The sequence below is a fragment of the Pseudophryne corroboree genome, chromosome 3, assembly GCF_028390025.1.
Source record: "Pseudophryne corroboree isolate aPseCor3 chromosome 3, aPseCor3.hap2, whole genome shotgun sequence".
Taxonomy (NCBI): Eukaryota; Metazoa; Chordata; class Amphibia; order Anura; family Myobatrachidae; genus Pseudophryne; species Pseudophryne corroboree.
In genome coordinates this window covers 19779942-20068299 of record NC_086446.1, presented here as the reverse complement: position 1 = coordinate 20068299, position 288358 = coordinate 19779942, and the positions used below count along the sequence as shown (strand labels likewise).

The following is a 288358-nucleotide window of genomic DNA, read 5'->3' as shown; positions in this document are numbered from 1 at the left end:
CTGGGTGCTAGGCTACCAGGATGCCAGACAGCTATGGCGACTGTGGTTACCTAACAGTCTGGATGCTTAGGCTATGTGCAGCAGTGCAGTTGCATGAGATTTCTAATTATGTGGACCTTCCCATTCTGGCTGTTCTGATGGGTTGAGTATGATTTACCGGTATCCAGGATGCTGGCTGTCGGTATACCAACAGCAGCATCCCAGCTGATGAAATTCCAGCACTGCGCCCCCTCCATGGCTCGCTCCTCTTCGGTTCTATTCCCACTCGGTTGGTGGCATGGACCAACCAACCAAATGGGAATACCAGGCATTGGTCAGGATTCTGGGCGTCGAGATTCCACTGCATTTGGATTCTGGCGACGGTCTTCTGAGCGATGAGATCCTGACTACCGGCATTTTAACTACATCTGGTTCTGATTAGTCCTACTTTGTGTTATAAGGCAGTCAGCCCTGCTCTAACCTGCCGGTTGTAGCTTATACCGTAGTGTAAGTTTCTGGTCTGTGTCCCAGAATCCTGTACTCTGATACTGTTCCAGTGCTTGGATTCTCTGCCATGCCTGAACATAGTTCCTGCTAATTCTATATTATCCTTAGTTATTGCCCTTGCCATTTGTTTCCTTTTGTTCTTCTCTACCACAGCTCAGCCTGCTAGCCTCTTTACCAAGCTGCACTGTGCTCAGTTGCCTAACCACATATATTGTCCCACCCGCTGCTGCTGTGACCCGTATCCTGCCAGTAACCCAGGGTGTGCCATTCCCTTGTAACTATCAGTGTGTCTAGCGTAATTACTACATTTTATTATGCAGTCTCCAGCCAGTTGTGTAAGTCCCCCTGCTTGAGGTTTAAGACCTGGTGGCATCCTAAGTACTGGTGTGTGCATAAAACACTTAAGGGAACAGAGGGAGATGTTATAGGCAGAATACAATCACAGTGGCTCTAGGGGGCTCATACAACTGTGCTGGAGTTCCATAACAATAAGAGGAAAGACCTGGTAGTGTTGTAAGTCTTCAAGTCACATTCAGTTGGCGCTGTCAAAATTTCTTGGCACAAGCACCTACAGGGGACTTATGCAAGGCTGCAGTTGGTTGTCTTCACTCTACAAACACCTCTTGTATTTCACCAATTCCGTAGTTACAGAATGTGGAAAGAAAATACTTCAAGTTATGGAGTAAGAATGTGTATAACACAGGTTTGCTTCAGTGAATATTTATTTTACATGCTTCCCCCATATAGAACTTGTTTTGGTACATCTCCTTAGTCATGGAGTCTGAAAGAGAAACAAATTATGTTGCCTGAGGATTTTGTTACTCTGAAGAACTCCATGGTAGCCCCTCTCTTCTGTGTTTATATTTTGTAGAAACAGGTGTTTTCAGACAAGGATGGTAGAGAGGTCAGGGATAGACCTTCTGGGTATGTGAACTTTTACCTGTATCTCATGGGGAAGAGGATTTATCCCCCTAGTTATGACTGCTGTATAGTTCTTCCAGTAACATAATTTGCTTATAAATATTTTATTCCCTGTAGATAAATGTAACAGAAGAAATATATTGGCTAAACATCCCATTGTATCGCCAGATTGTGACATTGAAGCTAAAGACATCATGGAAGATTCTCTGGAAAACCCTGTGATCCCAATTATACATCAAGTCCCTCACCATGCAGATATATCATCTGTTACCTCTAATCATGAGGACTGTTCACATGATACCTCAGATATTGGTCCATCTATCACAGCTCTCAAAGTAGGTAGAACATTTCCCAGTGTTGTACATGACAAATGTTTTATTCAGAGCACAAAACTTATTACCCATCAGCCACCTAAGACAGGTAAGAGGCAATTTCCATGCTCTGAGTGTGGGAAATGTTTTAAAGAGAAAACAGGTCTTGTTATCCATGAGATGAGTCACAGAAGTGAAAGACCATTTTTATGCTCTGAGTGTACAAAATGTTTTACTTACAAATCACAGCTTGTTATGCATGAGAGAAGTCATACAGGTGAGATGCCATTTCCATGCTCTGAGTGTGGGAAATGTTTTGCTTACAAATCACAGCTTATTATACATGAGAGAAGTCACACAGGTGAGAAGCCATTTCCATGCTCTGAGTGTGGGAAATGTTTTGCTTACAAATCACAGCTTGTTATACATGAGAGAAGTCACACAGGTGAGAAGCCATTTCCATGCTCTGAGTGTACAAAATGTTTTACTCGCAAATCACAGCTTGTTAGTCATGTGAGATGTCATACAGGTGAGAGGCCATTTGCATGTTCTGAGTGTACAAAATGTTTTACTCACAAATCACAGCTTGTTAGACATGAGAGAAGTCACACAGCTGAGAAGCCATTTCCATGCTCGGAGTGTACAAAATGTTTTTCTCACAAATCACAGCTTGTTATACATTTAAGATGTCATACAGGTGAGAGGCCATTTAAATGTTCTGAGTGTGGGAAATGTTATAGACTCAAATTAGATCTTGTTAGACATGAGAGAATTCACACAGGTGAAAAGCCATTTTCATGCTCTGAGTGTGGGAAATGTTTTTCACATAAATCATATCTTGTTGAGCATGAGAGAAATCATAGAGGTGAGAGACCATTTCCATGCTCTGAGTGTTCAAAATGTTTTACTCACAAATCAAAGCTTGTTATACATGAGAGAAGTCACACAGGAGAGAAGCCATTTCCATGTTCTGAGTGTGGGAAATGTTTTACTCACAAATCAGCTCTAATTGAACATAAGAGAACTCATACTGGTGAGAAACCATTTCCATGTTCTGAGTGTGGGAAATGTTTTACACACAAATCAAATCATGTAAAACATCAGAGAATTCACAAGTGAGAGGCCATTTCCATTTTCTGAATGTTGAAAATGTTTTATACACAAATCACAGCTCGTTGAACATCAGAGAAGTCACACAGGTGAGAGGCCATTGCCATGATCTGAGTGTGGGAAATGTTTTACACACAAATCCACTCAGTATTTTTAGAGAGGATATATCTAGAGTTGGCTTTGACATAAAAGAACACCAGCAAATACAACCTGATTAATAAAGGGAATGGAAAAGTTATAAAGAGAGTTTACAAAAATATTTGTTTCATATGTATAAAAAAAGCAACCCCCATTGAGATGACCTAATTAAAATGTATAAATAGATTTGAGATATATACAAAGATTTAACAAGCCCATCACTCTATGCTCATGTACAATTTTACCATTATTTTTATGATTGCATTGTTTTCTTGTTTCAATATTTTTATTAATACTTTACAAACAATATAGTACAGGCAATTTGTTCCATGTTACTGGTGCTGTGCAAACGCTATGTAGATATAGAAAAAAGGATGAGACTTTGTATCAAAACTAATAATCAAAGTGTAAATTTAATTATTCTAAAATGTCATTTGCATAAAAAGTCTCAATAAAGTGGAGATGAAATAACACATAAGTTGTGTCTTATTGGTATTAGTGGTGCCCATATGAAATATATGGAATACCACATGACATTGTAGATCTACCTATTGCTAGAACTCCATCGGTGGGATGTGATGGAGTCCAGGATCGCTGGAGGTGCAGGATGCTGGATGATTTCAGATGTTTTTGATTTCAGATGTTTTTGGCACAATCGCAAGGCGTGGTTTTGCATTGTAAGTCATTGCCCCTTTAAAAAAAAAGATTGGGATCCCGCACCTCTGAAATCTCGGACTTCATCACATCCAGCCGCAAATGTTCTTTCCAAGGATGGTCTAATAAAAAGGAAACTTCATCCTCCCTGACATCCTGCCGGTAACCTCTGTAAAGCCAGTGTTATGGAGAATACTCCTGGTATAACAAGATCTGCAAGAGACAACGGAGTCAGGATTCCCGCTAGGTGTTGCTGCGTGTCCCAGTTCTGCCGCAGCTTCACGCATCTGTACTTGGAACTCTTCTGCTGCCACCCTATCTTCTGGGTTCCAAGTGCAGAGAAGGTAACAGAAGGTTGCTAAATTCACTTTGTCTTTTGTCATTAATGCATGGCAGAAGAACGGTCATTGCAGGAATGCACCTCACCCTGGAAGACTCCTGAAACTGCAACCCAGTGCTAACAAGGGAGCTGCAAACAGGTGTCGTCCAATGCATACCATTGCATACAAGTTCCAAATGGCCAGTAATGTGCTGGTTTCCACAAGATCACTTCATTGGGAGGCCCATCCACTTGGACATTATGAGCCAGCAGCTGCTCATAAACCTCTAATCACAAAGAAGAATGCAGTCCAGCGCTTACAATGGTGTAGAGAGCGCACAAACTGGCGAGTGGAACATAAGCGGCAAGTGGTATGGAGTGATAAATCACGATTTACACTTTTCAGATCAGATGGACGTGTTTTGGTTGGCGATTTGCCAGGAGAACATCTAATGCCTGAGTGTACAGTACCTACAGTAATTGTCTGTGATTATAGGTATAAACAGCTTAGTCCAAGAGCCAATCTGACACGTATCTGAAAAAGACAGCTTGAGCAAAGGCGAATGGGGTGGAATTCCCAACCCTCCAACAGAGCGTCTCATTTGTATTTTGGCCATTCTGATTTTAGTTTTTTTACCATTCCAAATAAATGTAGAAAAGGATCGGGTACACAAAGCAATGTTGGCCATGGACAAGGATATAGGCAACATCTGCATAACATATGAGATCTGTAGAAAGAGAACACTTTTAAGGAAAGCCTTATCTGCCCATCAGAGATGTAGAGATTCCCAAGAGTTAAGTAACTAGGATTTTCACTATAGTGGGAGGCGGGAGGGGGGGGGGGGGGAGCAGGGACTGAATAAACCGGATCAGAAATGATTAACAACATATCATTGGCAAATAGATCCAGCTTCAATTCAGTCCGGCCCACTAAGATCTGCTGGAACTCTGGAACCTAATGTATGGCTATAGTAAGGAGCTCTAAGGGTGCAATTCAACTGTTTATTGTTGTTTTTTGCCCTGATTGCGCCCATAAACGTCGGGCTTAGCCATACAAAGCTAAATCCAACCAAGGTGCTGAGCACGATCAGAAAAAGTGGCGTTTGGGTGTCCAAACTGGTCACTTTTTGTGCATTTGAGCTCGACACACCCAGGGGCTGCGAGCTGAAATGTGGGCGCCGGCAGCCATTGCACCCGAACGGAGCAACAATTGAATTTCTTTGTTGGGCACAATCTAGTGACTGCTGGCACAAGACTATGGTGGATAACAGTGGAGAGAGGGGACACCCTACCTAGTACCACATTGTATAGCAAATGTAAATGACTTATCCATTATATGCAATGTGAGAAGTAGAATCAATATAAAGCCTAGAGTAGGGTTATAATATCAGCGTGGAAACCAAAGCGAGACACGGGGCAGATTCAATTACTGGCAGGAAATTAGAAAAACCCCTCGGCACAGGGCTTTAGTAATCAACTGGGGGACAGAAAATGGGACACGGTGATTTCCCCCAAAGTGCATTATATATGCATCACTATGTATCTGCATTTCTATACAAATCATGGGGTAATTCAGAGTTGATCGCAGCAGAAAATTTGTTAGCAGTTGGGCAAAACCATGTGCACTGCAGGGGGGGGGGGGCAGATATAACATGTGCAGAGAGAGTTAGATTTGGGTGTTCTCCGTACATGCTTATTATGGTTGCATGTTAGAGGGATGGCTAGCACAGGACCCCTTTACCCTTAACCTGCTTTTTTGTGTTACTTGCTGAAATGTTGGGTGTCGGATCTGACCCCACATTTCTAGCTGCGGGTATCTCGTTGATGTTGTATTTGTTCATTTTTTCTCTCTTCATGTATATTTCTCTTACGTCCTAGAGGATGCTGGGGACTCTGTAAGGACCATGGGGTATAGACGGGCTCTGCAGGAGACATGGGCACTATAAACAACTTTTAGTATGGGTGTGCACTGGCTCCTCCCTCTATGCCCCTCCTCCAGACCTCGGTTAGATTCTGTGCCCAGAGGAGAATGGGTGCACTACAGGGGAGCTCTACTGAGTTTCTCTGATAAAAGATTTTTTATTTTCAGGGAGCACTGCTGGCAACAGGCTCCCTGCATCGTGGGACTGAGGAGAGAAGCAGACCTACTTGAATGATACGCTCTGCTTCTTAGGCTACTGGACACCATTAGCTCCAGAGGGATCGGAACGCAGGTCTCCCCCTGCCGTTCGTCTCAGAGCCGCGCCGCCGTCCTCCTTGCAGAGCCGGAAGATAGAAGCCGGGTGAGTATAAGAAGAAAGAAGACTTCTAAGGCGGCAGAAGACTTCAGATCTTCACTAAAGTAAGCCATTGCTCCCACACACAACACACACTGACAAGCACTGATGGGTGCAGGGCACAGGGGAGGCGCCCTGGGCAGCAATATAAACTTCTGCATTGGCATGTTTTTCACATATGGGCTGCAGAGTCAGTAGATATGTACATCCCCCGCAATTGTAATCTTGAGCGGGACCGAAGCCCGCCACTACAGGGGGCGGAGCTTGGTCTCACTGCACTAACCAGCGCCATTTTCTCCACAGTGATCTGAAGAGAAGCTGGCTCCCCGGACTCTCCCCTGCAGAACGATTACACAGGGCTGAAAGAGAGGGGGGGGGGGCACATTTAGGCGCAGTGAGTGTATTGCACTGTTAATATATATATATATAAAAGCGCTATATCTGGGAATTGTTTCCAGTGTCAGTTGGCGCTGGGTGTGTGCTGGCATACTCTCTGTCTCTTCAAAGGGTCTTGTTGGGGAACTGTCCCCTTATAGATATATCCCTGTGTGTGTGTGTGCAGGTGTCGGTACGCGTGTGTCGGCATGTCTGAAGCGGAAGGCTCATCCAAGGAGGAGGTGGAGCAGATGATTGTGGTGTCTCCGTCGGCAACGCCGACTCATGATTGGTATGATATGTGGAATATTTTAAATGCTAATGTGACCTTATTACATAAGAGAATGGACAAAGCTGAGTCCAAGGAAACAGCAGGGAGTCAATCCGCGGATTTGACTGGGTCACAGGGCCCGTCAGGTTCTCAAAAGTGTCCCCTATCACAAATAGCAGACACTGATACCGACACGGATTCTGACTCCAGTGTCGACTATGATGAGGCAAGGTTACACCCTAAGGTGGCCAAAAGTATTCATTATATGATTATGGCAATAAAAGATGTTTTGCATATCACAGATGACCCCTCTGTCCCTGACACGAGGGTACATATGTTTAAGGGAAAGAAACCTGAGGTAACGTTTCCTCCATCTCATGAACTGAACGAATTGTTTGAAAAAGCTTGGGAAACTCCAGACAAAAAACTGCAGATTCCCAAGAGGATCCTTATGGATATCCTTTCCCTGCAAAGGACAGGATACGGTGGGAATCCTCGCCCAGGGTGGACAAGGCTTTAACACGTCTGTCCAAGAAGGTGGCGCTACCGTCTCCAGACACCGCATCCCTTAAGGATCCTGCGGATCATAGACAGGAAACTACCTTAAAGTCTATTTATGCACATACGGGTGCTTTACTCAGACCGGCAATAGCATCGGTATGGGTTTGTAGCGCTGTTGCAGCATGGACAGATACCTTGTCGGCTGACATGGATACCCTGGACAAGGATACCATTGTACTGACTTTAGATCACATTAAAGACGCAGTCTTATATCTGAGAGACGCTCAAAGAGACGTGGGGCTGCTTGGTTCCAGAACCAATGCCATGGCAGTTTCGGCAAGAAGAGCTCTGTGGACCGCCAATGGTCGGGTGATGCCGACTCAAAGAAGCATATGGAGGTTTTACCTTACAAGGGTGAAGTTTTGTTTGGGGTTGGTCTCACGGGCCTGGTTTCCACAGCTACTGCAGGTAAATCTACATTTTTGCCTTTTGTTCCCCCACATCAAAAGAAAACCCCACAATATCAGATGCAGTCCTTTCGGTCGTATAAGTCCAGAAGAGGTTGGGGCTCCTCTTTCCTCGCCAGAGGTAAGGGTAGAGGTAAGAGAACACCTGCTTCGGCTAGTTCACAGAAGCAGAAGTACTCCCCGGCTTCTGCTAAATCCACCGCATGACGCTGGGGCTCCGCGGAGGGAGTCCGCACCGGTGGGGGCACGTCTTTGACTCTTCAGCCAGGTCTGGGTTCTATCAGACGTGGATCCTTGGGCGTTGGAAATTGTATCCCAAGGTTATAAACTGGAGTTCGAAGAGGTGCTCCCTCAACGATTTTTCAAGTCGGCCTTGCCAGCCTCTTCCCCGGAGAGGGAAGTGGTATTAGATGCAATTCAAAAGCTGTGTCAACAGCAAGTGATTTTCAAGGTTCCCCTAGGCCAACAGGGAAAAGGGTACTATTCAACACTGTTTGTGGTCCCGAAGCCGGATGGTTCGGTCAGACCCATTTTGAATCTAAAATCCCTAAATCTATACTTGAAAAAGTTCAAATTCAAGATGGAATCACTCCGGGCTGTGATATCCAGTCTGGAAGCAGGGGATTTTATGGTGTCACTGGACGTGAAGGATTCCTACTTTTATGTCCCCATATTTCCTCTTCATCAGGAATACCTGTGTTTCGCGGTACAGGACTGTCATTACTAGTTTCAGACATTGCCGTTTGGGCTTTCCATGGCCCTGAGAATTTACACCAAAGTAATGGCGGAAATGATGGTGCTCCTGCGCAAGCAGGGAGTCACAATTATCCCGTACTTGAACGATCTCCTGATAAAGGCGAGATCAAGAGATCAATTGCTAAAAAGTGTGTCGCTCTCCCTGAGAGTGTTACATCAACACGGTTGGATTCTCCAAAGTCACAGTTGATTCCAACGACTCGACTATCATTCCTAGGCATGATTCTGGACACGGAACAGAAGAGGGTTTTTCTACCAATAGAAAAAGCCCAGGACCTCCAGAACATGGTCAGGGACCTGCTAAAACCAAAAAGAGTGTCTTCATCAATGCACTCGAGTTCTGGGAAAAATGGTGGCAGCCTACGAGGCCATCCCCTTCGGCAGGTTCCATGCGAGGACGTTTCAGTGGGACCTTCTGGACAAATGGTCGGGGTCCCATCTACACCTACATCAAAAGATAAGCCTGTCCCCCAGGGCCAGGGTGTCTCTCCTTTGGTGGCTGCAGAGTGCTCACCTTCTAGAGGGTCGCAGGTTCGGCATTCAAGACTGGGTTCTGGTGACCACGGACGTGAGCCTCCGAGGATGGGGAGCAGTCACAAAAGGAAGAAATTTTCAGGGACTATGGTCAAGCCAGGAGGCTTGTCTACACATCAACATGCTGGAATTGAGGTCCATATACAACGGCCTACGACAAGCGGAGTATCTTCTTCGCGACCTACCGGTTCTGATTCAATCAGACAACGTCACAGCCGTGGATCATGTAAACCGTCAAGGCGGGACAAGGAGTAGAGTGGCAATGGCGGAAGCCACCAAAATTCTGCGCTGGGCGGAAAATCATGTAAGTGTTCTGTCAGCAGTCTTCATACCGGGAGTAGACAACTGGGAAGCAGACTTCCTCAGCAGACACGATCTCCATCCAGGAGAGTGGGGACTTCATCAAGAGGTCTTTGCAGAGATAGCAAGTCTTTGGGAACTTCCTCAAATAGACATGATGGCGTCACGCCTCAACAAAAAGCTTTGGAGGTATTGTGCCAGGTCAAGGGACCCTCAGGCAGTAGCGGTAGACGCCCTAGTGACACCATGGGTGTTTCAGTCGGACTATGTGTTCCCTCCTCTGCCTCTCATCTCAAAAGTGTTGAGAATCATAAGAGTACAAGCAATACTCGTGGTTCCAGATTGGCCTCAAAGGGCCTGGTATTTGGATCTTCAGGAGATGCTCACAGAAGATCCGTGGCCTCTTCCTCTCAGGGAAGACATGTTGCAGCAGGGGCCTTGCATGTTCCAAGACTTACCGCGGGTGTGTTTGATGGCATGGCGGTTGAACACCGAATCCTAGCTGAGAAAGGTATTCCGGAGGAAGTTATCCCTACTCTGATAAAGGTTAGAGAGGAAGTAACGACAAAGCATTATCACCGTATCTGGAGGAAGTATGTATCTTGGTGTGAAACCAAGAATGCTCCTATGGAAGATTTCCATCTGGGCCGTTCTCTCCACTTCCTACAGACACGAGTGGATATGGGACTACAATTAGGCTCCATTAAGGTACAGATTTCGGCCCTATCTATATTTTTTAGAAGCAATTGGCTTCTCTCCCAGAAGTCCAAACTTTCGTAAAGGGAGTGCTGCACATCCAGCCTCCTTTTGTGCCACCAGTGGCACCATGGGACCTTAACGTGGTGTTACAGTTCCTTAAATCACACTGGTTTGAACCTCTTCAAACGGTGGAATTAAAATTTCTCACCAGGAAGGTGGTACCATTAAGGTACAGATTTCGGCCCTATCTATATTTTTTAGAAGCAATTTGCTTCTCTCCCAGAAGTCCAAACTTTCGTAAAGGGAGTGCTGCACATCCAGCCTCCTTTTGTGCCACCAGTGGCACCATGGGACCTTAACGTGGTGTTACAGTTCCTTAAATCACACTGGTTTGAACCTCTTCAAACGGTGGAATTAAAATTTCTCACCAGGAAGGTGGTCATGTTACTAGCCTTGGCATCTGCAAGGCGGGTGTCAGAGTTGGCGGCCTTGTCTCACAAGAGCCGACAATTTATCTGGGCTAGGAACCATCCTAGAATCAAACTTTCCTTTTTGACTCGCTCTAGATTGACAGGGGGGGAGTCTACAACTTCCAGACTTTAAGCTCTATTACCAGGCTGTACATCTTAACAGGGTCCTGGCATGGACCAGGCATAGAGAATGTAAGCCATGAGTGGCCTTTTTTGTGAGTACCCCTATTGAACTTCTTCCCTGGTTCCCTTCTGTACACAAACTTACTTACCCTCACCCTACAGTTACCCCAACCTTAGCAATTTGGAAATCAATTAGATGCATATCAAATATTCTATTTTTGATCCACTGACTTCCTTTCTTGTTAACCCCTCTTTCTTACTTGTCTTACATATTTCTCAAACTGGGCTATGACCGGGCTTTTTAGGGTTGGCCAGTTGATGACTTGCTTGGGGATCAAATCGTTTGAGGAATTATGTGATGAATGGAATATTAAGCAATCTGATTTCTGGAAATTCCTCCAAGTACAACATTTTATGGACATGAAAAATAGATTGCTGTTGGCTAAGAGAGAGTTCACAACTTTTAAGAAAATGTGTGTTGCTCCTATTTCCTGGACTCACAATATTTCGATTTTATATAAAATGTTGCTGTCTTCACCGAGATTCTCCATCCCCCGATGGGTCAAGTCTTGGGAAACTGAATTGGGTATCACTTATTCTGATTTAGACTGGAAGAGAATCTTTCTGAAACTCATTGCAGCTCTACTTGTATTACAATTAAAGAAACGCAATATAAAGTTCTCATGCGATTATATAGACAGACTTCACTGCTATATGCCATATACCCATCAGATCCCAAGACCTGCTGGAGGTGTCCATCGGATACTGGAACTCTGAAACATATTTGGTGGAGTTGTTCCTCTCTTGCCACATATTGGTCCGACGTTATTGAAATTACAGGGCGATTATAACAGAGAGAGGTTCCATTTGACCATGCTTTTTGGCTGCTTAACCATTCCCATGTCCCACTGTCAAGATTTCAATCCTCTCTCCTTAGACACATAAGAAAACGCAGCACGTGCTACTATTCCGGTCCTATGGAAATCTACGATTCCTCCATGCCGTAGAGACTGGTTTAACAAACCAAACTATTTTATGTCTATGGGAGATATTTTGAATACTTCACCAGACAAATCACCTAGATTTACGGCCACTTGATTGCCTTGGTTGACATATAAGACTACAATCGACTAGGAGTTATACGTGTCAAAAGTATAAACCTATTACCATGACACTTTTTGGGAACTTAGAAGATCCCTCCCCCCCACCCCCACTCCCCTTCTATTCTCTTCACCTACTTCCTATTCTGAACTCTTTTATGTTCAAATTTTTTACATTTTTGTTATTTGTTGGATTTGCAGAGTATCTGATACAATGTTTTCTGCGATTGGACATTTTATCTTTAGTATTACTGAAAATGTATGCTTATTGGAATGTCTTTATCGTACATATGGTTTGGATATATATCTGCTCTTTGTTTATCTGTGTTAAAAAAAAATTGAATGCAAAAAAAAAACCCAACACAAACTGTCACCTGTATGAAATGTACTTGATTTGACGGGAACAAATGGGAGAGAATTCTTCAGTAACCCCCACGGAATAATCTTGAAAAATAAAAGAATCTTGAAAAAATGTTTGGTATAATTTATAGCATCTGGTCTGCGACTCCGTTCCCTGTCAGTCGCCAAAAGATGCTTACTCTCCGCTGTTGGATCGTAAGTGTCCATGTACTCAACACTCGCTGTCTTCTGGCAAAGTCAGGGGGTGGCGGCTGGTGCTGCGGTAGTGAGCGTTCACCCTCAGGGGGCCATACGATCAGCACCCTCAGGAGCTAATGCTGTCCTGTCAGCGGGAGCAGGAGCCATTAACTCTTCAGGAAGTTGGTTCCTGCTCCCCCCTGAGTCCCACGAAGCAGGGAGGCTGTTGCCAGCAGTCTCCCTGTAGTTTACAAAACTTAGAAATATTCTTTGCAGGCTCCTCTTCTGGAGCTCCACGGAAGTGCTGCCAAAGGTGCATCAAAAAAGTACTGAGCAAAGGCTGTGAATACTTATGTACATGTGATTTCTTAGTTTTTTATTTTTAAGAAACTAGCAAAAATCTCAGAAAAACTTTTTTCATGTTGTCATTATGGGGTATTGTGTGTAGAATTTTGAGGGAAAAAAATAATTTATTCCATTTTGGAATAAGGCTGTAACATAACAAAATGTGGAAAATGTGAAGCGCTGTGAATACTTTCCAGATGCACTATATGCCCCCACAGTGCCAGATACACATATGCTGCCACAGTGCCAGAGACATATTGCCCCACAGTGCCCCTCATCTCACTGTGCTGGTTGTAGCTTGCAGTGTGGTGTGTCAGGGGAGGAGAGCACAGCGTGCCTCTCCTGCACCTTAGTGCTCAATCCGGCGGCGGTGTATCTCAGCTGTCAGGGGCCAGGCAGGGAGGAGAGCACAGCTACGTTGGGCGGCGGCGTGTAGGACCTCAAACCAGCCGCCGGTTTGCAAGCCAATCAGAGTTTGCGGATCGGCAGTGGCGGTTCCTGATTGGCAGCTGGTCAGTGAGCTCTGGTTAGCTCACGAACCGGCAGCTGGTTTGAGTTCCTACAAGCCGCTCCCTGCCCTCACAGCTGTGACACGCTGCCGCCGGACATACCTGCGCTCTCCTCCCTGCCCTCACAGCTGTGATACACCGCAGCCGGACTGAGAACAAAGGGGCAGAAGAGGCGCACACTGCGCTTCTCCTCCCCTGACACAGCAGTGGGCCAGAACAAGTGGCTTTGCGGGCCTTATACGGCCCGCGAGCCGGACGTTCCCCACCCCTGCCATAAAGGATCCTGCAACCTACATACATTATTTGCGAAATATAACCTTAACACTTACACTCAGCAACACCAAATTTTTGGTTTACTTATTTCATTATTTTGTCCCATGTCTTTATTTATTTTGAACTTAAAATTTTATTTTTATATTCATATTTTCCCTACCTTATTTTTTCATTCATTACTTCAATTTTATTTTTTATTTCATCTTTTATTATTTTTGTTTTGTCTTTATTTTTTCTTACTTTATTTCCCTCTAAACTTTTCTTTTCATTTTTATTTAGATTTCACTCCACCACCTATGGATCATTTCCTCCACCACGCCCATAGGTGGTGGAAACGAGTGAAAGATAAATAAATGTTTCCTCAGTGTCATCATTCTTCTCCCTTTTCTTCCATTATTTTACTTTATTTCTCCCATCTACTTTTTTCTTTCCTTAAAAGCATATCACAACATTATCAGGAACCTGAGGCTGCCGCCGATTTTTACTCCTGGTTCCGGGCATTTCTGGTATATTAAATAAAGTTTTTTTTTTACCTATTTAACGACCGACCTGCAAGTAAAAAGCATCCTTGAAAAAGATTCTGAATAGATTTGAAATGTGTTGGAGAAACAGAGGAGCGGGAACAGCAGCAAATATATAATTGTTGAAGATGCGTTGCTCAGCTAGATACAATGACACATCAATATAATAAAAAAATGAAACAATTTATTAATACAAACATGTCCACATATGAAAAACACCTCACATCATACAATAGTCTTTAAATACTTTTTATAAATATATTGGAAAAAGACGATACCCGCATCTAGATAATAGTTCAAAGAATTCCAAAAAGGCACTGTATGCAACCTCCTGGGTTCACTCCGCAGTTGTTAACTTACAGTTTAGTTACGTTTAGCAGCGTATTTTCAGCCATTCCGACTCCCACTCTCATGAGGCGCTGAATGTCTTCCCTGCTACCTCGTTGGTGCCTGATTGTACGTGGCAGCCAATTTTAGAGGTTTTCAATAGGGAGCAGCTTTTAGCCTGCAGCATACCGGAGTCCTGAATTGCCATATGTAGCATGGGTACCGATAATCACGGGAACAGGTGTATGCATGTGGTATCCTGTAACGCGTTTCCCCGCCTCTCGCTGTGAGTAATAAGCGGCTTCCTCAGACAGTAAGGATATTGTATTGCCCAGGATTGGCTTTTAAACCCTGCTATTTATTTGATGCCTTTAAACAATGCACAGCTGTAGTGCTCTTTTGCCCCTTCTGACTTGCGTTCCATTGGTCAGACATCCGCGTTCCAGCGGCTGCGGTTACAAGCATTCCTTTGTCGAAATATATATACCAACAGTTCTTATGGGTTGTGACCGGACGGTCCCATACGAGAGCCCTCACCGCTTCGCCTCCCGCCCCCAGTCACAGAATGGAGTTTTAGGTCACACAGGACCTGGCCAAATAGAGGATTTCTGCTTACTGTCAGTAACCGCCTGTTACTGACTCCACCCATTGCAGCATAGGCGGGTACTACGCTGCCACCTCTAGACTCCTACCTTGATGTGGCGTCTGGAACCACGGTTCTGCTCGGTATGCGGACACGCTGTCTTACCACACCTGTGTGTTGTTGATGAATCCCCACTGGTCGCTTGACTAGGCTAGACTTGACTAGACCCGGTAGCTGGCTGGAAACGGAGCATGGAGGTGCTGGGTACACCCTGGACAGCTGGAAAACGGGGCTAGGTTTCGCCTAACCCTGCAGGTCACAAAATGAAACGGTCATCTTGAGGCAGAAGATAAATTATTTGCCCAAAAATAGTTCTGAAAAGAACTCAGCAATACAGCATATGTTTACAGCAGAATGAAACTGGTATAATACCACACTGGAGGCTCACAGGCCTCCTTTTTATGTCCATTTTCCACACAGTACCACAGGAGGTAAGTCCGCCATGTGGTTTACAACCAATCACTGTTTACCCATGTGCTGTGCATGCCTTGGTCACATGCACAGCTAACCCTGTCCTTTATGGACAGTGGGGAGTGGTCACTCTCCTTTGACCATCCTATCCTGGAGGATCGGTATCCGCCCCAGTGACGTTCAGTCTGGGCTGGAGGAAGTTTTCCTGCCTAAACTTACTTTCAGGAATCTGCCCGGGACCTAGCTCACCATCTGCAGCCTGGATTTGGGATCCAGAGATGGGCAGCCTAGATCCCCGGTCAGGGTTTCCTGCTCACCAAAGGTGATCTCTATGGAGCTCCAGAAAACCACACACTTTGTTGGGAAGCTGAGCTTCTCCTCTCTCTCCCCATGATATTTTTATGTGGGAGGCTAGAGCAGAAGGCATTCCATTTTTGGGGGAAAGGTCTGTAGGAATCCAACAGCCTGCAAAGCCATGGATTCCCCCCTCCTGGGACACACAACCAAGTAAGTGTATTTTCCTTTAAAAATTGGATTTTAATATACCTACCAGTAAATCCTTTTCTCGTAGTCCATAAGGGATATTGGGGACGTAATTAGTACGATGGGGTATAGACTGGCCCAAAGGAGCAAGTGCACTTTTAAATTCTTCCACTGGGTGTGCTGGCTCCTCCCCTGTATGCTTCCTCCTACAGCTCAGTTATAGGTAAAACAGTTCCTGAAGGAGAATGACATACTTCAGAGAAGGAACGTAACAGGTGTGGTGAGATTTAAACACCAGCACACCAATACATAACTTAGCCTGCAAGGTCTGGCAACATTACCAGCAACAGCTGAACAGGAACACATAACAGAGAACCTGCAGAAAGTCACCGCACAGAGGCGGGCTGCCAATATCCCTTATGGACTACGAGAAAAGGATTTACCGGTAGGAATAATAAAATCCTTTTTTCTGCAGCGGGGTACACTGGGTTGCAGAGGGATAACATCAGGGTGTAGAGTAGGATCTTGATCCGAGGCACCAACAGGCCAACAGCTTTGACTGTTCCCAATATGCCCAGCGCCACCTCCTCCACAACCCTGCCTCCGTGCACAGGAGCTCAGTCCTGTCAACCAGTTTGTAAGTTGGTGTCTGCGGTGCAGGACACTAACAGGTAGGGACTCCAGCAGCCCTGAAAAGAGCTTTTTTAAAGATAAGACTTCAAGTGCTGCAGCATAGGCACTCTTAGTGCTAGATGTCATTCTGACATCTCATGCTGCAGCTCCATCACCTTCCCCGGCGGCGCTGTATAATACCGCACCCTGGTTGCCATGTACTTACAGCGGAGGGCTCCGGTTCTTCTGGTAAGTCACACACACTCGCCGCAGCTGTCCCGGATCGTGTGGCTGCATCTGGGGAGGAGGTAAGATGGTTCCCCAGACGGGACCCGCTGTAAATCGCGATTCGGCGTGGTCATTAGGAGGCGGGCTGCGCGCACTGGCTTGGACACTGTTGGTACAGGGACCCCACTAGACCACCAGGGCAGGGGCACAGGTCGGTTTTCTGTATAAACCGTTTTATTATGGCCCACAGTACCCGGTGGTGAAGTCCAGCGAGGGGATAAAGCTTTGACCTGTAGCCCCTCCCCCAGAGCGCCATTTAGAGTAAATATTTCCACCCTGGAGCTGCAACTTTCTCTCTCCCTCACTCCCTGTCAGCGTTTGGACGCCATCACTACATGCCGAGTTGATTCTGGGACTGTATGGGCAAAGCCTCCTCTGTAAAGCCGCCTGCATTATCTGCGCTGTGTATTTTACAGGACACTTAAGTATTCTACATGTCTTTTGACAGTAATAGTTAAGAACAAGTGCATACTTCAGGGTTATATAGTACAAGTACCCTGTGATATACATCCAGTCTTTACTGTACATTGTTATATCTATTACTCTGTAAAGCTTTACTTAGTATTACTTAGTATTGCTAGTCCAATGCAGTTTTATTGTTTGTCATCCTTTCTGCATTGTACATGTGACTGTGTGTGTGTGCATATAGCTGCTGTGTGGTTTCTACTTTGTGTATCTCACTCGGATTGCTATCCCTATATTCTGTACCCTGGGGGGGCTAAGTGCATCAGGGTTATTGTTTGATATAGATATTTCACAGGATATACTCATTGTGTATTTCTCTGACGTCCTAGTGGATGCTGGGACTCTGTAAGGACCATGGGGAATAGCGGCTCCGCAGGAGACAGGGCACATCTAAAGAAAGCTTTAGGATCACCTGGTGTGCACTGGCTCCTCCCCCTATGACCCTCCTCCAAGCCTCAGTTAGATTTTCTGTGCCCGACGAGAAGGGTGCACACTAGGGGCTCTCCTGAGCTCTTTGTGAAAGTTTTAGTTTAGGTTTATTATTTTCAGTGAGACCTGCTGGCAACAGGCTCACTGCATCGAGGGACTAAGGGGAGAAGAAGCGAACTCACCTGCGTGCAGAGTGGATTGGGCTTCTTAGGCTACTGGACATTAGCTCCAGAGGGACGATCACAGGTTCAGCCTGGATGGGTCACCGGAGCCGCGCCGCCGGCCCCCTTACAGAGCCAGAAGAGCGAAGAGGTCCGGAAAAATCGGCGGCAGAAGACTTTCCTGTCTTCAGATAAAGGTAGGCGCACAGCACCGCAGCTGTGCGCCATTGCTCTCAGCACACTTCACACTCCGGTCACTGAGGGTGCAGGGCACTGGGGGGGCAGCGCCCTGAGACGCAATAAATCGATAGAATACCTTTTATGGCTAAAATAAATGCATCACATATAACTCCTGGGCTATATGGATGCATTTAACCCCTGCCAAAACATACAAGAAAACGGATGATAAGGACGCCGAGAAAGGGGCGGAGCCTATCTCCTCAGCACACTGGCGCCATTTTCCCTCACAGCTCAGTTGGAGGGAAGCTCCCTGGCTCTCCCCTGCAGTCACTACACTACAGAAAGGGGTTAAAAAAGAGAGGGGGGCACAAATTAGGCGCAGTATAAACAATACAGCAGCTATAAAGGGAAAAACACTTATATAAGGTTATCCCTGTATATATATAGCGCTCTGGTGTGTGCTGGCAAACTCTCCCTCTGTCTCCCCAAAGGGCTAGTGGGGTCCTGTCCTCTATCAGAGCATTCCCTGTGTGTGTGCTGTGTGTCGGTACGTTTGTGTCGACATGTATGAGGAGAAAAATGATGAGGAGACGGAGTAGAGTGTCTGTAATAGTGATGTCACCCCCTAGGGGGTCGACACCTGAGTGGATGTACTGTTGAAATTGCGTGACAGTGTCAGCTTTGTATAAAAGACAGTGGTTGACATGAGACAGCCGGCTACTCAGCTTGTGCATGTCCAGACGTCTCATACAGGGGCTCTAAAGCGCCCGTTACCTCAGATACAGACGCCGACACGGATACTGACTCCTGTGTCGACGGTAAAGAGACAACCGTGATTTCCAATAGGGCCACACATTGCATGATTGAGGCAATGGAAAAAGTTTACACTCTTCTGATAATATAAATACCACCAAAAAAAAGGGGTATTATGTTTGGTGAGGAAAAACTTCCTGTAGTTTTCCAGAATCTGAGAAATAAAATGAGGTGTGTGATGATGCGTGGGTTTCCCCCCGATAACAATTGATAATTTCTAAAAAGTTATTGGCAGTATACCTTTTCCCGCCAGAGGTTAGGGTGCGTTGGGAAACACCCCCTAGGAGGGATAAGGCGCTCACACGCTTGTAAGAACAAGGGCTCTACCCTCTCTTGAGATGGCCGCCCTTAGGGATCCTGCTGATAGAAAGCAGGAGCGTATCCTAAAATGTATTTACACACATACTGGTGTTATACTGCGACCAGCAATCACCTCAGCCTGGAGGTGCAGTGCTGGGTTGGCGTGGTCGGAATCCCTGACTGGAAATTTGATATCCTAGATAAGGACAGTATATTATTGCCTATAGAGCAATTAAAAGATGCATTTCTATATATGCATGATGCACAGCGGAATATTTGCCGACTGGCGTCAAGTATAAGTGCGTTGTCCAATTATACCAGTAAAGTGGTCAGGTGATGCGGATTCCAAACGGCATTTGGAAGTATTGCCTTAAAAAAGGGGATGTACCCCAGGTCGCCTCTCAAAATAAGACGCCGTATTATCAGGCGCAGGCCTGGTTGGCAAGCGGACAAAAGGGTTCCTCTTTTCTGCTCGTGACAGAGGGAGAGGAAAATGGCTGCAGAGATCAGCCAGTTCCCAGGAACAGAAACCCTTTTCCGCCTCTGCCAAGCTCTCAGTATGACGCTAGGGCTTTACAAGTTCAGGCACGGTGGGGGCCCGTTCTCAATGAATTTCAGTGCGCAGTGGGCTCACTCGCAAGTAGACCCCTGGATCCTTCAGGTAATATTTCAGGGGTACAAATTGGAATTCGAGACGTATTCCCCTCGCCGTTTTCCAAAAGTCTGTTTTACCGACGTCTCCCGCTGACAGGGAGGCAGTTTTGGAAGCCATTCACAAGCTGTATTCCCAGCAGGTGATAATTAAGGTACCCCTCCTGCAACAGGGAACGGGGTATTATTCCACACTATTGTGGTACCGAAGCCAGACGGCTCGGTGAGACCGATTTTAAAATCTAAAATCTTTGAACACTTACATACAGAGGTTCAAATTCAAAATTGAGTCACTCAGAGCAGTGATTGCAGACCTGGAAGAAGGGGACTACATGATGTCTCGGGACATCAAGAATGCTTACCTTCATGTCAAAATTTACCCTTCTCACCAAGGGTATCTCAGGTTATGATACAGAACTGTCACTATCAGTTCAGACGCTGCCGTAGGGATGGTCCACGGCACCCCGGGTCTTTACTGACGTAAGGACCGTAATGATATTCCTTCGAAGGAAGGGAATTTTAGTTATCCTTTACTTGGACGATTCCCTGATAAGGGTGAGATCCAGGGAACAGTTGGAGATCGGTGTAGCACTATCTCAGGTAGTGTTGCGGCAGCACGATTGGAGTCTCAATATTCCAAAATCGCAGCTGGTTCCGACGACTTGTCTTCTGTTCCTAGGGATGATCCTGGACACAGTCCAGAAAGAAGGTGTTTCTCCCGGAGGAGAAGGCCAGGGAGTTATCCGAGCTAGTCAGGAACCTCCTAAAACCAGGCCAGGTCTCAGTGCATCAGTGCACGAGGGTCCTGGGAAAAATGGTGGCTTCTTACGAAGCGATTCCATTCGGAAGATTCCATGCAAGAACGTTTCAGTGGGATCTACTGGAAAAATGGTCCGGATCGCATCTTCAGATGCATCAGCGGATAACCCTGTCGCCAAGGACAAGGGTGTCTCTCCTGTGGTGGCTGCAGAGTGCTCATCTACTAGAGGGCCGCAGATTTGGCATTCAGGATTGGATCCTGGTAACCACGGATGCCAGCCTGAGAGGCTGGGGAGCAGTCACACAGGGAAGGAATTTTCAGGGCTTGTGGTCAAGCATGGAAACATCTCTTCATATAAACATTCTGGAACTAAGGGCCATTTACAATGCCCTAAGTCAAGCAAAACCTCTGCTTCAGGGTCAGGCGGTGTTGATCCAATCGGACAACATCACGTCAGTCGCCCACGTAAACAGACAGGGCGGCACGAGAAGCAGGAGGGCAATGGCAGAAGCTGCAAGGATTCTTCGCTGGGCGGAAAATCATGTGATAGCACTGTCAGCAGTGTTCATTCCGGGAGTGGACAACTGGGAAGCAGACTTCCTCAGCAGACACGACCCTCACCCGGGAGAGTGGGGACTTCACCCAGAAGTCTTCCACCTGATTGTAAACCGTTGGGAAAAACCAAAGGTGGACATGATGGCGTCACGTCTAAACAAAAAACTGGACAGATATTGCGCCAGGTCAAGGGACCCTCAGGCAATAGCAGTGGACGCTCTGGTAACGCCGTGGGTGTACCAGTCAGTGTATGTGTTCCCTCCTCTGCCTCTCATACCAAAAGTACTGAGAATCATAAGAAGGAGAGGAGTAAGAACTATACTCGTGGTTCCGGATTGGCCAAGAAGGACTTGGTACCCGGAACTTCAAGAGATGCTCACGGACGAACCGTGGCCTCTACCTCTAAGAAAGGACCTGCTACTGCAGGGGCCTTGTCTGTTCCAAGACTTACCGCGGCTGCGTTTGACGGCATGGCGGTTGAACGCCGGATCCTGAGGGAAAAAGGCATTCCAGAAGAAGTCATCCCTACTCTGGTCAAAGCCAGGAAGGACGTAACCGCGAAACATTATCACCGCATTTGGCGTAAATATGTTGCGTGGTGTGAGGCCAAGAAGGCCCCTACAGAGGAATTTCAACTGGGTCGTTTCCTTCATTTCCTGCAAACAGGACTGTCTATGGGCCTAAAATTAGGGTCCATTAAGGTTCAAATTTCGGCCTTGTCGATTTTCTTCCAGAAAGAACTGGCTTCAGTACCTGAAGTTCAGACATTTGTAAAAGGGGTGCTGCACATACAGCCTCCTTTTGTGCCTCCAGTGGCACCTTGGGATCTCAATGTTGTGTTGAGTTTTCTAAAGTCACATTGGTTTGAACCACTTTCCACTGTGGACTTAAAATATCTCACATGGAAGGTGTCGATGCTGTTAGCCTTGGCTTCAGCCAGGCGTGTGTCAGAATTGGCGGTTTTATCATATAAAAGCCCTTACTTAATTTTTCATTCTGACAGGGCGGAATTGAGGACTCGTCCTCAATTTCTACCTAAGGTGGTTTCTGCATTTCACATGAACCAACCTATTGTGGTACCTGCGGCTACCAGGGACTTAGAGGACTCTAAGTTGCTTGACGTTGTCAGGGCCTTGAAAATATATGTTTCCAGGACGGCTGGAGTCAGAAAATCTGACTCGCTGTTTATCCTGTATGCACCCAACAAGCTGGGTGCTCCTGCTTCAAAGCAGACGATTGCTCGTTGGATTTGTAGTACAATTCAGCTTGCACATTCTGTGGCAGGATTGCCACAGCCAAAATCAGTAAAAGCCCATTCCACAAGGAAAGTGGGCTCATCTTGGGCGGCTGCCCGAGGGGTCTCGGCTTTACAACTTTGCCGAGCAGCTACTTGGTCAGGGGCAAACACGATTGCTAAATTTTACAAATTTGATACCCTGGCTGAGGAGGACCTGGAGTTCTCTCATTCGGTGCTGCAGAGTCATCCGCACTCTCCCGCCCGTTTGGGAGCTTTGGTATAATCCCCATGGTCCTTACGGAGTCCCAGCATCCACTTGGACGTCAGAGAAAATAAGATTTTACTTGCCGATAAATCTATTTCTCGTAGTCCGTAGTGGATGCTGGGCGCCCATCCCAAGTGCGGATTGTCTGCAATACTGGTACATAATTATTGTTACCAAAAAAATTCGGGTTATTGTTGTAGTGAGCCATCTTTTCTAGAGGCTTCTCTATTATCATGCTGTTAACTGGGTTCAGATCACAAGTTGTACAGTGTGATTGGTGTGGCTGGTATGAGTCTTACCCGGGATTCAAAATCCTTCCTTATTGTGTACGCTCGTCCGGGCACAGTATCCTAACTGAGGCTTGGAGGAGGGTCATAGGGGGAGGAGCCAGTGCACACCAGGTGATCCTAAAGCTTTCTTTAGATGTGCCCTGTCTCCTGCGGAGCCGCTATTCCCCATGGTCCTTACGGAGTCCCAGCATCCACTACGGACTACGAGAAATAGATTTATCGGTAAGTAAAATCTTATTTTTTCTCTGTGATTTTCAGTCACTCTATACCTCCTGAATCCTGTTTGTGCTCTCACGCTGCACAGGGGGTTCTTGGTTAGGTATTATACTGCTGATAATGTACTGTGTTGCCCGTGGTTCACGCGTTCATATTATTTCAGCTTCAAGGGGCGGTTTCTGTGGCTGATCCCGCAATATGCGGTGGTGATGTCACAGACACAGAGGAAAACATAGCAGTGGAGGGTTCAGGTTCTGGGGGTTCTCCACCCCCCAGTAGGTCTGTAGCAACGGCGGTACATAATGACCCGCCTTGGGCTACTTTCTCTACTTTACTAAGGCGATCATTCCAAGTTGATCGCTTGCTAGCAGTTTTTCGCAGCCGTGCAAACGCTATGCCGCCGCCCACCGGGAGTGTATTTTAGCTTAGCAGAAAAGTGAAAGCTTGTATCGCAGACTGGCTACAAAATTATTTTGTGCAGTTTCAGAGTAGCTTCAAACCTACTTTGCGCTTGCGATCACTTCAGACCATTCAGTTCCGGATTTGACGTCACAAACCCGCCCAGCCACGCCTGCATTTTTCCTGGCACGCCTGCGTTTTTCCGAACACTCCCTGAAAATGGTCAGTTCACACCCAGAAATGCCCACTTCATGTCAATCACTCCGCGGTAGCCAGAGCGACTGAAATGCATCGCTAGACCCTGTGTGAAACTACATCGTTCGTTGTACTCGTACGTCGCACGTGCGCATTGCGCTGCATGCGCATAACTGCTGTTTTTTTATCCTGATCGCTGCACAGCGAACAAATGCATCTAGCGATCAACTCGGAATGACCCCCTAAATACGCTAGTAACTAGACTTATGCCCCCTATGGGACCTCACGTTCCTGTACAGCCACATACTGTCCCTGCAGTTAATCCGCCATGGGCAGATCTCCTGTCCACTCAGTTACAGCAATTGAATCACTGATTGAACAAATAGAAACCTGAACCTCGCCCGCCTAATACCAAGGGGTCCTTTAAGCGGGCCATTACTTCCTCACAATCCACTCATGTGGCGTGTATACTGACCCCTCAGACACTGATCCAGATGCTTCTGATGGGGAATCTGTTTCACAGGTGGATGTTCCTGACCTATTAGGGGCTATCAGGCTGATTCTTCAAATTGATGATGACGCAGAACCTGTTGTTACCTCTAAGAAACCGGATAGATTCAAATGTCAGAAGGTTGCTAACTTAGTTTTACCTCATTCTGACCACTTAGTTGACATACGTCAGGAATCCTGGGAAAATCCAGGAAAGAAATTCACACCTCACAAGAAGATGCTAGCTCGCTATCCCCTCACTGCGGAGTTAAGTAAAAATTGGGAAGCGCCACCGCTGGTGGATTCGCAAGTAGCTCGGCTGGTGGTGTCCTCTGCTCTGCCTGTAACTACCGTCACCTATCTGAAGGAACATGTGGAGGGTTGCTTAAAGGCTATTTATACTCTTGCGGGAGCTGTGTATCGGCCCACTATTGCGGCTACTTGGGTTACAGAAGCTATTGAAGCGTGGCCTCAGGAGGTGGAAGCAAAGCTACCATCCAATTTTTCTGATAATGCTAGACAATGTCTTTCGTATAGTGTCACAGCCTCTCATTACATTAAGGAGGCAACTTCTGATGCCAGTGTTCTGGTGGCCAAGGTCTCTACTACGTCCATTCTGGCTTGCCGGATTCTCCATGGCAATTCCATGGAACTTTTAGCTGCCGTACGTGTTCCCTTTGGTGTCACTTCTGCCCAGGGTAATAAGGAAGTTCAAGCAAGAAGGAGGAATCCTGCTTCAATTCACTCCAGCGTGGCCCAGATGGCATTGGTTCTAAGACCTACAGGATCTCTCGATAGAGCGTCCTTTTCTACTTCCGCGAAGCCCAGACCTCCTCATTCAGGGCCCTTGTGTATACCAGGATTTGGCCAGGCTGGCTTTGATGGCATGGCTCTTGAAGCTTCAGTTCTGAGGACCAAAGGATTTTCTGAGGCGGTCATTAAAATATGTTGAAGGCCCGTAAGCCAGCTTAGGCCCGGATTTATCATAGGGTCTGTAATGCTTACTTTGCTTGGTGCGCATCTAACAATCATGATGCTTACAAGTTTAGTATGGCCAAACTTTTGATCTTCCTGCAACGGGGCTTGGACTTAGGCCTTCGTCTGGCCCCATCAAGGTTCATATTTTTGCCTTGTCGCTATGGTTCCATAGAAAAATTGCAACTCTGCCTGATGTTCGTACATTCACTCAGGGTGTGTTACGGATTCAACCTCCCTATGTCCCGCCTGTGACTCCTTGGGATTTGTTGATGGTTCTGGAGGCCTTGCAAGAGTCTCCGTTTAACCTCTTGAGTCTGTGGACCTTAAGTGGCTTACTCTTAAGGTTTTGGTTCTGCTGGCTATTGCCTCTGCTAGACGGGCTTCAGATTTGGGTACCTTATCCTTTCGGTCACCTTTTCACCGTGACCGGGTGGTTCTTCGGACACGCCCTGGTTATCTACCTAAGGTGGTGTCTTCTTTCCACCTTCACCAAGAGATTGTGGTTCTGGCCTTTATCTCTCCTGATTTGTCCTCCAAAGAACGGTCTTTGGATGTGGTATGGGCTCTCCGTATCTATGTGAAGAGGACAGCCTCCATTAGGAAATATGATTCTCTCTTTGTACTTTTTGGTTTTCACAAATGTAGCTGGCCTGCGAATAAGCAGACCCTGGCCAGATGGATTAGAATGGTGATTGCACAAGCTTATGTACAGGCTGGTTTTCCAGCTCCTGCTACCATCAAAGCCCATGCTACTCGGCCGGTTGGACCTTCTTGGGCGCCCGCCGTGATGCGACCCTTGAACAATTGTGCAAGCCAGCTACGTGGTCCTCAGTGAACACGTTCATAAGGTTCTATGCCTTCGATACTTCCGCCTCCCCGGGTTCTTGTGCCCGCTACAGTGCGTTCCCTCCCATGAGGAACTGATTTAGGACATCCCCGATGTTATCCCTGTGGAACCCAGTGTACCCCGCTGCAGAAAAGGAGATTTATGGTAAGAACTTACTGTTGTTAAACCTCTTTCTGCGAGGTACACTGGGTTCCACAGGGCGCCCACCCTGACGCACTTAGCGTTTTTGGATTCCTATGGCATTATCTGCCGATACCTTCTCCTGTTGTGAGAACGTGGTGTAAGTGGCTACTAACAGTTGTCGTCTCTTTTACCTGCTACTGCATTGGACTGGTTAACAGGGCTGAGCTCCTGTGCACGGAGGCGGGGTTGTGGAGGAGGTGGCACTGGGCATCTTGGGAACAGTCAAAGCTTTTGGCCTGTTTGTGTCTCGGATCAAGATCCTACTCTATACACCGATGTTATCCCTGTGGAACCCAGTGTACCTCGCAGAAAGATTTAACAACGGTAAGTTCTTACCATAAATATCCTTTTCTCTAGCATCCATAAGGGATATTGGGGATGGAATTAGTATGATGGGGATGTCCCAAAGCTTCCAGAATGGGCGAGAATGTGCAGAGACAACTGCAGCACCGCCTGCCCAAACTGGGTATCCTCTTTGGTCAGGGTATCAAATTTGTAGAACTTTGCAAAGGTGTTAGTCCCCGACCAGGTAGCAGCTCGGCATAGTTGTAGGGCCGAGACTCCAGGGGCAGCCGCCCAGGAAGAGCCCACCAATCCAGTAGAGTGGGCCTTTGGAGACTGTGGATACGGTAAGACTGAGGGCGCATAAGCCTGTTGGATCGTAAACTTAATCCAATGAGCAATGGACTGCTTTGAAGCAGGGCAACCCTTTTTCGTGCATCATACAGCACGAAGAAGGAATCTATCTTCCCAATCTGAACCGTCCTCTTGACATAGATCTGCAAGGCTCGCACCACATCCAATGCCTCCAGAATAGAAGCAGTGTCCGAACTGGATGGAATCACAATAGGTTGATTCAAGTGAAACGCGGAGACCACCTTGGACAGGAACTGCTGTCGAGTCCTGAGCTCTACTCTGTTCTCTTAAAAGACTAAGTACGGACTGTTGCATGACAAGGCCCCTAATTCTGAAACACGCCTAGCAGAAGCTAGAGCCAGTAACATCACCGTTTTCCACATGAGGTATTTATCCTCTACCGTCGTCAGAGGTTCAAACCAGGAGGACTGAAGAAAGCATAACATAACATCCAGATCCCAAGGCACAAAAGGAGGTTGTATATGAAGCACCCCTTGCAAGAAGGTCTGAACTTCTGGCAAGAGAGCCAACTTCTCCTGGAAGATGGAAAGAGCTAAAATCTGGACCTTAATGGATTCCAGACGTAAGCCCTTATCCACTCCAGCCTGCAGGAAATGCAGGAACCTTCCTAAGTGGAACTCCGCAGATCTCCTCGGGGTGGGTGGGCAATGTCATGCTGAAGTTTTTACGGAAGCAGAACTGGCGTTCTGGTCCTGAGACCCAACAACTGCTGGTTTTCTAGGTTTTCCCCTGGAGCCTCTTGCTGCGTTGGAGGCTCCTCTGGCTCTGGACTAAAATCTGGAGGACCGAAAGGACTGAGTAGACAGTCCCGGATAGGTACGTCTAGCAGGAGGGGCCCCCGAAGGGAGAAACATGGACTTCCCGGCCATATACATAGAAATCCAGGTGTCCAGGTCACCTCCAAAGAGCCATTCGCCTGTGAAGGGCAGAGATTCCACATTATGTTTTGAGTCAGCATCAGCGATCCACTGACGTAACCATATGGCTCTGCATGCAGACACAGCCATAGCTGTGGTTCTAGCATTAATAGTGTCAATCTCTTTTAGGGAGTCACAGAGGACTCTTGCCGTGTCCTGAATGCGAGTCAGGAAAGCCACAGTATCGACTAAGGTCATATCACCCGAGAGACCTTCCTTTATTTCACTAGCCCAGGAATGAATTGCATGTGTCATCCAGCAACCTGCGATGACCGGCCTTTGTGCTACGCCTGAAGCAATGTAAATAGATTTTACAGTGGTCTCTATTTTCCTATCTGCCGGGTCCTTAACCATAAGGGAGCCCGGAGCACTGCCTTTTTAGAAAGGCGATAGACTGAGACGTCTACTGCTGGAGATTCTTACCAAAACTTTCTGCCCTCGGGGGCAATGGGGAAGGTATTCAAAAACCTTTTTGTCACCTGATATTTTTTATCTGGATTCTACCAGGATAGTTTAAATAAGTCATCCAGTTCCGTGGAATCAGGGAATGTGACTCGTGGTTCCTCTTGAGGGAGGAAAAATGACTGCTGAGTATTTGCATCCCCCAGGGGAAACTTTAACACCTCCCTAAAAGCCAATATGAGTGGTTTGATACCCTGAATCGTGGTGGGATCGCCACTTATGGGGTACACATCATCCCCAGTATCCTGTATATCATCATCAGTATCTGATAGGAGTGCAGGTAGAGCATGTTTTTGTGCGCCTGAAGCAGGCAGGGAGGGACGCTTAGCAGTAAGGCTAGCCACTGCTTGTTGCAGTTCTTGAGTCTTATTGGCATTTTCAGTGAGCTGAGATGATCATAGTTTTGATAGCCCCCAACCAGGAGGACTCTGGACTCTCCCCCACATTGATATCAGCATGCTGAGATGGCTGACTACACTGCTCACAGGATATTGAATTGAGCTGGATGTACTAGGAGAGAACCTGGCATTACATACACTGCAAGACTTCTGTTTTACCATTGTGATCAGAAAAACAGGTACAATACACACACAATACATCCTGATATAATATATGACAATGTACAACAAAGTCAGAGAATTCCTGCTACACTGGCGCAAATAAAAGCTGCCCAGGACTGGGTTCCCTCCCCGAAATTTCACCACATTTCCATCCGGATTGTAATCAAGAAAGGTTTTGGGAGGAACCCGATCCCAGGCGCTAAACAAGACAATGTGAAATATTAACAATAGGTTCCTATCAGGATGATGTAACCCGGATATTTCTCTCCTTGCTTTCCTCTCTCAGACGTCACAGAGGAGTGGGGTTTGAAATCAAGTGATGTGATGAACATAGAAAAAATACAAAAACATACAATTAATGTGTAGCTCAATCAGTGAAATATAAAACTTTTGTGATATACCATAATCAAGTGATGTATTGAGGACACACTTCACAAATACGTTAATATTTAAAAGGATGTGGAATGTTTATTTTCTTTGAAAATAAAGTGATATTGTGATCAGTAGTGAGTTTCTTGTGAAAGCGTACCCCACTCACTATGATGTGTAAGATGGAGTAAGCACATAAAGGTATCTTTAACTTCCAGGGAACTTCATAGAAGGATAAGCATACCCTACTCACGGTGAAATGGATGATGTCAAGCACATCAAGGTATCTTTAATTGGACCAATTCGGAAATTCCATTTGAGGCCCGCCCTCTATTTCCACTCCAAATTAATTATAAAAGACAGAATAACACCCCAATGTGTGAGACAGTCTGACCGTTTCACATAGAGAGGGCTATCATTCAATGAATGGCAATACCATCCAAATGCATACTTTAACCAAAGGGGATTAGATTTATCACTGTATCTTTTTTCGATATCTAAACCCTATACACACAAAGTGATAAATGGTTAATTATATGGGCATACCCCACTCACTCTCTATGGAAGTAATAATAGACATATCAAGGTATCTTTGGTATAGAGTCATTTTCAAAAGCAGGCATACCACACTCACAATTGAATTAGAGGGTTTCAAAGCATGTAAAGGTATCTTTTCCGTTGACCGTCTCTGCCGTGTATTCAAGGGGATGTCTCGGCCCTCAACCTGAAAATAATATAAAATATCCACAAGATCATAAAAAAAAAAAATGTATTCCCAACAAGACAAAGGTTTTTCCTATACAATGGGCACAAGGTAAAAAACCAAAAACACGATAAAAAATACAATTGAAAGAGGGCAAGGTGAACAAACTATTTTACAGTTCTTTCAAAAGCATTAAAAAAAATGAAGATTCTGGTGCAGCATACCTCTTCCAAAGGTGGTATGTAAAAAAAATTGGCGTTTCGGTCACAAGGTGGCCTTTATCAAGACAATGGGCTAAGTGTGGAAAGCCAGATATTTAAATGTTGAACAGCCAATAGAGTCTGAGGGGAAGTGACCTCATTTAATTAAATGTTTAACTGTTTGTTAGCAGTCTCCACCATTAATCCACATTTTACATATTCAAAACAATGCATAAATATGTTATATTGTCATAGAAACATCCATCCATTAATATATTTTACATCTCTTAACAATATATGTGTTTATAATGTCCACATAATATACATTTTTCACAAGAATCTGAAAGCTGTTGTCATGGCAACGCTTCGGTCAATCAGGTACATCCGTGTATGTCCAAACAAAAGGGCTTTTTTCATACATGTTAAAAGCCCTTTTTACCAGTCCTATATGGGTCCCCCGAAACTGTGATCGACAATAAGTAAGCATTTTTGGATGCGGTCGTGCAGGAACGCATAGAGGACCGCATCTCTGATCTTCAAACCGGAAGTTTCACAACAGGAAGGATATACGGCGGCCAATCCCCTGTCAACTCCACTGAGCCGCACGTGGACCGCAAACCTGCAAACAGGAAGGTAGTCTTCTTTAATGTGCGGCCGTACATGCCCGCACATGGCTAGACCAGGTGACTTCCTACCAACGGTTATCAGACGAAAGTGACGTAATGACCTTCCGGAAGTGCCGTTATAACCATCCTTTAATGGAACGCTTGTTGGAGCGCAAGCAGGAAATCTCCCCTCGTAATGAGCTGATGCAGAAGCGGTTGCCATGGCAAACAGTGGTCACAATACATTCTTTGCATCTCAATGCTCCAAACAAGAGGGGATCATTCTTTATACAATCATTATAAATGTTCCATACAATCTAAAGAAAAAAAGAAGAGGGTTAAAGATTTGACTCATGAGTGGCAAAGTTATGATAAATCAGTTTAGATTAATGTTACCTCATTAGTTTAGGTGAAAAAATCATATATATCGGGAAAGGATTCTTGATCCAATCCCCTACTGGTTTACCTCAATGCTAATTCCTGAGGAGAACTACTAAAATGTATAAATCAAAAGAGATAATAACAAACACAAAACAATCCATGAAGAACAATGTTTTATAATAACACAAACCAATTAGAGATCCTTACCCTATTGGATAACACATGAACCCATAAGGTAGATCTCTAAAACAGGTTTATTAATGATATCTTCTTCGTTTGGAGGGGAGGAAGGGAAGAGTTAAAACTTTTTTGTGAATTTTTGTGAAAATAACGATAAGAACATCATTTTACGTTTTGATATACAAGAAAGCTCTATTAACTTTCTAGACATAACTGTTTATGTTGAAGAGCAACAAATTAATTTTAAAAATTATACCAAACCAACAGATTCAAATGCATATATAGCTGCGTCCAGTCGTCATCACAATTATTGGATAGACTCAATCCCCATCGGCCAATTCAAACATTTAAAAAGGAATTATTCTGATAGGATGGTCTTTGCTAATAAGGCCAAGAATATGGCAGATACATTTCTAGCATGTGGATATAAGAAAGAAAAGGTCTGTAAAGCCATAGAATCAGCCACTGCCAAAGAACAGGAAAACCATGTAAAAGTTTTGTACAAAATGTCCAGACCAAATAAGGGAGATGTTGAGTATGCTTTCATTACATAGTACACCACTGAACATAAAAACATTGAAAAAGTGTTTAAAAAACACTGGCATATTCTAAAGAGAGGCCCTATTCTGTGGTCCATATTGCCAGGCAAACCTAAACCCATACAGGAAAGCTCCCAATTTAAAGTCCAGACTGGTTAGTAGTACATATGCACCCACACCACAAAGGTCCAGCATTACATCTACTGGTTTTTATCGATGTGGGTCGGAAGTTTAAAAAAGATAGAACACATTAACATCAATGGTGTAGAAGTGAAGGTGAAAGAGTTCATGTCATGCAATTCCAAAAATATAGATTATGCAATCAAATGCAGTTGCAATAAATATTATATAAGTCGTACATCACAACCTTTTAAGGTACGCTTGGGAGAGCATTTGAGGAATATCAAAAAAGGGCTTGAATCTCATGCTCTTTCGGCACATTTTAAAAAAGAACATGAATGTTCCCTGAAGGGAATCTCAAGTTTCTCTGGCATCAAGGCCATAAAAGGGAATAAAAGACATCGTAATAATGCAACACAGTTAGCAAAAGCCGAAATTAATTTACTCTTCATCTGCAAAACTCTAATTCCCAATGGGCTCAATAGTGACTTTGAGCTCAAATGGTTCCTATAATGCCACCTCTCAGGGATCCACCTATTTTAGAGATCTACCTTATGGGTTCATGTAATATCCAATAGGGTAAGGATCTCTAAACGGTTTGTGTTATTATAAAACATTAGTGCATAGCACTAGAACTATAGATATTGATATAATTGCAGTTAGCTTCTAATTATCACAGACTGTAATAGAGGATTTGTGAATTAGAATTGTTTTTCTAAAGCATTTGGTTACATTACAACACGTTAAGTGTTGGCAGAGTGTACTGGGCTATCTGGTGCAGTGACGTCAGTCCACACACTTGAAGACTTAAACAGTAATGCAGGTTTATTTAGTGTACACATGTGACTCAGATGTAACACTGATAGCGGTAATCAGGAGCCCATATATCACACAAGGTAACAGCATTAGGTAGTGGTACTTATCAGGAGGTGTCTGTGGTGGTGAAGCATGGAGGACTGCACAGCCGTGCAGTCTGACTCCCACTGCAGAGAAGATGATGCATGCACTGGAACACTGTGAGTCTCTGTAGCTGATATCTGCTCCCAGTCTCAGCTCTGCACACAGGACTCTGTCTCTCAGTCTCTCTATGTGTCCCACTCTCCCTGAGATGGAGGAACAGGAACTTACATCATATGACTCCGCCTCCAAGTGACTACTGGCACTAGAGCTTTAACACTAGGGGATGCACCCATAGACTAATACACAGAAGGAGACAGGTACCCAGGCTTATCTCTATCGTTAGTATTGCCTGCATTAGAGATTGTATTTACTATAGTAATGTAAGTTTCCATACAAGTTACATATTGTACCAATTGTGGGTACCTAGACAACCTTATATATATATATATATATATATATATATTTAATACCTCGTCATCAGGATACAAAAGACAGAAACAAACTTACATTTAAAGACCTGCACCTCACCACGTGACGACGGCCGGCTCCGGAAGCTGAAAGACGGCGCCTGTTATGGCAACAGTGGTTAGAATGATGTCGTCATCGGTGGGCGCCGTCTTTCAGCTTCCGGAGCCGGCCGTCGTCACGTGGTGAGGTGCAGGTCTTTAAATGTAAGTTTGTTTCTGTCTTTTGTATCCTGATGACGAGGTAATAAATTCCTCGAAACGTTGAACAGCACTTAGTTGTGTTTGCCATATTTATTTGAGTGCCGCCGACTGCACACTATAAATTGGAATACCCCGTGCCGGGGACTCCTACGGAAGGCACCAGCATTTTGTGATTACAACACTGGGAGTGCTGCCTATTTGGACTCTATATATATATTTATGTATATTACATTCAGTACACTTACCTGCTGACTAAACATACATGTGTATTCTTGGAGGGAGAGAGAGAAGTCAGGTTTAATGGTATACTAACCTAATAGAATTTATACATACAGCATATATGAAGGTGTTAAATAAGATTTTAAACCTACCGGTAAATCTTTTTCTCCTAGTCCATAGAGGATGCTGGGGACTCCGTAAGGACCATGGGGTATAGATGGGCTCCGCAGGAGACATGGGCACTATAAAGAACTTTAGATGGGTGTGCACTGGCTCCTCCCTCTATGCCCCTCCTCCAGACCTCAGTTAGAGAAACTGTGCCCAGAGGAGATGGACAGTACGAGGAAAGGATTTTTGTTAATCTAAGGGCAAGATTCATACCAGCTCACACCATCCACACCGTATAACATGGAATATACGCAACCAGTTAACAGTATGAACAAAACAGCATCAGCCAACGACTGATCTTAACTGTAACATAACCATTATGTAAGCAATAACTATATACATGCCTTGCAGAAACAGTCCCCAGCATCCTCTACGGACTAGGAGAAAAAGATTTACCGGTAGGTTTAAAATCTTATTTTCTCTTACGTCCTAGAGGATGCTGGGGACTCCGTAAGGACCATGGAGATTATACCAAAGCTCCAGACCGGGCGAGAGAGTGCGGATGACTCTGTAGCACCGATTGAGCAAACATGAGGTCCTCCTCAGCCAAGGTATCAAACTTGTAGAATTTTGCAAAAGTGTTTGAACCCAACCAAGTCGCCGCTCGGCAAAGCTGTAATGCCGAGACGCCTCGGGCAGCCGCCCAAGAGAGTCCACCTTCCTAGTGGAACGGGCCTTTACCGAATTTGGTAATGGCAATCCAGCCGTAGAATGAGCCTGCTGAATCGTGTTACAGATCCAGCGAGCAATAGTCTGCTTAGAAGCAGGAGCGCCAACCTTGTTGGCTGTATACAGGACAAACAGTGCCTCTGTTTTCCTAACCCGAGCCGTCCTGGCTACATATATTTTTAAGGCCCTGACTACATCAAGGGACTTGGAATCCTCCAAGTCCTTTGTAGCCACAGGTACCACAATAGGTTGGTTCATATGAATCGATGAAACCACAGAAAAAACTGAGGACAAGTCCTTAATTCTGCTCTATCCACATGGAAAATCAGATAGGGGCTTTTGTGAGACAAGGCCGCCAATTCAGACACCCGCCTTGCAGATGCCAAGGCCAACAACATAACCACCTTCCAAGTGAGAAATTTAAATTCAACAGTTTGAAGAGGTTCAAACCAGTGAGATTTTAGGAACTGTAACACCACGTTAAGGTCCCATGGTGGCACAAAAGGAGGCTGGATGTGCAGCACTCCCTTTACAAAAGTCTGGACTTCTGGGCGAGAAGTCAATTCCTTCTGAAAGAAAATTGATAGGGCCGAAATCTGTACCTTAATGGAGCCTAATTTTAGGCCCATATCCACTCCTGTCTGTAGAAAGTGGAGAAAACGGCCCAGATGGAAAACTTCCGTAGGAGCATTCTTGAATTCACACCAAGATACATACTTTCTCCAGATACGGTGATAATGTTTCACTGTCACCTTTTTTCTAGCCTTCATCAGAGTAGGGATGACTTCTTCCAGAATGCCGTTCCCAGCTAGGATTTGGTGTTCAACCGCCATGCCATCAAATGTAACCGCTATAAGTCTTGGAACACGCAGGGCCCCTGTTGCAACAGGTCCTCCCTGAGAGGAAGAGACCATGGATCTTCTATGAGCATTTCCTGAAGATCAGAATACCAGGCCCTTCGAGGCCAATCTGGAACAATGAGTATTGTCTGCACTCTTTTTCGTCTTATGATTCTCAATATCTTTGAGATGAGTGGAAGAGGAGGGAACACATAGACCGACTTAAACACCCACGGTGTCACCAGGGTGTTCACAGCTACTGCCTGAGGGTCCCTTGACCTGGCACAATACCACCGAAGCTTCTTGCTGAGGCATGATGCCATCATGTCTATTTGAGGAAGTCCTCAATGACTTGTTATCTCTGCAAAAACTTCTTGATGAAGTCCGCACTCTCCTGGATGGAGATCGTGTCTGCTGAGGAAGTCTGCTTCCCAGTTGTCCACTCCCAGAATGAAGACTGCTGACAAAGGGCTTATGTGATTTTCCACCCAGTGCAGAATCCTGGTGGCTTCCACCATTACCACTCTGCTCCTTGTTCCGCCTTGGCGGTTTACATGAACCATAGGTGTGACGTTGTCTGATTGAATCAGAACCGGTAGGTCGCGAATTAGATTCTCCGCTTGACGTAGGCCGTTGTATATGGCACTCAATTCCAGTACGTTGATGTGTAGACAAGCCTCCTGGCTTGACCATATCCCCTGAAAGTTTCTTCCTTGTGTGACTGCTCCCCATCCTCGGAGGCTCGCGTTCGTGGTTACCAGAACCCAGTCTTGAATGCCGAACCTGCGACCCTCTAGAAGATGAGCTCTCTGCAGCCACCACAGGAGAGACACCCTGGTCCAGGGGGAAAGGCTTATTTTCTGATGAATTTGAAGATGGGACCCAGACCACTTGTCCAGAAGGTCCCACTGAAACGTCCTCGCATGAAACCTGCCGAAGGGGGTTGCCTCGTAGGTCGCCGCCAGTTTTCCCAGTACTCGAGTGTATTGATGAACTGACACTCTTTTCGGTTTTATCAGGTCTCTGACCATGTTCTGGAGTTCCTGGGCTTTTTCCATTGGGAGAAAAACCCTCTTTTGTTCCATGTCCAGAATCATGCCTAAGAAAGATAGCCTAGTTGTTGGAACCAACACACCTAAATATCAAGCCAATAATTATGACGACTCCTAGGATACAAAGAAGAAACTTTCCTACACTCATAATAAAATTTTGAGCCCACTCTCCTAACCCTGGGAACCAATTTCGTGGGTTCAACCATAAGACCCAGCCGGTCAGCTCATTACCCACAGCGGTTAGGGTAAGGTTGTATCTCCTCCGGAACTCCCACTTCAACTGCAAGATATCGTCCATCTTTTGATCGATGATCTCCGTGGGGTCGTCAGTGCCGTTTGTAATATACGTGCAGCACTTCACACCTTACTGAGTTGCCAAAGTGACACAGTACCCACCCGTCACGGCTGTGATATAATTAAGGACCATCCTGTGCTGGATCAATTCCGTTTTGTAAGCTTGTAACTCCCTTCCCGTATACCTGAAGGTGTCGTCATACATCTCAGTGATATTATCTATCATTTATAATTCCTCTGGCAGTACGGGTGATGTCTAATGCGAGAAGGAATTGAATCCCAGTGGATTCGTGGATCAAATCACAGGCTACATGCTCTGTCCTCTCTATGAGGTGTCTCTTGACGATGTGTTCATAGTGACTATGAGTTTAAGGAGCCTGAGCACTGCAGTGAACATCTTTAATTTTATCAAGGGTTATGGTCTTGACCTCTGGCAACACTCTTCCAACATAACACAATCCCTCTGAGTTCGGGTCAAGCCACTTATACGCCTTCCTCCCACATATGAAATAGGCATCATCGGGGAGAACATAGGGGACAGAATATGACACATTACCATATTACAAACTTTCCAAGTGAAAAACCCAATCCCTAGTTCTCCCATCTGCTCAGTACAAGTATCAGGCTGGATGATATGAGCACTGTACTCTGGTGATACTTCTCCAACCCACATGGTCTTGCTTCCTCGAGTGTACCTATACCGAAAATACGTTCCACTGTTGGCTATTTGGCGTACAAGTTCAGAGTCTATGGGTATCCTATCAGCTCTGTGCGAAAAGGCCATTGTCTGGTTATTCCACGTCACTTCCCAATTTCCCGGTTTTCGGTCATTGGAAATATTGAAACATAATAAGGATCTATCTACATGATACTGGTGGAGCTTCAAACTAGGGGGCCTAGAAATATTGAATTTCTTGTACACCGGTCTCCCACCCCGTAATTCGAGTACCTCCTCTATTGCTAAAGGGTACGGTACTAATCATGACTTGCTCTGACCTTGAGGTACTTGTGAGCACACTCAGCATTCTGTCTGGTTTAAGACCTTACCCACTAGTGAGTGGTAATTACTCAATGGATGACGGTCAATGTTGATATTAAGGCTGGACTGAGATCTCTGGATGCACCCATCCTCGACTATGTTCTCACAATTCCTACAAATGCAATTTTCCTCAGACAATAACCCTTCACAGTGCCTCCGAGCTCCCTGACTACCGGATTGTTTTCTGATACTCGCCTTTGCTTGAGTGGTGTGTTGCTCTTGAGATTCTACAAATCCATCCTCACCATCAGAACCCATTCCAGATACTTCCTCGACCTCTCTGGGACCCTCACCGAAACAGACTGTCCTGGTCAACAACAGGATTAACAGGAAAACCCGGAACGCAGTCTCTTGGGGTAAGTCCATCTTGTTAAGGGAAGAGAAGGGAAACAAGAAGGGGGAGAAAGAGAAGGAGGGTAGTGGGGGATAGAGGAAATTAAAAACTGACCGCCTCTGGTCTTGTTGTTCTCCACGCTCAGGTGCCGTCTTAACAGTACTGCCTCTCAACCTTCCCTGAATAGACACTCCAGTGATACGATGTTCTCTTCACTCTGCTCTTTGTCACGGGTTCTCTCTGGGTCAGTGACCTTTCTGTAGGGAATATAAATCTTGCATTTCAATGTGTTTAACTGTTGTGTATTATCGGTTGTGTGAAGTAGACCATCTGTGGAAAGTGAAAAGAGAGGGGAAATAATTAAAAGAAAATTTGTCAGATTTGCGTTCACCATCAGGCTGTCACACCATCATGTATATCGGTATCTATGCACAGTCTCCCTTCACCAGTATTCCCATTCTCCACCCTTTGTGCATGGCCAGGCACACTGATACTGGTGTCCCTATGCTGGTGAGATATACTGGGTTTGGGCAGAACTCTGAAAAGACCGAGTAGGCATGTGACGTTTGAACTGTAATCCTGTCGGTGAATTTAAGAGATGAAGAGGAAACTTTGAAGACAAATCACAGAGTTTAGTAACAGATAAGTTTGTAGAGGCAAAGAAGATTTTACAAAGTTTGACATCTGGATTGGGCACTACGGGGAATTATTCCCTAATCGGTCTGTTCCCCTACAAAAAAATTCTACATGTGTTATATCTCTGCTGGGACTATCCCAGCCATCAATCCAGTGTCTTGTCCATTCTAAGTTCATAAGGAACCCGGTATCTTTGAGATAATTTCCTCTACCTGTGATGGACATGCATCTAAAACAGTGAAATGCAACATTAGTCTTCGTGGGTATCTAACATATTTTGTGCTTCCTGGGTGGGAGCACTCTATATGTATACCATCTCTAACTAAACTCCTGTTAAGTTACTTAGAGGTCACTTCTGCTAGAGAGAGAAGAAGTTTAGAGACCTCCTCCTAACCCCAGTAAGTTCTGTCAAAAGGGTAAAGTCGCATTTATTCTGTTCTTCCCATTAACCGAATCTGTGTTTTCTATATTGTATTGTGATTCCTTACTATATTGTCCCTTGATCCCGTCTATGTGTTTAATAATGTGGCTTGTTTTCTCTGTCTAGGGGTCTATATTGGCTATGTGTTCTACTATACCTACAATCTCTGGCAAAATGCCCTTCATTCCTACAAATGTGGCATGTTCTCTGTCTTTTCCAAACAGCAGGGGTCTGGGGTTTAGGCTGATGAGACTTTGGTGCAAGAGCCTGTATACTTTCAATCCTCAGCCTCTCCTCCTGTTGTTTTCTACGCCTAACAATATTCTTGTGGTGTACAATTGCGCACTCTCTAAGGCAAGCTACTGTGATCCCTCTCCAATTAGGCAAAGATGTTTGTACTCTGTCCCTTACTGTCTTATCGAGTCCGTTCATTAGCACAGAGACAGCCACCTCCCTGTAATTTGTATCGTTCCCTGTATCCAATACCTCCATGTATCTATCCATTATTTGCAGGGCCCGATGGAAATATTCAGATGTCATTTCATTTTCCCTCTGCTTTATGGAGAAAATTCTTCTCCACTTAACAGTTGTGGGGAAATACAACTCTAGTTGCCTGTTAATTTGCTCTAAGTTCTCCTGATTGTGTTTGTCAGTCATAAGACTATCCGACTCTTACCAACAATCAGTGATACATTTTTGGTTGTCAATATTAGGGGATAGGCATGCTTTCAAAAGTATCCATCAGTGTTTATTTGTCGGTTCATACGCATTACCCAGATCTCTGATAAATTTCTGACATCTGGCTAAATCCTTCCGAGGGTCGGGGAATTCTGAAATGATTGATCGCAGCTCATCTCTGGTGCGTTATTCCTGGTGAGGATGACTCCCTGACTATCGGTTCCCCCATTGGGAGTTACTGTTCCCAAGACAGGGTGTAATTCTACCATTCCGTTCCTGATTTGTTTACTGTAGGGTGTTGTTGTCTCTGTGCAATGACCCGTCTCACACTTCTCGGTAGCTGTGACCTCACCAGTTCTTTCATTGGGGAATATTGTTACTGCACAACCTGGTTAGACAGACCCCACCTGATTGTCCTGCAAAGTGACTGCTTGGAGGAGAGCTGCGATTTGACTGGATCCTTCATCTTCCTGTGACCTATAACCTGGAAAAGACTTCAAAACAGAATACATCTTGCAAAAATTAGGGTTAATACATTGTTTTTGCATACTACTATCGTTTGACTGTAGCCATCTCTTCCCCTTCGACCTGTGTCGACACTGGTGTGTTTGTGTTTTCATTCCCGCTAGGTTTTGAACCTGTTTTGCGAATTTGTTCTCTTTGCATATCCCCCTCCTGTTGTCATAATTTTAAACAATCATTATGTCTAATCCTTTGTTTTCTGGATTTTTGAAGACATATTTTACTGCTTACATTCTGCAGTACCTCTGGTTCAAAGCTGCCCACCTTAGGGAATGGTTCCCTATCTTTGTCAGTCACACATTCCCTTTCAGACAAAAAGTCTTCAATACTTTTTCCTTTAAACTCCGCTGACCCCATGGGCCGCGGCTCTACAACCTGAACCCTGGTTAAACGTCCCTTACTTGAGCAACTGGCTCCCATAATTGTGGGCCTTTTCCCACAAACACCAAAATACACAATATAAGGTATTGGTGAAAGTTCTCAGAGCGCTCTTCACCCGCTCACCGCCCACATTGGCCAGTACTACCTGATAAAGCTAAATATTTATCTTATATAAAACCCTTTAAGAGGTCTAAGAACACTGTACGCTATTTAATGGAGTACCGTAAGGGTACGCACGTTGCGTAACAATCGCTTAGCCGTAGTCGAGACGCTCAAGCGTCACGTTCGCTCACGGCCAAGAGATCACAGGCAGGCACGCTATAGGCTGCCGACTAACTTAATGGTTCGCTATAGCGTAGCGGACGCTCGGGACCACGAGGAGATCACCAGCGGCGCAGACGCTCACAATGTTAAACCTTTATATCTAAACCATCAACAATGTATTATGCAGTAAAACCTTAGTGTAGTGATAGAGTGTAGATGCAACCTTGTGTAACCAGATTAACTTAAAAGCTGTTCGAGCGTCACCGACGCTCTGAGAATACTTAACACTATAAGAAAATACACAGATACCGTGCTTTAGGGTCTAACGCCTTATATGAATGTTATTACTTGCATAAAGAGTAATACAGTACAAGTCACACACTACAATATAACATAGACTAACTAACCAGATAACTACACAGGAAATACAATATAATTACGTTTAAGGGAAAATAAGAGAGAAGGAGGGGAAGGGAGAGAGAGAGAGAAATGGCTCACAATAACAATAAAGACAATATGATTGCGGAGAAAACTTACGCACAAAGGGGAACGATCGCATGCGCCTCGATATCCAGCTCCCGATTATCAGCAATGAGAACCGTTGAAGAGAGTGAGCTGGATACCATCGGCTTGTCTATTTATGCCCCACACACAATACAATTCAATGGTCCCTACAATCTCATTGTTCATTGGACACAGGAATTCGTCTTCGCATTATAACAAAAGGTCATAGGTTGATTCATACAGGTGGGCTGTGTCTACTTCCAACTGCTCAGGTGGGTGGGAAACTAGGTTTCCCGCCGCATGGCTAAGTAAGTGCAAATAATAGTAAATGGACATAAACTTCTTATGTCCATAACTATTCGCACGAGCGATTAATCCGCTTCAAACCAACACCGGAATATTGCTAATTAAATACTCTTCCGATGGATACTAAACACCACTGTATGACCCCTGTTGGACCCTTCGTATTAAACAAAGAGGGATCTCTCTGTCCATGAACATGCTACATTAACTAAACTTTCAGAATCTATCAAAGGGACCATAATCTACAAAATACATTATATGGTTAAAATGTGTAACGATTGAGTCGCACGCTACGAACACATAAACTCTACCGTAAATACGCATACCGTGCACCTGCGGGTGCACGTAACAGCGGGTATGCGCACGCACGGGAGAGTGTACGCATGCGCAGAGCGGACATGAATGAGGTGCAAATATGGCAGTGTGCATAGTGATATTTTTCTGACTTTGACATACCATACACTGTCGATAGCGAAGGCAATGTACCCAACTTAGGGCCCTATGTGACCTATATTTACTGGAAGTATTTAGGAATAACTTACCCTTTCCAGTAAAGTATCGGCCGTTGGACATTGTCCTGAGAGAGACCAGCGAAAACTCCCTATGCACTTTATTATACACAAATCGCGCTTGCGTATGTTCTATACAGCGCTGATGATACCGCGATTTTACGCAAAAAGCTCATAAAAAGGATATCATGTTGCGCTATATATCGCACCCACAAACGCGCGGTCCAATCGCACAGCGTATAGGTACTTGTTACTTATCTGCCGTACGACCACTGGAATCGATTTTCAGGCGACTTACGTATTAAAACTTATATTAACGCGAGTCAGCCGCCTCACGCCACCAAGTCTCCACTCACTTGATGTACCACACACAGAGATTCCGTGGTTCAAATTTCCACTCGCTCCTGCGTTCGCTCACTCAATTACACTTTGGTTTTTCTGTACAGAAAATTATCATTCATTCAGACAAGCAGCTTTACTCCCAGAGGCAATACAGTAAATAAGGGTTTTATACTAAACTTTGGAAGCTGAGCAATCTTGTGTTATTGTAGCGTGGCTACTGTCTCACCTTTAAACTAAACGAACGATTGTGTAATTTGTACTTAGCGACTGTATTCTTACGCAATTTGCGTAAACACGCGACCGTGCTTACGCAGCGTGTGCAGTTCCGTACCTTGTCCGAGACACGTGTACAAAACCGTGCGTCCGCAATACCACATATCATACAATTTCTATAAATGTGAGCAATATTAACTATAATCGCTCACTTAACACGCCACAGTTTCTTTTCTGTATAAACCTTTATAACTAGGCCAGACTGCATTTGTGTTTTACACTTACTACCTTAATATTTATATTACGAATCTAGTAATCTGAATGTTAAGGCAACAATGTGGGAGAGTATACACAGAGTTTGGGTGTACGCTTTTGTTGTGTACACATTTGGCGACAAAAATAAATTCACAGATTTTAAATAGCTTTTTTCCCCTGCTTACCTTATGAGTTCTTACCAGCATCCCTACAAACCATACAGAGTAGACACCATCTAATCAGCAATTAAGTAGGGTTTTCTGTATATCCACCGACCGAGAAAAGGATACGTAGGATCCCCGTCGACCCTTATGCTGATAGATTATGTCTGCTTGTGACCTGTTAAGCAGTAAAAATGTGGAAAATCGGACGATGCCCCCAATTGATAAAGCTGATTATCTTACAGGAATGAAAGCTATACCTTAAACACACCTTAAATACACTTTAAACCTTTAGCCGCTGTGGCCGCTATACTTAATTCACACTACGCACCTTTTACGCTATTAGTGTAAAAGGGTTCCGTAGTGTACGGACTTTGCGTACACACGCCGCGCTGACGGTACAGAGTTTTTGCAGCGCATACACACCCAGAGATACACTTTAAACCTTCTACAGCAATGCTATGCAATAATAGCACACTCTAAACCTTAGCAGGGCAATGAGCACACGACACCAATTGTGATTAACCGCAGGGTTCCGACACCACAGTGGATTATTTCTGAAAGGGGGTTTACAATACAAATTATACACTACAATACAAGACAATATATATAACAGAATAATGGCTACAGTCAATGTACATACGTGAGAATATTCGCGTGTGCTTCCTGGTCCAGTCCTCCGTAATCAAATGGATAACGTTGTGAGTCTTGTGACTGGCCGGACTGCAGCAGGCTTTCTTTATACAAGTCTTCCAAAAGCAATACAATGGATACTGTAATCCCTTTGTCCATTGGACACAGGGATGCACTTTTACAGTACAGGAGAGGTCATAGGTTGATTTGAAAAGGTGGGCGATGTCTTTCCCAACTGCTCTTGTGGGTGGTCTCCTCTGGATTCCCGCTGCATACATAATATACAGTAAATACAGTTTATATCTATATTCTGCTTCTGCACATAACTATCCGCAGTAACATGCGATCTTCCGCAGACCAACACCGGAATGTTACCCTTAAAATACCCTACAGCTGGATACCAAATACCACCTTATAACCTTAGTCTGTCCCCTCTTATCCTGTAAAGGTGAATCCCTTTGTTCTGCAACCATTTAAATAGCTATAACTTTCTGATGTGGTGCAAGGAGACTGGGGCCAATATTTACTAATATTCGTGTTTGAGTCCGTTTGTGTAGTGTTTAAACTCATTTTGTATCGGGTGCATTTTCATGCAACTTTTTGAATCCATGGCCCTCATTCCGAGTCGTTCGCTCGGTAAATTTCTTCGCGTCGCAGTGATTTTCTGCTTAGTGCGCATGCGCAATATCCGCACTGCGACTGCGCCAAGTAATTTTGCTATGAAGATAGTATTTTTACTCACGGCTTTTTCTTCGCTCCGGCGATCGTAGTGTGATTGACAGGAAATGGGTGTTTCTGGGCGGAAACAGGCCGTTTTATGGGCGTGTGGGAAAAAACGCTACAGTTTCCGGAAAAAACGCGGGAGTGGCTGGAGAAACGGGGGAGTGTCTGGGCGAACGCTGGGTGTGTTTGTGACGTCAAACCAGGACCGACAAGCACTGAACTGATCGCAGATGCCGAGTAAGTCTGAAGCTACTCTGAAACTGCTAAGAAGTTTGTATTCGCAATATTGCGAATACTTCATTCGCAATTTTAAGAAGCTAAGATTCACTCCCAGTAGGTGGCGGCTTAGCGTGTGCAATACTGCTAAAATCGCATTGCGAGCGAACAACTCGGAATGAGGGCCCATATACGCAAAGTTACGAAGCAGTCGACATTATGGTTGTCGTGTTTTCCGATGTCGATGCCAGTCGGTTTTTTTTTTTGCACATTTACGGCTGTCATTGTCGTTTGCGTACGTGTTTTTGTTGTATTTGCAGGTTTTTTTCCTAAGTTAAATGCGGCAGGGTTTTTTTTTTCCCGCGGCCGCATTTTCACTTTCAGTTTCGATTTTCATCCCCGTTCGTGATTGGTTGTGTTTCAGATGGTACTAGTGTCTGTGCGCAACCATATAAATACGCCCCAAACCGACCGCACCTCGTGGGTTTAGTTAGTGGTGAGGAGGAGGGAGGTTGTGCTGTGGAGGTAGGTGAATTTGTGGTTTGGTGTTGGTAGCTATTTCTGAGTGTGATATTGTGTTTGAAAGTCGTCTTGTCATTCTTGTTGTCTTGTATTTTGTGGTTTTGTCTCATTTTTAGTCCAAGTTATTTTTCTTTATAGTCCCTTGTCAGTGTTTGTGTGTGTGTGTGTGTGTGTGTGTGTGTGTGTGTGAGTTGTGTAGTGTTAGTGGAGGAGTGTGTTGTTGTTTTTTACTGTGTTAACTATTTAGACACACAATTCTGTGTGACTCAGAGGTGGGTGAGGTGGAGGGTGTGAGTGAGGGGGAGGAGGTCGGTCAGATGGAGGAGGTGAGTGTTAGTGAGGTGGAGGAGGTGTATGAGGTTGCTGCAGCAGCCTCAAGTGATAATGACAGTCAGAGTGCTCCGCAGCCACGCACCACTACTAAGACTGGGCGGAATGTAAAGTTTAGTTTTGCTGAAAATGTGGCATTGGTGCGTGAGCTGATGAAGTATCAGATGCAGCTATTTGGCCCCGAGTCCGCCAAGGTGCCAACACGGTGTTGTGGGCAAAAGTTGTTGCTGCTGTCAATAGTGAGGGGGTGGTCAAGCGGACGGAGGACACGTGCTGCAAACGGTACTGACATAAAGGGACGTGTCAAGTCCAAAATGGCCAAGGAGGCCAAGTCGGCTCGGAAAACCGGTTGTGGACAGCGCTATATTGCAAGATATCTGGCGTGTAATACCTCCTGAAGTTGTCTCTGCAACCAATGTCCGGGATTCAGATCAGCCCAGGAAGAATGATGAGCATGTGTATTTGCATTTACATTCTATGTTTTTTTTTTTAAATGTCTGTCATGTGACGTTGCATATTACTCCCATCTTCAAGTGTGTGTCAGCCAATACATTGTTTTGGTTAATGTTTTATACAAAAGCCAATGTAACATCTTACTTTATTGTACGTCATGTGTTTTTCAGAAATATATTTTGCATGTGTAGTTTGGACTTGGTATGTCTCTGATTTGTCCTGCAATAATGTTTTTTTGGGGGCGTGTATTTATAAAAAATTGTGACTATGTTTTATATTTAAGTGATCCATGTGCAATGTTTAAAAAACAGTGGTTGTCATGTTAGAGGCTGGAGTAGTTGAAAGTGGTTTGGGAACCACTTACATGTGTAATGTCATTATTAGATAATATTACATTTTTAATCAAAATAACACTATTTCTTTGATAATTTTTTGCTTGTATTTGTACCGTGACACCACACTGCAGTGTAATTGTCTAAAAATTGCTACATTTTGTTTTGGCTCATATAGTGGTAATGTGTGTTTGGCGTGCAACATCACAGAGCAATTTATATATTGCATCTGTAATATTTATCCTTTCAATACAAAATGAAGATGTGTGTGTTTTTTTTGTTTGTTTGTTTTTTTTACTTGTGGCCTATGTCAGTGTCCTGTACATGTTTTCCTGTGTTGATTTCTCTGACGTCCTAGTGGATGCTGGGAACTCCGTAAGGACCATGGGGAATAGCGGCTCCGCAGGAGTCTGGGCACATCTAAAGAAAGCTTTAGGATCACCTGGTGTGCACTGGCTCCACCCCCTATGACCCCCCTCCAAGCCTCAGTTAGATTTCTGTGCCCGACCGAGAAGGGTGCACACTAGGGGCTCTCCTGAGCTCTTTGTGAAAGTTTTAGTTTAGGTTTATTATTTTCAGTGAGACCTGCTGGCAACAGGCTCACTGCAACGAGGGACTTAGGGGAGAAGAAGTGAACTCACCTGCGTGCAGGATGGATTGGCTTCTTAGGCTACTGGACACTAGCTCCAGAGGGACGATCACAGGTACAGCCTGGATGGGTCACCGGAGCCGCGCCGCCGACCCCCTTGCAGATGCTGAAGAGTGAAGAGGTCCAGAAATCGACGGCTGAAGACTTCTCAGTCTTCATGAGGTAGCGCACAGCACTGCAGCTGTGCGCCATTGCTCTCAGCACACTTCACACCAACGGTCACTGAGGGTGCAGGGCGCTGGGGGGGGGGCGCCCTGGGCAGCAATGAAAGTACCTATGCTGGCTAAAAATACATCACATATAGCCTCTGGGGCTACATGGATGTATTTAACCCCTGCCAGGTTATCAGAAAAACGGGAGAAGAAGCCCGCCGAAAAGGGGGCGGGGCCTATTCTCCTCAGCACACAGCGCCATTTTCCCTCACAGAACTGCTGGTGGGAAGGCTCCCAGGCTCTCCCATGCACTGCACTACAGAAACAGGGTTAAAACAGAGAGGGGGGGCACTTATTTGGCGATATTATTACATATTAAGATGCTATAAGGGAAAACACTTATATAAGGTTGTCCCTGTATAATTATAGCGTTTTGGTGTGTGCTGGCAAACTCTCCCTCTGTCTCCCCAAAGGGCTAGTGGGGTCCTGTCCTCTATCAGAGCATTCCCTGTGTGTGTGCTGTGTGTCGGTACGTTTGTGTCGACATGTATGAGGAGAAAAATGAGGAGGAGACGGAGTAGAGTGTCTGTAATAGTGTTGTCACCCCCTAGGGGGTCGACACCTGAGTGGATGTACTGTTGAAATTGCGTGACAGTGTCAGCTTTGTATAAAAGACAGTGGTTGACATGAGACAGCCGGCTACTCAGCTTGTGCATGTCCAGACGTCTCATACAGGGGCTCTAAAGCGCCCGTTACCTCAGATACAGATGCCGACACGGATACTGACTCCTGTGTCGACGGTGAAGAGACAACCGTGATTTCTAATAGGGCCACACATTGCATGATTGAGGCAATGGAAAAAGTTTACACTTTTCTGATAATATGAATACCACCAAAAAAGGGGTATTATGTTTGGTGAGGAAAAACTTCCTGTAGTTTTCCTGAATCTGAGAAATAAAATGAGGTGTGTGATGATGCGTGGGTTTCCCCCCGATAACAATTGATAATTTCTAAAAAGTTATTGGCAGTATACCTTTTCCCGCCAGAGGTTAGGGTGCGTTGGGAAACACCCCCTAGGGGGGATAAGGCGCTCACACGCTTGTAAGAACAAGGGCTCTACCTTCTCTTGAGATGGCCGCCCTTAAGGATCCTGCTGATAGAAAGCAGGAGGGTATCCTAAAATGTATTTACACACATACTGGTGTTATACTGCGACCAGCAATCGCCTCAGCCTGGATGTGCAGTGCTGGGTTGGCGTGGTCGGATTCCCTGACTGGAAATATGATATCCTAGATAAGGACAGTATATTATTGCCTATAGAGCAATTAAAAGATGCATTTCTATATATGCATGATGCACAGCGGAATATTTGCCGACTGGCATCAAGTATAAGTGCGTTGTCCAATTATACCAGTAAAGTGGTCAGGTGATGCGGATTCCAAACGGCATTTGGAAGTATTGCCTTAAAAAAGGGGAGGTACCCCAGGTCGCCTCTCAAAATAAGACGCCGTATTATCAGGCGCAGTCCTGGTTGGCAAGCGGACAAAAGGGTTCCTTTTTTCTGCTCGTGACAGAGGGAGAGGAAAATGGCTGCAGAGATCAGCCAGTTCCCAGGAACAGAAACCCTTTTCCGACTCTGCCAAGCCCTCAGTATGACGCTAGGGCTTTACAAGTTCAGGCACGGTGGGGGCCCGTTCTCAATGAATTTCAGTGCGCAGTGGGCTCACTCGCAAGTAGACCCCTGGATCCTTCAGGTAATATTTCAGGGGTACAAATTGGAATTCGAGACGTATTCCCCTCGCCGGTTCCAAAAGTCTGTTTTACCGACGTCTCCCGCTGACAGGGAGGCAGTTTTGGAAGCCATTCACAAGCTGTATTCCCAGCAGGTGATAATTAAGGTACCCCTCCTGCAACAGGGAACGGGGTATTATTCCACACTATTGTGGTACCGAAGCCAGACGGCTCGGTGAGACCGATTTTAAAATCTAAAATCTTTGAACACTTACATACAGAGGTTCAAATTCAAAATTGAGTCACTCAGAGCAGTGATTGCAAACCTGGAAGAAGGGGACTACATGATGTCTCGGGACATCAAGGATGCTTACCTTCATGTCAAAATTTACCCTTCTCACCAAGGGTATCTCAGGTTATGGTACAGAACTGTCACTATCAGTTCAGACGCTGCCGTAGGGATGGTCCACGGCACCCCGGGTCTTTACTGAAGTAATGACCGAAATGATGATATTCCTTCGAAGGAAGGGAATTTTAGTTATCCTTTACTTGGACGATTCCCTGATAAGGGTAAGATCCAGGGAACAGTTGGAGATCGGTGTAGCACTATCTCAGGTAGTGTTGCGGCAGCACGATTGGATTCTCAATATTCCAAAATCGCAGCTGGTTCCGACGACTTGACTTCTGTTCCTAGGGATGATCCTGGACACAGTCCAGAAAGAAGGTGTTTCTCCCGGAGGAGAAAGCCAGGGAGTTATCCGAGCTAGTCAGGAACCTCCTAAAACCGAACCAAGTCTCAGTGCATCAATGCACAAGGGTTCTGGGTAAAAATGGTGGCTTCCTACGAAGCAATCCCATTCGGCAGATTCCACGCAAGACTTTCCAGTGGAACCTACTGGACAAATGGTCCGGGTCGCAGCGGATAACCCTGTCACCAGGGACAAGGGTATCCCTCCTGTGGTGGTTGCAGAGTGCTCATCTTCTAGAGGGCCGCAGATTCGGGGTCCTGGTGACCACGGATGCCAGCATGCGAGGCTGGGGAGCAGTCACACAGGGAAGGAATATCCAGGGCTTATGGTCAAGCCTGGAGACATCACTTCACATAAATATCCTGAAGCTAAGGGCCATTTACAATGCTCTAAGCTTAGCAAGACCTCTGCTTCAAGGTCAGCCGGTGTAGATCCAGTCGGACAACATTACGGCAGTCACCCACGTAAACAGACAGGGTGCCACAAGAAGCAGGAGGGCAATGGCAGAAGCTGCAAGGATTCTTCGCGGGGCGAAAAACCATGTGATAGCACTGTCAGCAGTTTTCATTCCGGGAGTGGACAACTGGGAAGCAGTTTTCCTCGGCACGACCTCCACCCGGGAGAGTAAGGACTTCACCCAGAAGTCTTCCACATGATTATAAATCGTTGGGAAAAACTCGACAGGTATTGCGCCAGGTCAAGGGACCCTCAGGCAATAGCTGTAGATGCTCTGGTAACACCGTGGGTGTACCAATCAGTGTATGGGTTCCCTCCTCTGCCTCTCATACCCAAGGTACTGAGATTGATAAGATGGAGAGGAGTAAGCACTATATTAGTGGCTCCGGATTGGCCAAGAAGGACTTGGTAACCGGAACTTCAAGAGATGCTCACGGAGGATCCGTGGCCTCTACCTCTAAGAAGGGACCTGCTCCAGCAAGGACTTTGTCTGTTCCAAGACTTACCGCGGCTGCGTTGACGGCATGGCGGTTGAACGCCGGATCCTGAAGGAAAAAGGCATTCCGGATGAAGTCATCCCTATCCTGATCAAAGCCAGGAAGGATGTAACCGCAAAACATTATCACCGCATTTGGCGAAAATATGTTGCGTGGTGCGAGGCCAGTAAGGCTCGACGGAGGAAATTTAACTGGGTCGATTCCTACATTTCCTGAAAACAGGAGTATCTATGGGCCTGAAATTGGGGTCCATTAAGGTTCAAATTTCGGCTCTGTCAATTTTCTTCCAAAAAAGAACTAGCTTCAGTCCCTGAAGTTCAGACATTTGTTAAAGGGGTACTGCATATACAGTCTCCTTTTGTGCCTTCAGTGGCACTTTTGGGATCTCCAGGTGGTTTTTGGGTTCCAAAAGTCACATTGGTTTGACCCACTTAAATCTGTGGAGTTAAAATATCTCACAGAAAAAGTGGTCATGCTGTTGGCTCTGGCCTGGGCCAGGCGCGTGTCAGAATTGGTGGCTTTATCCTGTAAAAGCCCTTATCTGATTTTCCATTCGGACAGGGCGGAATTGAGGACTCGTCCTCAGTTTCTCCCTAAGGTGGTTTCAGCGTTCACCTGAACCAAACCTATTGTGGTGCCTGCGGCTACTAGGGACTTGGAGGACTCCAAGTTGCTAGACGTTGTCAGGACCCGGAAAATATATGTTTCCAGGACGGCTGGAGTCAGGAAATCTGACTCGCTGTTTATCCTGTATGCACCCAACTAGCTGGGTGCCCCTGCTTCTAAGCAGACTATTGCTCGTTGGATTTGTAGTACAATTCAGCTTGCACATTCTGTGGCAGGCCTGCCACAGCCAAAAATCTGTAAATGCCCACTCCACAAGGAAGGTGGGCTCATCTTGGGCAGCTGCCCGAGGGGTCTCAGATTTACAACTTTGCCGAGCAGTTACTTGGTCAGGAGCAAATACCTTTGTTAAATTCTACAAATTTGATACCCTGGCTGAGGAGGACCGGGAGTTCTCTCATTGGGTGCTGCAGAGTCATCCGCACTCTCCCGCCCGTTTGGGAGCTTTGGTATAATCCCCATGGTCCTTACGGAGTTCCCAGCATCCACTAGGACGTCAGAGAAAATAAGAATTTACTTACCGATAATTCTATTTCTCGTAGTCCGTAGTGGATGCTGGGCGCCCATCCCAAGTGCGGATTGTCTGCAATACTGGTACATAATTATTGTTACCAAAAAATTCGGGTTATTGTTGTAGTGAGCCATCTTTTCTAGAGGCTCCATCTATTATCATGCTGTTAACTGGGTTCAGATCACAAGTTGTACAGTGTGATTGGTGTAGCTGGTATGAGTCTTACCCGGGATTCAAAATCCTTCCTTATTGTGTACGCTCGTCCGGGCACAGTATCCTAACTGAGGCTTGGAGGGGGGTCATAGGGGGAGGAGCCAGTGCACACCAGGTGATCCTAAAGATTTCTTTAGATGTGCCCAGACTCCTGCGGAGCCGCTATTCCCCATGGTCCTTACGGAGTTCCCAGCATCCACTACGGACTACGAGAAATAGAATTATCGGTAAGTAAATTCTTATTTTTGCCATAGTGCATATGTTTTTTTTTTCCCGATCCTTATGTTTTTAAAAAAAACAAACCAAACATTTCTAAAAGAAAAAATGTTTATAAGCATAATGGGTGGATGTATACACAATAGCATGCAAAAAATGTTATTTTTTATTTTATACAGTGTTAGAAAAAAGCAGTACTACTCGTCGGCCAGTAACTCCTATCACATCTGATGATGATGACGCTGCGGAAGCAGGTAAAGTGTCCATTGTAGTATAGGGTAAGCTTGCAAAGGAATGGCCATAACAAAATTGCACTTTCATTAAAAGGTCCATCAAAAGAAGTATGGAGCAGCAGAAGTGGCACTTCTGTAAGACATCACCACAAAAAACCTGTGGCCGAAAAGAAACGTCGTATGTCCCGGACCAACCACAGCAGGCTACCCAGCCACGAAGATTATCGTCCGTATGTTCTGTCCCCCCACTCCAAATTTTGAACACACCTCCAAGACATCATCCACCCTCCCCTCATCTTGATTGTGAGTATCAAACTGAAATAAATGAGTAACATTTCAGGACGTAATCAAAATATTTCATAACCGCATTAAGTCCAAACAAATCAAAAACTTAAAATACTTACTGCAGTAAGTAAAAGCTGAAATGGAATCCAAGCTAAAGGGCCTTGTCCACATCCAGTAAAGATATGCATGTCCACTTGAGCCATATAGTATGACATTGTGTGTAAGATGCTGCAACAAAAAAGCATGTTTTTTATCTTGCAAAAAGGTTATTTTTCCAAATTTCACATATGTGTTTGAGGTAACATTGCAAAATACATATAAAAACATTACTATGTTTGTTTGATCAAAGCTATAAAGGTCACATCCAATGTGTTTTTATGGTGGAGTATGTGTGAGCTTCAATAAAACTAAAAAGTGTTTACTTTCACAATTAAGTAACCAGACACATTTGCCACAAACAGGCATATGTATGTATTTAAGCTATGAGTGATGATGTTGCTAGGCAGAATAGTTGAAAGCAACAGTGAATGACATGTGTTCCATGTGTAGTGATTTGTTTACATTTCTCAAACATATGGATAGCTAGGTATCCGGACTCCAGATCAACAGCAAAAAAGGTCGACAAACCTTAGGTCGACATGGACAAAAGGTCGACAGGAACAAGGTCGACATGGAAAAAGGTCGACATGAGTTTTTCACGATTTTTTTCTGTTTTGGAACCTTTTCATACTGGAACGGTAATCTGTGCCGAGTGAAGCGGTAGCGGAGCGAAGGCACCATGCCCGAAGCATGGCGAGCGAAGCGAGCCATGTGAGGGGACGCGGTACACTAATTGGGGTTCCTGGTCACTCTACGAAGAAAATTTAAAAAAACCCTCATGTCGACCTTTTTCCACTGCGACCTAAGGTGTGTCGACCAATTGGCGTCGACCTAAGGTGTGTCGACCTTTTTGCTGTCGATCCTGAGTCCCAGACCTGGATAGCTAATGGAGATTTGTTTAACATTTTAGCTTCTAGTCCTGGGAACAGCATCCCTCCGCAACAACAGCAACACAGTGACATGGAGGAGACAAACATCTTAGAAATGCAGCCATTAAGGCAAGGAATGAGCCCCCCAGCACCTGTGAGCACCACAGCAAAGCACACCACTACCACAACACAGCCCAACAACACCAGGAACACAAGGCCCTGATCAGGTGTTTTGGTCCATTTGGGCTAGACAGCAGGCCACTAATGAAGATTGCCTGCATAGGCAGACACAAATGTTTGCAAGCCTACAATCTCACCTCAGAAGAATATCAAGAAATCTGAGTAGACAAAATGAACAAACAACCAGAATAGGCAATACCATGGAACTAATGCGTACAGACATTACACAGGTCATGGGCAACTTACAGCGCATAATGGAAGAACAGCACAGACTAATGGAAGAACAGCACAGACTAATGAAAGAACAGCACAGACTAATGAAAGAACAGCACAGACTAATGGAAGAACAGCACAGACAACATCAAAGTTATATGAACATTTTTCAAAACAATCAAAAGATTAATGAAACTTTATTCCGAATAGTAGACAATCAAAATGCTGCTACACGTGAACTCAATGCCACCCTCACTAACCTGAATGAAACACTCAGATGCATGCACCAACAGCAAACAAGCAGCAGTTCTGGTACGACTACTCCAAATATCACGCCAGTCTCATCACCACCAAGACGCTCCACCAGAGCACGACAACATGACAGGGCTAAAGGCAAAGGGCAGGACAAGCAGCCACCAAAAAAAACATGAAAGAAATACAAGTTAGACATTTGTGATAAGTAACTCAAAATAGTAAGTGTATGTTTGGAAAAAAATATATAACACTTAGCTCCTTGACAATTTTTACAAAATCATTAATTATAAGTGCTACAAACAACAACATAAAATTTGTATGCACATTTATTCTTTACCATTTTTTTTTTTGTATTGGAGGATGGAAATGTTGATGGAGCCGCACATGCATGTTAGCAGGAAGTAAACTGACCACTTGATTTTTTTCTAATCATTACTCTTTCTAGATTCCAATCATTCTCTTTTCCTGCTGACACAATAATTGGCAGCCAGGCAGAATGTCTTTAGCAGGAAGTAAACTGACCACTTGATTTTTTTCTAATCATTACTCTTTCTAGATTCCAATCATTCTCTTTTCCTGCAGACAATCCAAATTACAATGTTATTGATACATATTTTACCTTTGTTCTCTATACAACATTACAAGAAGAACACAATTGAATTGCGTAAAAAGAGGATTTTGGTACTTACCGATAAATCCATTTCTCTGAATCCTCTAGGGGACACTGGAGTCCTATGCAGTAGGGGTGTGAAGCCTTGAACCGGAGGTGTGGCACAATCTAATATTAACATTGTCTGCACAGCCGGCTCCTCCCCCTTCACATCCCTCCTCCCTCAGTTTGAAAAATGTGACAGAGAGAATAGGACACTATAGCCAATGGCGAGGAACCGAACCGTACAACATATCAAACAGCGGCCAAGAACTCTTAACCGACCAATTAACGCTGTTTTCATGAACTGTTTAAAAACAAGAACTTTGAACACAGCAGGTTGACAGCACCGAGGCGGGCGTCCAGTGTCCCCTAGAGGATTCAGAGAAATGGATTTATCGGTGTGTACCAAAATCCTCTTTTCTCTTTCATCCACTAGGGGACACTGGAGTCCTATACAGTAGGGGACGTCCCAAAGTTTCCCCCAGGGAGGGAGTGCTGTCGGTGGCCTGCAAAACTAAACGTCCGAACTTAGATTCTCCGGACGCAAAAGTATCAAACTTGTAAAATCTTGCGAACGTGTGGGCTGAAGACCACGTCGCCGCTCTGCAAAGTTGAGTAGTGGAAGCACCTCTGGCAGCCGCCCACGAGGCACCCACTGATCGGGTAGTATGAGCACCCGTCTGAACTGGAACCTGTTTTCCACAGGAGATATAAGCTTGCCGAATGGCCAGTCTAATCCATCTAGCCAGAGTCTGCTTAGATGCCGGCCAACCTTTCTTTGGCCCATCATAAAGAACAAACAAATGGTCCGACTTTCTGAAAGACGACGTAACTTGTACGTATACCCGTAAAGCTCGAACCACATCCAATGACACGTCCTCAGCTGTGAGACCCTGGAAGGATGGGACCACTATTGGCTGGTTTACGTGAAACCCTGAAACCACCTTCGGAAGGAAGTCTGCTCTTGTACGGAGTTCCACCCTATCCTCATGAAAAACCAAGAAAGGACTCTTACAGGATAAGGCTCCCAACTCAGAAACCCGCCTAGCCGAAGCCAAGGCAAGTAATAACGTGACCTTCCAAGAGAGATGTTTCAGTTCTGTTCTTGTCAACGGCTCAAAAGTCGGTGACTTCAAATATTCTAACACCAAATTCAAGTCCCATGGTGTCGTGGGAGGACGAAAAGGGGGTTGAATCCTCACAACCCCCTGTAAAAAGGTCTGAATCTCTGGCATGGATGCTAACCGCTGTTGAAAAAGAATGGAGAGAGCCGAAATCTGAACCTTCAGAGAGCCCAGTCTGAGTCCTCCCTCGAGATAAATGGAAGTTCGTTGAATTCCATCCACGCTCCTGACACCAAGCCATGTACCGTCTCCAAATCCTGTAGTAATGCCTGGCTGTGACCGGTTTTCTAGTGGCAATCATTGTAGGGATAGCTGTTCGTGGAATCCCTCTATTTCTTAAGATCCGGGTTTCAATAGCCACGCCGTCAAACGCAGCCTGTTCAGGTCGAGGTGTAGGAACGGTCCCTGGGATAGCAGGTCCTCTCTCTGAGGTAACCTCCAAGGATCTTCTGCAAGTAACCCCCGCAGATCTGAGTACCAACTCCTGCGGGACCAATCTGGTGCGATTAGAATGGCCCACACTCGTTCCCGTTTTACCCTTTTCAGAACCCTGGGTATGAGTGGGAATGGTGGAAATATGTAAACCCTCCTGTAACACCAAGGAAGTGTTAATGTGTCCACTCCTTCTGCCTCTGGATCTCGCGTTCTTGACACATATCTGGGCAGCTGATGGTTTTGTCGAGACGCCATTAGGTCCACCTGAGGTAGACCCCATCTTCTCACAATCATGTTGAAAATCTGTGGGTGAAGGCACCACTCCCCCGGATGCATGTCCTGACGACTGAGGTAATCTGCTTCCCAGTTCTCCACACCTGGAATGAACACTGCAGAGAGAATGAGGTCTCTTCTTTCCGCCCACAACAAGATCTTTGTGGCTTCTTTTAACGCCATCCTGCTCTTTGTTCCTCCTTGATGGTTTATATAAGCCGTCGTCGTGACATTGTCTGACTGAACCCTGATGTGTTGTTTCATGACTAGGTCTTCTGCTAAGAGAAGTGCATTGTAAACTGCTCTTAGTTCGAGGATATTTATGGGTAGTTTGCTCTCCTGTAGCGTCTACCGTCCTTGAAACTGATGGTCCTCTAGGACGGCTCCCCAACCTCTGAGACTGGCGTCCGTCGTCAGGATCCTCCAATCCCAAATGCCGCATTTCTTGCCGGTAACGACCACCATATCAAGGAGACCCGTACTTGTGGTTGAAGTCGGATTCTCCGATGGAGAAGCCAGTGCGAGCCTGCTCCCTGAGCAATGAGGTTCATCTGGAATGGTCGTGAATGAAGTCTGCCGTACTGGAGAGCTTCGAACGACGCCACCATCTTCCCGAGAAGTTGCACACAGAGGTGCAGAGAAACTGTTTGCGTCTTCAGTACCTGAGCCACTAATCTCTGTAGGTCCTGTACCTTGTTCTCTGGTAGGAACACCCTTAATAGGACCGTGACCAGGATGAGACCGAGGAATTGAATCCGTTGAGTCGGTATGAGGTTGGACTTTTGGAAATTGACAATCCATCCATGCTGAATTAGGAATTGATGGGATGTCTGAACATCCTTGAGCAGTCGATTCTGAGATGGAGCCTTGATCAATAAATCATCCAGATAAGGTATAATCGTGACCCCCAACAGTCTCAGTCCTGCAACCATGATCGCCATGATCTTTGTGAAAATTCTTGGGGCTGATGCTAGGCCGAACGGCAATGCCCGGAATTGGTAGTGATCCGCCACCAGTGCGAACCTTAAGTAAGCCTGGTGAGGAGTCCAGATTGGAATATGCAGATATGCATCCTTTATGTCCATGGATACCATGAACTTGCCCTGTTCTAAGCCTACAATGACTCATTGGATTGATTCCATCTTGAATCTGTAGACTCTTAAAAACTGGTTGAAAACTTTTAAATTGAGTATTGGTCTGACCGTCCCGTCTGGCTTTGGCACGACAAAAAGATTGGAATAGAACCCCGTTCCTCTCTGAGAAGCGGGGACTGGAATAATGACCTCTGCATGTAGCAATTTGAGAATTGCTGCCCGTAGTGCCCTTGCTTTCTGAGGACACTGAGGTAATCCTGTTGTAAAAAACTGACTGTGAGGCCTCTGTTGAAATTCCAGTTTGTATCCCTGAGAGATCAAGTTGTTCACCCAAAGCTCTGGTGAGGATTTGGCCCAGATGTCCTGAAAACCTAGGTGAGCTGGGAGGTCGTCATGCCACGGTCTTGTCAGCAGGTTTATCCTGCTTTCTGGTTGCTGCTTGTGAGCGGCCTCTACCTCTGCCCCCACGTGCTCGTGTACCAAAACCCCTTCCTCTAGCTCGAAAGGACTGAGCTCTAAATGAAGTAAATGCTGGTCCCGAATAACCTCTCCTAGTCTGTGGAGCGGTTCTTGTATAAGGAGTAGGCAGAAAAGTGGACTTCCCCGCTGTAGCCTGCGAAATCCACTTGTCCAATTCTGGTCCGAACAGCATTTCACCCCCAAAGGGGATGGATTCTACTGCCTTTTTGGTGTCAGAGTCTCCTTGCCATTCTCTGAGCCATAAAATCCTTGTAGCCGATATGGCCGATGCAGATATGCGTGATGCTATTCTGCTAATATCCTTAGAAGCCTGACACAAGTATGAAGCCGATTCTCGAATGTGTTCCGCCAGTTGGGTAATCTCTTCTAAGCTATTTTCCTCCTCAATAGCTTGTACAATACGTCCAGACCATGCCCCCATGTCCTTGTTAACCCAAGCACAGATGATCGCAGGTCTCTGCGCTGCACCAGCTGCTACGAAGATTGACTTTAACGTTGTGTCAACCTTACGGTCTGACGCATCCTTTAAAGTAGTTACGTTAGGAATTGGTAAGATTGTCTTCTTTGACAACCTTCCTAAGGAAACATCCACTACCGGCGGATTTTCCCACTTGTCCATTACACCCCTAGGTAGGGGATAAGTTATCTGAAACCGTTTCGGAAATTGAAATCATTTGTCCGGTTGTTTCCAAGCTTCCTCCATCTGAGATTGGAGGAATTTAGGTATGGGAAACACTGCTGAACGCGGTTTTTGGGATTCGAATAAATCAAATTCTTCCAGCTCCCGTATTTCTTCTACCAGACCAGAGATTGCCGTGTCTTCCTCTGGAAAATCGGCATCCAGGTTAGATTCAATTAATTCACCTTCCTCCGTATCGAGAAGAAAAATCTCTTCCTCCTCTGATTCCGGTATAATAGGAAGCGTTCTTTTAACTGCCTTGCGCACACTCGTTTCTGCTTGTGCGGGCGGAGTTAACTTGATGAGAAATTCCTCCATCGTCTTTGAGAATCCCGCAGCCCATTCCGATTGCTGCTTGCGCGATTCTGCCATCTCCCTGGAGATTTTATTAGCAAGGTTGTCTTCCCATGCCGTAGCCAGAGCACTGCTCCCAGGTGGTGCGTCCTTGTCTAAGCAGGAATCGCACACCCCGGAGCTGCCAAGTCGCGTGCTCTTCTTGTTACATTTCGTACAGACATAACAGGTCTTTGAGGTCTTGGTTGCCTTAGACATGTTGTTTCTAAAACCCTCTACCGGGTTACTACGCAGCGCTTTCACCCTTTAAACTAGGAAGAGAAAGACTGGGAGATGACGGAAGCGAAGGCATTGGATCCGGCTGGATATCTTTTTTTATCAGCCCTCTCTTATAGAGAAGGGGCAGGTCAATTATTTTTACAGAAGAAAAAAAAAATGTAAAAACACCAGCCGACTCTCAACTCCCACACCCCAACCGTATAGCAGCTACGATGCTAGAGTTGGTATCCGCCTGCTTCTGTGTATTTTCTTCAGGATCTTTGAAATAGAAGTCCCTTGAAAATATAAATTGTAAAGCATGATTACTTTTCAGGAGATCCTCATATTATTTATTTTCACCAGCAGAGGGAGCTGTCTAGCAGAATATCTCTACTGTTATTAAGATATGCACTATCCAAACAGTGCAGCAGAGGGAGCTGTTTTAGCAGAAAGTCTTTAGCCTTAATAATATATGCACTATCCAAACAGTGCAGCAGGGGGAGCATGTAATAAAAAAACAAATTTCCTTCTTTACTGAGGGGGAAGGGGGGGAGGGTAGAAGGAGGTCCCTTCTTTACACAGACATGGCGCCATGTCTTCTACCGCCATCCTGTGACTAAACATGGCCCCCATTACATGTTTTCTAAGTTTTACAACTCTGCTGATTTAAAGTTATTTCTGCCATCTTCTTATTTTTTACATTATACATTGCTCTCTTAACGCTGCGCGCTTGTTTAGCCGCGCGGCGTACGTCTATGCGAGGCTCCCACTGGCCGGTGCGCGCCGCTTCCCCTGGCTGACGCGCACCGAACCCGCTGGCCAGTGCGCGCCGGGGCTGCTTCCCGAAGTGGTGCCTGTGCATCGCTTCATCTTCGTTGTGCAGCGCGCCGCTCAGCCGTCCCTCCCTGCACACAGGTAAGACACGCTGAGTCCCGCGCCGGACTTGGTTCCCACGTGGCCGCTGAAAACACTTTTAGAGAGAGTGAGTGAGAGCCATACTAAGGAGCTTCATAGAGAGGAGCTGAGAGAGAGAGAGAGAGAGAGAGAGAGAGAGAGAGAGAGAGAAAAAAAAATTAAAGAATTATACCTAAAAGACCCTATGCTATTTTCACCAGTACTCACTATTTAGAGGACTCTGGAGGATCTCCTGTGGAGAGATGCAGGTCCCTTCAATAGGGATCTTTGTCTCTCCAATATTAAGCAGCTTTGTTTCCCTTTTATTAGCTGGACGCAGCTTTTTAGAATTTTAGTCAGGAGCTAAGTTGCTCCACGCTGTTGTGCCTCCAGCACACTTTTTTCAAACTGAGGGAGGAGGGATGTGAAGGGGGAGGAGCCGGCTGTGCAGACAATGTTAATATTAGATTGTGCCACACCTCCGGTTCAAGGCTTCACACCCCTACTGTATAGGACTCCAGTGTCCCCTAGTGGATGAAAGAGAAAATCTTTTAATATGTTGGCTTTGATTTTTTTTTTAAACATTGACCAAATGAATGTCAGTTTTGTTGGGACATGTTTGTGTGTGATAAGAATTAGTAAGAATGTTATTACATATGATGCTGAAACAAACAAATATGTACTTTTTAAAGAAAAATCAAAGAATGTGTATAATAATATATATATGTGGCAAACTGTATTTACTTACACATCATCAAGTTTACTGCATCAAACATTAGGAAATAAATTATTCCTGATTACAGTAAGTTTGTGTGTCTTAAATATGATGGTGCATCACACATAGGGACACATGTATTCCTCAAGGCTAACATATTATATGTTGAGGAGTGTTTTTTGGGAACACAGATTCGCAAACTCGGCCCTCAGGAACCCACACAGTGCATGGTTTGCAGGTCTCCTCACACAATCACAAGTGACATAATTAGCTCCAATGTGAACCTTTTAACATATGTCTGAGTAATTCATACACCTGTGCTTCTATTGGGTTACGTGAAAAACATGCACTGTGTGTGGTCCTGAGGGCTGAGTTTGTGAACCTGTGCATTAGGACGTTACACACAATGATAAAGTGAAATACTAAATGGATTATGTGGGCTTGTAAGAAATTCGCACTGCAAGTTTACGATCACTTATCCAGACTTAATGCATGCCACTCATAATCTGTTGTTTTGAGTTTAAAAATACACACAATACACATGCAACATTTGTTTTTTATAAAGCGAGGGTATGTTTGTATGTGTCAAGTAGACAGACACATTCTGAGTAATGGTTTTGGCAATAAAAATGGCAACACATCTATTTATGATTACACAACAAATGAAATAAGCAAACCAAACTTACCTTAGAAATAGCGAGTGATGATCTCTTGCCTAACCTGCCTCCCTACATCTGTACTCCAAGTATCACCAGATGTCTCTAATTCCTCTGCTTGCTTGCTGGCTGCTTTCTTCCTCCTCCTCAACATGTGGCAGATGTTGTTGCAAACACATGTTATGAAGAAAGCAGCAGCAGAACACAATTTGAGTCACCTTGGAGGGACTATACAACAAAAGGCCACCAGACTTATCCAGACACGAAACCTAGATTTCAGCACACCAAAACATCTTTCTATCACATTCCGCGTGGGCTTATGTGCATGATTGTAATTGTGTTCAGCAGGGGCAACAGGTCGGGACAATGGAGTTATAAGCCAAGAGAAACAGCCATATCCTCCATCACCTAAAAGACAGATATAGTAACGTGATTCATGTTAAGATACAGCAACACATAAGTAACACACTGTGGGGCAGGTGTATTAACCTGTAGTAGGCATAAGGAAGTGAAAAACCAGTGATATGTGCAAGGTAATAAAGGCAGCAATCTGTTCCTAAATGTTCATTTACATATTGGAGCTGATTGGCTGGTGCCTTTATCACCTTGCACAGATCACTGGTTTCTCACTTCCTTATGCCTTCTACAGGTTAATACATCTGCACCTGTATTTGGACAAAGTATACGCAGGCCTACACATATCAAATTACATACCCAGCAGCCATCCATCTGGCATTTGTCCGTCCTCAAACTAATCAAAGAGGGATGACTGACTGAGATTTGCATTACAAACCACCTGCACATTTGTGGAGTGTTCGAATTGGCGATTCGTATATATGTGCTGCCTGCCCCTAGGTGGTCTCAGCTGAATGTGTGTGCAATCTATGGCTCCAAGCACATTAGGCATGCCAGCCAGCTCATAGAAATCTACCCTATCGGCATGCCACTGAGACTCCTGGGTAGGGAAGCAGATTGAGGCCTCGATGTGGGGCTGCAAAACAGCCAACACCTGTGTGTATATTTTAAAGAACAATAAACATGAGATTTTAGGACAGAACTGGCCACCGAGAAATTAAAACAAACAGAAGAGGTAGTTAGGTATACATCACCTGTGTTAAGATTCTGGAAAATGAAGGCTGTGAGATTCCTACGACATTTCCAGACACAGCCTGAAAGCTACCAGTAGCCAGAAAGTGCAACACAGCCAGGAGTTTGTGCAGGCCTGAGACAGAGCGAGAGCGTGCTGTCTCAGGGTCTAGGCCCAGTTTGACAAGGTCATACAGACGGAAAATGTTGTTACGCTTTAGACGGAACATCTGTATGACCTTATCATCGGACAATGCGTTCAAGTTTAAACGTCCCCTAAAAAACCGAGGCCTGCGCAGCCTCCGCGGAACCTGTACAACATGCTGACCATGTTCAATTTCTTGGCCCTGGGTACTTACAGGCTGATGTCTGAGTCTGAGGAATCCCACAGCACACAAAAGACCACTGGCCCACAGTCCTGCTGCCATTTCTGAGTGTACGTGGATTGAAATGGGCCTAACATCCTTTTATAGGCATCCTAATTCAGGTGTGAGAGATTTTTCAGTTGCAACACATGTAAACACGATTGAAAAAAGCAGGTCTATTTGTTTGCAGCTTTTTTTACCGATTCGCAAAAAAATACGACCGCTTTTGAGCCCTCAGAAACTAACACCCAAATACGAATGAATAGTGAATTCCCGTATTGTATGAAATAACAGCCGCTTTTGACCGATGGTCTATTCATTCGTATTTCGGAACTTTGCAAATCAAACCATTACGAATAGTCCAAGCACTGCCGAGATTGGTGCTTAGTGAATTCCCGGATTGGGACTTAGAAAAAACTCTGCCGTAAGTACCCATACCGCGCGCCGATGCGCAGGACCGACCATACGCAAATTGCGGATATGTGCACGCACGTCAGAACAAGTGCAGGCGCAGTGGGCATGTGTGTGCAGTTTATACGTGCTGTGTGTTCTGTAATATTTTTCGACTTTGACAATGGGGACATGAAGGTATGCGTCCTTTATGTCCAGTGACACCATAAATTCCCCTTCCAGGCTGGAGATCACTGCCCAGAGCGATTCCATCTTGAATTTGAACTTTTTCAAGTACAGGTTTAGGGATTTTAAATTTAGAATGGGTCTGACCGAGCCATCCGGTTTCATGACCACAAATAGGGTTGAATAGTACCCCTTCCACTGTTGGACTAGGGGAACCTTGACAACCACTTGTTGTTGACACAGTTTTAGCTGCAATTCAAAAACTATCTCCCTCTCTGGGAGAGAAGCTGGTAGAGCCAATTTGAAAAACCGTCGAGGAGGCATGTCTTTGAAGTCTAGCTTGTAGCCTTGGGATACAATTTCCATTGCCCAAAGATCCACGTCTGACTGAACCCAGACGTGGCTGAAGAGTCGAAGACGTGCCCCCACCGGCGCAGACTCCCTCAGTGGAGCCCCAGCATCATGCAGTGGATTTAGTAGAAGCCGGGGAGGAATTCTGCTCCTGGGAACTAGCCATTGCAGGCTGCTTTTTCCCTCGTCCCTTACCTCTGGCGAGGAAGGGAGAGCCCCGACCTCTTCTGGACCGGTAGGACTGCATCTGATATTGCAGCGTTTTCTTTTGCTGTGGGGAAACATAAAGATAAAAAAAATAAGAATTTACTCACCGGTAATTCTATTTCTCGTAGTCCGTAGTAGATGCTGGGGACTCCGTAAGGACCATGGGGAATAGACGGGCTCCGCAGGACACTGGGCACTCTAAAAGAAAGATTAGGTACTATCTGGTGTGCACTGGCTCCTCCCTCTATGCCCCTCCTCAAGACCTCAGTTAGGGAAACTGTGCCTGGAAGAGCTGACATTACAAGGAAAGGATTTTTGGAATCCAGGGTAAGACTCATACCAAAAACACCAATCACACCATACAACTTGTGTTAACCTTACCCAGTTAACAGTATGAACAACAACTGAGCCTCACTCAACGGATGGCTCATAACAATAACCCTTATTAAGCAATAACTATATACACGTATTGCAGAAAGTCCGCAATAGGGACGGGCGCCCAGCATCCACTACGGACTACGAGAAATAGAATTACCGGTGAGTAAATTCTTATTTTCTCTAACGTCCTAGTGGATGCTGGGGACTCCGTAAGGACCATGGGGATTATACCAAAGCTCCCAAACGGGCGGGAGAGTGCGGATGACTCTGCAGCACCGAATGGGCAAACACAAGGTCCTCCTCAGCCAGGGTATCAAACTTATAGAATTTTGCAAATGTGTTTGATCCCGACCAAGTAGCTGCTCGGCAAAGCTGTAAAGCCGAGACCCCTCGGGCAGCCGCCCAAGAAGAGCCCACCTTCCTTGTGGAATGGGCTTTCACTGATTTAGGATGCGCCAATCCAGCCGCAGAATGAGTCAACTGAATCGTGCTACAGATCCAGCGAGCAATAGTTTGCTTTGAAGCCGGAGCATCCAGCTTATTGGGTGCATACAGAATAAACAGCGAGTCAGTCTTCCTGACTCCAGCCGTTCTGGAAACATATTTTCAAAGCCCGGACTACGTCCAGCAACTTGGAGTCCTCCAAGTCCCGAGTAGCCGCAGGCACCACAATAGGTTGGTTCAAATGAAACGATGATACCACCTTTGGGAGAAATTGGGGACGAGTCCGCAATTCTGCTCTGTCCATATGGAAAATCAGATAGGGGCTTTTACATGACAAAGCCGCCAATTCTGACACACGCCTAGCCGATGCTAAGACCAACAGCATGACCACTTTCCATGCGAGATACTTTAGTTCCACGGTCTTAAGTGGCTCAAACCAGTGGGATTTCAGGAAATCCAACACAACGTTAAGATCCCAAGGTGCCACTGGTGGCACAAAAGGGGGCTGCATATGCAGCACTCCCTTTACAAACGTCTGAACCTCAGGCCAGTTCTTTTTGAAAGAAAATAGATAGGGACGAAATCTGGACCTTTATGGACCCTAATTTTAGGCCCATAGTCACACCTGACTGTAGGAAGTGCAGAAATCGACCCAGCTGGAATTCCTCTGTAGGGGCCTTCCTGGCCTCACACCAAGCAACATATTTTCGCCATATACGGTGATAATGCTTTGCTGTCATATCCTTCCTAGCTCCTATCAGCTTAAGAATCACTTCATCCGGAAGCCGCGGTATGTCTTGGAACAGACAGGGCCCCTGTTGCAACAGGTCCTGTCTGAGAGGCAGAGGCCATAGGTTCTCTGTGATCATCTCTTGTAGTTCTGGGTACCAAGTCCTTCTTGGCCAATCCGGAACAATGAGTATTGTTCTCACTCCTCTTTTTCTTACTATTCTCAGTACCTTGTGTATGAGAGGAAGAGGAGGAAACACATAAACTGACTGGAACACCCACGCTTGAGGGTCCCTTGACCTGGCGCAATATTTTTTTAGCTTTTTGTTGAGGCGGGACGCCATCATGTCCACCTGTGGCCGTTCCCATTGATTTGTTATCTGTGTGAAGACTTCTTGATGAATTCCCCACTCTCCCGGGTGGAGGTCGTGTCTGCTGAGGAAGTCTGCTTCCCAGTTGTCCACTCCCAGAATGAACACTGCTGACAGTGCTTGCACGTGATTCTCCGCTCAACGAAGAATCTTTGTGGCTTCCGCCATTGCCACCCTGCTTCTTGTGCCGCCCTGGCGGTTTACATAGGTGACCGCCGTGATGTTGTCTGACTGAATCAGCACTGGTTGGTCTCGAAGCAGGGGCTCCGCTTGACTCAGGGCGTTGTATATGGCCCTTAGTTCCAGTATATTTATGTGCAGACAAGTCTCCTGACTTGACCACAGTCCTTGGAAGTTTCTTCCCTGAGTGACTGCCCCCCATCGGCGGAGGCTTGCATCCGTGGTCACCAGGACCCAGTCCTGTATGCCGAACCTGCGGCCCTCGAGAAGGTGAGCACTCTGCAGCCACCACAGAAGAGACACCCTGGCCCTCGGGGAAAGGGTGATCAGCCGATGCATCTGAAGATGCGATCCGGACCACTTGTCCAACAGATCCCACTGAAAGATTCTTGCATGGAACCTGCCGAAGGGAATGGCTTCGTATGAGGCCACCATCTTTCCCAGGACTCGCGTGCAGTGATGCACCGACACCTGTTTTGGTTTGAGGAGGTCTCTGACCAGAGTCACGAGCTACTGAGCCTTCTCCTCTGGGAGAATTACCTTCTTCTGGTCTGTGTCCAGAATCATGCCCAGGAAGGGCAGACGCGTTTTAGGAATCAGCTGCGACTTTGGAATATTCAGAATCCAGTCGTGCTGTTGCAACACTTCCTGAGAGTGTGCTACGCTGATCAACAAATGCTCCCTGGACCTCGCCTTTATATGGAGATCGTCCAAGTACAGGATAACTGTAACTCCTCGCTTCCGAAGGAGTACCATCATTTCCGCCATTACCTTGGTAAATACTCTCGGTGCAGTGGACAGACCAAACGGCAACGTCTGGAATTAGTAATGACCGTCCTGTACCACAAACCTGAGGTACTCCTGGTGAGGTGCATAAATGGGGACATGCAAGTACGCATCCTTGATGTCCAGAGATACCATAAAATCCCCCTCTTCCAGGCTTGCAATGACCGCACTGTGCGATTCCATTTTGAACTTACCACAAACATAGTGGAATAGTAACCCCTTCCTTGTTGAAGGAGGGGAACCTTTACTATCACCTGCTGGAGGAATAGCTTGTGAATTGCCGCCAGTACCACCTCCCTTTCCATGGGGGAAGCTAGCAAGGACGATTTTAGGTAACGGTGAGGGGGCGTCACCTCGAATTCCAGCTTGTATCCCTGAGATACAATTTGTATAACCCAAGGATCCACCCGTGAGCGAACCCACTGGTTGCTGAAATGTCGGAGGCGCGCCCCCACCGCTCCTAGCTCCGCCTGTGGAGCCCCAGCGTCATGCGGTGGACTTAGTGGAAGCCGGGGAGGTCTTTTGTTCCTGGGAACTGGCTGCATGGTGCAGCTTCTTTCCTCTCCCCCTGCCTCTGGCAAGAAAGGAAGCACCTCTGACCTTCTTGCTTTTCTGAGAACGAAAGGACTGCATTTGATAATACGGTGCTTTCTTGGTCTGTGAGGAAACCTGAGGCAGGAAAGTCGACTTTCCAGCTGTCGCTGTGGATACGAGGTCCCAAAGACCGTCCCCAAACAATTCCTCACCCTTATAAGGCAAAATCTCCATGTGTCTTTTAGAGTCGGCATCCCCTGTCCATTGCCAAGTCCATAAGACCCTCCTGGCAGAAACGGACATTGCATTAATTCTAGAACCAAGCAGGCAAATATCCCTCTGTGCATCCCGCATATATAAGACGGCGTCTTTTATATGGCCCAGGGTCAGCAAGACCGTGTCCCTGTCCAGGGCATCTATGTCCTCTAACAGAGTATCTGTCCAAGCTGCTACAGTGCTACACATCCAGGCTGAAGCAATAGCTGGTCTCAGTAAAGTACCAGAGTGTGTATAAACAGACTTCAGACTTCCTATCCGCAGGCTCCTTTAGCGCGGCTGTATCCTGAGACGGCAGGGCCACCTTCTTAGATAAGCGTGTCAGCGCCTTGTTTACCCTAGGGGGGGATTCCCAACGTAACCTATCCGTTGGCGGGAAAGGGTACGCCAGCAGTAATCTTTTGGGAATCACTATTTTCTTATCAGGGGAGCTCCACGCTTCTTCACATAACTCATTTAATTCATGTGACGGGGGAAAAGTCACTGCCTGCTTTTTCTCCCCAAACATATGTACCCTCTTATCAGGGACAGGGTTAACCTCTGAAATGTGTAAAACATCTTTCATTCCAATAATCATATAGCGGATGGCATTGGTCATTTTAGGCTGCAATTGTGCCTCATCATCGTCGACACTGGAGTCAGACTCCGTGTCGGCATCCGTGTCAACCATCTGAGACAGTGGGCGTTTATGAGACCCCGACGGCCTCTGAGCTGCCTGGGCAGGCCCGGGTTGAGAGCCTGGCTGTCTCCCGGCTGCAACATCATCAAACCTTTTATGTAATAAGTTTACATTATCATTTAAGACCTTCCACATATCCACCCAATCAGGTGTCGGCCCCGACACCACATTTATCTGCACTTGCTCCGCCTCCATATAACTTTCCTCATCAAACATGTCGACACAGCCATACCGACACACAGCACACACACAGGGAATGCTCTGACTGAGGACAGGGCCCCACAAAGGCTTTTGGGGAGACAGAGAGAGAGTATGCCAGCACACACCACAGCGCTATATAACCCAGGGATACACACTATAAAAGGCGATTACCCAATAGCTGTCGATTATATGACTTTTGCGCCTAAATTTATGTACCCCCCCTCTCTTTTTACCCTTCTTGTATCAGGATACTGCAGGGGAGAGCCTGGGGAGCATCCTTCCAGCGGAGCTGTGAAGAGAAGATGGCGCTGGTGTGCTGAGGAAGAAGGCCCCGCCCCCTCAGCGGCGGGCTTCTGTCCCGCGTCTGTGTGAGAAAAAATGGCGGGGTATTTTACATATATACAGTGCCTGACTGTATATATGTAGTTTATGCCAAAAGGTACTTCAATTGCTGCCCAGGGCCCCCCCCCCCCCCCCCCAGCGCCCTGCACCCTACAGTGACTGGAGTGTGTGGTGTGCTGTGGGAGCAATGGTGCACAGTTGCGGTGCTGTGCGCTACCTTAAATGAAGACAGGAGTCTTCAGCCGCCGTTTTCGCCGTCTTCATGCTTCTGTTCTTCTGGCTCTGAGAGGGGGATGGCGGCGCGGCTCCGGGAACAGACGATCGAGGACAGCTGCCTGTGTTCGAACCCTCTGGAGCTCATGGTGTCCAGTAGCCTAAGAAGCGCAACCTAGCTGTGAACAGGTACGTTTGCTTCTCTCCCCTCGGTCCCTCGTAGCAGTGAGTCTGTTGCCAGCAGAAGCTCACTGAAAATAAAAAACCTAACTAATACTTTCTTTAACTAGCAGGCTCAGGAGAGCCCACTAGGAGCACCCAGCTCTGGCTGGGCACAGATTCTAACTGAGGTCTGGAGGAGGGAGGAGCCAGTGCACACCAGATAGTACCTAATCTTTCTTTAGAGTGCCCAGTCTCCTGCAGAGCCCGTCTATTCCCCATGGTCCTTACGGAGTCCCCAGCATCCACTAGGACGTTAGAGAAAAGTAGATTTGCCAGCGGTAGCTGTGTAAACAGGTCCGCGAGACCTTCCCCAAATAAATGCTCACCTTTGTAAGGTAAAACTTCCATATGCTTCTTTGAGTCGGCATCACCCATCCATTGGCGGGTCCACAGAAATCTAGCAGAAATCGCCATGGCGTTGGCTCTCGAACCTAGCAGACCAACGTCTCTCTGAGCGTCTCTCATATATAAGACTGCGTCTTTAATGTGACCTAAGGTCAATAAAATGGTATCCCTATCCAGGGTATCAATGTCAGCTGACAAACCCAAGCCGACGCTATTGCCGGTCTGAGCAAGGCCCCTGTATGTGTGTATAAATAGATTTTAAGGTAGTTTCCTGTCTGCAATCATCAGGATCCTTGAGGGCGGCCGTGTCTGAAGACTGTAGCACCACCTTTTTGGACAAGCACATTAACACCTTGTCCACCCTGGGTGAGGATTCCCACCATAACCTGTCCTGCGCAGGGAAAGGATACGCCATAAGAATTATTTTGGGAATCTGCAGTTTCTTGTCTGGAGTTTCCCATGCCTTTTCAAATAACGCGTTAAGCTCATGGAGATGGGGGAAAGGTTACCTCAGTTTCTTTTCCTTAAACATGTGTACCCTCTTTTCAGGGACAGAGGGGTCATCAGTGATATGTAAAACATCCTTTATTGCCCTTTATTGCAATAATCATATAATTAATACTTTTGGCCACCCTTGGGTGTAACCTCGCATCATCGTAGTCGACACTGGAATCAGAATCCGTGTCGGATTCAGTGTCTGCTACTTGGGACAGGGGACGTTTCTGAGACCCTGAAGGGCCCTGTGATAAAGTCAAAGCCATGGATTGACTCCCTGTTCTGTCCCTGGACTCTGCTTTGTCCAATCTCTGATGTAATAAAGACACGTTTGTATTTAAAACATTCAGCATATCCAACCAATCAGGTGTCGGCGTTGCCGACGGAGACACCACAATTATCTGCTCCACCTCCTCCTTAGATGAGCCTTTCGCTTCAGACATGCCGACACACGCGTACCGACACCCCCACACACTCAGGGATATATCTATATGGAGACAGTTCCCCAATAAGGCCCTTTAGAGAGACAGAGAGAGAGTATGCCAGCACACACCCAGCGCCAACTGACACTGGAAACCAAATTCCCAGACAAAACAGCGCTTTTATATATACACTCATTGCGCCAATAAAAAGTGCCCCCCCTCTTTTTTGCCCTCTGTCACCGTGTTCAGCAGGGGAGAGTCCGGGGAGCCAGCTTCTCTGCAGTGTGCTGTGTAAAAATGGCGCTGGTTAGTGCTGGAGGATCAAGCTCCGCCCCCTCAGCGGCGGGCTTCGGTCCTGCTCAAATTATATAATATACTGCCTCCGCAGCCTCTACATATATATTAGCCAGTCCCTAGAGGTTTATAATTGCTGCCCAGGGCGCCCCCCCCCCCTGCGCCCTGCACCCTTCAGTGCCCGCTGTGTGTGTTGTGTGTAGGAGCAATGGCGCGCAGCGTTACCTCAGAGAAGATCTGAAGTCTTCTGCCGCCTTTGAAGTCTTCTTTCTTCTTATACTCACCCGGCTTCTATCTTCCGGCTCTGTGAGGAGGACGGAGGCGCGGCTTCCGGGACGAACAGCGAGGGTGAGACCTGCGTTCCCTCTGGAGCAAATGGTGTGCAGTAGCCTGAGAAGCAGGGCCTATCATTTAAGTGGGTCTGCTTCTCTCTCCTCAGTCCCACGATGCAGGGAGCCTGTTGCCAGCAGTGCTCCCTGAAAACAAAAAACCTAGCAAAATTATTTTTCAGAGAAACTCAGGAGAGCTCCCATGTAGTGCATCCAGTCTCCTCTGGGTACAGGATCTAACTGAGGTCTGGAGGAGGGGCATTGAGGGAGGAGCCAGTGCACACCCATCTAAAGTTCTTTATAGTGCCCATGTCTCCTGCGGAGCCCGTCTATACCCCATGGTCCTTACGGAGTCGCCAGCATCCTTTAGGACGTAAGAGAAATGAATATTACACACCTACATGTAGGAGATTATTAGATTGCCTACACAATTGGGCTTACCCAAGCAACGCCCATAGATTTATTACAGCTTGGATGGAGGCACTTCTGTATTAATTACCCATAGGTGGTAAGAGGGGGTTACATTATAACAACACAGGACGGTCCTTCTGTATAGAAAGACAATACATGCCGCTCACTCTGTATAATAATAACAAGACACCACAGGCCTCTCTTGTACAGCAGGATGCCACAGGTTTCTCCCCCCTGTATAATAGGACAACACAGGTCGCTCCACCTGTATAATAGGATGTCACAGGCCACTCCTCCCTGTATAATTGGACAACACAGGCCGCTCTCCCTGTATAACAGGACATCAAAGGCCACTCCCCCCTGTATAATTGGACAGCACAGGCCGCACTCCCTATATAATAGGATGTCACAGGCCACTCCCCGTGTATAGTAGGACACCTCAGGCTGCTCCCCCTGTATATTATTGGTCTGCATCCATTGTATTGCGGTAACGGCGGGGTCTGCGCCACCTGTATTACGGTAACGGCGGGGTCTGCGCCACCTGTATTACGGTAACGGCGGGGTCTGCGCCACCTGTATTACAGTAATAGGAGTAGGACACTATAGTGTCAGCCACCTGTGTTACAGGGATAATGCAGCACCTGAGGCTGCTCCAGCTGCACTATAACAAAGCACCAGAGGCTGCTCCCCCTGTAGTACAGCAACCTGACACCAGAGCTGCTCAGCCTATAGAATAATAATAATAATAATAATATCATTACCTGCTGCCAGACACAGCAATGGCTGCTCTCTGCTCCTGCTTCCTTGTGGGAATGATAGAAGGAAGGATGAGCTCAGACCAGGGGAAAATGGCCGCCGCTCCTGACGTCACTACACGGCCAGGGAACCTATTGCTGCTGCGGCTGCCAGACTGGTCTACAAGAAAATGGCCGCCGGCCTCCTGCACTGAGGACATGTATGTAATAGTCATTATTATAGAGGACGGTGCTGTGGTCGGGATGTAGGAGGGGAGGGGCCAGTCACCAAGAAGCGGCCTGTGCCAATCATACCCTACTTCCGGCCTGTGAGTTCCACCTCACTTCCGGCCTGTGTGTGTTCCTCCCAGTGTCCGTCGAGTTAAGGTAATGGCGTCTTATTATACAGGGAGAGTGGCCTGTGGTGTCCTGTTATTATTAAACAGGAGGAGCAGCCTGTGGTTTATTACTATTAATAATAATATACAGGGGGAACAGCCTTTGGTGTCCTTTAAATATTATTATTATACAGTGGGAGGAGCCTGTGGTGTGCTATTATTATTATAATAATACAGGGAGAGCAGCCTGTGGTGTCCTGTTATTATTATGCAGGGGGAGCAGCATGTGGTGTCCTGTTGTTATTATTATACAGTGGGAGCAGCCTGTGGTGTAATGTTGTTATCATTATACAGGGGGAGCAGCATGTGGTGTGCTATTATTATTATTTGTATTATAATACAGGTGAAGCAGCCTGTGGTGTTTTTTTATTACTATTAAACAGGGGGAGCAGCCTGTGGTGTCCTGATATTATTATACAGGGGCAGCAGCCTGTGGTGTCCTGTTATTATTATACAGGCGGAGCGGCCTGTGGTGTCCTGTTATTAATACTATACAGGGAGAATGGAATGAGGTGTTTTGTTGTTACCAGTATTATACAGGAGGAGCAGGTTTTTGTGTAGGATTATTATTATACAGGGAGAACAGCGTGTGGTGTCCTTGTATTATTGTTATACATTGGGAGAGGTAGGTGATGTCCTACAATACAGGAAGAGTGGTCTGGGGTGTCCTTTTTTTATTATACAGGGAGAGAAATCTGTGGTATCCTGTTATTATTTTTATACAGGGGGAGCAGCCTTTAGTGTCTTCTTCTTCTTCCAATTATATGTAATTGTAGGGATTGAATATATTGCTCATTTTCTAAGATATATTAAAACAGAGACCATAATATCCGTATTTTCCCTGTGTCGGACATGTGTAACAGATGATAGTCGGAGCAGTGTGAAGCAGATGTGTGTCAGACTCCCGGCCATGAGGTGTGCGGTGTAACCATTTAGCAATACAGCATTGTGTGTCAGTCACTGGGAAGTCTTATGTGTGCCCAGGGCTATATGAGGAGAATTTTTACGGACACTCATTGCTTATTATTTGACTATATTACATGTGTACTCTGTGGTGTATATTATACTTACTCCTAGACCTCTGAGGATGGAAAAGGACAGACGTCACATGTCTGAGAGGATACTAAATCTCACCATGGAGATCATCTACGTGCTGACTGGGGAGGTGAGGGGTCTGGAAGTGTTACAGTGACTTTACTTATATCTGTAGTAATAATACAGGGACATGAATGGGGAGGTGAGGGGATCTGGGAGTGTCACAGTGACATCACTTATATCTATAGTAATAATACCTGGACATGACTGGGGAGATGAGGGATTCTAGGAGTGTCACAGTGACATCACTTATATCTATAGTAATAATACAGGAACATGACTGGGGAGGTGAGGTGATCTGTTAGTGTCACAGTTATGACACCTATATCTATAGTAATAATACAGGGACATGACTGGGAAGGTGAGGGGATCTGAGTGTGACACCCTTATATTTATTGTAATAATACAGGGACATGACTGACTGAGGAGATGAGGGGATGTGGGAGTTTCACAGTGACATCACGTATATCTATAGTAATAATACAATGACATGACTGGGGAGGTGAGGGGATCTAGGTGTGTCACTGTACAATCACTTATATCTTTAGTAATAATACAGGGACATGACTGGGGAGGTGAGGAGTTTTGGGAGCATCACAGTAATGTCACATATCTATAGTAATAATACAGGGACATGACTGGGGAGGTGAGATCTGAGAGTGTCACAGTGACATCCCTTATATCTATAGTAATAATACAGGGACATGACTGTGGAGGTGAAGGGATCTGGAAGCGTCACTTATATCTATAGTAATGCAGGGTCATGACTGGGGAGATGAGGGTATCTGGGAGTGTCACAGTGACATCTCATATATATATATATATATATATATATATAGTAATAATGCAGGGACATGACTGGGGAGATGAGGGGATCTGGGAGCATCATAGTGACATCACATATCTTTAGTAATAATACAGGGACATGACTGGAGAGGTGAGGGGATCTGAAAGTGTCACTGTAACATCACATATATATAGTAATAATACAGGGACATGACTGGGGAGGTCGGGGATATGGGAGTGTCACAGTGACATTACTTATCAATAGTAATAATACAGGGACATGACGGGGAGGTGAGGGGATCTGGAAGCATCACTGTGACATCACTTATATCTATAGTAATAATACAAGGACATGACTGGGGAGGTGAGGGGTATATGGGAGTGTATGCCATAATATTTGGTGTCTTTCACAATATAAAGGATTACACCGTAGTGAAGAAGATATCTATTGAGTGTGATACACCCAGCAGTCATCCCCATGTGTCAGGAGGACTGAACAGGACCAAGAGCCCCATCACGGTGCCTCCACCTCACTCACTGATACATGAGAGGCACAATGACCAGAAGATCCTGGAACTCGCCAACAAGATCATTCAGCTGCTGACTGGAGAGGTGACTGCTGGGAATGGGACATTATACAGTAACGCCAGGGGACGTGTCTGGGTGATGACTGGAGAGGTGACTGCTGGGAATGGGACATTATACAGTAACACCAGGGGACGTGTTTGGGTGATGACTGGAGAGGTGACTGCTGGGAATGGGACATTATACAGTAACACCAGGGGACGTGTCTGGATGATGACTGGAGAGGTGACTGCTGGGAATGGGACATTATACAGTAACACCAGGGGATGTGTCTGGGTGATGACTGGAGAGGTGACTGCTGGGAATGGGACATTATACAGTAACACCAGGGGACGTGTCTGGGTGATGACTGGAGAGGTGGCTGCTGGGAATGGGACATTATACAGTAACACCAGGGGATGTGTCTGGGTGATGACTGGAGAGGTGACTGCTGGGAATGGGGCATTATACAGTAACACCAGGGAATGTGTCTGGGTGATGACTGGAGAGGTGGCTGCTGGGAATAGGACATTATACAGTAACACCAGGCGACGTGTCTGGGTGATGACTGGAGAGGTGACTGCTGGGAATGGGGCATTATACAGTAACACCAGAGGACGTGTCTGGGTGATGACTGGAGAGGTGACTGCTGGGAATGGGACATTATACAGTAACACCAGGGGATGTGTCTGGGTGATGACTGGAGAGGTGACTGCTGGGAATGGGACATTATACAGTAACACCAAGGGACGTGTCTGGGTGATGACTGTATCACTGTGTGTGTCAGGTTCCTATAAGGTGTCAGGATGTCACTGTCTATGTCTCCATGCAGGAGGAGGAGTATATAGAGGAACACATGGGTCTGTACAAGGACGTGATGATGGAGAATCACCGGCCCCTCACATCACTGGGTAAGATGAGACTGTCATGTATTGTACAAGGGAGAGCAGGTATGGAGCCCCTATATACACACATCACCTGATAATCACGTATATATACTGTACTCAGTCACTGTGTGTCTCCTACAGATGGGCCCAGTAACAGAGATACTCCAGAGAGATGTCCCCGTCCTCTGTATTCCCAGGACTGTACAGAGGAGAATCACAGGATCCCACAGGAGGATCAGGTAGGTGGGATTTAGGGTCTCGCCAATATACCAAAGTGACTGTCACTGTATCAGTCATTCCCGGTGATAATGAGACACGCGGGGAAAGCAGTGTAATTGGGGATCTCTAGACCCATGCACCACAGTAGGACCCTGATAACAACATGAAAACATCTATCCCTGTATAAGAAAGAAGATGGGGATCACAGATTTACTGTACATTTTACATATGTCACAAAGTGTAATATGTGAAAAATATATGTGGACAATTAGTTCTATTGTGTTATTTTTATTAAATGTTTATTTCTCTAACGTCCTAGAGGATGGTGGGGACTCCGTAAGGACCATGGGGATAGACGGGCTCCGCAGGGGACATGGGCACTTTAAGAAAGACTTTAGGTCTGGGTGTGCACTGGCTCCTCCCTCTATGCCCCTCCTCTAGACCTCAGTTTGATACTGTGCCCAGAGGAGATGGGTGCATTTCAGGAGCTCTCCTGAGCTTCCTGACAGAAAGTATATTTGTTAGGTTTTTTATTTTCAGGGAGCCTGCTGGAAACAGACTCCCTGCATCGAGGGACTGAGGGGAGAGAAGCAGACCTACTTCTGTGAGTTTCAAGGCTCTGCTTCTTAGGCTTCTTCTCTTCTTAGGCTACTGGACACCATTAGCTCCAGAGGGATTGGCACGCAGGTCTCACCCACGCCGTCCGTCCCAGAGCCGCGACGCCGTCCCCCACGCAGAGCCGGAAGATAGAAGCCGAGTAAGTATGAGAAGAAAAGAAGACTTCAGAGGCGGCAGAAGACTTCATGATCTTCACTGAGGTAACGCACAGCACTGCAGTTGTGCGCCATTGCTCCCATACACCTCACACACGGAAGTCACTGTAAGGGTGCAGGGCTCAGGGGGGGCGCCCTGGGCAGCATATAGACTTCTTTTGGCAAAAATAAGTATATGAACAGCTGGGCACTGTACATATATAAGAGGCCCCGCCAAATTTTGAGATTTTAAGCGGGACATAAGCCCGCCGCCGAGGGGGCGGGGCTTCTCCCTCAGCACTCACCAGCGTCATTTTTTCTCCACAGCACCGCTGAGAGGAAGCTCCCAGGACTCTCCCCTGCTTATACCACGGTATACAAAGGGTTTTAAAGAGGAGGGGGAGGGGCACAAAATTGGCGCATATTGTATATGTAAACAGTGCTATCTGGGTAAACATAATATTATTGTGTTTTACTCCTGGGTCATACAGCGCTGGGGTGTGTGCTGGCATACTCTCTCTCTGTCTCTCCAAAGGGCCTGGTGGGGAAACTGTCTTCAGATAAGAGGTTCCCTGTGTGTGTGGTGTGTCGGTACGCGTGTGTCGACATGTCTGAGGTAGAAGGCTCACCTAGAGAGGAGGGGGAGTGTATGAATGTGAGGTCTCCGTCGGCGGTGCCGACACCTGACTGGGTGGATATGTGGAATATTTTAAGTGCTAGTGTGAACTTATTGCACAAGAGATTAGATGAGGCTAAGGAACAGTCAGGTAGTGAACCCGTGTCTGTCCCTATGTCGCTGGGACCTTCAGTGTCTCATAAGCACCCACTACCCCAAATAGCAGACACTGATACCGACACGGATTCGGACTCCAGTGTCGACTACGATGATGTAAAGTTACAGCCGAAAGTGGCTAAATGTATTCGATATATGATTATTGCAATAAAAGAAGTGTTGCATATCACAGAGGAACCCCCTGTCCCTGACACGAGGGTGCACATGTATAAGGGAAAAGAGCCCAAGGTAACGAATTATGTGAAAAAGCTTGGGAATCTCCAGACAAAAAAAATGCAGATTCCCAAAAGGATTCTTATGGCGTATCCTTTCCCACCAACGGACAGGGTACGGTGGGAATCATCCCCTAAGGTGGACAAAGCGTTGACACGCTTGTCTAAAAAGCTAGTGCTGCCATCACAAGATACGGCTACCCTCAAGGATCCTGCAGACCGCAAGCAGGAGATTACCTTGAAATCCATTTACACACATTCTGGTACATTACTCAGACCGGCAATTGCGGCGGCCTGGGTTTGTAGCGCGGGAGCAGCATGGACAGATTCCTTATCAGCGGAGATTGAGACCCTAGATAAGGATACCATGTTATTGACCCTAGGCCATATAAAGGATGCTGTCTTATATATGAGGGATGCTCAAAGAGACATTAGTTTACTGGGTTCTAGAATAAACGCTATGTCAATCTCTGCTAGAAGGGTCCTCTGGACCCGGCAGTGAACAGGTGATGCCGACTCAAAAAGACATATGGAGGTTTTACCTTACAAGGGGGAGGATTTGTTTGGGGAAGGTCTCTCGGACCTGGTGTCCACAGCTACGGCAGGTAAATCAAATTTTTTGCCTTATGTTCCCTCACAACCTAAGAAAGCGCCACATTATCAAATGCAGTCCTTTCGTTCAAATAAAAGCAAAAGAGTGCGTGGATCGTCCTTTCTTGCCAGAGGTAAGGGCAGAGGTAAAAAGCTGCACAGCACAGCTAGTTCCCAGGAACAGAAATCCTCCCCGGCCTCTGCAAAATCCACCGCATGACGCTGGGGCTCCGCTAGGGGAGTCCTCCCCAATGGGGGCACGACTTCGACTTTTCAGCCCCTGGGCAATAGAAATTGTTTCTCAGGGATACAATCTGGAATTCGAAGAGGTGCCTCCTCACCGGTTTTTCAAATCGGCTCTACCGACTTCTCCTCTGGAAAGGGAGATAGTGTTAAATGCTATTCACAAATTGTGTCTTCAACAAGTGGTGGGCGAACTTCCCCTACTTCAGAGAGGGAAGGGATACTACTCCACCCTGTTTGTCGTTCCGAAACCGGACGGTTTGGTCAGACCCATATTGAATTTAAAATCCCTGAACCTATACTTAAAACGGTTCAAGTTCAAAATGGAATCGCTCAGAGCGGTCATCGCCAGCGTGGAAGGGGGGGATTTTATGGTATCCCTGGACATAAAGGATGCATACCTTCATGTTCCCATATATCCACCTCATCAGGCGTACCTGAGATTTGCGGTACAGGATTGTCATGACCAATTTCAGACGTTGCCGTTTGGGCTTTCCACGGCCCGAGGATTTTCACAAAGGTAATGGCGGAAATGATGGTGCTCCTGCGCAAGCAGGGTGTCACAATTGTCCCGTACTTGGACGATCTCTTCATAAAAGCGAGATCACGAGAGAAGTTACTGAACAGTGTGTCACTTTTAGTGAAGGTGTTACAGCAACACGGCTGGATTATCAATATCCCGAAGTCGCAGCTGGTTCCTACGACTCGTCTGAGCTTCTTGGGCATGGTTCTGGACACAGACCAGAAAAAAGTTTTTCTCTTGATAGAAAAGGCTCGGGAACTCATGACTCTAGTCAAGAACCTATTGAAGCCAAAACAAGTGTCTGTGCATCATTGCACTCAAGTCCTGGGAAAAATGGTGGCAACATACGAGGCCATTCCCTTCGGCAGGTTCCATGCAAGGACTTTCCAATGGGACCTATTGGACAAGTGGTCTGGATCACATCTACAAATTCATCAGCGGATCACCCTGTCCCCCAGGGCCAGGGTATCTCATCTGTGGTGGCTGCAGAGTGCTCACCTTTTGGAAGGACGCAGGTTCGCCAATCAGGATTGGATCCTGGTGACCACGGACGCGAGCCTCAGAGGGTGGGGAGCAGTCACAAGGGGTAGAAACTTCCAAGGACTCTGGACAAGTCAAGAGACTTGTCTTCACATGAACATCCTGGAACTGAGGGCCATATACAACGCCCTACGACAGGCGGAGAACTTACTTTGCGACCAATCAGTTCTGATCCAGTCAGACAACATCACCGCAGTGGCTTATTTAAACCGCCAAGGCGGCACAAGGAGCAGGGTGGCAAGCCACCAAGATTCTTCGCTGGGCGGAAATTCATGTAAACGCACTGTCAGCTGTGTCCATTCCAGGAGTGGACAACTGGGAAGCAGACTTCCTCAGCAGACACGACCTGCATCCAGGGGAGTGGGGACTTCATCGGGAAGTCTTCGCACAGATTGCAAGTCAGTGGGGACTGCCCCAGATAGACATGATGGCATCCCGTCTCAACAAAAATCTACAGAGGTATTGCGCCAAATCAAAAGATCCTCAGGCGGTAGCAGTAGACGCCCTAGTGACACTGTGGGTGTTCCAGTCGGTTTATGTGTTTCCTCCTCTTCCTCTCATACCCAAGGTATTGAGAATAATAAGAAAAAGAGGAGTGAGAACAATTCTCATTGTTCCAGATTGGCCAAGAAGGACCTGGTATCCGGATATGCTGGAAATGCTCACAGAAGATCCGTGGCCTCTTCCTCTACGACAGGACCTGTTACAACAGGGGCCATGTCTGTTTCAAGACTTACTGTGGCTGCGTTTGAAGGCATGACGGTTGAACGCTGGATCCTAGTGGAAAAAGGAATTCCGGATGAGGTCATTCCTACGCTGATAAAGGCTAGGAAGGACGTGACCGCTAAACATTATCACCGTATATGGTGAAAATATGTTTCTTGGTGTGAGGCCAGGAATGCTCCTTCGGAAGAACTGGAGTGAATTTGGGCCTAAAGTCAGGATCCATTAAGGTTCAGATTTCGGCCTTGTCCATTTTCTTTCAAAAAGAATTGGCTTCTCTCCCAGAATTACAGACTTTTGTAAAGAGAGTGCTGCATATTCAGCCTTGGGACCTTAACGTGGTGTTGAGTTTCCTTAAGTCGCACTGGTTTGAACCATTTCAAACGGTGGAGTTAAAATATCTCACTTGGAGGTTTTCCATATGGATAGGGCGGAATTGCGGACCCGTCCTCAATTCTTGCCTAAGTGTTGTTGTCATCTTTTCATATGAACCAACCTATTGTGGTGCCTGTGGCTACACGAGATTTGGAGGATTTTGAGTCCCTTAATGTGGTCAGGGCTTTGAAAATTTATGTGGCCAGAACGGCTAGAGTCAGGTAAACGGAAGCACTGTTTGTCCTATATGCAGCCAACAAGATTGGCGCACCTGCTTCGAAGCAGACTATTGCTCGCTGGATCTGTAATACCATCCAGCAGGCGCATTCTACGGCTGGATTGCCGTTACCAAAATCAGTCAAGGCCCATTCCACTAGGAGGTGGGCTCGTCTTGGGCAGCTGCCCGAGGGGTCTCTGCACTACAACTGTGCCGAGCTGCTACTTGGTCGGGTTCAAACACCTCTGCAAAATTCTATAAGTTTGATACCCTGGCTGAGGAGGACCTAAGGTTTGCTCAATCGGTGCTGCAGAGTCGTCCACACTCTCCCGCCTGTTTGGGAGCTTTGGTATAATCCCCATGGTCCTTACGGAGTCCCCAGCATCCTCTAGGACGTTAGAGAAAATAAGATTTTAAACCTACCGGTAAATCTTTTTTTCGTAGTCCGTAGAGGATGCTGGGCGCCCGTCCCAAGTGCGGACTACTTCTGCGAGACTTGTATATAGTTTTGCTTACAAGGGGTTATGTTATAGTTCCATCAGGTTGGACTGATGCTACGTTATTTTTTCATACTGTTAACTGTTTTCTTGATGCACAAGTTATACGGTGTGATTGGTGTGGGCTGGTATGAATCTTGCCCTTGGATTAACAAAAATCCTTTCCTCGTACTGTCCATCTCCTCTGGGCACAGTTTCTCTAACTGAGGTCTGGAGGAGGGGCATAGAGGGTGGAGCCAGTGCACACCCAGACCTAAAGTCTTTCTTAAAGAGCCCATGTCTCCTACGGAGCCCGTCTATCCCTATAGTCCTTACGGAGTCCCCAGCATCCTCTACGGACTACGAGAACAAGATTTACCGGTAGGTTTAAAATCTTATTTTCTTTTGTATATATAACGGCACCTAAACATTTTATCTGATAGCAATTATTAATTACAAATGTATTGCTTTTCAAATGTCGGAGGTACAAATAAGGCAAATGGACTGGTAGGGGGTACCCAGCGGGATATGACTGAGAGCCATTGTACTGTATGGTCTGTACAGAGCTGTGTGTCTAATACTCTGATAGTCTCCTGATTACTCTGAGTAATGATGTCCGGCATTAATAAAGTATTCATTTATATATGGGTTATTCAGGGTGAAGATCTTACAAATATAAAGGGAGAAGAAGAGACGTATGTGGCTGATATGAAGACAGAAGATATAGAGGGAGAAGAGACGTATGTGACTGATATGAAGGCAGAAGATATAGAGCGAGAAGAAGAGACGTATGTGACTGGTATGAAGGCAGAAGATATAGAGGGAGAAGAAGAGACGTATGTGACTGATATGAGGGCAGAAGTTATAGAGGGAGAAGATGAGACGTATGTGACTTATATGAAGGCAGAAGATATAGAGGGAGAAGAACAGACGTATGTGACTGATAGGAAAACAGAAGATACAGAGGGAGAAGAAGAGACGTATGTGACTGGTATGAAGGCAGAAGATATAGACGGAAAAGAAGAGACATATGTGAGGGGTGATCAGCAGTGTAAGGAGGAGAAAATACCAACATATATCAGCACAGGTGAGTAATAAGCACTTATTACAGGAATAGTCACATATTCTCCTTGCACAGTTACTACAAAGAATCTCTCATACTTCACCCTCCTCTGTCATTTAAAACTGAGGGAAATGTATCTGCAAAGTGGGGGAGTCATAATCCATCAGCCCCTGTTATACTCATGCTCACCCCCTCACATCATGTCACTGTGTGTTACCAGCCCAGAGATCTGACCAGTCTCCTCCCCATACTCTCTAGTGTGTTCTCATACATCAGCAGCCATCAGCCCCTATTATACTCCTGCTCTCCCCTTCACATCATGTCACTGTGTGTTACCACCCCAGAGATCTGACCAGTCTCCTCACCACACTCTCTGGTGTATCTCATACATCAGGAGCCATCAGCCCCTATTATACTCCTGCTCTTCCCATCACATCATGTCACTGTGTGTTACCAGCCCAGAGAACTGACCAGTCTCCTCCCCACACTGTCTGGTATATCTCATACATCAGGAGCCATCAGCCTCTATTTTTTTTTTATTTTTTATTGTTTTTATTGGGTAGATGAGATACAATACATATATGGACGTAAACTAGGTATAACAGAGAACTTACATGGTCGTCTGAATACAATAAACATCCCAATTGGGGAGATCCATAACCAAAACGAGCATGTTCCGGAGAGCTTATAGTCTCTTCAAAATACATCTTAGACTCATCAATTTTCAAAATATTATGAGATATTATAGAGAGACAGAAGAAGAAAAAGAAAAAAAAAAAAGAAAAGAAAAAAAAAGAGAGGGAGCAAAAAAGATAGGTAAGGAGGAAACATAGTTCTAGAGGAGGGAGGAGAAAAAGGAAAGCAACAAAATAAGATGATTCTGTGGAGGGGGTTGGGGAAGACTCGACCGGTCCCGTTCTGAGAATACGAGGCTGCGGATACCGTTTAAAACTAGCGGTATAACAGGGCCCTGTTAAAGGAAGGGAGGAGACGCCTTAAAAAAGGATGTCCACGGCTCCCAAGTCTTAAGAAAGGTCTCAGAAGAGCCCTTCAGGATGCTAGTGATGTGTTCCATAGTATATATATGCCATATTTTCCCTAAAATTTCTCCCATGGCAGGAACCTCTGAGGATTTCCAGTACGTTGCTATGGCACATCTAGATGCAAGAACCATGTGAGTGAACAGTTTAGTCTGACATCGCGATGCCCCAGACAGTGACACAGAGAGAAGGAAGTGCTTGGGTAACAGGGGAATGGAGATCCCAAGGATTGTGGAAAATAGGGAACCTAGTTCCCTCCAGAGGGGGAGCAGTCTAGGGCATTCCCACCAGATATGCAAGAACGCTCCATCCATTGTCTTGCATCTCCAACAGAGAGGAGACAGGTCTGGGAACATCTTGGCAAGACGGGTGGGAACATAATACCATCAATAGAAAAGCTTATACGCGTTTTCCTTTGCACGAACACATATGGAACGAGATGCTAGGCTAGCGTATATGTCAGACCAGAGTTCAGAATCAAATGTTTCTCCCAGGTCAGATTCCCATGCCCTCTCGTGTGGCTCCCTGTCTACTTGTGAGGGGTCCCCAATAACTTATAAACGGTAGAGATAAGTCCTTTAGCCGATTCTGTGCGCAGTGCAAGAACTTCCAGAGAAGTCAGTGGTCTATGATTGAGTTGCGTCAGTAGTGTGGAATGGAAGTGTCGGATCTGTAGGTATTGGAAGAAGAGGGAGCGCGGCAACATAAATTTAGCTTGGAGATCTGTAAAAGATGGGAACATGGAATCTGCAGCTATGTCATTTAATAGTTTAACCCCCTCTTCCCGCCACTGTGGTAGGGCATTGGGGTGTCGGCCTGATTGGAACAGGGGGTTGTCAAAAAGCGGAACTAAGGGGCTATGGGGCGGCGCTAGGTGGAATTTACGGTTAGCCATGTCCCAGATGTCTAAGGAGTGGGAGATTACTGGATGGGATTTAACTGAACGGGGGCGTGTCAGACAGGGGAGCCATAGCAAAGAGGAGATATAGTTCAACTTAATAGAGTCAGTTTCTATTGCGACCCAAACTCTCTCCGTTTTCGGCGTGTTCCATTGAATACATTGTGCGAGTTTGGTCGCTATGTAGTAGGCTTTGAAATCCGGGACCCCCAGACCGCCCTCCGATGTGTGTTTCTGTAAAGTTATATGCTTCACTCTAGGTTTCTTTTTGGACCAGATAAAATGGGACGTGGTGTGTTGGAGGTTTTTAAAGACGTAAGGCGGCACCCGAACCGGGAGGGTTTGGAACAAATAGAGGAGTCTGGGCAAAAGGTTAATTTTGATGGCGTTGATACGGCCGATCCAAGAGATATAGTGGGTTCCCCAGTTTTCAAGATCTCTTTGAAGTTGGGAGAGCAGCTTGGGGAAATTTGCCTGAAAAAGTTGGGAATAATTTTTAGTTATAGCAACTCCCAAGTACGTAAGTTGCTTTGTGTTCCATCGAAAATTGAAGCTATTGGCCAACATATTTTTCGTGGCTTGCGGAATGTAAAAGTCTAAGACCTCAGTCTTGTCTGAGTTAATTTTATAGCCAGAATGTGTACCAAACTCATCTATTTCTCGAAAAAGATGGGGTCGTGAGTGTATAGGGTCGGAAATTGTAAGTAACACGTCATCTGCATATAACGCAATTTTGTGTTCAGTAGCACCCACTTTCACTCCTTTAATTAATGGGTTGGCTCGGATCCTAGCAGCGAGGCGTTCTATAGAGAGGGCGAATATTAACGGGGATAGCGGACAGCCCTGACGCGTGTCGTTAGCAATTTGGAAAGGCGGGGACATCACCTCATTGGCAAGTACAGCCGCCTTAGGATTGCCATATAGAGCTGATACTCCTTGAAAGAATTGTCCTGTAATCCCTGCTTGTTGAAGCGTGTGGAACATGAAAGGCCATTTAATCCGGTCGAATGCCTTTTCAGCGTCCAGTCCTAGGACCAGCGCCGGCTTTTTTTGTCTGTAAATTTCGTGTATCAGGTCCACCGTCCTGCGCGTGTTATCTAAAGCTTGACGACCCGGAATGAAACCGACCTGGTCTGGATGGACCAATTGGGGGAGAAGAGGCCCCAGTCTATTGGCCAATAATTTTGCATATATTTTGATATCAACATTTAAGAGCGATATGGGTCTATAGTTAGTAACCAGCTCTGGGTCCCGACCGGGTTTTGGGATAACAACTACACTTGCCAATGAGGTGCCATCAGCCTCTATTATACTCCTGCTCCCTCCTCACATCATGTCACTGTGTGTCACCAGCCCAGATGTCTGACCAGTCTCCTATTCACACTCTCTGGTGTATCTCCTACATCACAAGCCATCAGCCCCTATTATACTCCTGCTCTCCCCCTCACATCATGTCACTATGTGTTACCAGCCCAGAGATCTAATACTTTAGGGGGGTGAATACTTTAGCAAGGCACTGTATAATGTTGGTAGTAGGCACTCCAATGCAATAGACAACCGCTGTGCCTTCCCCTCATACCATATGATAATAAGTTTCCCTGGGGTTAGCTTGCATATCCCCCGAAACAGACAAAACACCAGAACTAGGCTGCAGTCGTCAGATTTATCATTTAAAATGGGTGGTCTTCTGTATACCGGCGGTCGGGCTCCCGGCGCTCAGTATACCGGCGCCGGGAGCCCGACCGCCGGCATACCGACACTTATTTTCCCTCGTGGGGGTCCACGACCCCCATAGAGGGAGAATAAAATAGTGTGGCGCGCTTAGCGCGCCACCGTGCCCGTAGCGTGGCGAGCGCAGCGAGCCCGCAAGGGGCTCATTTGCGCTCGCCACACTGTCGGTCAGCCGGCGGTCGGGCTCCCGGCGCCGGTATGCTGGGCGCCGGGAGCCCGACCGCCGGCCAGCCGTAGTGAACCCTTTAAAATAACGTGTATTTAGTTCTTAAATTAAATGTGCCGGCATAATGTCCACCAAAGTTTCAACGCTGCGCAGGGCGTTTTTATCAAGGTGTAATGCTCAGAACTGTTAAGAAACAAGAAGTGTTACAATTTTACCTTAAATAAGGGTGTATAGGGCGCCTCCTTTCTCTCTCTGCAATGCCAGCGGCGGGCCGGTACCCACATGATGATGTCACTTTGCCTGGAGACCTCAGACGACCGATCCATGATGGCTGCTGACGGAGATGTGTTTCCCTCCATCACACTGATCACAGGGATTGCCAAGTGGCAGCAATAGAGGCTCTAACAGCACCAGGGGAGCCCAAGCTGAGATATGTTTCCCTCCATCACACTGATCACAGGGATTGCCAAGCGGCAGCAATAGAGGATCTAACAGTACCAGGGGAGCCCAAGCTGAGATATATTTCCCAAAGGTGGAGAAGACATGCAATTGCTCAAACTTGTAAGTGTTACAAGCCACCGCTGCGGCTTGTTTTCCCGACAAGTCCCATTTGTTGCTAGGTTACCGGGACTCCTTGTCACCAGAATGCAATGCCTAAAGGTCCCGCTGGTTGCTAGGCTACCGGGATGCCAGGCAGCTATGGCGACTATGGCTACCTAACAGTCTGGATGCTTAGGCTACGTGCAGCAATGAAGCTGCATGAGATTTCTAATTATGTGGACCTTCCCATTCTGGCTGTTCTGATGGGTTGAGTATGATTTACCGGTAGCCAGTATGCTGGCTGTCAGTATACTAACAGCAGCATCCCAGCTGATGGAATTCCGGCACTGCGCCCCCCCCCCCCCCCCCCTTCCATTGCTCGCTCCTCTTCGGTTCTATTCCCACTCGGTTGGTGGCATGGACCAACCAACCAAATGGGAATACCGGCCATTGGTCAGGATTCTGGGCGTCGAGATTCCACTGCATTCGGATTCCGGCGACGGTCTTCTGAGCGCTGAAATCCCGACAACCGGCATTTTAACTACATCTGGTTCTGATTGGTGCTACTTTCTCTTATAAGGCAGTCAGCCCTGCCGGTTGTAGCTTATACCATAGTGTAAGTTGCTGGTCTGTGTCCCAGAATCCTGTACTCTGATACTGTTCCAGTGCTTGGATTTTCTGCCATGCCTAAACATAGTTCCTGCTAATTCTATATTATCCATAGTTATTGCCTTTGCCATTTGTTTCCTTTTGTTCTTCTCTACCACAGCTCAGCCTGCTAGCTTCCCTACCTAGCTGCACTGTGCTCCGTTGCCTAACCACATATATTGTCCCACCCGCTGCTGTGACCCGTATCCTGCCAGTTACCCAGGGTGTGCCCTTCCCTTGTTGGCTATCAGTCTGCCTAGCATTATTAATAAATTAATCTGTGGTCTCCAGCCAATTGTGTAATCCCATCCTGCTTGAGGTTTAAGACCAGGTGGCATCCTAAGTACTGGTGTGTGCATAAAACACTAAGGGAACAGTGGGGGATGTTACAGGCAGAAGACCCTCACAGAGGCTCTAGGGGGTATAGTTCTTCCAGTAACATAATTTGCTTATATATATATATATATATATATATATATATATTTTATTCCCTGTAGATGGATATAACAGAAGAAATATATTGGCTGAACATCCCATTGTATCGCCAGATTGTGAAATTGAAGCTAAAGACATCATGCGAGATTCTCTGGAAAACCCTGTGATCCCAATTATACATCCAGTACCTCACAGTTCAGATATATCATCTGTTACCTCTAATCATGAGGAATGTTCACCTGATACCTCAGATATTGGTCCATCTATCACATCTCTTAGACTAGATAGAACATTTCCCAGTACAGTACAGGACAAATGTTTTACACAGAACACAAAGTTTATTACCCATCAGCCACCTGAGACAGGCAAGAGGCCATTTCCATGCTCTGAGTGTGGGAAATGTTTTACATACAAATCAGAATTTATTAGACATCAGAGAAGTCACACAGGTGACTCTGAGTGTGGGAAATATTTTGCACGCAAATCAACTCTTGTTAATCATTATAGAAGTCACACAGGTGAGAGTCCATTCCGATGCTCTGAGTGTACAAAATGTTTTACTTACAAATCACAGCTTGTTATACATGAGAGAAGTCACACAGGCGAGAAGCCATTTCCGTGCTCTGAGTGTAGAAAATGTTTCAAACGCAAATCACAGCTTGTTGAACATTTGAGTAGTCACACAGGAGAGAAGCCATTTCCATGCTCTGAGTGTAGAAAATGTTTCAAATACAAATCACATCTTGTTACACATCAGAGAAGTCACACAGGTGAGAAACCATTTCGATGCTTTGAGTGTGGGAAATGTTTTATACTCAAATTAGGTCTTGTTAGACATGAAAGAACTCACACAGGTGAAAAGCCATTTTCATGCTCTGAGTGTGGGAAATGTTTTACACGCAAATCATGTCTTGCTGTGCACGAGAGAAGTCACACAGGTGAAAATCTATTTCCATGCTCTGAGTGTGGGAAATGTTTTACATGCAAATCATATCTTGTTGTGCATGAAAGAAGTCACACAGGTGAGAAGCCATTTCCATGTTCTGAGTGTGGGAAATGTTTTACTCGCAAATCACAGCTTGTTATACATCAGAAAAGTCACACAGGTGAGAAACCATTTCGATGCTCTGAGTGTGGGAAATGTTTTATATTCAAATTAGATTTTGTGAGACATGAGAGAACTCACACAGGTGAAAAGCCATTTTCCTGCTCTGAGTGTGGGAAATGTTATACACGCAAATCATATCTTGTTGTACATGAAAGAAGTCACACAGGTGAGAAGCCATTTCCATGTTCTGAGTGTGGACAATGTTTTACTCGCAAATCACAGCTTGTTATACATCAGAAAAGTCACACAGGTGAGAAACCATTTCGATGCTCTGAGTGTGGGAAATGTTTTATATTCAAATTAGATTTTGTTAGACATGAGAGAACTCACACAGGTGAAAAGCTGTTTCCATGCTCTGAGTGTGGGAAATGTTTTACACGCAAATCATATCTTGTTGTGCATGAGAGAAGTCACACAGGTGAGATACCATTTCCATGCTCTGACTGTGGGAAATGTTTTACACATAAATCAAATCTTGTTAAACATCAAAGAATTCACAAGTGAGATTTCCATTTTATGAATGTTGAAAATGTTTTCTATACAAATCACAGCTTGTTGAACATCAGAGAAGTCACACAGGTGAGAGGACATTTCCATGCTATGAGTGTGGGAAATGTTTTGCACACAAATTCACTCAATATTTTTAGAAAGGATATTTCTAGAGTTGGTTTTGACATAAAAGAACATCAGCAAATTCATCCTGATTAATAGAGGATGGAAAAATATTTGTTTCATATGTATAAAAAGGCAAACCCCATTGACCTAATTTAAAATGTCTAAATATATTTGAGATATATACAAAGATTTAACAAGCACATCACACTGCTCATGTACAATTGTACCATTATTTTTATGATTGCATTGTTTTCTTGTTTCAATATTTTTATTAATACTTTACAAACAATATAGTACAGGCAATTTGTTCCATGTTACTGGCGCTGTGCAAACTCTACGTAGATATAGAAAAAAAGGATGAGACTTTGTATCAAACATTAATAATCAAAGTGTAACTTTCATTATTATAAAATAAAAAAAATAAAAAGTCTCAATAAAGTGGAGATGAAATAACACATAAGTTGTGTCTTATTGGTGTTAGTGGTGCCTATATGAAATATATGGAATACCACATGACAGTGTAGATCTACCTATTGCTAGAACTCCATCGGTGGGATGTGATGGAGTCCAGGATCACTGGAGGTGCAGGATGCTGGATGATCTCAGATGTTTTTGTAAAGGCACAATCACAAGGCGTGGTTTTGCGTTGTGAGGTATTGCCCCTTTAAAAAAAGATCGTCTGGAATCCCGCACCTCTGGAAATCTCAGACTTCATCACATCCCGCTGCATATGTTCTTTCCAAGGATGGTCTAATAAAAAGGAAACTTCATCCTCCCTGACATTCTGCCGGTAGCCTCTGTAAAGCCAATGTTATGGAGAATACTCCTGGTGTAACAAGATCTGCAATAGCACAAATGATATGGACAGTGCATTCAATGTTCTGTTTAGTGTCATCAAAAATTATATAATAAAATACACAAATATGTCCAGAGTACATTGTTCAAAGATAGAAAATATTGCTATCCCGGACCATGTGCCGACATGCTTCACACTGACGCTCTCTTCCCCAAGATTGCTCTCCTTTAATTGGAGGATTCCGTCTCATTTAGTAAACTCACCAGACTTTGGAGCATCGCTTTTTAATTTATACAGCTGACAATATCCAACATACAGAGGACATACATTTGTTTTGAGCTGCATCCGAGCCGGTACTCCGGGGTCACGTTATTGCATATGTCATGCTATAACACTAAATAAGAGGCTGCAGGAACTTAGTTTAGCTGTCTCCAATTCTTACTCCGACCTGCTGAATAGCAACACCCCGGAGACCCATCAGGTGTACACAGACACTAAATCACTGTATGATACTTTATGCACAGAGAAAGCCAATACTCCCTGGACTACCAAAAACCCTGATACTTTACATGGGGCAATAAAGCTGGCAAGTTATTAGCCTCCGTGGCTCCCAGTCCACAACCCCCGGTAAACATCCTGAAATCACCTGAGACGCAGGACAACTGACCTCTGCTCCTGACATTGCTAATTTGTTTTTAGATTATTATACGCCTTTATATACTGCTCTCCCTGACAACCCGTCTTTAGGTATGGAATTTATTAGGGAGGCAGGAGCCCCGACAGTAACAGAGGATGAACATTTGTTCTACTATTAGTTGATTAGCTAACTGTAAAGTTCCAGGTCCTTATGGACTAGGTGCTGAATACTGTAAACTGCTGTCCCCTCATCTATTACCGCATCCATATTGTCAGGTGAAATTCAACCAGGCCAGGATCATTATACCGCCAAAACCAGGGAAAGACCCCACACAGGTCCAATCATATCGACCCATTTCCTTTTTCAATCTTAAATTACTAAAAACTATCATGACACAGCGTTTACAGGTCATCTTGCCAAAATTGCTCCATCCCCCTCAAACCGGCTTTGTGAAATGCCGATCGTCTGTGCATAATATTTGACAGGTAATGGTGGCGCTGACTCAGTCTCTGAATGAACCCTAAGGCACGTCACTCTTAGCTGTGATGCGGATAAAGTGTTTGACAGAGTGTCCTGAACTCATTTACACACACAAAATTTTGGCACAGGCTTCATTAATTCCGCAAGTTGTACAAACCCCTAAAGCATTTCTTACTATCAGTGGTTTAAACACTAACTTAAGACTATATCGTGGCACTAGAGGACTGTCCACTATCCCCTCTACTCTTCAACCTGGCACTAGATCCCCTAATTAGACACTTTTATCTACATACTCCTTGGCGAGGAATATCGGTGGGCCCAAATACTCTGAAAGTCTCACCATATGCAGACGATCTATTGTTATATTTTATTAAACCCCAAGAAGCATTCCCGGGCTTCCTGCAGCTTTTACAGAGTATTTCAGGATTTCTGATAAATAAGTAAAACACCAAGGCATTGGCTTTACATACGGGTGCTCTAGATGGCTGGACGGAAGACTTTCCTTTTTTTATGGGCAGAATCTTCCCTTTTATACCTACGTCTACATACTGGTTAACTTCCCAGGGGTGATTGCTCGTACCTTGAAGGACTTTCAGTCTTGGCGTTATTTTGCCATTATCCTATATTGGCAGGTGCCACCTAATTAAGATGATCTCATTCCCAAGACTACTATATGCCATCCAAAGGCTTCCTTTGTTGTAGAAAGAATCGGATTTAAAAATATTGAATAAAGCTATTAGTAACTTCATCTGGGTGGGAAAGAAACCCAGGATCACCGTGCTCCAACTGTTCCGATCCAACACATTTGGTGGTATAAATTTACCTTGCATGGAGCTACTCTCTGGCAGCGAATTACCGATATGCGGTATACTGTATTGGAAAAATGCTACAAGCAATTATGCAAACACCATTTTAGAACAAGTCTTTTATACTGAGGTGACCCTACCCAGGTTACTACATATGAGATCATCCAGTTTCCCCTCTATCCTCACCAATGACTTACCGATCATAACCACTTGCAAAGCCTGGTTACAATCTCTCTCCAGAATGGGAGTTTCGGCATATAATACAATTTCCACCCACTCTTTTATAATGTCAGTGTTTGCAATTCTTCAGCCCGCGGCTCTACTCTAGCCAACACCTGGGAAAGGGGTGGACTTGGTTTACTATATTGTATAGTTTGGAGTAGACCTGACTGAAAATATTACCCCTTCATCAATTGTGAGAAAAATATCCAAATCTGTCCGTCCCACTATCTGTGTACTACCAAACACGTAGTTATGCTTCCAGTGTACTTTCCAAATTAACTGATAACAAATTAAATGGGCAGGACACCATGATTAGACACTAGTAATAGGGTGCGCTCTTCGTCTTCGCTGTATATGTATATAAATAGACAAGTTGATTTAGGAATGGTGAAATAGACCGCAGATTTACCCAATGTCTCCCTTAAATCAGAAGGGAGATTAAAACAGAAGAGAGACATTAAAACGATAGGTAGTCATTAGGGCGGGTGTAGTATTGTATGCCGGCGGCCGGGCTCCCTGCGACCAGCATACCGGCGCCGGGAGCCCAACCGCCAGCATACCGACAGCGTGGCAAGCGCAAATGAGGCCCTTGCGGGCACGGTAGCGCGCCACGCTATTTATTCTCCCTCCAGGGGGGTCGTGGACCCCCACGAGGGAGAAATCTGTCAGTATGCCGAGTGTCGGGGATCCCGACAGTCGGCAACCTGAAGACCACCCATTAGGGCTACACCATAGGGTCAACAGTCAAAGGGTCTACAGGGCCAAAAGATCGAAAGTCAAAAGGTCGACACAAAACATTTTGGGATGTTATTGTGTGCTTTTAAATATTTTTTACCCAAATTTGTAGAGATGCGTCTCCTGGTGGGCTTGCTTCACTTGCCACAAGGTTACTAAAGGTAGTAGTTTGTGACATGGATAGTAAATGCAGAAAAAAGTTGTAAAAACTGTGTCAACCTTTTTTCATGACGACCTTTTTCAAGTCAACCTTTGAACCTGTTAACCTTTTGACCCTATCAACCTTTTGGCCCTTTCAATCTATTGACTGTCTATCAATCCACCTCCCTCTTATTCACATTGCTATATAACGTGCACGGTCAGACTCTGCGGATCGCCGCTCAACGATGGGTTTGTGCGACTAATCCGTTCATACTGCGAACGCAAGGAGATTGACAGGAAGAAGGCATTTGTGGGCATCAACTGACCGTTTTCTGGGAGTGTTTGGAAAAACGCAGGCGTATCCAAGCGTTTACGGGGCGGGTTACAATTAAATATGGAAGAACTAAGACAAAAAAACAGGTCTTTGGGAGCACTCTTTTTGTAGAAATGAGAAAATAGATTTAAGTGTAAAATAATATGATATAAAACTTAACCTTTAATAATTCCATAAAATAATATTATTTATATCCTACGTCAATAATAGCTTGATTGCCTTTTGAGCAAACAAGGTTCAAGATCATGAAAACAAATATCAAGGTGAAAATATCATTGAATTGCGTTCAGTGATTCCTGTAATAAAATTAACAATGGGGGTAATTCCAAGTTGATCGCAGCAGGAAATTTGTTAGCAGTTGGGCAAAACCATGTGCACTGGGGGGGGGGGGGGGGCAGATATACTATTTGCAGAGAGAGTTAGAGTTGGGTGGGTTATTTTGTTTCTGTGCAGGGTAAATACTGGCTGCTTTATTTTTACACTGCAAGTTAGATTGCAGATTGAACTCACCCCACGCAAATCTAACTCTCTCTGCACATGTTACATCTGCCCCCCTGCAGTGCACATGGTTTTGCCCAACTGCTAAAAAATTTCTTGCTGCGATCAACTTGGAATTACCCCCAATTTAAGGAATCGTGATGATTACTATATAATTTAGGGAATGGTTAAACTGTGAAACAAATCAGTATCATAAATAAAAAAAGGCCAAGATAGAGGCCAACCATATAGTAAAGTTTTCAAAGATAGTCTTCTATAAAAATTGCCCACGGCACCTAGTATTCCCAGGTGGTCTCCCATCCAAGTACTGACCAGGACTTACCTGCTTAGCTTCCGAGATTGGACAAGATTGGGCGTATTCAGGATAGTGTGGCCGTGGGCAGATATTTATAGAGGCTAGAAGAAAGATAGACACTTCTGCTTTCTGTACTCAAAAGGTCAGGCCTTCATAGGGTGTGGATCATTAGATCGACAGTGTTTAGGTCGACCACTATAGGTTGACAGTCACTATGTCGACATGTCCTAGTTCGACAGGTCAAAAGGTCGACATTAGTTTTTCATGTTTTTTTGGTGTCGTTTTCTCCGTACAGTGACAGGGAAGCCCAAATAGTGCACCGCGTCCCCTCACATGGCTGGCAAAGGTTACTATTCCCAATCGTAGTCCGCGTGGATAGTTAAGTATGAAAAAGTTCAAAAAGAAAGAAAATATTTTTTAAAAACTCATGTCGACCTTTTGACTTGTCGACCTAGAAACCTTGTTGACCTTCAAACCCTGTCAACCTAGTGACTGTCGACCTAAACATTGTCGACCTAGACACTGTCAATCTTCAGACCGGATCCCCCTTCATAAAGACCAGGCCGTCGGTTTTCCAGATAAGAGAGAGTTTTTAGAAGTATTTGGAGAAAAAGGGCAGATTCTGGTTTGGATTGCCAGACATGAAGCAAGTACAATACACTTCTGCTTTCTGTTGTAATAGCACATAGTTTGCCTGGAAAAAAAGGACAGGGCTTTAAGCCAGACCTGCTATCAGCCAGATGAGAGAGTGTAGAAGTTGGAAATTAAATAAATAAGCATTGGATAATCAATTGCTTAGTTTGGTTGTTATTGAACTGGTCATTCGATCATCACCATTTTAATCCAGAGCAAGGCTGATATATATAAAAGTTTTCAATCACGCTGCTGAAAATAACCGTTTAGTTCAAGGCTAGCACCCCAGATGTTGTATGCAGAATATGATAAGTAAATAAAACTGCTTCGGTTCATAGGGTTTCACAGATGTAGTTAGTCCTGAGTTTTTAAATGTGCAGTTACCATTTAGTACAGGCATGTCCAAACTGCGGCCCTCCAGCTGTTGAGAAACTACACATCCTAGCATGCCCTGACACAGCTTTAGCATTCTTTGACAGCAAAACTGTGTCAGGGCATGCTGGGATATGTAGTTTCACAACAGCTGGAGGGCCGCAGTTTGGACATGCCTGATTTAGTAGCTGAGAGTATTCCCAAAGTGTTGTGTGTGAAAGTTTGACTCACGCTGCTGTAATAACTGTTAAGCTCAAGGCTCACACCCTGGAATTTGGGTTCACTACGATATGCCGGCGGTCGGGCTCCCGGCGCCGGTATGCTGGTCGCCGGGAGCCCGACCGCCGGCTTACTGACAGTGTGGCGAGCGCAAATGAGCCCCTTGTGGGCTCGCTACGCTGGCCACGCTACTGGCCACGGTGGTGAGCTACGGCCGCCACACTATTTTATTCTCCCTCCAGGGGGGGTCGTGAACCCCCACGAGGGAGAATAAGTGTTGGTATGCCGGCTGTCGGGCTCCCGGCACCGGTATGCTGGTCGCCGGGAGCCCGACCGCCGGCATACTGAAGACCACCCTTGGAATTTATATGTAGGTTATAAAAATAAATCAAACTGTTGCAAACTTTCGTTGCAACAAATAATATTTTTTTTTTGCCCCAGCTAGCACCTTGAATAGTATGACAGAATATAAAAATAAATCACTGGTATTTCTTCTGTGTTATAACTCACAACGCTCATGTGAATGTTGTTACTTTTCTCTCTGAAATGCTTCAATAAAGAAAGAAATGTTATTAAAAAAAAATCACTGTTGCAATTTATAGAGCTCCACAGGTGTTCCTATTTGAAGAAAAGTAATTATTTTTACTAGTAAGTATCAGTTTGATATCTCTGGTACAGGAGTCAGAAACTGAATAGTGAAAGAAACGGGACACTTTGAGTCAGTATAATCATCACAGAGTATCCTCTGCAATGATACTCTTGCTTTGTCTGTAAATAAAGGATATAAAATGTAACAAAAGGTGGACATTTAGAAGTATCACAGTTTTTACCTAATTACAGTGGATTGAACATAACGGTTAGATTAGGCAAGGGAGAAGTAGTGCAAATGTCCTTGTAATCATTGATTGATTAAAGATTCCACTGTCAATAGAGCATAGGGGTGTGGTATTGAAAGTCGACAGTAACTAGGTCGACAATGTCTAGGTCGACCACTATTGGTCGACAGTAACTAGGTCGACAGGGTGTCTAGGTCGACAGGGTCTTTAGGTCGACGTGTTCTAGGTCTACAGTGTCAAAAGGTTGACATGAGTTTTTAATGTTATTTTGGTGTTGTTTTCTTCGTAGAGTGACCGGGAACCTCAATTAGTGCACCGCGTCCCCTCGCATGGCTCGCTTCGATCGCCATGCTTCGGGCATGGTGCCTTCGCTCCGCTACCGTTTCGCTCGGCCCAGATTACCGTTCCAATCGTAGTCCATGTGGATCGTTAAGTATGAAAAAGTTCAAAAAAAGAAAAAAAATGTGAAAAACTCATGTCGACCTTTTGACCTGACGACCTAGAACATGTTGACCTAAAGACCCTGTCGACCAATAGTGGTCGACCTAGTTACTGTCGACTTTCAGTCCGGATCCCAGAGCATAGCATAGGAACAGCATTTCTCTCAGCTATTCGAGTAAACATATTTCTTAACAAATACAAGAAAGGAAACAATACATTTTATCATAAACTTCTTCCTCCTAGCAAACATGTATAATTACACCAGGTAATGTAATCCGAATAATTTATACAGCTGCTAATTTATGAGCTATGACAGCTTATATTTGCACTAACGTTTAAATGGTTACTAGGTGAGACAAACAAGGTTATTAATCGGTCTACAAAATGTGGATGAATCACAGCCAAAATGGCTGCTGTAATACATAAAAACCCAAGCCAGGAGACCTGTCACTGGGCGACAGTGATCAAGCTTTCAGTAGCGAAACGTACATCACTTCCAGTTCTGGTCCGGGACTGACTTCCGCTCAGCGGGGATACGGATGCCGGCGGTCGCTCTCTTCGCCACCACGCTTCAGGAAAAAAAAAACCTTGATTCAGCAAACATGGTGGCATTACTCAGCACACAGACATTGGCAACTTTGGGGGTAATTCAGAGTTGATCACAGCAGCAAATTTGTTAGCCGTTGGGCAAAAACATGTGCACTGCAGGTGGGGCAGATGTAACGTGCAGAGAGAGTTAGATTTGGGTGCTTTATTTTTACACTGCAATTTAGATTTCCGTTTGAACACACCCCACCAAAATCTAACTCTCTCTGCATATGTTACATCTGCCCCCCTGCAGTGTACATGGGCTCTCATTCCGTTCATTCACACTAACATGCGGGGGGGGCGCCCAGTACTGGGCTTGTCCGCACCACATGTCAGTGTCACCTCCCCCCCCACAGAAATGCAAAGGCTAGCTCCCGACCAGCGCAGCTTTAGCGTGCTGGCCGGGAGCTACTCGTCGCTCCCGAACACACAGCAACTGCATATGATGTCACGCAGCCGCTGTGGGCCGCTCCCCCACAGTCCGGCCACACCTGTGTTGGCTGGACCGCGCCCACAAAATGGCGGCCGAATGCCGCCATTCCGCCCAGCGACCTCCTCTGCCTGTCAATCAGGCAGAGGCGATCGCAGCCCAGCTACAGCCTTCGGCCGTCTGGCATGCACCGGCACATTACAGCACCGACGCATGCGCCGTGGGTACCCATTCGCTTGGCTGCGATAAAAAGCAGCGGATGAAAGGGTCAGTCGCACACATTGTAGGCTGTGGTCCAATGTTTAGAGATGTATATATTTGATATTAAAAGGTTATGCATACAATATAACATATGTACAGTATATCATTTAGTTATAATATATATAAATATGGTTACAGAGTTACAATTACACAAGAAGCAGTTGTAGTTACAAAAGAATCAGTTACAGCCAATGGGGTAATTCTGAGTTGATCGCAGCAAGATTTTTGTTAGCAGTAGGGCAAAACCATGTGCACTGCAGGGGAGGCAGATATAACGTGCAGAGAGAGTTAGATTTGGGTGTGGTGAGTTCAATCTGCAATCTAAATTGCAGTGTAAAAATAAAGCAGCCAGTATTTACCCTGCACAGAAACAAAATAACCCACCCAAATCTAACTCTCTGCACATGTTATACCTGCCTCCCCTGCAGTGCACATGGTTTTGCCCAACTGCTAACAAAAATCCTGCTGCTATCAACTCAGAATTACCCCCATTATACATACTCTTAGTTTCTCTGGTTCCAGGCAGCCAGTCCTCAGGTAGGAGACTTCTGATAAGTGTGTGTGTGTGTATGAGAATATCAGAGAGCGAGCTGCTTGGAATCTGAGTCCCTTTATACAGTAAAATAATGGGTGTATACAACAGTGGGTTTCATCTTCTTCCATTGGTCGAGGGGCCAGACCTCTCAAGAACTCAACGGTTCATAGGTCAGTGTGACGGCTTTTGTCCTAGGTTTGCAAACACATGTGTCTGCCCCCAGGGTCATGCTGTGAGGCCAGTTTCAAGTCTCAGAAAGTCCTTTGTATTCATACATTTAATCATAACTAATCATTGCAATGTGCTACAATCTACCAATAGGTAGCAAATTAACACACACATTCTCCTGATCATTTTGACACTAAGCATGATATGTTTATCTTGTTCCGTTCCAATAATACATATATATCTGGTGTTAAACTCTATTATATAATTTAATACATAATGATGCTAAACATGTTTTGTCTATGTGTTGTATGAATATGTTGTATATGTCTTTGTGGCCTCTCTGTGCGAATGCGTATGCTACCGTATATGCGCAAAACACACAAACAGAGACCCATCTGTTTTGAGTTTGTATGTGGTGTGTATGTAATATGTTTTACTTCGACAGTCCACCTTTTGTCAGTAGACAATAACTATCATAACTGTCACACTAAACAATTACAAAAAAAATATTTCACACACATAATCGGTGACCTAGACACACATGTGTATTCATTTTGCACATCAGACATTTGACTATATTTGGGGAAGACAGGGAGGAGGATGAGACATCCTCTATATGCACTCGGCGGTCACGGGACAATTGGTTGGGTGTGGGACGACATTCAACCTGTAGAGTATGCTGGGACAGTGCTATGACCTATGATGTCTGATTTGAACGAACGTTGCACACATACATGCACCTACGTATTTGTATACTGATGTTCGGATTCGATAGAGGTTTTGTTAGGTAGAGGGAGAAAACACAAACAAATCGTGAAAGAGACATGTTAAATTTTCATGGTATATATTCCTATCACTCCCTGAACATTGTTTCCATTTCTGGATCGTATGCTAGGACTGTTTCATCATTGAACAAGGGTTATTATTTCAGGTAGTGTCCTTCCTAGAGAACATAAACCTTCGGCGTTCGAGGAGAGACACTCATAAACTTTTCTTCCACATATATTTATGAGCTCTTTATCTGCTATGTGTGAATGATACGTTGTCTGATTGTTCCTGATTACCTCCCAATTTCCTGATTTCTTGAAATTGGTGAGGTTTAAACATACCAGGAATTTATCTAAGGTACTGGTGGATTTTAAGACTAGGGGGTCTAGTTATGTTATATTCTTGTCCACCGGTCCCCCCTCCCCTCTGTGTAATTCAAGCACCTCAGCTAACTCTAAAGAACATAGCACTAATCCTGCATTATTTTGTCTTAGAGGTACCTATGAGCACATCCAACATTCCGTTTGGGTTAAGACCTTACCCACTAGTGAGTGGTAGTCACTCAAGGGATGTCTGTCAAATGCTGCCTTATTGCTAGACTGACATCTCTGGATGCACTCATCTTCAATTATGGTGTCACAATAACTACAAAATACAGTATTCCTCAGACAATAGCCTATCGCGTTACCTCCAAACTCCGTAACTACTAGACCATTGATTTTCTCTGGCTTTAACAAAGTGATAGGCCGATCCTGAGATCCTATAAAGACATCACTCCTTTCTCCAGAACCAGTTCAAGTCCCACACTCGACTCCTCATGAAAACCTCACAAAAATAGAATGTCCTGAAAAAAAAATGTTTGTCAACGTGAAAAAAGAAAGCTAGAACAAAACAAATCTTGCTTATAGCAAATCCATTACTACGACTAGTCTTTCTGTAATCCTTTAGTATGCTCAGGTACTGTTCAACAGTGCCACCTCTCAGTCTTCACGGAACAGACTCTCGGGTGATACTTCTGCGATCTCACTCCCTTTACGAGTTCCTTCCGGACTACCGTCTTTCCTGCGATGGGAATCGTGGACCCAAGTCTCCCGGCTACTTTCACTGGAATCGTGCTGTCAACAAAACTTGGTACGGTCCTTCCCACCTGTCTATTAGGCAACCTGAGTGTAAGAACAATCACACAGTCTCTTGGTTCACAATCAAGACAGTTAGTAGTTGGCCTATCAGGAATCAACAGTTTCAAGTTCTTTTGTTAAGTTCTCAAATGCTGGCTCATCTCGATAAGGTACTGTACTGTCACCTCATTGGTGTATTTATGATCATGGTGCAGATCAATCATGACATGAGGTTGTCTTCCAAAAAAAAAAAAAAAAATTTTTTCAAAGAGGGTGATTCGTTAAGTGGGGATCTGGGAGTGGTTCCGATGCTACATAACACTAGTGGCAGTGTCTATGACCACAATAGTCCAGTTTCAAGCTATCAATTTGCTCCTAATCCTAGGGATACCATATCTACACACAAATTTCTGCACAAACACAGCAATATTTATGGACCCAGTTTGAGAAAACATCAGTGCACACCAATACATATTTCAAATTCCTACAGGGTGTTAACTGTACAAAATTGATTTGTATTACATGAAAAGGTCCGTCTGCAGGAGGGATATGGGATGGCTCTGTCAGTGCTACCTTACCAAATGTTCTTCCTCATGCAAGTAAGACAGGTCATTGCTTTCCTTCTTGCCTGAGAAGAGAACCCTGGTACACGCCAGTATGCTCTTACCAATTTGCACATATCTTCCTTACCCTAGATGAGTCAGACCATGTTCCGCCTCAGCTAGGTCTGGGAGATACGTCCTGGGGGCCACTGGCTTACCTTGTCCATCTCTCCAGAGTACTCCTGAGGACTCCTGTCCATACCCCTTCGCCTTCCAGACCTCCTTTTCCTGTAGGGAACACAAATTTGCATCTCAATTGAATTGTGTGTTTGCAATGTAGAGTACCATGAGCATAATTAAAAACAAAAAAAGAAAAAACATCTGTAGAGGGAAAAAGAAAAAAAATCAGGTCTTCGTTCATCAACGGGCTGTCACGTCTGGTTTCGTAGTAAAGGTTAGATTCAGATATTCCATACCATCATGCATATCAGTGTCTATACAAAATTTCCCTTCACCAGTATTCTCATCGTCCACCCTTTGTGCATGACAAGGCACACTGCAGTAATATACTGGTTTCATTGTGCTGATGAGGCATACTGGGTTCATGCAAACTTTGAAGGACCAATACGGCATGTGGTGTATGAACTGTCAAATCACATCATAGGTATTTGACCCTTGTTCTACACAATTGCAGTTTATCCTTTGAGACCTTGTGTCCTGTCTGGAAGAGATGAAACAGAAACTGCTTCGTATCTGCCAGAGATGACTCAAATGAATCAGCGCACAACAATGTCATCAACATATTGTATCAGCACCGACCCATTCTCAGGCTGAAAGGACTGTAAACAGTTATGTAGGGCTTGGGAGAAAATAATCAGGCTGTCACTTGAAACCTTGGGAGAGTCGGGTCCATGTATTGTACCCCCTTTGTGAACACAAGATGAAGAGGAAACTAAATAAAAACTGAATAGAGGTTGGTGACAGATAAGTTTGTAGAGGTGGCGAGGATTTTATTAAAATTACAACTGGATTGGGCACTACAGAGAATTGATTTGGTCTACCCCCTTAAAGCTTGTGCTTGCTGTGTCACTACTGGGACTACCTCAGCCATCAATCCAGTGTCCTGTCCATCCTAAGTTCATAGGGAACCCGGTATCTGTGAGATAATTTCCTCTACCTGTGATGGACATGAATCTAGAATAGTGGAATGCAACATTAGTCTTTGAGGAGTATCTAACATACCTTGTACTGCCTGAGAAGGAGTACAATATATGTATTTCATATTTCAATTTACATAACAAAATCTCTATCAATTAAGTTAGTCAGAGGCCACTGCTGCTAGGAGAAAAGAAAAGGGTTTAGCATCATAGAGGCCCAATCGTAACTTCTGCAGGTTTTGTCAAAGGGTAATGTTGCACTTCTCTCGTTCCTCCCATTTGCCGAATTAGTGTTTACCAGTGATCTTATCCTGCCGGAGAATTTTCTAGTAATGCAAAAAAAAAAAAAAAAGCTTCTAGGTCATGCAAAGTATTCATTCAATCCTTCTCATCCTGTATTAAGGGTCTGTACATGGTCCAACAAACTTTTACGAGCTTATCTAGACAAGGGCATTCCTAGAAATGAATACTTCTTATGTGGTAATTAAAAAGAAATACTCCATCTCTGTCCGCTTTCCTACTGGGAAATACTAATGTGCGGACAGGATATTCTCCATTTATCACAATACTTTCTTGATTTTTTTTGGGGGGTTACTATAAATGTACTTGAATGGCTCCATACTTACCAGTTCCACTGGTCTCAGCCACTTACCCTGCAGGCTACAGCTCCTCTTTTACCAGTCGGATATTACTCCTTTAAATGCACGAGAAATGGCTGAAACCAGAGTCGGGTCACCTCCTCCTAAATAAAACTTTATTATTTATTTTGTATTAACAGTTTATTATATAGCACAGCAAATTCCGTTGCGCTTTGCAATTGAAAATAACACTGATATAACAAACTGGGTGATAACAAACAGTCATAGAGGTAGGAAGGCTTAGACATTCATTAGTACATATATAGGTTACATTCACATTTTTCATATTTTAATTTTTATTATTTTCTATAGTTTGTATACTGGCTGTAAATGCTTCCACATATGGTGGTGTACTTGCTTTCTCTTTGTACTTATTTATTGTTGCTACGAGTTCAAACAGTTATTATGTTTTCGTTCTTGTCTTTTATGACTTTGGTTAAACATGCTACTTGCAATACCTCAGGATCAAAACCACCAATCACTGGAAATGATATTCCACCATTCATACGTACTCAATCATTACAAAAAGCCTCTGCGTGTAAGGACCATACTTCTTACACCTAATATACCAAGCTCGCCCTCTTGGTCTCTGCTCCTCAGCCTGAACCCTGGCTCCTGAACGCCTCTCGCGTGCACATCTGGCTCCTTTCGTGGGCCTTTTAGCACGATCACCAAATGGCCAACACGAGATAATGGTGAAAAGACCATGGCCCACTCCTGTAGTGATTCCCCGCGTATCCAGGGATCTGGGACTCCAGGTCGACAACAAAAAGGTCGACACACCTTAGGTCAATGCCAATTGGTCGACACACCTTAGGTCGACATGGACAAAAGGTCGACGTGGACAAAATGTCGACAGGAACAAGGTCGACATGGAAAAATGTCAACATTAGTTTTTTATGTTTTTTTTGTGTCGTTTTCTGCATAGAGTGACCGGGAACCCCAATTAGTGCACCGCGTCCCCACGCATGGCTCGCTTCGCTTGCCATGCTTCGGGCATGGTGCCTTCGCTCCGCTTCGCTCGGCACAGATTACCGTTCCAATTGTAGTCCACGTGGATCGTTAAGTATGAAAAGGCTCCAAAAAAGAAAAACATTGTGAAAGACTCATGTCGACCTTTTTCCATGTCGACCTTGTTCCTATCGACCTTTTTTCCATGTCGACCTTTTGTCCATGTCGACCTAAGGTGTATCGATCAATTGGCATCGACCTAAGGTGTGTCGACCTTTTGTTGTCGACCTGGAGTCCGGATACCGTACCCAGAGAGGACCCTAACAGACCCCTCAGCACTGGAAGTATGAAGTATTAACAGCAATAAATCCATACCCCACCTTTTTCAGTGGAGGTTAAATGCCTGATCTTTTCGGTATCTATCCACTGGAATTTTCTTCGGTGATAAACAACTTATCGATCACCCTTTCCAATGAATGCTTACCAAGAAGATTTCCTGAGAGAGAGTAAGCTAAAAATTACTTTACTTTACACAAATCACATCTGTGTATGCTAACACAGCACGTATGATGACGCAATTTGCACAAAAGTATGCAAATGGTATCACGTTGCGCTGCGTGTGGTCCAGTCGCACAGCTTATAGATACTTGTCATCTATACCCCCTACGATCACGGGAGTCGAATTCACAAGCTGTGCTCCACAGCCGAAGCGTAACATCAACCCTTTGGAAAATATATCACGCTCCTCCGCACGTTTTACCTTTAAAAACACACACACTACGTGCCTCAATACCAATAAATACGTGAGGTCGCAAGCCTCCATGCCACTGAGCCTCTGCTAACTCAATAAGAAGAAGAAACGGCTGCGTAAAAGTGGAAGTACAACCACCAATGGCTAATGGGGAATAATTAATAATAAGAGCTGACGTAGAAAAATAAAAGATTTATTATGTTAATAACATTAATTGAGACATTCGGAGCAGTGGCGGAACAAGCAAGCGGTGGGCCCAGGTGCGACAAAATGCTTTGCCCCCCCCCTCATCCCATCCACGTCCACCCCATGGGCAGTGCGCGCCGTAGGCGCGTGCAAAAATACATAGTGGCGTGGCTTCGTGGGGAAGGGGTGTGTCCACAAAATAATACCAATTCTTAAAACGGTGCACAGTAGTCTCCATTCTTCAAATGACGCCGCACAGTAGCACCACTACACCAGGTAGAGACCCTTTTACACCTTACAGCGAACAGATTTCCCTTTTTACACATAACGGCAGACAGCGTGCCCTCGTTACACATAGCGGCAGACAGCGTGCACTTTTTACACATTACGGCAGACAGCGTGCCCTCGTTACACATAGCGGCAGACAGCGTGCACTTTTTACACATTATGGCAGACAGCGTCCCCATTTTACACATTACGGCAGACAGCATAAACTTTTTACACATAATGGCAGACAGCGTGCCCTCGTTACACATAGCGGCAGACAGCATCCCCTTTTTACACATTTTGGCAGACAGCATACACTTTTTACACATAATGGCAGACAGCGTGCCCTCGATACACATAGCGGCAGACAGCGTGCCCTCGTTACACATAGCGGCAGACAGCGTGCACTTTTTACACATTACTGCAGACAGCGTCCCCATTTTACACATAGCGGCAGACAACGTACACTTTTTACACATAAAGGCAGACAGCATCCCCATTTTACACATTACGGCAGACAGCATCCCCATTTTACACATTACGGCAGACAGCATACACTTTTTCCACATAACGGCAGACAGCGTGCCCTTTTTACACATTACGGCAGGCAGATTCTACCTTTTTACACATAGCGGCAGGCAGATTCCCCATTTTTATACATAGCGGCAGGCAGATTCCCCATTTTTACACATTGCGGCAGGCTGATTCCCCCTTTTTACACATTGCGGCAGGTAGATTCCCCCATTTTACACATTGCGGCAGGCAGATTCCCTATTTTTACACATTGCGGCAGGCAGATTCCCCATTTTTATACATAGCGGCAGGCAGATTCCCCATTTTTATACATAGCGGCAGGCAGTCCCCCCTTTTTACACATTGCGGCAGGCTGATTCCCCCTTTTTACACATTGCGGCAGGCAAATTCCCCATTTTTATACATAGCGGCAGGCAGATTCCCCATTTTTATACATAGCGGCAGGCAGTCCCCCCTTTTTACACATTGCGGCAGGCTGATTCCCCCTTTTTACACATTGCGGCAGGCAGTCCCAACAAATAAAAAAAGAAAGAGACAGGAAGAAAGAAAGAATGAAAGAAAGAAGAATTATACTTACCCTCTCTGTTGGCTCAGGCTCCTTGTGCAGCTTCCCGGGCAGTAGAGAAGAAGGAGGAGGGAGGTGGAGGAGGGAGCCGCAGCAGCGCTGTGTTATTGGTGGAGGCGCTGCTGCTGCTGCCCCTCTGCTTCACTATAGGCTGTTCTCAGAGTCAGCCTATAGTGAAGCAGAGGAGCAGCAGCAGCAGCGCCTCCACCAGTAACAAAGCGCTGCTGCGGCTCCCTCCTTCACCTCCGTCCTCCACCTTACCCCCGTGCCACTGCAGTGCGCGCAGCTCCTCTCTTCTCTCTCCGGGCGGCTGTGCGCTGCGGGCAGCGGTTGCCCGCTGCGCACAGCGGCATGTAATGAGTCAGTTTGACTCATTACATGCTTGGGCCCCTGAACAGAGGCGGGCCCCAGTGCAACGCACTGCTTGCACTGCCGGTAGTTCCGCCTCTGATTCGGAGTCTACATATAAAATGCAATAAAAGACACATGAAATAAATTGTAAATATGTCAACACCTAGATCATGAGATGTATGAGCTGTAAATTCTCAATCTGCTTATTGAGAATGGGAACCACAGAGTCCAGAATTGATGTAATTGGAATGTCCACAGTTCCAAATAAACAGCCGATCAGTGTGTGGCTGATGATAGATGTCTTGAGAGATTTTCACAGGCAGGTGGGCGAATGAATAAATAAATTAGGATTACCTTCTAGGGATGGTCCGTACCGAGCGTCCTCGGTATTGCGGTCCTGCAATGCCCAGTGTCCGTCTGCGCGGTAAGGAGATGACTGTGCGGTAACCAGGCAACCAGTGGTAGGGAGTGTAGTTTCAGCCGCGTTCTGAGAGAAGATGTCAGCAGCCGTGCACGGGTCCGATGCGTGGGGCTGAAAAACCGGATGACTTACGGGCAATTCACTGCCTGATACGTGATGGTCTCCCCAATATAATGAGAGGAGTAGCTGGCGACCGTATGATGAGCCGGGATGTGCAGCCGGTGTGGAACCGGGATATTTGTGGTTCAATGAGCAGTTTGAGCCAAGATGTAGGGCCGGTGTGGAAACGGGATATTTGTGGTTCAATGAGCAGTTTGAGCCAAGATGTAGGGCCGGTGTGGAAACGGGATTTCTGTGGCTCAGTGTACAGCTTGCTACCAAATAGGTAGAATGATCCAGGTGTGCAAAGAGGCGGGGTGCTGACGCGTTTCGTCACAGATCATTTGTACTATTTGTATTGTATTGTAGTAGTTAGATAAATGCTTCCACGTTCCCTTTGGGCACCGGAAGTCCCCTGCCGGAAAGCTTCTGCTACATGCTTCCTAAACCTTTAGGCTGGAATGGAGCTTCACTTATGAAATGCAAAATTTTCGTTAACAATAACACTTTAACAATCAATTTTAAATCACTTCAATATAATATGGCTATTGACTATAATTTAAAAGCTATGATTCATATTGGATAGCTATCTTGCAGAACATACACTGATACAAATATCCATATAATAATAATAATAATAATAATATAACATATATATATATATATATATATATATATCATTTGCAAGCAGACCACACTCTAGCCTTTTAAGTATATGCTGGGGTGACTTCCGTTATAATGATAGATGATGACCCATCACTTTCCAATGTAAATCCACAACAGAGGAGCACTCTCCAGTCTTCAAAGCAGTTTTCCTTTATTTTCAATAGATCATGATAAGCAGGGGTATATCGACGTTTCGGTCCCAAATTGGACCTTTGTCAAGATCATCTAGTATTGTGAATAGCCCTCATTTATACCCAAATGTGGCCCTACCACCAATAATCCAATTAGAGGGATTCCATATATAATACATTAAAATACAGACATTACATAACAAATACAAACATTACATACTAACATATAACATTTAATGTGCAAAGTTCTTACATTAAAACCATAAATCCACTGTAAAACGCCATATCGAGTGTTGTAATTACAGCAGAAGCGGCGTGCGTTCCACTACGTCCCGCAATTCCGGTCTGTGGAACGCACGCTCCGATCACATGACCAGAAGTGTGCGATCAATCTAGTGTTATGATTCCCGTACTCCAGACCAGAGGAGATCTTATGGCAGAGGTCTGAGTACTGGAAAGATATGCTGGTTACGGGAGCAGGAAAGCCTAGTAACCCCTGGCGCCCTAACTCCGTTGTCTCGCCCGTGTTATCAGAAATCCCCTGCGAGACTATGGTTGCTTGAGCCCATGGCAGCCGCGTTCGAAGGGCGGATTATGTCTGCCCAACCCCGATGCCCCCTCAGGTCTTAATGGGAGACAAAGGGAAATCCGAGACAGGGTGATAACAAGGGGCCCTCTGACTAAGCAACCAGGCCAGGGGTTACAAGCTATCTAACTTAAACCAAAAGTATGTGCGGACAAACCGCCAGGGAAAAGGACAACCAAAGATCCACTGATCCGTTACTCCTATCCAGCACCGCTGGATACCAGAGAGGATTTGTGGGAGCGGAATCCTCCGCAAAAGCTCCGGAACACAATAAAACTAAATAATAAATAGTAAGCGGTCAAGCCGCAACACACGGCTACGCCGCGACTCACGAACACCACAGGATGTTAAAGGTGCTCGGTCGGACTCCAGGAATAGATGACAAATTCCGAGTACTGGATCACTGAGGACAGGAACAACCGGATTGAGCAGGACTGGAAACTCTCTGTAACTGACACAGCAAACAGGAAGCTATCACCGGCGTCTGTGAGAAGTCCTGAGAGTGCTTAAATTTGGGAGCCCTCCAATCATGATCCAGACAGGGTAATCACATAATGATGCCGTGCAGCTGCATGCTGCACGGCCAGAATACACTAGCACTGATTAATTAAGACCCAGCAACGGGGAACGCGGTCCGACCGTGGCGTCCCCGTTGCTAGGGTCTGAGCGGCTCCGTGCGCCCGGCGTCTAGCGTTGCCAGGGAGCCGGCGGCTGTCTGCCTGCGGCGTCCCTAGTTGCTAGGCGCCGGGCCGCACTGACGGGCGGACCCTCGGCGCCTAACAGTACCCCCCCTTGAGGAGGGGTCAAGGAACCCCTAAGGCCAGGTTTCTGAGGAAATTATCGAAAAAATGCCCTTTTGAGCCTCGGGGCATGGAGATCCTCATCCAGGACCCAAGACCTTTCTTCTGGACCATAACCTCTCCAATGTACCAAAAAATAAAGCCGACCCCGGGACAACTTGGAATCGAGAACCTTCTCCACTAAGAACTCCTGCTGACCCTGTACATCTATTGGTGATTTCCCCTGAGAGATCTTGCGAGGAAATCTACTGGACGAAACATATGGTTTTAACAAGGAGCAATGGAAGGTATTTCCGATCCGTAAAGTTTTTGGTAAACGTAACCGGAAAGCCACTGGATTGACTTTTTTGATAATATGAAATGGTCCAATAAATTTAGGACCCAATCTGGCTGAGGTTTGTCGAAGTTTAATGTTGCGAGTCGACAACCATACCCTATCTCCAACTTTAAAAGTGCACGGCCGCCGGAGCCTGTCAGAAAATTTTTTCTCCCGAAATGCCGCTTTTCTGAGAGCCAGGTGCACTTTTCTCCAAATGAGTTTGAGATCAGAGGTCAAGGTCAGTGAGGAGACAGAGGAATGTTGAAAAAGGAATTAGCTCTGGGGTGAAAACCAAAAACTGTAAAAAATGGAGATACATTGGTGGAGGAATGACAGGCATTGTTGTAAGCAAACTCTGCAAACGGAAGAAACTCAGACCAGTCATTTTGGAGTTTGGCCGAGTACAAACGCAAATATTGTTTTAATGATTGATTAACTCGCTCAGTCTGCCCGTTGGATTGGGGATGGTAGCCAGACGTTAAAGATAATTTCATCTTTAATGAGGCACAAAAAGACTTCCAAAATTGTGCAATGAATTGTGGACCCCGATCAGAAACAATATCAGTGGGTAACCCATGGAGTCTGAAAACATGGCGGAGGAACAAGACTGCCAATCCCTGGGCAGATGGCAATCGGGGAAGAGCAGTGAAATGGGCCATTTTGCTAAAACGGTCCACTACCACCCATATGACTCGGCATCCGGCTGACAGAGGGAGGTCCACCACAAAATCCATGGAAATATGAGACCATGGCCTAAGAGGAACATTCAAGGGAATAAGTTGACCGATAGGCAAGGAACGGGGAATCTTATGCTGTGCACAGACCTGACAAGAAAAAACAAACTCCTTAATGTCTTTGGAAAGACCAGGCCACCATACCGAGCGGGAAACTAATTCAAAAGTTTTAGCGATCCCCGGATGCCCGGCAACCTTGCTATCGTGAAACTCCGTCAAAACCGTTGCTCTCAAAAACTCGGGGACATAAAGACGACCAGCAGGAGTATTTCCAGGAGCTTGATGTTGAAGCTGCTTTAACTGGGTAAATAAATCTTGTGTGAGACCTGCCCGAATGACTGAAGACGGAAGTATGGGAGTAACAGGACTGTTGTCTTGAACTGGAAGAAAACTGCGTGACAGGGCATCTGCCTTGGTATTCTTGGAACCTGGCCTGAAGGTGATAATGAACTTGAAACGAGTAAAAAATAAAGCCCAACGAGCTTGCCGGGCATTCAGCCGTTTAGCTGATTCAATGTATTGAAGATTTTTGTGATCAGTCAAAACTGAAATGGTATGAGTGGCTCCTTCAAGCCAATGCCTCCACTCCTCGAAAGCCCATTTAATAGCCAGTAATTCCCGGTTACCAACATCGTAGTTGGATTCAGCAGATGAGAATTTCCTGGACATAAAGGCACAAGGATGTAATTCCAGGGAATCTGGATCCTTCTGAGATAGAATAGCCCCTACTCCAACCTCCGAGGCATCAACCTCAACAATGAAAGGCAATTCTGGGTTGGGATGTCTGAGGACCGGGGCTGAGACAAAGGCTTGTTTCAAGGCCTGAAAAGATAACTCCGCTTCACGTGACCAGTTGGTAGGATCTGCTCCCTTCTTAGTCAGTGCCACAATGGGAGCAACTAGGTCAGAGAAAGAGTGAATAAATCTTCTATAGTAATTTGCAAACCCTAAAAAGCACTGAATTGCTTTTAAATTGGTGGGTTGCGCCCAACTAAGGATGGCTTGGAGCTTCTTTGGTTCCATACAGAATCCCCGAGGGGAAATAATGTACCCTAAAAAGGATACCTCCGTGACATGAAATTCACACTTCTCCAGCTTGGCATATAGGTGATTTTCACGTAATTTTTTTAGAACCTGACGCACCTGGGTAACATGTTGTTCAATAGAGTCAGAATATATCAAAATATCGTCTAAGTAGACTACAACGAATCTTCCAAGAAATTCACGGAGCACATCGTTAATGAGATCCTGGAAAACTGCCGGAGCGTTGGACAGGCCGAATGGCATAACCAGATACTCATAGTGGCCTGATTGAGTACTGAATGCCGTTTTCCACTCATCCCCTGACTTGATTCTGATGAGGTTATATGCTCCTCTCAGGTCAATCTTAGAAAAAATCACAGCCGAACGTAGCTGATCAAAGAGGACAGAAATCAGCGGCAAAGGGTAAGTATTCTTTACTGAGATTTTATTCAAGGCTCTAAAGTCAATGCAAGGTCTGAGTGATCCATCCTTCTTCTCCACGAAGAAGAAGCCTGCACTTAAAGGGGATTTAGATGGCCTGATAAATCCTTTCCCTAGGCTTTCTTTAACATACTCATTCATGGCCACAGTTTCAGGTCCGGACAATGCATATAACCTTCCCTTAGGCAAAGTGGCACCAGGAATTAACTCAATAGCACAATCATAAGGCCTATGGGGAGGCAGAATATCCGCATTGCCCTTGGAAAATACATCAACAAAATCCTGGTATTCCACAGGAATGGGTGCGGGAATGACAGCAGCTATTCTGATGGGAAGCGTAATACATTCCTTATTACAGATGGTACCCCATTGTAAGATCTCCCCCGACTGCCAATCAATGATGGGATTATGAAAGGCCAGCCAAGGGTGACCCAGAACCACAGGAACTGCTGGGCAATGGGTAAGGAAAAACTCAATCTTTTCAGAATGCAGAGCTCCTACCGAAAGTAGAACAGGAGGTGTACAGAGAGAAATAACCCCATTGGACAAGGGACTCCCATCTAAACCATGCATGGTGATACACCTACCCAAGGCTAACTGAGGAATACCTAAGGCCTTGGCCCATGTTAAATCCATAAAGTTCCCTGCAGCTCCACTGTCCACAAAAGCCGAGACCGAGGAACAGAGGCTGCCAAAGGAAACTTTAGCTGGAACTAACAGTGAATTATTTGAGGAGATAAGCTGCAGACCAAAGTGAACCCCCTCACAACTCACTTGGTCGAGGCGTTTCCCGACTTGTTCGGACAACTACGGGCAAAATGTCCCTTACCCCCACAGTATAAACAAAGACCAGAATTTTGCCTTCTGGTTCTTTCTTCAGGAGACAGTTTGGAGAGGCCTATCTGCATGGGCTCCTCTATGTCCACAGGAATGGAAAAAACAGAAGGAGTAGACCCGACCGATGCTCCTTTTTCAGCCCTCCGCTCTCTGAGACGACGATCAATCTTAATAGAGAGCTCCATGAGTTTATCGAGAGTCTCAGGAGCGGGATACTGAAGGAGACTGTCTTTTATAGACTCGGATAAGCCGAGGCGAAACTGACTGCGCAGGGCTGGGTCATTCCATCCACAGTCGTTCCACCAACGGCGAAACTCCGTACAATAAATCTCTGCGGGATTCCTACCCTGTCTGAGAGCACGCAACTGACTCTCGGCGGATGCCTCTCTATCAGGGTCGTCATACAATAGCCCTAAAGACCCCAGAAAGGCGTCTACAGACAATAAAGCCGGATCGTCTGTCTTTAAGCCAAAAGCCCAGGTCTGAGGATCCCCCTGTAGCAAAGAAATAATAATTCCTACCCGCTGAGATTCCGTACCTGAGGAGACTGGTCTTAAACGAAAATACAGTTTACAAGACTCTTTAAAATTAAAAAACTGCTTTCTATCCCCAGAAAAACGGTCAGGCAGATGCATTTTTGGTTCAGGAATGACCCTCGGGGAAGTCCGTAACAGATCTTCCTGTGACCTCACCCGAAGGGACAGATCCTGAACCATCTGAGTAAGCTCTTGAATCTGGCTAACTAAAAGCTGGCCAGGATTTGGCCCAACACCGGTGGGATTCATGAGGCTGACAAATCTCCCAACAGAATAAGGGAAAAAAAATTAACTCCTGTTTAATTTTAAATTTTAGTCTGGCCGGTGATAATGTTATGATTCCCGTACTCCAGACCAGAGGAGATCTTATGGCAGAGGTCTGAGTACTGGAAAGATATGCTGGTTATGGGAGCAGGAAAGCCTAGTAACCCCTGGCGCCCTAACTCCGTTGTCTCGCCCGTGTTATCAGAAATCCCCTGCGAGACTATGGTTGCTTGAGCCCATGGCAGCCGCGTTCGAAGGGCGGATTATGTCTGCCCAACCCCGATGCCCCCTCAGGTCTTAATGGGAGACAAAGGGAAATCCGAGACAGGGTGATAACAAGGGGCCCTCTGACTAAGCAACCAGGCCAGGGGTTACAAGCTATCTAACTTAAACCAAAAGTATGTGCGGACAAACCGCCAGGGAAAAGGACAACCAAAGATCCACTGATCCGTTACTCCTATCCAGCACCGCTGGATACCAGAGTGGATTTGTGGGAGCGGAATCCTCCGCAAAAGCTCCGGAACACAATAAAACTAAATAATAAATAGTAAGCGGTCAAGCCGCAACACACGGCTACGCCGCGACTCACGAACACCACAGGATGTTAAAGGTGCTCGGTCGGACTCCAGGAATAGATGACAAATTCTGAGTACTGGATCACTGAGGACAGGAACAACCGGATTGAGCAGGACTGGAAACTCTCTGTAACTGACACAGCAAACAGGAAGCTATCACCGGCGTCTGTGAGAAGTCCTGAGAGTGCTTAAATTTGGGAGCCCTCCAATCATGATCCAGACAGGGTAATCACATAATGATGCCGTGCAGCTGCATGCTGCACGGCCAGAATACACTAGCACTGATTAATTAAGACCCAGCAACGGGGAACGCGGTCCGACCGTGGCGTCCACGTTGCTAGGGTCTGAGCGGCTCCGTGCGCCCGGCGTCTAGCGTTGCTAGGGAGCCGGCGGCTGTCTGCCTGCGGCGTCCCTAGTTGCTAGGCGCCGGGCCGCACTGACGGGCGGACCCTCGGCGCCTAACATCTAGTGAAATAGAAGTAGGGTGTTACACTGACACTCCGTACTTCCGGTCTCTGGAACGCAAATTCCAGCACCATGTCCGGAGGTGTAGTGGTTAGTATATGTAAATAGCATAAAGTGACACCGTTACCATGGTGATCAAAGGTCATACTTTAAAGGGATTATCATAACACCCATATAATGGCAGATGTTACAGTGGATATATGTGTCTCAAAAGAGGCCATATTTGGCTAATATTACATGGACGCTGTCACGATCCGGGTATCTGGACGCCATTACTTACCCTTCAGATGCCTCCTAAGGCTGGCTCAGCGTTCCAGGACCGGATCCCGCTGTTCCTGAGTTTCCACATGCAGAATGTCAGAGTGGTGATTTCATCAGCCGCGGCCTCCGCTGTGCCCGCGTCGTTAAATGTGCGCTTGTCAGTCTGGCGTCTCCTGTCTCCTGTGGCCGGCGTCGCCATTACTGTTTCAATTCTCACATGGATTACAAACCAAACTTCCCTCCAAGTGTCTGCATGGGCGCAGCCATCTTGGATTTTGTCATCTGATCATTTCCACCAATCTGCTGTCTGTATTGTTGATTTGCATAATTGCCTAGCCAACCCCTTCCTTGCTGCAGGTATAAGTAAGCTGTGCCTGAGCAAGGAAGGCGTCAGTGCTTTGGTTGTCAAACCTAGTTCCAGTTTGTCTCTCTTCTGTGAATGTCTTCCAGGTTCCAGCTCCTGTCTCCAGACTTCTGCTATAGAGACCCGCACCAGCATTCCATCTGCGGTGTAGCCTGACTCTCCGATCCATTCTGGACTCACCTGTTTCCAGCTACAACAATCACCTGCTTCCAGCCCAGCTTCCAGCAGTGTACAGCTTCTCTTAAAGGGCCGGTGTCCTTTCTGCAGTTTACCACTCTCCACCGGTATTATTATTTCACCGCTCTCAAACTCCAAACTTCATTATTATTTCATCGCTCTCAAGTTCGTTTATTATTTAACTGGTTCCAGCCAGTATCCACTCCGTACCAACAACAGTCTGGTTCCAGCCAGTATCCACAGCAGCCGTTTTATCTTCAGCAGCCCAGCCTTTCCTGGAACACCAGCTGGTACGATCCTGGGCTTTCTCCATTGCTACAGTCGGGCCTGGTAAGGACTTTCCAACTAGAAGATTATAAGAACTATCTCACACTACCAGTGCCTGTGGCCCTTGCCACCCTGTAGTACCCAGGAATTGTATTTATCCTCTGTTGACTTTTATGTTTCCTTTTACTGCTGCTGTGTTGCGGAGTTGTCATAAATAAACATCATTGACTTTTATTCAAGTTGTCGTGGTCACGCCTTCGGGCAGTTATTCATCATGTTACTTACATGTCCAGGGGTCTGATACAACCTCCCAGGTTCCGGTACATCTCAGCCCCTACAACTGAGGCTGCCTCCAGTCAGCTCAGGCCCTCAGTTGTGACAGACTCTAGTATACTTAGTTATATTCTTTGGCTATATTATTACTATATAGTTTATTTCCTAACGAGCTTTGGCGATTTAGGGTACAGACACAGACCATCCATATTGCAGAAATCCAGAACCGCAAAGAATTGAAAAAAAAAAATAAAAAAACACAAAAAAAAAATAAAATGAAAAAAAAATATCACTTATCCAAAATTCAAAATCACACATTTTTGGTTCCCCTACTGAGATAGTGATACATAAACATATATATTATATTATATATCTATATAATATATCTATATCTACACATAATATATAATACATATGTCATTATATCAGTAGGGGACCCAAAAATGTGGGATTTTGAATTTTGGATAAGGGATACTCAATTTGCGCGTGTGTGTGTGTATATATATATATACACACACACACACACACACCATTCATTACACTTTAATGTAACCCCTCACACAGCGTGTGTATTCATACACACATACTGAATGAATGTAGGGGGTAATTCCAAGTTGATCGCAGCAGGAATTTTTTAGCAGTTGGGCAAAACCATGTGCACTGCAGAGGAGGCAGATATAACATGTGCAGAGTGAGTTATATTTGGGTGTGGTGTGTTCAATCTGCAATCTAATTTGCAGTGTAAAAATGAAGCAGCCAGTATTTACCCTGCACAGAAGTAAAATAACCCACCCAAATCTAACTCTCTCTGTACATGTTATATCTGCTCCCCCTGCAGTGCACATGGTTTTGCACAATTGCTATCAAAAATCCTGCTGCGATCAACTCAGAATTACCCCCGTAGTTTCTACAGAGCCTCTAATTTGCATCTCAGATGTTCACATGCTTGCTGTTCCAGGGTGGTTCAACAGGTTCATTAACATTTCAATTGCCTATCTTGTAGCAAGCAGAGGGTTAACAAATCCTGGAATAAAAAAACCTCTATCATCTGTGTGAAATTCTTACATCAAGCTAAGTATTTCTCTCACTATTTCTCTCACTAGGCCCGATTGAAACACTATTTATAATTGACTATGGCATGGGTTAATTAAATTCACTAGTAGCTTTTAAATGGTGTTGGATTTGTACATATATTTGTTTATATTGTGACAAAGGCTACAGATTGTTTAACAAACTGAAAGTCAGCTGTTAGCTAGGTGGATAGAGAGTGACCTTACGTACCTAAAATGGCCACTGCTCATCCTCCTTCCCAAGCCATGTGCATGGACAAAATGGTGATCACACCATGCGGCCAGAATACAAACACTGACTCTTTTGTCACAAATAAATCCCAAGTTATACAAGCACCGGAAGTTTGTTACTTCAGGCCTGCGTTAGCAGTATGCGAATAGGCCTCGGCATGCTGACACAGCTATATCCATACTATGCACCAACTTTTAAATGCTCTTTAAATTTACTTAACAGATAAACAATCCAATCTGAATCAAACACAATATGACTTTTTGACCTTCGTTTAGCAACAATAAAAATACGCTGTAGCATTTCTAATGTGCATTTTTGTCACACTCACGCAACAAAGAAATCTATTGTCCATTGATTCATATCAGCGCCTTACTGATAACGCAAAAAAACAATGCATGTGGTTCAGCAGCATCTAGATGCATCCATCCTTAGCTGGTAGACCACAGCGTTTCTGTACTGCGCATCATTAAGTATGTGATATCCCGGACGAGCACCCAACTGTAAAGTTCAAATTATTTGTAAATTAACATTTCAAATGCCAGCGTTAATATATACTGCGGCCGTATGGCGCATCTTATTACTATATACGATAAAAGTGCGCTTTACGTTGCAAACACTATATCCCTTAAGAGAAAGTAAACAGTTGCACACATTGTAGGATGAGGTCCAATGTTTAGAGATGTATATATTTGATATTAAAAGGTTATGCATACAATATAACATATGTACAGTATATCATTTAGTTATAATATATATAAATATGGTTACAGAGTTACAATTACACAAGAAGCAGTTGTAGTTACAAAAGAATCCGTTACAGCCAATATACATACTCTTAGTTTCTCTGGTCCCAAACAGCCAGTCTTCAGGTAGGAGACTTCTGATAATTGTATGTATGTATGTATGTATGTATGTATGTATGTATATATGTATGTATGTATGTGTGTGTGTGTGTGAATGTATGAGAATGTATCAGAGAGCGAGCTGCCTGGAATGAGTCCCTTTATACAGTAAAATAATGGGTGTATACAACAATGGGTTTCATCTTCCATTGGTCCAGGAGCCATACCTCTCAAGAACTCGACGGTTCATATTGCAGTGTGAGGGCTTTTGTCCTAGGTTGCAAACACATGTGTCTGCCCCCAGGGTCATGCTGTGAGGCCAGTTTCAAGTCTCAGAAAGTCCTTTGTATTCATACATTTAATCATAACTAATCGTTGCAAAGTGCTACAATCTACCAATAGTTATAAAATGAATACACACATTCTCCTGATCATTTTGACACTAAGCATGATATGTTTACTATGTTTATCTTGTTCCATTCCAATAATACATATATATCTGATGTTAAACTCTATTATATAATTTAATACATAATGATGCTAAACATGTTTTGTCTATGTGTTGTATGAATATGTTGTATATGTCTTTGTGGCTTCTCTGTGCGAATGTGTATGCTACCGTATATGCGCAAAATACACGAACGGAGACCCATCTGTTTGAAGTTTGTATGTGGTGTGTATATAATATCTTTGACTTCGACAATAGAATGTATTCTCTGCCAACTATTATTAATATTGAAAATTGAATATAGAGGTTCAAATGCTGTTCCTATGCTATGCTCTGTTGACAGTGGATCTTTAGTCAATCAATGATTACAGGGACATTTGCTTTGTCCTGTATTATGCCTCATTGACAGTGTAACAAGGTTTCTTAATGAATTGATACAACTGCATTACTAAAGGGCCCTATACACTAGCCGATCCGCCGCCGAGCTGCCTGACGGTGGATACGGCCGACGAGCGACCCGGCGGCGGGGGGGCAGTGACGGGGGGAGGAAGTTTCTTCACTCCCCCTGTCACGCGGCTGCATTGATGTGCAGGCAAATATGGACGAGATCATCCATATTGGCCTGCATGCACAGCCGACGGGAGACCAGCGATGAACGAGCGCGGGGCCGCACATCATTCATCGCTGGAGCCTCCACACTGAAAGATATGAACGAGTTCTCGTTCATTTATGAACGAGATTGTTCATATCTTTCCAAAAATCGGTTAGTGTGTAAGGCCTATAAGACTGCATATTACTGTGGAATTTGGTTTCTTAAGGAGTTATTACAAGTGAACCCCTTTTTTTGCTTGATATATAGTTGTGGTAAATATACTGCTGGATGTGTGCAACTATATGTGTCTCTTTTGATCAATACTTCATATTGTTTATGTTACAATTTTGACATAGCATATGTAACGTATGTTTTTCTGAAGGATATATGCCGAGCTTGTTCATCTCACCCACATGATTTATTTGTGGTGTGCCACCATGTTTCATTCAAGACACTTTTTATAAGTGACTAAAACAACAAAAGAGAGTACGTACAAACTCCAACATTTTGTCTTCTGTTTTTTCTGCTAGAAATGTATGAGGTGGTGAATAGACCAACCATACTTCTCAAAAATACTATTAGAAGACTAATTTAAAGAGAATAATTATTTCCGGATACCATATTTCTATATTTTCATTATCTTATATAACAATGTATGCTGTATTGATTATTTTCTTTAGTATTTAACTCTTATATGTCGCACAAAGACTAGACTTTTTACACTAAATAATTAAAAGGGAATTTTTAAAATGATTAATTTATACGTGTGCGCCAGAACAGGCATATAGTCTCTTTTTTTTTTTTTTTTATGTAAAAAATCACTTTTTTGAACTGTTAAGGTGCAGTCAGACAACGCCACCATGGTGGCATAAATAAACCATTATGGTGGCACTTGAAGCCGCATGGCAATGATGGAAGTGTAAAAAATCCTTAATTGGGTGTTCATTCAGGGTGTCCTGAACTGGGAAGCAGACTTCCTCAGTTATCAGGACGTGCACACCGGAGAGTGGAGTTTTTATTCAGAAGTCTTTCAACTACTAGTGGACATGTGGGGCCTACCAGATGTAGATTTGATATCGTCTCGGCACAATCACAAGGTTCTGGTCTTCGGATCAAGGACCAGGGATCCTCAAGTAGCGTTCGTGGATGCACTAGGCATTCCATGGAACTTTCGGCTGCACTATGTATTCCCTCCAGTGTCACTCCTGCCCAGGATCCTGCCGAAGTCCAAGCAAGAAGGAGGAATACTACTTCTAGTCGCTCCAACGTAGCCTAGATGGCATTGGTTCTCAGTCCTGCAGGGTCTATTGACAGAGCATCCCCTGCTAATTCCTCAGCACCCAGACCTCCTCGTACAAGTCCCTTGTCTCTACCCAGACCTGAAATGAATGAGGAAGGGGGAGGAATAACTGCGCTAATGAGTGGCTTCAATGAGGTGGTATATGGAGAAGTCACTCTATCTCCAAACATACAATTAAAAGGAAAATAATACACCCTACTGTTGCGCTACACAAAGGTCCATATGTAAAATCAAGAATTCCAATAAATGGTAAAGTCTTAAATCTGTAGAATTTCAATGGAGTATGAGTCTTAGGAATGTCAATACGTTAACTCTGGTTGGTGAGTGAATAATCTGCGTATGCGTACCATACTCCCATGCACGGTGTAAGGAAAGTCTTCAAAAAAGTGTTCATTTCCCACACAATTCACAAATTCGAGATAAGGTTCCTCTATACTTTGGTTCAAACCTCATAAAAAACAAAAGGGTGAAGAAGGGAAGAGATTGATAGTGTAGTATGTTCAGTACTATGTGTCATACACCCCCATGAATGGAATATGGATAACTCCTTTTGCAAGAACATACCGTACTCACATAAGTAAGTATGGCGTATCTCTTATAAAGGTATCTTTGTGGGGTAATGATATGAGTGTAAAGATGGAGCGTACCCCAACTCACGTTAGGAAAGTTGTAAATATGCACATCAAGGTTTCTTTAAAGGTCCTCTTCTCAGTTCTTGTATGAGCCTATATGGGACTCGTGATCTGCATTGGTCCAATGAGGTAGAGGGTCTTATACAGATATGTTCCCTAATGGTCCTATTCCTCTTTATCAGGTCCTCATGAAAACCAAAGAGGGTGAAGAGGAGAGGGGAGCAATAGTCTAGTGCTGAAGTCGAAAATATTATACCCACATCAAACACGTGCAAACACCACACAGAGTGGCCTCCGTGCGTGTGCTTGTTCTGCCACACGCTGCGTACATTGGCTCGTGAAGCCCTGCATATTAGCTCGTGGTATGAGTAAATACGGTAGCATACACATCCGCATAGAAAAGCCACAAAGACATATCTGATATTTTATCCACATAGTGCAAAATTTACACATAGTCTACACACACCACACCAGCAAGTTACATTTACTTCAGAAATAGAACAATATAGGTATTCAACTTTACAGGATGTGAGGGGACAGAACCAGGTTAGGACTTAGTGTTTGGTATCCAGATGTACAGTATTTCAAGGGCAATAATCCGATTGCAGTTCGCAGATTATAGCATGCTCTTGCACATAGATATGCACAGGAATACAATATTCATATCTTACTGTAATTACTGTACTCCTAATATTCGGCCAGTGGAGGACATCTACAAGTACACCTGGACCAAGCATCGCCCACCTATTCAAACCTACCTATGACCCCTCATGTACTGTAAATGACCAGCCCTTTGACCTAAGAAGAAAGAAGAGCTTACAGTTTCCTTTGTATTATGTATTGGACTATTGTATAAAAGCAGGGCCTCCTGGCCGGTCTCAGTCTATTCTCTGAAGGTCATCTTGCTAAGACTGACTGAGGACCGGATCCGGGAGGCGCAGGCGAACTAACCTATGTACTATTGGTTGTAGTTCTTCTCTTGTAATGTTGTATTTCTGTGTGTACCCCTTTTAGTAAATATATTGTTGCTGCGTTGGACCACAATATAACATATACAACTGGTGTCGCATTCCATTCTTGTTTGGGTATAGAAGTGTATTCAGCCACACGTGTCGCTGTACAGTGCGCATAGCGTGTCCGTGTGCATACGCTATGTGCATTCATGTCGTAAGGGTATTGTCAGCATTTAGCGGCCACAGCAGCCCTAACCATTGTATTATAAGGTATAGCATTTCCCTGTAAGTTAAACGAACTTAACAGTAGTATGTTCAATGTTCTATATCATTTTATCCCTCTAGAAATACAACAGGGATATTTCTGACCAGAAGAACATACCGTACTCACATAAGTACTTATGGTGCCATTCTAGGTATCTTTAGGGTTCCGCTTCTTGATCTTCTTATAAAACCCTTACAGAAGCTCGTAATTTCCATAAATCAAACAAAGAAAAGGTTTTATAAGAAAGTATATTTTTATTATATAAAAAAAAACTTAATAAAACAATAAAAAAACTTTTATACTGGAATTTGTTCCTAATTGTATACAAAGTAGAGGGTGACTCCAATTTAGGAAAAGATGTAGACAAACACAGACCTGGTGTGGTGAAGTCCGGACTCCCGCACTCTCAGGACTGAGCTCCTGATAACTAGAGCAACCCTCCTCTGACCACCAACGCGTTTCAACTGAAAAGTCTTTATCAAGGTGTCTTGACGTCAGGATCGGGCGATCCAGGTTCAGTCGGACAACGCCACGGTTGTGGCGTACATCAATCGACAGGAAGGGACACTTTTTCTAGATTCCATGTCGGCCGACCACTGGCGCAGCCACAGTCCCCCATGAGCTGAAACAGACATGGAAGAGATTCCTGCAGCCATGGAACCCAGGTCTTTCATGGATTCTACCATAAAACCTGCTGAATCATGTATGTTGCGTAAATACAATGCCACATCATCCCTATCCATCGTATCGAAATCCTCAAGTAAGGTAGCTGACCACTTTACTATTGCCTTTGCAATCCATGCACTAGCAATGGTGGGACGTAACATGGCCCCCGAAGCAGTGTACATTGATTTGAGTGTTATCAATTTTTCTATCAGCCGACTCCTTTAAGGCGGTAGATCCTGGGACAGGCAAAATCACCTTCTTTGAGAGTCTGGACAAAGATGCGTCAACAATCAGCGGGTTTTCCCATTTTTTCCTATCCTCAGGGAAAGGAAACGCCACCTGGACCCTTTTAGGGACCTGGAATTTTTTCTCAGGGTTTTCCCATGCCTTTTAAAATATGACATTCAATTGTTTTGACGCAGGGAAGGTTAGCAAGGCTTTTTTATTTTCGGTGTAAAAGGCCTCCTCAAACTGCGTAGGTGTGGTAACATTAACATTTAAACACATCTCTGACAGCCTCTATCATCAATTGCACCCCCTTTGCAAGAGATGCAGACCCCTGCAACATATCTCCATCTAAGTCAGAATTGGTATCCGTGTTGTCTTGTGAGACATGTACAAGCGCATGTTTATGGTGGTACATAGAGGAGCATCCTGAGGTACCAGGGCCCTGCCATACCACCATAGAGCTCTGGGTTGCAGATTCAGTACTAGCAACCCTGTCAGAAATCTGAGAAATCCAAGATTTGATAGAGGAAAACCACTCTGGTTCCCTTGCCGGAATCAGCACTAAACCAGTGCTATCCTGGTTACATGGAATGGGATCATCCTGGGAGGATAAATCCTCTGCAGCATATGACAAAGTGTCCCTGGACATAGCTAAAGGAGACCACCACACACTTTCCACACACACAGGTGAGGGCATACAGAGTTTTCCCCCCCAAGAAAGGCAAGAGAGAAACAGAGATCGGAGCCAACCCACACACAGCGCTATTAGCAAAGGGAGACCCCCAACCAGCGCTGACTGTGCACCTTAATAGGACACACAGTGTTATTACAGCCTCTTCCCCTTCTACAACCACCTTGTTCCGTATACAGATAGCTGGAGTTGCTGTGGAGGGACCTGTACTTCTTGTCAGCGCTGTGCAGGCAGGAAAATGGCGCTGGAACGCTGCTGGGTCCACTCTGAGAAGCTCTGCCCCTTCAATGGCACTGTCTTCCCGCTATTTCAAGGATTATACTGGCCTGAGGAGATTATGCTGGCTGAGATCCACGGACCCCGAAAGGCTTTAGGACCAGTGTAGGGGGTAACTGCTGCACCATATGCCGCTGAGCCTTCCCAGGAGCGTGTTTAATACCATGCTCCCTCCCCGCTGCCACCATCTTCACACTGGCCCCCCAATTGCTAGGGGGTAGGTGACTCACTCACCACTACTTCAGCTCTGTAAGGGGTTGGTGGCATGCTGCTGGGGTGAGCAGTCCCCTGTGGCGGAGACTGATCAGACCCCTCTGGAGCTCAGTGTCCAGTCAATGGAGACAGTGGCTCAGACCCTGCAGGGCGGACACTGCTCCCCACCTTAGTCCCTCGCTGCAGGGAGGCTGTTGCCAGCAGCCTCCCTGTAAAATAACAAACTCTAAAAATAAACTTTTCCAGGAAAGCTCTGTAGAGCTCCCCTAGCTGTGACCGGCTCCTCCAGGCACATTTTTTAAACTGAGTCTGGTAGGAGGGGAATAGAGGGAGGAGCCAGCCTACACTGTGAAACTCTTAAAGTGCCAATGGCTCCTGGTGGACCCGTCTATATCCTATAGTACTAATATGGACCCCAGCATCCTCTAGGACGTAAGAGAAAATTATATTATTTAACTGAAGTGCATACACTTCTAGACATTTTATAACAATGACCTTTCATTTATACCTAAAAGTATAGTGAGGCTTTAATATGTTAAATGTTTTATCCCATAAAAAAAAGATAGGGGGGTGGTTTCATTTGTGTGTGTATATATAAATATATATATATATATATATATATATATATATATATACACACACACACTCATAACACTTGCTGTGTTGGGTTCATTCCATGTTCTATTGATTTTTCTATAATATTAGTTGGTACAATAACTACTGGCCTAATCTGTATATAATTGGAGGGTAGCACCTGATTTAATCGGTCATACATATTAAAACATATTTGTTGTTGATTAAAAAGACCTATCTCCCTAGTAATAATACACTACAGTTTTCTCTTGGTGCGGAAATCTTCATCTTCGAAAGGATCCCTCCATCTCATCCCCGTATTTATCTTTCTTGTCAACTGTTCACTTCCCTCCTGGGTTGGACTTTAGATCACTTAGTTGTTGGTTAGAAGGAGGAGTCTTTCAAGATTGATAGCTGGGGAGAGAGGGGCAAATGGAGACAGTGACAGTGGCTCAGACCCCGCAGGGCGGACACTGCTCCCCACCTTAGTCCCTCGCTGCAGGGAGGCTGTTGCCAGCAGCCTCCCTGTAAAATAACAAACTCTAAAAATAAACTTTTCCAGGAAAGCTCTGTAGAGCTCCCCTAGCTGTGACCGGCTCCTCCAGGCACATTTTTTAAACTGAGTCTGGTAGGAGGAGCATAGAGGGAGGAGCCAGCCTACACTGTGAAACTCTTAAAGTGCCAATGGCTCCTGGTGGACCCGTCTATATCCCATAGTACTAATATGGACCCCAGCATCCTCTAGGACGTAAGAGAAAATTATATTATTTAACTGAAATGCATACACTTCTAGACATTTTTATAACAATGACCTTTCATTTATACCTAAAAGTATAGTGAGGCTTTAATATGTTAAATGTCTTATCCCATAAAAAAAAGATAGGGGGGGTGGTTTCATTTGTGTGTGTATATATAAATATATATATATATACACACACACACTCATAACACTTGCTGTGTTGGGTTCATTCCATGTTCTATTGATTTTTCTATAATATTAGTTGGTACAATAACTACTGGCCTAATCTGTATATAATTGGAGGGTAGCACCTGATTTAATCGGTCATACATATTAAAACATATTTGTTGTTGATTAAAAAGACCTATCTCCCTAGTAATAATACACTACAGTTTTCTCTTGGTGCGGAAATCTTCATCTTCGAAAGGATCCCTCCATCTCATCCCCGTATTTATCTTTCTTGTCAAATGTTCACTTCCCTCCTGGGTTGGACTTTAGATCACTTAGTTGTTGGTTAGAAGGAGGAGTCTTTGAAGATGGATAGCTGGGGAGAGAGGGGCAACATTGCATCCTTTGCTGACGTACGGGGCAATTGGAATGTACCTCGGGGGAATTTTGGTGATACTTACAGTTTTGCCACTTCCTTCACACTCTTGGCACCCTTCACATGGCTCTAATGCCTTTTGAACTTCTACATGCTGTTCCCTTGCCTACTGCTCATACTATTTCTTTGATATATAATATTAGTTCAGAGAAAGCTAGTCTCCAGCTTCTATCTTTTAATAAGGCATGTGACCTTGAGTTGGGTGAAGAGGTAGGGGAGACCAACTGGATTAAAATATTTCTCTAGCATCCACAAGGGATATTGTGGAATTAGTATGATGGGGTCCAAAGGAGCCGGTGCACTTTAAATTTCTTCAACTGGGTGTGCTGGCTCCTCCCCTCCTACAGCCAGTTTAGAAAAAAGTGCCCTAAGGAGAGTATGCACACTCTGCAGCTCCAGAGTTTTCTTCAGTTTATTTTAAAACTTTATTATTTTTGGTTTGCTGTTTGGGCAACAGCACAGGGCCGTAACTACGTGTGTGCCAAGTGGGCTTGGCACACAGCGCAGTTGCCCTGAGGGCGCAACGGCCAGCGGCATGAAATGAGTCAAATTGACTCATTACATGCTGCCTCTGCTCTGTGCGCCGCGCTGGAGGGAGAAGAGACCAGCACCGGGCAGCATTCAAGGAGGAGGGAGGGGGAGCAGGGAGATGCAGCAGCGCTATTTGATTGGTAGTAAGCTCCACTGCAGCATCCCCCTCTCCTTCTGTATTGGCTGCCCGGCGCTGCTATGGATGCTGGGATGCGGTTCCTTCATCCCAGCATCCACAGCAGCGCCAGGCAACCAATACGGAAGGAGAGGGGGATGCTGCAGCGGCGCTTACTACCAATCAAATAGCGCTGCTGCGGCTCCCTGCTCCCCCTCCCTCCTCCTTCTTCTCACCTCACTGCCTGCACCGAGAGGGAGATGCCAGCACGAGGAGCCTGTCAGCGGGGAGAAGGTAAGTATATCCCTCTCTCTCTTTCTCTCTCTCTCAGGGGGACACTCTCTGCCGCAATGTGTAAAAAGGGGTCCTGGCTGCCGCAATGTATAAAAAGGGGGACTGGCTGCCGCAATGTGTAAAAAGGGGTCCTGGCTGCCGCAATGTATAAAAAGGGGTCCTGGCTGCCGCAATGTATAAAAAGGGGGACTGGCTGCCGCAATGTGTAAAAAGGGGTCCTGGCTGCCGCAATGTGTAAAAAGGGGTCCTGGCTGCCGCAATGTGTAAAGAGGGGTCCTGGCTGCCGCAATGTGTAAAAAGGGGGTCTGGCTGCCGCAATGTGTAAAGAGGGGTCCTGGCTGCCGCAATGTGTAAAAAGGGGGACTGGCTGCCGCAATGTATAAAAAGGGGGACTGGCTGCCGCAATGTGTAAGGAGGGGGACTGGCTGCCGCAATGTGTAAAAAGGTGGACTGGCTGCCGCAATGTGTAAAGAGGGGGCCTGGCTGCCGTAATGTGTAAAAAGGGGGCCTGGCTGCCGCAATGTGTAAAAAGGGGGACTGGCTGCCGCAATGTGTAAAAAGGGGGACTGGCTGCCGCAATGTGTAAAGAGGGGGCCTGGCTGCCGCAATGTGTAAAAAGGGGGACTGGCTGCCGCAATGTGTAAAAAGGGGGACTGGCTGCCGCTATGTGTAAAAAGGGGGACTGTCTGCCGTAATGTGTAAAAAGGGGGCCTGGCTGCCGCAATGTGTAAAAAGGGGTCCTGGCTGCCGCAATGTGTAAAAAGGGGGCCTGGCTGCCGCAATGTGTAAAAAGGTGGACTGGCTGCCGCAATGTATAAAAAGGGGGACTGTCTGCCGTAATGTGTAAAAAGGGGGCCTGGCTGCCGCAATGTGTAAAAAGGGGGACTGGATGCCGCAATGTGTAAAAAGGGGGCCTGGCTGCCGCAATGTGTAAAAAGGGGGACTGGCTGCCGCAATGTGTAAAGAGGGGGCCTGGCTGCCGCAATGTGTAAAAAGGGGGACTGGCTGCCGCAATGTGTAAAAAGGGGGACTGGCTGCCGCAATGTGTAAAGAGGGGGCCTGGCTGCCGCAATGTGTAAAAAGAGGGACTGGCTGCCGCAATGTGTAAAAAGGGGGACTGGCTGCCGCTATGTGTAAAAAGGGGGACTGTCTGCCGTAATGTGTAAAAAGGGGGCCTGGCTGCCGCAATGTGTAAAAAGGGGTCCTGGCTGCCGCAATGTGTAAAAAAGGGGTCCTGGCTGCCGCAATGTGTAAAAAGGGGGCCTGGCTGCCGCAATGTGTAAAAAGGTGGACTGGCTGCCGCAATGTATAAAAAGGGGGACTGTCTGCCGTAATGTGTAAAAAGGGGTCCTGGCTGCCGCAATGTGTAAAAAGGGGGCCTGGCTGCCGCAATGTGTAAAAAGGTGGACTGGCTGCCGCAATGTGTAAAAAGGTGGACTGGCTGCCGCAATGTATAAAAAGGGGGACTGTCTGCCGTAATGTGTAAAAAGGGGGCCTGGCTGCCGCAATGTGTAAAAAGGGGGACTGGATGCCGCAATGTGTAAAAAGGGGGCCTGGCTGCCGCAATGTGTAAAAAGGGGGACTGGCTGCCGCAATGTGTAAAGAGGGGGCCTGGCTGCCGCAATGTGTAAAAAGGGGGACTGGCTGCCGCAATGTGTAAAAAGGTGGACTGTCTGCTGTAACGTGTAAAAAGGGGGACGCTGTCTGCTGTAATGTATAAAAGGGGCTCTACCTGGTGTAGTGGCGCTACTGTGCAGCGTAATTTGAATAATGTAGACTACTGTGCACTGTAGTATGAATTGCTATTATTTTGTGGCCACGCCCCTTCCCCGTGAAGCCACGCCCCTATAAATTTTTCACACGCCTGCGGCGCGCACTGCCCCTATCTTACATGGGGGGGAACGCCACTATCGTTTCTTGCACACAGCGCTAAAATGCCTAGTTACGGCACTGCAACAGCATACCTGCACCATAGAAGTTAGGGGGGAGATGGTTACTGGTCTCTTCAGGCATCAGAGCCACTTCCCCGATGCAGGACCACCGCCATGAGAGGTTGTTGTACAGCGGGGCACTGCGCCTTAGAGTCACAATCGCAGCACGCCGCACACCCCTAACATAGCCTGAAGGTGAGAAGAGTGGCGAGTACAAACCGAGGGTTCTGCTAGGGGGTCCCCTGGTTCTTGGTGTGGCGCAAATGCAGGGGCGGCATACAGGACCCTCCCTGGGGGATCCGCTATAGTTCCCCTGTGTACACTGGCAGGAGTAGTGAAAACTAGCACTTATGTGATGTTTTACACTTATATGGAGACTTTGGCAGTATAAATATCTATAGAGCTCCGGCGCCATTACAGGGGGCGGAGCTTTCTCAGAGCAGGACCAGCAGTGTTTTGGCGCCTTCCTCTGCTTACAGCTGCAGCAGCAGGCACACATAGCTCCTCCAGACACACAGTCTACACAGAAAAACTGGTACAGGGGTGTAGCAAAGGAGGAGAGCAGCTATTGTACACAATCTGTGTCCTCAAAAGGACAAAAACTCAGGTGTTACACCTTGATAAAACAGCTTGCAGTCTCACTGGGGCTGCTTAGCTTGGGTGTGCTGTTCCTTCCTGTGTCTCCATCACATACAGTAAGGGCAGGCTTGCTATTGTATTACTTGTCTGTGTGTATGTGTATGTAAGTGTTGTCTAACACACCAATTATGCAGTGTATGCCACACAAAATTCTCTCCCTCAACAACTGGTTCCATGTCATGTGAACACTGCAACCAGTCCTCACAACTCAGTGAGGGGGCTGGGTGGGAGGGTCAAGAGCCTTCCTGGTTAGGTGCCATAAAATCCATGATGACAGACATGTCATCTCAGCTCACTGCTAATTATCTGAAGACACAACAACTGCAGCAGGTTGTTGCAGACCTAGCTGCAATGGCGTTTGATAACTCCCCCCCCCCCCCCCCTTCCCAGATCCGGACCACTAAAACGTGGGTTACCTGCTTTACTCTAAGAATCTGATGAGGAAATACAGGAGGAGGAATTGGATCCTGTTACTGGGGATTCCTCTTCTGCACAGGGTATTGAGCCCCTCATACTTGCTGTAAGGGACAAGTTAAAACTCCCTCTAGAGGACGCTGCAGCACAGCGGTTGTTTTTCTTAGCATGGAACAAAAGCAGTGTCACTTTCCCTGATTTTGCAGAACTGGATAGCCTGTTTAAGTTGGCCTGGAAAAATCCAGATAAGAAATACCAAGCGACAAAACGATTTTTCCACACTTTCCCATTTGCTCCTGTAGGCAGGAAAAACTGTGAAGAACCCCCGGCCATAGACGTATCACTCTCTCGCCTATCTAAAAAGGCGGTACTACTAGCTCTGGGCTCATTTACCATAACAGAACCTGGGGAAAGGAAAATAGAAACTACACTGAAATCTATTTACACAGCGGTAGGTATATCACAAAGACCGGTCATAACGGGTTGCTGGATGATGCATGCCATTCATACATGGGTAACTCAAATTCAGGAGGGCCTCTATGGGGATATGTCCCTGGTCACTACAGTGACTCTCGTAAAACACGTTCAAGACACTGCGCGTGTCCTATGCGTCTCAAGGAGATAGGCAATATTAATGCTAGGACCTCTGATATGGCAGTGTCGGCGCGCAGAGCTTTGTGGCTGCATCAGTGTATAGCGGACACAGATTCCAAGTGCTGTGTAGACACTCTTCCTTTTTCAGGGGATTGGTTCTTTGGGGTTAAGTTGGCTATGTGGATTTCCAAGGTTACTGTGGGAAATTCCACGTTTCTCCTCTCTGGGGCCCTGCCGGCTGGGTGTTCATAATCAGTCCTTTCGATCTGCCAGGTTCAGATCAAGAGACAGAGGCACCTCCACCGCAGTGAGAGGCACCAGAGGTAAGATAAGAAAACCAGCCGCCACAGGTTCTCAGGAACAAAGCACCAGTTCAGCTTCCACTAAGGCTTCCATTTAGGCCTCAGCATGACGGTGCCTCCCCATCCCAAGGGGACCTCGAGGTGGGAGCTCAACTGTGTCACTTCAGCCGAGTCTGGGAAAGTACCTGCCAGGATGCCTGGGTAAGAGACCTAATTTCTCAGGGCTACAAGCTGGAGTTTGACAGCGCTCCTCCCCAATGATTTTTCAAATCAAGCTTACTAGTTTTGGAGGATACACAAATTACGCTGCAATAGGCCATCCAAAAGTTGGTCCAGTACCAAGTAATTGTGCCAGTGCCACTACAACAACAGGGAAAGGTTTACTACTCCAACCTGTTTGTGGTACTGAAACCGGATGGTTCGGTAAGGACTGTTTTGAATCTAAAATCCTTGAACCCTTACCTAAAGGTTTTCAAGTTCAAAATGGAATCCTTGCGATCAGTGATTGTGGGCCTGGAAGAACATGAGTTCATGGTCTTGTTGGATATAAAGGACGCCTATCTCCATAACTCGATTTGGCCACCTCACCGGGCTTTCCTGCGGTTTGCCCTGCTGAACAATCACTACCAGTTCCAGGCACTACCCTTTGGCCTGTCCACAGCTCCGAGGGTGTTCACGAAGGTGATGGCAGAGATGATGTTCCAACTCTGAGTCCAGGGAGTCAATATTGTCTCTTATCTGGACGATTTCTTGGTTAAGGCAAGATCCAGGGAGCTTTTATTGCTCCATATAGACCACACTATCCAACTTCTGTTACACCATGGGTGGATCCTCAATTTACAGAAGTCCCGCCTGGAGCCAACTCAGCGGCTCCTGATCCTGCGAATGTTGCTGGATACTGTGGCCCAGAAAGTGTTCCTCCTAGAGGACAATGCCACAGCAGTGTACATAAATCGACGAGGGACAAAAAGAAGGGCCTGCATACGAGAGGTATCAAAGATACTCCTCTGCACAGAAAGAAATGCAAGAGCAATGTCTGCAATCTTTATTCCGGGAGTGGACAACTGGGAAGAGGACTTCCTAAGTCATCACTATCTCCACCCGGTAGTGTGGGGGCTCCACCATCAGGTGTTTCAGCAGATCATTGACAGGTGGGGCTGCCCACAAATAGACATGATGGCTTCTCGACTCAACAAGAAGCTTCACGGATATTGCTCATGGACCAGGGACCCTCAGGCGAGGGCAATAGATGCACTGAGGTCACCTTGGCCTTACCGGCTGGACTACCTGTTTCCTCTGATTCCATTAGTCCCAAGGGTGTTAAAGCGAATCAGGAATCAAAGAGTCCAGGCAATTCTGATTGCCCCGGATTGGCCTCGGAAGGCGTGGCACATGGATCTTCTGGACATGTTTGTTGAAGACCCTTGGCCTCTGCCGATGAGAAGAGATCTTCAACAAGGGCCGCTCGTCTACCTGGACTTACGGCGACTTCATTTGATGGCATGGAGGTTGAGCGGAATATCCTAGCTCACTAAAGCCTTTCCAAAAAGGTTATTGCCAGGAAGCCTGTGACATCTCTTGGTGTGAGGAACACACATATTTGCCAGCAGAGTTCCACTTGGAATGTTTCTTACATTTCCTGCAGGCTGGAGTGGATAAGGGCTTACGTCTGGGTTCCATTAAAGCTCTCTCAATTTTCTTCCAGAAGAAATTGGCAGTGTTGCCAGAAGTTCAGACAAGTACCTCACGTGAAAGATGGTGATGTTACTGGCCCTGGCTTCTGCTAGGCATGTTTCAGAATTGGGGGCCTTACCGTGTAAAAGTCCCTACTTGGTCTCTTACGAGGATAGAGTGGAGCTAAGGACTAGGCAGTAGTTCCTGCTGAAGGTCGTCTCTGCGTTCCACTTAAATCAACCTATTGTGGTTCCGTCAGGTTCTGGCACTTCTGCTCCTCCAGAGGCATTGGATGCTGTGCGAACCTTGAAGATCTATATCAAGAGAACAGCTCGGATCAGAAAGACGGATTCCTTGTTTGTGCTCTATGATGCGCAGAAAAAGGGTTGACCTTCTTTTAAGCAGTCCATTGCTCATTGGCTTAAGCTTACTATCCAACAGGCCTATGTGTTGGCAGCTTTACCTGTTCCACAGTCTCTGAAGGTCCACTCTACGAGATCAGAAGGGTCTTCCTCGGTGGCTGCCTGTGGAGTCTCGGCCTTGCAACTATGCCAAGCTGCTACCTGGTCAGGGAAGAACACCTTTGTGAAGATCTACAGGTTTAATAACCCTGGCCAAAGAGGATACCCAGTTTGGGCAGGCGGTGCTGCAGATGTCTCAGCACATTCCTGCCTGTTCTGGAAGAATTGGGACATCCCCATCATACTAATTCCCCAATATCCCTTATGGATGCTAGAGAAAATAGTGCGTTGACTTTTTTGCAGGTTTTCTCTTATATAGTTAGCTGTTCAGCTGTTGCCTGTTTTTTTTTTTACCAGCCGTTGCTGGTCAGTTTGTTATTGGTGTGTTGATGTGTGAATCTCACCACTCGTTGTTATGTTCCTTCTCTCAAGTATGTCCATTCTCCTTCGGGCACTATTTTACCTATAACTGCCTGTGGGAGGGGGCATAGAGGGGAGGAGCCAGTTGAAGAAATGTAAAGAAATTTAAAGTGCACTGGCTCCTTTGGACCCCATCTATACCCCATCGTACTAATTCCCCAATATCGCTTATGGACTATACGAGAAAAGGATTTACCGGTAGGTAATTAAAATCCTATTTTCGTTTGGCATATGCTTTCTCTTGTAGTGTTGGTGTTCAGGAGACCTAGCACAAGTTAATATCCCATTGGTATAGGTGCCCATATGCCCTGCTCAAATGCCACTAGCAACCCGTTTCACATATGGTGGCAATGCTTTCCACTCCATTTGTTTTGGTTGGAAGTTCTTATGGGAGAGCCGGTTCCTTCTGATCCATTCTGGCTGTTTCACCTGGCCACAGCCTCTATCTCGAGATATAAAACATTTCTGTTGGACCACTTGAGCAATGCTGCTAAGTTACAGTTATCCCGGTAAGGTGGCACTCTTCCTCTCCTTCAACGGTTAGAGACTGGTTCAGTAGAATCGATTTCTATATGGAAATGGAGATATTCTGTCTTTTGCACAAAGTAACTACATTTTTTAGAGATATATGGCTCTCCTGGTTGTACTTCAAGGATTCAAAAACTTTTAAGGATATTATTACATGTGGAGCGTGGCCACAGCGGCAAGGGAGTAGGACATGAGTTCCTGGAGCTCCCCAGTCCGACATCCTCTGTGCCCATCCTGCCTAATTTCCAGAACTGCAACCCGGCCACATACCTTTGGAATATCCCTGTGGAGGTGGACGGAGCTTTGCGGTGCCGCTGTGTCTCCCGTCTGGAGATATCACCACTGCTGACGGTACGCCACCTGTACACGCCGGAGGCCTCTGGAGCACAGTGGCACTTCTGGTTGCACTCCCGGCGGCCACCTGGCTCCTCTCACAGCAGCAGGACCCAGCAATCTCCTCCCCGCCCTCACTCCTTCATCTCTCCAGCCCAGGGCTTCTGCTACATATGGCGGTTTGCTTTTGGAGTGCGCCAGGGACCTCATTCACTCTCCGGCGGTGCTGCAGTCAGCTGCCCGGCTCCCATCTCTGCTGTGTGACTGGCTCCTCTCCGGGGTGCCGTCTTTCAGGCCAGTGGGATCCTGTGTTCTCGGAGACCCTATGTGACTCCTGGGAGTGATTTGGGGAAGACAGGCCTGCGTGCCCGGCGACCATCTTATTAGCAGCCTGTGCCGATACATGCTGGCTGTGTCTACACTGCAGGAACATACCCTAATCCTGAGCTGGGCTGCAGTGAGTAAAAGTCTACTCTCCTACTGTTTATGCTCTCCCGCTAGTTTTCATTGCTGTTTATTATTCCTGGGCTAACAAACTGTATCCTGATAACTGCAATGTAGTGCTGCACCTTTTATTTGGATTACTTGTATTGCTGGTTCCGGGCCTCTTTCTGGTATTCCTTATTGCTGGCAGGATTATATTATTGTGCAACATGGTGAAAGGCGGGTTGGAGAAATTTGCAAGGATATTATTACATCTCATCCCTCTTAAACCTCCTTATGCTCTGGAGAACCTTCTGGGAGTAATACCCCCCTGGTTTCAACACTGAGGGTTAAATTTACTAAGGTGGGAGATTTTTAGAACTAGTGATGTTGCCCATAGCAACCAATCAGATTATATCTATTATCTGCTAGTAGTAGCTAGATAAATGGTAAGTAGAATCTGATTGGTTGCCATGGGCAACATCGCCAATTCTAAAAATCTCTCACCGTAGTAAATTTACCCCTGATTTGCTGTTTTTGTATTTGGCTAACCTTCAGAATTATTTCAGTGGTGCTTGCTTCTCTTTTGTCTCTGCAGGACCCGGAGCTGTCTTCTCCCATTTTTTCCTTCTCTTCTTCCTTGCCTTCCTTCCTTTAACACACCAAGGTGGTCATTCCGAGTTGTTCGCTCGCAAGCTGCTTTTAGCAGCATTGCACACGCTAAGCCGCCGCCTACTGGGAGTGAATCTTAGCATAGTAAAATTGCGAACGAAAGATTAGCAAAATTGCGAATAGACACTTCTTAGCAGTTTCTGAGTAGCTCCACACTTACTCGGCAACTGCGAACAGTTCAGTGCTTGTCGTTCCTGGTTTGACGTCACAAACACACCCAGCGTTCGGCCAGACACTTCTCCGTTTCTCCAGCCACTCCCGCGTTTTTCCCAGAAACTGTAGCGTTTTTTCGCACACGCCCATAAAATGACCAGTTTCCGCCCAGAAACACCCACTTCCTGTCAATCACATTACGATCACCAGAACGAAGAAAAAACCTTGTAATGCCGTGAGTAAATTACCTAACTGCATAGCAAATATACTTGGCGCAGTCACACTGCAGACATTGCGCATGCGCATTAGCGACTAATCGCTCCGTTGCGAGAAAAAAATAACGAGCGAACAACGCGGAATGAGGGCCCAAATTTGTTCCCTATTCTTTCTTTTTTGTGTTTAGATATTATTCTGTTTTTATTAATTTTGAGATTGTCTTGTATGTTTTTACTGGTTTTACATTATGTTGTCTCATTGTTGATTTGTACATAGATTGTGATTTACATATTTAACAAATTTTCTGTCATGTTTATTCATTCAATTTGAACCAATAAAAATCAATTTGTTCTAAAATAAATAATACATAAAAGTTACATGCCCTTATAGACAGCTAATCTTGTTTAAACTCAATTCATTGTATGTTTTTGGCCTACTTATGGTGTGCAGCATTACTGTCAGAGATTAATGTACATTGGCAAGGGATAATGTTTGCCTTGATTATGGAAGCCTTGTGGTAATAACATCATTGGTGTAAAAGTTGGTTCCTCTGAACATAAAATTGCATTACATGGAAAAGATGTTCTCATTAGCGGGTCCAGTCCATTCCCTCCGGTCACTTTTTGCTGAAATTAAACTATGAGCTAAACAGTTGGGTTATAAAATGAGCACTGGTAAGATAAAAGTTTTAGTCTTCTATATAACCTAGTAAGACTTTATCTTCTTAAGAAGAATCATTCCCACTTAACGGTCACTTGCAGCAGCCTCCTGATCCTCTGCTGATTGTCAGGGGATGAAGAAATCAAGACAACCATTCCGTCATTTGCAAAATGTCTAGTGTGTAGCTAGCTTAAGGGTTTGATTTCTCCTAATAAAGGATGTCGGCCTTATACTATATAAGGTTAATCTCCTTACCTAGAAAAAAAAGCAGGTGCACTCTCCAAACATTACTAATCAGAATAATTTTAATAAAAATTGTGATTTATCATCAATAAAAAGTGAGGTTCTTTGCATAATTTTGGCCACCAGAAGTATGGGCCTACCCACCACGTCCAGGTAACCTCATCATCAGGTAGATCTTGAACATTCGAAACGTTCAAGTCCAGGGCATAGGACACCCCTAGACTGCCCAACAAAACCATATCAAGGCACCACAATGGAGAGAGAAGTGTTAGAGGTTGTTAAGAGTGTTACATGGATGACAAATAATGTGTTAATAATGAAAAAAAGCCCTAATAGGTTACTATAAAGTTTCAGTTAAATGTTAGATTGTGATGCCATGAAGCAAACTGGTCACGCCAAACCAAGGGGCCCCAGGCCCCAAACTCACCCCCATTACTGTCACTCTAAATTTATTCAGATCTTGCCATTATTATTGCTTTATTCAATATACATTCTGCAAATGCAAGGGTTCCTAATTAAGAACACCAAGCGGTAGGTGGGAGGGGTGCCAATCCCGACTGAAGGAGTCTCCGCCTTCAAATGTACATACCGTACCTATACACAATATAGAATATAAAGGGAAGGTGGCCCTAAACCTCACACCCTAACTAAATAGGAGGCGCTACGATGCTGAGACGTGTAATGCCACACAGAAAAACACAGGTGCACTCTACAAACATTACTAATCTAAATAATTGTAATACATTTGGAAATTTAATATTTTTACATGTTTTTCTGTGTGCGGCATGGTAGCACCTCTTATTATGTTCAGGTCATAGATATACTTTTCTCCTGTGTGAAATCTGATATATAGCAAAAGATGATTTATATGTAAAACACTTTGCACACTCAGAACATGAAAATGGTTTCTCACCTGTGTGACTTCTGTGTTACAAGATGTGAAATCTGTGTAAAACATTTCCCACATTCACTGTCAGCGTCCGGGGTCTTACCGGCATGCCGGGGCCGCAAGGTCTTCTGTGCGGGCGGCTTGTGGGCAGCGGCGGAGGAGGGCTGCTGTGGCAGGTCTGCTTTCGGCGGGTAGGCGGTGGTGGGGGTCCGCTCGTGGCAGCGGGATGCCGCTGCAGCGGATCTCACTCAGGACAGTTGCTGGGAAATCAAGGACAGGGGAGTGTCTGGGTGCCAGCAGGAAGGTCTGCCTTACAGGGATCCGCCATGTTGGAGACCAATTCTAAAGCAATGGTGCAGGCTTCCTGTGTATCCAGCCAATCCAGGGAGATCCCTCCTTATAAAAAGGGGCTGGTTTATGACAAGGGCACCAGTGCTTCAAGTTACAACCCAGTTGTAGGTGCTATAGCTCTGTGCTCCCAGGATTCTTGCCGTGTCCTGGTTACTCCATGGCTCTGCTTGCCGTCATTTAGTTGCTGCCACAGCCCTGCCGCTTCCAACCTACTGCCGCCTGTGAAAGCGCTCCTGGGAACCCCAACCCAGTAAGGGCCTCGGGGCACGGACAGTCCCCGTGCCTTTCAGCCTCGTCTCTCAAGCCACAGTTCTCAAGCCCGTGCCTTTCAGCCTTGTCTCTCAAGCCACAGTTCACAAGTCCGTAGTTCAGCCTCGTCTCTCAAGCCACCGTTCACGAGTCCGCAGTTCAGACTTGTCATACAAACCACAAATCCACAGTTGATCCTCGTCATTTAAGCCAGTTCACAAGGCTACAGTTCAGCCTCGTCATTCCAAGCCACCACTTACTAGCCCGCAGATCCTTGTCTTCAGTTTTGTTCAGCTACGAATACCTGCCTTCTAGCCCTGCCTACGTTCTTCATTTGTCTCATGTCCCATGAAAAGGAACTATATCCAGCCCCTTCATCTTCTTCATCCACAGATAATTGCTTCCTTGGGCAAATATCAGTTGCCGGATCCTCAAACCCAGCCAAGCATGACACTCAGAGCATGCCTTTTTTTTCTCAACTGTGTGTTGTCTGATGTTTAACAAGAACTGATTTATATGCAAAACATTTCCCACACTCAGAGCACAAAAATTTCTTCTCACCTGTGTGAGTTGTCTGATGTGAAAAAAGAGCTGATATATATGTAAAATATTTTCCACACTCAGAACACAGAAATGGCCTCACCTGTGTGACTTCTCTGATGTACAAGAGCTGACTTCTTTATAAAACTTTTCCCACACTGAGAACATGAAAATGGTTTCTTGCCTGTGTGAGTTCTCTGATGTATAACAAATTTTGTTTGTTGTGTAAAACACTTCCCACACTCAGAACATGCAAATGGTTTCTCACCTGTGTGAATTCTGATGTGTTACAAGATGTGAAATCTGTGTAAAACATTTCCCACATTCAGAACATGGAAATGGTTTCTCACCTGTGTGACTTCTCTGATGTATAACAAGATTTGATTGTAAAAATTTCTCACACTGAGAGCATGAAAATGGCTTCTCACCTGTGTGACTTCTCTGATGTCTAATAAAAGCTATTTTCTGTGTAAAACATTTTCCACACTCAGAGCATGGGAATGATTTCTCCTGTGTGACTTTTATTATGTGTAACAAAACTTATGCATAAAACATTTCTCACACAGCATGGAAATGGCCTCATCTGTGTGACTTCTCTGATGTGTAACAAGATGTGATTTCCTACTAAAATATTTCTCACACTGATAACATGAAAATGGTTTCTTATCTGTGTGAGTTCTCTGATATATTACAATATTTGATTTATGTGTAAAACATTTCCCACACTCACAGCATGGAAATGGTCTCACTTGTGTGACTTCTCTGATGTGAAACAAGATGTGCTTTCTGTTTAAAACATTTCCCACACTGAGAACATGAAAATGGTTTCTCACCTGTGTGAGTTCTCTGATGTGAAACAAGATGTGATTTCTGTTTAAAACATTTCCCACACTGAGAACATGAAAATGGTTTCTCACCTGTGTGAGTTCTCTGATGTACTACAAGATCTGATTTATGTGTAAAACATTTCCCACACTCGGAGCATGGAAATGGTCTCTCACTTGTGTGACTTCTCTGATGTGAAACAAGATGTGATTTCTGTTTAAAACATTTCCCACACTCAGAGCAAGAAAATGGCTTCTCACCTGTGTGACTTCTCTCATGTATAACAAGAGCTGACTTCTTCATAAAACTTTTCCCACACTCAGAACATGAAAATGATTTCTCGCCTGTGTGAGTTTTCTGATGTATAACAAGATGTGATTTGTGTGTAAAACATTTTGTACACTCAGAGCATGGAAATGGCCTCTCACCTGTGTGAGTTCTCTGATGTATAACAAGATGTGATTTGTATGTAAAACATTTTGCACACTCAGAACATGGAAATGGCCTCTCACCTGTGTGAGTTCTCTGATGTGTAATAAGATATGGTTTACATGTAAAACATTTCCCACACTCAGAACAGGGAAATATTTTATCAGGTGTATGAGCTGCACGATGTGTAACAAAATCTGAGGTATCAGGAGAACAGTCCTCGCAGTTAGAGGGATCAGATGCTATATCTGCGCTGGGAGGTACTGGATGTATATTTAGCATAACAGCGCTGTCTCCTGGAGAATCCTGTGTGATGTTATCTTCTGTTTTAGTATCTGCATATAAGAAGAGATCTCCCTCCAAGGCATTCCTGCTTGTGCCGCCATCTGCTGGAGATAAAATAGCTGTATTATTAGTATTCACATTTCTTTATACAGAGCTCATATATTACTCTACACTTTACAGAGAATACTTAGTCATTTACATCAGTCACTGCCCCAGTGGAGCTTACAATCCTGATACACATATACAGTGATCGCAGTGAGCGAAAAAATGTGTGGGTCCCAGGGATCCTTTACTTTAAAAAAGTGGGATCCTATTCCACAATTTTTGGGTCCCATCACATATTATGGGGGATGAGGGCAGGCAGCAGTTGGGACAGTGCTGGGGGCAGGTAGCATTTAGGGTAAAAAAGGTTTAAGGGCAAGCAGCAGCTGGAGTACAACTGGGGGTAAAGGCAGAGAGAAGTTGGGGTAAGGGCAGGCAGTGCTGGCGGTAATTGTAGAGAGCAGTTGGGACAGTGCTGGGGGGAAGGAGGCTAGTGTCAAAATGTGCTGTGTGTAGGTAAAGAGAAAGGGCAAATAGCAGCTGGGGCAGTACTGGATGGCAAGGAGGGGGGATAGGGCAAACAGTACTGGGGGTAGGGAGAGAGTAAGGGTAGATAGCAACTGAGGCAGTACTGGTGACAAGGAGGGGGCTATCTGCCAGCAGTGCTGGGGTTAGGGAGGGAGTAAGGGTAGATAGCAGTTACTGGGTTTAAAAGTGGGAACCAGAAAAGAAGGGGTCTTTTTGCACACTTTCGGGAAAGTGAGTGTGGCCTCACAAGGGGCAGTAGGTGGTAAGGTGTGGAAGGTGACAGTGTGAGTGTGCTGGAACAGTTCTGTGGGGTGATGTTGTGGGCAGTGGTGCTTAGGTCTTAGGGACGTGGCCACTGGAAATGGGAGCGTGCCAGCATGATATGCCATCCGTTTCTTGTCACTCTGGGAGTATTTCTCTCTATTCTAAATACACCGTACCTACATGGTGGTTTCAGTGCAACGGGGAACCGCTGAAGAAATGGATCTTCCCTAGGCAGACCATGTCTTCATTTGTTATTCACTATTCATGTAGGAAATCACATGGATGGAAACTGCCTATTTGTGTAGGAATATAACCAATGCATCATCAAACAAAGGTTCACCCAGACTCGTGCTCCCTGCGTCACTTCCTACCCCCTGAATCTACTCCAACCTACCTTTCCAGCCTTCTGCCCCATGTGTTAAGGTAGGTCCTTTCCACAAAGTGAAAAAAGACAACACTTGTGTCAATCCAGCCTCGCCATTCAAGCACTCTCTCCCCTGTGTCCATCTGCCTTCCCCCTTACTCTGTGGCTCTCAGCTTCCTCCTCTTGTGTCTCTCTGCGTCCCGCCACCGTGTGACTTTCTGTCCTGGGCCCCAGGTGCCACGCAATTTAGCAGCCCTGCCTGTTTAGCCACAGTTTATGGGGCAGGCCGGCCAGGGTGCGGGGGGCTGACACCGCTGCATGTAGACCTTGCGCTGCCTTCAGACACTGTGCGGGGAGCCGCCCAGGGTCTGCAGGGCTCAGTGTGTGACAGCAGCCAGGCAGCAGCGGGTACCGGGCAGCGCACAGTTACTGGTTCTCCTGCTGCAGCTCCTCCATGTGCCACTGCTCCCTGCACCTCCCCATGTGTTCCCACATCACCACACATACCACTTACCCGGCCCTTCAGCTGCGGGCATACTAGCTAAGGAACACTCAGCCGCAGGCAGATCGCGTCCTCTGGACCTGCCCATTTTGAAAAAGGGAGTCCCCGGTCACCAAAAGTGAGTAAAATACGCGCCAGAGCGCATTTTTGCGATCACTGATATACACACACTAGAGTAAATTTGGGTCCGAAAGCAATTTACCTTCTAGTAAGATATTTTAAAGGTTGTAGGAAACACATACAAACTCCACAGGGATGGGAATTGAAGTCCTGACCTCAGTGCTTTGAGACAACAATGCTAACCACTACACCACCATCTTACCATTATGAAGATATTTAGTTCATTTTAACTTGCAAACTATGACATTACTACAATTACATATGTTCCAACAACAAATAACATTTTCATGGAACAGATGAAAATATTGGCTTTACCTCCAGAATGGCCAAATACTTTTGAAAGGATTTAAAAAATCATCTGTTAATTTGTGATTTAGACCCTTAAACACAAAAAATCTACCCAACACCGACCAAAATCGACTTTTAGTAAATATATCCCAAGGTCTAAAACTCTGAGACATGTCTATCAGAAGCAATTACTAGAATAAAACTACCTTAAACTCCACAGTCTCAATGGGTTTGAAAGGGGCTTCTGAAGGGCTTCAAAAAACTAATTCAGATCCCACGGTGAGAGGGGAAGGATATATGGAGGCTACATTCAAAGGTCTGTAACTCCAGAATGGGCAGATATTTTTGAAAAACTATTGATAAAGCAGAGACCCGACCCTTGAGAAAACGAAAAGTGATGGCCCAGACTCAGACCAACCTGAAGGAAAGACAAAAGATGAGGTAGTCTAAAGGCAGCCACGAGAGACCCTGACTCTCGCACCATGAATTGTGAAACATACAGATACAATGGTAAATTCTGGAAGTGACCAGCTTAAGAGTCTGAATCCTGGTCTGGATAACATGCCTGGAAAAGCCGCAAGCCCTCAAGATATGGGTCTCAGGAACCATGTCATCAAAGCCTGATGAGACAAATATGGGGGTAGACATAAACCCTGATGCAGTAGGTCCTGCCAGAGAAGAAGATGGCAAGGAACCTAGGCCAGCATTCCTTGAAGGAGAGCATACCACTGTAGAGGAGGCCAGTCTAGAGCTACAAGAATGAATGGTAAACCTTCCCATCGAATAAGCTGAAGTACCATGGGCTTCATGTGCAGTGGTGGAAACAGGTACCACAGCTGGAAGGATCAAGGCACCATCATGGCATCTATAAAGATCCCTTGAGCATGCTCTGTACTAGGGAAACTTTTTGTGCAAATGGTAGGACATGAGCTCAATATTGTTCCTTCAACACTGATCCACAATCAGTTGAAACGCCTCCTGGTGTAGTTTCCAATCTTCGGGATGGACAGCGTGGTAACTGAGAAAGTCTGTCTCACAGCTGTCCACTCCAGGAATGTGGATGGCAAATTAGCAAGGACCCAACATTCTGCCCAAAAGAATGTGAGACACATTTCGCTATTAACTTTCTCAAGGTAACATAAAGTACGTAGGGACATGGAGCTGAGTGTCCGCTCTGTTCACCATATGATACAGACATAATGCTAGCAAGGCATAATATCGGAATGTATATATGTTAAAGAGTGAACAGAACCCATATGTGTACACAATAAAACGCAGCTAGATAGCGACCACAAGTTTTATATGCATTAATAGTTGATATCCATAGGTACGAGACCAGCAGCTACAAGAAGCCAAAGACTGTGAACATGTACACCCCTCACTAAACAGATATTAATATATGAACAGTTATTTAAACACACCCGGTATTATTAAATACGGGTTTAGGATACCAGACCATAAACCATACACTATGTTATTACACCAAACTCTAAGATTCATGAATTAAACTGCTCAGTCACTAACGAATATGTGCAGCATTTGGTGATATGCAAATACAGCTACTGAACTTTTGAAGAAACACGGTTACCTATATATTAATCGGCCATCAGATACAACTATACATGGTAAATGATAACCTAATTAATATAGGTAAAAACAAAGTCGCATTTACACCTTTATACAGTATGTACCATATAATCTATTGCGTGTACATATACTGACTATAGAGCCAAAGCTCATGAGGGTAATTCAGATCGGATCACAGCAGCATGTTTGTAAGCTAATGGGCAAAACCATGTGCACTGCAGATGGGGCAGATGTAACATGTGCAGAGAGAGTTAGATTTGGGTGGGTTGATTTGTTTCTGTGCAGGGTAAATACTGGCTGCTTTCTTTTTACACTGCAATTTAGATTTCACACCACACCCAAATCTAACTCTCTGTGCACAAGTTACCTCTGCCCCACCTGCAGTGCACATGGTTTTGCCCATCTGCTGACAAATTTGCAGCTGCGATCAGATCTGAATCAGACCCATATTGGTAAATTTACTAAGGTGGGAGATTTTTAGAACTGGTGATGTTGCCCACGGCAACCAATCAGATTCTACTTACCATTTATCTAGCTGCTTCTAGCAGATAATACATATAATCTGATTGGTTGCTATGGGCAACATCACCAGTTCTAAATATCTCCCACCTTAGTAAATTTACCACATAGTGTCAGGAATAGTCTGTCTACACATCAGATTGTAGTAGGTTTTGCAGTGAATATGTAGTATTGGTCTCTCACTTAGTATCAGACTCATATACTCTTCTATTAGGAGGTTTATTTAGTGCTCCCGTCTTTCACTATTATTGTGTCAAACAGGGCACAGAAACAATATAACCCACCCAAATCTAACTATCTCTGCACATGTTATATCTGCCCCACCTGCACTGCACATGGTTTTGCCCAACTGCTAACAAATTTGCTGCTGCGATCAACTCTGAATTACCCCCTATAAGTGAGAGGATAGAGTGGTGTGTGTAATCATAATTGCAATATATTTTTGAACCAATACTGCATATGTCATAATTCCAAGTGTACTGGTTCCTGTCTGACGCAATTAGTAAGAGAAAGAAATTACCAACTATTCTATTATTGATATTATTCCAGAAATAACGCCTAGTTTCTGGTAAATCGCATTATAGGGCCATATCTAATTCAAGCAGGGGCGTTGGAACGGGTGGATGGGGGGGGCAAAGGGGCAACATGCCCCCCCCCCCCCCCCCCAAACACGTAAGAAGCACAGGTGCTGGGGAGTGCTTACCCCCAGATCACCACATAGATTCCCACTTTAAAAAGTCTGCTGACGGCGTCGCAGACTGCTGCACCCTGTCCTGTCCTGTCCTAGCCGGTTCTTCACTGATGCATTACTGGGAAGAGGCGGGGATGGCCCAGCATGGCCACGCCTCCTCCCAGTAATACATCCCTGAAGAGTGAAGAGCCGGCCAGGAGATGGGGCAGCCTTTTAAAAGTAGGAGTCTCTGCGGGGATCCGGAGGTAAGCGCTAAATAAGTAGGCACAATGTAGTCTGTATTATAGTATTGTAATTATTTAAGAGACATCTATAAAAGCAATATAAACTCTACTTTTTAAACTTTGTCGATTTTTTCTTCACACATAAATATACTGTATGTCTTTCTACATAGATATTATATCTGTATTTTAAATAAAACATTAAACGTTATGTTTTAATCTAGTAGTGCACCTGAAACAGATCCTTCTCTCACCCCCCTTTATCTGTGACTGTGAGACACCTCCATCATTGACTGACAACTCCATGTCTCACCCAGTTTATGTAGGCCACCACAGCACAGTATCCAAACAGGCCTTCCCTGTAAGACCTCCTGAGCTTGGACCAGGGTGTTCCTACTGCTCTCAACTCCAGAATGTTGATGGAGAGGGTGGATTCTCTGTTAGACCAAAGACCCTGAAGACGTGGTCCCGGAGTGACCGCTCCCCAATCCATCAGACTGACATCTATTGTGATCAATTGATAGATTTTGGGTATGGAGCCATCACAGAAGTGACTGGTGTATGTCATGGTACAGTCGAAAAAGCTGCCCGTCCAGATAGGACCCACCCCTGGATCAACGTGCATGACATTTGTAAAATGGTACAGCCTCGAAGGAAGCCACCAGGAGTTGCATACACTGAAAAACAGACAATAAGGCAAATGTAGTAGTGACCTCCTGACAAAAGACTGAAATCCTGAATCTTCTGTGTAAGGAAAAAAACCTGACAGCGAGTGTTGAACATGAGGCCCAAGAAAACCATCCTCTGTGAAGGAAGGAAATTTGATTTAGGGTAATTTAGGTTCCAGCTTCCAGAGTGCAGATGCTGGAGCAACAAGACCTCTGAAGGGGATTCCTGATTTTTTTCTGGTGGACTTACCTTGAATTTGAGGAAAGACTTTCCGTTTATTGGATCCATTATAACATCTGCGGAAAGACTTCCACTAACTTGGTACGAAATCCACCTATTTTAATATATTAATTTTAATGTTTTTTTACTCTGCACATGCCTACTAAAAACCTTGATTTGGTGTCACACTGACATTTGCAAGCTTAACAGTTTTACACTGTTTTTTGTTTGTTTTCTTTCCACCCATATGTATGTTTGAAGAAGCACTCAAAAGACACCAGAAGTTTGGATTCACAGGAGAGTAAAGATATTTATATTTTTAAAGAGATTCCTTTTTTCCATAGTGCCGTCTGTTTCCAATGCATTGTATATTTGATTGTTGTCGGAGTTTTGGTGTTAACTCATAAATTGGTCATAGTGGCTGCTCTGGTCTGTGCACAGTAAGACACTCAACCCCATTTTTTACAGGAGGTGCGCTAAATAAAGAATGATGGTGATTCTCCTGTGTCTCAAGAAGGAATCCATGTGAGCCATGTCCTTTGAGAAAGCCCTGGCTGCTGTGGACAGGCCCAATGGTAAGGTCAAACTGGAAATGCAGGTCTCCTATTGCCAAGTTGAGGGGTTGATGATAGTCTTTCCAGATGGGAATGTGAAGAAAAACATCTTTTATATCTATGGACACTAGAAATTACCCACCATCCATTGTGCTGATGACCAAAGAAAGGCACCATCTTGAATTTTGCAAGAAAGAGATAGAGATTCAGCTACTTTAAATTCAGTATCTGATGGAAGGACCTGTCTCGGGGGCTCCAGGTTGAGTAAAACCCTGAGCCCTTGGCAAAACTAGCTCTGGAATTTAAAAGAGAATTTATCGTATACTAAAGGGCCATCTGTCTGGATGAATCCTGGGCAAGAGTAGTGGCCAAAAAATCCTCCTGGACATGAGACCTGCCAAGTCTACTATGTACAATATCCTCTGGACAAAATGCCACTCACCCAGAGCTCTGGAATGGATTGGAGCCCCACATCCTGGAACCTTGTGAACCGACACTTACTACCTGAGGATTGCATTGGGCCCCTTAAGCAGTCTGCCTCATGCGGTCTGCTTCTCTGCTGGTTTGGGGCCGGCCTGGCAAGCATTTGCAGAGACATAGCTCCAGAATGCTCCCCTATGAGAGTATCTGGACATGCCTCTGAAGGACTGAACTCTTCCCCGCCAAGAAAGCAAAAAGAGTTGAGTTAAGAGCTCTTCCCTCCAAAGGATTTCATCAGAATCCGTTCCCATTTCACTATTACACCCTAGAATCTCGTATTTGTTTCACTTAGATCGAACCAAACAAAAAGCTCATCAGTAGGGTCAAGAAACTAGGAAAGCACAGTGTGTAATCCCTACAAATAAACACTGGTCTGTAATACCAGCATACCCTATATATCTATGTATAAGGAGCCCAAAACCCCCTCAACAGGTCCAGCAGATGCTGCTCAGACTTGTAGCCTCTTTAAGTGCCCTCAGAAGAGGATGGCGCTGAAGCTTTCTGTGCCATTGAAGCCCACCAAGGAATGGGTGAGGAGCCAACCTCAATGCATCAATGGGGTAAGAATGAGGATGGCGGCCAAACTGCTGCAAACCCTCTCCTGCAGTGTCTAACTAACAAACCCTTGGGTGCGAAACGCATTAGGAAAAAATAAGAATTTACTTACCGATAATTCTATTTCTCGTAGTCCGTAGTGGATGCTGGGAACTCCGTAAGGACCATGGGGAATAGCGGCTCCGCAGGAGACTGGGCACAAAAGTAAAGCTTTAGGACTACCTGGTGTGCACTGGCTCCTCCCCCTATGACCCTCCTCCAAGCCTCAGTTAGGACACTGTGCCCGGAAGAGCTGACACAATAAGGAAGGATTTTGAATCCCGGGTAAGACTCATACCAGCCACACCAATCACACCGTACAACTTGTGATCTGAACCCAGTTAACAGCATGATAACAGAGGAGCCTCTGGATAGATGGCTCACAACAACAATAACCCGATTTAGTTAACAATAACTATGTACAAGTATTGCAGACAATCCGCACTTGGGACGGGCGCCCAGCATCCACTATGGACTACGAGAAATAGAATTATCGGTAAGTAAATTCTTATTTTCTCTGACGTCCTAGTGGATGCTGGGAACTCCGTAAGGACCATGGGGATTATACCAAAGCTCCCAAACGGGCGGGAGAGTGCGGATGACTCTGCAGCACCGAATGAGAGAACTCCAGGTCCTCCTCAGCCAGGGTATCAAATTTGTAGAATTTAGCAAACGTGTTTGCCCCTGACCAAGTAGCTGCTCGGCAAAGTTGTAAAGCCGAGACCCCTCGGGCAGCCGCCCAAGATGAGCCCACCTTCCTTGTGGAATGGGCATTTACAGATTTTGGCTGTGGCAGGCCTGCCACAGAATGTGCAAGCTGAATTGTACTACAAATCCAACGAGCAATAGTCTGCTTAGAAGCAGGAGCACCCAGCTTGTTGGGTGCATACAGGATAAACAGCGAGTCAGATTTTCTGACTCCAGCCGTCCTGGAAACATATATTTTCAGGGCCCTGACAACATCTACCAACTTGGAGTCCTCCAAGTCCCTAGTAGCCGCAGGCACCACAATAGGTTGGTTCAGGTGAAACGCTGACACCACCTTAGGGAGAAACTGAGGACGAGTCCTCAATTCCGCCCTGTCCGAATGGAAAATCAGATAGGGGCTTTTGCAGGATAAAGCCGCCAATTCTGACACGCGCCTGGCCGAAGCCAGGGCCAACAGCATGGCCACTTTCCATGTGAGATATTTTAAATCCACAGATTTAAGTGGTTCAAACCAATGTGATTTGAGGAACCCCAAAACTACATTGAGATCCCAAGGTGCCACTGGAGGCACAAAAGGAGGCTGTATATGCAGCACTCCCTTGACAAACATCTGAACTTCAGGAACTGAAGCCAGTTCTTTCTGGAAGAAAATCGACAGGGCCGAAATTTGAACCTTAATGGACCCCAATTTGAGGTCCATAGACACTCCTGTTTGCAAGAAATGCAGGAATCGACCCAGTTGAAATTCCTCCGTTGGGGCCTTCCTGGCCTCGCACCACGCAACATATTTTCGCCAAATGCGGTGATAATGCTTTGCGGTTACATCCTTCCTGGGTTTGATCAGGGTAGGGATGACTTCCTCCGGAATGCCTTTTTCCTTCAGGATCCGGCGTTCAACTGCCATGCCGTCAAACGCAGCCGCGGTAAGTCTTGGAACAGACAGGGTCCTTGCTGGAGAAGGTCCCTTCTTAGAGGCAGAGGCCACGGGTCCTCTGTGAGCATCTCTTGAAGTTCCGGGTACCAAGTCCTTCTTGGCCAATCCGGAGCCACGAGTATAGTTCTTACTCCTCTCCGTCTTATAATTCTCAGTACCTTGGGTATGAGAGGCAGAGGAGGGAACACATACACTGACTGGTACACCCATGGTGTTACCAGAGCGTCCACAGCTATAGCCTGAGGGTCCCTTGACCTGGCGCAATACCTGTCCAGTTTTTTGTTGAGGCGGGACGCCATCATGTCCACCTTTGGTTTTTCCCAACAGTTTACAATCATGTGGAAGACTTCTGGATGAAGTCCCCACTCTCCCGGGTGGAGGTCGTGCCTGCTGAGGAAGTCTGCTTCCCAGTTGTCCACTCCCGGAATGAACACTGCTGACAGTGCTATCACATGATTTTCCGCCCAGCGAAGAATCCTTGCAGCTTCTGCCATTGCCCTCCTGCTTCTTGTGCCGCCCTGTCTGTTTACGTGGGCGACTGCCGTGATGTTGTCTGACTGGATCAACACCGGCTGACCTTGAAGCAGAGGTCTTGCTAGGCTTAGAGCATTGTAAATGGCCCTTAGCTCCAGGATATTTATGTGAAGTGATGTCTCCAGGCTTGACCACAAGCCCTGGAAATTTCTTCCCTGTGTGACTGCTCCCCAGCCTCGCAGGCTGGCATCCGTGGTCACCAGGACCCAGTCCTGAATGCCGAATCTGCGGCCCTCTACAAGATGAGCACTCTGCAACCACCACAGGAGAGACACCCTCGTCTTTGGTGACAAGGTTATCCGCTGATGCATCTGAAGATGCGACCCGGACCATTTGTCTAGCAGATCCCACTGGAAAATTCTTGCGTGGAATCTGCAGAATGGGATTGCTTCGTAGGAAGCCACTATTTTTCCCAGGACCTTTGTGCATTGATGCACTGACACTTGGCCTGGTTTTAGGAGGTTTCTGACTAGTTCGGATAACTCCCTGGCTTTCTCCTCCGGGAGAAACACCTTTTTCTGGACTGTGTCCAGGATCATCCCTAGGAATAGAAGACGTGTCGTCGGGATCAGCTGCGATTTTGGAATATTGAGAATCCAACCGTGCTGCCGCAACACTACCTGAGATAGTGCTACCCCGACTTCCAACTGTTCCCTGGATCTTGCCCTTATCAGGAGATCGTCCAAGTAAGGGATAACTAAAACTCCCTTCCTTCGAAGGAGTATCATCATTTCGGCCATTACCTTGGTAAAGACCCGGGGTGCCGTGGACAATCCAAACGGCAGCGTCTGAAACTGATAGTGACAGTTCTGTACCACAAACCTGAGGTACCCTTGGTGAGAAGGGTAAATTGGGACATGGAGATAAGCATCCTTGATGTCCAGAGACACCATATAATCCCCTTCTTCCAGGTTCGCAATCACTGCTCTGAGTGACTTCATCTTGAATTTGAACCTCTGTATGTAAGTGTTCAAGGATTTTAGATTTAAAATCGGTCTCACCGAGCCGTCCGGCTTCGGTACCACAAACAGCGTGGAATAATACCGCTTTCCCTGTTGCAAGAGGGGTACCTTGATTATCACCTACTGGGAATACAGCTTGTGAATGGCTTCCAATACCGCCTCCCTGTCGGGAGACGTCGGTAAAGCAGACTTTAGGAAACGGCGAGGGGGAGACGTCTCGAATTCCAATTTGTACCCCTGAGATACCACCTGAAGGATCCAGGGGTCCACTTGCGAGTGAGCCCACTGCGCGCTGAAATTCTTGAGACGGGCCCCCACCATGCCTGAGTCCGCTTGTAAAGCCCCAGCGTCATGCTGAGGACTTGGCAGAGGCGGGAGAGGGCTTCTGTTCCTGGGAACTGGTTGTTTGCTGCAGCCTTTTCCCTCTTCCTCTGCCACGGGGCAGAAAAGAGGAACCTTTTGCCCGCTTGCCCTTATGGGGCCAAAAGGACTGCGCCTGATAATACGGCGTCTTCTTATGTTGAGAGGCTACATGGGGTAAAAATGTGGATTTCCCAGCAGTTGCCGTGGCTACCAGGTCTGATAGACCTACCCCAAATAACTCCTCCCCTTTATAAGGCAATACTTCCATATGCCTTTTGGAATCCGCATCCCCTGACCACTGTCGTGTCCATAACCCTCTTCTGGCAGAAATGGACAGCGCACTTACTCTTAATGCCAGTCGGCAGATATCCCTCTGTGCATCACGCATATATAGAAATGCATCTTTTAAATGCTCTATAGTCAGTAATATACTGTTCCTGTCTAGGGTATCAATATTGTCCGTCAGGGAATCTGACCAAGCCACCCCAGCACTGCACATACAGGCTGAGGCGATTGCTGGTCGCAGTATAACTCCTGTGTGAGTGTATATACATTTTAGGATATTCTCCTGCTTTCTGTCAGCAGGTTCCTTAAGGGCGGCCGTCTCAGGAGAGGGTAGTGCCACCTGTTTAGACAAGCGTGTGAGCGCTTTATCCACTCTAGGGGGTGTTTCCCAACGTGCCCTATCCTCTGGCGGGAAAGGGTATGATGCCAATAACCTTTTAGGAATTATCAGTTTTTTATCGGGGGAAACCCACGCTTCATCACACACTTCATTTAATTCCTCAGATGCAGGAAAAACTACAGGCAGTTTTTTCTCACCAAACATAATACCCTTTTTAGTGGTACTTGTATTATCAGAAATATGTAAAACATTTTTCATTGCCTCAATCATGTAACATGTGGCCCTACTGGAAGTCACATTCGTCTCTTCATCGTCGACACTGGAGTCAGTATCTGTGTCGGCGTCTGTGTCTGCCATCTGAGGTAACGGGCGTTTTAGAGCCCCTGATGGCCTTTGAGACGCCTGGACAGGCACAAGCTGAGTAGCCGGCTGTCTCATGTCGTCAACTGTCTTTTGTAAAGAACTGACACTGTCACGTAATTCCTTCCATAAGCCCATCCACTCAGGTGTCGACTCCCTAGGGGGTGACATCTCTATTACAAGCAATTGCTCCGCCTCCACATCATTTTCCTCCTCAAACATGTCGACACAATCGTACCGACACACCGCACACACACAGGGAATGCTCTGATAGAGGACAGGACTCCACTAGCCCTTTGGGGAGACAGAGGGAGAGTATGCCAGCACACACCAGAGCGCTATATATACACAGGGATACCACTATATAATGTGTTTTCCCCTTATAGCTGCTGATATTATCAAACTGCGCCAAATTAGTGCCCCCCCCTCTCTTTTTTACCCTTTTCTGTAGTGCAGGACTGCAGGGGAGAGTCAGGGAGACGTCCTTCCAGCGGAGCTGTGATGGAAAATGGCGCCAGTGTGCTGAGGAGATAGGCTCCGCCCCCTTCTCGGCGGACTTTTCTCCCGCTTTTTGCTGTATTCTGGCAGGGGTTAAAATACATCCATATAGCCCTGGGGGTTATATGTGGTGTATTTTCGCCAGCCAAGGTGTTTATATTGCTGCTCAGGGCGCCCCCCCTAGCGCCCTGCACCCTCAGTGACCGGAGTGTGAAGTGTGCCTAAGGAGCAATGGCGCATAGCTGCAGTGCTGTGCGCTACCTTGGTGAAGACTGCTGTCTTCTGCCGACGATTTTCCGGACCTCTTCTTGCTTCTGGCTCTGTAAGGGGGCCGGCGGCGCGGCTCTGGGACCGGACTCCGATGCTAGGCCTGTGTTCGGTCCCTCTGGAGCTAATGGGTGTCCAGTAGCCTAAGAAGCCCAAGCTGCTGCTCAGGGCGCCCCCCCTAGCGCCCTGCACCCTCAGTGACCGGAGTGTGAAGTGTGCCTAAGGAGCAATGGCGCATAGCTGCAGTGCTGTGCGCTACCTTGGTGAAGACTGCTGTCTTCTGCCGACGATTTTCCGGACCTCTTCTTGCTTCTGGCTCTGTAAGGGGGCCCGCGGCGCGGCTCTGGGACCGGACTCCGATGCTAGGCCTGTGTTCGGTCCCTCTGGAGCTAATGGGTGTCCAGTAGCCTAAGAAGCCCAAGCTGGCTGCAAGCAGGCAGGTTCGCTTCTTCTCCCCTTAGTCCCTCGATGCAGTGAGCCTGTTGCCAGCAGGTCTCACTGAAAATAAAAAACCTAAAACTAACTTTTTCTAAGAAGCTCAGGAGAGCCCCCTAGATTGCACCCTGCTCGGTCGGGCACAAAAATCTAACTGAGGCTTGGAGGAGGGTCATAGGGGGAGGAGCCAGTGCACACCAGGTAGTCCTAAAGCTTTACTTTTGTGCCCAGTCTCCTGCGGAGCCGCTATTCCCCATGGTCCTTACGGAGTTCCCAGCATCCACTAGGACGTCAGAGAAATATTGATAAAGCAGAGACCGACCCTTGAGAAAAGGAAAGTGATGGCCCAGACACAGAACAACCTGAAGGAAAGACAAAAGATGAGGTAGTCTAAAGGTAGCCACCGAGAGACCCTGACTCTCGCACCATGAATTGTAAAACTTACAGATACAATGGTAAATTCTGGAAGTGACCAGCTTACGAGTCTGAATCTTGGTCTGGATAACCTGCCTGGAAAAGCCGCAAGCCCTCAAGATATGGGTCTCAAGAACCATGTCATCAAAGCCTGATGAGACAAATATGGGGGTAGACATGAACCCTGATGCAGTAGGTCCTGCCAGAGAAGAGGATGGCAAGGAACCTCGGCCAGCATTCCTTGAAGGAGAGCATACCACTGTAGAGGAGGCCAGTCTGGAGCTACAAGAATGAATGGTAAACCTTCCCATCGAATAAGCTGAAGTACCATGGGCTTCATGTGCAGTAGTGGAAACAGGTACCACAGCCGGAAGGATCAAGGTACCATCATGGCATCTATAAAGATCCCTTGAGCATGCTCTGTACTAGGGAAACTTTTTGTGCAAATGGGAGGACATGAGCTCAATATTGTTCCTTCAACACTGATCCACAATCAGTTGAAACGCCTCCTAGTGTAGTTTCCAATCTTCGGGATGGACAGCGTGGTAACTGAGAAAGTCTGTCTCACAGCTGTCCACTCCAGGAATGTGGATGGCAAATTAGCAAGGACCCAACATTCTGCCCAAAAGAATGTGAGACACATTACGTTACCTTGAGAAAGTTAATAGCGAAACGTACGTAGGTACATGTAGATGAGTGTCCGCTCTGTTCACCATATGATACAGACATAATGCTAGCAAGGCATAATATCGGAATGTATATATGTTAAAGAGTGAACAGAACCCATATGTGTACACAATAAAACGCAGCTAGATAGCGACCACAAGTTTTATATGCATTAATAGTTGATATCCATAGGTACGAGACCAGCAGCTTCAAGAAGCCAAAGACTGTGAAGCGCGTGGTACAGATTCACATGTACACCACTCACTAAACAGATATTAATATATGAACAGTTATTTAAACACACCCGGTATTATTAAATACGGGTTTAGGATACCAGACCATAAACCATACACTATGTTATTACACCAAACTCTAAGATTCATGAATTAAACTGCTCAGTCACTAACGAATATGTGCAGCATTTGGTGATATGCAAATACAGCTACTGAACTTTTGAAGAAACACGGTTACCTATATATTAATTGGCAATCAGATACAACTATAAATGGTAAATGATAACCTAATTAATATAGGTAAAAACAAAGTCACATTTACACCTTTATACAGTATGTACCATATAATCTATTGCGTGTACATATACTGACTATAGAGCCAAAGCTCATGAGGGTAATTCAGATCTGATCACAGCAGCATATTTGTAAGCTAATGGGCAAAACCATGTGCACTGCAGATGGGGCAGATGTAACATGTGCAGAGAGAGTTAGATTTGGGTGGGTTGATTTGTTTCTGTGCAGGGTAAATACTGGCTGCTTTCTTTTTACACTGCAATTTAGATTTCAGTTTGAACACACCACATCCAAATCTAGCTCTCTCTGCACATGTTACATCTGCCCCACCTGCAGTGCACATGGTTTTGCCCATCTGCTGACAAATTTGCAGCTGCGATCAGATCTGAATTAGACCCATAGTGTCAGGAATAGTCTGTCTACACATCAGATTGTAGTAGGTTTTGCAGTGAATATGTAGTATTGGTCTCTCACTTAGTATCAGACTCATATACTCTTCTATTAGGAGGTTTATTTAATGCTCCTGTCTTTCACTATTATTGTGTCAAACAGAAACAATATAACCCACCCAAATCTAACTCTCTCTGCACATGTTATATCTGCCCCACCTGCACTGCACGTGGATTTGCCCAACTGCTAACAAATTTGCTGCTACGATCGACTCTGAATTACCCCCTAGAAGTGAGAGGATAGAGTGGTGTGTGTAATCATAATTGCAATATATTTTTGAACCAATACTGCATATGTCATAATTCCAAGTGTACTGGTTCCTGTCTGACGCAATTAGTAAGAGATAGAAATAACCAACTATTCTATTATTGATATTATTCCAGAAATCACACCTAGTCTCCGGTAAATCGCATTATAGGGCTATATCTAATTCAAGCAGGGGCATTGGAACGGGTGGATGGGGGGAGGGGCAACATGCCCCCCCCCAAAAAAAAAAAATGTAAGAAGCACAGGTGCTGGGGAGTGCTTACCCCCAGATCACCATGTAGATTCCCACTTTAAAAAGTCTGCTGCCGGCGCCGCAGCCTGCTGTCCTGTCCTAGCCGGTTCTTCACTGATGCATTACTGGGAGGAGGCGGGGATGGCCCAGCATGGCCACGCCTCCTCCCAGTAATACATCCCTGAAGAGTGAAGAGCCGGCCAGGAGATGGGGCAGCAGGCTGCGGTGCTGGTGGCAGCCTTTTAAAAGTAGGAGTCTCTGCGGGGATCCGGAGGTAAGCGCTAAATAAGTAGGCACAATGTAGTCTGTATTATAGTATTGTAATTATTTAAGAGACATCTATAAAAGCAATATAAACTCTACTTTTTAAACTTTGTCGATTTTTTCTTCACACATAAATATACTGTATGTCTTTCTACATAGATATTATATCTGTATTTTAAATAAAACATTAAACGTTATGTTTTAATTTAGTAGTGCACCTGATACAGATCCTTCTCTCACCCCCCTTTATCTGTGACTGTGAGACACCTCCATCATTGACTGACAACTCCATGTCTCACCCAGTTTATGTAGGCCACCACAGCACAGTATCCAAACAGGCCTTCCCTGTAAGACCTCCTGAGCTTGGACCAGGGTGTTCCTACTGCTCTCAACTCCAGAATGTTGATGGAGAGGGTGGATTCTCTGTTAGACCAAAGACCCTGAAGACGTGGTCCAGGAGTGACCGCTCCCCAACCCATCAGACTGACATCTATTGTGATCAATTGATAGATTTTGGGTATGGAGCCATCACAGAAGTGACTGGTGTATGTCATGGTACAGTCGAAAAAGCTGCCCGTCCAGATAGGACCCACCCCTGGATCAACGTGCATGACATTTGTAAAATGGTACAGCCTCGAAGGAAGCCACCAGGAGTTGCATACACTGAAAAACAGACAATAAGGCAAATGTAGTAGTGACCTCCTCACAAAAGACTGAAATCCTGAATCTTCTGTGTAAGGAAAAAAACCTGACAGCGAGTGTTGAACATGAGGCCCAAGAAAACCATCCTCTGTGAAGGAAGGAAATTTGATTTAGGGTAATTTAGGTTCCAGCTTCCAGAGTGCAGATGCTGGAGCAACAAGACCTCTGAAGGGGATTCCTGATTTTTTTTCTGGTGGACTTACCTTGAATTTGAGGAAAGACTTTCCGTTTATTGGATCCATTATAACATCTGCGGAAAGACTTCCACTAACTTGGTATGAAATCCACCTATTTTAATATATTAATTTTAATGTTTTTTTTACTCTGCACATGCCTACTAAAAACCTTGATTTGTTGTCACACACTACATTAGATGACATTTGCAAGCTTAACAGTTTTACACTGTTTTTTGTTTGTTTTCTTTCCACCCATATGTATGTTTGAAGAAGCACTCAAAAGACACCAGAAGTTTGGATTCACAGGAGAGTAAAGATATTTATATTTTTAAAGAGATTCCTTTTTTCCATAGTGCCGTCTGTTTCCAATGCATTGTATATTTGATTGTTGTCGGAGTTTTGGTGTTAACTCATAAATTGGTCATAGTGGCTGCTCTGGTCTGTGCACAGTAAGACACTCAACCCCATTTTTTACAGGAGGTCCGCTAAATAAAGAATGATGGTGATTCTCCTGTGTCTCAAGAAGGAATCCATGTGAGCCATGTCCTTTGAGAAAGCCCTGGCTGCTGTGGACAGGCCCAATGGTAAGGTCAAACTGGAAATGCAGGTCTCCTATTGCCAAGTTGAGGGGTTGATGATAGTCTTTCCAGATGGGAATGTGAAGAAAAACATCTTTTATATCTATGGACACTAGAAATTACCCACCATCCATTGTGCTGATGACCAAGGAAAGGCACCATCTTGAATTTTGCAAGAAAGAGATAGAGATTCAGCTACTTTAAATTCAGTATCTGATGGAAGGACCTGTCTCGGGGGCTCCAGGTTGAGTAAAACCCTGAGCCCTTGGCAAAACTAGCTCTGGAATTTAAAAGAGAATTTATCGTATACTAAAGGGCCATCTGCCTGGATGAATCCTGGGGAAGAGTAGTGGCAAAAAAATCCTCCTGGACATGAGACCTGCCAAGTCTACTATGTACAATATCCTCTGGACAAAATGTCACTCACCCAGAGCTCTGGAATGGATTGGAGCCACACATCCTGGAACCTTATGAACCGACACTTACTACCTGAGGATTGCATTGGGCCCCTTAAGCAGTCGGCCTCATGCAGTCTGCTTCTCTGCTGGCTTGGGGCCGGGCTGGCAAGCATTTGCAGAGACATAGCCCCAGAATGCTCCCCTATGAGAGTATCTGGACATGCCTCTGAAGGACTGAACTCTTCCCCGCCAAGAAAGCAAAAAGAGTTGAGTTAAGAGCTCTTCCCTCCAAAGAATTTCATCAGAATCCGTTCCCATTTCACTATTACACCCTAGAATCTCGTATTTGTTTCACTTAGATCGAACCAAACAAAAAGCTCATCAGTAGGGTCAAGAAACTAGGAAAGCACAGTGTGTAATCCCTACAAATAAACACTGGTCTGTAATACCAGCATACACTATATATCTATGTATAAGGAGCCCAAAACCCCCTCAACAGGTCCAGCAGATGCTGCTCAGACTTGTAACCTCTTTAAGAGCCCTCAGAAGAGGATGGCGCTGAAGCTTTCTGTGCCATTGAAGCCCACCAAGGAATGGGTGAGGAGCCAACCTCAATGCATCAATGGGGTAAGAATGAGGATGGCGGCCAAACTGCTGCAAACCCTCTCCTGCAGTGTCTAACTAACAAACCCTTGGGTGCGAAACGCATTAGGAAAAAATAAGAATTTACTTACCGATAATTCTATTTCTCGTAGTCCGTAGTGGATGCTGGGAACTCCGTAAGGACCATGGGGAATAGCGGCTCCGCAGGAGACTGGGCACAAAAGTAAAGCTTTAGGACTACCTGGTGTGCACTGGCTCCTCCCCCTATGACCCTCCTCCAAGCCTCAGTTAGGACACTGTGCCCGGAGGAGCTGACACAATAAGGAAGGATTTTGAATCCCGGGTAAGACTCATACCAGCCACACCAATCACACCGTACAACTTGTGATCTGAACCCAGTTAACAGCATGATAACAGAGGAGCCTCTGGATAGATGGCTCACAACAACAATAACCCGATTTAGTAAACAATAACTATGTACAAGTATTGCAGACAATCCGCACTTGGGATGGGCGCCCAGCATCCACTATGGACTACGAGAAATAGAATTATCGGTAAGTAATTTCTTATTTTCTCTGACGTCCTAGTGGATGCTGGGAACTCCGTAAGGACCATGGGGATTATACCAAAGCTCCCAAACGGGCGGGAGAGTGCGGATGACTCTGCAGCACCGAATGAGAGAACTCCAGGTCCTCCTCAGCCAGGGTATCAAATTTGTAGAATTTAGCAAACGTGTTTGCCCCTGACCAAGTAGCTGCTCGGCAAAGTTGTAAAGCCGAGACCCCTCGGGCAGCCGCCCAAGATGAGCCCACCTTCCTTGTGGAATGGGCATTTACAGATTTTGGCTGTGGCAGGCCTGCCACAGAATGTGCAAGCTGAATTGTACTACAAATCCAACGAGCAATAGTCTGCTTAGAAGCAGGAGCACCCAGCTTGTTGGGTGCATACAGGATAAACAGCGAGTCAGATTTTCTGACTCCAGCCGTCCTGGAAACATATATTTTCAGGGCCCTGACAACATCTAGCAACTTGGAGTCCTCCAAGTCCCTAGTAGCTGCAGGCACCACAATAGGTTGGTTCAGGTGAAACGCTGACACCACCTTAGGGAGAAACTGAGGACGAGTCCTCAATTCCGCCCTGTCCGAATGGAAAATCAGATAGGGGCTTTTGCAGGATAAAGCCGCCAATTCTGACACGCGCCTGGCCGAAGCCAGGGCCAACAGCATGGCCACTGTCCATGTGAGATATTTTAAATCCACAGATTTAAGTGGTTCAAACCAATGTGATTTGAGGAACCCCAAAACTACATTGAGATCCCAAGGTGCCACTGGAGGCACAAAAGGAGGCTGTATATGCAGCACTCCCTTGACAAACGTCTGAACTTCAGGAACTGAAGCCAGTTCTTTCTGGAAGAAAATCGACAGGGCCGAAATTTGAACCTTAATGGACCCCAATTTGAGGCCCATAGATACTCCTGTTTGCAAGAAATGCAGGAATCGACCCAGTTGAAATTCCTCCGTTGGGGCCTTCCTGGCCTCGCACCACGCAACATATTTTCGCCAAATGCGGTGATAATGGTTGGGGTTACATCCTTCCTGGCTTTGATCAGGGTAGGGATGACTTCCTCCGGAATGCCTTTTTCCTTCAGGATCCGGCGTTCAACCGCCATGCCATCAAACGCAGCCGCGGTAAGTCTTGGAACAGACAGGGTCCTTGCTGGAGAAGGTCCCTTCTTAGAGGCAGAGGCCACGGGTCCTCTGTGAGCATCTCTTGAAGTTCCGGGTACCAAGTCCTTCTTGGCCAATCCGGAGCCACGAGTATAGTTCTTACTCCTCTCCGTCTTATAATTCTCAGTACCTTGGGTATGAGAGGCAGAGGAGGGAACACATACACTGACTGGTACACCCATGGAGTTACCAGAGCGTCCACAGCTATAGCCTGAGGGTCCCTTGACCTGGCGCAATACCTGTCCAGTTTTTTGTTGAGGCGGGACGCCATCATGTCCACCTTTGGTTTTTCCCAACAGTTTACAATCATGTGGAAGACTTCTGGATGAAGTCCCCACTCTCCCGGGTGGAGGTCGTGCCTGCTGAGGAAGTCTGCTTCCCAGTTGTCCACTCCCGGAATGAACACTGCTGACAGTGCTATCACATGATTTTCCGCCCAGCGAAGAATCCTTGCAGCTTCTGCCATTGCCCTCCTGCTTCTTGTGCCGCCCTGTCTGTTTACGTGGGCGACTGCCGTGATGTTGTCTGACTGGATCAACACCGGCTGACCTTGAAGCAGAGGTCTTGCTAGGCTTAGAGCATTGTAAATGGCCCTTAGCTCCAGGATATTTATGTGAAGTGATGTCTCCAGGCTTGACCACAAGCCCTGGAAATTTCTTCCCTGTGTGACTGCTCCCCAGCCTCGCAGGCTGGCATCCGTGGTCACCAGGACCCAGTCCTGAATGCCGAATCTGCGGCCCTCTACAAGATGAGCACTCTGCAACCACCACAGGAGAGACACCCTCGTCTTTGGTGACAAGGTTATCCGCTGATGCATCTGAAGATGCGACCCGGACCATTTGTCTAGCAGATCCCACTGGAAAATTCTTGCGTGGAATCTGCAGAATGGGATTGCTTCGTAGGAAGCCACTATTTTTCCCAGGACCTTTGTGCATTGATGCACTGACACTTGGCCTGGTTTTAGGAGGTTTCTGACTAGTTCGGATAACTCCCTGGCTTTCTCCTCCGGGAGAAACATATTTTTCTGGACTGTGTCCAGGATCATCCCTAGGAATAGAAGACGTGTCGTCGGGATCAGCTGCGATTTTGGAATATTGAGAATCCAACCGTGCTGCCGCAACACTACCTGAGATAGTGCTACCCCGACTTCCAACTGTTCCCTGGATCTTGCCCTTATCAGGAGATCGTCCAAGTAAGGGATAACTAAAACTCCCTTCCTTCGAAGGAGTATCATCATTTCGGCCATTACCTTGGTAAAGACCCGGGGTGCCGTGGACAATCCAAACGGCAGCGTCTGAAACTGATAGTGACAGTTCTGTACCACAAACCTGAGGTACCCTTGGTGAGAAGGGTAAATTGGGACATGGAGATAAGCATCCTTGATGTCCAGAGACACCATATAATCCCCTTCTTCCAGGTTCGCAATCACTGCTCTGAGTGACTCCATCTTGAATTTGAACCTCTGTATGTAAGTGTTCAAGGATTTTAGATTTAAAATCGGTCTCACCGAGCCGTCCGGCTTCGGTACCACAAACAGCGTGGAATAATACCGCTTTCCCTGTTGCAAGAGGGGTACCTTGATTATCACCTACTGGGAATACAGCTTGTGAATGGCTTCCAATACCGCCTCCCTGTCGGAGGGAGACGTCGGTAAAGCAGACTTTAGGAAACGGCGAGGGGGAGACGTCTCGAATTCCAATTTGTTCCCCTGAGATACCACCTGAAGGATCCAGGGGTCCACTTGCGAGTGAGCCCACTGCGCGCTGAAATTCTTGAGACGGGCCCCCACCGTGCCTGAGTCCGCTTGTAAAGCCCCAGCGTCATGCTGAGGACTTGGCAGAGGCGGGAGAGGGCTTCTGTTCCTGGGAACTGGTTGTTTGCTGCAGCCTTTTCCCTCTCCCTCTGCCACGGGGCAGAAAAGAGGAACCTTTTGCCCGCTTGCCCTTATGGGGCCAAAAGGACTGCGCCTGATAATACGGCGTCTTCTTATGTTGAGAGGCTACATGGGGTAAAAATGTGGATTTCCCAGCAGTTGCCGTGGCTACCAGGTCTGATAGACCTACCCCAAATAACTCCTCCCCTTTATAAGGCAATACTTCCATATGCCTTTTGGAATCCGCATCCCCTGACCACTGTCGTGTCCATAACCCTCTTCTGGCAGAAATGGACAGCGCACTTACTCTTAATGCCAGTCGGCAGATATCCCTCTGTGCATCACGCATATATAGAAATGCATCTTTTAAATGCTCTATAGTCAGTAATATACTGTCCCTGTCTAGGGTATCAATATTGTCCGTCAGGGAATCCGACCAAGCCACCCCAGTACTGCACATACAGGCTGAGGCGATTGCTGGTCGCAGTATAACTCCCGTGTGAGTGTATATACATTTTAGGATATTCTCCTGCTTTCTGTCAGCAGGTTCCTTAAGGGCGGCCGTCTCAGGAGAGGGTAGTGCCACCTGTTTAGACAAGCGTGTGAGCGCTTTATCCACTCTAGGGGGTGTTTCCCAACGTGCCCTATCCTCTGGCGGGAAAGGGTATGATGCCAATAACCTTTTAGGAATTATCAGTTTTTTATCAGGGGAAACCCACGCTTCATCACACACTTCATTTAATTCCTCAGATGCAGGAAAAACTACAGGCAGTTTTTTCTCACCAAACATAATACCCTTTTTAGTGGTACTTGTATTATCAGAAATATGTAAAACATTTTTCATTGCCTCAATCATGTAACGTGTGGCCCTACTGGAAGTCACATTCGTCTCTTCATCGTCGACACTGGAGTCAGTATCTGTGTCGGCATCTGTGTCTGCCATCTGAGGTAACGGGCGTTTTAGAGCCCCTGATGGCCTTTGAGACGCCTGGACAGGCACAAGCTGAGTAGCCGGCTGTCTCATGTCGTCAACTGTCTTTTGTAAAGAACTGACACTGTCACGTAATTCCTTCCATAAGCCCATCCACTCAGGTGTCGACTCCCTAGGGGGTGACATCTCTATTACAGGCAATTGCTCCGCCTCCACATCATTTTCCTCCTCAAACATGTCGACACAATCGTACCGACACACCGCACACACACAGGGAATGCTCTGATAGAGGACAGGACTCCACTAGCCCTTTGGGGAGACAGAGGGAGAGTATGCCAGCACACACCAGAGCGCTATATATACACAGGGATACCACTATATAATGTGTTTTCCCCTTATAGCTGCTGATATTATCAAACTGCGCCAAATTAGTGCCCCCCCTCTCTTTTTTACCCTTTTCTGTAGTGCAGGACTGCAGGGGAGAGTCAGGGAGACATCCTTCCAGCGGAGCTGTGATGGAAAATGGCGCCAGTGTGCTGAGGAGATAGGCTCCGCCCCCTTCTCGGCTGACTTTTCTCCCGCTTTTTGCTGTATTCTGGCAGGGGTTAAAATACATCCATATAGCCCTGGGGGTTATATGTGGTGTATTTTCGCCAGCCAAGGTGTTTATATTGCTGCTCAGGGCGCCCCCCCTAGCGCCCTGCACCCTCAGTGACCGGAGTGTGAAGTGTGCCTAAGGAGCAATGGCGCATAGCTGCAGTGCTGTGCGCTACCTTGGTGAAGACTGCTGTCTTCTGCCGACGATTTTCCGGACCTCTTCTTGCTTCTGGCTCTGTAAGGGGGCCGGCGGCGCGGCTCTGGGACCGGACTCCGAGGCTGGGCCTGTGTTCGGTCCCTCTGGAGCTAATGGTGTCCAGTAGCCTAAGAAGCCCAAGCTGGCTGCAAGCAGGCAGGTTCGCTTCTTCTCCCCTTAGTCCCTCGATGCAGTGAGCCTGTTGCCAGCAGGTCTCACTGAAAATAAAAAACCTAAAACTAACTTTTTCTAAGAAGCTCAGGAGAGCCCCCTAGATTGCACCCTGCTCGGTCGGGCACAAAAATCTAACTGAGGCTTGGAGGAGGGTCATAGGGGGAGGAGCCAGTGCACACCAGGTAGTCCTAAAGCTTTACTTTTGTGCCCAGTCTCCTGCGGAGCCGCTATTCCCCATGGTCCTTACGGAGTTCCCAGCATCCACTAGGACGTCAGAGAAATTACCCTACATCCCCAAGAAGCACCTGCACCCACTGCGGACATCTGCCTGCACGTTGACATCCATTTTCAGCCCTCCTGCATTCACGGCCAGCACTGGGACGCCACAAGCTAGAGGCGCCTATCGTGAAGTAGCCATCCGGAATTGGAGCTGAGAGCTGGCCAAGAGTGCAGGGGTCGGACGCGGCCCAGCACAGGAGAGATCTCCGGCGGCTGGTGCACATCGCCGGGAGACGCGCCTATCCCGGACAGCAGTGGAGTGGCATACAAGCACGGCTGCTCACCGGACTCTCCCGCTGGAAGGTAACGGTTTCTACACCAGAGATTACAGTTACATGCAGAGAGCGGAGGCAGGTGAGCTTACCACGAGTGGAGACACAACTGATTGTATCATAGTTGTAGTCCAATGTGATACAAAGTTTAAACTTTGAGGACACAATTATTTAAATGAGGACTTCATACATATGCTGTGTCTAATACAGACACGATAACAGTCACGTGACTAATATTTTTATATTGTAGCACTGGATGCCGTTCATCGAGTTGTTTTAAGTGATATTAAAGGTTTGTTCATAAAAAGTTTTTAATGCATGATATAGAGAGATATATATGTACATTAATTGCCACAGTGTGTGGTCAGTCATTTATGCACCTGGAATCCATTAGCGCACAATGGGGGTCATTGTGAGTTGAATTTAGCACAGCACCGATCATCTTCCCTGACATGTGGGGGGACGCCCCTCCCCCTGCACAAGTTCAAAAGCATTGCACAGCGGTGATGCTTTTGTATGTGTGGAGTAACTCCCTGCCAGCGCAGCCGGCGCGGCCCACCCCCCCCCCAACTATCCATCCAGTGCCCCTTCCGTCCAGCCCCCTCCCGCCTCTGCCTGTCAATCAGAAAGAGGTGATCGCTACTGAACGACGGCCTTTGGCCGCCCTGCATGCGCCGGCGCAATTCCGACCCGATCGCTGCGATAAACTGCAGCGAGCGTTCAGGTCGGAATGACCCCCGTAGTCACCATTGAATTCTATGTCCATTTTTTAGTGCAGGTGATTTCAGCTGTTACTAATTATAGCTGTGCGCACACAGACACAGCTGGACTAGATTGCGGCTTGGTTTATTTTCTGATAGATGATCTGTTATAAACAAATTGTATAAAATATATATTAGCGCCTGGATAAGTTTTGAGAGAGTAAAAAGATAAAAGGGGTTGTATCGGTAAGATGCACACATATTAAAACATCACTTTTAATAATTGTATTAAAATTGCAGTCTTGACGGACGTCTAGGCAGCAGTGAAATACAGAGGTTAAAATCAATTATACAGATTGACTAATGGTGCTCGAAATGAAAGTATGTGAAAATGATAATAAAGAAAGAAGAAAGATGTCTGCTACGTTGTCTTTTTTTTATATATGATGACACAATTTCTCATATATCACGTTGTTATATGACTGTGTGTGCCCGTTACTCCTTTGAGATCTGTGTCCAACTCTAGATTCCTGATATTAATGTTCCCTCATTTAATTAGTCATCAGGCTAGAGGTCTGGTGGAGGTGGGAGGAATTAGAGGGGGTGGAGCTTTACACTTAACCTTTGAATGCCTATACTCCTGAATCAACACCTCTACCCACAGTCACTTCTGCTGTCCCCCACAGATTGGATGCAAGAGGAAATCAGTCGTCAGTCACATAATATTACCGAAGGAAGATAATGGCCAGCGTCACATGTGGTGTGGGCAGCACGGATGGTGTAATGGATAGCATTACTGCCTCACAACACTGAGGTCATCGGTTCAATTCCCACCAGACCAGGGCCCTAACAGTGTGGAGTTTGTATATTCTCGCCGTGCTTACGTGGGTTTCCTCTGGGTACTCCGGTTTCCCCCCACAATCCAAAAATATACTTGTAGGTTAATTGGTTCCCAACAAACCTAACCCTAGCGTGAATATAGATTGTAAGCTACACTGGGTCAGTGATAAATATACACCTCATTCTGGCTGACCTAAAAAGCAGTAGATGGTGATGATTTTCGGGCATATTTTGCCTTTGGGATGTCTATGCTCCAGCAATAGTCAGCCAGCATACTGGAACTCCAATTGCCTTGGTGCCTCTTTTCCATCATAGAAATCAGCTAATGTAAACACTCACCATGCTCACCACTGACAGTCCCAAGATTTTCTGGGTTATGGTATAAATGGTCAACAGTCAAAATGTCGACACCACATGTGAAAAAGGACGACACATGAAAAGGTCAACACGAGTTTTTCATGTTTTTTTTTGTGTTAAATTTTAGCTTCCAGCACATGGAACCCCAATTGGTGTACCACTGTCCCCTCGTACGGCACGCTGCACCCGGCACAGGTTACAATTCTCAAATGTAGTCCACGTGGATGGTAAAGTATGAAAAAGTTAGAAAAACATGAAAACTCAAAAAAACTCATGTAGGCCATATGTTGTGTTGACCAATCATCCGGATACCGATGTTCTGGGATAAAGTCTAGGTGTGAGTCCATGGAGTGAAGTTTTAAAGATACGTTGCATCCCATAGCTTTGTATGACGTCACTAGATCACTCGCCAGATCACAAAAGTTTTCTGCTTTATGATTTCCAAGGGTATGGAACAGTTCCTGACAAGGGCCCTCATTCCGAGTTGTTGGCTCGCTAGGTACTTTTTGCAGAAATGCACATGCTAAGCCGCCGCCTACTGGGAGTGAATCTTAGCTTAGCAGAATTGCAAACAAAAGATTAGCAGAATTGCGAATAGAAATTTCTTAGCAGTTTCTGAGTAGCTCCAGACTTACTCTGCCACTGCGATCAGTTCAGTCCTTTTCGTTCCTGCTTGGACGTCTCAAACACACTCAGCGTTCGTCCAGACACGCCTCCGTTTCTCCAGCCACTCCCACGCTTTTCCCTGAAACGCCTGCGTTTTTCCGCACACTCCCATAAAACGGCCAGTTTCCGCCCAGAAACACCCACTTCCTGTCAATCACACTCCGATCAGCAGAACGATTAAAAAACTTTGTTAGGCCGTACGTAAAATACCAAACTTTTGTGCAAATTTACTTGGCGCAGCCGCACTGCGAACATTTCGCATACACAGTTTGCGACTAATCGCTCCGATGCGATGAAAAATAACGAGCGAATAACTCGGAATGAGGGCCAATGTTCATCATCCATCACAGATCTTATTTGCGTCCCTATAACAATTCCTCCTCTCAGTTCTGAAGCACTTACTTTAGGAAATGTAGATTTCATGAGTGTGGATCGTTGGGTCAACGGTAACTAGGTCAACAGTCATTAGATCGACCACTATTGGTAACAGTGACTAGGTCAACACCTGAAATAGGTCGACGCGTCATTAGGCCAACTTGGACAAGGTCGACATAAGTTGTTTTTTTTAAATTGGGTGTCGTTTTCTTCGTAAAGTGACCGGGAATCCCAATTAGTGCACAGTGTCCCCTCGCATGGCGAGCAAACTTCGGACAAGGTGCCTCGCTCCACAGGTTACTATTCCCAATCGTAGTCCATATGGATCGGAAAGTATTATAAAGTGAAAAAAAAACAACAACAACAAAAAAACACCTCATGTCGATCTTTCATGTGTCGACCTTTGCCACGTCGACCTAATGCATGTCGGCCAATAGTAGTCGACCTAATGAGTGTCGACCTAAAGACGGATACCAGATTTCATATAAATAAATGCAGTAGTTTTTATCAATAACTTTTACAGATCGTTTCATCAGTCCTAGTTTAATATGCAGTGGAGGTAAATACACTTTTTCAGGATCCACTAAAGGGGTATTTAATAGAGATGTGCACTTGAAATTTTTCGGGTTTTGTGTTTTGGTTTTGGGTTCGGTTCCGCGGCCGTGTTTTGGCAAAACCTCACCGAATTTTTTTTGTCGGATTCGGGTGTGTTTTGGATTCGGGTGTTTTTTTCAAAAAACACTAAAAAACAGCTTAAATCATAGAATTTGGGGGTCATTTTGATCCCAAAGTATTATTAACCTCAAAAACCATAATTTCCACTCATTTTCAGTCTATTCTGAATACCTCACACCTCACAATATTATTTTTAGTCCTAAAATTTGCACCGAGGTCGCTGGATGACTAAGCTAAGCGACCCTAGTGGCCGACACAAACACCTGGCCCATCTAGGAGTGTCACTGCAGTGTCACGCAGGATGGCCCTTCCAAAAAATACTCCCCAAACAGCACATGACGCAAAGAAAAAAAGAGGCGCAATGAGGTAGCTGTGTAAGATAAGCGACCCTAGTGGCCGACACAAACACCTGGCCCATCTAGGAGTGGCACTGCAGTGTCACGCAGGATGGCCCTTCCAAAAAACACTCCCCAAACAGCACATGACGCAAAGAAAAAAAGAGGCGCAATGAGGTAGCTGTGTGAGTAAGATAAGCGACCCTAGTGGCCGACACAAACACCGGGCCCATCTAGGAGTGGCACTGCAGTGTCACGCAGGATGGCCCTTCCAAAAAACCCTCCCCAAACAGCACATGACGCAAAGAAAAAAAGAGGCGCAATGAGGTAGCTGTGTGAGTAAGATAAGCGACCCTAGTGGCCGACACAAACACCGGGCCCATCTAGGAGTGGCACTGCAGTGTCACGCAGGATGGCCCTTCCAAAAAACACTCCCCAAACAGCACATGACGCAAAGAAAAATTAAAGAAAAAAGAGGTGCAAGATGGAATTGTCCTTGGGCCCTCCCACCCACCCTTATGTTGTATAAACAGGACATGCACACTTTAACCAACCCATCATTTCAGTGACAGGGTCTGCCACACGACTGTGACTGAAATGACGGGTTGGTTTGGACCCCCACCAAAAAAGAAGCAATTAATCTCTCCTTGCACAAACTGGCTCTACAGAGGCAAGATGTCCACCTCATCATCATCCTCCGATATATCACCGTGTACATCCCCCTCCTCACAGATTATCAATTCGTCCCCACTGGAATCCACCATCTCAGCTCCCTGTGTACTTTGTGGAGGCAATTGCTGCTGGTCAATGTCTCCACGGAGAAATTGATTATAATTCATTTTAATGAACATCATCTTCTCCACATTTTCTGGATGTAACCTCGTACGCCGATTGCTGACAAGGTGAGCGGCGGCACTAAACACTCTTTCGGAGTACACACTTGTGGGAGGGCAACTTAGGTAGAATAAAGCCAGTTTGTGCAAGGGCCTCCAAATTGCCTCTTTTTCCTGCCAGTATAAGTACGGACTGTGTGACGTGCCTACTTGGATGCGGTCACTCATATAATCCTCCACCATTCTTTCAATGGTGAGAGAATCATATGCAGTGACAGTAGACGACATGTCCGTAATCGTTGTCAGGTCCTTCAGTCCGGACCAGATGTCAGCATCAGCAGTCGCTCCAGACTGCCCTGCATCACCGCCAGCGGGTGGGCTCGGAATTCTGAGCCTTTTCCTCGCACCCCCAGTTGCGGGAGAATGTGAAGGAGGAGATGTTGACAGGTCGCGTTCCGCTTAACTTGACAATTTTCTCAACAGCAGGTCTTTGAACCCAAGCAGACTTGTGTCTGCTGGAAAGAGAGATCCAAGGTAGGCTTTAAATCTAGGATCGAGCACGGTGGCCAAAATGTAGTGCTCTGATTTCAACAGATTGACCACCCGTGAATCCTTGTTAAGCGAATTAAGGGCTCCATCCACAAGTCCCACATGCCTAGCGGAATCGCTCCGTGTTAGCTCCTCCTTCAATGTCTCCAGCTTCTTCTGCAAAAGCCTGATGAGGGGAATGACCTGACTCAGGCTGGCAGTGTCTGAACTGACTTCACATGTGGCAAGTTCAAAGGGCATCAGAACCTTGCACAATGTTGAAATCATTCTCCACTGCGCTTGAGACAGGTGCATTCCACCTCCTATATCGTGCTCAATTGTATAGGCTTGAATGGCCTTTTGCTGCTCCTCCAACCTCTGAAGCATATAGAGGGTTGAATTCCACCTCGTTACCACTTCTTGCTTCAGATGATGGCAGGGCAGGTTCAGTTGTTTTTGGTGGTGCTCCAGTCTTCTGTACGTGGTGCCTGTACGCCGAAAGTGTCCCGCAATTCTTCTGGCCACCGACAGCATCTCTTGCACTCCCCTGTCGTTTTTAAAAAAATTCTGCACCACCAAATTCAAGGTATGTGCAAAACATGGGACGTGCTGGAATTTGCCCATATTTAATGCACACGCAATATTGCTGGCGTTGTCCGATGCCACAAATCCACAGGAGAGTCCAATTGGGGTAAGCCATTCCGCGATGATCTTCCTCAGTTGCCGTAAGAGGTTTTCAGCTGTGTGCGTATTCTGGAAAGCGGTGATACAAAGCGTAGCCTGCCTAGGAAAGAGTTGGCGTTTGCGAGATGCTGCTACTGGTGCCGCAGCTGCTGTTCTTGCGGCGGGAGTCCATACATCTACCCAGTGGGCTGTCACAGTCATATAGTCCTGACCCTGCCCTGCTCCACTTGTCCACATGTCCGTGGTTAAGTGGACATTGGGTACAACTGCATTTTTTAGGACACTGGTGAGTCTTTTTCTGACGTCCGTGTACATTCTCGGTATCGCCTGCCTAGAGAAGTGGAACCTAGATGGTATTTGGTAACGGGGGCACACTACCTCAAGAAATTGTCTAGTTCCCTGTGAACTAAAGGCGGATACCGGACGCACGTCTAACACCAACATAGTTGTCAAGGCCTCAGTTATCCGCTTTGCAGCAGGATGACTGCTGTGATATTTCATCTTCCTCGCAAAGGACTGTTGGACAGTCAATTGCTTACTGGAAGTAGTACAAGTGGTCTTCCGACTTCCCCTCTGGGATGACCATCGACTCCCAGCAGCAACAACAGCAGCGCCAGCAGCAGTAGGCGTTACACGCAAGGATGCATCGGAGGAATCCCAGGCAGGAGAGGACTTGTCAGAATTGCCAGTGACATGGCCTGCAGGACTATTGGCATTCCTGGGGAAGGAGGAAATTGACACTGAGGGAGTTGGTGGGGTGGTTTGCGTGAGCTTGGTTACAAGAGGAAGGGATTTACTGGTCAGTGGACTGCTTCCGCTGTCACCCAAAGTTTTTGAACTTGTCACTGACTTATTATGAATGCGCTGCAGGTGACGTATAAGGGAGGATGTTCCGAGGTGGTTAACGTCCTTATTACAGCTTGACAAAGGCAACACACGGCTTGACACCTGTTGTCCGCATTTCTGTTGAAATACTTCCACACCGAAGAGATGATTTTTTTGGTATTTTCACCAGGCATGTCAATGGCCATATTCCTCCCACGGACAACAGGTGTCTCCCCGGGTGCCTGACTTAAACAAACCACCTCACCATCAGAATCCTCCTGGTCAATTTCCTCCCCAGCGCCAGCAACACCCATATCCTCCTCATCCTGGTGTACTTCAACACTGACATCTTCAATCTGACTATCAGGAACTGGACTGCGGGTGCTCCTTCCAGCACTTGCAGGGGGCGTGCAAATGGTGGAAGGCGCATGCTCTTCACGTCCAGTGTTGGGAAGGTCAGGCATCGCAACCGACACAATTGGAGTCGGACTCTCCTTGTGGATTTGGGATTTCGAAGAACGCACAGTTCTTTGCGGTGCTACTGCTTTTGCCAGCTTGAGTCTTTTAATTTTTCTAGCGAGAGGCTGAGTGCTTCCATCCTCATGTGAAGCTGAACCACTAGCCATGAACATAGGCCAGAGCCTCAGCCGTTCCTTGCCACTCCGTGTGGTAAATGGCATATTGGCAAGTTTACGCTTCTCCTCCGACAATTTTATTTTAGGTTTTGGAGTCCTTTTTTTACTGATATTTGGTGTTTTGGATTTTACATGCTCTGTACTATGACATTGGGCATCGGCCTTGGCAGACGACGTTGCTGGCATTTCATCGTCTCGGCCATGACTAGTGGCAGCAGCTTCAGCACGAGGTGGAAGTGGATCTTGATCTTTCCCTAATTTTGGCACCTCAACATTTTTGTTCTCCATATTTTAATAGGCACAACTAAAAGGCACCTCAGGTAAACAATGGAGATGGATGGATACTAGTATACTTATGGATGGACGATCGACTGCCGACACAGAGGTAGCTACAGCCGTGGACTAACGTACTGTGTCTGCTGCTAATATAGACTGGATGATAATGAGATGAAATCAATATATATGTATATATAATATCACTAGTACTGCAGCCGGACAGGTATATATATTTATTATGTAATGACTGATGACGGACCTGCTGGACACTGTCAGCTCAGCAGCACCGCAGACTGCTACAGTAAGCTACTATAGTAGTATGTATAAAGAAGAAAGAAAAAAAACCCCACGGGTAGGTGGTATACAATTATGGATGGACTGCCGAGTGCCGACACAGAGGTAGCTACAGCCGTGGACTAACGTACTGTGTCTGCTGATAATATAGACTGGATGATAATGAGATGAAATCAATATATATATATATATATATAATATCACTAGTACTGCAGCCGGACAGGTATATATATTTATTATGTAATGACTGATGACGGACCTGCTGGACACTGTCAGCTCAGCAGCACCGCAGACTGCTACAGTAAGCTACTATAGTAGTATGTATAAAGAAGAAAGAAAAAAAAAAAAACACGGGTAGGTGGTATACAATTATGGATGGACTGCCGAGTGCCGACACAGAGGTAGCTACAGCCGTGGACTAACGTACTGTGTCTGCTGATAATATAGACTGGATGATAATGAGATGAAATCAACATATATGTATATATAATATCACTAGTACTGCAGCCGGACAGGTATATATATTTATTATGTAATGACTGATGACGGACCTGCTGGACACTGTCAGCTCAGCAGCACCGCAGACTGCTACAGTAAGCTACTATAGTAGTATGTATAAAGAAGAAAGAAAAAAAAAAAACCACGGGTAGGTGGTATACAATTATGGATGGACTGCCGAGTGCCGACACAGAGGTAGCTACAGCCGTGGACTAACGTACTGTGTCTGCTGATAATATAGACTGGATGATAATGAGATGAAATCAATATATATATATATATATATATATATATATATATATATATGTATATATATATATATATATATATAATATCACTAGTACTGCAGCCGGACAGGTATATATATTTATTATGTAATGACTGATGACGGACCTGCTGGACACTGTCAGCTCAGCAGCACCGCAGACTGCTACAGTAAGCTACTATAGTAGTATGTATAAAGAAGAAAAAAAAAAAAAACCACGGGTAGGTGGTATACAATTATGGATGGACTGCCGAGTGCCGACACAGAGATAGCTACAGCCGTGGACTAACGTACTGTGTCTGCTGATAATATAGACTGGATGATAATGAGATGAAATCAATATATATATATATATATATATATATATATATATATATATATATATATATATAATATCACTAGTACTGCAGCCGGACAGGTATATATATTTATTATGTAATGACTGATGACGGACCTGCTGGACACTGTCAGCTCAGCAGCACCGCAGACTGCTACAGTAAGCTACTATAGTAGTATGTATAAAGAAGAAAGAAAAAAAGAAAAAAAACACGGGTAGGTGGTATACAATATTATATATATATATTATATACAATTATATATATTAAACTGGTGGTGATTATTAAACTGGTGGTCAGGTCACTGGTCACACTATCAGCAACTTGCAAGTAGTACTCCTAAGCAGACAATCACAATATATATTATACTGGTGGTCAGTGTGGTCACAAACAATGGCAGTGTGGCACTCTGGCAGCAAAAGTGTGCACTGTACGTTATATGTACTCCTGAGTCCTGAGTCCTGCTCTCAGACTCTAACTGCTCCCCACTGTCAGTGTCTCCCCCACAAGTCAGATAATACAGTCACACTATCACTTCAGCAAGTACTAGTAGTAGTAGTACTCCTCCTAATGCTCCCCAAAATTACTACTGTGTCTCGCTCTACTGTCTCACTCTCTTCTCGAATCTCTATAAACGGAGAGGACGCCAGCCACGTCCTCTCCCTATGAATCTCAATGCACGTGTGAAAATGGCGGCGACGCGCGGCTCCTTATATAGAATCCGAGTCTCGCGATAGAATCCGAGCCTCGCGAGAATCCGACAGCGTGATGATGACGTTCGGGCGCGCTCGGTTTAACCGAGCAAGGCGGGAAGATCCGAGTCGCTGGGACCCGTGTAAAAAAAACTTAAGTTCGGGCGGGTTCGGCTTCCGAGGAACCGAACCCGCTCATCTCTAGTATTTAACACGTTTCTACCCAGGAATAATAAGATTTTACTCACCGGTAAATCTATTTCTCGTAGTCCGTAGTGGATGCTGGGGACTCCGTAAGGACCATGGGGAATATCGGCTCCGCAGGAGACTGGGCACATCTAAGAAAGATTTAGGACTACCTGGTGTGCACTGGCTCCTCCCCCTATGACCCTTCTCCAGACCTCAGTTAGGATACTGTGCCCGGAAGAGCTGACACAATAGGGAAGGATTTTGAATCCCGGGTAAGACTCATACCAGCCACACCAATCACACCGTACAACTTGTGATATTATACCAAGTCAACAGTATGAACAAAACAGAGCCTCTCAACAGATGGCTCAACAATAACCCTTTTAGTTAACAATAACTATATACAAGTAATGCAGACAAACCGCACTTGGGACGGGCGCCCAGCATCCACTACGGACTACGAGAAATAGATTTACCGGTGAGTAAAATCTTATTTTCTCTGACGTCCTAGTGGATGCTGGGGACTCCGTAAGGACCATGGGGATTATACCAAAGCTCCCAAACGGGCGGGAGAGTGCGGATGACTCTGCAGCACCGAATGAGAGAACTCCAGGTCCTCCTCAGCCAGGGTATCAAATTTGTAGAATTTTGCAAACGTGTTTGCCCCTGACCAAGTAGCAGCTCGGCAAAGTTGCAAAGCCGAGACCCCTCGGGCAGCCACCCAAGATGAGCCCACCTTCCTTGTGGAATGGGCCCTTACAGATTTAGGATGCGGCAGTCCAGCCGCGGAATGCGCCAGCTGAATTGTGCTACAAATCCAGCGAGCAATAGTCTGCTTAGAAGCAGGAGCACCCATCTTGTTGGGTGCATACAGGATAAATAGCGAGTCAGTTTTCCTGACTCCAGCCGTCCTGGAAACATAAATTTTCAGGGCCCTGACTACGTCCAGTACCTTGGAATCCTCCTAGTAGCCACAGGCACTACAATAGGTTGGTTCAAGTGAAAAGCGGACACCACCTTAGGGAGAAACTGAGGGCGAGTCCTCAATTCTGCCCTATCCATATGGAGAATCAAATAAGGGCTTTTAGATGACAAAGCCGCCAATTCTGATACACGCCTGGCCGAAGCCAAGGCCAAGGCCAATAACATGACCACTTTCCACGTGAGATATTTTAGATCCACGGTTTTTAGTGGTTCAAACCAATGTGATTTTAGGAAACTCAACACCACGTTGAGATCCCAAGGTGCCACTGGAGGCACAAAAGGGGGCTGAATATGCAGCACTCCTTTTACAAATGTCTGAACTTCAGGTAGCGAAGCTAGTTCTTTCTGGAAGAAAATCGACAGAGCCGAGATCTGTACCTTAATGGAGCCTAATTTCAGGCCCATAGTCACTCCTGTCTGTAGGAAGTGTAGAAATCGACCCAGTTGAAATTCCTCTGTTGGGGCCTTTTTGGCCTCACACCAAGCAACATATTTTCGCCATATGCGGTGATAATGTTTTGCGGTTACATCTTTCCTGGCTTTAATCAGCGTAGGAATGACTTCCTCCGGAATGCCCTTTTCCTTTAGGATCCGCCGTTCAACCGCCATGCCGTCAAACGCAGCCGCGGTAAGTCTTGGAACAGACAGAGCCCCTGCTGCAGCAGGTCCTGTCTGAGCGGCAGAGGCAATGGGTCCTCTGAGATTAACTCTTGAAGTTCCGGGTACCAAGACCTTCTTGGCCAATCCGGAACAATGAGTAAAGTTCTTACTCCTCTTTTACTTATTATCCTCAGTACCTTGGCTATGAGAGGAAGAGGTGTCACTAGAGTGTCCACCGCTATAACCTGAGGGTCCCTTGACCTGGCGCAATATTTTTCTAGTTTTTTGTTTAGGCGGGACGCCATCATGTCCACCTGTGGTTTTTCCCAATGGTTTATTATCTGTTGGAAAACTTCTGGATGAAGTCCCCACTCTCCCGGGTGGAGGTCGTGTCTGCTGAGGAAGTCCGCTTCCCAGTTGTCCACTCCCGGAATGAACACCGCTGACAAGGCTAACACGTGATTTTCCGCCCATCGGAGAATCCTTGTGGCTTCTGCCATCGCCGCCCTGCTTCTTGTGCCGCCCTGTCGGTTTACATGGGCGACCGCCGTGATGTTGTCTGACTGGATCAGAACCGGTTGGTTTTGAAGCAGGGCCTTTGCCTTTGCCTGACTCAGGGCATTGTAAATGGCCCTCAATTCCAGAACATTTATGTGTAGGGAAGTTTTGTGACTTGTCCAAAGTCCTTGGAAGTTTCTTCCCAACGTTACTGCCCCCCAGCCTCGAAGGCTGGCATCCGTGGTCACCAGGACCCAGTCCTGTATGCCGAATCTGCGGCCCTCCACGAGATGAGCACTCTGCAGCCACCACAAGAGAGACACCCTGGTCCATGGAGACAGGGTTATCAGCCAATGCATTTGAAGATGCGATCCGGACCATTGGTCCAAGAGGTCCTACTGAAAAATTCTGGCATGGAACCTGCCGAATGGGATCGCCTCGTAGGAAGCTACCATCTTTCCCAGGACTCGTGTGCAGTGATGCACCGACACCTGTTTCGGTTTTAGGAGGCCTCTGACCAGAGATGACAGCTCCTTGGCTTTTTCCTCTGGGAGAAACACTTTTTTTTTCTGGACTGTGTCCAGAATCAGTCCCAGGAACAGTAGGCGTGTCGCAGGAACCAGCTGTGACTTTGGAATATTCAGAATCCAACCATGCTGGTGTAGCACCTCCTGAGATAGTGCTACACCCACTAACAACTGCTCTCTGGATCTCGCTTTTATCAGGAGATCGTCCAAGTATGGGATAATTAAAACTCCCTTTTTTCGAAGGAGTATCATCATTTCGGCCATTACCTTGGTAAATACCCTCGGTGCCGTGGACAGGCCGAACGGCAACGTCTGGAATTGGTAATGACAATCCTGTACCACAAATCTGAGGTACTCCTGGTGAGGATGGTAAATGGGGACATGTAGGTAAGCATCCTTGATGTCTAGAGATACCATGTAATCCCCCTCTTCCAGGCTTGCAATAACCGCCCTGAGAGATTCCATCTTGAACCTGAATTTTTTTAGATATGTGTTCAAGGATTTTAAATTTAAAATGGGTCTCACCGAACCGTCCGGTTTCGGTACCACAAACATTGTGGAATAGTAACCCCGTCCCTGTTGAAGTAGGGGCACTTTGACTATCACCTGCTGGGAATACAGCTTGTGAATTGCCTCTAATACAGCCTCCCTGTCTGAGGGAGTCGTTGGTAAGGCAGATTTGAGGAAACGGCGGGGGGGGGGGGGGGGGGTAATGTCTCGAATTCCAGCTTGTACCCCTGAGAAACCACTTGAACCTCTACCTCGCCTGTTCTTTTGGGGACGAAAGGACTGCACCTGATAATACGGTGCTTTCTTTGGTTGTGAGGGGACATGTGGTAAGAAAGCCGACTTCCCAGCCGTTGCTGTGGACACTAGGTCCGAAAGACCATCCCCAAACAACTCCTCACCCTTGTAAGGCAAAACTTCCATGTGCCTTTTAGAATCTGCATCTCCTGTCCACTGCCGGGTCCATAACCCTCTTCTGGCAGAAATGGACAGCGCACTGATTTGAGATGCCAGCCGGCAAATATCCCTCTGTGCATCTCTTATGTAAAAGACCGCGTCTTTAATATGCTCTATGTTAAGCAATATAGTGTCCCAGTCTAGGGTGTCAATGTTTTCTGACAGGGATTCCGACCACGCCGCTGCAGCACTGCACATCCAGGCTGAAGCAATAGCTGGTCTCAGTATAATACCTGTGTGTGTATATACAGACTTCAGTATAGCCTCCTGCTTTCTATCAGCAGGCTCCTTTAGGGCGGCCGTATCCGGAGACGGTAGTGCCACCTTTTTTGACAAACGTGTGAGCGCTTTATCCACCCTAGGTGGTGTTTCCCAACGTGACCTATCCTCTGGCGGGAAAGGGTACGCCATTAGTAATCTTTTTGAAATCACCAATTTTCTATCGGGGAAGCCCATGCTACCTCATACACATCATTTAATTCTTCAGAAGGGGGAAAAACTACTGGAAGTTTTTTCTCCCCAAACATAATACCCTTTTTTGTGGTACCTGGGGTTACATCAGAAATGTGTAAAACATTTTTCATTGCCTCAATCATATAACGAGTGGCCCTAGTGGACATTACATTTGCGTCATTGTCGTCGACACTGGTATCAGTATCCGTGTCGACATCTGTGTCTGCCATCTGAGGTAGCGGGCGCTTTAAAGCCCCAGATGACCTTTGAGACGCCTGGGCAGGCACGAGCTGAGAAGCCGGCTGTCCCACATTTGGCATGTCGTCAAATTTTTTATGTAAGGAGTCGACTCTTTCACGTAATTCCTTCCACAAGTCCATCCACTCAGGTGTCTGCCCCGCAGGGGGTGACAACACATGTATAGGCACCTGCTCCTCCTCCACATCAGCCTCCTCATCAAACATGTCGACACAGCCGTACCGACACACCGCACACACACAGGGAATGCTCTGATAGAAGACAGGACCCCACAAAGCCCTTTGGGGAGACAGAGGGAGAGTATGCCAGCACACACCAGAGCGCTATATAACACAAGGATTAACTAAATTATATCCCCTTATAGCTGCTGTACACTTATATTGCGCCTAAATTTGTGCCACCCCTCTCTTTTTTACCCTTTCTGTAGCGTAGTCTGCAGGGGAGAGCCAGGGAGCTTCCTTCCAGCGGAGCTGTGAGGGAGAAATGGCGCCAGTATGCTGAAGGAGATAGCTCCGCCCCCTTTTCGGCTGACTTTTCTCCCGCTATTTTCTGTATTCTGGCAGGGGTAATTATCACATATATAGCCTCTGGGGCTATATATTGTGATATTTTTGCCAGCCAAGGTGTATAAATTGCTGCTCAGGGCGCCCCCCCCCCCCCAGCGCCCTGCACCCTCAGTGACCGCAGTGTGAAGTGTGTATGAGGAGCAATGGCGCACAGCTGCAGTGCTGTGCGCTACCTTGGAGAAGACTGATGTCTTCAGCCGCCGATTTTCCGGACTCTTCTTGCTTCTGGCTCTGTAAGGGGGCCGGCGGCGCTGCTCCGGGACCGAACATCAATGGACGGTTCCATGCGTTCGATTCCTCTGGAGCTAATGGTGTCCAGTAGCCTAAGAAGCCCAAACTACCCACAGTTAGGTAGGTTCGCTTCTTCTCCCCTTAGTCCCTCGGTGCAGTGAGCCTGTTGCCAGCAGGTCTCACTGTAAAATAAAAAACCTAAAATATACTTTCTTTCTAGGAGCTCAGGAGAGCCCCTAGTGTGCATCCAGCCCGAGCCGGGCACAGGATTCTAACTGAGGTCTGGAGGAGGGTTATAGGGGGAGGAGCCAGTGCACACCAGGTAGTCGTAAATCTTTCTTAGATGTGCCCAGTCTCCTGCGGAGCCGCTATTCCCCATGGTCCTTACGGAGTCCCCAGCATCCACTAGGACGTCAGAGAAAAGAGATTCATGTTTAGGCCATTTGTTCTCTAATATCTGTGTGTATGACAGGCCATAAATACCACTCACATAGGACAAAAGAAAAGTAACTGTCACAGACACACCATGCCTGATTGGCAGATACTTATTAGTTTGTACCAAAAGAGGAGAGTGTAGGATAAGAGTGTGCTGTAGTGACTGAGGAAGGATAAGATAAGTGATTATTACTCACCTGTGCTGATATCTGTAGGGATTTCCTCCTCCTTACACTGCTGATCACCCCTCACATACGTCTCTTCTTCTCCCTCTATATCTTCTGCCTTCACATCAGTCACATACGTCTCTTCTTCTCCCTCTGTATCTTCTGCCTTCATATCAGTCACATACGTCTCTTCTTCTCCCTCTATATCTTCTGCCTTCATATCCGTCACATACGTCTCTTCTTTTCCCTCTATATCTTCTACCTTAATAGTAGTCTGATCCTTACCCTAATACACAATAAGAGTTATGGTAGACTTACCATGGTTAACTCTATTTCTTCAAGGTCCATAGGCTCCACAGGAATACCATGGGTGTTCAGGTGGTTTGGAATAAACTAGGCACCAAGTAGTTAAAGCTTTATGCTGCTTGAATGCATTGGGTCCTCCTTGCCTATAACTCCTCCCCAGACCCAGGACAGTCAGTTTAGTAACAAGCCCAAGGCAGGAGCAGGATAGATGAGAAGGAAGAATGGAACACTCATATTAGAAGAGGAGAACTAGTGACCATATAAAAATAGTAATACAGGTTGAGTCTCCCTTATCCAAAATGCTTGGGACCAGAAGTATTTTGGATATCGGATTTTTCCGTATTTTGGAATAATTGCATTCCATAATGAGATATCATAGTGATGGGACCCAAATCTAAGCACAGAATGTATTTATGTTACATATACACCTTATACACACAGCCTGAAGGTCATTTAATACAATATTTTTAATAACTTTGTGTATTAAACAAAGTTTGTGTACATTAAGCCTTCAGAAAACAAAGGTTTCACTATCTCACTCTCACTCAAAAAATTCCGTATTTCGGAATATTCCGTATTTCGGAATATTTGGATATGGGATACTCAACCTGTACCCCATACTGCCAGAGCGTCTACAAGGGTGGCTGAGGGATCCCTGGTCCTCGACCCGTATATTGGTAGTTTGTGGTTGTGGAGTGATGCCACTTCTGGACTACCCCACCTGTCCTCTAGATCTTGAAAGACCTCTGAATGTAAAGCCCACTCTCCTGATTGTATGTCCTGTTGACTTAGCTGGTCCACTTCCCAATTGAGAACTCCTGGGATTGACATTGCTGGTAGATAATGTTCTGCCCATGTGAGGATGTGCGTCACTTCGCTCATGGCGGCTAAACTTTGCATACCTCTGAATGGTTGAGGTAAGCTACTGTAACCACGTTATCAGATTTGTCCTGCACTGGCCAACCCTGAATAAGGTCTTGCGCCCGACTGAGTGCCCTGAACACTGCCCTGAGTTCCAGTATGTTGATGTGCAAGTGACTCTTGAGGACTGCCCAATGTCCCTACAAGGTTTGTTGGCTGGTCACTGCTCCCCACCCCCATAGACTGGTGGGTAGTAACCAATCAGAGATCCAAAATGGATGGCACTTGTCCAAGTGGGACATCTGAAGCCACCACAAGAGCGACACCTGAACCTCTCGAGACAACACCATTGTCCAGGCTCTTAGAAGATGATGCTGTCCATTTCATTGTGACAAAATCAGGTGCTGCAGAGGTCTGGAGTGAAATTGGGCATAGTCCACTGCATCAAAGGCGGAGACCATGGAATCCCAGGACCTGCATTGCTGAGTATATGGACACTAGCCTGCGCTGAAGAAAATTGCACAGGGAGTGGAGTATCATTATCTTGTCTGCTGGCAGAAAAATCCTCTGAGCCTGAGAATTAGGATAGCTCCCAGATGAAATATTATTTGAGACGCAGTCAGGGAGGATTTCTTCCAGTAGATGCTCCAACCGTGCGTCTGCAGACAGGCAATGGTCAAACGGAGATGCTGTTGCAGCGCCGAATACTGATAATGCCGGTGAAGAATGGCAAACCTGAGGTAACGCTGATGGATGGCATTGATATGTACATGCAGGTGGTATGAGTCCTGAATGTCCAGGGAAGCCATAAAATCTCCAGTTTCCAATGCCAGGACAATGGAATGGAGGGTTTCCATGCGAAAACCTGGGCACTCGGACACACTTGTTGAGAGCCTTGAGGTTGAGTATGGGTCGAAAAACAGCCATTTGGTTTGAGCACAAGGAACAGTGCAGAGTAAAACCTTGTCCATTGTTGAAATGACGGAACTGGCATTATAACTCCTGACTGTAGAAGTGCATGAATGGCATGTTGCGGAGCCAATGCCCAGAGATGATCTGCTAGAGGTGCTGTACAACAACAGTGCTGCAGAGGACATCTCGGAAAGGTGAGAACTTATATGTGAGAGACCACGTCCTGCTAGGCCTCTGCAAAGTGAAGAAGTTGGCCTCTCACTCTGGGGTCTCAGTTTCGTCAGGCAGGGGGTTTGTCGTTAAATTTTGAAGCCAGACATCTGGCAGCACAAGACTGCTTTGTTCTTGACTTTCCCTTATGGAAACTGGACTGATTGGGAAAAGTCCATCCCTTGGCTTTTCTCTGCAACTGAAAGGGCCTAAAAGATGATGCTTTGGTCTTAGAAGCCGCAGCTGAAGGAAGGAAGGCAGTTTTGGAAGCTGCTACAGTGGCTACCATTTTGCCAGGCCCACAGCCAAACAAAATCTCTCCTGTAAAAGGCAATGATTCCAATGCTTTCTTTGAATCTGAGTCCGCCCTCAAGAGCAAAGCCAAAGCACCCTTCTATCAGCTATAGAAGTTGCTGATACCTTGGAAGTAAATATTCCTGTATCCAGGGCTTCTTCCCCAATATATGTGGAATACAGGAGAGCCGTTCCCGGTTATCCTCCACACAGAGACTGCCCTCCAGTGCGTCTACCCAGTCCACAATTACTTTTGTTACCCAATCAGTAGCCATCGCTGGGCGAAAATAGCCCCTGCCTGATAAAAAATGGTTCTGAGGAAAATCTCTATTTTCCTATCTGTTGCATCCTTAAGGGAGTATGTAGAAGGTATGAGCAATGTAGAGATTTTCACTAGCCGAGCTATGTGAGCGTCTACAGAGGGGGGAACTTCCCACTTCGTATAGTCTCCCTCTGGGAGAGGATATATAGAAGTCAGTTTTTTTGGTAACTGTACCTTGCGGTTACGAGTACTCCAGGCCTCACGCATGAGCTCAGTGACCTGGAACTCCCTCTTAACGTCTCTCTGTCAATTAAAGATAGGACCCTTAGGCCTAGAAGCTTGTTCCTCCTCCTCTATATCAAGTATAGTTTTGACTGCCCTGACTAAGGCAGCAATATCCACCTTAGTACGCTGTTCTGGACAAGAACCAAAGTCTGAGGCATCGACTTCCTCATGATCATAATCAATCTCAGAATCTGAGGCCTGCACCGACTGAGATGAGAGTGTAACTCGTCTGAAAGCTTTGGTGGTCCCAGGTCTGTCGCTCTGTTACAATTCTTTAAAGGCAAATGACACCTGAGCTAGACTTTGGACAGACTGTGAAAACATATCCATCCAAAGAGGTTGCACAGGGGGGTCCAACAACAAAGCCCGAGACAGTTGAGGCAACCCCTGCTGTAAAGTAAGAGTAGACACGATCAAGCGTTCTACTAACCGAGTCATAAACTGAGACAAAAAAGCCACAGATGGTGGTTCTAGGACAGGTGCTGAAGTCACCGTATTGAGTGATGGTGCAGCATAACATGCACAAAATCCGGCATGTCTAACCTGACTTGAGCAGGCCCTGCAAGAAACCAATACAGGGGCCCCAGGGCTCAATCCAAATAGCTGCGATATCATCGCACCTGCGAAACGTCGCGACAGAGGCCGCACTTTACGGCGGGCTGAATTCGCACAAAACTGCTTGCCACCCCATAGAGGTCTGAGCAGTTTTGTGCGAATTAGGGCTGAATCGAGGCAGCGAAAGGTGCGAGATCAGGTGCCGTAGCCGGCGTTTAAACACTGTTGCAACAGCACTTCGCACCCTTTGATGCTAATTGGATTGACCCCCCCACCCCCCAGACTCCACCTTGATTTTAGAGGCCTTGCCTTTGCACATAGTTAAACACACATACAGAGTGCAACTACAATAATAAAATGGTAATGTACCAGCACTCACAAATTACAAGTAAAATGCGAGGTACAACATAACCCTTAGCACCTGGTGCAGGAACAGGAGGTGAAAAACAGGGACAGTATAATAAATACAGCAGGGTCTGACTACAAATAGCAGTAGCTAGCAACAAGTCACATACTGAAGTCATAAACTGAATGGCCTGGGGCTGGGGAGGTGTTATAGGTTAGGAGGACTCAGTGCATTCTGGGACCGAAAAGCTTTAACTGTTTGGTGACCGGATCATTCCAAACCACCTAAACCCCCATGGTATTCCTGTGGAGCCTTTGGACCTTGAAGAAGAAACATAAAATATTAAATGACAGTTTAATAATTTCTGATTTACTACTCCACTTTGTTCTCTGATGGAAGCTGTGATATAGCTGAAACGCATTAGAATTACACTAACTAGAAGAAGGACCCCCATATACATATATCCCTGACAGTAACGCTGCACACCCTAACTAGCTCATTCAATGGACTGAGAATAAACAGAAGAGTAACAGTGTATATAGGCACACAGCTGCTCCATAGATCAAAAAGAGCTTTGTTATATTGACATGTGCTGAGACCCTATATCCCACCTACCTGATTACAGCAAGTACCCCTGGGATATAGTATATATAGTTGAGAACGACTGATACAGTGAAAAGTCACTCTGGAATATTGTCAAGACCCTAAATCCCACCTACCTGACCCTCCTGTGGGATCCTGTGATTCTCCTCTATACAATCCTGGGAATACAGAGGACGGGGACATCTCTCTGGGGTATCTCTGTTACTGGGACCATCTGTAGGAGACACACAGTGACTGAGTACAGTGTATATATGTGATTATCAGATGATGTGTGTATATAGGGGCCCCCATACCTGCTCTCCCCTGTACAATACATGACAGTCTCCTCTTACCCAGTGATGTGAGGGGCCGGTGATTCTCCATCATCACGTCCTTGTACAGACCCCTGTGTTCCTCTATATTCTCCCACTCCTGCATGGAGACATAGACAGTGACATCCTGACACCTTACATAAACCTGACACACACACAGTGATACAGTCATCACCCAGACACGTCCCCTGGTGTTACTGTATAATGTCCCATTCCCAGCAGTCACCTCTCCAGTGATCACCCAGACACGTCCCCTGGTGTTACTATATAATGCCCCATTCCCAGCAGTCACCACTCAGACACATCCCCTGGCGTTACTGTATAATGCCCTATTCCCAGCAGTCACTTCTCCAGTCATCACCCAGACATGTCCCCTGGTGTTACTGTATAATGTCCCATTCCCAGCAGTCACCTCTCCAGTCATCACCCAGACACATCCCCTGGTGTTACTGTATAATGTCCCATTCCCAGCAGTCACCTCTCCAGTCATCACCCAAACACATCCCCTGGTGTTACTGTATAATGTCCCATTCCCAGCAGTCACCTCTCCAGTCATCACCCAGACACGTCCACTGGTGTTACTGTATAATGTCCCATTCCCGGCAGTCACCTCTCCAGTCATCACCCAGACACGTCCCCTGGTGTTACTGTATAATGTCCCATTCCCAGCAGTCACCTCTCCAGTCATCACCCAGACACGTCACCTGGTGTTACTGTATAATGCCCCATTCCTAGCAGTCACCTCTCCAGTCATCACCCAGACACGTCCCCTGGTGTTACTGTATAATGTCCCATTCCCAGCAGTCACCTCTCCAGTCATCACCCAGACACGTCCCCTGGTGTTACTGTATAATGTACCATTCCCAGCAGTCACCTCTCCAGTCATCACCCAGACACGTCCCCTAGTGTTACTGTATAATGTCCCATTCCCAGCAGTCACCTCACCAGTCATCACCCAGACACGTCCCCTGGTGTTACTGTATAATGTCCCATTCCCAGCAGTCACCTCTCCAGTCAGCAGATGAATGATCTTATTGGCGAGTTCCAGGATCTTCTGGTCATTGTGTCTCTCATGTATCAGTGAGTGAGGTGGAGGCACCACTATTGGGCTCTGGGTCCTGCTCAATCCTCCTGACACATGGGGATGGCTGCTGGGTGTCTCATAGTCACCGGATGTCTTCTTCACCATTGTGTAATCCTGTGAAATAGAAAGTACACTATTACTGTATACACTGCATGTTCCCCTCACCTCCCCAGTCATGTCCCTGTAGTATTACTATAGATATATGTGACGTCACTGTGATACTCCCAGATCCCCTCACCAGTCATGTCCCTGTATTATTACCAAAGATATAAGTGACGTCACTGTGATACTCCCAGATCCCCTCACCTCCCCAGTCATGTTCCTGTATTATTACTATAGATATAAGTGACGTCACTGTGATGCTCCCAGATCCCCTGACCTCCCCAGTCATGTCCCTGTATTATTACTATAGATATAAGTGATGTCACTGTGACGCTCCCAGATCCCCTCACCTCCCCAGTCATGTCCCTGTATTATTACTATAGATATAAGTGACGTCACTGTGACACTCCCAGATCCCTTCACCTCCCCAGTCATGTCCCTGTATTATTACTATAGATATAAGTGATGTCACTCTGATGCTCCCATATCCCCTCACCCCCCAGTCATGTCCCTGTATTATTACTATAGATATAAGTGACATCACTGTGACACTCCCAGACCCCCTCACCTCCCCTGTCATGTCCCTGTATTATTACTATAGATATAAGTGACGTCACTGTGATGCTCCCAGATCCCCTGACCTCCCCAGTCATGTCCCTGTATTATTACTATAGATATGTAATGTCACTGGGACACTCCAAGATCCCCTAACCTCCCCAGTCATGTTCCTGTATTATAACTATAGATATAAGTGATGTCACTGTGACACTCCCAGATCCCCTCACCTCCCCAGTCATGTCCCTGTATTATTACTATAGCTATAAGTGATGTCACTGTGACACTCCCAGATCCCCTCACCTCCCCAGTCATGTCCCAGTGTTATTACTATAGATATAAGTGATGTCACTGTGACACTCCCAGATCCCCTCACCTCCCCAGTCATGTCCCTGTATTATTACTATAGATATAAGTGACGTCACTGTGACGCTCCCAGATCCCCTCACCTCCCCAGTCAGCAGGTAGATGATCTCCAGGGACAGATTTAGTATCCCCTCAGTCTTGTGACATCTGCCCGGGTCCATCCTGAGTGAATCAATGAAAATACAGAAAGTGTGACGTCTAATAAAGACTCTTGTTCCTTACAGCTGGAGAGAAGACATGCAACACAATTACATGACACTCCGTGGCAAGTAAGTCCCCCCTTTCCTCCCAGCCATAGATTCCTGGTCAGCGTTTCTCAGAGGCCGTCAGACAACTGTGCATTGTATAATGTTACACTAATGATCCTCTACTGGCCGGGGTTTTATTCCTCCCAGACAACTCTCACCCACCATTTGAATGATTTTTCCATACTGTGCAGTCTGTGCGTAGCCCATAACTTACTCCTACAGTGCACTACAAAGAGGCCGATCGGGGCCAGAGCTGATGTCACACCCCCTCCCTGAAAACGCTTGGGAACGCCTGCGTTTTTCCTGACGCTCCCAGAAAACGGCCAGTTACCACCACCAAACGCGGCTTCCTGTCAATCGCCTTGTGTACGCCTAGTGATTAAAATTTTTCGCACAATCCTTTTGCAGTTGCCTCACGCGTACTCATGCGCAGTCTTTCGATTATCGTCCGCTATGCGATTTTGCACAACAGCGATCAGGTCTGAATTAGGCCCTATATACCATTGCTATTGTTGTCATAATTTGATCCACTTGCCAAGAGGAGAGGGGGTTTCTGGGCAACCGGAAACCCCTCCCCCCTGCATTTGCCTGTGGGCGAGGAGAACTAAACTAGGAAATCAGGGTGTACAGCAGAAGGTGTAACAGTAGTACAGAAGTGGCGGTAAGGCGGTGGGAGTGTAAAGAGAACAGGAGAGAGTAATAATACAGGGATAGGGCAGCAGGCAGACAGCAATACAGAATTCCATCAGTCTCGGGCAATATGTGACTCTACAAACACGATGAGAGGAGAAATTCCCGCCCTCAGATGTAGGTGTCACATGGCCGCTCTGTGTCCTCCCCCATCTGCTGTATACATGTTATACCTATCATGTGTTATTGCTTTCCCTGCCCACTCATCACTGTTATTATTACTCTGCTGCTGCCACAGCAACAGGGCACCACACGCTGCTCCTCCTGCATAATAATAATAATAACAACAAACCACAGGCCGCTCTTCCAGTATAAGAGGAGACACTACAGGCCACTCCTCCTGTATGATAATAATAACATGACACCACAGGCTGCTCCCCCTGTATAGTAAGACACAATTACCTGACCTCGAAGGACACTGGGACGCTGCAGCTGTCGATAAAGATCAACATCCTGTGTGTGGAACGCACAGACCGGAAGTAATGTGGAACGCACAGACCGGAAGTAGGGTGTGATTGGCAAAGGCTCATTCCTGGTGACTAGCCCCTCCCCTCCTACACCCCGGCCTCAGCACCGCCCTCTGTAATTAGCATTACCATACACGTTCTCATTGCAGGAGGCCGGCGGCCATTTATTTGTAGACCACTCCGTCAGCTGCAGCAGTAGTTTACCTGCCCGTGTAGGGACGTCAGGAGCGGCGGCCATTTCCCCCTGGTCTGAGCTCCGCTTTCCTTCTATCATTCCCACGAGGCAGCAGGAGCAGAGAGCAGCCATTGCTGTGTCTGGCAGCAGGTAATGATATTATTATTATTCTATAGGCTGAGCAGCTCTGGTGTCAGGTTGCTGTACTACAGGGGGAGCAGCTTCTGGTGCCTTTTTGAGTGCAGCTGGAGCAGCCTCTGGTGCTGCATTATCTCTGTACAGGTGGCTGATACTCTAGTGTCCTATTACTGTAATACAGGTGGCACAGACCCCGCCGGTACCATAATTCTGGTGGCGCAGATCTTTCCGTTACCATAGTACAAGTGGCGCAAACCCCAACATTACTGAAATGCAGGTGGCGCAGAGCCAACCGTTACCGTACTTCTGGTGGCGCAGACTCCGCTGTTACCGTAATATAGGTGGTGCTAGGTTGGCCTCAGGTGTCATCACGGAGCCTCCATCTCAATCACTGATACATTATACAGTAACACCAGGGGATGTGTCTGGGTGATGACTGGAGAGGTGACTGCTAGGAATGGGACATTATACAGTAACACCAGGGGGCGTGTCTGGGTGATGACTGGAGAGGTGACTGCTGGGAATGGGACAGCAACGCCGGTGCGTGTAGTGCCTGCTGCCGTGCAGGTGTAGATCTACCACTTACCGGGCGCCGCACGCTCCCACCCTCAGGTGCCGGAACCTTCGGCTGCCCTGGCAATTCTTCCATCGGACACGATGACCTAGGAGGAAGGATATTTCTGAGTGCTGTCCTCCTGACTGTGGACCGAAACGCCCTACGTAAGCGAGGAAAATAGTACTTTCGGGCTAGGTGAGGGTCACCCCAGGCGTCCGCCTCAGAGCCCGAATCTCACCTATTGGCACTCTCGCGCCAGGTGGATATTCTATCTTGCATCGGCGTGCAAGACTCACCGTTCGCCCTGAAGGAAGGGAGACCGATAGGGACACACACAGAAGAGACACGCAGACCTATATTACTCACCGTCCTACGTCTTGTACTCCGATCTTCTCCAGTTACAGGTCCCTGTAAGGAGGCAACGAGAAAAACAGCCGTGCAGGGTCTAACTCTAATCTAGTGTGCGTCCGCTACACTAACTACATAACAAAGCCCTCAAACTGTCTCAAGTGTAAGTGGTGCAACACAAACTATGCACAAACTCTATAATAACATTTGCCCTGCACGGTAACAACACACACATCGGAATACAACATAAAACGATGCTGTCCCTTTAAATCCCTACCACTCAAATGGGGGGGGGGGCGGGCGCCGCACAGCCTGCCCACCTCCTGTGCACTTCCTGCGTATGGGCTCAGGACAAACGGACCTGCCTACATATCACCTCAGTGTGGCCTGAGCCTAGTGCCCGATGCCACCTTTATTCACCCCGGGGTAATTATTCGCTGGGCCAAGTGCCCCCTATCTGCGCACGGACCTGAGGCCCGACTGTAGCCACGGGCCTAATGCTCGCCTAACTCGTCCCTCGTGGGGTGACCTGGGCCTAGTGCCCAGGGCCACCTTATGTTACCTGCACTGCCCAAATTACTCTAGGGCCTAATTCCCTCTATTGTCCCACAGGCCTATTGCCTGATGTGCCCCCAGGCCTAGTGCCCGCCTACGTTGCGGAGAGAGGGTGGCTTGGGCCTAACGCCCGAACCCCCAAGTGAATGCGTGGTCGGGTCTGGGTGGGCCACGGGCCGGGTGGAACCCCGACTGCGCGTGGCCTCGGACCCAGAGAGCCCGACTCACTAGTGCCCCCGGGCCGAGAGGGCCCGACTAAATGCCCACAGGCCGGAGGGGCCTGACTCTGCCCACGGGCCTAATGCCCGATCACCTGGTGGTCTAGGGAGGAAGGCCTACAGCAGTGTGGTGCAGGCCCAAGACCTCTTACCTGGACCGGTGGGAGAGGCTGTGGAGGGGAGCTTCGTCAGCTCTTTAGCTTCCCTCTCTCCACAGCACTCTCCACAGCACTCTCCGCCGAGATTCCGCTGCTGGGCCTCCGCTTCCGCCTCTTCCGCCACCGTCCCGTCTTCTGTCTTCTTCCTCCGTCCTGTCTTCTGCCTTCTCCGGCGACGCTTCTTCCTCTGCCGATTGGTCTTCTCCTGGCGTCTTCTGGAGCTCTTCTCTGCTCCGGCTCGCAACTGACTCCCGCCGCCGCCCAGTGCCTGATATAAGCCGCTGGGAGGAGGCGGGGCCATGACGCGGCAGGCGCCCATTGGTCCGCCAAGACGAGCCACGATTGGCCTGCCGCGGCGACTCCTCATTGGGCGCCAAGCCGCGAGCAGCTATTGGCTCGCGTCTGGCGCCCATTTCAAAACCGGAGGCGCTGATTGGAGGAACTTGGATCCTCTCGGATCCCTGTTCCTCCGCACCCCGGCCCGATCGCCGCCCGCCGCCTCACATTTCCCCCACGTTTGTCCTTTGTAGTCCCGACAAAGGAAGACTGAGACCAGATATAATCCGGGTCGGCATACCGGGGACCAGGCACACCGCGGTTGGGACGCTGAGATCGCCGAGGCAAAGGAGATAACACAGGCCTGTGGGCCCCAGCATCCAGGAGGCTATTGTCGTGAGACGGAACCACGGGGATCCACCAATCTTCATCCAGGCCGGCCACCCTAGGCAAAGAGGCCAGCACTGTGTCGTCCCCAGGCGATGGAGCCGTATTCAGACCGGGGGCACCTTCATTCTCCACGTCCTCTGGAAACCAACAAGGACGCAGCATATCCCGATGAAGGGTCCTCAACCGACCGGATCCATCTGTTACTTCCACCTGGTAAACCGGACCCTCCTCGGTGAGGCGCCTTCGGACAACATAAGGCTGCGCCTCCCACTTCTCCGCTAGTTTACCTCCCGGCCGCGTCATGCGAACCAGCACCCGCTGTCCCACATCAAAAGGCTCTGCTCCTCGAGTTCCATGAGGCACATGGGTGTGGTCGGCTATCCTCTTCCGCGTCACTTCGTGAGCCACTCTTAACCGCTGCTGATGTTCCGCGACCCAATCTGTTGGCAACAATCCCCCTTCCTCCCGAAGCTCGGTCAAGTGCAAGTCCTGCGCTTCTCGCCCTGGACGTTCAAACATCAAAAAGAAGGGGGAGTACCCCGTGGTGCTGTGAACCCGGTTGTTATATGCCCACACCAGTTCGGCCACATGTTCGGGCCACCTCCGTCTCTTGTTGTCCTCTAGGATCCGCAGCATCTGGAGCAAAGTCCGATTGAAACGTTCGCAGGCGCCATTTCCCTGAGGATGATACGGTGTAGTACGGGACTTCTGCATCCCATAAAGTCGGCAAAGCTGTTCTATCAGCCTCCCCTGGAAACAAGCCCCTTGGTCGTAATGAATCCTCTCGGGGCATCCAAACTGCCGGACAAAATGCTCGACAATGGCCTTAGTAGCGGACTCCGCCGTCTGATCCCTGGTGGGGACTACGACCGTGAACTTCGTGAAGTGATCTGTCATGACCAGGGCATATTGATGGACACTAACGGACTCCCCAATCAGAACGTAGTCAATCATCAACAACTCCAGGGGACGACTCGTCTGAACGGTATGTACCGGCGCATGTTGTTCGTTGGGTTTGACCACCCCGCATCTCCGACATTCCCTGCACACTTTCTCCACCAACGTCCACAACTGAGGGGCAAAAAACTGGCGTTGCATCCACTGAAAGGTCTTGGCTGCCCCCAAATGAACTCCGCCATCATGCGCTTCCATCACCAGAGCCTGGAGAGCTGCTTCCGGCACCACAAGCTGTTCCACCATCCTGAGTTCGTGGTGGAGGTACACCTGTCGACGCAGTACCCCGCCGCGGACGAGTAGTCGATCCCAACTCCGCAGGACCTTTCGACAATAGGGATTCAGCCGACTCCTCTCCCGCTGGCTAGGCCAATGTTCCTTCTGTTTCCATCGCCGAACGACGCACAGTCCCGGGTCACTCTGTTGCAAGGAAGCCCACTCCTGTTCAGTGCTCCGGAGTAGAGCAGCGCATTCAAACACTTGGGACCTTTCCAGGGTAACTGGGCATTCAATCCTGGTTAAGTCCGGGACCTCAGTGTCCTCGTCCTCGAGGTACCTCGAAGTTGGGGGCAGGGGCATAGGTTGTCGCGACAGCGCATCCGCGTTCCCGTTACTCTTCCCCGGCGGTAGTGTATTTTATAGCTGAATTTTGCCAACCGGGCTACCCAACGCTGCTCCAGGGCGCCCAGTTTTGCAGTCTCTAGATAGGTCAGGGGATTGTTATCCGTGTATATCTCCACATGGGTAGCGGTCAGGTACTCGGCGAACTTCTCCGTCACGGCCCAGACTACAGCCAACAGTTCCAACTTAAAGGAACTGTAATTGTCCGGGTTCCGCTCGGTTTCCCTCAAGCTTCGACTACCATAGGCGATCGCTCGTTCTCGGCCATCTTGTACTTGGGAGAGCACTGCCCCCAATCCCTGTAGGCTGCCATCCGTGTAGAGCAGAAATGATTTCTCAAAGTCAGCATATCCCAGAACCGGCGCCTCCGTGAGCATTTCCTTCAGTCGCCGAAACGCCTTCTCCTGTGCCTCACCCCAGGCCACTAACTGCGATTTTTTTGTAGTGGGCACTCCTCGAAGCAGGGCATGCAATGGTTCCACGATTTTCGCAAAGTCCTTGATAAACCTCCGATAATATCCCACCAACCCCAGAAACGCGCATAGTTCAGTGGTAGTGGTGGGCGTCTCACAGTCCTGGACTGCCGAAATCTTGCCAGGCGTCGGGCAGACTCCTTCTCTGGACACCACATGGCCCAGGTATTCCAAGCTTGATTTTAGAAGATGACACTTGCGGGGCTTGAACTTGAGTCCATACTTCTCCAGACGCTGCAACACCACATCCAGGCGCGTCAAATGTTCCTCTAGAGTGGGGGTAAACACTATGATATCGTCCAGGTATATCAGCAAAGCTTCAAAATTCAAGTCTCCCAAACATCTCTCTATCATCCGTTGGAAGGTAGCCGGGGCATTGGTGAGGCCAAAAGGCATGCGCAGAAACTCAAACAATCCCATAGGAGTTGTGAAGACGGTTTTCTCTTGATCCGGTGGGTTAACCGCCACTTGCCAGTACCCACTGGACAAGTCCAGTGTGGAGAAATACCGAGCATTTCCCAGGGCCGCCAAAGACTCCTCTATTCTAGGCAACGGGTAAGCATCTCTCACGGTACTGCTATTTAACCGCCGATAATCCACGCAGAACCGAATGTAACCATCCTTCTTCCGCACCAACACGATGGGCGCAGCCCATGGACTTTTGCTCTCCTGAATGACCTGGTTATCCAACATCTGCCGCAACATCTTCTAGACCTCCTGGTAGAGTTTAGGTGGGATGGGACGGTATCTCTCGCGGATTGGTGGGCTCTCTCCAGTGCGTATCTCATGTTTTAAATCTTCGGTATATCCAAAATCCTCTTCATGCCGGGAGAACGCCTTCCGTCGTTCCCACAGCATATGCTCCAACTTCTGGACCATACTGGGGCTACATTCATCCAGACAGACGTCCATCTGTTCCCTGATAACCCGGCCGCACCAATCCGTACTGGGTTCCTCCTCTTTATCCAGGCTCACCGCCATGGACCATGATCCTTGTTCGTCCGTATGCAGCGAGACCTGTCGCCCCCTGAAACTCCGTCCCGGGCGACAGCCGTTAAGTTGCTCCCGACGGAATCTTTCTGGTCTCGTCTAGAAGATTACACAGCCGAACCAACACCTTGCCGTCCCTTACTGCTGCCAGGGTTCGGGCCAGGATGATTCCCGATTTCCATTCCGAGGTACCCATTGGGTTCCACCATCACTTCTAACCCCTCCAGGCATTGGTGAGTCCGCACCTCGAGGGGGAGGACTATCTCCTGGCGGGGAGGTAGCTCTGTCCGTTGCCGATGACCGGTCCGAATGGCTCCCAGGGATTCTTGCCGATGTCCAGCTTCACATATTCTTCCCACCTGCTGAAATGCTTGTTGCACCGGCCGTTGAACACCCATTTCCTTCCAGTACTGCGGACCCCTTTCCTGGAACAAAAGCTGATTTGAGGTCTTGGAGGACGTTCATGCCCACAATCACGGGCCCGTGACTCAAACCCAAGCTCCCCACGACTAGTATTCCCTTCTTTCCCAACGCCTGTCCACAGATCGAGATCTCCATCCACACCACTCCGACGACCGGAATAGGAAGGTTGTTGGCAGCCGTAAGGGTAACCCAGCTTTCCAACACGGAATCCTTCAAATGGGAATAATGTTCCAGGAAACAAGCCTCAGACATGGTGGTGACCTGCGAACCAGTATCCAACAGGCATTTCTGCTCCTTTCCCCCAAGACACCCAACCACAACGGGACACTCACCCACTATATCGGCAGAATCCACTATAGTGGTTCCTCCTCCGCCCATCCCCCCCGCGGGTTGTCCTGCTACCGCGAGGGACTCTAGTTTAACGAAGGATCTTGCCTAGGCTCACTACATTCCCGGGCAATGTGTCCAAATCTATTGCAGCAGTAGCAACGGGGGCCCCTACCTTCCCTGGGACGAGCGCCCCCTCCATTGGTCCGTGATTCCCTGGGCAGCCGGTGCGGCGCCCGATCGTCGGACCCACCTGGACCTCTCTGCCTATGAACCTCGTCTCGCAACTGGGAGATCTCTATTTTCATTTCCAGAGTGACTTTGGCGAATGCCGCCTTAAGGTCTTGGACACAGGTTTCCATGGGGCTGGGTTCTCGGCTGGCCATAGCAGACACCGGTGCCAACCATTGTGGGGCCATGGCGTAAGGTCCGAAATTGGCATTGCGATCCCTAGCGACCGCCTCCACTTGGACCTGACGGAAGGTCATTTTCGTATCGTTGGAAATTTTATCCAACAGAATCTGTCGGATAGGGATACTCCGGAGGCCCAGCGCAAACTGGTCCCTCAGCATCATGCTGGGGTTAACCAAGGACCCCAGACCTTCTGGATCACGCCGCGTGATTTCGCTCAGCAGGTCCTGCAGTGCATTGGCAAATTGGGGTATGGATTCATCTTCTCTCTGGAATCGGTTGAACAGTTGCTGATGCAAGGTTCCAGCGGACGCGGTGTTACCATAGGTACCCTCGAGGATCGTGAGTACCTCTTCCAATGTCTTCCGTTCCTCTTCTGGAACAAAGATCACCGATCGCCAGGCTTCCCCATCCAGCGTATTCAAAGCCAAGTGCAGCTGCATTTCCGGAGGCACCCCATACAGCTGGATGATTCCATCCAGTCTTTTCTTCCAGTCTTCCAACGGCATGTTCTGACCATCATACCGCGGGGTATGTGTCAGGGCCGGTCCAAAATTGAATTTCCTCTCTGCTCCCGGAGGAGCGTCGTTGTCCGCGTTCGACATCCTGCCGACTACGCCAAATGTGAGAGGGCAACGCCGGTGCGTGTAGTGCCTGATGCTGTGCAGGTGTAGATCTACCACTTACCGGGCGCCGCACGCTTCCACCCTCAGGTGCCGGAACCTTCGGCTGTCCTGGCAACTCTTCCGTCGGACCCGGACACGATGACCTAGGAGGAAGGAGATTTCTGAGTGCTGTCCTCCTGACTGTGGACCAAAACGCCCTCCGTAAGCGAGGAAAATAGTACTTTCGGGCTAGGTGAGGGTCATCCCAGGCGTCCGCCTCAGAGCCCGAATCTCACCTATTGGCACTCTCGCGCCAGGTGGAAATTCTACCTTGCACCGGCGTGCAAGACTCACCGTTCGCCCTGAAGGAAGGGAGACAGATAGGGACACACACAGAAGAGACACGCAGACCTATATTACTCACCGTCCTACGTGTTGTACTCCGATCTTCTCCAGTTACAGGTTCCTGTAAGGAGGCAACGAGAAAAACAGCCGCGCAGGGTCTAACTCTAATCTAGTGTGCGTCCGCTACACTAACTACATAACAAAGCCCTCAAACTGGCTCAAGTGTAAGTGGTGCAACACAAACTATGCACAAACTCTATAATAACATTTGCCCTGCACGTTAACAACACACACATCGGAATACAACATAAAACGGTGCTGTCCCTTTAAATCCCTACCACTCAAATGGGGGGGGGGGGGGGGGGCGGGCGCCGCACAGCCTGCCCACCTCCTGTGCACTTCCTGCGTATGGGCTCAGGTCAAACGGACCTGCCTACTTATCACCTCAGTGTGGCCTGAGCCTAGTGCCCGATGCCACCTTTATTCACCCCGGGGTAATTATTCGCTGGGCCTAGTGCCCCCTATCTGCGCACGGACCTGAGGCCCGACTGTACCCACGGGCCTAATGCCCGCCTAACTCGTCCCTCGTGGGGTGACCTGGGCCTAGTGCCCAGGGCCACCTTATGTTACCTGCACTGCCCAAATTACTCTAGGGCCTAATTCCCTCTATTGTCCCACAGGCCTATTGCCTGATGTGCCCCCAGGCCTAGTGCCCGCCTACGTTGCGGAGAGAGAGTGGCTTGGGCCTAACGCCCGAACCCTCAAGTGAATGCGTGGTCGGGTCTGGGTGGGCCACGGGCCGGGTGGAACCCCGACTGCGCGTGGCCTCGGACCCAGAGAGCCCGACTCACTAGTGCCCCCGGGCCGAGAGGGCCCGACTAAATGCCCACAGGCCGGAGGGGCCTGACTCTGCCCACGGGCCTAATGCCCGATCACCTGGTGGTCTAGGGAGGAAGGCCCACAGCAGTGTGGTGCAGGCCCAAGACCTCTTACCTGGACCGGTGGGAGAGGCTGTGGAGGGGAGCTTCGTCAGCTCTTTAGCTTCCCTCTCTCCACAGCACTCTCCACAGCACTCTCCGCCGAGATTCCGCTGCTGGGCCGCCGCTTCCGCCTCTTCCGCCACCGTCCCGTCTTCTGTCTTCTTCCTCCGTCCTGTCTTCTGCCTTCTCCGGCGCCACTTCTTCCTCTGCCGCTGGTCTTCTCCTGGCGTCTTCTGGAGCTCTTCTCTGCTCCGGCTCGCAACTGACTCCCGCCGCCGCCCAGCGCCTGATATAAGCCGCTGGGAGGAGGCGGGGCCATGACGCGGCAGGCGCCCATTGGTCTGCCGAGATGAGCCATGATTGGCCCGCCGCGGCGACTCCTCATTGGGCGCGAGCAGCTATTGGCTCGCGTCTGGCGCCCATTTCAAAACCGGAGGCGCTGATTGGAGGAACTTGGATCCTCTCGGATCCCTGTTCCTCCGCACCCCGGCCCGATCGCCGCCCGCCGCCATACACTAGGTTGGCCTCAGGTGTCATCACGGCGCCTCCATCTCAATAACTGATACATTATACAGTAACACTAGGGGATGTGTCTGGGTGATGACTGGAGAGGTGACTGCTGGGAATGGGACATTATACAGTAACACCAAGGGACGTGTCTGGGTGATGGCTGGAGAGGTGACTGCTGGGAATGGGACATTATACAGTAACACCAGGGGACGTGTCTGGGTGATGACTGGAGAGGTGACTGCTGGGAATGGGACATTATACAGTAACACCAGGGGACGTGTCTGGGTGATGACTGGAGAGGTGATTGCTGGGAATGGGATATTATACAGTAACACCAGGGGACGTGTCTGGGTGATGACTGGAGAGGTGACTGCTGGGAATAGGACATTATACAGTAAAACAAGGGGATGTGTCTGGGTGATGACTATATCATTGTGTGTGTCAGGTTCCTATAAGGTGTCAGGATGTCATTGTCTATGTCTCCATGCAGGAGTGGGAGTATATAGAGGAACACAGGGGTCTGTACAAGGACGTGATGATGGAGAATCACCGGCCCCTCACATCACTGGGTAAGAGGAGACTGTCATGTATTGTACAGGGGAGAGCAGGTGTGGGGGCCCCCTATATACACACATCATCTGATAATCACATATATACACTGTACTCAGTCACTGTGTGTCTCCTACAGATGGACCCAGTAACAGAGATACCTCAGGGAGATGTCCCCGTCCTCTGTATTCCCAGGATTGTACAGAGGAGAATTACAGGACCCCACAGGAGCATCAGGTAGGTGGGATCTAGGATCTCAGCACATGTCAATATAACAAAGCTCTTTTTGATCTATGGAGCAGCTGTGTGCCTATATACACTGTTACTCTTCTGTTTATTCTCCGTCCATTGAATGAGCTAGTTAGGGTGTGCAGCGTTACTGTCAGGGATATTTGTATATGGGGTTCTTCTTCTAATTAGTGTAATTCTGATGCGTTTCAGCTATATCACAGCTTCCATCAGAGAACAAAGTGGGAATGGGACATTATACAGTAACACCAGGGGACGTGTCTGGGTGATGACTGGAGAGGTGACTGCTGGGAATGGGACATTGGCCCTCATTCCGAGTTGTTCGCTCGCAAGCCGATTTTAGCAGCATTGCACACGCTAAGCCGCCGCCTACTGGGAGTGAATCTTTGCTTCTTAAAATTGCGAACGAAAGAGTCGCAACATTGCGATAAGACATCTCTGTGCAGTTTCTGAGTAGCTCGAGACTTACTCTGCCAGTGCGATCAGTTCAGTGCTTGTCGTTCCTGGTTTGACGTCACAAACACACCCAGCGTTCGCCCAGACACTCCTCCGTTTCTCCAGCCACTCCCGCGTTTTTCCCAGAAACGGTAGTGTTTTTTCCCACACGCCCATAAAACGGCCTGTTTCCGCCCAGAAACACCCACTTCCTGTCAATCTCACTCCGATCGCCTGAGCGATTGAAAAAGCCGTGAGTAAAAATCCAAATTTCTTAGCAAATTTACTTTGCGCAGTCGCAATGCGGACATTGCGCATGCGCACTAAGTGGGAAATCGCTGCGATGCGAATAAATTTTCCGAGCGAACAACTCGGAATGACCTCCATTATACAGTAACACCAGGGGACGTGTCTGGGTGATGACTGGAGAGGTGACTGCTGGTAATGGGACATTATACAGTAACACCTGGGGACGTGTCTGGGTGATGACTAGAGAGGTGACTGCTGGGAATAGGACATTATACAGTAACACCAGGGGACGTGTCTGGGTGATAACTGTATCACTGTGTGTGTCAGGTTCCTATAAGGTGTCAGGATGTCACTGTCTATGTCTCCATACAGGAGGGGGAGTATATAGAGGAACACAGGGGTCTGTACAAGGACGTGATGATGGAGAATCACCGGCGCCTTACATCACTGGGTAAGAGGAGACTGTCATGTATTGTACAAGGGAGAGCAGGTATGGGGGCCCCTATATACACACATCATCTGATAATCACATATATACACTGTACTCAGTCACTGTGTGTCTCCTACAGATGGGCCCAGTAACAGAGATACCCCAGAGAGATGTCCCCGTCCTCTGTATTCCCAGGATTGTACAGAGGAGAATCACAGGATCCCACAGGAGGATCAGGTAGGTGGGATTTAGGGTCTCACCAATATACCAAAGTGACTTTACATTGTATGATGTGTATAGTGTATGTGTTTATGCCTGATATTTAAAAGGGTAATACTTTTACTAGCAAGATACATCTAGTAAAAACATTGCCCTTTTTTTAAATATTGGGAATAAGCATGATTTGTCACTTCGTAAATAAACCTTTATAAGTGTAATGCACAGATAGTGTTGACTTTAATCTCAAGTAATTACATAAAGGCATTATTAAAGTGTTATTTTCTTATTTTGTGGATTATTTAGGGTGACAATCTGACTAATATTATGGTAAAAGATACAGAGGGAGAAGAAGAGACGTATGTGACTGATATGAAGGCAGAAGATATAGAGGAAGAAGAAGAGACGTATGTGACTGATATCAGGGCAGAAGAAATAGAGGGAGAAGAAGAGACGTATGTGACTGATATGAAGGCAGAAGATATAGAGGGAGAAGAGGAGACGTATGTGACTGATATGAAGGCAGAAGATATAGAGGGAGAAGAAGAGACGTATGTGACTGATATGAAGGCAGAAGATATAGAGGGAGAAGAAGAGACGTATGTGACTGATATGAAGGCAGAAGATATAGAGGGAGAAGAAGAGACGTATGTGATTGATATGAAGGCAGAAGATATAGAGGGAGAAGAAGAGACGTATGTGACTGATATGAAGGCAGAATATACAGAGGGAGAAGAGGAGACGTATGTGACTGATATGAAGGCAGAATATACAGAGGGAGAAGAGGAGACGTATGTGACTGATATGAAGGCAGAAGATACAGAGGGAGAAGAAGAGACGTATGTGACTGATATGAAGGCAGAAGATATAGAGGGAGAAGAAGAGACGTTTGTGACTGATATGAAGGCAGAAGATATAGAGGGAGAAGAAGAGACGTATGTGACTGATATGAAGGCAGAAGATATAGAGAGAGAAGAAGAGACGTATGTGAGGGGTGATCAGCAGTGTAAGGAGGAGGAAATCCCTACAGATATCAGCACAGGTGAGTAATAAACAAAATGTGTTGGATAATCTACTTTCTTATGGGGAGATTTACTAAGCAGTGGTAAAAGTGGAGAAGTGAGCCAGTGGAGAAGTTGCCTATGGCAACATAGTATAGTATCTGAGGTTGAAAAAAGACAATTGTCCATCGAGTTCAACGTATTTGTGGTCTCCTATGCATGATGATTTGACTAAAATTTATGATTGATGCTGCTGTCAGCTGTTGCATTTTATCCCTATTTATATTAACTATAATGCATGACTATGCACCATACCCCTGGATATCCTTTTCCAATAGGAATTTATCTAACCCATTCTTAAAGGTGTTGACAGATTCCGCCATTACAACTCCCTCGGGCAGGGAATTCCAAACACGTATTGTCCTTACCGTGAAAAAGCCTTTACGCCGTATTGTGCGGAATCTCCTCTCCTCTAACCTGAGTGAGTGTCCACGAGTCCTCTGTGTTGATCTAACCAAAAACAGGTCCCGCGCAAGCTCTGTGTATTGTCCCCTTATATATTTGTAGATGTTGATCATATCCCCTCTTAGTCTCCGCCTAGTCTTTCAAGCCTTTCCTTGTATTCCATCGTCTCCATGCCCTTAATTAGTTTGGTCGCCCGCCTCTGTACCTTTTCAAGCTCCAGGATATCCTTTTTGTAGTACGGTGCCCAGAATTGTACACATTATTCAAGGTGTGGCCTTGACCCCAGGAAGGGGTGTCCGGCCCAGCGACCCCAGGAGGGGTGTCCGGCCCAGCGACCCCAGGAGGGGTGTCCGGCCCTGCGACCCCAGGAGGGGTGTCCGGCCCTGCGACCCCAGGAGGGGTGTCCGGCCCTGCGACCCCAGGAGGGGTGTCCGGCCCTGCGACCCCAGGAGGGGTGTCCGGCCCTGCGACCCCAGGAGGGCTGTCCGGCCCTGCGACCCCAGGAGGGCTGTCCGGCCCTGCGACCCCAGGAGGGCTGTCCGGCCCTGCGACCCCAGGAGGGCTGTCCGGCCCTGCGACCCCAGGAGGGCTGTCCGGCCCTGCGACCCCAGGAGGGGTGTCGGTCCCTGCTGCCCTTGCCTTCGGGCATGAGGTCCCTGCTGCCCTTGCCTTCGGGCATGAGGTCCCTGCTGCCCTTGCCTTCGGGCATGAGGTCCCTGCTGCCCTTGCCTTCGGGCATGAGGTCCCTGCTGCCCTTGCCTTCGGGCATGAGGTCCCTGCTGCCCTTGCCTTCGGGCATGAGGTCCCTGCTGCCCTTGCCTTCGGGCATGAGGTCCCTGCTGCCCTTGCCTTCGGGCATGAGGTCCCTGCTGCCCTTGCTTCACGGCATGAGGTCCCTGTTGCCCTTGCCTCACGGCATGAGGTCCCTGTTGCCCTTGCCTCACGGCATGAGGTCCCTGTTGCCCTTGCCTTCGGGCATGAGGTCCCTGTTGCCCTTGCCTCACGGCATGAGGTCCCTGTTGCCCTTGCCTCACGGCATGAGGTCCCTGTTGCCCTTGCCTCACGGCATGAGGTCCCTGTTGCCCTTGCCTCACGGCATGAGGTCCCTGTTGCCCTTGCCTCACGGCATGAGGTCCCTGTTGCCCTTGCCTCACGGCATGAGGTCCCTGTTGCCCTTGCCTCACGGCATGAGGTCCCTGTTGCCCTTGCCTCACGGCATGAGGTCCGAGAGGTGTCCGCTTCGCCAGAGGTCCGAGAGGTGTCCGCTTCGCCAGAGGTCCTAGAGGTGTCCGCTTCGCCAGAGGTCCGAGAGGTGTCCGCTTCGCCAGAGGTCCGAGAGGTGTCCGCTTCGCCAGAGGTCCTAGAGGTGTCCGCTTCGCCAGAGGTCCTAGAGGTGTCCGCTTCGCCAGAGGTCCTAGAGGTGTCCGCTTCGCCAGAGGTCCGAGAGGTGTCCGCTTCGCCAGAGGTCCGAGAGGTGTCCGCTTCGCCAGAGGTCCGAGAGGTGTCCGCTTCGCCAGAGGTCCGAGAGGTGTCCGCTTCGCCAGAGGTCCGAGAGGTGTCCGCTTCGCCAGAGGTCCGAGAGGTGTCCGCTTCGCCAGAGGTCCGAGAGGTGTCCGCTTCGCCAGAGGTCCGAGAGGTGTCCGCTTCGCCAGAGGTCCGAGAGGTGTCCGCTTCGCCAGAGGTCCGAGAGGTGTCCGCTTCGCCAGAGGTCCGAGAGGTGTCCGCTTCGCCAGAGGTCCGAGAGGTGTCCGCTTCGCCAGAGGTCCGAGAGGTGTCCGCTTCGCCAGAGGTCCGAGAGGTGTCCGCTTCGCCAGAGGTCCGAGAGGTGTCCGCTTCGCCAGAGGTCCGAGAGGTGTCCGCTTCGCCAGAGGTCCGAGAGGTGTCCGCTTCGCCAGAGGTCCGAGAGGTGTCCGCTTCGCCAGAGGTCCGAGAGGTGTCCGCTTCGCCAGAGGTCCGAGAGGTGTCCGCTTCGCCAGAGGTCCGAGAGGTGTCCGCTTCGCCAGAGGTCCGAGAGGTGTCCGCTTCGCCAGAGGTCCGAGAGGTGTCCGCTTCGCCAGAGGTCCGAGAGGGGCCCGCCTTGCCAGAGGTCCGAGAGGTGCCCGCCTTGCCAGAGGTCCGAGAGGTGCCCGCCTTGCCAGAGGTGCCCGCCTTGCCAGAGGTCCGAGAGGTGCCCGCCTTGCCAGAGGTCTGAGAGGTCCACACCTTGCCAGAGGTCCACGCCTTGCCAGAGGTGCCCGCCTTGCCAGAGGTCCGAGAGGTGCCCGCCTTGCCAGAGGTCCGAGAGGTGCCCGCCTTGCCAGAGGTCCACGCCTTGCCAGAGGTCCGAGAGGTGCCCGCCTTGCCAGAGGTCCACGCCTTGCCAGAGGTCCGAGAGGTGCCCGCCTTGCCAGAGGTCCGAGAGGTGTCCACCTTGCCAGCGGTCCGGCCAAGGTCTGTCCGGCCCCAGGAGGGGGCTCTGCCTGCCCAGCCCCAGGAGGGGGCTCTGCCTGCCCAGCCCCAGGAGGGGGTTCTGCCTGCCCAGCCCCAGGAGGGGGTTCTGCCTGCCCAGCCCCAGGAGGGGGTTCTGCCTGCCCAGCCCCAGGAGGGGGTTCTGGCTGCCCAGCCCCAGGAGGGGGTTCTGCCTGCCCAGCCCCAGGAGGGGGTTCTGCCTGCCCAGCCCCAGGAGGGGGTTCTGCCTGCCCAGCCCCAGGAGGGGGTTCTGCCTGCCCAGCCCCAGGAGGGGGTTCTGCCTGCCCAGCCCCAGGAGGGGGTTCCGCCTGTCCAGCCCCAGGAGGGGGTTCCGCCTGTCCAGCACCAGATAGAGGTGCCTGCCATGCCCGAGATCCAAGATTTGCCCGAGGTATCTGCCCAACCGAGGCCATCTGAGACTTCTCCGTCTAAGGTGCAAGAAGAGTCCGTCTTGTCTGGGAGGCCACAGTTGTCTATCCTCCCTGATGTTAAATCTAATTTGGAAACCCAAGTCGTTGAGGAACTGCCTTATTTTTATGGAAATATCTCTCACTGTTTAGCTCTCTTCAGATATTTTCTGAGTTTTGATGACTTGTCCCCTATTGATATCATTGCTAACTTATGTATGAGATTCAGAGGGAGGGCCTTGAAGTGGGTAAATGGTCTTATTGATAAGGGAGATCCAGTGTTACAAGATTTGCCCGCTTTCCTCAAAGCTGTGACCGAAAGATTCTGTCCACCAACTGTCCTCACTCTCCTAGATGAGTCTATTAAGGTGTGCCCGTCTGAGAACCTGCCTTTGCAGTCTGGGGAGCACCCTCAGTTTTTCAGATGTGGGCAGGTATCTCTAGGTGTTCACACAGATTGCTCGGCAAGTTTAGCATCTACAAATTTACCATCCGCTCTTGATTCCATACAGGAAAATAAGAAGTCAGTTCTACCGCTGGGTTGTGGCTCCGACTCTGAGAGTGAGCTTCTGTATGATCCTAGACTTGTTATTGATGGACCTGTATTGCCAAGTAGTGTCTTTGTGACACCTTCTAGTAGGTCTAGGCAACCCAAAAAGAAAAGAGGAAAAAAGAAGAGAAGGTGAACTTTGAGGCGTCTGGAATCCGCCTGTTTAAGGGGGGGATAATGTTAGGAATATTTGTGTTTGTTTTGCCTTGCATTACCTCATTCCTGCCTCTAGGGGTCTCACTTGTTGCCTCAGGTCTGAATGGCAGTTGCACACTGCCTCTGCAGGGTAATTACCTGATTGTGTGCACCTGGAGCCCAACACCTGGTGCTGCTATTTAACTCCAGCTCACAGGCACCTAGTTGCAGATCATTGTGGTTCCGTATGGAGTGAGACTGGGCTCTCTCCAGTAATCCTGTCCAGATTCTGCCTTATATGCATCTTGGAGACTTCCCTGCAGTTTGCTAACTCATGTGCCTTGCTTCTGGACTCCTTACCCTGCCGGTTCAGCATCTACATTCCTGGACTATTATTTGCAGTTTGTTTCCATTCCTGCCTGATCACTTCGTTTTTGGTATGTTATTTTTCCCCTGCTTGATTTAAACCCGGATACCTTCATGTTTATTTTGCATCTATGTTTAACCTGAAATATTCCATTTATCGTGTTTTGTTCCATGCAATCAAGGATCCAGTTTATATTTATTTTTACTATTACTTTTTCCACAATAAACTTTACTTAATTTTCACCTGGCTTCAGCTGACATCTTTCCAAGTACGCACACACAGAGAACCCTAGAAATCGTTACACGCAGTGCGGACATTGCGCATGCGCACTAAGCGGAAAATCACTGCGATGCGATGAAATTTACCGAGCGAACGACTCGGAATGAGGGCCTGAATCCCCTAATTTTACCCCATTTAGTAGGTAGGTGGAATTTTTGTTCTTGTTACCACAGTGCATTACCATACACTTGTCTGTGTTGAAGCGCATTCTCCATTTGGCTGCCATGCTTCTAATTTAACCAAGTCGTTCTGAAGAGACTCTGCATCCTCCTCTGTATTTATAGCCTTACACAATTTGGTATCATCTACAAAAATTGACACCATGCTCTCTAGACCTTCTGTTAGGTCGTTAATGAAAATATTGAACAATAGCGGTCCTAATACTGAGCCTTGCGGCACACCACTTAGCACTTCAGTCCAAGTTGAAAAAGATCCATTAACCACAACGCGCTGCTTCCTATTATCTAACCAGTTTTTGACCCAAGTGCATATTGTGCTTCCTAGCCCTGATTCTTGTAGCTTGTAGATAAGTCTCATGTGTGGTACAGTATCGAACGCTTTGGCAAAGTCTAAAAAGATTACATCCACGTCTTTACCCTGATCTAGGTTTGCGCTTACTGTTTCATAAAAGCCAAGTAAGTTGGTTTGACAGGATCTGTCCTTCATAAACCCATGTTGATTCCTTTTAATGACCTTATTGGTTTCAAGGAACTTCTGAATACTATCTTAGAATACCTTCCAATACTTTCCCCACTATAGATGTAAGACTAACTGGTCTATAATTACCTGGTTCAGCTTTACTTCCCTTTTTGAATATAGGCACTACTTCCGCTATACGCCAGTCTTTGGGAACCATACCTGATATAACTGAATCCTCAAATATCAAAGATAGCGGTTTTGCCAGTTCAGAGTGAAGCTCCATTAGAACCCTTGGATGAATACCATCGGGCCCTGGTGATTTATTAATCTTTAAGTGTTTTAATCGGTCACAGACTACTTCCTCGCTTAAATAAGTACCTATCAGTGTGATATTCTCATTATTGAGATTGTGTGTCAGTCCCTGAATTGGGTCCTCTCTAGTGAATACAGTTGAAAAAAACTCATTTAGTGTGTCCGCTATGTCATTATAATTTTTGCTTAAGACTCCCAACTTGTCTTTTAAAGGGTCTGTACTCTCCTTCTTTAATCTCTTGCTATTAATGTATTTAAAGAATTTTTTGGGATTCGCTTTGCTTTCCTTTGCTACTAGTTTTTCAGTTTCTACTTTGCCGCTCTTATTTCCTTTTTGCAATTTTTGTTACATTCCTTATAGTGCTGAAATGACTCTGCTTCCCAGTCAGATTTGTATTTTTTAAATGCTCGCCTTTTCTTGCCCATAAGTTCCTTAATCTTTTTGTTAAGCCACATCGGTTTATGATTTTTATTCCCTTTTTTGCTACTCATAGGAATACATTTGAGTGTATTTTTAGCTAGCAGGAATTTTAGTACCTCCCATTTCTCCGTAGTATTTTTTCCTAAAAACAAACCTTCCCATTCAATATCCCTGAAAAATACCCTCATCTTTTCAAAATTTGCTTTGCTAAAGTTTAAAGTCCTAGTTGAGCCAGTATAGGGCTGTTTGTAGAAACTGATATTGAATGTGACCATATTGTGGTCGCTGTTTCCTATGGGTTCCCCTACTATAATACCTGATACCAAATCCCCATTGTTTGTTAATACCAGATCTAAGATTGCATTGTACCTAGTTGGTTCCTCAATTAGTTGGACTAAGTAGTTATCATTAAGTCTGTTTAAAAACATATTGCCCCTAGCAATATCACATGAATCGTTTTTCCAGTTTATCTCTGGATAGTTAAAATCTCCCATCACTACTATGTCTCCTACTCCTGCTGCTCTTTCAATTTGCTTTAGTAACAATTCATCATCAGATGCGTTGATACCAGGCGGCCTATAGCATACACCCAATACTAACTTTTTTATTCCTTTTTCCCCGCATGCAATTTCTACCCATAATGTCTCAACAGTGTCTACAGTCCCCTCCTGAATATCTTCCCATATATTAGGTTTTAAAAACGGCTTTACGTACAGACACACCCCATCACCCTTTTTATTTAGTCTGTCTCTCCTAAACAGTGTATAGCCCTCTAGATTGACTGTCCAATCATGAGATTCATCCCACCAAGTTTCAGTAATGCCTATAATATCATACTGTTTGCTTGCTGCAAGTATTTCTAGTTCACCCTTTTTACCAGTAATGCTTCTGACATTTACATACATACAACTAAGATAAGTATTTCTCTGACATCCTAGTGGATGCTGGGGACTCCGTAAGGACCATGGGGAATAGCGGCTCCGCAGGAGACTGGGCACATCTAAGAAAGCTTTAGGACTACCTGGTGTGCACTGGCTCCTCCCCCTATGACCCTCCTCCAGACCTCAGTTAGAATCCTGTGCCCGGCTCGAGCTGGATGCACACTAGGGGCTCTCCTGAGCTCCTAGAAAAGAAAGTATATTTTAGGTTTTTTATTTTACAGTGAGACTTGCTGGCAACAGGCTCACTGCACCGAGGGACTAAGGGGAGAAGAAGCGAACCTACCTACTTGCAGCTAGCTTGGGCTTCTTAGGCTACTGGACACCATTAGCTCCAGAGGGATCGACCGCATGGAACCGTCCATTGATGTTCGGTCCCGGAGCCGCACCGCCGCCCCCCTTACAGAGCCAGAAGCAAGAAGAGTCCGGAAAATCGGCGGCTGAAGACATCAGTCTTCTCCAAGGTAGCGCACAGCACTGCAGCTGTGCGCCATTGCTACTCATTACACACTTCACACTGCGGTCACTGAGGGTGCAGGGCGCTAGGGGGGGGGGGCGCCCTGAGCAGCAATAAAGACACCTTGGCTGGCAAAAATATCACAATATATAGCCCCAGAGGCTATATATGTGATAATTACCCCTGCCAGAATACACAAAATAGCGGGAGAAAAGTCAGCCGAAAAGGGGTCCTGGTGACCACGGATGCCAGCCTTCGAGGCTGGGGGGCAGTCACATTGGGAAGAAACTTCCAAGGACTTTGGACAAGTCACGAGACTTCCCTACATATAAATGTTCTGGAATTGAGGGCCATTTACAATGCCCTGAGTCAGGCAAAGGCCCTGCTTCAAAACCAACCAGTTCTGATCCAGTCAGACAACATCACGGCGGTCGCCCATGTAAACCGACAGGGCGGCACAAGAAGCAGGGCGGCGATGACAGAAGCCACAAGGATTCTCCGATGGGCGGAAAATCACGTGTTAGCACTGACAGCAGTGTTCATTCCGGGAGTGGACAACTGGGAAGCAGACTTCCTCAGCAGACACGACCTACACCCGGAAGAGTGGGGACTTCATCCAGAAGTCTTCCTACTGTTGGTAAACCGTTGGGAAAGGCCACAGGTGGACATGATGGCATCCCGCCTCAACAAAAAGCTAAAGCGATATTGCGCCAGGTCAAGGGACCCTCAGGCGATAGCTGTGGACGCTCTAGTGACACCGTGGGTGTACCAGTCGGTTTATGTGTTCCCTCCTCTGCCTCTCATACCAAACGTACTGAGAATTATAAGAAGGCGAAGAGTAAGAACGATACTCGTGGTTCCGGATTGGCCAAGAAGAGCTTGGTACCCAGAACTTCAAGAAATGATATCAGAGGACCCATGGCCCTGTCTGTTCCAAGACTTACCACTGCTGCGTTTGACGGCATGGCGGTTGAATTCCGGATCCTAAAGGAAAAGGGCATTCCGGAGGAAGTCATTCCTACGCTGATAAAAGCCAGGAAAGAAGTAACCGCAAACCATTATCACCGTATTTGGCGAAAAATATGTTGCGTGGTGTGAGGCCAGGAAGGCCCCAACAGAGGAATTTCAGCTTGGTCGTTTTCTGCACTTCCTACAGTCGGGAGTGACTATGGGCCTAAAATTGGGTTCCATTAAGGTCCAGATTTCGGCTCTGTCGATTTTCTTCCAGAAAGAACTGGCTTCACTGCCTGAAGTTCAGACTTTTGTAAAGGGAGTGCTTCATATTCAGCCCCCTTTTGTGCCTCCTGTGGCACCTTGAGATCTCAATGTGGTGTTGAGTTTCCTGAAATCACATTGGTTTGAACCACTTAAAACTGTGGATCTGAAATATCTCACGTGGAAAGTGGTTATGTTATTGGCCTTGGCTTCAGCCAGGCGTGTGTCAGAATTGGCGGATTTGTCATGTAAAAGCCCTTATCTGATTTTCCATATGGATAGGGCAGAATTGAGGACTCGTCCCCAGTTTCTCCCTAAGGTGGTATCAGCTTTTCACTTGAACCAACCTATTGTGGTGCCTGCGGCTACTAGGGACTTGGAGGATTCCAAGTTACTGGACGTAGTCAGGGCCTTGAAAATGTATGTTTCCAGGACGGCTGGAGTCAGGAAAACTGATTAGCTTTTTGTCCTGTATGCACCCAACAAGATGGGTGCTCCTGCTTCTAAGCAAACTATTGCTCGCTGGATTTGTAGCACAATTCAGCTGGCGCATTCTGCGGCTGGTTTGCCGCATCCTAAATCAGTGAAAGCCTATTCCATGAGGAAGGTGGGCTCATCTTGGGCGGCTGCCCGAGGGGTCTCGGCTTTACAACTTTGCCGAGCTGCAACTTGGTCAGGGGCAAACACGTTTGCTAAATTCTACAAATTTGATACCCTGGCTGAGGAGGACCTTGAGTTCTCTCATTCGGTGCTGCAGAGTAATCCGCACTCTCCCGCCCGTTTGGGAGCTTTGGTATAATCCCCATGGTCCTTACGGAGTCCCCAGCATCCACTAGGACGTTAGAGAAAATAAGAATTTACTCACCGGTAATTCTATTTCTCGTAGTCCGTAGTGGATGCTGGGCGCCCATACCAAGTGCGAATTGTCTGCAATACTTGTATATAGTTATTACCTAACTAAAGGGTTATTGTTGAGCCATCTGTTGAGAGGCTCAGTTATTGTTCATACTGTTAACTGGGTATAGTATCACGAGTTATACGGTGTGATTGGTGTGGCTGGTATGAGTCTTACCCGTGATTCAAAATCCTTCCTTATTGTGTCAGCTCTTCCGGGCGCAGTATCCTAACTGAGGTCTGGAGGAGGGGCACAGAGGGAGGAGCCAGCACACACATGCACACACTAAAGGTTTTAAAGTGCTAGGCTCCAGTGGACCCGATCTATATCCCATGGTACTAAAGTACAAGACCCCAGTATGCACTAGGACGTAAGAGAAACTTGGATACTCTCACAAATTTGTTTAAAGATTTGAGTAGTAACCTCTGTCCCTCTGGGACTGAGGAACCGGCACAATCACTTCCAAGTGTAGGAGAGAACTGACCACCGTTTTTAAGATTTGCGCCTTTATCGGGTCCGATAGTAGGACCGTGGTGAAATACTGGAGAGGGGAAAGTCCCTTGAACGAGACAGCATACACGTGAGAGAAAACTTCTTGCACTCAAGTATCTGAGGTGGTTGTGTGCCAAACCTGAGTGAAGTGCAGAAGTCGGCCTCCCTCCCTGGTGTCCCCAATGGGGAGGATCGGCCCACCAGACTATCTGTTTTGTGCGCAGGCTTACGGGCCGCCCAGGGCTGTTTGTCATTGGAGATTTGGAAGGGCGAGATTGTCTAGGGAATGACTGACGTTAGCCTTTTTTTGTGGCCGAAAGGAGCGAAAAGTGGTACTTTTAGTCTTCTGAGAGGGATAGTCAGGGGTAGAAAAACTGTCTTGGCTGCAGCCAAAGAAGACACAATCTTATTTAGTTCTTCCCCAAAAAAGAATATCTCCTGTGAAGGGGAGAATTTCCAAAGTTTTCTTGGAATCTAGGTCCAGCTTCCATTGTCTTAACCACAGAATGTGGCAAACCAGAATGGACATTGCAGACGCTAGCACTCCAGCCTCAGATGATGCTTCCTGGATATAACAAGAAGTGGTTTTAATATGAGACAGATATTGTCTGCCTTCCTCAGACATATCATCATCTTCTCCAGTGCCTGAACCCAAGGTACTATAGTCTTTGCCACCCAGGAAGCAGCTATGGTGGGTCTATGTATAGCCCTGTAAGGGAATAAATAGATTTCAGGCACCTCTCAATACATTTATCTGTCGATTCCCTCAGTGAGGTGACAGTAGTAACAGGTAGACTAGATGATACCACGAGGCGGGTGACATGAGAGTCCATCTGCGGTGTATTGTCCCATAATTCTGCTGGTAGAGGATAACGAGCTAAAGCCCTTTTAGAGACAGGGAACTTCTTATTGGGGGTAGTTCAGGGTTTCTGTCTGCTTTTTAAACATATCCGTTTTCTTAGCCACTGTAGTGGGTTCCTCCTCGTCTGAAACTTGGAGAATATGCTTAATAACATCTACTACAATAGGAGCTTTCTCCTCTGCACCACAGGAGTCTGTGTCAGAAAGAGCCGTATGCTCCCCCTCCTCATCAGATTAAACATCAGAGGATAGTGGATTGAGAGGATGAAGTAGCCAGAATAGAGACCAGTGACACGTTTGTGACCTGTTGGAGCCTTATGTCATAAGTCAACCGGATAGTCAAATCTAGATGACGTAGGAGAATCTCTGGGGAATTTGCCAGGATCAACAAGTCATCCAAGTACGGTAGGATCCTTACCCCTTGACGGCGGAGTACAGCCGTCATTACCGCCATAACCTTGGTGAAGACTTGCGGAGCCGTTGCCAAACCAAAGGGTAACACCCAAAATTGGTAACGGAGGTTGCCAACCGCAAACCTCAGGTACTGCTGATGCGACATTGCAATGGGAATAAGCAGGTAAGCATCCTGTATGTCCAGGGAGACCATTTAATCCCCTGGTTCCAAGGCCAGAACAATAGAGCGAAGAGTTTCCATACGAAACTTGGAGACCCTCACAAATTTGTTCAGGGACTTGAGGTTGAGAATGGGCCGGGGAGCCCCATTTGGTTTTGGTACTAGGAACAGCAGTGAATAGTACCCCTTGCCTCTCTGAGTCAGAGGCACCTGTACTACCACTCCTGTGTCCAGGAGGGACTGTACCACCAAATGAAGAGTTCTTGCCTTCACCTGATCCGAAGGGATGTCTGTTAGGCAAAACCTCAAGTGACGACTTCCCGTACCCAGGCATTGGAAGTGGTCTTCAACCATTCCAGGGTAAACCCTAGAAGTCGGCCCTCCAACCTGGGATCCCTCAGAGGGAGGCCTGCCCCGTCATGCGGCAGGCTTGTCAGTTTTGGAAGCAGGCTGACGGGCAGTCCAGGCCCGTTTGGGCTTATTCGGTTTGGAAGTGCAAACCTGTTTCGGGTACGCTTGACCTTTTGCTTTCCCTGAAGGACGAAAGAAGCAAAAGGAAGTACTCTTGGCCTTCGTCACAGAAGGAGCAGTACTAGCTAGACATGCTGTTTTAGCAGAGGCTAAGTCAGCCACTATTTTATTGAGGTCCTCTCCGAAAAGAATGTCTCCCTTAAAAGGGAGCACCTCCAGGGTCTTCTTAGAGTCCAGATCCACAGACCAGGACCGCAGCCAGAGAATCCGGCGAGCTAATATGGACGTAGTAGAAGCCTTGGCCGCCAGAATACTGGCATCAGAAGCCGCCTCCTTAATGTAATGAGAAGCTGTGACAATATACGACAGACGTTGTCTAGCATGATAAGAAGTTTTGGAAGGCAGCTCTGCCTCCAACTCCTGAGCCCATGCTTCAATAGCCTCTACAGCCCATGTCACTGCAATGGTGGGCCTATGCGTAGTGCCTGTTAGGGTGTAAATCGCTTTTAAACCATCCTCCACACGCTTATCCGTCGGATCTTTCAAAGAGGTGAAGGTAGTTACCGGCAGAGCTGAGGATACCACCAGCCGCGCCACTTGCAAATCCACTGGCGGGGGTGTTTCACAATTTTTACTTAGCTACGCAGCGAGAGGGTAGCGAGCCAGCAACTTCTTATGAGGCGTGAATTTCTTTCCTGGATTTTCCCAGGACTCCTGACGTATGTCAACTAAATGGTCAGAATGAGGTAAAACTTGTTTAACCACTTTCTGGCATTAAAATCTGTCCGGTTTCTTAGGAACAGCATCAGGCTCTGGGTCATCAGTAATTTGAAGAATGAACCTCCAACAAGTCAGGAACATCCACCTGTGAAACAGATTCCCCATCAGAGGTACCAGGATCAGAATCTGTGGGGTCAGTATATACGCCATCATCATCAGACGAGGTGTCTGGGAAGTGGGTGGATTGTGAGGAAGTAATGGCCCGCTTACAGAACCCCTTGGTCTTAGGCGGGCGAGGGTTAGACTTTTGTTTAGTCAATGATTGGTTCAATTGCTGTAACTGAGTGGACAGTTGATCTGCCCATGGCGGATTAACCACAGGGACCATAAGCGGTTGTACCGGCACAGGAGGTCCCATAGGGGGCGTAAGTCTAGTTACCAGCGTATTCAATAGCGTGGAGAAGGTAACCCAAGGTGGGTAATTTTGAACCCCTGTTGCTACTGTCCCACTGGGGGGTAAGGAGCCCCCAGAACCTGAACCCTCTGCAGTTATATTTTCCTCAAAAGCATCTGCAGCATCACCACCACTCACTGTGGGATCAGCTCCAGCACCGTCGCCCCTTGTAGCTGACATATCAGAAAGCACAATATAAGGCAACCCAGTACAAATCAGCAGCACAATAACTGATAAGAATCCCCTGTGTAGTGAACTAACACAAACAGAGAATTCAAGAGGTATATGTGACTGAAATTCACAGAGAAAAAATAAGAATTTACTCACCGGTAATTCTATTTCTCGTAGTCCGTAGTGGATGCTGGGGACTCCGTAAGGACCATGGGGAATAGACGGGCTCCGCAGGAGACTGGGCACTCTATAAGAAAGATTTGGTACTATCTGGTGTGCACTGGCTCCTCCCTCTATGCCCCTCCTCCAGACCTCAGTTAGGATACTGTGCCCGGAAGAGCTGACACAATAAGGAAGGATTTTGAATCACGGGTAAGACTCATACCAGCACCGAATGAGAGAACTCAAGGTCCTCCTCAGCCAGGGTATCAAATTTGTAGAATTTACAAACGTGTTTGCCCCTGACCAAGTTGCAGCTCGGCAAAGTTGTAAAGCCGAGACCCCTCGGGCAGCCGCCCAAGATGAGCCCACCTTCCTTATGGAATGGGCTTTCACTGATTTAGGATGCGGCAAACCAGCCGCAGAATGCGCCAGCTGAATTGTGCTACAAATCTTGTTATATCCAGGAAGCATCATCTGAGGCTGGAGTGCTAGCGTCTGCAATGTCCATTCTGGTTTGCCACATTCTGTGGTTAAGACAATGGAAGCTTGACCTAGATTCCAAGAAAACTTTGGAAATTCTCCCCTTCACAGGAGATATTCTTTTTTGGGGAAGAACTAAATAAGATTGTGTCTTCTTTGGCTGCAGCCAAGACAGTTTTTCTACCCCTGACTATCCCTCTCAGAAGACTAAAAGTACCACTTTTCGCTCCTTTCGGCCACAAAAAAAGGCTAACGTCGGTCATTCCCTAGACAATCTCGCCCTTCCAAATCTCCAATGACAAACAGCCCTGGGCGGCCCGTAAGCCTGCGCAAAAAACAGATAGTCTGGTGGGCCGATCCTCCCCATTGGGGACACCAGGGAGGGAGGCCGACTTCTGCACTTCACTCAGGTTTGGCACACAACCACCTCAGATACTTGAGTGCAAGAAGTTTTCTCTCACGTGTACGCTGTCTCGTACAAGGGACTTTCCCCTCTCCAGTATTTCACCACGGTCCTACTATCGGACCCGATAAAGGCGCAAATCTTAAAAACGGTGGTCAGTTCTCTCCTACACTTGGAAGTGATTGTGCCGGTTCCTCAGTCCCAGAGGGACAGAGGTTACTACTAAAATCTTTAAACAAATTTGTGAGAGTATCCAAGTTTCTCTTACGTCCTAGTGGATACTGGGGTCTTGTACTTTAGTACCATGGGATATAGATCGGGTCCACTGGAGCCTAGCACTTTAGTGTGTGCATGTGTGTGCTGGCTCCTCCCTTCTATGCCCCTCCTACCAGACTCAGTTTAGAAAAATGTGCCAAGTGGCTGGGTGCACTTCTCTGGAGCTCCAGAGAGTTTCCTTTATTTTTATTTTAGTTGATTATTTTCAGGTAGCTCTGGTTGGCAACCAGGCTACCTGCTTTGTGGGACTTAGAAAGTGGACTGAACCAACCTGCTGAGGGTTAATCATTCGTAATCCCAGCTGACAGGACACTGAGCTCCTGAGGTATTGACCACACATCATTAGTATGTGTGCCGCCGCCACCCTCTAACAGATGCTGAAGTTCTAAGGTGCAGTGAGTGTTACACCGGGGTCCCGGTTAGCGGGTCCCCGGTGCAGTTTTGGTGGCAAGTCACGCGGCGGTCACAGGCCCGGAGCTGCGGTGCCCACCGCGGACAAACTGACTCAGGGCTGTTGCCCCGCAGTGCTCACTGTCTCAAGGCTTTGTGTGTACTGTAAAATACATATACATATACTAATGTTTTTATAACATGACCAGTATAAAAAATGATAGGGACTACTTTTCCCCTCCCAGCTGAGGACAGGATGGTATGGGAAAAACCCCCGTCAGTCGATACGTCTGTATCCAGACTGTCTAAAAAATTGGTAGTGCCAGGGGCTATATCCCTGAAAGAATAAGCTGACCGTAAAAGTGAGACCAAGCTCAAGGTAATTTATACGGCAGCAGGCGCAGCTCAACGCCCCACGATTGTTTGTGGGTGGCTTTCCAGGGCAGTAGTCAAGTGGTCTGATAATGTTATTGACAGTGTAGGCTCTCTGCCCTGGGATGAGGTCATTACTCTGCTGTAACATATACAGTATGCTGCAAATTTTATGAGCGAGGGAATTAAAGAGTTGTGTAAGATAAATGGCCGCACTACTGCTATGGCTGTTTCGGCACGCAGAGCTCTGTGGTTACGTCAGTGGTCGGCAGATGCTGATTCCAAAAAGGGTGTTGAAAATCTTCCCTTTACAGGTGAAGCCTTGTTTGGAGACAAATTAAATAAATGGATCTCCCAAGCAACGGCGGGTAAGTCTACCTATCTGCCATCAGCTGCGCCACCTGCTAGACATTCTTACACCGGACCCTCCTTGGAGTCCTTTCGTGTGGCAAGGTTCAGAGTCAGGGGCTGGGGGGTCTCCACCACTCCCAGAGAATCTCATGGTAAGTCCTGCAACTGCTGTCTCCCTGGACCAGACCACCGGATCCCCTGCTGCTAAGCCTTCCATGTGATGGTTGGCCCCCCGGCAACAAGGCGACTTTCAGGTAGGTGCTCGCCTTCAACACTTTTCCCATGTGTGGGTAGAGTCCTGCCAGGATCCTTGTGTGAGGGACCTCATTTCCCAAGGATACCGGCTGGAATTTCAAGCACTCCCTTCTCACAGATTTTTCAAGTCGGGCTTACCAGCTTTACCCGCAGCAAAAAGTTACCTTGCAAAAGGCTATTCAAAGGCTTTTGCAGACAGGGGTGGTGGTTCCAGTACCTCCTCCATTATGCAACAGGGGTTTTTACTCCAGTCTTTTTGTTGTTCCCAAACCAGATGGTTCGGTGCGCCCCATCTTGAACCTGAAGTCTCTAAACCCGTATCTGTGGGTGTTCAAATTCAAGATGGAATCCCTGGGGGCGGTGGTGTCTGCTCTAGAGGAGGGGGCGTTCCTGGTGTCTCTGGATGCACATTCCCATGCGGCCCTCTCATCAGGCTTACTTCAGGTTCACCATAATGGGTGACCATTTCGAGATTCAGGGCTTACCCTTCGGCTTATCCACAGCCCAGAGGGTCTTCACCAAAGTCATGGCGGAGATGATGCTGCAACTGTGCATGAGGGGAGTGAACATAGTCCCCTACTTGGACGATCTAGTAAAGGCGGTGTCCAGGGAGAGTCTGCTACACAGCATCGATCAGACGACTCGCCTGCTTACGGATCATTGGTGGATCCTACATTTTTGGAATCTCAACTGGAACCGACCCAACGTCTTCAGTTCCTAGGAATGATACTGGATACAGTGTCTCAAAAGGTGTTTCTCCCGGTGGACAAGGCCTTGACTATCCAGGCTATGGTTTGCTCGGTGCTCAGTCCTCGCAATGTATCCATACATCTTTGCATCCGTTTACTGGGCAATATGGTGACTGCTTACAAGGCACTCCAATATGGCAGATTTCATGCCTGACCATTTCAGCTGGATCTGCTGGAAAAATTGTCAGGGTGGCTCCAAGTTCCTCACCTAGTGGAAGGCAGGAGTTTCAACATCCACTCGTGGATTCTATTGACAGCGGATGCCATCCTCTGGAGTTGGGGAGCTGTGACCCAAGGGACCCAGTTCCAGGGTATGTAGGGGGGACATGATAGAAACTTTCAAATATATCAAGGGTTTTAACAAAGTCCAGGAGGGAAACATTCTCCAAATGAAGAGAAGCAATAGGACACGAGGACATGCACTGAGACTGGAGGGGAGGGGAGGGGGGGGGGGGGGGGGGTTCAGGGGAAATTTGCGGAAAAAATATTTCACAGAAAGGGTAGTGGACAAGTGGAATAGCCTCCCATCAGAGGTGGTAGAGGCTAAAACAGTAGAGCAATTTAAACATGCATGGGATAGACATAAGGATATCCTTACAAAGAAATAAGGATCAAATAAAGTTAGAGATAAAAAATAATATATATAAAAAAAAAGGGGCAGACTAGATGGGCCAAGTGGTTATCTGCCGACAAATTCTATGTTTCTATGAGACAGGAATCTGCTCTGCCGATAATCATCCTGGAATTCAGGACAATTTACAATGCTCTTCTGCAGGCTTCTCATCTCCTAATTGATAAGGCAATCCAGGTTCAGTCGGACAATGCCACGGCGGTGGCATACATAAACTGAGAAGGGGGAACAAGAAGCAGAGCGGCGCTGCGAGAGGTGTCACAAATCCTCCTCTGGGTGGTTGCCAACGCAAAGGCGATCTCTGCTATTTTCATTCCAGGAGTGGACAACTGGGAAGCAGACTTCCTCAGCAGGCACGACCTCCATTCAGGGGAATGGGGCCTACATCCTCAGGTGTTTCAACAGTTAATTAACCGGTCTTCCGCAGATAGATCTGATAGCTTCTCGACTCAACAAGAAGCTATGCCGTTACTATTCCAGAATGAGGGATCCGCAAGCTGTTGCAGTGGATGCACTGACAACACCATGGCTGTACCAGTTTGTTTACCTGTTCCCTCCTCTACCGCTCATCCTAAGGGTTCTGAAAAGACTAAGAAGGGAAAGTTTTCAGGCAATTCTAATGGCTCTGGACTATCCCTGGCCTCTACTGCTCCAAGAAGATCTTCTTCAAAAAGGTCCGTTCTTCTATCCAGACTTAGACTTGTGAGGGTAGAAAGGTTTCTCCCGTGGAATTTAGAATTGGTAATTTTCTACTTTTCCTGCAAGCGGGAGTGGATATGGGCCTACGGTTAGGCTCCATCAAAGTTCAGATTTCTGCGCTCTCTATTTTCTTCCACAAACAACTTGCCATGTTGCCTGAAGTAAAAACTTTCCTGAAGGGAGTTCTTCATATGCAATCGCCCTTTGTACCTCCCACGGCTCAGTGGGACCTCAGTGTGGTTCTGTCCTTTCTTCAATCTGACTGGTTTGAACCCTTACATAGAGTGGAGTTAAAATTTCTCACCTGGAAGACGGTGATGTTATTAGCATTGGCGTCTGCCTGACGTGTCTCTGAATTGGGGGCCTTATCCAGTAAGAGCCATTATTTGATACTTCATGAAGACGGAAACTAGGACCTGTCGTCAGTTTTTGCCTAACGTGGTGTCAGCCTTTCATGTGAATCAACCTATTGTGGTTCCAGTGTTGTTTGGTGCTTCCGTTGTTCCTGAGTCCTTGGATGTGGTCAGGGCCTTGGAGATTTATGTCAAAAGGGCGGCCCATCATCGGAAGTCTCACTCGCTGTTCCTCCTTTATGATGCCTCCAAGATTGGTTAGAAGCCAGCCGACCAATCTATTGCTTGCTGGCTCAAGTTGACCATTCAACAGGCCTATACTTCGGCGGATCTGCCCTTGCCGACGTCTATTCCGGCCCACTCGATGAGGGCGGTGGGGTCTTCCTGTTGGCTGCCCGGGGTGTATCGGCCCTACAATTGTGCAAAGCTACAACTTGGTCTGGTTCGAACACATTTGTTCAGTTCTATAAGTTCGATACCTTTGCCAAGGATGACCTTCAGTTTGGTCAGACGGTTTTACAGGGGTTTCAGCAGTCTCCCACCCATTTGGGAGCTTTTTGACTTCCTCATGGTACTAAAGTACAAGACCCCAGTATCCACCAGGATGTAAGAGAAAATAGGAATTTAATACCTACCGGTGCTTCGCTGCTGTTAACATGGGAAGTATTTTGTTGGACCGGCGTTATGGTCCCATTATGTTGTTGGGATAGCTGTGCTATCCTGGTTAGGTTGGTGTTGCTATCCTCTGTTCTGGTTAGCGCCCTCCTTTTGTTATGGTTGTGTGTTGGCTTGTTGCCTCACTGCTATTGTATTGTTTTCTCAAATTATGTCTTTCTCCTTGGGCACAGTTTTGCTGGACTGAGTCTGGTAGGAGGGGCATAGAGGGGAGGAGCCATCACACACTAAAGGTTTTAAAGTGCCAGGCTCCAGTGGACCCGGTCTATCCCCCATGGTACTAAAGTACAAGACCCCAGTATCCACTACGGACTAGGAGAAAAGAAATTACTGGTAGGTATGAAATTCCTATTTTTGCGTGGAAAATTTGCATTCAATAGTTCTGGCCATGGAACCTGGGGATTACATGGTTTCCCAGGATATACAGGATTCGTATCTACAAATTCCTGTTGCCACTTCGCATCGGCTGTTCCTGCGACTTGCTATTGGCAACATGCATTACTAATTCAGGGCCTGCCGTTTGGACTGGCTACTGCTCCTCGCATTTTTACCAAGGTCATGGACGTTATGACGGCTAATCTATGTCGCCAGGACCTAGACCACTGCTACTTCTGGCAAACTCACAGGAAGTTCTCTGTCATCTCCAACGGATGGTAACCTTCCTACAAGCCCATGGTTGGCTGATAAATTGGACAAAGTCCTCGCTGGTTCCTTCTCAAAGAATGGTACACCTAGGGGCACTTTTGGATACTCATAAAGACTCTATCTTTCGCTAGTCAGAGTCCTGAAATTGCATGAAAAAATAAGTCACTTTCTTCACCATCCTCGGGTGTCTGTACACTCGGCTATGCAATTCTCGGTCTGATGGTGTTGTCCTTCAACATGATCGAGTATGCTCAATTTCATTCCCGTCCTCTACAACGTTTGATCCTCTCCAAGTGGAGCGGCTTACCTCTTTGAAACAGATCGCAAATGATCTTCTTGACTCTGGAGGTTCATCTGTCACTGAACTGATGGCTTCAGCACCAGCAAACATGCATGGGCCATCCCTTCTGGATCCCCAAACTGGGTCCTTCTAACAACGGATGCCAGTCTTCGTGGCTGGGGTGCAGTAACAGAGCAGCACTTGTTTCAGGTCTGTTGGACCAGGGTAGAATCTCTGCTTCCAACCAATGTGCTGGAGTTGAGAGCAGTGTTCAATGCATTGAATCTAGCTCGACCTATTCTACAGAGCAGACCAGTTCAAGTCCAGGTGGACTATATCAACCATCAAGGTGGCAATCGCAGCGTCATGGCAATGAGGAAAGTGTCCAATATTCTGCATTGGGTGGAATGGTTTCTAGATGCTGGAGTTCGCATTCAGACTAGTGTCAGGATTCTGAATGCCGGGTTCCTGACAGGTTCCCGGTGGAACACTACCTACCAGCCATATCAGCGATATTCATCCCGGGTTTTCTCACGTGGGAAGCAGACTTCCTCAGTCATCAGGATGTTTACACTAGAGAGTGGTAGACAGATGGAGCCTCCCAGACGTGGATCTCATGGCCTCTCACCACAATTACAAGGTTCCAGTCTTTGAATCTCAAACCAGGGATCATTCATGGACACATTGACAGGCATGTGGACCTTTCGCCTTACATCTTCCCTCCGGTGTCACTTCTGCCCCGGGTCATTAGGAAGATCAAACAAGTAGGAGGAAGACTTCATCTAATCGCTCCAGCATGGCACAGATGTCACTGGTTCTCAAACCTCCAGAGACTCTCAGCAAAGCAACACCTTCTACTTCCTCAGCAACGGGACCTTCTGCATCAGGGCCCTTGTCTTCATCCGGACCTTACCCGGCTGTCTTTGGCGACGTGGCTGTTGAAGCTTCACTTCCAAGGACCAAGAGATTTTCCGAGGCGGTCATTCAGACTATGCTGAAGGCCCGCAAACCAGCCTCTGGCCATATATACTATTGAGTGTGGCACACTTCACTTAGTGTACTGCTAAGAGTTATGATGCCACTACATTCAAAACTTCCAGAATTCTGGCTTTTCTTCAAAGAGGTTTAGACCTAGACCTTCGTTTTGCCTTTTGTGGCCGGAGACCCTGGCAGCCACGTGGTTAATGCCCGGCACCATTTTTAGGACAATAGGCGATTGGTGCACCTTTTAAGTGTGTACTGGCGCTAGGCTCCATCTTTAAATGTCATGGGCGCTAGGCGCCGTGTGTTTTAAAATGCATTTTATCTGTTGTGTTTGCGCCGCGGTACCGGACCTCTTCGGTGACTGCACCAGTGAGTGAAACCCCCAGTGCACCGGGGAAGAGGGGAGCCGCTGCAGGCCAGAGATCAGCTCCGGCTGCAGCGCTCAGTGTGTGCCGTAGCTGGGGGCCGGGAGCAGAAAGCAGGAGCAGGGAACTCAACGCTGGGGACCGGGAGCTGCGCTCCCAGCACCTCAGCGCTCCAGAGACACAGAGCCAGGGTGGCCAGGACGGCCAGGACAAGTGTCCCGGGCTGCTGGGCTTCTGGAGGGGGGTGCGTCGCAGATCGGATTACCAGCAGAGGCTGCGGCGAGGCAACAGAACTGTGCGCTGCCTCGGGGGGACTGGGTTAGCCGGCTTCCCAGTGCAGCATAACTGGTTAGGATTGCTGCTGCAGCCAGGAGGGTTGGGCACAGTACAAACAATGTATTTAAATGTATTACTATATACAGGCTCAGAGTATATGTACAGAAATGTGAAGTGTATTTAACTGTAATGTAAAGATACAAATGTGATTTAAAGCAAAATGCACTTACTTGGTATTGTGTGTCCCCGGGAGGGGGGGGGGGGATCCACCCTGTATGGAGAGCTGGGGAATCTTCTATACACTCCCTTATGTGCCGTCTGTACCCCTCACCCGCACTACCGCTATACACTCCCTTATGTGCCGTCTGTACCCCTCACCCGCACTACCACTATACACTCCCTTATGTGCCGTCTGTACCCCTCACCCGCACTACCGCTATACACTCCCTTATGTGCCGTCTGTACCCCTCACCCACACTACCGCTATACACTCCCTTATGTGCCGTCTGTACCCCTCACCCACACTACCGCTATACACCCTCTTATGTGCCATCTGTACCCCTCACACACACATTACCGCTATACACTCCCTTATGTGCCGTCTGTACCCCTCACCCGCACTACCGCTATACACTCCCTTATGTGCCATCTGTACCCCTCACCCACACTACCGCTATACACTCCCTTATGTGCCGTCTGTACCCCTCACCCGCACTACTGCTATACACTCCCTTATGTACCATCTGTACCCCTCACCCGCACTACCGCTATACACTCCCTTATGTGCCGTCTGTACCCCTCACCCACACTACCGCTATACACTCCCTTATGTGCTATCTGTACCCCTCACCCGCACTACCGCTATACACCCCCTTATGTGCCATCTGTACCCCTCACCCGCACTACCGCTATACACTCCCTTATGTGCCGTCTATTCCCCTCACCCACACTACCGCTATACACTCCCTTATGTACCGTCTGTACCCCTCACCCACACTACCGCTATACACTCCCTTATGTGCCGTCTATACCCCTCACCCACACTACCGCTATACACTCCCTTATGTGCCATCTGTACCCCTCACCCGCACTACCGCTATACACTCCCTTATGTGCCGTCTGTACCCCTCACCCGCACTACCGCTATACACCCTCTTATGTGCCATCTGTACCCCTCACCCACACTACCGCTATACACTCCCTTATGTGCCGTCTATTCCCCTCACCCGCACTACCGCTATACACTCCCTTATGTGCCGTCTGTACCTCTCACCCGCACTACCGCTATACACCCCTTTATGTGCCGTCTGTACCCCTCACCCGCACTACTGCTATACTCTCCCTTATGTGCCTTCTGTACCCCTCACCCACACTACCGCTATACACTCCCTTATGTGCCGTCTGTACCCCTCACCCACACTACCGCTATACACTCCCTTATGTGCCGTCTGTACCCCTCACCCACACTACCGCTATACACTCCCTTATGTACCTTCTGTACCCCTCACCCACACTACCGCTATACACTCCCTTATGTGCCGTCTGTACCCCTCACCCACACTACCGCTATACACTCCCTTATGTGCCGTCTGTACCCCTCACCCGCACTACCGCTATACACTCCCTTATGTGCCATCTGTACCCCTCACCCGCACTACCGCTATACACTCCCTTATGTGCCGTCTGTACCCCTCACCCGCACTACCGCTATACACTCCCTTATGTGCCGTCGGTACCCCTTTCCCGCACTACCGCTATACACTCCCTTATGTGCCATCTGTACCCCTCACCCACACTACCGCTATACACTCCCTTATGTGCTGTCTGTACCCCTCACCCGCACTACCGCTATACACTCCCTTATGTGCCGTCTGTACCCCTCACCCACACTACCGCTATACACTCCCTTATGTGCCGTCTGTACCCCGCACTACCGCTATACACTCCCTTATGTGCCATCTGTACCCCTCACCCGCACTACCGCTATACACTCCCTTATGTGCCTTCTGTACCCCTCACCCACACTACCGCTATACACTCCCTTATGTGCCGCCTGTACCTCTCATCTGCACTACCGCTATACACTCCCTTATGTGCCGTCTGTACCCCTCACCCGCACTACCGCTATACACTCCCTTATGTGCGGTCTGTACCCCTCACCCGCTCTACCGCTATACACTCCCTTATGTGCCGTCTGTACCCCTCACCCACACTACCGCTATACACTCCCTTATGTGCCGTCTGTACCCCTCACCCACACTACCGCTATACACTCCCTTATGTGCCATCTGTGCCCTTCACCCGCATTACCGCTATACACTCCCTAATGTGTCATCTGTACCCCTCACCAGCACTACCGCTATACACTCCCTTATGTGCCGTCTGTACCCCTCACCCACACTACCGCTATACACCCCCTTATGTGCCGTCTGTACCCCTCACCCACACTACCGCTATACACTCCCTTATGTGCCATCTGTACTCCTCACCCACACTACCGCTATACACTCCCTTATGTGCCGTCTGTATCCCTTACCCACACTACCGCTATACACTCCCTTATGTGTCGTCTGTACCCCTCACCCACACTACCGCTATACACTCCCTTATGTGCCGTCTGTACCCCTCACCCACACTACCGCTATACACTCCCTTATGTGCCGGCTGTACCCCTCACCCACACTACCGCTATACACTCCCTTATGTGCCATCTGTACCCCTCACCCACACTACCGCTATACACTCCCTTATGTGCCGTCTGTACCCCTCACCCACACTACCGCTATACACTCCCTTATGTGCCGTTTGTACCCCTCACCCACACTACCGCTATACACTCCCTTATGTGCCGTCTGTACCCCTCACCCGCACTACCGCTATACACTCCCTTATGTGCCGTCTGTACCCCTCACCCGCACTACCGCTATACACTCCCTCATGTGCCGTCTGTGCCCTTCACCCGCACTACTGCTATACACTCCCTTATGTGCCATCTGTATCCCTCACCCGCACTACCGCTATACACTCCCTTATGTGCCATCTGTATCCCTCACCCACACTACCGCTATACACTCCCTTATGTGCCATCTGTACCCCTCACCCACACTACCGCTATACACTCCCTTATGTGCCGTCTGTACCTCTCACCCACACTACCGCTATACACTCCCTTATGTGCCGTCTGTACCCCTCACCCGCACTACCGCTATACACTCCCTTATGTGCCGTCTGTACCTTTCACCCGCACTACAGCTATACACTCCCTTATGTGCCATCTGTACCCCTCACCCACACTACCGCTATACACTCCCTTATGTGCCGTCTGTACCCCTCACCCGCACTACCGCTATACACTCCCTTATGTGCCTTCTGTACCCCTCACCCGCACTACCGCTATACACTCCCTTATGTGCCGTCTGTACCCCTCACCCGCACTACCGCTATACACTCCCTTATGTGCCGTCTGTACCCCTCACCCGCACTACCGCTATACACTCCCTTATGTGCCTTCTGTACCCCTCACCCGCACTACCGCTATACACTCCCTTATGTGCCGTCTGTACCCCTCACCCGCACTACCTCTATACACTCCCTTATGTGCCTTCTGTACCCCTCACCCGCACTACCACTATACACTCCCTTATGTGTCATCTGTACCCCTCACCCGCACTACCGCTATACACTCCCTTATGTGCCGTCTGTACCTCTCACCCGCACTACCGCTATACACTCCCTTATGTGCCGCATGTACCTCTCACCCGCACTACCGCTATACACTCCCTTATGTGCCGTCTGTACCCCTCACCCCCATTACCGATATACACTCCCTTATGTGCCGTCTGTACCCCTCACCCGCACTACCGCTATACACCCCCTTATGTGCCATCTGTACCCCTCACCCGCACTACCGCTATACACTCCCTTATGTGCCGTCTGTACCCCTCACCCGCACTACCGCTATATACCCCCTTATGTGCCGATTGTACCCCTCACCCGCACTACCGCTATACACTCCCTTATGTGCAATGTATACCTCTCACCCACACTACCGCTATACTCTCCCTTATGTGCTGTCTGTACCCCTCACCCGCACTACCGCTATACACTCCCTTATGTGCCGTCTGTACCCCTCACCCACACTACCGTTATACATTCCCTTATGTGCCATCTATACACCTCACCCACACTACCGCTATACACTCCCTTATGTGCCGTCTGTACCCCTCATCCACACTACCGCTATACGCTCCCTTATGTACCGTCTGTACCCCTCACCCAGTCTACCGCTATACACTCCCTTATGTGCCGTCTGTACATCTCACCCACACTACCGTTATACACTCCCTTATGTGCCATCTGTACACCTCACCCAGTCTACCGCTATACACTCACTTATGTGCCATCTGTACCCCTCACCCGCACTACCGCTATACACTCCCTTATGTGCCATCTGTACCCCTCACCCGCACTACCGCTATACACTCCCTTATGTACCATCTGTACCCCTCACCCACACTACCGCTATACACTCCCTTATGTGCCGTCTGTACCTCTCACCCACACTACCGCTATACACTCCCTTATGTGCCGTCTGTACCCCTCTCCCACACTACCGCTATACACTCCCTTATGTGCCGTCTGTACCTCTCACCCGCACTACCGCTATACACTCCCTTATGTGCCGCATGTACCTCTCACCCGCACTACCGCTATATACCCCCTTATGTGCCGATTGTACCCCTCACCTGCACTACCGCTATACACTCCCTTATGTGCAATGTATACCTCTCACCCACACTACCGCTATACACTCACTTATGTGCCATCTGTACCCCTCACCCGCACTACCGCTATACACTCACTTATGTGCCGTCTGTACCCCTCACCCGCACTACCGCTATACACTCCCTTATGTGCCATCTGTACCCCTCACCCACACTACCACTATACATTCCCTTATGTGCCGTCTGTACCCCTCACCCACACTACCGCTATACACTCCCTTATGTGCCGTCTGTACCCCTCACCCACACTACCGCTATACACTCCCTTATGTGCCATCTGTACCCCTCACCCGCACTACCGCTATACACTCCCTTATGTGCCGTCTGTACCCCTCACCCACACTACCGCTATACACTCCCTTATGTGCCATCTGTACCTCTCACCCACACTACCGCTATACACTCCCTTATGTGCCGTCTGTACCCCTCACCCGCACTACCGCTATACACTCTCTTATGTACCATCTGTACCCCTCACCCACACTACCGCTATACACTCCCTTATGTGCCGTCTGTACCCCTCACCCAGTCTACCGCTATACACTCCCTTATGTGCCATCTGTACCCCTCACCCTCACTACAACTATACACTCCCTTATGTGCCGTCTGTACCCCTCACCCTCACTACCACTATACACTCCCTTATGTGCCATCTGTACCCCTCACCCACACTACCGCTATACACTCCCTTAAGTGCCGTCTGTACCCCTCACCCGCACTACCGCTATACACTCCCTTATGTACCATCTGTACCTCTCACCCGCACTACCGCTATACACTCCCTTATGTGCCATCTGTACCCCTCACCCGCACTACCGCTATACACTCCCTTATGTGCCGTCTGTACCCCTCACCCGCACTACCGCTATACACTCCCTTATGTGCCATCTGTACCCCTCACCCGCACTACCGCTATACACTCCCTTATGTGCCATCTGTACCCCTCACCCGCACTACCGCTATACACTCCCTTATGTGCCGTCTGTACCCCTCACCCGCACTACCGCTATACACTCCCTTATGTGCCATCTGTACCCCTCACCCGCACTACCGTTATACACTCCCTTATGTGCCTTCTGTACCTCTCACCCACACTACCGCTATACACTCCCTTATGTGCCGTATGTACCCCTCACCCACACTACCGCTATACACTCCCTTATGTGCCGTCTGTACCCCTCACCCGCACTACCGCTATACACTCCCGTATGTGCCGTCTGTACCCCTCACCCACACTACCGCTATACACTCCCTTATGTGCCGTCTGTACCCCTCACCCGCACTACCGCTATACACTCCCTTATGTACCGTCTGTACCCCTCACCCACACTACCGCTATACACTCCTTTATGTGCCGTCTGTACCCCTCACCAGCACTACCGCTATACACTCCCTTATGTGCCATCTGTACCCCTCAGCCGCACTACCGCTATACACTCCCTTATGTGCCATCTGTACCCCTCACCCACACTACCGCTATACACTCTCTTATGTACCATCTGTACCCCTCACCCACACTACCGCTATACACTCCCTTATGTGCCGTCTGTACCCCTCACCCAGTCTACCGCTATACACTCCCTTATGTGCCATCTGTACCCCTCACCCTCACTACAACTATACACTCCCTTATGTGCCGTCTGTACCCCTCACCCAGTCTACCGCTATACACTCCCTTATGTGCCATCTGTACCCCTCACCCTCACTACCACTATACACTCCCTTATGTGCCATCTGTACCCCTCACCCACACTACCGCTATACATTCCCTTATGTGCCGTCTGTACCCCTCACCCACACTACCGCTATACACTCCCTTATGTGCCGTCTGTACCCCTCACCCACACTACCGCTATACACTCCCTTATGTGCCATCTGTACCCCTCACCCACACTACCACTATACATTCCCTTATGTGCCGTCTGTACCCCTCACCCACACTACCGCTATACACTCCCTTATGTGCCGTCTGTACCCCTCACCCACACTACAGCTATACACTACCTTATGTGCCTTCTGTACCCCTCACCCGCACTACCGCTATACACTCCCTTATGTGCCGTCTGTACCCCTCACCCGCACTACCGCTCTACACTCCCTCATGTGCCGTCTGTACCCCTCACCCACACTACCGCTATACACTCCCTTATGTGCCGTCTGTACCCCTCACCCACACTACCGCTATACACTCCCTTATGTGCCATCTGTACCCCTCACCTGCACTACCGCTATACACTCCCTTATGTGCCGTCTGTACCCCTCACCCGCACTACCGCTATACACTCCCTTATGTACCATCTGTACCTCTCACCCGCACTACCGCTATACACTCCCTTATGTGCCATCTGTACCCCTCACCCGCACTACCGCTATACACTCCCTTATGTGCCGTCTGTACCCCTCACCCGCACTACCGCTATACACTCCCTTATGTGCCATCTGTACCCCTCACCCGCACTACCGCTATACACTCCCTTATGTGCCATCTGTACCCCTCACCCGCACTACCGCTATACACTCCCTTATGTGCCATTTGTACCCCTCACCCACACTACCGTTATACACTCCCTTATGTGCCTTCTGTACCTCTCACCCACACTACCGCTATACACTCCCTTATGTGCCGTATGTACCCCTCACCCACACTACCGCTATACACTCCCTTATGTGCCGTATGTACCCCTCACCCACACTATCGCTATACACTCCCTTATGTGCCGTCTGTACCCCTTACCCGCACTACCGCTATACACTCCCGTATGTGCCGTCTGTACCCCTCACCCACACTACCGCTATACACTCCCTTATGTGCCGTCTGTATCCCTCACCAGCACTACCGCTATACACTACCTTATGTGCCGTCTATTCCCCTCACCAGCACTACCGCTATACACTCCCTTATGTGCCATCTGTACCCCTCACCCGCACTACCGCTATACACTCCCTTATGTGCCGTCTCTACCCCTCACCCACACTACCGCTTTACGCTCCCTTATGTGCCGTCTGTACCACTCACCCGCACTACCGCTATACACTCCCTTATGTGCCGTCTGTACCCCGCACTGCCGCTATACACTCCCTTATGTGCCGTCTGTACCCCTCACCCACACTACCGCTATACACTCCCTTATGTGCCGTCCGTACCCCTCACCCGCACTACCGCTATACACTCCCTTATGTGCCGTCTGTACCCCTCACCCGCACTACCGCTATACACTCCCTTTTCTCTATCGTCCTAAGTGGATGCTGGGGTTCCTGAAAGGACCATGGGGAATAGCGGCTCCGCAGGAGACAGGGCACAAAAAAGTAAAGCTTTTACCAGATCAGGTGGTGTGCACTGGCTCCTCCCCCTATGACCCTCCTCCAGACTCCAGTTAGATTTTGTGCCCGAACGAGAAGGGTGCAATCTAGGTGGCTCTCCTAAAGAGCTGCTTAGAGAAAGTTTAGCTTAGGTTTTTTACTTTACAGTGAGTCCTGCTGGCAACAGGATCACTGCAACGAGGGACTTAGGGGAGAAGTAGTGAACTCACCTGCGTGCAGAGTGGATTTGCTGCTTGGCTACTGGACACTAGCTCCAGAGGGACGATCACAGGTACAGCCTGGATGGTCACCGGAGCCGCGCCGCCGGCCCCCTTGCAGACGCTGAAGAGAGAAGAGGTCCAAAATCGGCGGCTGAAGACTCCTGAGTCTTCATAAAGGTAGCGCACAGCACTGCAGCTGTGCGCCATTTTCCTCTCAGCACACTTCACACAACAGTCACTGAGGGTGCAGAGCGCTGGGGGGGGCGCTCTGAGAGGCAAATAAAAACCTTATTAGAGGCAAAAAATACCTCACATATAGCCCACAGAGGCTATATGGAGATATTTAACCCCTGCCTAACTTCAAAAATAGCGGGAGACGAGCCCGCCGAAAAAGGGGCGGGGCCTATCTCCTCAGCACACAGCGCCATTTTCTCTCACAGAAAAGCTGGAGAGAAGGCTCCCAGGCTCTCCCCTGCACTGCACTACAGAAACAGGGTTAAAACAGAGAGGGGGGGCACTGATTTTGGCGATATTGTATATATATAAAAGATGCTATAAGGGAGAAACACTTATATAAGGTTGTCCCTATATAATTATAGCGTTTTTGGTGTGTGCTGGCAGACTCTCCCTCTGTCTCCCCAAAGGGCTAGTGGGTCCTGTCCTCTGTCAGAGCATTCCCGGTGTGTGTGCTGTGTGTCGGTACGTGTGTGTCGACATGTATGAGGACGATGTTGGTGAGGAGGCGGAGAAATTGCCTGTAATGGTGATGTCACTCTCTAGGGAGTCGACACCGGAATGGATGGCTTATTTAGAGAATTACGTGAGAATGTCAACACGCTGCAAGGTCGGTTGACGACATGAGACGGCCGACAATCTATTAGGACCGGTCCAGGCGTCTCAGAAACACCGTCAGGGGTTTTAAAAACGCCCATTTACCTCAGTCGGTCGACACAGACACAGACACGGACACTGAATACAGTGTCGACGGTGAATAAACAAACGTATTTCTCATTAGGGCCACACGTTAAGGGCAATGAAGGAGGTGTTACGTGTTTCTGATACTACAAGTACCACAAGAAAGGGTATTATGTGGGAGTGAAAAAACTACCTGTAGTTTTTCCTGAATCAGATAAAATAAAATGAAGTGTGTGATGATGCGTAGGGTTACCCCGATAGCAAATATTGGCGTTATACCCTTTCCCGCCAGAAATTAGGGTACGTTGGGAAACACCCCTTAGGGTGATAAGGCGCTCACACGCTTATCAAGTGGCGTTACCGTCTCCAGATACGGCCGCCCTCAAGGAGCCAGCTGATAGGAAGCTGGAAAAATATCCTAAAAAGTATATACACACATACGGTGGTTATACTGCGACCAGCGATCGCCATCAGCCTGGAGATGCAGTGCTGGGTTGGCTTGGTCGGATTCCCTGACTGAAAATATTTTATTCATGTAGAGCATTTAATAGGATGCATTCTATATATATGTATGTGAGATGCACAGAGGGATATTTGCTCTCTGGCATCAAGATAAGTGCGTTGTCCATATCTCCCAGAAGATGTCAGGGACACGACAGTGGTCAGGTGATACAGATCCCATACGGCAGATGGAAGTATTGCTGTATAAAGGGAAGGAGTTATTTGGGGGTCGGTCCATCGGACCTGGGGACCACAGCAACAGCTGGGAAATCCAACCTTTTTTACCCCAAGTTACATCTCAGCTAAAAAAGACACCGTCTTTTCAGCCTCAATCTTTCCTTTCCCATGAGGGCATGCAGGCAAAAGGCCAGTCATATCTGCCCAGACATAGAGGTAAGGGAAGTAGACTGCAGCAGGCAGCCCTTTCCCAGGAAAAGAAGCCCTCCACCGCGTCTGCCAAGTCCTCAGCATGACGCTGGGGCCGTGCAAGCGGACTCAAGGTGGGGGGGTAGTCTCAAGAGTCTCAGGGCGCAGTGGGATCACTCGCAAGTTGACCCCTAGATCGTACGAGTATTATCCCAGGGGTAAAGATTGGAGAGTCGAGACATCTTCTCCTCGCAGGTTCCTGAAGTCTGCTTTACCAACGGCTCCCTCCGACAGGGAGGCAGCATTGGAAACAATTCACAAGCTGTATATCCAGCAGGTGATAATCAAAGTACCCCTCCTACGACAAGGAAAAGGGTATTATTTTTCCATACTATATTGTGGTACTGAAGCCAGACGGCTTGGTGACACATAGTCTAAATCTAAAATGTTTTGAACACTTACATAAAAGGTTCAAATCGAGATAAAGTCACTCAGAGCAGTGATAGCGAACCGGAATGTCCCTGGACATCAAGGATTACCTCCATGTCCAAATTTTGTCCTTCTCATCAAGGGTACCTCTGGTTCGTGGTACAGAACTGTCAATATCAGTTTCAGACGATGCCGTTTGAATTATCCACGGCACCCCGGGCCTTTTTACCAAGGTAATGGCCGAAAAGATGTTTCTTCAAAGAAAAAAGGCATCTAAATTATCCCTTACTTGCACGACCTAAAAAGGGCAAGTTCCAGAGAACAGTTGGAGGTCGGAAGAGCACTATCTAAAGTAGTTCTTCGACGGCACGACTGGATTCTAAATATTCCAAGAATCGCAGCTGTTTTCCGACGATACGTCTGCTGTTCCTAGGGATGATTCTGGACACGGTTCAGAAAAAGGTTTTTCTTCCCGAGGAAAAAGCCAAGGAGTTATCCGACCTGTCAGGAACCTCCTAAAACCAGGAAAGGTGTCTGTACATCAATGCACAAGAGTCCTGGGAAAAAGGGTGGCTTTTTACGAAGCAATTCCATTCGGCAGATTCCATGCAAGAATTTTCCAAAGGGATCTGTTGGACAAATGGTCAGGGTCGCATCCTCAGATGCACCTGCGAATAACCCTGTCGCCAAGGACAAGGGTATATCTTCTGTGGTGGTTGCAAAAGGCTCATCTATTGGAGGGCCGCAGATTCGGCATACAGGATTTGATCCTGGTGACCACGGACGCCAGCCTGAGAGGTTGGGGAGCAGTCACACAAGGAAGAAACTTCCAGGGGGTATGGACGAACCTGGAAAAGTCTCTTCACATAAACATTCTGGTACTAAGAGCAATCTAAAATGCTCTAAGCCAGGCGGAACCACTCCTGCAAGGAAAACCGGTGTTGATTCAGTCGGACAACATCACGGCGGTCGCCCATGTAAACAGACAGGGCGGCACAAGAAGCAGGAGTGCAATGGCAGAAGCTGCCAAGATTCTTCGCTGGGCGGAGAATCACGTAATAGCACTGTCAGCAGTGTTCTTCCCGGGCGTGGACAACTGGGAAGCAGACTTCCTCAGCAGACACGATATTCACCCGGGAGAGGGGGGTCTTCATCCAGAAGTCTTCCACATGCTAATAAACTGTTGGGAAAGACCAATGGTAGACATGATGGCGTCTCGCCTCAACAAGAAACTGGACAAGTATTGCGCCAGGTCAAGAGATCCACAGGCAATAGCTGTGGACGCACTGGTAACACCTTGGGTGTACAAATCAGTATATGTGTTTCCTCCTCTGCCTCTCATACCAAAGGTATTGAAGATTATACGGTGAGGAGGAGTAAGAACAATACTAGTGGCTCCGGATTGGCCAAGAAGGACTTGGTACCCGGAACTTCAAGAGTTGGTCACGGACGACCCGTGCCCTCTACTTCTGAGAAGGGACCTGCTACAACAGGGTCCCTGTCTCTTTCAAGACTTACCGCGGCTGCGTTTGACGGCATGGCGGTTGAACGCCAGATCCTAAAAGGGAAAGGCATTCCAGAAGAAGTCATTCCTACCTTGATTAAGGCAAGGAAGGAAGTCACCGCGAAACATTATCACCGCATTTGGCGAAAATATGTCGCGTGGTGCGAGGATCGGAGTGTTCCGACGGAGGAATTTCAACTGGGTCGTTTCCTACATTTCCTACAATCAGGATTGTCTATGGGTCTCAAATTGAGATCTATTAAGGTTCAAATTTCGGCCCTGTCAATATTCTTCCAAAAAGAATTGGCCTCAGTTCCTGAGGTACAGACTTTTGTTAAAGGAGTACTGCATATACAGCCTCCTGTGGTGCCTCCGGTGGCACCGTGGGATCTAAATGTAGTTTTAGATTTCCTCAAATCCCATTGGTTTGAACCATTGAAAAAGGTGGATTTTAAATATCTCACATGGAAAGTGACTATGTTACTGGCCCTGGCTTCCGCCAGGAGAGTATCTGAATTGGCGGCTTTATCTTATAAAAGCCCTTATCTAATCTTCCATTCGGATAGGGCAGAACTGAGGACTCGTCCGCATTTTCTCCCTAAGGTGGTATCAGCGTTTCACCTGAACCAACCTATTGTGGTGCCTGCGGCCACTGGCGACTTGGAGGACTCCAAGTTGTTGGACGTTGTCAGAGCCTTAAAAATATACATTTCAAGGACGGCTGAAGTCAGAAAATCTGACTCGCTGTTGTTACTATATGCACCCAACAAGTTGGGTGCCCCTGCTTCTAAGCAGACGATTGCTCGTTGGATTTGTAACACAATTCAACTTGCTCATTCTGTGGCAGGCCTGCCACAGCCTAAATCTGTTAAGGCCCATTCCACAAGGAAGGTGGGCTCATCTTGGGCGGCTGCCCGAGGGGTCTCGGCATTACAATTCTGCCGAGCAGCTACGTGGTCGGGGGAAAACACGTTTGTAAAATTCTACAAATTTGATACCCTGGCAAAAGAGGACTTGGAATTCTCTCATTCGGTGCTGCAGAGTCATCCGCACTCTCCCGCCCGTTTGGGAGCTTTGGTATAATCCCCATGGTCCTTTCAGGAACCCCAGCATCCACTTAGGACGATAGAGAAAATAAGAATTTACTTACCGATAATTCTATTTCTCGGAGTCCGTAGTGGATGCTGGGCGCCCATCCCAAGTGCGGATTATCTGCAATACTGTACATAGTTATTGTTAACAAATTCGGGTTATATTGTTAAGGAGCCATCTTTAAGAGGCTCTTTCTGTTATCATACTGTTAACTGGGTTTAGATCACAAGTTGTACGGTGTGATTGGTGTGGCTGGTATGAGTCTTACCCGGGATTCAAATTGCCTCCCTTATTGTGTACGCTCGTCCGGGCACAGTACCTAACTGGAGTCTGGAGGAGGGTCATAGGGGGAGGAGCCAGTGCACACCACCTGATCTGGTAAAAGCTTTACTTTTTTGTGCCCTGTCTCCTGCGGAGCCGCTATTCCCCATGGTCCTTTCAGGAACCCCAGCATCCACTACGGACTCCGAGAAATAGAATTATCGGTAAGTAAATTCTTATTATTTGCCATCTGTACCCCTCACCCGCACTACCGCTATACACTCCCTTATGTGCCGTCTGTACCCCTCACCCACACTACCGCTATACACTCCCTTATGTGCCGTCTGTACCCCTCACCCACACTACCGCTATACACTCCCTTATGTGCCATCTATACCCATCACCAACACTACCATTATACACTCCCTTATGTGCCATCTGTACCCCTCACCCACACTAACGCTATACACTCCCTTATGTGCCATCTGTACACCTCACCCACACTACCGCTATACACTCCCTTATGTGCCATCTGTACCCCTCACCCACACTACCGCTATACACTCCCTTATGTGCCGTCTGTACCCCTCACCCACACTACCGCTATACACCCCCTTATGTGCCGTCTGTACCCCTCACCCACACTACCGCTATACACTCCCTTATGTGCCATCTGTACTCCTCACCCACACTACCGCTATACACTCCCTTATGTGCCGTCTGTATCCCTTACCCACACTACCGCTATACACTCCCTTATGTGTCGTCTGTACCCCTCACCCACACTACCGCTATACACTCCCTTATGTGCCGTCTGTACCCCTCACCCACACTACCGCTATACACTCCCTTATGTGCCGGCTGTACCCCTCACCCACACTACCGCTATACACTCCCTTATGTGCCATCTGTACCCCTCACCCACACTACCGCTATACACTCCCTTATGTGCCGTCTGTACCCCTCACCCACACTACCGCTATACACTCCCTTATGTGCCGTTTGTACCCTTCACCCACACTACCGCTATACACTCCCTTATGTGCCGTCTGTACCCCTCACCCGCACTACCGCTATACACTCCCTTATGTGCCGTCTGTACCCCTCACCCGCACTACCGCTATACACTCCCTCATGTGCCATCTGTACCCCTCACCCGCACTAACGCTATACACTCCCTTATGTGCCGTCTGTACCTCTCACCCACACTACCGCTATACACTCCCTTATGTGCCGTCTGTACCCCTCACCCGCACTACCGCTATACACTCCCTTATGTGCCGTCTGTACCTCTCACCCGCACTACCGCTATACACTCCCTTATGTGCCGCATGTACCTCTCACCCGCACTACCGCTATACACTCCCTTATGTGCCGTCTGTACCCCTCACCCCCATTACCGATATACACTCCCTTATGTGCCGTCTGTACCCCTCACCCGCACTACCGCTATACACCCCCTTATGTGCCATCTGTACCCCTCACCCGCACTACCGCTATACACTCCCTTATGTGCCGTCTGTACCCCTCACCCGCACTACCGCTATATACCCCCTTATGTGCCGATTGTACCCCTCACCCGCACTACCGCTATACACTCCCTTATGTGCAATGTATACCTCTCACCCACACTACCGCTATACTCTCCCTTATGTGCTGTCTGTACCCCTCACCCGCACTACCGCTATACACTCCCTTATGTGCCGTCTGTACCCCTCACCCACACTACCGTTATACATTCCCTTATGTACCATCTGTACCCCTCACCCGCACTACCGCTATACACTCCCTTATGTGCCATCTGTACCCCTCACCCGCACTACCGCTATACACTCCCTTATGTACCATCTGTACCCCTCACCCACACTACCGCTATACACTCCCTTATGTGCCGTCTGTACCTCTCACCCACACTACCGCTATACACTCCCTTATGTGCCGTCTGTACCCCTCTCCCGCACTACCGCTATACACTCCCTTATGTGCCGTCTGTACCTCTCACCCGCACTACCGCTATACACTCCCTTATGTGCCGCATGTACCTCTCACCCGCACTACCGCTATATACCCCCTTATGTGCCGATTGTACCCCTCACCTGCACTACCGCTATACACTCCCTTATGTGCAATGTATACCTCTCACCCACACTACCGCTATACACTCACTTATGTGCCATCTGTACCCCTCACCCGCACTACCGCTATACACTCACTTATGTGCCGTCTGTACCCCTCACCCGCACTACCGCTATACACTCCCTTATGTGCCATCTGTACCCCTCACCCACACTACCACTATACATTCCCTTATGTGCCGTCTGTACCCCTCACCCACACTACCGCTATACACTCCCTTATGTGCCGTCTGTACCCCTCACCCACACTACCGCTATACACTCCCTTATGTGCCATCTGTACCCCTCACCCGCACTACCGCTATACACTCCCTTATGTGCCGTCTGTACCCCTCACCCACACTACCGCTATACACTCCCTTATGTGCCGTCTGTACCCCTCACCCGCACCACCGCTATACACTCCCTTATGTGCCGTCTGTACCCCTCACCCACACTACCGCTATACACTCCCTTATGTGCCATCTGTACCTCTCACCCACACTACCGCTATACACTCCCTTATGTGCCGTCTGTACCCCTCACCCGCACTACCGCTATACACTCTCTTATGTACCATCTGTACCCCTCACCCACACTACCGCTATACACTCCCTTATGTGCCGTCTGTACCCCTCACCCAGTCTACCGCTATACACTCCCTTATGTGCCATCTGTACCCCTCACCCTCACTACAACTATACACTCCCTTATGTGCCGTCTGTACCCCTCACCCTCACTACCACTATACACTCCCTTATGTGCCATCTGTACCCCTCACCCACACTACCGCTATACACTCCCTTATGTGCCGTCTGTACCCCTCACCCGCACTACCGCTATACACTCCCTTATGTACCATCTGTACCTCTCACCCGCACTACCGCTATACACTCCCTTATGTGCCATCTGTACCCCTCACCCGCACTACCGCTATACACTCCCTTATGTGCCGTCTGTACCCCTCACCCGCACTACCGCTATACACTCCCTTATGTGCCATCTGTACCCCTCACCCGCACTACCGCTATACACTCCCTTATGTGCCATCTGTACCCCTCACCCGCACTACCGCTATACACTCCCTTATGTGCCGTCTGTACCCCTCACCCGCACTACCGCTATACACTCCCTTATGTGCCATCTGTACCCCTCACCCACACTACCGTTATACACTCCCTTATGTGCCTTCTGTACCTCTCACCCACACTACCGCTATACACTCCCTTATGTGCCGTATGTACCCCTCACCCACACTACCGCTATACACTCCCTTATGTGCCGTCTGTACCCCTCACCCGCACTACCGCTATACACTCCCGTATGTGCCGTCTGTACCCCTCACCCACACTACCGCTATACACTCCCTTATGTGCCGTCTGTACCCCTCACCCGCACTACCGCTATACACTCCCTTATGTACCGTCTGTACCCCTCACCCACACTACCGCTATACACTCCTTTATGTGCCGTCTGTACCCCTCACCAGCACTACCGCTATACACTCTCTTATGTACCATCTGTACCCCTCACCCACACTACCGCTATACACTCCCTTATGTGCCGTCTGTACCCCTCACCCAGTCTACCGCTATACACTCCCTTATGTGCCATCTGTACCCCTCACCCTCACTACAACTATACACTCCCTTATGTGCCGTCTGTACCCCTCACCCAGTCTACCGCTATACACTCCCTTATGTGCCATCTGTACCCCTCACCCTCACTACCACTATACACTCCCTTATGTGCCATCTGTACCCCTCACCCACACTACCGCTATACATTCCCTTATGTGCCGTCTGTACCCCTCACCCACACTACCGCTATACACTCCCTTATGTGCCGTCTGTACCCCTCACCCACACTACCACTATACACTCCCTTATGTGCCATCTGTACCCCTCACCCACACTACCACTATAAATTCCCTTATGTGCCGTCTGTACCCCTCACCCACACTACCGCTATACACTCCCTTATGTGCCGTCTGTACCCCTCACCCACACTACAGCTATACACTACCTTATGTGCCTTCTGTACCCCTCACCCGCACTACCGCTATACACTCCCTTATGTGCCGTCTGTACCCCTCACCCGCACTACCGCTATACACTCCCTCATGTGCCGTCTGTACCCCTCACCCACACTACCGCTATACACTCCCTTATGTGCCGTCTGTACCCCTCACCCACACTACCGCTATACACTCCCTTATGTGCCATCTGTACCCCTCACCCACACTACCGCTATACACTCCCTTATGTGCCGTCTGTACCCCTCACCCACACTATCGCTATACACTCCCTTATGTGCCGTCTGTACCCCTCACCCGCACTACCACTATACACTCCCTTATGTGCCATCTGTTCCCCTCACCCACACTACCGCTATACACTCCCTTATGTGCCGTCTGTACCCCTCACCCGCACTACCGCTATACACTCCCTTATGTACCGTCTGTACCCCTCACCCACACTACCGCTATACACTCCTTTATGTGCCGTCTGTACCCCTCACCAGCACTACCGCTATACACTCCCTTATGTGCCATCTGTACCCCTCAGCCGCACTACCGCTATACACTCCCTTATGTGCCATCTGTACCCCGCACTACCGCTATACACTCCCTTATGTGCCGTCTGTACCCCTCACCCTCACTACCGCTATACACTCTGTGACAGGACGGTACCGTACGGAAGCACTCGCCGCTTGCCGCTTCCCGTCGATTGCGCACAGAATGGAAGGTCAAGCCGCACGAGGCCTGACCACATAGGGGATTCCCGCTTACAGTCAGTAACCGCCTGTTACTGACTCCACCCACTGCATTGTGGGCGGGTTCTCGCTGCCACCACCAAACTCCTAACCTGCCGTGGCGTTTGGAACCACGGTTCTGCTCTGTATGTGCCGACGCACTGCTTTACCACACCGGTGTGGTGTCGACGAATCCCCACTAGCCACTTGCTAGGCCTCTACCGGTAGCTGGCGGAAGGCGGAGCTTGGAGACGTCAGGTGCTTCCCTGGACAGCCGGAGAACGGGGCTAGGTTTGGCCTAACCCTGTAGGTCACAAGATGAAGCAGTCTTGAGGCAAAGGTGTTTATTGCTCAAATAACCTTTAAAAAGCCTCCTCCCTATTGCTAGGGGCAACAGCATACAATCAAGATGTTTTCAGCAGAATAAGATGGAATAATACACACTCCTATGGGCCAACTGCCCTCCTTTTATCCCTCTCCAAGACCCCTTACCACAGGGGGTAAGCCCGCCCTGTGGTGCACAACCAATCAATGGTTACCCATGAGCTGTGCATGCTCTGGTCTCATGCACACCTAACATTGTTCCCTATGGACAGTGGGGAGTGGTCGGTCTCCTCTGACTCTCCCATCTTGGAGATTCCGGATACTCCCACGGTGCCGTTCAGTCTGGCTGGGGGGAGGTTTTCCCTCCTAAACTGACTTCCAGAAACCTGCCCGGGACCCCTCTCACTGCCTGCAGCCTGGATTTGGGCTCCAGAGCTGGGCAGCCGGGCTCCCCGGTCCAGGTTTCTTGGCACTACGGCTGATCTCCATGGAGCTCCAAGAAACCACTCAGCTTGTTTCATAGCTAAGCTGCTTCTCTTTCTCCCTGTACCTCTTGGAATTGTGAGGCTGGATGGGAAAACATTCCGTTTTTGGGGAAAAGGTCTGGGAGAATCCATCAGCCTGCACAGCTATGAATTCCCCCCTCCTGGGACACACAATCAAGTAAGTGCACTTTATCTTTAAATACATTACATTTTAAATCACACTGTACATTTCCCTTTAAATATACACTGAGCCTGTGCCTTGCACAGACTCTACATACTCAGGCACTGCAGTGCCTTCCCTAGCCCTGCAGCCTGGCTGCTAGGGCTCTCCGTGTGCTGGAGGTATGGGGCTGGCTTCCCCCACCCTCCAGCCTGTCTGCCTGCCACTGGGGTCCAGGGAGCTGGCTCTCCCTGTCCCCCCAGTGTGGCACTACTTTTGTGGCCCTGCCGCACGCAGCGGCGCACCCCCCTGTACCGAAGTCCGGCGGCCCGGGACACTTGTCCCGGCCGCCGTGACCCTGGCTTGTTTCAGCGCTGAGGCGCCGGGAGCGTAGCTCCCGGACCCCAGCGCTTCACCATCCTGCTCGGCGGCCTAATGTCCCCCACACCGCTAGGGAGCCGGCTAGCCCGGTCCCCCATGAGCGGCGCTGACTGGTGGCCTCGCCGCACAGGGAGCCGGCTAACTCGGTCCTCATGTGCGGCGCACCCCCCTTGCTGCCCGGCAGCCCGGGCGTCCGTCCCGGCTGCCGCGGCTGGCCACCTCCGACGGGCTGAGGCCAGCGGCGGCTCTTACAGAGAGCACTGCAGCGGGAGCCGAGCTCCCAGCCGCAGCGCTCACCCTTCTCCCCGGCGCGCACACTCCAGTGCGCCCGGGGCTACACTGACCGCTGCCGGGAGCGGAGCTCCCGGACTCCGGCGGTCCGCGGCTGCCTCCTCTCCCCCGGCGTGCACACACTGCTGAGCGCGCCGGGGGGCTGTCCTCACTGCCGTGGTCTCCGGAGAGGTCCGGGACCACGGCACATTTAAAAATACATGTTTTGCAATATTTTACAAACACGGCGCCTAGCGCCCAACACATTTAAAAATCTGGCGCCAAGCGCCCTTTGTTCTTTAAAAAATGGCGCCGGGCACTAGGGGTTAACCCCTTCAGTGCCGCAGGCGGCCATTCTCCTCGTGGCTGGGGTCCCTCCGGCCACACACTCCCTTATGTGCCGTCTGTACCCCTCACCCACACTACCGCTATACACTCCCTTATGTGCCGTCTGTACCCCTCACCCACACTACCGCTATACACTCCCTTATGTGCCGTCTGTACCTCTCACCCGCACTACCGCTATACACTCCCTTATGTGCCGTCTGTACCCCTCACCCGCACTACCGCTATACACTCCCTTATGTGCCGTCTGTACCACTCACCCGCACTACCGCTATATACCCCCTTATGTGTCGTCTGTACCTCTCACCCACACTACCGCAATACACTCCCTTATGTGCCGTCTGTACCCCTCACCCGCACTACCGCTATACACTCCCTTATGTGCCGTCTGTACCTCTCACCCACACTACCGCAATACACTCCCTTATGTGCCGTCTGTACCCCTCACCCGCACTACCGCTATACACTCCCTTAGGTGCCGTCTGTACCCCTCACCCTCACTACCGCTATACACTCCCTTATGTGCCATCTGTATCCCTCACCCGCACTACCGCTTTACACTCCCTTATGTGCCGTCTGTACCCCGCACTACCGCTATACACTCCCTTATGTGCCGTCTGTACCCCTCACCCACACTACCGCTATACACTCCCTTATGTGTCGTCTGTACCCCGCACTACCGCTATACACTCCCTTATGTGCCATCTGTATCCCTCACCTACACTACCGCTATACACTCCCTTATGTGCCGTCTGTACCCCTCACCCACACTACCGCTATACACTCCCTTATGTGCCATCTGTACCCCTCACCCGCACTACCGCCATACACTCCCTTATGTGCCATCTGTACCCCTCACCCACACTACCGCTATACACTCCCTTATGTGCCGTCTGTACCCCTCACCCGCACTACCGCTATACACTCCCTTATGTGCCATCTGTACCCCTCACCCGCACTACCGCTATACACTCCCTTATGTGCCGTCTGCACCCCTCACCCGCACTACCGCTATACACTCCCTTATGTGCCGTCTATTTCCCTCACCAGCACTACCGCTATACACTCCCTTATGTGCCGTCTGTACCCCTCACCCGCACTACCGCTATACACTCCCTTATGTGCCGTCTGTACCCCTCACCGGCACTACCACTATACACTCCCTTATGTGCCATCTGTACCCCTCACCCACACTACCGCTATACACTCCCTTATGTGCCGTCTGTACCCCTCACCCGCACTACCGCTATACACTCCCTTATGTGCCATCTGTACCCCTCACCTGCACTACCGCTATACACTCCCTTATGTGCCGTCTGTTCCCCTCACCCGCACTACCGTTATACACTCCCTTATGTGCCATCTGTACCCCGCACCCGCACTACCGCTATACACTCCCTTATGTGCCGTCTGTATCCCTCACCCGCACTACCGCTATACACTCCCTTATGTGCCATCTGTATCCCTCACCCGCACTACTGCTAAACACTCCCTTATGTGCCATCTGTACCCCTCACCCGCACTACCGCTATACACTCCCTTATGTGCCATCTGTACCCCTCACCCACACTACTGCTATACACTCCCTTATGTGCCGTCTGTACCCCTCACCCGCACTACCACTATACACTCCCTTATGTGCCATCTGTTCCCCTCACCCGCACTACCGTTATACACTCCCTTATGTGCCATCTGTACCCCGCACCCGCACTACCGCTATACACTCCCTTATGTGCCATCTGTATCCCTCACCCGCACTACTGCTAAACACTCCCTTATGTGCCATCTGTACCCCTCACCCGCACTACCGCTATACACTCCCTTATGTGCCATCTGTATCCCTCACCCGCACTACTGCTAAACACTCCCTTATGTGCCATCTGTACCCCTCACCCACACTACCGCTATACACTCCCTTATGTGCCATCTGTACCCCTCACCCACACTACCGCTATACACTCCCTTTTGTGCCGTCTGTACCCCTCACCCGCACTACCGCTATACACTCCCTTATGTGCCGTCTGTACCTCTCACCCGCACTACCGCTATACACTCCCTTATGTGCCGTCTGTACCTCTCACCCGCACTACCGCTATACACTCCCTTATGTGCCGTCTGTACCTCTCACCCGCACTACCGCTATACACTCCCTTATGTGCCGTCTGTACCTCTCACCCGCACTACCGCTATACACTCCCTTATGTGCCGTCTGTACCTCTCACCCGCACTACCCCTATACACTCCCTTATGTGTCATCTGTACCCCTCACCCGCACTACCGCTATACACTCCCTTATGTGCCGTCTGTACCCCTCACCCACACTACCGCTATACACTCACTTATGTGCCGTCTGTACCCCTCACCCGCACTACCGCTATACACTCCCTTATGTGCCGTCTGTACCTCTCACCCGCACTACCGCTATACACTCCCTTATGTGCCGTCTGTACCTCTTACCCACTCTACCGTTATACAATCCCTTATGTGCCATCTGTACCCATCACCCGCTCTACCGCTATACACTCCCTTATGTGCCGTCTGTACCCCTCACCCACACTACCGCTATACACTCCCTTATGTGCCATCTGTACCCATCACCCGCACTACCGCTATACACTCCCTTATGTGCCGTCTGTACCCCTCACCCGCACTACCGCTATACACTCCCTTATGTGCAGTCTGTACCCCTCACCCGCACTACCACTATACACTCCCTTATGTGCCATCTGTTCCCCTCACCCACACTACCCCTATACACTCCCTTATGTGTCATCTGTACCCCTCACCCGCACTACCGCTATACACTCCCTTATGTGCCGTCTGTACCCCTCACCCACACTACCGCTATACACTCCCTTATGTGCCGTCTGTACCCCTCACCCGCACTACCGCTATACACTCCCTTATGTACCGTCTGTACCCCTCACCCACACTACCGCTATACACTCCTTTATGTGCCGTCTGTACCCCTCACCAGCACTACCGCTATACACTCCCTTATGTGCCATCTGTACCCCTCAGCCGCACTACCGCTATACACTCCCTTATGTGCCATCTGTACCCCGCACTACCGCTATACACTCCCTTATGTGCCGTCTGTACCCCTCACCCTCACTACCGCTATACACTCTGTGACAGGACGGTACCGTACGGAAGCACTCGCCGCTTGCCGCGTCCCGTCGACTGCGCACAGAATGGAAGGTCAAGCCGCACGAGGCCTGACCACATAGGGGATTCCCGCTTACAGTCAGTAACCGCCTGTTACTGACTCCACCCACTGCATTGTGGGCGGGTTCTCGCTGCCACCACCAAACTCCTAACCTGCCGTGGCGTTTGGAACCACGGTTCTGCTCTGTATGTGCCGACGCACTGCTTTACCACACCGGTGTGGTGTCGACGAATCCCCACTAGCCACTTGCTAGGCCTCTACCGGTAGCTGGCGGAAGGCGGAGCTTGGAGACGTCAGGTGCTTCCCTGGACAGCCGGAGAATGGGGCTAGGTTTGGCCTAATCCTGTAGGTCACAAGATGAAGCAGTCTTGAGGCAAAGGTGTTTATTGCTCAAATAACCTTTAAAAAGCCTCCTCCCTATTGCTAGGGGCAACAGCATACAATCAAGATGTTTTCAGCAGAATAAGATGGAATAATACACACTCCTATGGGCCAACTGCCCTCCTTTTATCCCTCTCCAAGACCCCTTACCACAGGGGGTAAGCCCGCCCTGTGGTGCACAACCAATCAATGGTTACCCATGAGCTGTGCATGCTCTGGTCTCATGCACACCTAACATTGTTCCCTATGGACAGTGGGGAGTGGTCGGTCTCCTCTGACTCTCCCATCTTGGAGATTCCGGATACTCCCACGGTGCCGTTCAGTCTGGCTGGGGGGAGGTTTTCCCTCCTAAACTGACTTCCAGAAACCTGCCCGGGACCCCTCTCACTGCCTGCAGCCTGGATTTGGGCTCCAGAGCTGGGCAGCCGGGCTCCCCGGTCCAGGTTTCTTGGCACTACGGCTGATCTCCGTGGAGCTCCAAGAAACCACTCAGCTTGTTTCATAGCTAAGCTGCTTCTCTTTCTCCCTGTACCTCTTGGAAATGTGAGGCTGGATGGGAAAACATTCCGTTTTTGGGGAAAAGGTCTGGGAGAATCCATCAGCCTGCACAGCTATGAATTCCCCCCTCCTGGGACACACAATCAAGTAAGTGCACTTTATCTTTAAATACATTACATTTTAAATCACACTGTACATTTCCCTTTAAATATACACTGAGCCTGTGCCTTGCACAGACTCTACATACTCAGGCACTGCAGTGCCTTCCCTAGCCCTGCAGCCTGGCTGCTAGGGCTCTCCGTGTGCTGGAGGTATGGGGCTGGCTTCCCCCACCCTCCAGCCTGTCTGCCTGCCACTGGGGTCCAGGGAGCTGGCTCTCCCTGTCCCCCCAGTGTGGCACTACTTTTGTGGCCCTGCCGCACGCAGCGGCGCACCCCCCTGTACCGAAGTCCGGCGGCCCGGGACACTTGTCCCGGCCGCCGTGACCCTGGCTTGTTTCAGCGCTGAGGCGCCGGGAGCGTAGCTCCCGGACCCCAGCGCTTCACCATCCTGCTCGGCAGCCTAATGTCCCCCACACCGCTAGGGAGCCGGCTAGCCCGGTCCCCCATGAGCGGCGCTGACTGGTGGCCTCGCCGCACAGGGAGCCGGCTAACTCGGTCCTCGTGTGCGGCGCACCCCCCTTGCTGCCCGGCAGCCCGGGCGTCCGTCCCGGCTGCCGCGGCTGGCCACCTCCGACGGGCTGAGGCCAGCGGCGGCTCTTACAGAGAGCACTGCAGCGGGAGCCGAGCTCCCAGCCGCAGCGCTCACCCTTCTCCCCGGCGCGCACACTCCAGTGCGCCCGGGGCTACACTGACCGCTGCCGGGAGCGGAGCTCCCGGACTCCGGCGGTCCGCGGCTGCCTCCTCTCCCCCGGCGTGCACACACTGCTGAGCGCGCCGGGGGGCTGTCCTCACTGCCGTGGTCTCCGGAGAGGTCCGGGACCACGGCACATTTAAAAATACATGTTTTGCAATATTTTACAAACACGGCGCCTAGCGCCCAACACATTTAAAAATCTGGCGCCAAGCGCCCTTTGTTCTTTAAAAAATGGCGCCGGGCACTAGGGGTTAACCCCTTCAGTGCCGCAGGCGGCCATTCTCCTCGTGGCTGGGGTCCCTCCGGCCACACACTCCCTTATGTGCCGTCTGTACCCCTCACCCACACTACCGCTATACACTCCCTTATGTGCCGTCTGTACCCCTCACCCACACTACCGCTATACACTCCCTTATGTGCCGTCTGTACCTCTCACCCGCACTACCGCTATACACTCCCTTATGTGCCGTCTGTACCCCTCACCCGCACTACCGCTATACACTCCCTTATGTGCCGTCTGTACCACTCACCCGCACTACCGCTATATACCCCCTTATGTGTCGTCTGTACCTCTCACCCACACTACCGCAATACACTCCCTTATGTGCCGTCTGTACCCCTCACCCGCACTACCGCTATACACTCCCTTATGTGCCGTCTGTACCTCTCACCCACACTACCGCAATACACTCCCTTATGTGCCGTCTGTACCCCTCACCCGCACTACCGCTATACACTCCCTTAGGTGCCGTCTGTACCCCTCACCCTCACTACCGCTATACACTCCCTTATGTGCCATCTGTATCCCTCACCCGCACTACCGCTTTACACTCCCTTATGTGCCGTCTGTACCCCGCACTACCGCTATACACTCCCTTATGTGCCGTCTGTACCCCTCACCCACACTACCGCTATACACTCCCTTATGTGTCGTCTGTACCCCGCACTACCGCTATACACTCCCTTATGTGCCATCTGTATCCCTCACCTACACTACCGCTATACACTCCCTTATGTGCCGTCTGTACCCCTCACCCGCACTACCGCTATACACTCCCTTATGTACCGTCTGTACCCCTCACCCACACTACCGCTATACACTCCCTTATGTGCCATCTGTACCCCTCACCCGCACTACCGCCATACACTCCCTTATGTGCCATCTGTACCCCTCACCCACACTACCGCTATACACTCCCTTATGTGCCGTCTGTACCCCTCACCCGCACTACCGCTATACACTCCCTTATGTGCCATCTGTACCCCTCACCCGCACTACCGCTATACACTCCCTTATGTGCCGTCTGCACCCCTCACCCGCACTACCGCTATACACTCCCTTATGTGCCGTCTATTTCCCTCACCAGCACTACCGCTATACACTCCCTTATGTGCCGTCTGTACCCCTCACCCGCACTACCGCTATACACTCCCTTATGTGCCGTCTGTACCCCTCACCGGCACTACCACTATACACTCCCTTATGTGCCATCTGTACCCCTCACCCACACTACCGCTATACACTCCCTTATGTGCCGTCTGTACCCCTCACCCGCACTACCGCTATACACTCCCTTATGTGCCATCTGTACCCCTCACCTGCACTACCGCTATACACTCCCTTATGTGCCGTCTGTTCCCCTCACCCGCACTACCGTTATACACTCCCTTATGTGCCATCTGTACCCCGCACCCGCACTACCGCTATACACTCCCTTATGTGCCGTCTGTATCCCTCACCCGCACTACCGCTATACACTCCCTTATGTGCCATCTGTATCCCTCACCCGCACTACTGCTAAACACTCCCTTATGTGCCATCTGTACCCCTCACCCGCACTACCGCTATACACTCCCTTATGTGCCATCTGTACCCCTCACCCACACTACTGCTATACACTCCCTTATGTGCCGTCTGTACCCCTCACCCGCACTACCACTATACACTCCCTTATGTGCCATCTGTTCCCCTCACCCGCACTACCGTTATACACTCCCTTATGTGCCATCTGTACCCCGCACCCGCACTACCGCTATACACTCCCTTATGTGCCATCTGTATCCCTCACCCGCACTACTGCTAAACACTCCCTTATGTGCCATCTGTACCCCTCACCCGCACTACCGCTATACACTCCCTTATGTGCCATCTGTATCCCTCACCCACACTACCGCTATACACTCCCTTATGTGCCATCTGTACCCCTCACCCACACTACCGCTATACACTCCCTTATGTGCCGTCTGTACCTCTCACCCGCACTACCGCTATACACTCCCTTATGTGCCGTCTGTACCTCTCACCCACACTACCGCTATACACTCCCTTATGTGCCGTCTGTACCTCTCACCCGCACTACCGCTATACACTCCCTTATGTGCCATCTGTACCCCTCACCCACACTACCGCTATACACTCCCTTATGTGCCATCTGTACCCCTCACCCACACTACCGCTATACACTCACTTATGTGCCGTCTGTACCCCTCACCCGCACTACCGCTATACACTCCCTTATGTGCCGTCTGTACCTCTCACCCGCACTACCGCTATACACTCCCTTATGTGCCGTCTGTACCTCTTACCCACTCTACCGTTATACAATCCCTTATGTGCCATCTGTACCCATCACCCGCACTACCGCTATACACTCCCTTATGTGCCGTCTGTACCCCTCACCCACACTACCGCTATACACTCCCTTATGTGCCATCTGTACCCATCACCCGCACTACCGCTATACACTCCCTTATGTGCCGTCTGTACCCCTCACCCGCACTACCGCTATACACTCCCTTATGTGCAGTCTGTACCCCTCACCCGCACTACCGCTATACACTCCCTTATGTGCCGTCTGTACCCCTCATCCTCACTACCGCTATACATTCCCTTATGTGCCGTCTGTACCCCTCACCCACACTACCGCAATACACTCCCTTATGTGCCATCTGTACCCCTCACCCGCACTACCACTATACACTCCCTTATGTGCCGTCTGTACCCCTCACCTGCACTACCGCTATACACTCCCTTATGTGCCGTCTTTACCTCTCACCCACTCTACCGCTATACACTCCCTTATGTGCCGTCTGTACCCCTCACCCGCACTACCGCTATACACTCCCTTATGTGTCGTCTGTACCCCGCACTACCGCTATACACTCCCTTATGTGTTGTCTGTACCCCTCACCCAAACTACCGCTATACACTCCCTTATGTGCCATCTGTACCCCTCACCCGCACTACCGCTATACACTCCCTTATGTGCCATCTGTACCCCTCACCCTCACTGCCGCTATACACTCCCTTATGTGCCATCTGTACCCCTCACCCTCACTACCGCTATACACTCCCTTATGTGCTGTCTGTACCCCTCACCCACACTACCGCTATACACTCCCTTATGTGCCATCTGTACCCCTCACCCACACTACCGCTATACACTCCCTTATGTGCCATCTGTACCCCTCACCCGCACTACCGCTATACACTCCCTTATGTGTTGTCTGTACCCCTCACCCAAACTACCGCTATACACTCCCTTATGTGCCATCTGTACCCCTCACCCGCACTACCGCTATACACTCCCTTATGTGCCATCTGTACCCCTCACCCGCACTACCGATATACACTCCCTTATGTGCCGTCTGTACCCCTCACCCACACTACCGCTATACACTCCCTTATGTGCCATCTGTACCCCTCTCCCACACTACCGCTATACACTCCCTTATGTGCCATCTGTACCCCTCTCCCACACTACCGCTATACACTCCCTTATGTGCCATCTGTACCCCTCACCCGCACTACCGCTATACACTCCCTTATGTGCCGTCTGTACCCATCACCCACACTACCGCTATACACTCCCTTATGTGCCATCTGTACCCCTCACCCGCACTACCGCTATACACTCCCTTATGTGCCGTCTGTACCCCTCACCCGCACTACCGCTATACACTCCCTTATGTGCCATCTGTACCCCTCACCCGCACTACCGCTATACACTCCCTTATGTGCCGTCTGTACCCCTCACCCGCACTACCGCTATACACTCCCTTATGTGCCGTCTGTACCCCTCACCCACACTACCGCTATACACTCCCTTATGTGCCGTCTGTACCACTCACCCGCACTACCGCTATATACCCCCTTATGTGTCGTCTGTACCTCTCACCCTCACTACGCTATACACTCCCTTATGTGCCATCTGTACCCCTCACCCGCACTACCGCTTTACACTCCCTTATGTGCCATCTGTACCCCGCACTACCGCTATACACTCCCTTATGTGCCGTCTGTACCCCTCACCCACACTACCGCTATACACTCCCTTATGTGCCATCTGTACCCCTCACCCGCACTACCGCTATACACTCCCTTATGTGCCGTCTGTACCCCTCACCCGCACTACCGCTATACACTCCCTTATGTGCCGTCTGTACCCCTCACCCACACTACCGCTATACACTCCCTTATGTGCCGTCTGTACCACTCACCCGCACTACCGCTATATACCCCCTTATGTGTCGTCTGTACCTCTCACCCTCACTACGCTATACACTCCCTTATGTGCCATCTGTACCCCTCACCCGCACTACCGCTTTACACTCCCTTATGTGCCATCTGTACCCCGCACTACCGCTATACACTCCCTTATGTGCCGTCTGTACCCCTCACCCACACTACCGCTATACACTCCCTTATGTGCCATCTGTACCTCTCACCCGCACTACTGCTATACACTCCCTTATGTACCATCTGTACCCCTCACCCACACTACCGCTATACACTCCCTTATGTGCCGTCTGTACCCCTCACCCACACTACCGCTATACACTCCCTTATGTGCCATCTGTACCCCTCACCCACTACCGATATACACTCCCTTGTGTGCCGTCTGTACCCCTCACCCGCACTACCGCTATACACTCCCTTATGTGCCGTCTGTACCCCTCACCCGCACTACCGCTATACACTCCCTTATGTGCCGTCTGTACCCCTCACCCGCACTACCGCCATACACTACCTTATGTGCCGTCTGTACCCCTCACCCACACTACCGCTATACACTCCCTTATGTGCCATCTGTAGCCTCACCCGCACTACCGCTATACACTCCCTTATGTGCCATCTGTACCCCTCACCCGCACTACCGTTATAGACTCCCTTATGTGCCGTCTGTACCCCTCACCCACACTACCGTTATACACTCCCTTATGTGCCATCTGTACCTCTCACCAACACTACCGCTATACACTCCCTTATGTGCCGTCTGTACCCCTCACCCGCACTACAGCTATACACTCCCTTATATGCCATCTGTACCCCTCACCCGCACTACCGCTATACACTTCCTTATGTGCCATATGTACCCCTCACCCACACTACCGCTATACACTCCCTTATGTGCCGTCTGTACCCCTCACCCACACTACCGCTATACATTACCTTATGTGCCGTCTGTACCTCTCACCCGCACTACTGCTAAACACTCCCTTATGTGCCATCTGTACCCCTCACCCGCACTACCGCTATACACTCCCTTATGTGCCACCTGTACCCCTCACCCACACTACCGCTATACACTCACTTATGTGCCGTCTGTACCCCTCACCCACACTACCGCTATACACTCCCTTGTGTGCCGTCTGTACCCCTCGCCCGCACTACCGCTATACACTCCCTTATGTGCCGTCTGTACCCCTCACCCGCACTACCGCCATACACTACCTTATGTGCCGTCTGTACCCCTCACCCACACTACCGCTATACACTCCCTTATGTGCCGTCTGTACCCCTCACCCACACTACCGCTATACACTCCCTTATGTGCCATCTGTACCCTCACCCGCACTACCGTTATAGACTCCCTTATGTGCCGTCTGTACCCCTCACCCACACTACCGTTATACACTCCCTTATGTGCCATCTGTACCCCTCACCAACACTACCGCTATACACTCCCTTATGTGCCGTCTGTACCCCTCACCCGCACTACAGCTATACACTCCCTTATATGCCATCTGTACCCCTCACCCGCACTACCGCTATACACTTCCTTATGTGCCATCTGTACCCCTCACCCACACTACCGCTATACACTCCCTTATGTGCCGTCTGTACCCCTCACCCACACTACTGCTATACACTCCCTTATGTGCCGTCTGTACCCCTCACCCGTACTACTGCTAAACACTCCCTTATGTGCCATCTGTACCCCTCACCCGCACTACCGCTATACACTCCCTTATGTGCCATCTGTACCCCTCACCCACACTACCGCTATACACTCCCTTATGTGCCGTCTGTACCCCGCACTACCGCTATACACTCCCTTATGTGCCATCTGTATCCCTCACCCGCACTACCGCTATACACTCCCTTATGTGCCGTCTGTATCCCTCACCCGCACTACCGCTATACACTCCCTTATGTGCCGTCTGTACCCCTCACCCACACTACCGCTATACACTCCCTTATGTGCCGTCTGTACCCCTCACCCGCACTACCGCTATACACTCCCTTATGTGTCTTCTGTACCTCTCACCCACACTACCGCTATACACTCCCTTATGTGCCGTCTGTACCTCTCACCCACACTACTGCTATACACTCCCTTATGTGCCATCTATTCCCGTCACCCACACCACCGCTATACACTCCCTTATGTGCCGTCTGTATCCCTCACCCACACTACCGCTATACACTCCCTTATGTGCCATCTGTACCCCTCACCCGCACTACCGCTATACACCCCCTTATGTGCCATCTGTACCCCTCACCCGCACTACCGCTATGCACTCCCTTATGTGCCGTCTGTACCCCGCACTACCGCTATACACTCCCTTATGTGTCGTCTGTACCCCTCACCCACACTACCGCTATATACTCCCTTATGTACAGTCTGTACCTCTCATCTGCACTACCGCTATACACTCCCTTTTCTCTAACGTCCTAGTGGATGCTGGGGACTCCGTCAGGACCATGGGGAATAGCGGGCTCCGCAGGAGACAGGGCACATCTATAAAAGCTTTTAGGTCACATGGTGCGTACTGGCTCCTCCCCCTATGACCCTCCTCCAAGCCTCAGTTAGGTTTTTGTGCCCGTCCGAGAAGGGTGCAATCTGGATGGCTCTCTTAAAGAGCTGTTTAGAAAAGTTTTTTTTTAGGTTTCATTCAGTGATTCCTGCTGGCAACAGGATCACTGCAACGAGGGACTTAGGGGAGAGATTTCCAACTCACCTGCGTGCAGGATGGATTGGAATCTTAGGCTACTGGACACTTAGCTCCAGAGGGAGTCGGAACACAGGTCAGCCTGGGGTTCGTCCCGGAGCCGCGCCGCCGATCCCCCTTACAGACGCTGAAGAAGACGGGTCCGGAAACAGGCGGCAGAAGACTTCACAGTCTTCATGAAGGTAGCGCACAGCACTGCAGCTGTGCGCCATTGTTGTCACACGGCTCACTGACCTGGTCACGGAGGGTGCAGGGCGCTGCTGGGGGCGCCCTGGGCAGCAATATAAGTACCTTATTGGCAAAATAAATACATCACATATAGCCATTAAGGCTATATGTATGTATTTTAACCCAGGCCAGTTCTTAAAAACCGGGAGAAAAGCCCGCCGAGAAAGGGGCGGAGCTTATTCTCCTCAGCACACAGCGCCATTTTCCCTCACAGAAAGGCTGAGGGGAAGGCTCCCATGCTCTCCCCTGCACTGCACTACAGAAACAGGGTTAAAACAGAGAGGGGGGGCACTGATTTGGCGATATAAATATATATTAAATGCTATAAGGGAGGAACACTTATATAAAGGTTGTCCCTGTATAATTATAGCATTTTGGTGTGTGCTGGCAAACTCTCCCTCTGTCTCCCCAAAGGGCTAGTGGGTCCTGTCCTCTATCAGAGCATTCCCTGTGTGTGTGCTGTATGTCGGTACGTGTGTGTCGACATGTATGAGGAAAATGTTGGTGAGGAGGCGGAGCAAATTGCCTGTAATGGTGATGTCACTCTCTAGGGAGTCGACACCGGAATGGATGGCTTACTTGTGGAAGTACGTGATCATGTCAACACGCTGCAAGCCGGTTGACGACATGAGACGACCGGCAAACAAATTAGTGCCTGTCCAGGCGTCTCAGACACCGTCAGGGGCTTGTAAAAACGCCCATTTACCTCACGGACACTGACTCCAGTGTCGACGGTGAAGAAACAAACGTATTTTCCTTTAGGGCCACACGTTACATGTTAAGGGCATGAAGGAGGTGTTACATATTTCTGATACTACAAGTACCACAAATAAGGGTATTTTGTAGGGTGTGAATAAACTACTTGTAGTTTTGCCTGAATCAGATAAATTAAATGAAGTGTGTGATGATACGTGGGGTTCCTCCGATAGAAAGGTATACCCTTTCCCGCCAGAAGTAAGGGCGAGTTGGGAAACACACCTTAGGGTGGATAAGGCGCTCACACGCTTATAAAAACAAGTGGCGTTACCGTCTCCAGATACGGCCGCCCTCAAGGAGCCAGCTGATAGGAAGCTGAAAAATAGCCTAAGAAGTATATACACACATACTGGTGTTATACTACGACCAGCAATCGCCTCAGACTGGATGTGCAGCGCTGAGGGGGCTTGGTCGGATTTCCTGACTGAAAATTTTGATACCCTTGACAGGGACAAGATTTTATTGTCTATAGAGCATTTTAAGGATGCATTTATATATATGCGTGATGCGCAGAGGGATATTTGCATTCTGGCATCAAGAGTAAATGTGATGTCCATATCTGCCAGACGAAGACACGACAGTGGTCAGGTGAGGCAGATTCCAGACGGCACATGGAAGTATTGCCGTATAAAGGGGCGGTCCATCGGACCTGGTGGCCATGGCAACAGCTGAAAAATCCACCTTTTGTTACCCCGAGTCACATCTCAGCAGAAAAGGACACAGTCTTTTCAGTCTCAGTCCTTTCGTCCCCATACGGGCAGGCGGGCAAAGGCCAGTCATGTCTGCCCAGGGGTAGAGGAAAGGGGAGAAGACTGCAGCAAGCAGCCCATTCCCAGGAACAGAAGCCCTTCACAGCTTCTGCCAAGTCCGCAGCATGACGCAGGGGCAGTACAAGTGGACTCAGGTGCGGTAGGGGGTCATCTCAAGAGTTTCAGCACGCAGTGGGCTCACTCGCAAGGGGACTCCTGGATCCTACATGTAGTATCCCAGGTGTACATTGGAAATTCGAGACGTCTCCTCCTCACAAGTTCCGGAAGTCTGTTTTACCAACGTCTACCTCCGAAATGGAGGCAGTATTGGAAACAATTCACAGGCTGTATTCCCAGCAGGTGATAATCAAAGTACCCCTCCTACAGCAAGGGAGGGGGTATTATTCCACACTATATTGTGGTACTGAAGCCAAACGGCTCGGTGAGATCTGAAATATTTGAACACTTACATACAAGCGTTCAAATCAAGATGGAGTCACTCAGAGCAGTGATGGCGAACCAGGAAGAAGGGGACGATATGGTGTCACTGGATATCAGGGACACTTACCTACATGTCCAAATTTGCCCTTCTCACCAAGGGTACCTCAGGTTCGTGGTACAGAACTGTCACTATCAGTTCAGACGCTGCCGTTTGGATTGTCCACGGCGCCCCGGGTCTTTACCAAGGTAATGGCCGAAATGATGATTCTTCTTAAAAGAAACTTGGACGCTTTCCTGATAAGGGCAAGGTCCAGAGAACAGTTGGAGGTCGGAGTAGCACTATCTTTAATAGTTCTACGACAGCACGAGTGGATTCTAAATATTCCAAAATCGCAGCTTTTCCGAGGACACGTCTACTGTTCCTAGGGATGATTCTGGACACAGTCCAGAAAAAGGTGTTTCTCCCAGAGGAGAAAGCCAGGGAGTTATCCGAGCTAATCGGGATCCTCCTAAAACCAGGAAAAGTGTCAGTGCATCATTGCACAAGAGTCCTGGTAAAAATGGTGGCTTATTACGAAGCAATTCCATTCGGCAGATTTCACGCAAGAACTCTTCAGTGGGATCTGCTGGACAAATGGTCCGGATCGCATCTTCAGATGCATCAGCGGATAACCCTATATCCAAGGACAAGGGTGTCTCTCTTGTGGTGATTACAGAGTGCTCATCTTCTAGAGGGCCACAGATTCAGCATTCAGGATTGGATGCTGGTGACCACGGAGGCCAGCCTGAGAGGCTGGGAAACAGTCACACAGGGAAAAAATTTCCAGGAAAGTGTGATCAAGTCTGGAGAATTCTCTCCACATAGATGGAGCTAAGAGCAAAATTATAATGCTCTAAACTTAGCAAGACCTCTGCTTCAAGGTCAGCCGGTATTGATCCAGTGGGATAACATCACGGCAGTCGCCCACGTAAACAGAAAAGGCGGCACAAGAAGCTGGAGGGCAGTGAAAAAACTGCAAGGATTTTTCGCTAGGCGGAAAATCATGTGATAGCACTGTCAGCAGTGTTCTCTCCGGGAGTGGACGACTGGGAAGCAGACTTCCTCAGCAGGCATGACCTCCACCCGGGAGAGTGGGAACTTCATAGGGAAGTTTTTCCGCATGATTGTGAACCATTGGCAAAGACCAAAGGTGGAAATGATGGCGTCCTGCCCGAACAAAAAACGGGACAGGTATTGCGCCAGGTCATGAGACCTTCAGGCGATAGCTGTGGATGTCCTGGTAACACCGTGGGTGTAACAGTCGGTGTATGTGTTCCCTCCTCTGTTTCTCATAACCAAGGTATTGAGAATTATAAGACATAGAGGAGTATGAACTATACTCGTGACTCCGGATTGGCCAAGAGGGACTTGGTACCCGGAACTTCAAGAGATGCTCACAGAGGACTAAGGGCCTGGGGAGCTAAGAAGGGACTTGCTTCAACAGGTACCATGTCTATTCCAAGACTTATCGCGGCTGCGTTTGACGGCATGGCGGTTGAATGCCGGATCCTGAAGGAAAAAGGCATTCCATAAGAGGTCATACCTACCCTGGTCAAAGCCAGGAAGGAGGTGACCGCACAACGTCAGCGCCACATGTGGTGAAAATATGTTGCGTGGGTGAGGCCAGGAAGGCCCCACGAAGAGAATTCAACTAGGTCGATTTCTACACTTCCTGAAAACAGGAGTGTTTTGAGCCTAAAATTGGGGTTCTTTAAGGTTTTAAGTTTCGGCCCTGTAGAATTTCTTCCGGAAAGAATTGACTTCAGTTCCTGAAGTCCAGATTGTCAAGGGAGTATTGCATATACACCCCTTTTTGTGCCTCTAGTGGCACCGTGGGATCTCAACATAGTGTTGGGATTCCTTAAATTCATATTGGTTTGAACCGCTCAAATCTGTGGATTTGAAATATCTCACATGGAAAGTGAACATGCTGTTGACCAATATCTCACATGGACAGTGACCATGCTGTTGGTCCTGGCCTCGGCCAGGCGATTGTCAGAATGGGCGGCTTTGTCTTACAAAAGCCCATATTTAATTTTCCATTCGGACAGGGCAGAACTGGGACTCGTCTCCAGTTTCTTCCTAAGGGGGTGTCAGGTTTTCACCTGAAACAACCTATTATGGTGCCTGCGGCTACTAGGGACTTGGAGGACTCCAAGTTACTAGACGTTGTCAGGACCCTAAAAATATATATATATATATATATATATATATATATAGTTTAGGACGGCTGGAGTCAGAAAGTCTGACTTGCTGTTTATATTGTATGCACCCAACAAGATGGGTGCTCCTGCGGTCTAAACAGACGATTGCACGTTGGATCTGTAGCACAATCCAACTTGCACATTCTGTGGCAGGCCTGCCACAGCCTAAATCTGTAAAGGCCCACTCCACTAGGAAAGTGGGCGCATCTTGGGCGGCTGCCCGAGGGGTCTCGGCATTACAACTTTGCCGAGCAGCTACGTGGTCAGGGGAGAACACGTTTGTAAAATTTTACAAATTTGATACTCTGGCTAAGGAGGACCTGGAGTTCTCTCGTTCGGTGCTGCAGAGTCATCCGCACTCTCCCGCCCGTTTGGGAGCTTTGGTATAATCCCCATGGTCCTGACGGAGTCCCCAGCATCCACTAGGACGTTAGAGAAAATAAGAATTTACTTACCGATAATTCTATTTCTCGTAGTCCGTAGTGGATGCTGGGCGCCCATCCCAAGTGCGGATTGTCTGCAATGCTTGTACATAGTTATTGTTACAAAAATCGGGTTATTACTATTGTTGTGAGCCATCTTTTCAGAGGCTACTTCGTTTTGTTATCATACTGTTAACTGGGTTCAGATCACAAGTTGTACGGTGTGATTGGTGTGGCTGGTATGAGTCTTACCCGGGATTCAAGATCCTTCCTTATTGTGTACGCTCGTCCGGGCACAGTACCTAACTGAGGCTTGGAGGAGGGTCATAGGGGGAGGAGCCAGTACGCACCATGTGACCTAAAAGCTTTTTTAGATGTGCCCTGTCTCCTGCGGAGCCCGCTATTCCCCATGGTCCTGACGGAGTCCCCAGCATCCACTACGGACTACGAGAAATAGAATTATCGGTAAGTAAATTCTTATTATGTGCCGTCTGTACCCCTCACCCGCACTACCGCTATACACACCCTTATGTGCCGTCTGTACCCCTCACCCGCACTACCGCTATACACTCCCTTATGTGCCATCTGTACCCCTCACCCGCACTACCGCTATACACTCCCTTATGTGCCGTCTGTACCCCTCACCCGCACTACCGCTATATACCCCCTTATGTGCCGTCTGTACCTCTCATCCGCACTACCGCTATACACTCCCTTATGTGCCATCTGTACCCCTCACCCGCACTACCGCTATACACTCCCTTATGTGCCGTCTGTACCCCTCACCTACACTACCGCTATACACTCCCTTATGTGCCGTCTGTACCCCTCACCCGCACTACCGCTATATACCCCCTTATGTGCCGTCTGTACCTCTCATCCGCACTACCGCTATACACTCCCTTATGTGCCATCTGTACCCCTCACCCGCACTACCGCTATACACTCCCTTATGTGCCGTCTGTACCCCTCACCTACACTACCGCTATACACTCCCTTATGTGCCGTCTGTACCCCTCACCTACACTACCGCTATACACTCCCTTATGTGCCGTCTGTACCCCTCACCTACACTACCACTATACACTCCCTTATGTGCCGTCTGTACCCCTCACCCGCATTACCGCTATACACTCTTATTTGCCATCTGTACCCCTCACCCACAATATATGCAGCAGAAACATAAAATCTGCACTATACCCAATGCCAGCAGAAGAGGGCTGTCACAGCTGGGTGTATGGTTAGATAAGAGCCATGTTTGTTTTTTTGAAAATGTGTCATATATGTAATCTGGGGGAAAAATAACATTGTGATCTTAGTAATAATCTGAATATTTTTTCTTAGTTACATAAAATATATTAACACAATTCTATTTCCATACATTTTATTTTATTCCCAGCAGATGGAGGCACAATGAAGAATACCTCGGAGGGAGATCTTATATTGTCTCCACATTGTAAAATAGAAGATAACATCACTCACGATTCTCCAGGATACGATCCTGTTACTTTATATATACACCCAGTACCTCACAATGCAGATATAGCATATGATCCCTCTAATCATGAGGACTGTACTACTGATATCTCCAGTAATACTGCACACAGTACAGCTCACAGAGGTGATAACATGTTTCCCTGTTCTGAGTGTGGGAAATGTTTCAGAAGTAAATCAGTTCTTGGTAGACATCAGAGAACTCACACAGGTGAGAAGCCATTTCTATGTCCTGAGTGTGGGAAATTTTTTGCAAATAAATCAAATCTTGTTGTACATCACAGAATTCACACAGGTGAGAGGCCATTTCCATGTCCTGAGTGTGGGAAATGTTTTGCAAATAAATCACATCTTGTTAAACATTTGAGAAGTCACACAGGTGAGAGGCCATTTCCATGCTCTGAGTGTGAGAAATGTTTTACACATAAAAAAAGTCTTATTAAACATCAGAGAAGTCACACAGGTGAGAGGCCATTTCCATGTTCCGAGTGTGGAAAATGTTTCACAGCGAAATCACATCTTGTTGTACATCAAAGAATTCACACAGGTGAGAGGCCATTTCCATGCTCTGAGTGTGGGAAATGTTTTACATATAAAAATAGTCTTCTTAAACATCAGGGAAGTCACACAGGTGAGAGGCCATTTCCATGCTCCGAGTGTGGAAAATGTTTCACAGCGAAATCACATCTTGTTGTACATCAGAGAATTCACACAGGTGAGAAACCATTTCCATGCCCTGAGTGTGGGAAATGTTTCACAACGAAATCACATCTTGTTTCACATCAGAAAAGTCACACAGTTGAGAAACCATTTCCATGCCCTGAGTGTGGGAAATGTTTTACAGATAAATCACATCTTGTTACACATCAGAGAAGTCACACAGGTGAGAGGCCATTTCCATGCACTGAGTCTGGGAAATGTTTTACAAATAGAGCTGCTCTTGTATGACATAAAAAGATGAGCAGATGAACACCATACTCGCCCTTAGGTCTGTACCCCGCACCCACAGTACCGCTATAAAATGCAATACTACTTTGTAAGGTTCAATTTACCCTGTAAATCTTAATGCCTAACTGAACCTAAGAATCCTATCTCTGTTCCACAGTTCACAGGGTCATATAGGCAGCCCGGGGGAATTGTGGGTTCTACATAAAAAAACATTATTTTGTAAAACTTTTTAACAACCCAACATGGGCGTCGGAACAGGGGAAAGTCAGGGAACTATCGGAATGGCGGCTGAGGCCCATTCTATAGTGGACCATTGTATCAGCTCAGCTGGGCAAGACCACGTCAGAATTCTGTGACTTGTGAGGTGATTCTTTTTCTGTTTTTTTAAAATGTTACATATATATTTTGGGAAGTTGGATATATGCATGTACTGTACATTTGTATATATTGGAACAGTTTTAATTCTTGCAATATGTTGAAGTCTCATTGTGGTAGAAGTAAAGCCGTACCAGGCCTAACACCCTGCAGAGCCTACACTAAGATGTGACTAAATTTGTATGTGAGGTAAATCATGAGGGGCCTGAGCATGGGGTAATTATCAGTCATAGGAATCTCCTGAGTGACAGATGAATAGGGTATGAGGAACATTGCTAGAGATAGACACCAGATGGGTAAAGCATTATGGGATATCGGGTTACAAAGTGATTGGCTAAACATGGTGACATCACTGTGGGTCTAACATGTAAATCATCACATATACACTTATCTGATGGTTACTGTGTGTACATGTAGCCATGGTTAATGATTGCTTCCCAATATGTGCTGGTATAGCCTATGGGCACAATATAGGTATTGGGGACATTGTTGATAATTTATAGTTCATTTATCATATTGTGACATACGGGTGGCGTTGGGTTAAAATTAGTTTTAGAGCCGCCCTGTATGGAGAGCTGGGGAATCTTCTAGAGCACCCTGAGGACAGGAGGACCCGCGTGCAGAGAGCGGGAGAAGAGAGGATCGCGAGCCACAGGGGAGAAGTGATATAAGGAAGCTCAGGTCAGCAGTTCCCCAGAGGTTGAGTGCGGTCTCCGGAGCAGTCTCGGCTTTACTTACTGCGGTAAACACAGCTGAAGTAGCCGAGGCTAGGAGGAGGGAGAGCAGTGGTAGACACCGGGAACGCTTCCTGCGTGTGTGTAGAGGGACGCCCACAGACACCCCAGCGAGATACTAGGCAGCTCTGACAGAGAGATCCGGAAGGCACCCATGGTTAACCACCTGCCATCTCTCTGATGACGGTGAGGTAGAGGCATCCGCACTCCTGTAGTCTGGGAAGAGAGAACAACTCGGATAATCAGGAGGAGTCGGGAGAGTGTCCAAAATCAAGCAGCCCACAAGGAACAAGGGAGGTGTGACTGATAACTGTGCACATCACCACCCTATTAACCCCTCATTAAGATTGTACGGAGGCATGCAGCCCGGAAAATGCTTTGCTGTAAACTCTTCTTAGAGGCCACTTGACTTACATTATGGACATATTACTTTGAACCCTTTCGTTTGGACCTTCTCATGCATGTTAGAGCTAGAGAGAAATTCTACAGAGATGGATTCCACTCACTTTAATATGACCAGGCCAGAAATGGCCACTTTGGAGGAATTGTCCTTGAGAATGGACATCATAATCCGTAAAGCGGATAAGGGGGGATCCATTGTAATCCAAGATTTGGATGATTATGTGAAGGAAAGCGAGGGTCAACTTAGTGATACTAACGTGCAGTTCATGCAAGACAGCCCAAGAATTTACAGGAACTGGAGGCTTTTTGCCAAGAATAATGGCCAGCTTTACCATCTGAGAAAATAAAGAGCCTCATCCACAACTACCACAAAAGACTTCAAGCTGTCATTAATGTTAAATGGGGCAATACACGGTATTAAGAACTGGGGTATGTACTCTTTTGATCAAGGTCATTTGGGTAGTTTCTGTTGTCATGATTTAAAAAGAGTAAACACAGTTGTTTGACAATAAATGGCTTCACCCAACCACTAACCATGAGTGAAAGAAAAGTTTGTGAGTTATCATTCATATTCTCTGACAAATGGCCAGAAAATCACAAATTCTGCTAGGGTATGTAAACTTATGAGCACAACTGTATTACTAATACAAGTATACTCATAGCCTATGCACAGCTTTGTTATTGGATAAGGAGCCAAGGCCCCCGAAAGACGGCACCACAGACTAGCACTGATTGAGGAATATTTTCTCCCTCCTACCCAGGGACTGAACTTATAGACAGAGACTTTAATAGGTAGAAAAAGAAAAAAGGGGTCGCACAAACATGTATATGTACTAATCCATATTTTTCAATGAGTCACAAAGATCCTTTCCCATATACTTGAATTTCATTAATCATCTATCAATTAAATTGTATGGGAGGTGCTCCTGGGAATAAATTATATACATATAACAAAAAACCAGAAGAAGGAAGTATTCCCTATTATGGGCACACTCGGACTTGGTGACAATATTCTTAAAGTCAAATATCAAATGATCAATGGTCAGAAATGTGATCACAATCGGATGCGCTTTAGACACAGTGTGCAGCCAGACCGTAATATCCTATTTGAAGGGTTCCCCGTCACCTTCACCAAACACCAAACCAAAAAATACAAAGCAGGATGAACTTATCTGGCGCTACTGATAGGTTAAAGGTCCATACGAATAATCCGTCAGTGCATATCAATCATGAGGACTTGTATCCACCCAAAAGTAAAACAAAGTTATATATAGTGAAGTACAGTTTTTAATTCTGGTTTCAGGTTAATGACAGTTAAAATGAATTGTTTAAAAGCTCCACACACAACTACATAAATAAAATGAAGGTCTTAATGACTGTGATTGAATGAATTACCAGAAGCAAAGAACTGACAAATCAGTTCAGTATCAGCATATGTGTAGTGGGTTCCGGATTTCCACAGATCATATATCACCGCTGAAACAGCTTGCCTGGACTTTACCTCGTCGCTGTCACCTCGACCACCAAGTATCGATGTCCCTGCTCCAACGCGTTTCCACCTCTTAAACTGAGGTCTTTTTCAAGGAGATTCCGGGCTGTGTGTGTGGTGAAAAGCCCCCAAATATTCAAAAGCAGTCCTGTCCAATCCCCGTCTTACAACTTCAGCTGATAATCGTTTGGCAATCTACTACAAGTCCCACAATACATTATGTTAAGCTGATACAAGTTCCCGTAGTGACGTAACGTCACTTCCGGTCCGTCACGAAGCCCGTATATCCACTAATCCTATTCAATAGGCAGTCCAATATAAATCCGTATATAGTCCAAAGAAAAGCTGTTGAAGGTTTAGGAATGTATAGGGTAACAAATAGACACGCGTCCCAGGTATCTATGGAGACGGACATCACCGGAAGTGATGTAATACGATCTGGATTTGATTGACGCCCCCTCTCCCGTTACCATGGACACACAAACGTAAATGACTTAAAAAACTTTGAGGGATAAAAGTCTTGTCCACCTAAACACAGCCGTGCACCCCCGCTATGTGAAATATATGATATCTATGATGTATAGAAAACAGGTGGTAGCTTGGTGTACTGAATAGGATTAGTGGATATACGGGCTTCGTGACGGACCGGAAGTGACGTTACGTCACTACGGGAACTTGTATCAGCTTAACATAATGTATTGTGGGACTTGTAGTAGATTGCCAAACGATTATCAGCTGAAGTTGTAAGACAGGGATTGGACAGGACTGCTTTTAAATATTTGGGGGCTTTTCTCCACACACACAGCCCGGAATCTCCTTGAAAAAGACCTCCGTTTAAGAGGTGGAAACGCGTTGGAGCAGGGACATCGATACTTGGTGGTCGAGGTGACAGTGACGAGGTGAAGTCCAGGCAAGCTGTTTCAGCGGTGATATATGATCTGTGGAAATCCGGAACCCACTACACATATGCTGATACTGAACTGATTTGTCAGTTCTTTGCTTCTGGTAATTCATTCAATCACAGTCATTAAGACCTTCATTTTATTTATGTAGTTGTGTGTGGAGCTTTTAAACAATTCATTTTAACTGTCATTAACCTGAAACCAGAATTAAAAACTGTACTTCACTATATATAACTTTGTTTTACTTTTGGGTGGATACAAGTCCTCATGATTGATATGCACTGACGGATTATTCGTATGGACCTTTAACCTATCAGTAGCGCCAGATAAGTTTATCCTGCTTTGTATTTTTTGGTTAAATATCAAATGATATTCGACCACTAAGTTTAAAATATAACTTTTATTTATTATCTTAAAACATCTGCGAAAATATTGTGCATGTGAAAACCAGTGCAAAAAATAATAAACTAATGTGAAAAAAGGTTAAAAATTCAGTCACTGCTACTTTTTCATTCCTCACTCTCCCAAGTGTTAAGAATGTATCCAAATAGTTGCTTAATCTTTTCCTTTATATCATAATAGAAACAATAATATCCTTTAGATGTACCTCTGTTAAGACTATTGAGGACTTAATTAATTGACACTCTCTCTCAACATCTATGTCACAGAGTTGTCCTTTGTGATCCCTAAATAAATGTAATATAATAGGGTAAATAGTCCAAGCAGTATTCTTAATGCAATTAACTCCTATTGTATTGTCAGCTTTTGCTTGAGATTATGGTAATATTGCAAACGTTATGTGATGCCAGTTATAATGCTGATGATAATCCTAGACAAGTGACATGGCTGTAATGATTTAATTACCTAAGCATGCTATTTTATTAGATCTATATATATAATTTTTGTCACATGTATTCAGATATTCAGATGACAGGATGCATTCCCTGTTATTAATAAATCGGAATCTCACCGATTTGAAATAAACTCTGTAAACTGGCACAGACTGTACTATTCAACAGCTCATACCCCTTGATCATGGTTTAGATTCCCACATTCATATTTTCTCTAGATATTAATATCAGTTGGAAAAATGTGACAAACGTGTTATTAGGATATATATCCACCATGGAACCCTGATCTTAAATTTCGCCAGTTAGAACAATGTGGCGGTAATATATTGTTATAAGTGCGTTGTATCATTTAATGATATAGACCAAAGTGATATATTGTCATGCTTTCACGGACTCCAGTTTATATCTGCTGGTCATGATTATATCCACAAATCTGCACATACACGGTGATAGAGCTGTGTCCCATAAATTAACAGGTGTTTAAGTCTCAAGCAAGGCTCTTGATATTAGTAAACGTGTTTGGCAATACACAGCATGGAGATTATATGTTTATGACACATTATACACCATTCATTGTAAGTACTTTTCAATGGTATTGAAAGGATAAATGGGTAAGTGTGTTTTGTTATAAAGTTATGGTGCCTTTCAAAAAGCACCCGTCTGCCGCGGCTCCCAGCTCCCCAATTAGACACACTAAGATCCCCGTCAATACGGGACCGTCTGGAGTATAACTAATTAGAGCCGCAGACTCGTGCTACATGCAGCCGCTAACCGCCGCCTCCCGTTCCCAGGCTACCCACACCACTGGCGGGTGTCCGTGCTGCTGCGGCTGTTAGTCGCCGCCCCCCGTGTCCCGGGTCTCACACACTGCTAGCAATATCCGTCAGTGTGAGGCCGCCGGGTATATGCCCCGCTACGGCTGCGGCTATGACTGCAATGTCTGCTGTAGCTGTGTCATAAACTAAAATACATATGGTACATTTATCTCAACATCGGATACATTTAATTAGAGTGACTGAACATTTAAAATGCTGATTGACAGACACACTACTGTGTGAACTGTCTCCTAACGACCGTTTAGCATGAGCTTAATCATAGGAAACCCGATTGTCGGGTCTGACAGAGCTAAATACCCAGTCAGTATCTTTCATTGGCCCTACAAATTTGATTGACATATCTCCTGTCCAGTCGTAAACAATTTTAATATAAAGACTCTGTTAATGAATAGGCTGGCAGGAAGAGTGCATCATTAGTGGTTTACAGCCAATATTTATTTACTTCAAGCTTTATTTGCTTATAATTGTTCTCCCTCTAAATGAATTAAGTTTACCCTACTATAGATTTGTTTATTTTTACTAAATTATTTTGAATTTACCATTATTGATATATTGCAATTAAGTTTTTGATATTATTACTATTTGATTTTTTAATTTTTTTATTTTTTAATCATTTCATTCTACTCCAGTATATAGGGAATAATATAAATTAGTTTTCATTTTGTTGTTTTTTTATATGTGTAACTGTGCCATCCATATCCTTTTGATATGAAATATCCATGTGCATGTGACAAATAAAATATTATTTAGTGATTAGTGCCATTACCAAACCTCTGGAATAGTTATTACAGTGATGCATGTATATGTAGTCTAATGCATTTTGTAATGAAATTGTTTACAACTGGACAGGAGATATGTCAATCAAATTTGTAGGGCCAATGAAAGATACTGACTGGGTATTTAGCTCTGTCAGACCCAACAATCGGGTTTCCTATGATTAAGCTCATGCGAAACGGTCGTTAGGAGACAGTTCACACAGTAGTGTGTCTGTCAATCAGCATTTTAAATGTTCAGTCACTCTAATTAAATGTATCCGATGTTGAGATAAATGTACCATATGTATTTTAGTTTATGACACGGCTACAGCAGACATTGCAGTCATAGCCGCAGCCATAGCGGGGCATATACCCGGCGGCCTCACACTGACGGATATTGCTAGCAGTGTGTGAGACCTGGGACACGGGGGGCGGCGACTAACAGCCGCAGCAGCACGGACACCCGCCAGTGGTGTGGGTAGCCTGGGAACGGGAGGCGGCGGTTAGCGGCTGCATGTAGCACGAGTCTGCGGCTCTAATTAGTTATACTCCAGACGGTCCCGTATTGACGGGGATCTTAGTGTGTCTAATTGGGGAGCTGGGAGCCGCGGCAGACGGGTGCTTTTTGAAAGGCACCATAACTTTATAACAAAACACACTTACCCATTTATCCTTTCAATACCATTGAAAAGTATTCACAATGAATGGTGTATAATGTGTCATAAACATATAACCTCCATGCTGTGTATTGCTAAACACGTTTACTAATATCAAGAGCCTTGCTTGAGACTTAAACACCTGTTAATTTATGGGACACAGCTCTATCACCGTGTATGTGCAGATTTGTGGATATAATCATGACCAGCAGATATAAACTGGAGTTCGTGAAAGCATGACAATATATCACTTTGGTCTATATCATTAAATGATACAACGCACTTATAACAATATATTACCGCCACATTGTTCTAACTGGCGAAATTTAAGATCAGGGTTCCATGGTGGATATATATCCTAATAACACGTTTGTCACATTTTTCCAACTGATATTAATATCTAGAGAAAATATGAATGTGGGAATCTAAACCATGATCAAGGGGTATGAGCTGTTGAATAGTACAGTCTGTGCCAGTTTACAGAGTTTATTTCAAATCGGTGAGATTCCGATTTATTAATAACAGGGAATGCATCCTGTCATCTGAATATCTGAATACATGTGACAAAAATTATACATATAGATCTAATAAAATAGCATGCTTAGGTAATTAAATCATTACAGCCATGTCACTTGTCTAGGATTATTATCAGCATTATAACTGGCATCACATAACGTTTGCAATATTACCATAATCTCAAGCAAAAGCTGACAATACAATAGGAGTTAATTGCATTAAGAATACTGCTTGGACTATTTACCCTATTATATTACATTTATTTAGGGATCACAAAGGACAACTCTGTGACATAGATGTTGAGAGAGAGTGTCAATTAATTAAGTCCTCAATAGTCTTTACAGAGGTACATCTAAAGGATATTATTGTTTCTATTATGATATAAAGGAAAAGATTTAGCAACTATTTGGATACATTCTTAACACTTGGGAGAGTGAGGAATGAAAAAGTAGCAGTGACTGAATTTTTAACCTTTTTTCACATTAGTTTATTATTTTTTGCACTGGTTTTCACATGCACAATATTTTCGCAGATGTTTTAAGATAATAAATAAAAGTTATATTTTAAACTTAGTGGTCGAACATCATTTGATATTTGACTTTAAGAATATTGTCACCAAGTCCGAGTGTGCCCATAATAGGGAATACTTCCTTCTTCTGGTTTTTTGTTAGACAGAGACTTTAACACACGTAGGGTTAACCTGGGATCTAGGTGATAGACCATCCATGGGTGCAGGAGAGATAAAAGCAAAGGGACAATTGCTTGTATACCAACAATATGTAATTTGACACTAGTGTTCAGCTAAGCAAACCAATAGGTGCATAGGATAGAGTGTATCAAGGCTAACAAAGTTGCAATCGCTGGACACCCGGGATAATACAAATGACTCAGTATATTACCAAGATAATTCATATATGTAGCTGAGCTGGATAGTGGAGGACGTTGTCAATTCATAAAGTGTTAGTCGTCTAAAAGAGAAAGACGTAACTTTGTCAGGAGCCGCATAATCTTAAACCAAGCTGCCGAGCAACAGGGAACAGCTGCATTGCATATTGGTAGTGGAACAAGAGTCTGAGAAGCTACTTTCTCTAACGTCCTAGTGGATGCTGGGGACTCTGTAAGGACCATGGGGAATAGACGGGCACCGCAGGAGACTGGGCACTCTAAAGAAAGATTAGGTACTATCTGGTGTGCACTGGCTCCTCCCTCTATGCCCCTCCTCCAGACCTCAGTTAGAATCTGTGCCCGGCCAGAACTGGGTGCTCCTAGTGGGCTCTCCTGAGCTTACTAGTAATGAAAGTATATTGTTAGGTTTTTTATTTTCAGAGAGCTTCTGCTGGCAACAGACTCTCTGCTACGTGGGACTGAGGGGAAAGAAGCAAACCTACTCACTGCAGCTAGGTTGCGCTTCTTAGGCTACTGGACACCATTAGCTCCAGAGGGATCGAACACAGGTACCTGACCTTGATCGTCCGTTCCCGGAGCCGTGCCGCCGTCCCCCTCGCAGAGCCAGAAGAACAGCAGAAGAAAGAAGACATCGAAATTGGTGGCAGAAGACTCCTGTCTTCACTTAAGGTAGCGCACAGCACTGCAGCTGTGCGCCATTGCTCCCACTGCACACTCCGGTCACTGTAGGGTGCAGGGGGGGGGTGCCCTGGGCAGCAATTTAATACCTTTTTTGGCAAAAAATAGACATATATACAGTCAGGGACTGTATATATGTCCGAGCCCCTGCCATTTTTACACATTGAAAGCGGGACAGAAGCCTGCCGCTGAGGGGACGGGGCCTTCTTCCTCAGCACTAACCAGCGCCATTTTCTCTTCACAGCTCCGCTGGAAGCAGCTCCCCAGGCTCTCCCCTGCAGTATCCAGGTACAGAAAGGGAAAAAGAGAGGGAGGGGGGGCACATAAATTTAGGTGCAAAAGACATAAAATCAGCAGCTATTGGGTAATCACTTATTTTAGTATAAATCCCTGGGTTATATAGCGCTGACGTGTGTGCTGGCATACTCTCTCTCTCTCTCCCCAAAGGCCTTTGTGGTGTCCTGTCCTCAGTCAGAGCATTCCCTGTGTGTGTGCAGTGTGTCGGTACGGGTGTGTCGACATGTTTGATGAGGAGGGTTACGTGGAGGCGGAGCAAGTGCAGATAAATGTGTCGGGGCCGACACCTGATTGGATGGATATGTGGAAGGTCTTAAATGATAATGTAAGCTCCTTACATAGAAGGTTTCATGACGCTGCAGCCTTGGGACAGCCGGGGTCTCAACCCGGGCCTGCCCAGGCGACTCAGAGGCTGTCAGGGTCTCATAAACGCCCACTATCTCAGATGGTTGACACAGATGCCGACACGGAGTCCGACTCCAGTGTCGACGATGATGAGGCACATTTACAGCCTAAGATGACCAAGGCCATCCGCTACATAATTATTGCAATGAAGGATGTATTGCACATTTCAGAGGTTAACCCTGTCTCTGACAAGAGGGTGTATATGTTTGGGGAGAAAAAGCAGGCAGTGACTTTTCCCCCTTCACATGAATGAAATTAATTATGTGAAGAAGCGTGAAGTTCCCCTGATAAGAAAGTAGTGATTTCCAAAAAGCTACTGATGGCGTACCCTTTCCCGCCAACGGACAGGTTACGTTGGGAATCCTCCCCTAGGGTAGACAAGGCGCTGACACGCTTATCTAAGAAGGTGGCCCTGCGTCTCAGGATACGGCCGCCCTAAAGGATCCTGCGGATAGGAAGCAGGAAGCTATCCTGAAGTCAGCTTATACACACTCTGGTACTCTACTGAGACCAGCTATTGCTTCGGCCTGGATGTGTAGCACTGTAGCAGCATGGACAGATACTCTGTCAGAGGACATAGATGCCCTGGACAGGGATACTGTTTTGCTAACCCTGGGCCATATAAAAGACGCCGTCTTATATATGCGGGATGCCCAGAGGGATATTTGCCTGCTGGGCTCTAGGATAAATGCAATGTCCATTTCTGCCAGAAGGGTCTTATGGACTCGGCAATGGACAGGGGATGCCGATTCTAAAAAACACATGGAGGTTTTGCCTTATAAGGGTGAGGAATTGTTTGGGGACGGTCTCTCGGACCTCGTGTCCACAGCGACAGCTGGAAAGTCGACTTTCTTGCCTCATGTTTCCTCACAGCCTAAGAAAGCACCGTATTATCAAATGCAGTCCTTTCGTTCTCAGAAAAGCAAGAAGGTCAGAGGTGCATCCTTTCTTGCCAGAGGCAGGGGTAGAGGAAAGAAGCTGCACCATGCAGCCAGTTCCCAGGAACAAAAGTCCTCCCCGGCCTCCACTAAGTCCACTGCATGACGCTTGGGCTCCACAGACGGAGCCAGGTGCGGTGGGGGTGCATCTCCGAAAATTCAGCAACCAGTGGGTTCGCTCGCAAGTGGATCCTTGGGCTGTACAAATTGTATCTCAGGGATACAAGCTGGAATTCGAAGTGACTCCCCCTCACCGTTACCTAAAATCAGCCTTGCCAGCTTCCCCCTTGGAAAGGGAGGTAGTGCTGGCGGCAATTCACAAGCTGTACCTCCAGCAAGTGATAATAATGGTCCCCCTCCTTCAACAGGGAAGGGGTTACTATTCCACAATGTTTGTGGTACCGAAGCCGGACGGTTCGGTAAGACCCATTTTAAATTTAAAATCCCTGAACATTTATATGAAAAAATTCAAGTTCAAAATGGAATCGCTCAGAGCGGTCATTGCAAGCCTGGAAGAGGGGGATTATATGGTATCTCTGGACATCAAGGATGCTTACTTGCATGTCCCCATTTATCCACCTCACCAGGAGTACCTCAGGTTTGTGGTACAGGACTGTCATTACCAGTTCAGACGTTGCCGTTTGGCCTGTCCACGGCACAGAGAATATTTACCAAGGTAATGGCGGAAATGATGGTACTCCTTCAGAAGCAAGGAGTTACAGTTATCCCGTACTTGGACGATCTCCTCATAAAGGTGAGGTCCAGAGAGCAGTTGCTGATCAGCGTAGCACACTCTCAGGAAGTGTTGCAACAGCACGGCTGGATTCTGAATATTCCAAAGTCGCAGCTGATTCTTACGACGCGTCTGCCCTTCCTGGGCATGATTCTGGACACAGAACAGAAGAAGGTGTTTCTCCCGGAGGAGAAGACTCAGGAGCTAGTGACTCTGGTCAGGGACCTCCTAAAACCGAAACAGGTCTCGGGGCATCACTGCACGTGAGTCCTGGGAAAGATGGTGGCCTCATTCAAAGCCATTCCCTTCGGCAGGTTCCATGCGAGGATCTTTCAGTGGGATCTGTTGGACAAGTGGTACGAATCGCATCTTCAGATGCATCGGCTGATCACCCTGTCCCCGAGGGCCAGGGTGTCTCTTCTGTGGTGGCTGCAGAGTGCTCATCTTCTCGAGGGCCGCAGGTTCGGCATACAGGACTGGGTCTTGGTGACCACGGATGCGAGCCTCCGCGGATGGGGGGCAGTCACTCAGGGAAGAAACTTCCAAGGGCTGTGGTCAAGTCAGGAGACTTGTTTGCACATAAATATACTGGAACTAAGGGCCATATACAACGCCCTGAGTCAAGCGGAGCCCCTGCTTCGAGACCAACCAGTGCTGATTCAGTCAGACAACATCACGGCGGTCGCCCATGTAAACCGCCAGGGTGGCACAAGAAGCAGGGTGGCAATGGCGGAAGCCACAAGGATTCTTCGTTGGGCGGAGAATCACTTGCAAGCCCTGTCAGCAGTGTTCATTCCGGGAGTGGACAACTGGGAATCAGACCTCCTCAGCAGACACGACCTCCACCTGGGAGAGTGGGGACTTCATCAAGAAGTCTTCACACAGATTGCAAATCGATGGGAACTGCCACAGGTGGACATGATGGCGTCCCGCCTCAACAAAAAGCTAAAAGATATTGCGCCAGGTCAAGGGACCCTCAGGTGATAGCGGTGGACGCGCTAGTAACACCGTGGGTGTTCCAGTTGGTCTATGTGTTTCCTCCTCTTCCTCTCATACCCAAGGTACTGAGAATAGTAAGAAAAAGAGGAGTGAGAAAAATACTCATCGTTCCGGATTGGACAAGAAGGACTTGGTACCCAGAACTACAAGAAATGATCACAGAGGACCCATGGCCTCTGCCTCTCAGACAGAACCTGTTGCAACAGGGGCCCTGTCTGTTCCAAGACTTACCGTGGCTGCGTTTGACGGCATGGCGGTTGAACGCCGGATCCTAACAGGAAAGGGCATCCCGGATTAAGTGATCCCTACGCTGATAAGAGCTAGGAAGGACGTGACAGCAAAGCATTATCACCGTATATGGCGAAAATATGTTGCTTGGTGTGAGGCCAGGAAGGCCCCTACAGAGGAATGCCAGCTGGGTCGATTCCTGCACTTCCTACAGTCAGGTGTGGCTATGGGCCTAAAATTAGGGTCCATAAAAGTCCAGATTTCGGCCCTATCCATTTTCTTTCAAAAAGAACTGGCTTCACTGCATGAGGTTCAGACGTTTGTTAAGGGACTGCTGCATATTCAGCCCCCTTTTGTGCCACCAGTGGCACCTTGGGATCTTAATGTGGTGTTGGATTTCCTGAAATCCCACTGGTTTGAGCCACTTAAGACCGTGGAACTAAAGTATCTCACGTGGAAAGTGGTCATGCTGTTGGCCTTAGCATCAGCTAGGCGTGTGTCAGAATTGGCAGCTTTGTCAAAAAACAGTGAAAGCCCATTCCACAAGGAAGGTGGGCTATTCTTGGGCGGCTGCCCGAGGGGTCTCAGCTTTACAGCTTTGCCGAGCTGCTACTTGGTCGGGTTCAAACACCTTTGCTAAGTTCTACAAGTTTGATACCCTGGCTGAGGAGGACCTTGTGTTTGCTCATTCGGTGCTGCAGAGTCATCCGCACTCTCCCGCCCGTTTGGGAGCTTTGGTATAATCCCCATGGTCCTTACGGAGTCCCCAGCATCCACTAGGACGTCAGAGAAAATAAGAATTTACTCACCGGTAATTCTATTTCTCGTAGTCCGTAGTGGATGCTGGGCACCCGTCCCAAGTGCGGACTTTCTCTGACGTCCTAGTGGATGCTGGGAACTCCGTAAGGACCATGGGGAATAGCGGCTCCGCAGGAGACTGGGCACAAAAGTAAAGCTTTAGGACTACCTGGTGTGCACTGGCTCCTCCCCCTATGACCCTCCTCCAAGCCTCAGTTAGATTTTTGTGCCCGGCCGAGAAGGGTGCACACTAGGGGCTCTCCTGAGCTTCTTAGTGAAAGTTTAGTTTTAGGTTTTTTATTTTCAGTGAGACCTGCTGGCAACAGGCTCACTGCATCGAGGGACTAAGGGGAGAAGAAGCGAACCTGCCTGCTTGCAGCCAGCTTGGGATTCTTAGGCTACTGGACACCATTAGCTCCAGAGGGACCGAACACAGGCCCAGCCTCGGAGTCCGGTCCCAGAGCCGCGCCGCCGGCCCCCTTACAGAGCCAGAAGTAAGAAGAGGTCCGGAAAAATTGGCGGCAGAAGACATCAGTCTTCAACAAGGTAGCGCACAGCACTGCAGCTGTGCGCCATTGCTCCTCAGGCACACTTCACACTCCGGTCACTGAGGGTGCAGGGCGCTAGGGGGGGGGGCGCCCTGAGCAGCAATGTAAACACCTTGGCTGGCGAAAATACACCACATATAACCCCCAGGGCTATATGGATGTATTTGAACCCCTGCCAGAATTCACCAAAAAGCGGGAGAAAAGGCAGCCGAGAAGGGGGCGGAGCCTATCTCCTCAGCACACGGGCGCCATTTTCCATCACAGCTCCGCTACAGAAAAGGGTAAAAAAGAGAGGGGGGGCACTAATTTGGCGCAGTTTTGATAATAACAGCAGCTATAAAGGGAAAAGTACGTTATATAGTGGTATTCCTGTCTATATATAGCGCTCTGGTGTGTGCTGGCATACTCTCCCTCTGTCTCCCCAAAGGGCTAGTGGGGTCCTGTCCTCTATCAGAGCATTCCCTGTGTGTGTGCGATGTGTCGGTACGATTGTGTCGACATGTTTGAGGAGGAATATGAGATGGAGGCGGAACAATTGCCTATAATAGAGTTGTCACCCCCTAGGGAGTCGACACCTGAGTGGATGAGCTTATGGAAGGAATTGCGTGACAATGTCAGCTCTTTACGAAAGACAGTTGACGATATGAGACAGCCGGCTACTCAGCTTGTGCCTGTCCAGGGGTCTCAAACGCCATCAGGGGCTCTAAAACGCCCGTTACCTCAGATGGCAGACACAGACACGGATACTGACTCCAGTGTCGACGATGATGAGACAAATGTGACTTCCAGTAGGGCCACACGTTACATGATTGAGGCAATGAAAAATGTTTTGCATATTTCTGATAATACAAGTACCACTAAAAAGGGTATTATGTTTGGTGAGAAAAAACTGCCTGTAGTTTTTCCTGTATCCGAGAAATTAAATTAAGTGTGTGATGAGGCGTGGGTTTCCCCCGATAAAAAACTGATAATTCCTAAAAGGTTATTGGCATCATACCCTTTCCCGCCAGAGGATAGGGCACGTTGGGAAACACCCCCTAGGGTGGATAAAGCGCTCACACGCTTGTCTAAACAGGTGGCACTACCCTCTCCTGATACGGCCGCCCTAAAGGAACCTGCCGACAGAAAGCAGGAGAATATCCTAAAATGTATATACACTCACACGGGTGTTATACTGCGACCAGCAATCGCCTCAGCCTGGATGTGCAGTGCTGGGGTGGCGTGGTCGGATTCCCTGACTGAAAATATTGATACCCTAGATAGGGACAGTATATTACTGACTATAGAGCATTTAAAAGATGCATTTTTATATATGCGTTATGCGCAGAGGGATATTTGCCGACTGGCATCAAGAGTTAGCGCGCTGTCCATTTCTGCAAGAAGAGGGTTATGGACGCAGCAGTGGTCAGGTGATGCGGATTCCAAAAGGCACATGGAAGTATTGCCTTATAAGGGGGAGGAGTTATTTGGGGTAGGTCTATCAGACCTGGTAGCCACGGCAACTGCTGGAAAATCCACATTTTTACCCCAGGTAGCCTCTCAACATAAGAAGACGCCGTATTATCAGGCGCAGTCCTTTCGGCCCCATAAGGGCAAGCGGGCAAAAGGCTCCTCATTTCTGCCCCGTGGCAGAGGGAGAGGAAAAAGGCTGCAGCACACAGCCAGTTCCCAGAAACAGAAGCCCTCTCCCGCCTCCGCAAAGTCCTCAGCATGACGCTGGGGCTTTACAAGCGGACTCAGGCACGGTGGGGGCCCGTCTCAAGAAGTTCAGCGCGCAGTGGGCCCACTCGCAAGTGGACCCCTGGATCCTTCAGGTGGTATCTCAGGGGTACAAATTGGAATTCGAGACGTCTCCCCCTCGCCGTTTCCTAAAGTCTGCTTTACCGACATCTCCCTCAGACAGGGAGGCAGTATTGCAAGCCATTCACAAGCTGTATTCCCAGCAGGTGATAATCAAGGTACCCCTCCTGCAATAGGGAAAGGGGTATTATTCCACACTGTTTGTGGTACCGAAGCCGGATGGCTCGGTGAGACCAATTTTAAATCTAAAATCCTTGAACACTTACATACAGAGGTTCAAATTCAAGATAGAGTCACTCAGAGCAGTGATTGCAAACCTGGAAGAAGGGGATTATATGGTGTCTATGGACATCAAAGATGCTTACCTACATGTCCCAATTTACCCTTCTCACCAAGGGTACCTCAGGTTTGTGGTACAGAATTGTCACTATCAGTTTCAGACGCTGCCGTTTGGCTTGTCCATGGCACCCCGGGTCTTTACCAAGGTAATGGCCGAAATGATGATACTCCTTCGAAGGAAGGGAGTTTTAGTTATCCCTTACTTGGACGATCTCCTGATAAGGGCAAGATCCAGGGAACAGTTGGAAGTCGGGTAGCACTATCTCAGATAGTGTTGCGGCAGCACGGTTGGATTCTCAATATTCCAAAATCGCAGCTGATCCCGACGACACGCCTTCTATTCCTAGGGATGATCCTGGACACAGTCCAGAAAAAGGTGTTTCTCCCGGAGGTGAAAGCCAGGGAGTTATCCAAGCTAGTCAGAAATCTCCTAAAACCAGGCCAAGTCTCAGTGCATCAATGCAAAAGGGTCCTGGGAAAAATGGTGGCTTCCTACGAAGCAATCCCATTCGGCAGATTCCAAGCAAGAACCTTCCAGTGGGATCTGCTAGACAAATGGTCCGGGTCGCATCTTCAGATGCATCAGCGGATAATCTTGTCACCAAAGACAAGGGTGTCTCTCCTGTGGTGGTTGCAGAGTGCTCATCTTCTAGAGGGCCGCAGATTCGGCATTCAGGACTGGGTCCTGGTGACCACGGATGCCAGCCTGAGAGGCTGGGGAGCAGTCACACAGGGAAGATATTTCCAGGGCTTGTGGTCAAGCCTGGAGACATCACTTCACATAAATATCCTGGAGCTAAGGGCCATCTACAATGCTCTACGCCTAGCAAGACCTCTGCTTCAAGGTCAGCCGGTGCTGATCCAGTCAGACAACATCACGGCAGTCGCCCACGTAAACAGACAGGGCGGCACAAGAAGCAGGAGGGCAATGGCAGAAGCTGCAAGGATTCTTCGCTGGGCGGAAAATCATGTGATAGCACTGTCAGCAGTGTTCATTCCGGGAGTGGACAACTGGGAAGCAGACTTCCTCAGCAGGCACGACCTCCACCCGGGAGAGTGGGGACTTCATCCAGAAATCTTCCACATGATTGTGAACCGTTGGGAAAAACCAAAGGTAGACATGATGGCGTCCCGCCTCAACAAAAAACTAGACAGGTATTGCGCCAGGTCAAGGGACCCTCAGGCAATAACTGTGGACGCTCTGGTAACACCGTGGGTGTATCAGTCAGTGTATGTGTTCCCTCCTCTGCCTCTCATACCCAAGGTACTGAGAATTATAAGACGGAGAGGAGTAAGAACTATACTCGTGGCTCCGGATCGGCCAAGAAGGACTTGGTACCCGGAACTTCAAGAGATGCTCACAGAGGACCCGTGGCCTCTACCTCTAAGAAGGGACCTGCTCCAGCAAGGACCCTGTCTGTTCCAAGACTTACCGCGGCTGCGTTTGACGGCATGGCGGTTGAACGCCGGATCCTGAAGGAAAAAGGCATTCCGGATGAAGTCATCCCTACCCTGATCAAAGCCAGGAAGGATGTAACCGCACAACATTATCACCGTATTTGGCGTAAATATGTTGCGTGGTGCGAGGCCAGGAAGGCCCCTACAGAGGAATTTCAACTGGGTCGTTTCCTGCATTTCCTGCAAACAGGACTGTCTATGGGCCTAAAATTAGGGTCCATTAAGGTTCAAATTTCGGCCCTGTCGATTTTCTTCCAGAAAGAACTGGCTTCAGTTCCTGAAGTTCAGACGTTTGTCAAGGGGGTACTGCATATACAGCCTCCTTTTGTGCCTCCAGTGGCACCTTGGGACCTCAATGTAGTTTTGGGGTTCCTAAAATCACATTGGTTTGAACCACTCACCACTGTGGACTTAAAATATCTCACATGGAAAGTGGTAATGCTGTTGGCCCTGGCTTCGGCCAGGCGTGTGTCAGAATTGGCGGCTTTATCCTATAAAAGCCCTTACCTAATTTTTCATACGGACAGGGCAGAATTGAGGACTCGTCCTCAATTTCTCCCTAAGGTTGTTTCAGCGTTTCACCTGAACCAGCCTATTGTGGTACTTGCGGCTACTAGGGACTTGGAGGACTCCAAGTTGCTGGATGTAGTCAGGGCCCTGAAAATATGTTTCCAGGACGGCTGGAGTCAGAAAATCTGACTCGCTGTTTATCCTGTATGCACCCAACAAGCTGGGTGCTCCTGCTTCTAAGCAGACTATTGCTCGTTGGATTTGTAGTACAATTCAGCTTGCACATTCTGTGGCAGGCCTGCCACAGCCTAAATCTGTAAAAGCCCATTCCACAAGGAAGGTGGGCTCATCTTGGGCGGCTGCCCGAGGGGTCTTGGCTTTACAACTTTGCCGAGCAGCTACTTGGTCAGGGGCAAACACGTTTGCTAAATTCTACAAATTTGATACCCTGGCTGAGGAGGACCTGGAGTTCTCTCATTCGGTGCTGCAGAGTCATCCGCACTCTCCCGCCCGTTTGGGAGCTTTGGTATAATCCCCATGGTCCTTACGGAGTTCCCAGCATCCACTAGGACGTCAGAGAAAATAAGAATTTACTTACCGATAATTCTATTTCTCGTAGTCCGTAGTGGATGCTGGGCGCCCATCCCAAGTGCGGATTGTCTGCAATACTTGTACATAGTTGCTGTTACAAAAATCGGGTTATTGTTGTTGTGAGCCATCTTTTCAGAGGCTCCTCTGTTATCATGCTGTTAACTGGGTTCAGATCACAGGTTGTACGGTGTGATTGGTGTGGCTGGTATGAGTCTTACCCGGGATTCAAAATCCTTCCTTATTGTGTACGCTCGTCCGGGCACAGTATCCTAACTGAGGCTTGGAGGAGGGTCATAGGGGGAGGAGCCAGTGCACACCAGGTAGTCCTAAAGCTTTACTTTTGTGCCCAGTCTCCTGCGGAGCCGCTATTCCCCATGGTCCTTACGGAGTTCCCAGCATCCACTACGGACTACGAGAAATAGAATTATCGGTAAGTAAATTCTTATTTTCTGCAATACGTGTATATAGTTATTGCTTAATAAAGGGTTTATTGTTATGAGTCATCCGTTGAATGATGCTCAGTTGTTGTTCATACTGTTAACTGGGTAAGGTTATCACTAGTTGTACGGTGTGATTGGTGTGGCTGGTATGAGTCTTACCCTGGCTTCCAAAATCCTTTCCTTGTAATGTCAGCTATTCCGGGCACAGTTTCCCTAACTGAGGTCTGGAGGAGGGGCATAGAGGGAGGAGCCAGTGCACACCAGATATAGTACCTAATCTTTCTTTAGAGTGCCCAGTCTCCTGCGGAGTCCGTCTATTCCCCATGGTACTTACGGAGTCCCCAGCATCCACTACGGACTACGAGAAATAGAATTACCGGTGAGTAAATTCTTATTATTATACTAGTTCAACTTTTGTATGCTTTATAATCAAAATTGAAGGTTATGGGCCCCAACAGTGCACTAACTACATTAGAGTACCCGGGTCACTACAACACATGGTATTGTAATTGAGTTTTTTGTATTGCATGCAAGCTTTAATGTATAGTCCGGAGGGAAGAATTAGTGGGATTTAAATATGTACATGTGTGTGTGGGGTTGTATATGCAGCAGTTAACATGCTGAAGTCACTGCATATATAGTGTATGTTGTTACAATAGAAAGTGTTATACTTACCCCTTATTTGGTCAGTTTTAACGAAGGTGCCGGAGGACCTACAAGATAGAAAGCAGGTATATGAGCAACCAGGTAATTTAGCACTGTTACTATATATATATATATACTATATATATAGTGTATACACTAGTTGAGGCTTACCCAAATGGGCCTGGTTAAATAAATTAGTTTGGGTGGAGGCACACCATATGAGTAAATATAACCATCTTGACAAGGACGGTTATTAGCAAAGTTGGCACACTATATGACAAAGGCCCTCATTCCGAATTGATCGCTCGCTAGCTGCTTTTAGCAGCATTGCAAACGCTAGGCTGCCGCCCTCTGGGAGTGTATCTTAGCTTAGCAGAATTGCTAACGAAAGGTTAGCAGTTCTGCTATTAAGTATTTCCTTGCAGTTTCTGAGTAGCTCCAGACCTACTCCTAGATTGCGATCACCTCAGTCCGTTTGGTTCCTGGTTTGACGTCACAAACACGTCCTGCGTTCGGCCAGCCACTCCCCCATTTCCCCAACCACTCCTGCGTTTTCAGCTGGCACGCCTGCGTTTTTTAGCACACTCCTGGAAAACGCTAAGTTACCACCTAGAAACACCCACTTCCTGTAAATCACTCACCGATCAGCAGAGCGACTGAAAAGCGTCGCTCGGCCCTGTGTAAAATTGCATAGTTTTGTGTGAAAGTACGTAGCGCGTGCGCCCTGCGGCCCATACGCATGCGCAAAACTGGTGGTTTTTAGCCTGATCGCAATTCTGCTTAAAACAGCAACGAGCGATCAACTTGGAATGACCCAATATAGTGGATAAATGGAGGGGAGATGTGGGGGAATTGGTTGCCATACTGATAGAGACAGAAATACTGGACGCCAATTTGATTCCACCTATGATGGCAAATGAAGAAATGGGGAGGAAGTGGTGCATCGTCTGGCTTAATAGGAGAGAGGAAGAGGCAAGCAATGCCCACATATTTGTAACCCCTTTAGATACATTTGCATTTCCCCTATCCGAGATAACTGGAGGACAATTTGAAACAATAGTGGATAGGGTAGTTTCCCAACTGTAAAGATGGCACTATGAGGGAAGCTATCGAAGACCCAGGATCTTTAAGGGCATTGTGCCTTTACTGATGAGAGAGGAAACATAAGGTTTGGAAGGAGGCTGTTGTACAACAGGCTGGAGAATGGCAGTGTCCTGACCAGATCAAATGCCAGCGAGTGGTGGAGAGTTTACGAGGGCCAGCTATGGGAATCGTACAAGCATCCAGTCTAAATAATCCCAATGTCACGCTGGAGACTTACTTTGATGCCTTAGATTATGCATATGGCACTCTCAAAGATGTAGGAGACCTTATGTCTAGACTACATCACACTTTCCAGGAACCTGGGAAAAAATTGAGTTTGTACGTGATACGAGTTGACAAGTTGTATAAAATTGTTGATAAAAGACTTATAGGTTTGAAAAAAAAGCCACAGTATGCCACGCAGCATAGCTATTCGAAGAAAATGGATGAAATAAAGGTATTTCACAGTGTTAAATCCTGGTAGTTATTGCGACATTGATAAATATTATAAGGCTAATAAAGGCAAAGTTAAAAGATCAGAAATTAAAAAATGGTTTCAAGATGCGTATACGTTGCATAAACCGGTGCGAAAACATAAAAGGAACATGATTTGCATATCGGATATAAATCATCATTGGCAATGCGATCTGGTCTCACTCATTGACCTTATGAAGTACAATGATGGTTTTAAATACATATTAACCATTATTGATATTTTCAGTAAGAGAGCATGGGCCGTCAATCTAGCAACCAAGAACCCTACAACAGTCGCTAACGCTTTTGAAAAAATATTCCAACAGGACTGCGTGCCAAAGAAATTGCAAAGATTTCTAAACCATGCGCCAACATCAATGGGGGTCAATATGTGTTGTATGTGTACACAGACATTATCGAACACCAGTGAGTCTGGGATAGTTGTGTAGCACTGCTGCGCACTGTTGAAATTAAGGGCTGTAACAATGAGATGGTCACAATTCGATACGAGAAGCCCGATTATGTGCCTTTGTGCGAAGCGCATTTTGACACGATGACCATAGAGAGAAAGAATGATCAGAACATTTCATTTAAGTTTGGCGAAAGCGATCGTGAAACTACACTTTAGACGATCAAAACTGATTTTTATTAAATTGACAGAATGGTTGTCGTTAAAAAGTATGGTGAGCCGGCATCATAAGCACAATATTATAAAGCGCAAGCCGGTAATGGGTTACCGGGGGTTTCACGGCAGCATGTACGGTTGCGGTTTAGGTGGTATTTTTCTAAGCCTGTTCAGAAAAGCATTGCCTCTTTTCTGAAGAGGCCTAGAATTGACTAAAACACACGTGATAAGCGCTGCACTTAATATTGCAAAAGACGTCATTGGACAAGCCACAGGAGCTGCAATGAATAAATTACATGCAGCGAAACAAGATGGCCCTGTTTTAATATATACAAGAAAAGGTGTGGCTAAAAGAAAACGGAAGCTGTCGACAGCACTTCTGCCTTGGTGTATGCCCCTTTTAAACTAAATCCGAGACATCAAAACTTAAATAATAAAAGAAAATGGATGTGAAGGGTTGGTGATATTTTTTAACCATGTCTTTCATACACAATGAGTCCGTTGAATGCTCAAAATCAGAGCCGGACCTTTCTGACGTACCACCAACGCAAACTAACGTGGAGAAAAGTCTATACGTCGAAGTTCAACCTTTAGCAGCATTATCCGAGACAGCGCCGCTTTAATTTTATATAGCAGAGGGTGGCGAACACTACTACAATCTGAACAACACTCTGCTGTACATGACGTGCAAGATCGCAAGAACCAAAAACAATCCGATACCCCAAAGGGCACGGGTAACCCTTATTAATTATCCCATAGCAACTTTATTCAGTCAGGTGAATGTTTCTTTGGGCGACAGGCTTATATCGCAATCCAAAAATATTTACTCCTATCGAGCATACATTGAGACCATATTGAATTACAGCTCTGATGCTTTATCCACAAAGCACACAACAGGCTTATTTTACAAAGATGTGGCTGGAGAACATAGCTCCAGGGCTCTGGATGGAGCAAATACCGGCTTTATAAAACGCGCAAGAGCAACGGCGCAGAGTCGCACAGTTGAATTACTGGGACCTCTGCACTGTGTCCCTTTTCATCAACATAAACTAATCTTAAATGCCGTTGATTTGAAGATAAAACTTACCAGAAACAAAAACTCCTTCTGCTTAGTGTCAGCAGAGGCAGACGCCTTTAAAAGACAGATTGTCACAGCATCGCTGTTTGTGAAAAGAGTTCAGGTCTTGCCAGCCGTCTGGATCGGATATGCGCAGGCTTTGTTAAATGGCAATGCAAAATACGCGATTGATCGCGTGGGGATGAAAATCTACAGCGTGCCTACAGGCAGTAGGGTGTTTAATTTAGAAAATCTGTTTTTAGGCCAGATGGAAAAAAAACAGTCATAGCAGCATTTGTAGACAATGAAGCATTTTCAGGAAGCTATGTATAGAACCCGCTACGTTTTGAACATTAAAATGTGAACTTTGCTTCCCTCTACCTGCATGGAACACCTCACCCGGCCAAACCGTTTCAACCAGACTTTGAACATGGTAATGAGGTGCGTGAGTACATGTCGCTCATACAGATTACAAATAAGCAGAAATCAGAGTCTGGTATACTGTTTGTCCGCAAAGAGTACCTTGTGGTTACACGCTTTTCGCTTTCGATCTGTCACCTGAACAGGAGTGTGTGGAACACCTATCGCTAATAAGAACAGGCAATTTACGTGCAGAATTACACTTTGCAGAAGCGTTGGACCGGACAGTCAATGTAATAATATACACTCTGGCCCTCATTCCGAGTTGTTCGCTCGCAAGCTGCTTTTAGCAGCTTTGCACACGCTAAGCCGCCGCCTACTGGGAGTGAATCTTAGCATAGTAAAATTGCGAACGAAAGATTAGCAAAATTGCGAATAGACACTTCTTAGCAGTTTCTGAGTAGTTCCAGACTTACTCGGCATCTGCGATCAGTTCAGTGCTTGTCGTTCCTGGTTTGACGTCACAAACACACCCAGAGTTCGCCCAGACACTACCCCGTTTTTCCCAGAAACTGTAGCGTTTTTTCAAACACTCCCATAAAACGGCCTGTTTCCGCCCAGAAACACCCACTTACTGTCAATCACATTACGATCACCAGAACGAACAAAAAACCTTGTAATGCCGTGAGTAAAATACCTAACTGCATTGCAAATTTACTTGACGCAGCCGCACTGCGGACATTGCGCATGCGCATTAGCGACTAATCGCTCCGTCGCAA

At 47.4% G+C, this 288358-nt stretch overlaps 3 protein-coding genes and 2 pseudogenes across 3 annotated transcripts; 3 read left to right on the top strand and 2 right to left on the bottom strand.

The window, feature by feature from the left end:
- Nucleotides 1-1379: 1379 nt before the first annotated feature.
- LOC135057078 (oocyte zinc finger protein XlCOF6.1-like) lies at nt 1380-2837 on the top strand. Its single transcript, XM_063962976.1, has 2 exons — nt 1380-1410; nt 1525-2837. Exons 1-2 carry the CDS (start codon nt 1380-1382, stop codon nt 2835-2837), a joined length of 1344 nt encoding a protein of 447 aa, XP_063819046.1.
- Nucleotides 2838-73182: 70345 nt separating this feature from the next.
- LOC135054539 (oocyte zinc finger protein XlCOF6-like) lies at nt 73183-90994 on the top strand. The gene is made up of 7 exons (XM_063957683.1): nt 73183-73289; nt 74378-74465; nt 75602-75793; nt 76578-76656; nt 76774-76871; nt 82954-83383; nt 88880-90994. The coding sequence occupies exons 2-7, from the start codon at nt 74388-74390 to the stop codon at nt 90427-90429; spliced, it is 2427 nt and encodes an 808-aa protein (XP_063813753.1). The 5' UTR covers nt 73183-73289; nt 74378-74387; the 3' UTR covers nt 90430-90994.
- Nucleotides 90995-95452: 4458 nt separating this feature from the next.
- Nucleotides 95453-95570, bottom strand: LOC134896964 (5S ribosomal RNA; annotated as a pseudogene).
- A 42435-nt stretch (nt 95571-138005) lies between these two features.
- LOC135054538 (zinc finger protein ZFP2-like) lies at nt 138006-190343 on the bottom strand (annotated as a pseudogene).
- A 164-nt stretch (nt 190344-190507) lies between these two features.
- LOC135054540 (zinc finger protein 436-like) lies at nt 190508-266195 on the top strand. Its single transcript, XM_063957684.1, has 7 exons — nt 190508-190650; nt 200269-200347; nt 200467-200564; nt 201633-201711; nt 201830-201927; nt 202213-202948; nt 263109-266195. Exons 2-7 carry the CDS (start codon nt 200314-200316, stop codon nt 264149-264151), a joined length of 2088 nt encoding a protein of 695 aa, XP_063813754.1. The 5' UTR covers nt 190508-190650; nt 200269-200313; the 3' UTR covers nt 264152-266195.
- Nucleotides 266196-288358: the final 22163 nt, after the last annotated feature.

Excerpts from the sequence above, each read along its gene's own strand:
- LOC135054540 (XM_063957684.1), top strand. The coding sequence starts at position 200,314 with ATGATGGAGAATCACCGGCCCCTCACATCACTGG. Across the intron at positions 200,565-201,632 it reads GGACCCCACAGGAGCATCAG|GAGGGGGAGTATATAGAGGA; the intron begins GTAGGTGGGATC and ends GTCTCCATACAG. Across the intron at positions 201,928-202,212 it reads GGATCCCACAGGAGGATCAG|GGTGACAATCTGACTAATAT; the intron begins GTAGGTGGGATT and ends TGGATTATTTAG.
- LOC135057078 (XM_063962976.1), top strand. The coding sequence starts at position 1,380 with ATGGTAGAGAGGTCAGGGATAGACCTTCTGG. Across the intron at positions 1,411-1,524 it reads GTCAGGGATAGACCTTCTGG|ATAAATGTAACAGAAGAAAT; the intron begins GTATGTGAACTT and ends TATTCCCTGTAG.
- LOC135054539 (XM_063957683.1), top strand. The coding sequence starts at position 74,388 with ATGGAAAAGGACAGACGTCACATGTCTGAGAGGATACTAAATCTCACC. Across the intron at positions 75,794-76,577 it reads TTCAGCTGCTGACTGGAGAG|GAGGAGGAGTATATAGAGGA; the intron begins GTGACTGCTGGG and ends GTCTCCATGCAG. Across the intron at positions 76,872-82,953 it reads GGATCCCACAGGAGGATCAG|GGTGAAGATCTTACAAATAT; the intron begins GTAGGTGGGATT and ends TGGGTTATTCAG.